This window comes from Gorilla gorilla, chromosome 21, assembly GCF_029281585.2.
Source record: "Gorilla gorilla gorilla isolate KB3781 chromosome 21, NHGRI_mGorGor1-v2.1_pri, whole genome shotgun sequence".
NCBI lineage: Eukaryota > Metazoa > Chordata > Mammalia > Primates > Hominidae > Gorilla > Gorilla gorilla.
In genome coordinates, this window is record NC_073245.2 from 45603922 (window position 1) to 45844313 (window position 240392).

At 44.9% G+C, this 240392-nt stretch overlaps 2 protein-coding genes and 1 long non-coding RNA gene across 13 annotated transcripts; 1 reads left to right on the plus strand and 2 right to left on the minus strand.

Annotated features, from left to right (window-relative positions):
- Positions 1 to 5887: 5887 nt before the first annotated feature.
- SNTA1 (syntrophin alpha 1) lies at positions 5888 to 40835 on the minus strand. 4 transcript variants are annotated; one of them, XM_063702399.1, is made up of 9 exons: positions 39974 to 40835; positions 36780 to 36965; positions 15648 to 15852; positions 10525 to 10732; positions 10246 to 10376; positions 8051 to 8270; positions 7533 to 7541; positions 6628 to 6815; positions 5888 to 6526 (listed from the first exon to the last, which is right to left on the minus strand). In XM_063702399.1, exons 1-9 carry the CDS (start codon positions 40281 to 40283, stop codon positions 6493 to 6495), a joined length of 1491 nt encoding a protein of 496 aa, XP_063558469.1. In that variant the 5' UTR covers positions 40284 to 40835; the 3' UTR covers positions 5888 to 6492. The 4 variants fall into 4 exon arrangements, with proteins under 4 accessions (XP_063558469.1, XP_018872921.1, XP_004062063.1 ...); XM_019017376.4 differs by lacking the exon at positions 7533 to 7541 and having other exon boundaries at positions 5888 to 6523; positions 8074 to 8270; positions 39974 to 40828; XM_004062015.4 differs by lacking the exon at positions 7533 to 7541 and having other exon boundaries at positions 8074 to 8270; positions 39974 to 40823.
- A 45091-nt stretch (positions 40836 to 85926) lies between these two features.
- On the plus strand, positions 85927 to 239820 carry CBFA2T2 (CBFA2/RUNX1 partner transcriptional co-repressor 2). 8 transcript variants are annotated; one of them, XM_019017466.4, is made up of 11 exons: positions 85927 to 86165; positions 196716 to 196859; positions 200849 to 201090; positions 209420 to 209509; positions 213004 to 213185; positions 214633 to 214886; positions 218225 to 218310; positions 219597 to 219792; positions 226507 to 226575; positions 230203 to 230393; positions 234134 to 239820. In XM_019017466.4, the coding sequence occupies exons 1-11, from the start codon at positions 86132 to 86134 to the stop codon at positions 234431 to 234433; spliced, it is 1788 nt and encodes a 595-aa protein (XP_018873011.1). In that variant the 5' UTR covers positions 85927 to 86131; the 3' UTR covers positions 234434 to 239820. The 8 variants fall into 8 exon arrangements, with proteins under 8 accessions (XP_018873011.1, XP_055229304.1, XP_055229306.1 ...); XM_055373329.2 differs by having other exon boundaries at positions 85946 to 86165; positions 230206 to 230393; XM_055373331.2 differs by lacking the exon at positions 85927 to 86165 and adding an exon at positions 146968 to 147810.
- LOC109024414 (uncharacterized) lies at positions 197293 to 213132 on the minus strand. The gene is made up of 7 exons (XR_002003918.2): positions 213076 to 213132; positions 206692 to 206912; positions 205453 to 205549; positions 205165 to 205229; positions 198773 to 198840; positions 197940 to 198031; positions 197293 to 197468 (listed from the first exon to the last, which is right to left on the minus strand). It is a non-coding gene; the product is annotated as an uncharacterized lncRNA (long non-coding RNA).
- Positions 239821 to 240392: the final 572 nt, after the last annotated feature.

Consider the following 240392-nt stretch of genomic DNA (forward strand, 5'->3'; position numbering starts at 1 on the left):
GCTAAAATTTTTTTTATTTTTTTGTAGAGACGGGTCTCCCCATGTTGCCCAGGCTGGTCTCAAACTCCTACCTAGGCGCAAGCCATCCTCCCACCTTGGCCTCCCAAAGTGCTGGGATTGTAGGCGTGAGCCACCATGTCCGGTCCTTACTGGGAAATTTTAAGTCACCTGAGAGGTTCACGCTCTATTTCTATTGGAGGGTGCTGCCCTGTAGGTTAATGACTTCCTGATTCACATCTCCAGCTGGACCCTCCCTGCAGTACCAGAGCCAAAGCTCAGCTGCCTAATTGACACCCCTTCTTGAATGTCTGATGACCATCTCTAACTTACACAGAACTCTTCATTTCCACACACGCACCTTCACCAAAAACCTGTACCTGTCATTCTGGCCCATCTCAGTAAATGGCCCAACCATCCTTCCAGGTGCACTAGGAGGAACTGAATGGTCATTTTCTTCACCTCCCTGGATCCCCACATTCTATCTGTCAGCAAGCCCTGTCAACTCTAACTTCAAAATGTCAAATCTGTCTACTCCGTAGCTACAACTACCCAGGCCACCATTGTCTCATCAGAAACAATCACAGTAGCCTGCTAACGGTCACCTTGTCTCCTGAGAACAGTTTCCCACACATAGCCTAAGGGAATTTGTGTTTGTTTTATTAAATCAAATTATATCACCCCTCTCCTGAAAACTCTCTGTGGCAGGCCGGGCGTGGTGGCTCACATCTGTAATCCCAGCACTTTGGGAGGCCAAGATGGGCAGATTGCTTGAGCCCAGGAGTTCTAGACTAGCCTGAGCAACATGATAAAACCCCATCTCTACAAAAAACACAAAAATTAGCCCGGCATGGTGGTGGGTACCTGTGGTCCCAGCTACTCAGAAGGCTGAAGCAGGGAGGATTGCTTGAGCCAGGGAAGTTGAGGCGGCAGTGAACCATGACCTCAACACTGCACTCCAGCCTGGGTACCAGAATGAGAAAAAGAAAAAAACAAAAACAGCTGGGGCACGGTGGCTCACGCCTGTAATCCCAGCACTTTGGGAGGCTGAGGTGGGTGGATCGTGAGGTCAGGAATTCAAGACCAGCCTGGCCAATATGGTAAAACCCCATCTCTACTAAAAATAAAAAATAAAAAATAGCTGGGCATGGTGCCGCGTGCGTGTAGTCCCAGCTACTTCGGAGGCTGAGGCAGGACAATTGCTTGAACCCGGGAAGCGGAGATTGCAGTGAGCCAAGATCGAGCCACTGCACTCCAGCCTGGGCAACAGAGCAAGACTCCATCTCAAAAAAAAAAAAGAAAGAAAAGAAAAAAACAAAAACAAAAAGCTTAAGAGCTTTCCATTGCCCATGCAATAAAATCCAGATTTCTTACTGTATCCTAGGGGCCTGCATGATGTGGCCCCTGCTTTTTTTATTGAGATGGCGTCTCACTCACTCTGTCACCCAGGCTGGAGTGCAGTAGTGCAATCTCGGCTCACTGCAACATCCGCCTCCCAGGTTAAAGCGACTCTCCTGCCTCAGCCTCCCGAGTAGCTGGGATTACAGGCGTGCACCACCACGTCAAACTAATTTTTGTATTTTTAGTACAGCAGGGTTTCACCATGTTGGCCAGATTGGTCTCAAACTCCTGGCCTCAAGTGATCCGCCCACCTCGACCTCCTAAAGTGCTAGGATTACAGGCAAGCACCACCATGCCCCGCTGATTTTTGTTTTTACTAGAGATGGGGTTTCGCCATATTGGCCAGGCTGGTCTCAAACTCCTGGCCTCAAGTGATCCTCCCACCTCAGCCTCCCAAAGTGCTGGAATTACAAGCATGAGCCACCATGTCTGGCCCCCTGCTTACTTTTACTTCTCCAACCCATGTACTTCTTACCACTTACTTCTCCCACTGTGTTCTTTCTAGTTGACTATATTTCAACTACATAATTTTATCTTGCTCCTTCAATAACCCAAGCAAATGTTTATTTCAGATCCTCTGTCCTTTTTTTTTTCTTTTCTTTTTTGAGACGGAGTCTTGCTCTGTTACCCAGGCTGGAGTGCAATGGCGTGATGTTGGCTCACTACAACCTCCGCCTCCTGGGTTCAAGCAATTATCCTGCCTCAGCCTCCCAAGTAGCTGGGATTACAGGCACGCAACACCACGCCCACAGAGCTTCTCTTCTTACTATTATCTTTCTGGAATGCTCTTCTCCAAAATTGTTTCATGGCTGGCCCCTTCTCATCCTTTAGGTCTCAGCATAAATATCAGCTCTTCAGAGAGACCCTCTCTGATCACTTCATATAAACTACTCTATCACTTCTCTTATTATTTTCTTCACCGTATTTGTCACTATTCAAAATGTTGGTGTTACTTATTTTCTTATCATTGCCTATTCCCTGGACTATCAGCTAGGGAGGGACACGTCGTGTCTTGTTCATGGCATTATCCCCATGATCTACACAGGGTCTGACTCATAGAAGGGCTTAATGAAAATTTGTTGAATGAATAAATGACTGCTTTCTGTCTTAGTTTGGGCTCCCCGGAAGCAGACCCTGAGACAAGTATTTTTTTTTTTTTTTAGACCAAGTCTCACTCTGTTACACAGGCTGGAGTGTAGTGGCCCAATCTTGGCTCACTGCAACCTCCACCACCCAGGTTCAAGCGATTCTCCTGCCTCAGCCTCCTGAGTAACTGGGATTACAGGCACGCGCCACCACGCCCGGCTAATTTTTGTATTTTTATTAGAAACAGGGTTTCACCATATTGGCCAGGCTGGTCTCTAACTCCCCACCTGAGGTGATCCACCCACCTTGGCCTCCCAAAGTGCTGGGATTACAGGCATGAGCTACTGTGCCCGGCTCCTGAGACAAGTATTTGAGTGCAGGTAGTTGATTTGCAAAGTAATCTCAGGAAACACTGGTAGGGTAGTAGGGGAGTGAAACAGGGAGGGGAGACAGCCAATAAACGTTGTTAACAAGCAACTTTCTTGCAGGCATCTAGGTCTTAATCCTGCTGGAGAACACTGGGAAATAATGCAGAACACTGTGCTGGTTAATTATTTGTGTCAACTTGACTGGGCCACAGGTTGCCCAGATATCTAGTTAAACGTTATTTCTGGGTGTTTATTGAGGAAGAGATTAGCTTTGGTGGACTGAGTAGAGTAGACTGCCCTCCGCAATCTGGATGGACATCATCTAACCCCTTGGGGACCAAAATAGGACAGGAAGGCAGAGCAAGGTTGAATTCTCTGTCTGCCTGACTGCTTAAGCTGAGACATTGGTCTTCTCCTGCCCTTGGACTGGGACTTAAACACCATTGGCACTCCTGATTCTCAGTCTTTTAGATTCAAACTGGAATTTACACCACCACCTTTCCTCAGTGTGCAGCTTGCAGATGGCAAATTGTAGGACTTCTCGGCCTCTATAATCACTTGAGCCAATTCCTTATAATAAATTTCATTCTAGATGTAGAAATATACATATAGTGGCCAGGCACAGTGGCTCATGTCTGTAATCCCAGCACTTTGGGAGGCCAAGGTGGGAAGATCACTGGAGGTCAGGAGTTCGAGACCAGCCTGGCCAACATGGTGAAACCCCGTCTCTAATAAAAATGCAAAAATTATGGCCAGGCGCAGTGGCTCACACCTGTAATCCCAGCACTTTGAAAAGCCAAGGCAGGTGGATCACCTGAGGTCAGTAGTTCAAGACCAGCCTGGCCAACATGGTGAAACCCCCGTCCCTACTAAAAATATGAAAAAATTAGCCGGGCATGGTGGCGAGTGCCTGTAATCCCAGCTGCTCAGGAGGCTGAGGCAAAAGAATTGCTTGAGGCCAAGACAGGATGATTGCTTGAGTTCAGGAGTGTGAGACCAGCCTGGGTAACATGGCAAGACCCCATCTCTACAACAAATTAAAAAATAAAAAATTAGCCAGCCATGGTGGCACAGTCCTATAGTCTTAGCAACTTGGGAGGCTGAGGTAGGAGGATCACTTGAGCCTGGGAGGCCGAGACTGCAGTGAGCCGGGATCCCGCAACTGCACTCCAGCCTGGGCAACAAAGCGAGACCCCACCTCCAAAACAAAAAATAGGGCAGAGGGCGGTGTTCCAAGTGAAGGCACCAGACTGCTGATGGCCAGAAGGAAAAGGAGTGAGTCTGGTGGTTTGGGATGTTGCTGAAAATTTAGTGGATAAGCTGAGAAAGTTTCATTTTCACAAAGAAACAATGCTGCCATTATAAGTAAGCTAAAAGTGATTGCCTTAAAGTTAAGTTACCTGGTCTCTCTTTTTTTTTTTTTTTGAGACAGAGTCATGCTCTGAGGCCCAGGCTGGAGTGCAGTAGTGCAATCTCGGCTCGCTGCAAACTCCACCTCCAGGGTTCAAATGATTCTCCTGTCTCAGCCTCCCGAGTAGCTGAGATTACAAGTGCACACCACCATATCTGGCTAATTTGTTGTTGTTGTTGTTGTTGTTTGTTTTGTTTTTTTAAGGCCCAGGCTGGAGTGCAGTGGCCGCGATCTCAGCTCACCGCAACCTTCACCTCCCAGGTTCAAGCAATTCTCCTGCCTCAGCCTCCTGAGTAGCTGGGATTACAGGCAGGTGCCACCATGCCCGGCTAATTTTTGTATTTTTAGTAGCAACAGGGTTTCACCATGTTGGCCAGGCTGGTCTTGAACTCCTGACCTCAGGTGATCCGCCCACCTCAGCCTCCCAGAGTGCTGGGATTACAGGCATGAGCCATCACACCAGGCACATCATCTTTGTTTTATCTTGTCGCTACATTAAAGAAACTGAACCTTTCGAAAGTTTAAAAAAAAAAAAAAGTTCTGGGCTTGGCGCGGTGTCCTAGCACTTTGGGAAGCTGATGCAGGAGGATCACTTGAGGTCAGGAGTTTAAAACCAGCCTGGCCAACATGGTGAAACCCTATCTCTACTAAAAATACAAAACATTAGTGGGGCGTGGTGGTGGGCGCCTGTAATCCCAGCTACTCGGGAGGCTGAGGCAGGAGAATCGCTTGAACCGGGAGGTGGATGTTGCAGTGAGCTGAGATCCCGCCTGGGTGACAGAGCAAGACTCCGTCTCAAAAAAAAAGAAGTTCTCCATCATTGCCGTTGTCATTGTGATTTTAGGTAGGGAGTCATAACCACCGCCCACTCACATCCAGCCAGCACATCGCAGTTTCCGAAGTACCAAACACATTCCACTCCACCTCCCTTCTGCAGGAAAGGGTCCTGAAGCTCTCTGAGATGGCTTTGACATGGGTCCACAAATTCTTTGACATTCCTTTCTTCAAGAGGTGGAGCCTAATTCCCCTCCCTTTGAGTGTGGACTGAACTTAGTGACTCATTTCTAATGAATAGAACAAAGCAGAAGCAACAGTGTAAGGCTTCCAAGACTGGGTCATAAGAGGCACTGTTTGTGGCTTCCTCCTTGCTCTCTCTTCTGTCTCACTGTGGGGAAAGCCAACTGCCATATCATGAGAAAACTCAAGCAGCAGCTCTAGGGTTAGCCCTACATGGTGAGGAACTGAGACCTCCTACCCACAGCCATGTGCATGAGCAGTATTGGAATGGATCCTCCAGCCCCAGTCAAGCCTTCAGATGACGGCAGCCCTAGCTGACAACTTGACTGCAACCTCATGAGCGACCCTGAGACAAGAACAGCCCAGCTTAGCCCCTCTCAAATTTCTGACCCACAGAACCTAAGAGATAATTAATATTTGTCATTTTAAGCTGCAAATTTTGGGGTAATTTGTCACACAACAATAGATAACCAATACAATGTCTTTGGCCCATGTGGTAAAGGTCTGTTCTTCTCCAGGGAAAGGTGCCCTAGTCCTTGGTCTGGTCCATCTTGGGACTGCAGGGGCCACCCCAGGACCCAAAGGCCAAGGCACAGACCACATACACTGGGCCGGGCTGCCTATGTGCTCACAGGCTGTTTATTTATCCAAGAGTAAGGAGGATAGAGAGAGGATGAAGAGAAAAACCAGACTCCCCACGGTGGCAGGGCTGAGGGGAAAAACAAACAGAAAGTCTCCTCTTCTTTCTCTTGCTGCTGACCCCAGGGTACTCCAGCTTCAGATGGGACCTCTGGGGGTGGCTTAGGGGCCTCGAGGAGGCCTGGCAGCTCAGCTGTTGGCTGGGGTCAGGATCCGCACGGGGGCAGGTCCCAGACTCGGAATGGCTTCTGTGTACACAAAATATCTCTCTGCAAAGGCACTGGTGGAGGGGGGCAGCAGGAAGGTCACCCCATCACAGGCAGAGTCCACTCTGTCCTGCATCTGGGTCCTGGGCCCCAAGACCAATCCAGTCTCCCTCAGGGGTGGGGTCTCGGAGGCCCTTGTTCCTCTCCTCTCCCTTCCCTCAGCCCAGGGGTGAGCAGGCAGTCGGTGGAGGCCCAGCTCAGGCCATGTCATGGACACCCCTCTTCAGGGCTAGTGCATCCGGCGACTTCTAGGCCAACAGCCCGAGGCGGGTGACTTTGGCCGACAGGAAGGAGTGGATGATGAAGACTATGGTTTTGGGACACGAGTGCAGGTCCAGCTGCTGGAGGGTGGATGGAGAGAAGAGTCAGGGCCCTGGCCAGCCTGGCCTCCAAGAGTGCACACCCCCTCCTCCCCAGGGTGCAGAGGCAGCCCCTCACTCACGATCTCGCCTTCAGCACCTCCAAAGTCCAGGAAAAGGAGACTGGCGCCATCATCTGAAGACATCTGCAGCTTCTCGAAGGGCTGTCGCAGGAGCACAGCTCGGGCTGCACCTGGCTCAGCCGCCCACAGTGTGAAGCCCTTGTCGATGTGCACAGACAGGCTGCAGGGACGCCCATTCCACGTGCAGGCTGCAGGGAGGGCACATAGGTACAGGCACAGCTGGCACCTCAGAGACTACACCCCAACCTCCAACCCCCACCGCAGCTTACAAAGTGGGGCCTAAATGCCTCCAGGGATGGGAGGCTCACTGTTTGTCGTGGCACCAGTACACCCACCCTGCAGAGAGTCATCACCCCCACCCTCGGAGGACCTACACCCACTTCCAGTCCCACTTCCAGCAGCACAAGTAGAAAGGGGGAGCTTAAAATGTGCCATGGACAGGAGGCTCACTCCTGATAAAGGCATCATCAGATCTACTAAGCACCGCCCTTGGAGACCTGCAGAGTTACCCAGCTAAATTTAAATTTCAGATAAACAATGACTAATTTGGGCATACTTCTGTGAAAAAAGTATTCATTGTTAACCTGAAATTCAAATGAGGCTGGGTGTCCTGTATTTATTTCCTCTGGCAACCCTACCCCAAGTACCATCTCTCACATCCTCACCAGCAGATTGACAAAACTGGGGCAAGAAAACCCCAGGGAGAAGAGTCTCTGCCTGCTAGGGCACCTGCACATCCAAAACAGAGGGCCCAAACCCAACTTCCTTTTTTTTTTTTTTTTTGGAGAAACAGTCTCACTCTGTTACCCAGGCTGGAGTGCAGTGGGCGCAATCTCGGCTCACCACAACCTCCACCTCCCGGGTTCAAGTGATTCTTGTGCCTCAGCTTCCTGCGTAGCTGGGACTACAGGCACCTAGTACCATGCCCTGCTAATTTTTGTATTATTATTATTTTTTTTTTTTTTGAGACAGTCTTGCTCTGTCGCCCAGGCTGGAGTGCAGTGGCGCAATCTGGGCCCACTACAACCTCCGCCTCCCAGATTCAAACAATTCTGCCTCAGCCTCCCGAGTAGCTAGGACTACAGGCGCCCACCACCATGCCCGGCTAATTTTTGTATTTTTAGTAGAGACAGGGTTTCACCATTTTGGCCAGGCTGGTCTCAAACTGCTGACCTCAAGTGATCCACCCGCCTCAGCCTCCCAAAGTGCTGGGATTACAGGCGTGAGCCATCGCACCTGGCCAATTTTTGTATTACTAGTAGAGACAGGGTTTTGCCATGTTGGCCAGGCTGGTCTCAAACTTCTGACCTCAGGTGATCCACCCACCTTGACCTCCAAACCCCATTTTCTATGCCCTCCTGAAGTGCCCTAAAGAAGGAAGCTTGAATGCCCCTGGGGATAAGAGGCTTATTAGCAGAGGGACACTCCCAGATCCTCCCAGCACACCTGTAGACACCTCCTGCACACCCTCGGCGGCCCGGTGACAGCCATCCACAAGCTGGCGGGTCCAGGCAGCCAGCTCCTGCGGTGACTCCACGCTGAACAGGTGAGTGTCCACACCGTGACGCGTGCCCGTGCGCAGGGCAAAAGAGAGCTCTGCATCATAGGGCACTGAGCCCTTGGAGGGGCCTGAGTGCACCAGTCTGGGGGTTGGGGGCAGAGGGCTGAGCATGAGGCCTCGGGCCGGGGGCAAATAGTTCTGGGCAAAGGGGCCAGTGACCTGGGAAGAAACCCTGTAAATCCTTTACCACCTAACAGGACAGGACTTGCCAGGGGGCACTGATTGACTCAGCAAGAGACATCTCCTGCCACCCTCCCCGTCACTCCCTTGGCTCCGGCTATACTGGTGTCGTCACACACACCTAGCACATGCCTGCCTCAGCACCTTTGCATATGCTCTTCCCTCTGCCTATACATGCTTCCCTGATTATCTGCACGGCTCACTCCCTCACTTCCTTCAGATGTTAGTTTAAATGTCACCTCCTCTGAGAAGCCTTCCCTGACTTCCCAGTCCAAAATAGCACCCTTGTCACTCACTAGCCTTACTTTTTAATCATGGTACCAGAAATTATACTTTTTATTATTTGTTTTCATTGGTTTTTGACTGTCTTTTTCACTAGAATGTCAGCTAGGTTAGAAATTTTGATCTTGTGTTCACCACTGTATTCCCAGTAACTAAAACCATGCCTGACCACAGTAGGTGCTCAATAAACTTTTGTTGCCTGACTTGAATCACTTGATTAGGCAGACAGTCCAGGACCTAGTTATCCCTAGTAGCCAGCAGGCTCCTGACACACGGGCCAGAGCCAGCCTGAGGTAAGGAGACATGGGGGACAAGGACTTCAGACCCCTGCAGCTTGACTCTCACTTGGTGTGTGGCCTTGGTAAGCCAACTGCCCCTCTCTGGAGCAGACCTAAGAGTTCTGCCCCATATCCCTCTTTGTTCCTCCCTCCACCCACTCTTTCTCCTATAGCTCAGTTCCCCCCCCCCCCCAACAGACTGCTGCTGACACCAGCCTTCGACTTTCCAGCCCTGAGGTGCAGACCCTCGAGTCCCCAAGCTTCCTATCCAAGCTCCCTCTCCATCCCACACACACTCTGGACTTAACTCAGCATCTTGCTCCAGCCTCCTCCCTTTCCACCCCCACCCCCAGTCCCACGCTCACCCAGACACAAGCTCCAAACCTCCTGTTCATTCCGGACCCCTCCTTCACCACCCCCCATCTGGCAAGCACGGAGCCCTGTTAATTTTACACCCATGTGGTTTCCAATGCCAATGCTGCCTTTCTTCCCCATCTGCTCCTGCCACCCACCTCCACCTCCCCCAGCCACCATCATCTCTCCTGCACGACTGCAGCACCTCCCCACTTCCATCCTGCACTCTCCGCTGCATTCTCCACGTGGCAGCCACAGGGATTCTCTTAAAGCAACCAGAGCACCTCGCTCCCCAGCTTAAACCCTTCAACACTACCAAACTCTTAAGCTAAAGCTAACATTCCTTAATCAGGCAATAGAAGCTCTTCAAGATCAGGCCCTGCCAACTCCCTTCTCTCCATTTCCTGCATGAATTCTGGTTATCACAAACTCATAGCTCCATAAACATGCTATAGCCCTTCATGCCTCTGTACCTTTGACCATGATGTTCTCTCTGCATGGGATGCTCTTTCACCCTTTCTTAAACAGAAAACTTCTACTCATCCATCAAAGTCCAGCTCAAATGTCACCTCCTCCCTGAAGCCTTCCTCTACTACCCCAACAGAGTTAAGTGGCTCCTACAAACCCTGCACTGTAATGGCTGTTCCTGGGTCTGTGTCCCCAACCAGACAAGGTTCTCTCTGGAGGCAGAAACTGTTGGGGTCAGCTCTGTGCCCTCTGAACCATGCAGCACAAGGCATAAGTGTCAGCGAATGAGTGGCTAATGGGGACCTTATATCCTTTTGTTCCAAGCACCCATTTTACAGATGAGGAAACTGAGGCCCAGACAGGGCAGAGACTTGCTTCAGGTCACCTGGGGAATAGCTGAGGGTGGACAGGGCTGGAGTTCCCAGCTTCTGGGGCCCTGCTGGAGCATCTCCTGGCAAGTTCTGGGGGAGACATACTGCCCCTGCCCGTGGGTACCTGGTGGCGATGAGTGGGGCAGTACGGGCTGGCCGGCTCAGGGCCTCGCGGGTCTCGGGGAGAGACAAGTAGAGGAGCAGTTCCTTTTCAGTTAGCAGGGCCAGGGTGGGGGCTGTGCCCCCACTGGGCAGCTGCAGAGAACAAAACAGCAGTGAGGATGGGTGGGGGAAGAGAGGGCAGAGGGCCAGGGCAGGGTGAGGTGGCCAGGGGCACTGGGAACAGGGCCAGCTCCAAAGGAGCGGCAGAGAGGGAGGGATAGGTCCCAGGCCCAGCAGGTACCTGCTCAGTTAGCCAGCCAATCTGCTTGATGTCCTGGCTCCCAGCTGTGCTGGTGGCTGCCAACAGTGCCTGCAGCTCATCCTTGACCCGCGGTGTCAGAGCGTTGACCTGGGCTTGGATGGCAGTCGCCCACGACCTCGCACTAGCCTCATCCTTGGCCCTCAGGAAGAGGGTGTCTTGACCATCTGCCGAGCAGATCTCCAGATACCTGCAGGCACAAATGGGTGGAGACAAGGACCTGACCATTAGGCTGCAGCTGCCCAACCCTGGCCCAAGAAACCCCACCCACCACCAAACCAGGAGAAACCAGGGGGATTTCCGTGAGAGAATCAGGAGCGACCCTCACTGCTGGGCTCCAGCCACAGTTGCTGGGGCCTCATGGGGCATAGGAACAAGCGAGTGTGACACACACACACGTGTTCATATATTTTGTGGGGTTTTTGTTGTTGTTTTTGAAACAGAGCCTCGCTCTGTCACCCAGGCTGCACTGCAATGGCCCAACCTCCGCCTCCCAGGTTCAAGTGATTCTCCTGCCTCAGCCTCCCAAGTAGCTGGGATTACAGGCACACGCCACCACACCCAGATAATTTTTGTATTTTTAATAGAGATGGGGTTTCACCATGTTGGCCAGGATGGTCTCGATCTCCTGACCCCGTGATCTGCCTGCCTCAGCCTCCCAAAGTGCTGGGATTACAGGCATGAGCCACCATGCCTGGCCTTATTTTTTTATTTTTAGTAGAGATGGGGTTTCACCATGTTGGCCAGGCTGGTCTCGAACTCCTGACCTCAAATGATCACCCCGCCTTCGCCCTCCAAAGTGCTGGGATTACAGGCATGAGCCACCGTGCCCAGCCTACACATATGCAGATACACACAAATATACACACACACTCAAACATGCATGATGGTGTGATAGGGCCTAAATTATTGCTGTGTGGCTATTCCTAATCTTGCCCCTTTCTCCTGGTTTCTAAGGAACATCCTCTTCTGGGCCAGCTCCCAGGTTCTCCTTGTTGCACAGAACCAAACTAATTCACTAATAAGAGCAGGGAAAAAAAAAAAAAAAACTAAGCTGGGCATGGTGGCTCACGCCTGTAATCCCAGAACTTCGGGAGACTGAGCCAGGACGATGGCTTGAGCCCAGGAGTTCCAGACCAGCCTGGACAACAAAGTGAGACACTCATCTCTAAAAAAGAAAAAAAAAAATTTTTTTAATTAGCCAGGCATGGTGACACGTGCCTATAGTCCCAGCTACTTAGAGGCTGAGGCAGGAGAACCACTTGAGCCCAGGAGTTTGAGGCTGCAGTAAGCTATAAGGGTGCCAGTGCACTCCAGCCTAGATGACAGCACAAGACCTCATCTTAAAAAAACAGAAAAACAGACAGGGTGTGGTGGCTCACGCCTGTAATCCCAGCACTTTGGGAAGCTAAAGCAGGCGGACCACCTGAGGTAGGGAGTTCAAGACCAGCCTGATCAACATGGAGAAACCCCATCTCTACTAAAAATACAAAATTAGCTGGGTGTGGTGGCACATGCCTGTAATCCCAGCTACTAGGGAGGCTGAGGCAGGAGAATCGCTTGAACCCAGGAAGTGGAGGTTGTAGTGAGCCGTGAGCCGAGATCGTGCCATTGCACTCCAGCCTGGGCAACAAAAGCAAAACTCTGTCTCAAAAAAAAAAAAACAGAAAAACAAAACAACAACAAAACTAAAGAGGCTTGAGGCCAGGCATGGTGGTTCACACCTGTAATCCCAGCACTTTGGGAAGCTGAGCCGGGCAGATCACTTGAGGCCAGGAGTTCAAAACCAACCTAGCCAACAAGGCAAAACCCCATCTCCTCTAAAAACACAAAAAATTAGCCAGACGTCATGGCAGGCACCTGTGGTCCCAGCTACTTGGGAGGCTGAGGCACCAGAATCACTTGAACCTGGGAGGCAGAGGTTGCAGTGAGCTGAGATCGCACCACTGCACTCCAGCCTGGGTGACAGAGCGAGATCCCCCATCTCAAAAAGAAATAATGAATTATTGTTTTCTAAACCACTAAATTTTAGGGATGGTTTGTGATACAGCAACAGATAGCCAAAATACTAGGAGAAAAGACTCTTTGGCTTTTGTCTTATTTCTGCCTGGAATATGAACACAATTCTTGGGATGCAGCCACCATCCTGCCTCCACGAAGAAGAAAACCGCCCATAATTAAAATGGTAGAGCAGGAAGCTAGAAGCCTAGTTCCTTGATGGCATCCTTGAGCATCTACAGCAGCCTGAATAGCTGACCCCTGGACTTCTTTTTAAACATGTGGGAAAATTAACCCCTTTTATTTAAGTCATTGCTTGTTGGAGTTTCTGTACTTGCAGCCCAGTGCAATCCTAACACTGAGTAAAAGTTTGAAGCAGTTTTCATTATATTTTGGTTGCCAGGCTGTATCGCTATGACTGGGATACTGCACTGACAGTGGGCCATATGGAACCCCAGTTATATTCAGGTTACCTATGTAGGTACTCAGGCATGTACATGTTAAAACACACATGCATACACATATGTGCATACACATACAAATAACATAAACACACATGTACAAATCTATACTCATATACATGCAAATGCTCTCATATATACATACAAGCACTTGCATTTACATGTCATCTACACGTGCGCACACTTAGAAACATATACACACGTTTCAGGTAATGTCTGGGATCAGGCTGGGAATCTAAGGTTCTATGAGTCTCTAGAAGGACTAATACCACTTCACCTTCACACTCACAGAAGGCCCTTCCAGGCCGGGCATGGTGGCTCACCCCTGTAATCCTAGCACTTTGGGAGCCCAAGGTGGGTGGATCTTGAGGTCAGGAGTTTGAGATCAGCCTGGCCAATGTGGTGAAACCCTGTCTCTAGTAAAAATACAGCCGGGCGCAGTGGCTCATGCCTGTAATCCTAGCACTTTGGGAGGCTGAGGCAGGCAGAATGCCTGAGCTCAAGAGTTCAAGACCAGCCTGGGCAACATGGTGAACCCCCATCTCTGCTAAAATACAAAAAAAAAAAAAAAAAAAATTAGACATGGTGGCGTGCACCTGTAGTCCCAGCTACTCAGGAGGCTGAGGCAGGAGAATTGCCTGAACCTAGGAGGCGGAGGTTGCAGTGAGCCGAGATCGTACCACTGCACTCCATCCAGCCTGGCAACAGAGAAGACTCTGTCTCAAAAAAAAAAAAAAAATACAAAAATTAGTCTATTAAAAATACAGGCAATGGCTCATGCCTGTAATCCTAGCACTTCAGGAGGCCGAGGCGGGTGGATCACCTGAGGTCAGGAGTTCCAAATCAGCCTGACCAACATGGTGAAACCCCATCTCTAATAAAAATACAAAATTAGCTGGGCATGTTGGCAGGTGCCTGTAATCCCAGCTACTCAGAAGTCTGAGGCAAGAGAATCACTTGAACCCAGGAGAAGGGGACCGCAGTGAGCCAAGATTACACCACTGCACTCCAGCCTGGGCAACAAAGCGATACTCCGTCTCAAAAACAAAAACAAAGGCTCTTCTGTAGAGCATCTGCAAGTGACCTGTGAATCACCAGTTCTTGCCTCATGGGGGCAGGCAAGAGGTGTGGCATTGAGTGAGACCAAGAGATTTGGATGCTGGACGTTAACCAGCCCTCCCAGCCAATGTTGGGCATTTGCTTGGCATTGAACCTAGGCTGTCACTAGGACCCACAGCCCAAGCTTGTAATGCATATACCACTTAAGCATCATCTCCAACACTGCATATCCCACTTGACCAAATATGCTCCGTTTAGCCACCACCATCACTCAGGCATCTTGCACCTTCCAAAGCAGAAAGGACTACCAGGATTGAGGCAAGTGCCACCCTTTCTGGTTGTGTGATCTCAAGCAGGTTACTTCCCCTCTCTGTCCTCATCTATAAAATGGAGGTGAGCCGGGAACGATGGCTCATGCCTGTAATCCCAGCACTTTGGGAGGCCGAGGCAGGCAGATCACCTGAGGTCAGCAGTGCGAAACCAGCGTGGCCAACATGGTGAAACCCCATCTCTACAAAAAATACAAAAGTTAGGCAGGGCACGGTAGCTCACACCTATAATCCCAGCACTTTGGGAGGCTGAGGCAGGGGAATCACCTGAGGTCAGGAGTTCGTGACCAGCCTGACCAACATGGAGAACCCCGTCTCTACTAAAAATACAAATAATTAGCCAGGCGTGGTGGCAGGCGCCCGTAATCCCAGCTACTTGGGAGGCTGAGGGAAGAGAATTGCTTGAACCTGGAAGGCGGAGGTTTCAGTGAGCCAAGATCATGCCATTGCACTCCAACCTGGGCAACAGAGTGAGACTCTGTCAAAAAAAAAAAAAAAAAAAAGTTAGCCAGGTGTGGTGGTGGGCGCCTGTAGTCCCAGCTACTTAGGAGGCTAAGGCAGGAGAATCACTTGAACCCGGGAGGCAGAAATTGCAGTGAGCCAAGATCTTTGCACCACTGCACTCCAGCCTGGGCGACAGAGCAAAACTCTGGCTCAAAAATAATAATAAAATAAAATAAAATGGAGGTGAAATAATAGGACTTTGCCCATTGGGCCTCTGTGAGAGCTAAATAATATTGCACAGGGAAAGCACACAACACAGTGCTGGGTACACAGTAAACACTCAGTAAATGTTAGGTGGTATCAGTATTATCAATGAACTGTTAAAGGCTGCTCAGATGTGAAGGATGTAACCTTCCATGGCCCTGATAAAAAGGTTACCAGACATCTCAGAGCTCCAGCAGAGTGGGAAGAGACGAGAGGATCAGTGAGTCCAACAACCTTATCTCACAATGGAGAATCTAAAGGTCAGTGAGGAAAAGGGCCTAGTTCAAAGAGGACCAGGACTGGAACGCAGGGTTCTTCCCCAGACCAAGTTCATCCCCAGATGTGAGCTGCCCAGAGGAAGAAGTGAGAAGCAAAGCACACCATCATCTCCATGGCTTCACTCAGGCTTCCAGTCAATCTATTTTTTAAGCACCTACTACGTCCTGGCATTGTGCTGGTCATTCGTACAACACAGAGGTGTCTTTCCGTGGTCCCACCACCTGACGCCAGGGCATCTGTCCATCTGAGTTGCCCCCAACCCCAGCCTTACCTGGGCTCCGGGTCATTGGGGGTGCACCTCTTCGAGACATATGCCATCTTCAAGGACACGTGTTTGGCCTCGCTGAGCTTCCGGGGTGTGGGGCCAGGGGAGGAAGGCTGCCGCTGAAGGGGTGAGGCAGGAGGTGAGTCCCAGCCGACCGAGGTCCCACCAGTAGAGTTCTTGAAATACGGTGAGACGTCCTTCATATACTTGACTGATTGGGAGAGACATCAGCAGTCACCACTGTGACATGGGCTCCCAGCACATATCACAATTGTCACTAATTTATTAAGAGTTTAATTTACGTGTCACTATTAGACCCTTAGTAAGCAAGAGTCCAGTAGTGATACTAACAAATTCTTCTAAGTTAAAGTCTCTGACAGGGCAGTGGAGCAGAAAATACTGTATCCCTTCTCTCTATCCCTATATAGAGATAGGGCCCGCCTATATCCCTTCTCTCATTTTCCCCATGGTTGATAGACATACAGCCACCTGGAAGAAAGACTCTATTTCCCAGCCTCCTTTGCAGTGAGGTGTGGCCATGTGACTTTTTTTTTTTTTTTGAGACAGTTTCTCTCTGTCACCCAGACTAGAGTGCCATGGTGTGATCACAGCTCGCTACAGCCTCAATCTCCCAGATCAATCAATCCTCCCACCTCAGCTCCCCAAGTAGCTGGGTCTACAGGTACGCACCACCCCACCCAGCTATTAATTTTTTGTAGAGATGGGGTCACGCCATGTTGCTGGTCTTGAACTCCTAGACAGCGTATACAAGAAGGTGGTTACAAGACTTTCCCAGGCTGGGCATGTTGGCTCATGCCTGTAATCCTAGCACTTTGGGAGGCCAAGGCGGGCAGATCATTTGAGGTCAAAAGTTCGAAACCAGCCTGACCAACATGGTGAAACCCCGTCTCTACTGAAAATACAAAAGCTAGCCAGGCATGGTGGCTCGCACCTGTAATCCCAGCTACTGGGGAGGCTGAGGCAGGAGAATCACTTGAACCCGGGAGGAGGAGGTTGCAGTGAGCCAAGATCGTGCCACTGTACTCCAGCCTGGGTGACAGAACAAGACTCTGTCTCAAAAAAAAAAAAAAAAGACTCCCAGGCTGGGCATGGTGGCTCATGCCTGTAATTCCAGCACTTTGGGAGGCCAAGGCAGTGTGGATCACTTGATGTCAGGAGTTCGAGACCACCCTGGCCAACAAGGTGAAACCCTGTCTCTACTAATAATACAAAAGTTAGCTGGGCAGGGTGGTGCATGCCTGTAATCCCAGCTACTCGAGAGGCTGAGGCATGAGAATCACTTGAACATGGGAAGCAAAGGTTGCAATGAGCCAAGATTGCGCACTCCAGCCTGGACGATGAAGTGCGACTGCCTCAAAAAAAAAAAAAAGATGACTTTCCCAAGACCTTGTCTCTCTTCTCCCAACAAGGATATACCCTCTGTGGGTGCCTGATGCCTGCTAGCCCGTGGGCAGCCTCTCTTCCTCTGCTCTCAACCACACCTGCTCCCAGGGCCATCTGGCTTGCTAGCTATCTGACGTCTGCAGTCAAAGCCCAGCCAATGTGCCCTGTGAGTGGACAGCCCAGGAAGGAGTTAGGAAGTAATTCTTGGCCCACCTCCCTGGAAGAACCAGATAAGAAGCTATTTCTGTCGCAGGAGATGCCTCTGAGGCTCAGATAGGATTCAAAGCAAACGGAGGCAAATAAGAGGGAGTTACAAACCCTATTGGGGCTGGGATAGAAGCAATGTTGAAAGAAACCAGGGTCAGGTTTTTTTGGGAGAAGCAAGCCTGGGTCTGACTTTTGGGGACTAGGACTCAAATGACTTATCATCACTGTAGCAACGACTTACCCCAGGACTGACTATTGGATTATGTCTCAAAGGGCAGCAGAAGTGGGACATGTCACAGCCTACTTGACAGCCAAAAACCATCTCCCCTCTTTTTCCTTTGCTAAGAGAACCCTGAGCCCTAGAGGCTCAGCTTCTCCCCAGCTTAGAGGGAGAATCTTGATTGGTCAAATCAAATCATGATCATTCCATCCTTTTTGCTTGTGATTGGTTTAGAAAGGGGCAAATGATACAGTTCTGGCCAATGAGATGTGAGGAAAAAAACACTGCCTTCCTTTTCTCCTCCTTTAGCCTTTCAAAGTTGCTGGGAGGGAGCTTGTTCCTAGCGCAACGACAGCCACTTTTTTTTTTTCTTTTTTTTTGAGACAGAGTCTCACTCTGTCGCCCAGGCTGGAGTGCAATGGTGCAGTATTGGCTCACTGCAACCTCTGCCTCCCGGGTTCAAGCGAATCTCCTGCCTCAGCCTCCCAAGTAGCTGGGATTACAGGTGCATACCACCACACCCAGCTAATTTTTGTATTTTTAGTAGATATGGGGTTTCGCCATGTTGGCCAGGCTGGTCTTGAACTCCTGACCTCAGGTGCTCCGCCGGCCTCAGCCTCCAAAAGTGCTGGGATTACAGGCGTGAACCACTGTGCCCGGCCTACTTTTTGACCACAAAGTTTGGGATCCACACATTGAGGATGGTGAAGCAGAAAGATGGAGAGACCTGAGTTTTCGATGATACCATGAGCCCCTAAATTAATCTTCCCTGGAGCCATGCTGTCTCAAGATGTTTGGGAAGATAACACATTTTCTTTGATGTTTAAACCTCATTGAATTGGATTCCTGTTACTTGCAGTCAAAAGCATCCTGACAAATACAGCCCCCAATGGTGCAACTGCTACATCTCCTTGCTACAAGTGGCCACGTCCTGCTCAAAGCCCTGCTCTGCCTCCCCTGCACCCTTTGCCTAACTTCAATGCCCTCTAGGATGTGGGCCCTGCCCACAGGTCCTGTCTTCCTCCCTGGCTTCACTTCTTGCCATATCCCTAATCTCACCCTCTGGTCCAATCACACTAACTACTCAGAGGCTGTATGAGCTTCCAAACTTCCACACTATTGAAAATGCAGTTCCCGGCCTTGTGCGGTGGCTCATGTCTGTAATCCCAGCACTTTGGTAGGCCACAGTGGGTGGATCGCTTGAGCTCAGGAGTTTGAGACGAGCCTGGCCAACATGGTGAAACCCTGTCTTTACTAAAAATACAGAAAAAAATTAGCTGGGCGTGGTGGTGGGCACCTGTAATCCCAGCTACTTGGGAGGCTGAGGCAGGAGAATTGCTTGAACCCGGGAGGCGGAGGTTCCAGTGAGCCAAGATCGAACCACTGCACTCCAGCCTGAGGGACAGAGCAAGACCCCGTCTCAAAAAAAAAAAAAGAAAGAAAGAAAGAAAAAATTTTAAAAAAATTAGCCAGGTGTGGTGACACATGCCTGTGATCCCAGCTAATCAAGAGGCTGAGGCAGGAGGATCACTTGAACCCAGCAGGCAGAGGCTGCAGCAAGCCATGATTACGCCATTGCACTCCAGTCTGGGTAACAGAGTGATACCCTGTCTCAAAAAAAAAAAAGAGAAAGAAAGAAAATGCAATTCCCTCTGGAGTCAGATGCTCTTGGATTTGAATTCCAGCTCTAGCACTGTCTAACTGTGTAACCATGGACAAGGTCATTTACCTCTCTGGGCCTCAATCTGCCAGTCAATAAAAGATCAATAGGGCTGGGCACAGTGGCTCACGCCTGTAATCCCAGCACTTTGGGAGGCTGAGGCGGGAGGATCACCTGAGGCTGGGAGTTCAAGACCACCTGGCCAACATGGCGAAACCCCGTCTCTACTAAAAATACAAAAATTAGCCAGGCCATGGTAGTACGCACCTGTAATCCCAGCTACTCAGGAGGCTGAGGCAGGAGAATTGCTTGAACCCAGGAGGCAGAGGCTGCAGTGAGCCAAGATTGTGCCATTGCACTCCAGCCTGGGCAACAAGAGCGAAACTCCATCTCAAAAAAATAATAATAAAAATAAAAAATAATAAAATAATAAAAATAAAAGATTAATAACTACAGCCAGACATGGTGGCTCACGCCTGTAATCCCAGCACTTTGGGAGCCCGAGGCAGGCAGACTGCTTGAGCCCAGGAGTTCAAGACCCGGTTGGGCAACATAGCAAAACCTTGTCTCTACCAAAAACACAAAACATTAGCCAGGCATGGTAGTGTGCGCCTGTAGTCCCAGCTACTCAGGAGGCTGAGGTGGGAGGATTGCTTGAGCCCAGGAGGCAGAGGTTGCAGTAAGCCAAGATTATGCCACTGCACTCCAGCCTGGGCAACAGAGCAAGACCCTGTCTCCAAAAAAAAAAAAAAAGTCTGCCTCAGAGAGATGTCAGGATTAAATAAAATGTTGTAAGGCATGTGGTGAGTATTAAGGACTCAAGAAGTAGGCGTTTCTTACTTATCAGCCTTTCTTGCCCACACTTCCTAGGTCTCCGATTCTGTGTGTTAGGGTTGTCTCCTCCACAAAACTGGGAACTCTTAAAAGAAATGGCCGGGCACGGTGCCTCACGCCTGTAATCCCAGCACTTGGGAGGCCGAGGCGGGTGGATCACGAGGTCAGGAGATCGAGACCATCTTGGCCAACGTGGTGAAATCTTGTCTCTACTAAAAATACAAAAATTAGCCGGGCATGGTGGCGTTCACCTATAGTCCCAGCTACTCAGGAGGCTGAGGCAGGAGAATCGCTTGAACCCAGGAGGCGGAAGTTGCAGTGAGCTGAGATCGTGCCATTGCACTCCAGCCTGGGCGACAGAGCAAGACTCTGTCTCAAAAAAAAAAAAAGAAAAGAAAAAGAAAGAAACTGGGCTTGCTCTTCAAACCCAGAGTTGGCTGGGCAGTAGCTCACGCCTGTAGTCCCAGCACTTGGGGAGGCTGAGGCAGGCAGATCGCTTGAGCCTAGGAGTTTGAGAGCAGCCTGGGCAACATGGCAAAACCCTGTCTCTACCAAAAATACAAAAAACTAGCTGGGCATGGTGGTGCGCATCTGTACAAAAAACTAGCTGGGCATGGTGGTATGCATCTGTAGTCCTAGGTACTTGGGAGGGTGAGATGGGAGGCTAAGGTGGGAGGCTTGCTTGAGCCAGAAGGTTGAGGCTATAGTCAGCCTGGATAACAGAGCAAGACCCATTTCAAACAAACCAACCAACCCAGAATCAGTGTTCTGTGAATGGAAAAATGAATGCCAGGGCAGGACAGGCTCATTTAGCAGGAGGGAAGAGGTGCCATAGCCCAGGAGACAGGCCCAGCTCAGAGGTCACCTCTTCTGAGGTGACCTTCCCAGATGCTCAGTCTGGATCCATCACACTCATCACCTCCGCAGTCCCCTACGCCTCACTCCCCTGTGATTGTGTAGGTCTGTGTCCCCAACTAGGCTGAGAGCACTTTGAGGGCAGGGACCTGGTCTGACTCTTCTCTGTGTCCCCAGAATCCAGCAGAAATCTCATACACTACGTGCTCAGCAAATGAACATTTGTCAACTTTGAAGCCAGAGAAACTGCCAGATCCCCTGCTCACCCAGCCATCCCAGATCTGGGTCCCCCTCCTTTCCCACAGGAACATGCTATAAATGGACAGCATACCAGCTGATGCCAGAATCAGGGCTTGCATTTCACAAACCAAGTGGCCTGTCCCAGAGTGGGGGTGGGGTCCTGGGGGCCCCGGAGTGTGGCCATAAATAGCCCAACTCTGAGGCCTCCTCCCCTCTCTGATTTCTGCCTGAGTCACCCGACAAGGCAGGGTGGGGCTGCCAAAGCCTATGGCCTAGAGAGCTGAGGGCACGACCACAGCCCTGTGGCCAGCATTCTCGAGACTCCAAAGATAGGCCTGGCCAGTGCCCCCACCCTCCCCAGCCAAGCCCCTGGCCTGGGAGCCTGATAAGCAGTGACACATGGGCCCTTCCTCCTCAGGGAAGCTGAGGCACCTATAAACAGAGGCCCCAATTTCCAGGGAGCTCCAGCTCTGCCAAGGAGGGAAGCCAGGATCTGGCTCTGGCCCCAAAGAGCCAGGAATAGATTCCACTGGAAACACATGGAAGAGAAACAGGGCAGGATCACTCATCAGGCCCAGTATAAGTGGACTGGGGGTCACATATGCATTGCTGAGAGAAGGGAACACATCTGTTTGGGCAACAGGATCTCCAGTACTTATCCCAGTGCTTAATAAATGTCTGTGACTGAATGTCCTGGCTGAAGGGAAGCCTGTCCTCTAAGCTCAAGCTGTTCCTTGTCTGTTCAGTGGGTGGTCATTTACTTACCGCTGCTTGAAATTAGATGATAGAGCCATTTGTTTACTAGCCCATGGCCTTTCTCCCCTAACCAGAATGTCAGTTCCCGGAGAGCAGGGGCTGCCCTGTTTTCCAGTTCACTAGGGTATCCTCACCATCAAGAATAGTACCTGACGGCCGGGCGTGGTGGCTCACACCTGTATTCCCAACACTTTGGGAGGCCGAGGCGAGTGGATCACCTGAGGTCAGGAGTTGGAGACCAGCCTGACCAACGTGGTGAAACCCTGTCTCTACTAAAAATACAAAATTAGCTGGGTGTGGTTGCGCATGCCTGTAATCCCAACTACTTGGGAGGCTGAGGCAGGAGAGTGGCTTGAACGTGGGAGGCAGAGGTTGCAGAGAGCCAAGATTGTACCATTGCACTCCAGCCTGGGCAACAAGAGTGAAACGCCATCTCAAAAAAAAAAAAAAGAAAGAAAGAAAGAAAAAAAGAAAATAGTACCTGACATATACCAAGTAAGCAGTAAAAGAAATCTGGGCCAGGCACAGTGGCTCACATCTGTAATCCCAGGACTTTGGAAGCCTTAGGTGGGAGGATTGCTTGAGCCCAGGAGTTTGAAACCAGCCTGGGTGACATAGGGAGACCCTGTCTTGAAAAAATTTAAAAAAAAAAATTTCGAGACAGGGACTCACTCACCCAGGCTGGAGTGCGGTGGTATGATCACAGCTCACTGCAGTCTTGACCTCCTAGGCTTAAGCGATCCTCCCACCTCAGCCTTCCGAGTAGCTGGGATCAGAGGCTCATGTTATTATGCCTGGCTAATTTTTTTATTTTTTGTAGAGATGGGGTTTTGTCCTGTTGCCCAGGCTAGTCTCAAATTCCTGGGCTCAAGCAACCCACCCATCTCAACCTCCAATGTGCTGGGATTACAGGTATGAGCCACCATGCCTGGCCTACAAAAAATTTTTAAAAACTAGGCCAGGCACAGTGGCTCATGCCTGTAATCCCAGCACTTTGGGGGGCCGACGCGGGCAGATCACAAGGTCAGGAGATTAAGACCATCCTGACTAACACGGTGAAACCCTGTCTCTACTAAAAATACAACAAATTAGCCAGAAGTGGTGGCACGTGCCTGTAGTCCCAGCCACTCGGGAGGCTGAGGCAGGAGAATCGCTTGAACCCAGGAAGCAGAGGTTGCAGTGAGCCGAGATCACGCCACTGCACTCCAGCCTAAGTGACAGAGCGAGACTCCATCTCAAAAAAAAAAAAAATTAGCCGGGCATGGTAGAGCACACCTGTAGCCCCAGCTACTCAGGAGGCTGAGATGGGAGGATCACTTGAGCCAGGGAGGTCAAGGCTGCTATGATCATGCAACTGCACTCCGGCCTGGGTGACAGAACAAGACCCTGTATCTATAAATAAGTACATAAGTAAATCAAAGAAAAAAATGTGTTAGATGAATAAACACTGAAAGCCCTGGGGCTTCTCAGTGTGGAGCAAAAACATTGAAAGTGGGTCCGGGGCCGGGCATGGTGGCTCACGCCTATAATTCCAGCACTGTGGGAGGCCGAGGCAGGGGGATCTTTTGAGCCCAGGAGTTCAAGACCAGCCTGGGCAACATAGCGAAACCCCATCTCTACTAAATATACAAAAAATTAGCCAGGTGTGGTAGTGTGCAGCTATAGTCCTACCTACTAGGGAGGCTGAGATGGGAGGATTACTTGAGCCTGGAAGGCAGAGGTTGCAGTGAGCCATGATTGTGCCACAGCACTCCAGCCTGGGCCACACAGTGAGAACCTGTCTAAAACAAAAAGGAAAGAAAGAAAGTGGGCCCTGGAGTGAGGCAGGCTTGTAATAACGTCCTTGCTCTGTGACCTTGGACAAGTGACTTGACCTCTGCGAGCCTCTGTTTCCTTATTTTAAAAATGGAAGGGCCGGGCACACTGGCTCCCACCTATAATCCCAGTGCTTCACGAGGTCGAGGCGGGCAGATCACCTGAGGTCAGAAGTTCGAGACCAACCTGGCCAACATGGTGAAACCCTATCTCCACTAAAAATACAAAAAAAAAAAAAATAGCCAGGCATGGTGGTACATGCCTATAATCCCAGCTACTTGGGAGGCTGAGGCAGGAGAATCGCTTGAATCAGGGAGACAGAGGTTGCAGTGAGCCAAGATCATACCATGGCACTCCAGCCTGCGTGACAGAGCAAGACTCCGTCTCAATCAATCAATAAAACATTAAAAAAAAGTAAAAGTAAAAATAGACGTAAAATATATCTACTTTAAAGGGTATTAAAAGATTCAGCTGGGCCAGGCGCAGTGACTCACGCCTGTAATCCCAGCAGTTTGGGAGGCCGAGGTGGGCAGATCACCTGAGGGCAGGAGTTCAAGACCAGCCTGGCCAACATGGTGAAACCCTGTCTCTACTAAAAATACAAAAAAATTAGCCAGGTGTGGTGGCACACGCCTGTAATCCCAGCTACTCGGGAGGCTGAGGCAGGAGAATTGCTTGAACTCAGGAGGCAGAGGTTGCAGTGAGCCAGGATCGCCCCACTGCACTCCAGCCAGGGTGACAGAGCAAGACTCCGTCTCAAAAAAAAAAAAAAAAAAGATTCAGCTGCAGGTTGGGCACAGCGGCTCATGCCTGTAATCCCAGCACTTTGGGTGGCCGAGGCGGGCGGATCACTTGAGGTCAGGAGTTCGAGACCAGCCTGGCCAACATGATGAAACCTCGTCTCTCCTAAAAATACAAAAATTAGTCAGGCATGGTGGCAGACACCTGTAATCCCAACTACTTGGGAGGCTGAGGCAGGAGAATCACTTGAACCCGGGAGGCAGAGGTTGCAGTGAGCCAAGATCGTGACATTGCACTCCAGCCTGGGTGACAGACATCTCAAACAAACAAACAAAAACAAAAAAAAAAGATTCGTCTGGGCTCAGTGGCTCACACCTGTGAGCACTTTGGGAGTCCAAGGCAGGACGATCGCTTGAGCCCAGGAGTTTAAGAGCAGCCTGGCCAACATGGCAAAACTCCGTCTCTACCAAAAATACACAAAATTAGCCAGGTGTGGTGGTGCACACCTATAATCCCAGCTACTCAGGAGGCTGAGGTGGGAGGATCACTTGAGCCCAGGAGGTTGAGGCTAAAGTGAGCTGTGACTGTGCCACTGTACTCTAGCCTGGGTGACAGAGAGAAACCCTGTCTCCAAAAAAAAAAAAAAAAAAAAAAAAGCCAATTTAAAAATAAATAAATAAGTGAAAGATTCAATACCTGTAAAGCACCTTCTCCTGCCTGGCATAGAACAGGGCTGTCTGGAGACAGCAGTGTGGTTATGATTTCTGCTGCTGTTCCTAGTGTGACAGTATAAGGGGATAGGCATGTAATGTGGTGACAGACAGACAAGGATTTGAATCCAGGCCCCGTAATATCACTTGCATGAGGCAAGGTCTCTCTGAGCCTCAGTTTCTTTGCCTATATAATGGGCACTGATATGTCAACCCTCAACTTGAACTTGAGGATTCAAGTTCCAGCTGCCCACCCATCCACCCAGGATGGTGTGAAGAGGACTTGGGATTCCAACAGGCCCTGGAAGGGATGACCTTTAAGGTCTTGCTGGTCTAGCAAGGCTGGACTATAAATAGTCCCCAGACTCTGGCAGGCCCTGTAACAGGGATGACCAGCAGAGCCCAGGGGTTGCCACACTTTGGGGGATAAAATCTCACCTTACCACACCCTTGAGTAGTACAGGGGTTACGACCTATACAAAATCCCAAAAGCATGTGACCCTTTTGACCTAACAGCAACCTTTCCAGGAACCACCCTTCAGATGAGTGCTCACAGGTGCACAGAAGGCTTATAGCGCTATTGTCCATCCTGCAAGAGGCTAGGGACAACTTGAATATTCATGAATAGGGGCTGCTAAAAACAAGATGTGAACTCCCTGACTAGCAGACAGTCACTACTCAGTCTTGTTCATAGCTATATCCTTGGTGCCTGCATCTATGCCTGGCACAGAGCAGGGGCTCAGTAAATATATGTTACATGAATAAACAAATCCATGGGATTTTTTTTTTAATTTGTAGACATGGGGTCTTGCTATGTTGTCCAAGCTGGAGTGCAGTGGCTGTTCACAGGTGCATCATAGTGCACTCCGGCCTCGAATTCCTGGCCTCAAACAATCCTCCAACCTCAGCTTCAGGAGTAAATAGGACTACAGATGTGTAGTCCTCCAGCCCAATAATGGGACATCACATAACCATTAAAAAGAATGAGGGGCCAGGCGCAGTGGCTCACACGTGTAATCCCAGCACTTTGGGAGGCCGATGGTGGGCAGATCACCTGAGCTCAGTAGTTCAAGACCAGCCTGGGCAACATGGCGAAATCCCATCTCCACAAAAAGCACAAAAATTTAGCTGGGTGTGGTGGTGTGCACCTGTAGTCCCAGCTATTCAGGAGGCTGAGATGGGAGGATCACTTGAATCCAGGAGGTCGAGGCTACAGTGAGCAATGATTGTGCCACTGCACTCCAACCTGGGCAACAGAGTGAGACACTGTCTCAAAAAAATTATAAAACAAAAAATATTAAAAAGATAAAAAAGAATGAGACTTACATGTTCTCAACTTATTACGTGATAAAAGCAAATATGGAAACTTTCTGGAAGAAAATGTGGGAAAGTATCAACACTGGTTATCTCTATAAGATGATCCCTTTACACTCTCGTTGGTAATTTTTTTTTTAAGAGACAGTGTCTTGCTTTGTTGCCCATATTAGAGTACAGTGGCATAATCATAGTTTGGGTATAGCCTTGAACTCCTGGGCTCAAGCAATCCTCCCACCCAGCCTCCTGAGTAGCTGGGATTACAGGTGCACAACACTATGCCCAGCTAATTTTTAAAAAATTTTTTGGCCAGGCACAGTGGCTCACGCCTGTAATTCCAGCACTCTGGGAGGCCGAGGTAGGTGGATTGCTTGAGGTCAGGAGTTCAAAACCAGCCTGACCAAGACGGTGAAACCCCATCCCTACTAAAAATACAAAAATTAGCCAGGTGTGGTGGCAGGCGCCTATAATCCCAGCTACTTGGGAGGCTGAGGCAGGAAAACTGCTTGAACCTGGGAGGCAAAGGTTGCAGTGAGCCAAGATCGTACCACTGCACTGCAACCTGGGCAACAAAGCAAGACTCGGTTTCAAAAAAAACAAAAATTTTTTGTAGGCCAGGCACGGTGGCTTATGCCTGTAATCCCAGCACTTTGGGAGGCCTTAGGCAGATCACTTGAGGTCAGGAGTTTGAGACCTGGCCAACATGGTGAAACCCCACCTATACTATATACAGAAATTAGCCAGGCATGGTGGCACATGCCTGTGATCCCAGCTACTTGAGAAGGTGAGGTAGGAGAATTGCTTGAACCCAGGAGGTGGAGGTTTGATTGAGCCAAGATAGTCCACTGCACTCCAGCCTGGGTAACACAGTGAGACTCCACCTAAAAAAAAAAAAAAAAAAAAAATTGGGTCAGGCATAGTGGCTCATGCCTGTAATCCTAGCACTTTGGGAGTCCGAGGCAGATGGATCACCTGAGGTCAGGAGTGGTGAAACCCCATCTCTACTAAAAATACAAAAATTAGCCAGATGTGTTGGTGCGTGCCTGTAATCCCAGCTACTCGGGAGGCTGAGGCACGAGAATCGCTTGAACCCAGGAGGCAGAGGTTGCAGTGAGCCGAGATCACGCCATTGCACTCCAGCCTGGCCAACAAGAGAGAAACTCCATCTCAAAAAAACAAAAACAAAAAAATTGTAGAGACGAGGTCTTGCCATGTTGCCTAAGCTAGTCTCGAACTCCTGGTCTCAAGGAATCCTCCCACCTCAGCCTCTGAAAGTACTGGAATTATAGGCATGAGCCACTTATTTTTTTTTCGAGACAGGGTCTCACTCTGTCACCCAAGTTGGAGTGCAATGGCACAATCTCAGCTCACTCCATCCTCCACATCCCAGGCTCAAATGATCCTTCAGCCTCAGCATCCTAAGTAGCTGGGACTACAGGAATGTGCCACCATGCCTGGCTAATTTTTGTAACTTTTTTTTGGAGAGACAGGGTTTCACTATGTTGCTCAGGCTAAGCTGGATATTTTTGAATGAGTATGTATTACTTTTTAAATTTTCTAAAAAATCTAGTTATTTTTCAAAAATATACCACCACATACCAAGCCATACAAGCCATAGTTCAGAGATAATGCTCGTATCAACTCGGAAGCCTAGATTCAGGGTTCCAGAATCTTAGTGATGGGAGAAAGCAGTACTTATTGAGCACCTACTATATATTGGGGCCAAGCTCAACTCTCTCAAACACACCTTCACCTTATTTCACCAATTTGATGAGATGAATTAATATCCTTATTTATGTTTATTTTTATTACTTTTTTCTTTTTTTTTTTTTTTTTTGAGACGGAGTTTCACTCTGTCGCCCAGGCTGGAGTGCCGTGGCGTGATCTCAGCTCACTGCAACCTCCACCTCCTGGGCTCAAGCAATTCTCCTGCCTCAGCCTCCTGAGTAGCTGGGACTACAGGCACGCGCTAAATTTTGTATTTTTAGTAGAGACGGGGTTTCACCATGTTGACCAGGCTAGTCTTGAACTCCTGACCTCAGGTGATCCACCCACCTCAGCCTCCCAAAGTGCTGGGATAACAGGTGGGAGCCACCGCACCCAGCCATAGTATCTTTATTTAATGGGTGAGTAAACTGAGTCTCAGAGAAGTGACATAACCTGTAGTGCAGATAAGTATTTAAGAAAATGAGTTTTCGCCGGGCGCAGTGGCTCACACCTGTAAATCCCAGCGCTTTGGAAGGCAGAGGAGGGCGGATCACCTGAGGTCAGGAATTCGAGACCAGCCTGGCTAACATGGTGAGATCTCATCTCCACTAAAAATACAAAAATTAGCCAGGTGTGGTGGCGCATGCCTGTAATCCCAGCTACTTTAGAGACTGAGGCAGAAGAATCACTTGAACTGGGGAGGCGCAGATTGCAGTGAGCTGAGATCACGCCACTGTACTCCAGCCTGGGCAACAGAGCGAGACTCCGTCTCAAAAAAAAAAAAAAAAAAGAATATGGGTTTTCAGCCAGGCACACTGGCTCACACCTGTAATCCCAGCACGTCAGGAGGCTGAGGCAGGAGAATCACTTGAGTCCAGGAGTTTGAGACCAGCCTGGACAATATAGTGAGACCCTGTCTCTACAAAAAATCAAAACAATAATAGCTGGGTATGGTGGCACATGCCTGTAGTCCCAGCTACTGGAGAGGCTGTGGTGGGAGGATCACTTGAGCCCAGGAAGTCGAGGCTACAGTGAGCCGTGATCATGCCACTGCATTCCAGCCTGCATGACAAAGTGAGACCCTGTCTCTTACAAAATTTTTGTTTTTGATTAAAATATATATATATGAGTTTTGGCATCTGAAAGACCTGAGCTCATATTCCATCTCTGCCACACTGTGACCTTAGGCAAGTAATGTCACCTCTCTGAGTTTCAGTGTTCTCATCTATACAATGAACAATGTACCTAATTCACAGGGATGACATTGAGGATTCAATTAAATAACATAGGGAAGGGCCAGGCACGGTGGCTCACACCTGTAATCCCAGCACTTTGGGAGGCCGAGGCAGGTGGATCACCTGAGGTCAGGAGTTCGAGACCAGCCTGGCCAACATGGTGAAACCCCATCTCTACTAAAAATACAAAAAATTAGCCAGGCATGGTGGCACGCGCCTGTAGTCCCAGCTACTCGGGAGGCTGAAGTAGGAGAATCGCTTGAACCAGGGAGGTGGAGGTTGCAGTGAGCCGAGATCGTGCCACTGTACTCCAGCCTGGGCAATGGAGCGAGACTCCATCGCAAAGAAAAAAACAAGCATAGGGAAGGGACTTAGCACAGTAGGTGCTCATGGTGTTGAGCACAGTGTGGATGCTCAATAAGCAGCAGATGCTACCATCCTGATTATTATCACTATTATTTCCTCCACCACCAGCAGCAGCCAGGGTCACACAGCTCGTCAGGGCCAGAACCTGCCTCCAGAGGCCCACAAGACATTTTAATCAAGGTCCGGGGAACAGGCCAGGGCTGGATTAAACCAAGTTTTGTTTGTGGGGAGTCACATGGTCCAAAGCTATGTGTGTGCGCAGCCAAGTAAAATTTTCCTTGAGAACAATGGTCAGAACAACAGGTCTTTGCGGCCGTGGGAGAACTGAACAGGAGTTCCATTCATGCCCTCTTCCTGGGACAGGGGTCCCTCCAGCATCTCTGGGGCACAGCATGACTCAGCTAAGTTGAAACAGGGTGGCCCCAAATTAGCTACATCCAGAATGACATCCCACTTTTGACAGTGGTGATGCATCAAGCCAGATCAAAGGCAGGACACCTGGCAGTGGCCATCTTCCTGGGAAGAGCCAGTAGGGAGCTGGCCTTAGAGTTCTGAGGACTCAGAACAGAAAAGCTCAAGAGTCAGTCAAGCTCAGGATGATTCTCAAGTCCCATCTTAAACATTTAGGAAAGTCAACAGCAATTGAAAAGGTGAAAGGTAAAGTAGAAAGGGTCTAAGATATACCCCACTGATCAGTCTCCAAACACTCACCAAGATCTAATGTATGTTGGGCTCAGTGCCAGACCTGGGGGCTCAGAGACAAGCTACACGTGGTTCCTGCCCTCAAACAGCTTCCAGTTTACTAAAGAAAACAATAACAGGATCAGGCGCAGTGGCTCATGCCTGTAACCCCAGCACTTTGGGAGGACTGCTAGAGCCCAGGAGTTCAAGACTAGCCTGGACAACACAGGGAGACCCTGTTTCTATTAATTTTTTTTAATTAGGCAGGTGTGGTAGCACATGCCGTCGTCCCGGCTACTTGAGAGGCTGAGCTAGGAGGATCGCTTGAGCCCAGGAGTTGAGGCTGCAGTGAGCTGCGATCATACCTCTGTGCTATAGGCTGGGCAACAGAGTGAGATCCTAAATAAATAAATAAAAGCCTGATCTCTATGAGGGCTATACCTTCCTTACTTTATATAAAGCACTAAAATTCACTTTATTAATTTTTTTTTTTTGAGATAGAGACTCACTCTGTCACCCAAGCTGGAATGCAGTGGTGCAATCTTGGCTCACTGCGACGTCCACCTCCTGGGTTCAAGTGATTCTCCTGTCTCAGCCTCCTGAGTAGCTGGGATTACAGGTGCCTGCCGCCACGCCCAGCTAATTTTTATATTTTTAGTAGAGATGGGGTTTCACCATTTTGGCCAGGCTGGTCTCGAACTCCTGACCTCAGGTGATCCACCCACCTCAGCCTCCCAAAGTGCTGGGATTACAGGCGTGAGCCACCTTGCCTGGCCTTAGTATTATTTTTTGTTTTTTGTGGGGGTTTTCTTTTCTTTTTTTTTTTTTTTTTTTTTTTTGAGATGGAGTTTTGCTCTTGTCGCCCCAGGCTGGAGTACGATGGTTCGATCTTGGCTCACTGAAACCTCTGCTTCCTGGGTTCAAGCAATTCTCCTACCTCAGCCTCCCGAGTAGCTGGGATTACAGGCGCGTGTCACCATGCTCAGCTAATTTTTGTATATTAGTAGAGACGGGGTTTCACTATGTTGCCCAGGCTAGTCTCGAACTCCTGACCTCAGTTGATCTGCCTGCCTCAGCCTCCCAAAGTGCTAGGATTACAGGCATGAGTCACCGTGCCCAGCCAGCATTATTTTTAATGCATGACAGGCTCACTGTTGTCACAGTCCTGCCAGCCACACTGGAATGGGAGGAGGGAAGGGTGTTTTCCTTGAGGCTGTCCCTCCCTCTTCCCCCAGGCCTGGCCTTCAAGGGCCCAGGCTGGCCCTGGCTTGAGGTCTGCACACACAACGGGCCTCTCTAAGCAGCAGACAGACACATGTTGGCTGCCAACTTGGGCACAGACTGTGGTCACAAACACACCCCTCTGGCTGAGAACAGGATCAGGACATTTCTGCAAACCCCTGACCTAGTAGAAGAAATGTTCTAGGAGGCAGGTTGGGGTTGCTGAGGCTCAGCTGAGCCCCCAACTCAGGCCAGGGAAGTAAGGCTCTAGCTGACACCTGGAGTTTGCTGGTAATGCTTGTTCTCCCAGGACATCCTCAGGGGATTCACTACCCACTGAGCTGGAAAAATATCCAGTTGCCTTGCCAAGTTCACATCCAAAGGACAGGCTATCCTTCCATGGCCCCTTGGAGGCGTCCTCAGTAATGGGATGTGAGTGGGGAAATGCTGAACAATGTGGCCAGTGACTGGACTCTGGGGGAACCTAGGCCCAGAGAGGGTCCCAGGAACCCTGGCTGCTCCAGACTGGTGCAACTGCCAGGCCCAGACCTTCTCCACTCCCCAAAGTCTCAAGGACCAGCCACGGCCCAGCATCCTCCTATCCTTCAGACCTCTCTGATCACTCTTGCCATTCAGAGATTCCTGACTCCAGTGCCTTCCACCACTCCTCCTCCCCTCTTTGTGCTATCTTGAGTGGAATGACCTCCTTCCACGAGATCTTGGGCCAGGAGAATAGGTCAAAAAAGACTTCAACTAAGGAAAAGTGGGGAAAAACATGAAGGCCACACTCTTCTTTCTCTTACCCAGGCCATAGGCAGGGTTCACCAAGGAATGATCTTGTCCTGTGAAACATCTCAGAGAACATAAGAGCAGGGGCCCCTCAGTCCTGGGATGATACACATGTTACTTCTCTACTGCATCTGTAGTAGACATTGCTAATCAATTCCAGCTCTTTTCTGCTGAGCCCAGACAAAGCCTCCTAATCCTTCCAAATATGGAACTCACAGAACTACCAGTGGAGCTGACACTTACACTCTTTTTTTTTTTTCCTACAGAGATGAAATCTCACTGTGTTGCCCAAGCTGGTCTCAAACTCCTGGGCTCAAGTGATCTGCCCACCTAAGCCTCCCAAAGTGTTGGGATTACAGGCGTAAGCCACCATGCCTGCCTGGAGCTGCCACTCTAAATAAAAGCTATTGATCACCTCTGATCTAGCCTAACTTCAATAGGAAAACTGAGTCCCCTAGAAGGCAAGGGTCTTACCCAAGGCCAAACAGAGATTTATTGCAGAGCAGACAGGATTTCAGGCACCAGCTTTTTTTTTTTTTTTTTTGAGATGGAGTCTTGCTCTTGTCGCCCAGGCTGGAGTGCAGTGGCACAATCACGGCTCACTGCAACCTCCGCCTGCCGTGTTCAAGCGATTTTCCTACCTCAGCCTCCTGAGTAGCTGGGATTACAGGCGCGCGCCACCATGGCTCAGCTAATTTTTGTATTTTTAGTAGAGACGGGGTTTCGCCATGTTGGCCAGACTGGTCTCAAACTCCTGGCCTCAGGTGATCCGCCCGCCTCAGCCTCCCAAAGTGCTGGGATTACAGGCATGAGTCATGGCACCTAGCCACCGGCTTTTAAAGAGTTTCTGTAGGCCAGGCATGGTGGCTCATGTCTGTAATCCCAGCACTTTGGGAGGCCCAGGCGGGCAGATCACTGAGGCTGGGAGTTCGAGACCAGCCTGGCCAACATGGCAAACCTGTCTCTACTAAAAATACAAAAATTAACCGGGCCATGGTGGTGCACACCTGTAATCCCAGCTACAGAACTGAGGCAGAGAATCACTTGAACCTGGGAGAAGGAGGTTGCAGTAAGCTGAGATCGCACTACTGCACTCCAGCCAGGGCAATAGAGTGAGACCCTGCCTCAAGAAAAAAAACAGTTTGTGTAGAGGAGATAGTGTTTATGTTTTGTCTCCCCTACCACATGGTGAGCTCCTTCAGGAGAGGCCCTGGGTGTAGTTTAGCTTCTGACCTTAATATACACAGCAGGCACACAGTAGGTGTCCATGAATGTCTCTTGGCTTAGTGAGGAGGAATGGATGACATGAGTTAGAGGGAAGGCTTGAGTATTCGCTCCTAAAGTCAGAAGATGCTTCAAGGTCACACATTTACAGATACTACCTTCGCAAAATGACATACATGGGAACCCATATAGATACATTTTTAATCTAAAGATGAGCAGGTGGGCCAGGCGTGATGGCTCACGCCTGTAATCCCAGCACTTTGGGAGGCCAGGGTGGGCAGATCACGAGGTCAGGAGATCGAGGCCATCCTGGCTAACACGGTGAAACCACGTCTCTACTAATAATACAAAAAATTAGCCGGGCATGGTGGCAGACACCTGTAGTCCCAGCTACTCGGGAGGCTGAGGCAGGAGAATGGCGTGAACCCGGGAGGCAGAGCTTGCAGTGAGCCGAGATCCCGCCACTGCACTCCAACCTGGGTGACAGAGCGAGACTCTGTCTCAAAAAAATAAATAAATAAAAATAAAAAATAAAGATGAGGAGGTGAGGGGACCTCCGTGTGAATGTGGATTTGAATTGTGTCTATAGCAGAAATTTTACCATAGGCTAAACTTTCAAACAACAGAAGCTAAAAGAGCTTTCAAGTCAACTAAAATATGACATTTCGATGAATGTCAGTGGTTTCAAACCGCATTGCTGACTATAAATATCAAAGTAATGAGGCATGTGGGGAAAGTCTCTTATATCCATATCATTTATGTGGCATTCTATTATTTAACTTTGCCATTAAAATATGACTGATACACTTAAGCTTCTAAGGATCAACACTCTAGAGTCAGCTTTTTTTAAGTATCAAAAAAATGCATCTAGACTGGGCACTGTGGCCTGCAATCCCAGCACTTTGGGAGACTTAGGTGGGAGGATCCCTTAAGCCCAGGAGTTGGAGACCAGCCCAGGCAACATGGTGAAACCCTGTCTCTACAAAAAATTGGCTAGGTGTGGTGGCTCACGCCTGTAATCCCAGCACTTTGGGAGGCCGAGGCAGGCAGATCATGAGGTCAGGAGTTCAAGACCAGCCTGGCCAATATGGTGAAACCCTGTCTCTACTAAAAATACAAAAAAAAAAATTAGCCAGGCGTGGTGGTGCGCACCTGTAGTCCCACCTACTCAGAAGGCTAAGGCAGAAGAATCGCTTGAACCTGGAAGGCAGAGGTTGCAGTAAGCCAAGATCGCGCCACTGCACTCCAGCCTGGGCGACAGAGTGAGACCCCATCTCAAAAAAAAAAAAAAAAAGCCAGGCACAGGGGCTCACACCTGTAATCCCAGCACTTTTGGAGGCCAAGGCAGGTGGATCACAAGCTCAGGAGTTTGAGACCAGCCTGGCCCATATGGTGAAACCTCATCTCTACTAAAAATAAAAAAATTAGCCAGGCATGGTGGTGGGTGCCTGTAATCCCAGCTACTCAGGAGGCGGAGGCAGAAGAATTGCTTGAACCCGGGAGACGGAGGTTGCAGTGAGCCGAGATCATGCCACTGCACTCCAGCCTGGGCAACAGAGTGAGACTCCATCTCAGAAAAAAAAAAAAATTAACCAGGTGTGGTGGCATGCATCTGTAGTCCCAGCCACTCAGGAGGTTGAGGTGGGAGGACTGTTTGAGCCCCAGGGGGTGGAGGGTGCATTGAGCCAAGATCATACTACTGTACTCCAGCCTGGGTGACAGAGCAAGACCCTGTCTCAAAAAAAAAAAAAAAAAAAAAAAACAAGAAAAAAAATGCATCCACGGCATTTAAATAGATATACCTAAAATATAAAATAAAATTTTATATTTTATTTTCTTTATTTAAATTTTATTTTATTTTATATCTGGGTCAACCAAGGACCGAGAACCTATTTGCTTCTGTGGCCTCTTGGACACTCCTTTAGGGAAACCAAGGCAACCCACCAGGATTTGGGCCTGGGACTCAACTCAGCAGCTTCTCTGGCCGTGTTATTCTCCATCAGCCCCCGCCACCTCCCTGTGCCTGTTCTGGGCCATAAGCCAGAGACACATTCCTCAGGCCCCCACGGGGCTTCCAGAGCTGACAGAGTTTGAGGAAAGGGCTGAGCAAAGCAGAAACCTCTTGAGAGACATGGCACAAGATGGTCATGGGACAACCTCAGCAGGAGGCCTATAACAACTGATGGGGAAACCGAGGCCCACAGAGGGCAAGGGTCCCACCCAAGACCACACTGTGAGGGAACAGTGGAGAAAGCCATTCAACCAAGGTTCCTCCACAAAACTCCTCTCTGATCCTGGCTGGAAGGATTTGATGTCCTACTCTATAAAAGCCAAGGCTTCTGGGCGTGGTGGCTCATGCCTGTAATCTCAGCACTTTGGGAGGCTGAGGTGGGTGGATCACCTAAGGCCAGGAGTTCAAGACTAGCCTGGCCAACATGGCAAAACCCTGTCTCTACAAAAATATAAAAATTAGCTGGGCATGGTGACACACACCTGTAATCCCAGCTACTTGGGAGGCTGAGGCAGGAGGATCGCTTGAACCCAGGAGGCAGAGGTTGCGATGAACCAAGATCGTGTCACTGTATTCCAGCCTGGACAACAGAGCAAGATTCCATCTCAAAAAAAAAATAAAAGTAAAATAAAAGCCAAGGCTTCTCCCAAAGGAGGATGGGTCTTAGGGTTTTAAGGCCCAGGCACTAAAAGAACCTGAAGTCAAGAGCTCTCCAGGCCCCACAGGAAAGAATCTGACCTGCCCCTTCCCCAGTCTGCACGCCTCTCTCCCTGTGTCACTCAGGTGCTGGCACACTCTGCCATGTACCTTTTTGCCCTAGTCACAACAACCCAGAAAGGCAGGAGCTACATCCCTGTTTTACAGATGAGGAAACTAAGCTCAGGGAAATGAAGTGACTTGTCCAGGGCTACACAGCTAGTGACTGGAAGACAGAAAATGCAAATCAGGTCTGCTTGGCTCTATGCCAGCTCTCCCTCCACCACCCCACACTGTCTTCAGGCAGGTCCCCAAGTTCTGTTTCTGTTTTCAATCCTGCCCACCTCCCAGCCCCCAGTGCTGAGATGGGGCCTTTTGAGGCCTGGGGGAGGTAGGGAAGCAGTGGAACACCTCCACCCAGCCCCTCTGGACCCTGGAACATCAGTGCTTACCCTCCAGCACCACCTCCTTGCCTGTCTTCTTGAGGACCTGCACCGCCTCATCATGGGTAGCAGAGGACAAGTCTTCCCCATTCACGGACAGGATGGCATCCCCCACAAAAAGGGCCTCTGTCTGGTCAGCTGCCAATCCCTTGAAGATCTTGGAAATGAGAATAGGCATCTTGTTCTCCCGGCCGCCTGCACAGGTACAGAAGGAGGACAAGACTTAGGCAGATACTCCAACACTTGGGAGTCACATCAAGACACAATTATTTCTGAAGGCTTCCCTTGGTGCCTAGCCCAGTGCTGGAAAAGGCAATGGGAGAATAAAGGGAATCTGAGAAAAATCTTGGAAGTTTGGGACACTAGTAACACTAATAATAAATCATTTTCGATTAGGTCCGGTGGCTCATGCCTGTAATCCCAGCACCTTAGAAGGCTGAGGTGGGCAGATCACCTGAGGTCAGGAGTTCAGGATCAGCCTGGGCAACATGGCAAAACCCCGCCTCTACTAAAAATACAAAAATTAGCCAGGCGTGGCGGTGTGTGCCTATAATTCCAGCTACTCAGGAGGCTGAGGCACGAGAACTGCTTGAACCCAGGAGGTGGAGATTGCAGTGAGCCGAGATCGCACCACTGCACTCCACCCTGGGCAACAGGGCAAGACTGTCTCTCTCTCACACACACACACACACACACACACACACAAAAAGGCAACAATGTGGGAACCCACTGATACCCCTCAAACCGGAATCAAGAGACAAGTCGCCTCTTCCTATGGCCTCAAAAGACTGCTTTAGCAATCATAATGTTTTACAATCCAAAGTCCAGGCTGGAAACCAAAGCCTTAGAGTCTAGAGATTCTAAAAACCTGCCTGAATGGCATCTTGGATACAAAAGAAGCTAATACATTTTACTAAACATCTTTAATACCAAACTCTTAAATGCCCTTTTAAAATAAGAAATAGTAATAAGAGTTCACCTTAGTTGCACTTACCAAATGCCAAGCACTGTGCTAAATGCTTTCAATGTTGATCCATTGCGTCTTTACAATACCCCATCACATAGGTATGTTCAGTTTCCTATTAGGGAAACTGAAGTGTGGAGGGAAGCCCCTTGTCCAAGATCACTCAACTAGTAAGTAGCGAAGCCAGTATTTGCACCTAGGCCTCCAGGCTCCAGAACCAACACTATTAGCCCTACCACAGATGACAAGTCAGGCCCTCAGATATCACACTCCTGGCTCATCCCCAGAATACTGAAGATGAAGAATTAGTGGCCCAGAGTGGGAGGTCATTGTTCCAAGGTCACACAAGCTGGTGGCGGAGCTGGGACTGGAACACCTCTCTTGACGCCCACACAGGCCCGACCGTTTGCTTATCTGCACAGAGCTTGAAGTCCAGGAGAGGAAGGGGTTTCTATTTATATCTGCCCTCCCCCACCTGAAACTAGGGGCTTCAGTTCAGTTTGAAGCTATGATCACTCATGGCTGCCTCAGACTAAGCTAGATTCTATAGGAGGGGTTACTATGGCAACAGGAGCCCAGATATGGACCCAATGGAAATACCTGAAGTCTCCTAAAAGTACCTTCCCCTCCACCTAGAAGTATGGAGCTGGGGAGTAACTTTGTGTGACCTTGCAAAGTCCCTGCTCCTCTCTGAGTCTCAGTGTGTCCATCTGCAGAATGGAATTCTGTATGAATAAGTTCCTTCCTGCTCTGACACACTGAGTGTATAATTTTTGGATTCATCTGTTGCCCTATCCCATGCTGGAGTTTGGGGGTAAGACTGGTGCCCACACCCTCATTTTCCCATTTCTCCTTTTTAGCCCCTCTTGGTTGGCTGCCTGGGGATCTGCCCTTCTACAGGAAAGAATCAACTTCCCTGAGCACTCTCTGAGGGACAGTAGCTGATAATTAAGGTTGAAATCCCAGCACTGACACTCACTATGTAATCGTGGGAAAATCATTTTAACTTTCTGAGTCTCAGTTTCTTCACCAGCAATATGGGGATTATACTCCCTACCTTTCACCACTTGTTGCCAGGATGAAGTGGATCATGAGACTAGTGTCCTGGGCACAGCACCTGGCACACAGTGGTGGCATTCACCACCATCCCCACCGCCTCAGCCAAGCCAAACGGTCTGGAGGCACTAGTCAACAGAACCAGTACCAGGGAGACCCCGGAGGGTACGGTACGTATTCAAGGTGGAGACAAAGGCTGATACCCTTTCCCAAAGCACCCTGCTGGGGGCTGGGACCCTGAGAAACAGATGGGCAGGAATAGTGAACGCAGCAGCTGGGGGTGTGCAAGGATTTTAAGAACTATGTTTAGTTGCTTTGGGAGTATCTGCTGGCCTCCATTTTTCCTCTCCGCTAACAGCAGTAATTAACTAGGCACCTACAGTGTGCTGGTGTGGTGAGCCCTGCTCTCAGAAACATCACAACTCTGTCATCCTCTTATACAGTTGAGGAAACAGATTCAGAGGCGGGACGGGACTTTTGCAACCTCACACAGCTGATCCTGGATTCAAACACAGTCTGGTTGCACCCTAACTGCACCCCACTAGCGGTCAGTCCTGGGGGCTGAAAGCTGTATTCTGTGCAAGGTGGAGATAGTCAGATCAGGAGACCCAAATCCAGCGGTCAGGGCTCCCCGCAGCCTTCCTGGGTCCTTAGATTCCTAGGTCCTTGCTGGCCTTCTGCCTGTGACCCCAGCCTGTGCCTGCATCCAGGCCTCCTATCCACCCCTGTGCTTCCCAGACTCCAGGCCTCCCCTCTGCACCCACCTTGGTTGCTTCTCAGGGACTCCCTCCTCCCTGTCCCACTGGTGTCCCGGCCTCAACCCCCTTTCTCCACACTCTGCTTTCCGGGGGACCCCTCTTGTCCTTGATGTTCATGCTGGTTATCCCTCAGACCCCCCCGCCTCCACACAGAACTCCCACCCACGTGTCCTTGGTGCTCCCACAATCTTCTCCACACCTGTGTCTTCCGTGCCCCCTAAGGCCACCAACTACTGAAACCCCCTCCAACCTTGGTGTGCCCAGTGCCCTCCGTTACCTGTTTCCTCAGACCCCCCTTACCCCCAGACAGGAGGCCTCCAGCTCCATGTCCTGGGCGCGCTGCCAGCCCCCTGCGCCCTCGGCTGCCCCCAGACACCACGACCCCGCGCCCTCGGTGTCCCGCGCCCTCGGTGTCCCGCGCCCACCTTTGATGCTGATGCCCAGCCCACCGGCGTCGGCCTTGCGCACCGTCACGCGGCGCCGCTGGAGCGATAGCGCCTCTGGCAGCTGCGGGGGCCCGGCGCCCGGCTCCGCGGCGCCGTTGAGCTGCGCGGGCTCCGGCTCCCGCGGAGCGCCGGGCTCGGGACCAGGGTCGCCGTCGGCGGGGCTCACGGTCAGCACGTCCTCCGCCAGACTCAGCAGCACCCGCTGCCATCGCTCGCCGCCGGCCCCCGAGCCCGCCCCAGCGCGCAGCTCCAGCAGCCCGGTACGCGGGGCGCGCCTGCCGGACGCCATCTTCGCCTCCGAGACCCCGGGCCGCCGCGCTCGCCCTGTCCCGCCTTGCCCAGCCCGCTCCGACCAAGCGCCCAGGGCAGAGGGCAGCGGGGGCCCGGCTGGGCCAGCCGCCACCCTACCCCGGCCGCTGGGGGAGGAGCTTTGGGGGCGGGGCTACCCGGGGGTGTGGCCAGTGCTGGGGAGGGGGCCTCGGGCAAATGCAGGAGGCCGGGGCGGGGACCGGGAGCCGAAGGCCGCCGTGTGGGACTAGCTAGGGGTGTGGGTCAGAAGGGCGGCGGGGCGGGCCACTAAGTAAGGCGAAAAGCCGGGAGGCGTGGTGCTGGGCGGGGCGTCAGGGGGCGGGGCTTCGCGTCGGGGGCGGAACCCAGTGATGCCGCGCAGGGGGCTCGGCGCTCGGAATGCCCATCGAGGGCCGGGACTGTAACTCCCGGACGTGGGAGCGCATGAAAAAGAGAAAGAACCACGTATCCTGGTGCGAAGCACTGGGCGTCGGGCTGGGCTGCATATGGCGGAGGGCTGGGCTGCGTATGGTAGAGCGTTGGACTCCAAGGCTTGAGTTTAAGAGGTAGACACCGGCTGGGCGTGGTGGCTCACGCCTGTAATCCCAACACTTTGGGAGGCCTAGATGACAGCCCAGAAGCTCGAGGCTGCAGTAAGCCGCGATCGCGCCACTGCACTCCAGCCTTGGTGACAGAGCGAAACCCTGTGTCAAAAAAAAAAAAAAAAAAGGTAGATGCTGAGCCGCGAGAGACCTTGCGGGCACAGTTGCTAGTTGGGGAGCTGAGGAAGAAGTTGGTTTCCTATGGGGGGGGTGGGGGTCGAGGCTTTGGTCTGTGGGCGTGGCTTATCGCTGGCGTGGCTTCTAAAGGTGACAGGCCCCGCCCCCTGGAGGAGACAGCTACCGACACCGCTTAGGGCTTGGGGAGGTGTGGGCAGGATCCCCACTTCAAAACCGGAGGGAAGTTTAAGAGATTAACCCCTGGCTGTGTTCACAGTCGAGTATAGAAAAGCCTGAAGTTCCACAGTTTGAGGCCTGGCAGAAAAAAAACAGAACTCCTGGTGTGTGGGAAGAGGGTTGCAAGGTGGGGCTCCGGGTCTGGGCGACTGGAGACCTGGTTTCTAATCTTTGCTGCCTCTGTTAGCTCCAAGTCGACTTTGGTCCCCTCACGTCACTGCTCTAGGCCTCAATTTCCTCATCTGTAAAATGTGGATCATAATAATACTTCACTGGGCTGGTGTGAGGATTAAATCGATGTGAAAACACGTGGTAAATTGTGACTCCCTATGCTATAGAAATAATCACTTTCATTTAGTGAATGCTTACTCTTACCTAGGGCTGGCAGAATATTTTCCAAGTGTTATCTTTACATTAGCCTCCTGGAGTAGCTAAGAGCACCCCCAGCTGGGCACAGTGGCTCACACCTGTAATCACAGCTGAGGTGGGAGGATCGCTTGAGCCCTGGAGGTCCAGGCTGCAGTGAGCTGTGATTGCACCATTACACTCCAACCTTGGTGACAGAGCAAGAAAAAAGAGCACCCCTATTATACAGAAGGGAAAACTTGGATTTAGTCTAATTGGCCTAGGTCACACATTTATGAGTGAGGAAGAGCTGGGATTCAAACCCAGGCCTGTTTGACACTAGTGCCTGGGCACTGAACCACTCTGCTAGACAGCTGACAAATACAGAGGTAAAGCATGATTGTAATCAGAAAAATCCACCACATCACACAGCTCAACTGGCCGTCATACCTGCTCCTTGTCTCTATCCTCCATTCCTAGCTGGGATATGTTGAGCAATAAATAAGTAGGACTACACCAGTGTTTAGCCTCCCTGAACTTTTGGGTAAAATCCTCCACATAAGATACCATCAAGAAAAAAAAAGGGGGGGCCAGGTATGGTGGCTCATGCCTGTAATCCCAGCACTTTAGGAGGCTGAGGCAGGTGGATCACGAGGTCCAGAGTCTGAGATTCAGCCTGGCCAACATGGTGAAACCCCATCTCTACTAAAAATACAAAATTAGCCAGGCATGGTGGTGGGCGCCTGTAATCCCAGCTACTTGGGAGGCTGAGGCAGGAGAATCGCTTGAACCTGGGAGGCAGAGGTTGCAGTAAACTGAGATTATGCCACTGCACTCCAGCCTAGGCAACAGAGCAAGACTCATTCTCAAAAAAAAAAAAAAAAGAAAGAAAGAAAAAGAAAAAAAAAAAAAAAAAACTCAGGGCCAGGCGCAGTGGCTCGCACCTGTAATCCCAATACTTTGGGAGGCCGAGGTGGGTGGATCACTTGAGGTCAGATGTTACAGACCAGCCTGGCCAACATAGCAAAACCCCATCTCTATTAAAAATATAAAAAAATTAGCCGGGCGTGGTGGCAGACACCTATAATCCCAGCTACTCAGGAGGCTGAGGCAGGAGAATCACTTGAATCCGGGAGGCGGAGATTGCAGCAAGCAGAGATTGCACCACTGCACTCCAGCCTGCGTGATAGGGTGAGACTCCGTCTCAAAAAAAAAAAAAAAAACACCAACAACAAAAAAAAAGGAATTGTTTTAAGTTAGAGTGGTAGGTGTCAAAACAGGAGAGACACAGGTTTTAAAAAAAGAACCCAGGGTCTTTTATACATATATATATGGGATGCCGAGGAGGAATGATCACTTGAGGCTAGGAGTTTGAGACCACTTGGGCAACTTCACAAGACTCCATCTCTACAAAATAAAGAAATTAGCCAAGGGTGGTAATGTGCACCTGTACTCCCAGCTACTTAGGAAGCTGCAGCAGGAGGCCTGTTTGAGGCTGCTGCTGTGAGCCACAATCATGCCACTGCACTCCAGCCTGGGTGACAGAGCAAGACCCTGTCTCAAAAATAAATAAAAGAAAGTGAGAGGAAGGAAGGAGAGAAGGGAGGCAGGGAAGGAACATAGCATTGTATATAAGCATTGATATCTTAAAAGTATGACTGTGCTTAAAGATTGTAGGACAGCCTGAGGAATTTGGGGTAAGCACTTGTGATAAATAACTACAGCCTACTTGGCTTGTGGAAGCTTCACTCCAATGGTAGAGAAGGGAGGGGAGGACAGACCCGGCAGGAGGCAAGAGACCAGCAGGGAATTGAAGCTCCTTTCCCAAGACCAAAGCCTGGAACCAGATCCTTAAAAGTCCCCCCACGTACTGCCCTGCTTAAAAAAGACTTAATGAGGCCTAGACAAACTTGCTGAGAAAGAGCCCTAAGAGAGGGCTTCTCCTCTGGGGGACAGTTTTCTGTGGATATAACAGGAAGGAAGGAAGTAGGGAAAGGAGTGACGTGTGCAAAGGGGCTAACACAGAAAGAAGATGTAGAGCCAAGGAAACAGCGACGTGTGTATGCATATGTGTATGTCTGTATGTGAGTATGGGTGTGTGTGTTTGTGATCACACTTGATAGGCAGTGCCAATCACCTGTAGCTATCCCCAAGAACCCTGTAGCTGCAGGAATGCTCTATCCCTACACTGCGGTCAGCCGATACCTCTCTGCTGTGGCTCAGAAATTGGCCTCCCAGATAGATACACATAGGCCCGGCTCCCCGCCAAGCCCCAGGCAGAGCTCCCAGAGGAAACCAGTTCACTCCCAAGGGATAGGAGAGGGGGAAGGGGAAAAAAGGGAGAGAGGGGAGCTGCCCAGCCTACTAAAGTCTCTGCAAGCTCTGGCCAGGCGCGGTGGCTCACACCTGTAATCCCAGCACTTTAGGAGGCCTAGGCGGCTGGATCACCTGAGGTCAGGAGTTCAACACAGCCTGGCCAACATGGTAAAACCCCATTCTCTACAAAAATACGAAAATTAGCTGGGCATGGTGGCTCAAGCCTGTAATCCCAGCACTTTGGGAGGCCGAGGTGGGCAGATCACGAGGTCAAGCTATCGAGACCATCCTGACCAACACAGTGAAACCCCGTCTCTACTAAAATACAAAAACTTGGCTGGGTGCGGTGGCTCATGCCTGTAATCCCAGCACTTTGGGAGGCCGAGGCGGGTGGATCACGAGGTCAGGAGATGGAGACCATTCTGGCTAACACAGTGAAACCCCATCTCTACTAAAAATACAAAAAGAAATTAGCAGGGTGTGGTGGCGGGCGCCTGTAATCCCAGCTACTCAGGAGGCTGAGGCAGGAGAATGGTGTGAACCCGGGAGGCAGAGCTTGCAGTGAACCAAGATGTGCTGCTGCACCCCAGCCTGGGTGTCAAAGCGAGACTCCGTCTCAAAAAAAAAAAAAAAAAAAAATCTATGCATAAATCCTAAACAATCTACTGTTTAGTTTTACATTTTTTAACATCACATAAATGGACATTTCTCCTTCTGCTTTTGGAAGTTATATTCTCTAGTTGTATTAAGAGCACTCTATTATCTTCAATTACTTACTCTCCCAAATTATTTGCTATGTTGTCAAGTATTTAGCGTTAAATATTTTTCTTTTTATTTATTTATTATTATTATTTTTTTAAGACGGAGTTTCACTCCTGTTGCCCAGGATGGGGTGCAGTGGCACGATCACCACTCACTGCAACCTCCGCCTCCCGGGTTCAAGCGATTCTCCTGCCTCAGCCTTCCAAGCAGCTGGGATTACAGGCGCCCGCCATCACACCCAGCTAATTTCTGTATTTTTAGTAAAAACAGGGTTTCTGCAGTGAAACCCCGTCTCTACTAAAAATACAAAAAATTGGCCAGGCATGTTGGTACGTGCCTGTAGTCCCAGCTTCTTGGAAGGCTGAGGCAGGAGAATCTCTTGAACCCAGGAAGCAGATGTTGCAGTGAGCTGAGATCACACCACTGCACTCCAGCCTGGGTGACAGAGTGAGACTCTGTCTCAAAAAAAAAAAAAAAAAGGGGGGGTTTCACCACGTTGGCCAGGATGGTCTTGAACTCCTGACCTCAGATGATCCACCCACCTCGGCCTCCCAAAGTGCTGGAATTACAGGTGTGAGCCATCGCACCCAGCCTCTTTTTATTTAGTTTTTTATTTTATTTTATTTTATTTTGAGACTGAGTCTCACTCTGTCACCCAGGCTGGAGTGCAATGGCACTATCTTGGCTCACTGCAACCTCTGCCTCCCAGGTTCAAGCGATTCTTCCAACTCAGCCTCTAGAGTAGCTGGGATTACAGGCACATGCCACCACGCCCAGCTAATTTTTGTATTTTTGTAGAGACGGAATTTCACCATGTTGGCCAGGCTGGTTTCAAACTCCTGACCTCAGGCGACCTGCCCACCTCAGCCTCCCAAAGTGCTGGGATTACAGGCATGAGCCACTGCACCCAGCCTGAAGGTGGCAGGCAAAGCTTTCTATCAAAGAAGGCCAAATGCCTCTTGCCCAATCTTTAATTATCTCTTAAATTAGAATATCTTACTCAAATCTCCATGTCTCTTAACTTTCTTTCATGTCTTCTCTTTACTTTTTTCCATACTGCATTCTGAGTAATTTCTTCAGTGATATCTTCCAGTTTACTAATTCTTTCTTTAACTAGAACTAATCTACTGTTTATCCTATTCTTTGAATTTAAAATATCAATTGTTACTTTTTTATTTCTAGAAATTCTACTTTTTTTTTTTTTTTTTTTTTTTTGAGACGGAGTCTCACTCTGTCACCCAGGCTGGAGTGCAGTGGCACAATCTCAGCTCACTGCAACCTCCACCTCCTGGATTCAAGCAATTCTCCTGCCTCAGCCTCCTGAGTAGCTGGGATTAAAGGCGTATGCCACCACATCCAGCTAGTTTTGGGGGTTTTTTTGTTTGTTTGTTTGTTTGTTTGAGATGGAATCTCACACTGTCGCCCAAGCTGGAGTGCAGTGTCACGATCTCAGCTCACTGCAACCTCTGCCTCCCAGCTTCAAGGGATTCTCCTGCCTCAGCCTCTCAAATAGCTGGGATTACAGGCACCTGCCACCACGCCCAGCTAATTTTTTGTATTTTTAGTAGAGACAGGGTTTCACTATGTTGGCCAGGCTGGTCTCAAACTCCTGATCTCGTGATCCACCCACCTCGGCCTCCCAAAGTGCTAGGATTACAGGTGTGAGCCACCACGCCCTGCCATAATTTTTGTATTTTTAGTAGAGACAGGGTTTCACCATGTTGATCAGGCTAGTCTTGAACTCCTGACCTCATGATCTGCCTGCCTCAGCCTCCCAAAGTGCTGGGATTACAGGCATAAGCCACCATGCCCGGCCCTACTTTTTTTTTCATATCTGTCTGATTATGTTTATGTATCTTTTTTTTTTTTGAGACAGAGTCTTGCTCTGTCCCCCAGGCTGGAGTGCAATGGCGTGATCTCGGCTCACTGCAACCTCCACCTCTCGGGTTCAAGTGAGTCTCCGGCCTCAGCCTCCCAAGTTATCTGCGATTACAAGTGCCCACAACCACCCCCGGCTAATTTTTTGTATTTTTAGTAGAGACGGGGGTTTTGCCATCTTGGCCAGGCTGGTCTCGAACTCCTGACCTCAGGTGATCCACCCGCCTCAGCCTCCCAAAGTGCTGGGATTACAGGCGTGAGCCACCATAACTGGCATAGTCTCTCTATTCTTTACCCATGCTTTTGATACCCTTTTGAAATGTATTTAAACCTATGAATTGTACTTATTTTATATTATCTATATAGCAGTTCTTTTTTGTTTTTTTTTTTTATTTATTTATTTTTGAGGCAGGGTCTCACTCTGACGCCCAGGCTGGAGTGCAATGGCGTGATCTCAGCTCACTGCAACCTCCACCTCCCAGGTTCAAGCGATTCTTCTGCCCCAGGGTCCCAAGTAGCTGGGATTACAGACATGTGCCACCACTCGCAACTAATTTTTTGAATTTTTAGTAGAGACGGGGTTTCACCATGTTGGCCAGGCTGGTCTCGAACTCCTGACCTCAAATGATCCACCCGCCTCGGCCTCCCAAAGTGTTGGGATTAAAGGTGTGAGCCACTGCACCCAGCCTCTTTTTGTTTTTAAAGAGACGGGGCTTGCTTTGTGACGCAGACTGGAGTACAGTGGCGTGATCCTAGCTTCCTGCAGCCTCTAACTCCTGGGCTCAAGACAGGCGAGCCCCAAATTGGGCCTTAGCCTGGGAAAGTTCTTGGCTTCTCCCAGGAAATAATTCAAAGGTGAGCCAGTGGTATCAGACAGCAACTTTTATTGAAGCAGCAGCATACAGCAGAAGCAGAGGGACTGCTCCTTGCAGAGGAGGGTTAACACATAGGCAGTGTGCCCAGAAAAGTTTCATATGGGCTGGGGGCAGCTGTATTTATACCCACTTTTTTTTTTTTTTTTGAGACAGAGTCTGGCCCTGTTGCCCAAGTTGGAGTACAGTGGCATGATCTTGGCTCACTGCAGCCTCCACCCCACTGATTCCAGAGATTCTCCTGCCTCAGCCTCCCAAGTAGCTGGGATTACAGGTGTGTGCCACCACACCTGGTTCATTTTTTTGTATTTTTAGTAGAGATGGAGTTTCACTATGTTGGCCACGAACTCCTGACTTCAGGCGATCTGCCCGCCTCAGCCTCCCAAAGTGCTAGGATTACAGACGTGAGCCACCCTGCCCAGCCTATACCCACTTTTAATTATACACAAATTAAGAGGCAAGTTATTCAGAACGTTCTGGAAAATGGACAGTTTCTGGAACCATATAAGGTAACTTCTGGGCCATTGCCATGGCCATTGCCAGAGCCCTTCTAAACTATCATGGCACCAGTGGGAATGTCTTTATGCAAATGAGCAGTGAGGGCAACTAGCGGTCACTTTGGTCACCATCTGCTGATTTTGGCTGGCGTCTTCACTGCACCCTGGATTGACCAATTTCTGCTCTGATCAGCGGGATGGTGACCAGTCATGACCAGTGCTTGGAAAACAAATCTTGCTGATCTACCTCAAAATTCCTGGGTTCAAGCTATCCTCCTGCCTCGGCCTCCCAAAGCACTGGGATTACAAGCATGAGCCTATATAGTAATTCTGATTCTGAAGTGTTGGTGGCTCTTTTTTCTTTTTCTTTTTTAAAATTTGTTTTAATTGGCCGGGCGCGGTGGCTCGTGCCTGTAATCCCAGCACTTTGGGAGGCCGAGGCAGGCGGATCACAAGGTCAGGAGATCAAAACCATCCTGGCTAACACGGTGAAACCCCATCTCTACTAAAAATACAAAAAATTAGCCAGGCGTGGTGGCAGGCGCCTGTGGTCCCCACTACTCTGGAGGCTGAGGCAGGAGAATGGCCTGAACCCGGGAGGCAGAGGTTGCAGTGAGCCGAGATTGTACCACTGCACTCCAGCCTGGGCGAAAGAGCGAGACTCCATCTAAAAAAAAAAAAAAATTTGTTTTAATTTAATTTAAATAGAAACGGGGTCCCACTATGTTGCCCAGGCTGGTCTGGAACTCCTGGACTCAAGCCATCCTCCCACCTTGGCCTCCCAAAGTCCCAAGATTACAGGCATGAGCCACTGAGCCCAGCCTTTTTCTTAAAGCAATAAAAGAATGGCTACTCCATAGACAGCAGCTGGTGGATCTTTTTTCTTCATTACACATGTGTAATCTTGTCAACTACACAGTTTATATGCATTCTTTGAGGTCTGGTATGAAGTAGGTTCTATTCCTTCAGAGAGGATTTGTGGGTACTTCTGTCAGATGCCTGATGGGACAGCCAACCTAAGAGTGCTTTCAGGGCCGGGCGTGGTCGCTCACGCCTGTAATCCCAGCACTTTGGGAGGCCAAGGCAGGTGGATCACGAGGTCAGGAGTTTGAGACCAGCCTGACCAACATGGTGAAACACAGTCTTTACTAAAAATACAAAACTTAGCCGGGCATGATGGTGCGTGCCTGTCATCCCAGCTACTCAGGAGGCTGAGACAGGAGAATCACTTGAACCCGGAAGGCGGAGCTTGCACTGACCTGAGATCGCGACACTGCACTCCAGCCTGGGTGACAGAGCAAGACTCTGTCTCAAAAAAAGAGTGCTTTCAGTACTTAGCATGAGGCCAGGCACGGTGGCTCACACCTGTAATCTCAGCACTTTAGGAGGCCAAGGCAGGCAGATCACCTGAGGTCAGGAGTTTGAGACCAGCCTGGCCAACATGATGAAACCCCATCTCTACCAAAAATAAAAAATTAGCCGGGCGTGGTGGTGAATGCCTGTAATCCCAGCTACTTGGGAGGTTGAGGCAGAAGAATCGCTTGGACCTGGGAGGTGGAAGTTGCAACGAGCAGAGATCATGCCACTATACTCCAGCCAGGTCATCAAGAGCGAAATGCCATCTCAAAAAATAAAATAAAATAAAATAAAATATTTTAGCACGGGATCTTTTGATTCACACAAAGAGTAGAAATACAGGTTGCAATCCCATGTGAGGTTACGAATTCTCAGAGATGCTTTCCCCCTCTGCCCACCATGTTCATGATGGAGAAATTTCTTTGCTGGTGCCCTCTGCAAGATTTTTGCAGTCCGCTCTTTCTTTCTTTCTTTTTTTTTTTTTTGAGATGAAATCTTGCTCTGTTGCCCAGGCTGGAGTGCAATGGCGTGATCTCGGCTCACTGCAACCTCCGCCTCCTGGGTTCAAGTGATTCTCCTGCCTCAGCTTCCTGCGTAGCTGGGATTATAGGCACCCACCACCACGGCCGAGTAATTTTTTACTTTTGGTAGAGGTGGGGTGTCACCATGCTGGCCAGGCTGGTCTCCAACTCCCGACCTCAGGCGATCCGCCTGCCTTGGCCTTCCAAAGTGCTAGGATTACAGGTGTAAGCCACCACACCCGGCCCAGTCCACTCTTTCAATGAGGATGCAGGCTTTCCAGACCCTGGCTTTATGTGGTGGTCACCTAACAGCTTTTTCACCCTGGGTGAGCCCTGGGTTTCTCTCTTGCCCCATAATTCCAAATGTGCATCAAAACTGAAGCTTTGTGGCCGGGCGGGGTGGCTCACACCTGTAATCCCAGCACTTTGGGAGGCTGAGGTGGGTGGATCGCGAGCTCAGGTGATCAAGACCATCCTGGTCAACATGGTGAAACCCAGTCTCTACTAAAAATACAAAAATTAGCTCGGTATAGTGGTGCCTGCCTGTAATCCCAGCTACTTGGGAGGCTGAGGCATGAGAATCGCTTGAACCCAACAGGCAGAGGTTGCAGTGAGTCTAGATCACGCGGCTGCACTCCAGCCTGGGTGACAGAACGAGACTCTGTCTAAAAAAAAAAAAAAAAAAGGCCGGGCGCAGTGGCTCACACCTGTAATCCCAGCACTTCGGGAGGCCGAGGCGGGCGGATCACGAGGTCAGGAGATCGAGACCATCCTGGCTAACAAGGTGAAATCCTGTCTCTACTAAAAAATACAAAAAATTAGCCGGGCGTGGTGGCAGGCGCCTGTAGTGCCAGCTACTTGGGAGGCTGAGGCAGGAGAATGGCCTGAAACCAGGAGGCGGAGCTTGCAGTGAGCAGAGATCGTGCCACTGCACTCCAGCCTGGGTGACAGAGCAAGACTCTGTCTCAAAAAAAAAAAACTGAAGCTTCTTGGCTGGGCACAGTGGCTCGTGCCTGCAATCCCAACACTTTGGGAGACTGAGGCTGGTGGATCACCTGAGGTCAGGAATTCAAGACCCACCTGGCTGATATGGTGAAACCATGTCTCTACTAAAAATAAAAAATTAGCCAGGCATGGGGGCACGCACCTGTAATTCCAGCTACTCAAGAGGCTGAGGCAGGAGAATCACCTGAACTTAGGAGGCAGTGGTTGCAGTGAGCCAAGATCGAGCCACCACCACACTCCAGCCTGGGCGGCAGAGCAAGACTCTGTCTCAAAAATAAATAAATAAATAATTTTTAAAAATGATAAAACTGTAAATAAATTGTTTTTAAGAAAAACAAAAAGTTAGCCAGTCATGGTGCTGTGCACCTTGTAGCCCTAGCTATCCAAGAGGCTGAGGCCAGTTGATTGAGCTTAAGAATAAAAGAGTTCGAGGCTGCAGTGAGCTATGACCACACCGCTGCAGTCTAGACTGGGTGACAGAGTGAGACTGTGTCTCTTAAAAAAAAAAAAAAATTAGGGCTGGGCACCGTGGCTCACGCCTGTAATCCCAGCACTTTGGGAGGCCGAGGCAGGCGGATCACGAGGTCAGGAGATCAAGACCAGCCTGGCTAACACGGCAAAACCTCATCTCTACTAAAAATACAAAAAATTAGCCGGGCATGGTGGCAGGCGCCTGTAGTCCCAGCTACTCGGGAGGCCGAGGCAGGAGAATGGCATGAACCCGGGAGGCGGAGCTTGCAGTGAGTCAAGATCGCACCACTGTACTCCAGCCTGGGCGACAGAGCGAGACTCCATCTCAAAAAAAAAAAAAATTAGGGCTGGGCACAGTGACTCACGCCTGTAATCCCAGCACTTTGGGAGGCTGAGGCAGGCAGATCACTGAGATCAGGAGTTCGAGACCAGCCTGGCCAACATGCTGAAACCTCATCTCTACTAAAAATACAAAAAGTTAGCTGGGCGTGGTGGCATGCCTGTAGTCCCAGCTACTCAGGAGGCTGAGGTAGCAGGATGACTTGAACCCAGGGGGCAGAAGTTGCAGTGAGCCAAGATTGCACCACTGCACTCCAGCCTGGTGACAGAGCAAGACTCTGTCTCAAAAAAAAAATGAAGTTGTTCACAGGGCAGGTGGTGGTGACCTGAACTAGAAAGGTGACTGCAGTGGGGATGAAAAGGGCTAAATATAATTAAGAGGTATTAAGGAGGTAAGATTGCTAAGCCTTGCTGATGGCTTGTGTGAAGGAGATTAAGGAGAGTCAATGACATATAGAAGATATTTAAAGTGTGTGACAGTCTAAGATAACCTATAGGAAGAGAGCATAGAGAAAGAAGAAAAACGGGCCATGTGCTGAGCCCTGGAGTAGATACAAAGCTGAAGAGGAGAGAGCAAGCATAGACAAACCAGCTCTGGAAGCAGCACACTCGCTGTAGTGGGGGGTGTATAGGATGGTGATTAACAAGTTTTCCACTTAAACCAGACATGAATCCTGGGCCTGCAATTCTGGCCCCACAGCAAGAAAATCAACCTTGTTGGGTGATGGTGATGCTTCAACCTGGGCTCTGATGATGCTCAATTAGGGAGAAGTAAGACACTTCCAGAGAATAGAAGCACAGGGGCCCGTACGCCATGGCTCACGCCTATAATCCCAGCACTTTGGGAGGCCAAAGCGGGTGGATCACCTGAGGTTAGGAGTTCGAGACCAGCCTGACCAAAATGGTGAAACCCTGTCTTTACTAAAAATACAAAAATTAGCTGGGCATGGTTGCGGGCAGCTGTAATCCCAGCTACTCAGGAGGCTGAGGCAGGAGAATCGCTTGAACCCAGGAGGTGGAGGTTGCAGTGAGCCCACATCTCCCCATTGCACTCCACTCCAGCCTGGGTAACAGAGAGACTCCTTCTCAAATAAAAAAAAAGAAGAAGAAGAAGAGGAAACACAGGGGATAGAAACCAGGGCAAAGGGTTTGGCTTTTTCTTTTTTTTTTCACCCCCGAGACAGAGTCTTGCTCTGTCACCCAGGCTGTAGTGCAGTGGCCCGATCTTGGCTCACTGCAACCTCTGCCTCCTGGGTTCAAGCGATTCTCCTGCTTCAGCCTCCCGAGTAGCTGGGATTACAGATGCGTCCCAGCACGCCGGCTAATTTTTGTATTTTTAGTTAAGACAGGGTTTCACCATGTTGGCCAGGCTGGTCTCGAACTCCTGACCTCATGATCCGCCCACCTCGGCCTCCCAAACTGTTGGGACTACAGGCATGAGCCACCCGGCCGACTTTTTTTTTTTTTTTTTTTTTTTTGAGACAGGGTCTCACTCTGTTTCTTTTTTGTTTATTTCTTTGTTTTTGGAGAAGGGGGTCTCAATCCATCGCCCAGGCTGGAGTGCAGTGGTGCAATCATGGCTCACTGCAACCTCCACCTCCCAGACTCAAGTGATCCTCCCACCTCAGCCTCCTGACTAGCTGTGACTACCGGTGTGCACCAATTTTTTTTTTTTTTCCCGTAGAGACAGGGTTTCACCATGTTGCCCAGGCTAGTTTGGAACTCCTGAGTTCATTCGATCCACCTACCTCAGCCTCCCAAAGTGCTGGGATTACAGGGGTGAGCCACCACACCCTGCAGGGTTTGGCTTTTTGGCTGGAGATGGTGAAGGCCAGGAAGATGTTATCCTTGGCAGAGAAAGATTCAGAGTCATGGTCTAGGAACTTTTAGTCCCAATCCAGAATTTCATGAGGGAGGAACCAGAGGCCCAAGAGGAGGTATCCCCAGCCATGTCCTTCCCACGCTTGTATTGGTCACTCACAAAAGACACTTGCTGCGCTGAAGACAGGCTGAAGATTTCGCATCCAGGCGCCACCTCTGACAGATGCCAGGAGGGGGCAGCAGAGAGCCAGGGTCGCAAGGTCCTAGCAGGTGCCATGAGCCCTGCAAGTGGGAAAGTGGGAATAGGATGGGAAGCTGGGCTCCTTGAGGTTGTCACTTTTTGTTTGTCGGTTTGGTTTTGGTTTTTGAGGCAGAGTCTCACTCTGTCACCCAGGCTGAAGCATAGTAGCACAGCCACAGCTCACATGCAGCTTCGAACTCCTGGGTTCAAGCGATCCTCCCATCTCAGCCTCCCAGGTAGCCCACCACCAGGCCTGGCTATTTTTCTTTTTTTTTTTTTTTTAAGACGGAGTCTCACTCTTTCACCCAGGCTGGAGTGCAGTGGTGCTATCTTGGCTCACTGCAACCTCCGCCTTCCGGGTTCAAACGATTCTCGTGCCTCAGCCTCCCGAGCAACTGGGATTACAGGTGCCTGCCACTAGGCCCAGCTAATTTTTGTATTTTTAGTAGAGACAGGGTTTCACCATGTTGGTCAGGGTGGTCTCCAACTCCTGACCTTAGGATCCGCCCACCTTGGCCTCCCAAAGTGCTGGAATTACAGGCTTGAGCCACCGCACCCAGCCCAGGCCTGGCTATTTTTCTTTAATTTTCCGTAGAGATGGAGTCTCGCTGTGTTGCCCAGGCTGAGATTGTCACTTTCAAAGCACGTTTTCCCCTTCTCCATGTGAGGATTACACAACCATTTCACACATAATACCGATAATAATAATTATTATCACCATTATTATATCAGTCACCATTTAATAGGCCCCTCCCATCTCTGCATCCCAACCCTCCAGAGTCACAGACTGAACCAATGGAAAGAGAACCAGTGTGAGGGTGGGCACAGTGGCTCATGCCTGTAATCCCAGCACTTTGGGAGGTCAAGAAGGGTGGGTCATTTGAGGTCAGGAGTTCGAGACCAACCTGGCCAACATGACGAAAACATGTCTCGGCTGGGCGCAGTGGCTCGGGCCTATAGTCCCAGCACACTGGAAGCCTGAGGCAGGTGGATCACAAGGTCAAGAGATCAAGACCATCCTGGCCAACATGGTGAAACCCTGTCTCTGCTAAAAATACAAAAATTAGGCCAGTCGCGGTGGCTCACGCCTGTAATCCCAGAACTTTGGGAGGCCGAGGTGGGCGGATCACGAGGTCAGGAGATCAAGACCATCCTGGCTAACATGGTGAAACCCCATCTCTACTTTAAAAAAAATACAAAAAATTAGCCTGGCGTGGTGGCGGGCACCTGCAGTCCCAGCTACTCGGGAGGCTGAGGCAGGAGAATGGCTTGAACCCAGGAGGCGGAGCTTGCAGTGAGCCGAGATTGCGCCACTGCACTCCAGCCTGGGCGACAGAGTGAGACTCCGTCTCAAAAAAAAAAAAAAATACAAAAATTAGCTGGGAATGGTGGCATGTGCCTGTAGTCCCAGCTACTCAGGAGGCTGAGGCAGGAGAATCGCTAGAACCCGGGAGGCGGAGGTTGCAGTAAGCAGAGATCGCGCCACTGCACTCCAGCCCGGCGACAGAGCGAGACTCGTCTCTTTTTTTTTGAGACTGAATTTCGCTGTTTTTGCCGAGGCAGGAGTATAATGGCTCGATCTCGGGTCACTGCAACCTCCGCCTCCCAGGTTCAAGCAATTCTCCTGCCTCAGCCTCCTGAGTAGCTAGGATTACAGGTGCATGCCACCATGCCCGGCTCATTTTTTGTATTTTTAGTTGAGATGGGGTTTCATCATGTTGGCCAGGCTGGTCTCGAACTCCTGACCTCAGGTGATCCACCTGCCTTGGCCTCCCAAAGTGCTGGGATTACAGGCATGAGCCACTGTGCCTGGCTGAGACTTTGTAAAAAAAAAAAAAAACAACACGGTGTGGGGGTCAGACCAAGGGTATCAAACCCTGATTTTCCCACGGCCTCATCATGTGACCTCAAACAGGTAACAGGTCACTTCCTCGCTGTCTCACTTTTCTCATCTGTAAAATGAGGATAATAAAACAAAGGACTGGAGGGTTCTGGAAGCACTAAATTGGCCTTGTGTAAGCAAAGTACCTGGCACATGAGAGGCTCCATGAACTTCAGTTCCTTCCCCTGGCTTTATTTTAGTTATTTGTTTGTTTGCTTGCTTTTCTACTCCACAATAGAGGTAATGGACTGTTTTTATTTAAACAAATGTTAAAATGTCATTTAACAGATATTCACTGTCACTGTGTCCCTGGTCCTGTCCTTGGTACCGGTAACATAGAGTGGCGTCCCAGGTGAGCAGGAAGCAGGGAGGCACCCCCTGTGCAAGGGCGATCCCCACCGAGACTAGGGTCTGCCTATCTGGATTAAGAGCCATGATTCCAAATTCCTGCTGCCTTGCCACTCACTATGTGATAGATAATAATGTTTTGTGATCCTAAACATGTCAAAATGGAGTCACTTATGACAAGTGACTCAGCCTACAGTGAAACTGCTGACCTCTCAAAGTGTACGGTGGACAGAGGGGATAACACCTGCTGTGGTCAGGCACCCCCAAGACCTAACAAGAAAGAGAAGCCACAGGGCAGCTGAGATAATGGCTATGGAGACTTGCAGAGGGCCGTGAACACCGCAATAAACTGACCATCACGGGGCGTCATGGCTCATGCCTGTAACCCCAACATTTTGGAAGGATGAAGTAAGGAGATTGCTTGAACCCAGCAGTTCAAGATCAGCCTGGCAACATAGGGAGACCTCATCTCTACAAAAACTTTAAAAAGTTGGCCGGGCACGGTGGCTCACGCCTGTAATACCAGCACTTTGGGAGGCCAAGGCAGGCGGTCACTTGAGGTCAGGAGTTCGAGACCATCCTGGCCAACATGGTGAAACCCTGTCTCTGCTAAAAATACTAAAAAAAATTCGCCGGGCATGGTGGCACATGCCTGTAGTCCCAGCTACTCAGGAGGGTGAGGCAGGAAAATCGCTTGAACCCAGGAAGCAGAGGTTGCAGTGAGCCAAGATCTCGCCACTGCACTCCAGCCTGGGTGATAGAGCAAGACTCAGTCTCTGAAAAAAAAAAAAAAAAGCTGGGTGGTGTATGCCTGTAGTCCCAGCTACCCCTGAGGCTGAGGTGGGAGGATCACGTGAGCTAGGGAGGATGAGGCTGCAGTAAGCCGTGATAACGCCTCTGCACTCCAGCCTGGGTAACACAGTGAGACCCTGTCTCAAAAAAGAAAGAAAAGAAAAAGAAACTGGCCATGGCAGAGATGCCTGTGGGAGCTCTACCAGTGAGAACTCTGAGGCCTCTTTTCCATCAGGCAACCCTCCGAAGCTCTGCTGGGAGAAGAGCCTCGGCCCCCCACCCCTTCAGCCCCCCAACCCTTGTTGGCATTCCGAGGGAAAACAGTCAGCACAGTCATCCCAGAGCTACTGGAGCTACTCCCTGTGGCTTGTTCCTCCTCTCTCATTACTGCCTATGTGTTGGTGTGAAAGCCTCTCAATAAACCATGAATTTGTAAACATTTAATTGGCCATTGAGTCATCGCGAAACTTCCCTCCCACCCCCACCTCCCAGAGTTAGCATAACTAGGCTGATTCGCACCTGACACAAACACAAAGACGATGTGATTGCTGGGCGTGGTGGCTCACATTTGTGAGTGAGAAACCATCTCTACAAAAGATCAGAAATTAGCCAAGCGTGGTGGTGTGCACCTGTAGTCCCAGATATTCAGGGGGCCAAGGTGAGAGGATCGCTTGAGCCCGGGAGATCAAGGGTGCAGTGAGCCTTGATGCAGCCCCTGCACTACTCCAGCCTAGGTAACAGAGTGAGACCCTGTGTCCAAAAAAAAAAGATTATGTGATCTTGGGCAGACAACTCTCTCTCTCTCAGCCTCAATTAGATCATTTGGAAGGTGGAATCATTATAGTACCTAGAGGATCAGTGTGACACTTAAATGTGACAGTAGGCCAGGCCCAGTGGCTCACACCTGTAATCCCAGCACTTTGGGAGGCCTAGGTGGGCAGATCACCTGAGGTCAGGAGTTCAAGACAGCCTGGCCAACATGGCAAAACCCTGTCTCTATTAAAAATACAAAATTAGGGCCGGGCACGGTGGCTCACACCTGTAATCCCAGCACTTTGGGAGGCCAGGACGGGTGGATCACGAGGTCAGGAGATCGAGACCATCCTGGCTAACATGGTGAAACCCCCGTCTCTACTAAAAATACAAAAAAAAATTAGCCGGGCGTAGTGGCGGGCGCCTGTAGCCTACTCGGGAGGCTGAGGCAGGAGAATGGCGTGAACCCAGGAGGCGGAGCTTGCAGTGAGCCAAGATCGTGCCACTGCACTCCAGCCTGGATGACCGAGCGAGACTCCATCTCCAAAAAAAAAAAAATACAAAATTAGGCAGGGCGAGGTGGCTCATGCCTATAATCCCAGCACGTTGGGAGGCCGAGGCAGACGGATCAGGAGGTCAGGGGTTCGAGACCAGCCTCGCCAACATGGTGAAACCCCCTCTCTACTAAAAATACAAAAACTAGCTGGACATGGTGGCAGGCGCCTGTAATCCCAGCTACTCGGGAGGCTAAGGCAGGAATATTGCTTGAAGCTGGCAGGCAGAGGTTACAGTGAGCCAAGATCATGCCATTGCACTCCAGCCTGGGTGACAGAGTGAGATTCCATCTCAAAAAATAATAATAATAAATAAATAAATGTGACAGTGCACTAGCAAATGCTTTGCATCATGCCTAGCACATAGTAAGTGTAGTAAGTGCTCAGTAAATTCAAAAACAAAACAGTGTTAGCTTCCCTGGAAGTTACTTCTCCCCTGGCAGCCCTTACTGCTCACTCTGGTCACCAATAACCCTCTTCAGATTACCAAAGCAGCCTGGTATTAGAGAGGAGGCAAAAACCCAGCATCTGAAGACTGAAATTGCATCCCAGCTCCACCAACTACCAGCTGTGTGGCCTTGGGCAGTCAGCCTCTCTGTACTTTATTTCCTATGTGAAAAATTGGGATCAGAATAGTAGCTGCCTCTTAGGCTTGTTGTGAGGATTAAATAAGAGCACAGAACGTGCACAACACATGTTCAAGTCATTATTACTGTTATTATCATTACTACAACTACTACTGCTGTACTTTCTTCCACACCCACCCTGGTACCAATTCCTACAGATTCAACCTCCTAAAAGCCTCTCAAAGCAGTCTCTGGCCTCCATTTCCCAGGCCTGGCCCTTCCTATCATTTCATGCCTCTATTAGGGGCTCCTTAAAACAGATTGTCAGGTTTGGTGTGGTGGCCTGAGCCTGTAATCCCAGCTGCTCAGAAGGCTGAGACAGGAGAATGGCTTGAACCTGGGAGGTGGAGGTTGAAGTGAGCCGAGATCACGCCACTGCACTCCAGCCTGGGCAACGCAGCAAGGCTGCATCTCAAAAACAACAACGACAACAGGTCACCAGTCCCCACCCCAGAGTTACTGATTCAGTGGCTCTGCAGCAGCCTGAGAATGTGTATTTTTAGCAAGTTCCCAGGCGATGACCATGCTGTCAGTCCAAGAGTCACACTTTGACAACCTCTGCTTCTGAGCTGTGCCCAATTTCTCTCATGAGGAGAGCTCTTTACTCATCTAACCCTTCTCCAGGCTGGTGGCCTCAGGGCTGGGGGGATTCTGTGGGTGGATATCAGTCAAGGATAGTCAGAGGCTGGGATTGTGAAAAGGGGTTGGCCTCTGGCTCCAGGGTTTGTTCTTCACCCTGGAATCTGCTGCTTTGTACCAGCCAAAGTCAGGGTGCTCCTACGGCCTGAAAATCCTACACCCTGGTTACACACATACACACACACACACACACAAACACACACACACTCCTCCCCTATTATTTACTCCAAAAGTCCCATGCACATGCATGACACTGGGGTGGTCCCCTCCAAGCACCGCTACCCTGCCCCACGCAGGCCAGAGCTCACCCACCCTCAGGATTCATCGCTGACGGCCCTGCATCCCTTTCCTCACAGATGTTTCACTTACCCTATTCTCTGCTCTGAAATTCCCTCAAAAGCATTCACTAGTAATTTTTCTAAATCACAGTAATTACCTCATTACTTTGATATTAATAGACTTCGCTTGGCAGCAAGGAGCCAATTGAAAGGTGCCCAGGCTCTGCATGTGGGGAGGGATTCCTGGAGGCAGCCCCACGTGAGTGCTGGCCGGGCTGCAGCCCTGTGTCTCACCCTGGCCTGCTTGCCTCCCCAGCCTGCCTGGGCTCTCACGTGCTCTTCCCCAAGTCAGGGAAAATCTTTGAACCACCCACTTCTGAGAAATGGTGAAAGAGAGAAGGAAGGAAGAAACGAAAGACACAGGAAAGGGGCCAGGAGCAGTGGCTCACCCCTGTAATCCCAGCACTTTGGCAGGCCAAGGTGGGAGGATTGCTTGAGCTCAGGACTTTGAGACCAACCTGGGTAACACAGTGAAACCCTGTCTCTACAAAAAAATCAAAAATTAGCTGGGCCTGGTGGTGCACACTTGTAGTCTTAGCTACTCAGGAGGCTGAGGTGGGAGGATCTCTTGACCCCAGGAGGCAGAGGTTGCAGTGAGCCAAGATTGCATCACTACACTCCAGAGTGGGTTGACAGTAAGAGACCCTGTCTCTTTTTTTTTTTTGAGAGAGAGTCTCACTCTGTCACCCAGGCTAAAGTGCAGTGGCACCATCTCAGCTCACTGTAAATTCCACCTCCCAGATTCAAGTGATTCTTGAGCCTCAGCCTCCTGAGTAGCTGGGATTACAGGTGCATGCCACTACACCTGGCTAATTATTGTATTTTGAGTAGAGGCACAGTTTCACCATGTTGGCCAGGCTGGTCTTAAACTCCTGACCTCGGGTGATCCACCCACCTCGGCCTCCTAAAGTTCTTGGATTACAGGCGTGAGCCACCGCGCCCAGCCCAAGAGACCCTGTCTCAAAAAAAAAAAAAAAAAAAAAAAAAAGGCTGGGCATGGTTGCTCATACCCGCATACCTGTAATCCCTACACTTTGGGAGACTGAGGCAGGCAGATCACTTGTGGTCAGGAGTTCAAAACCAGCCTGACCAACATGGCAAAACCCCGTCTCTACCAAAAATACAAAAGTTATCTGGGCATGGTGGCAGGCGTCTGTAATCCCAGTACATGAGAGGCTGAGGCAGGAGAATCACTTGAACCCAGGAGGCGGAGGTTGCAGTGAGCCAAGATCATGCCACTGCACTCCAGCCTGGGCAACAGAGAGACTTCATCTTGAAAGAAAGAAGGAAGGAAAGCTGGGCACTATGGCTCATGCCTGTAATCCCAGCACTTTGGGAGGCCGAAGCAGGCAGATCACGAGGTCAGGAGATCGAGACCATCCCGGCTAACACGGTGAAACCCCGTTTCTACTAAAAATACAAAAAATTAGCCAGGTGTGGTGGCAAGTACCTGTAGTCCCAGCTACATGGGAGGCTGAGGTAGGAGAATCACTTGAACCCGGGAGGCGGAGGTTACAGTGACCTGAGATCATGCCTCTGCACTCCAGCCTCGGCGACAGAGAGTGAGAGAGAGACAAAGAAAGGAAGGAAAGAAAGACAGAGAGAGAGAGGGAGAGAGAGAGGAAGGAAGGAAGGAAGGAAGGAAGGAAAGAAGGAAGGAGAAAATCAAGGATGATGAGGTTTAGGATGCACGTACTGAGTCCTTACTATCTGCCAGATGCCTTCCTTGCATTATCTTTCCTCATCCTCAGGACTGTTCTCTATGATGAGGCCTCAGGGGGCCACATTTCAGCTGGGGAAATTGAGAGGTTAGGTGATCTGCCCAAGGACTCACTCTCAGTAGCAGATCTGGATTAATGCAGGTAGGCCTGACTCCCAAGCCTAACCTCCTAACCATGAGGCTCTTCTGCAAGTGTCCTCCACTCTAGGCCTCAGTTTCCCCATTTATAGCAGTCACAGACTCTGTTGATGAGGGCTCACTGAGAGCCAGACACCAGTTTGCCACCTGGCCCATTGCACTTAATCCTATTACTGCATTTGAATCTATGACATGTTATAACCACGGGGCCATGCTGCCTTGGTTTTACCTGCTCACTCTCAAGTTGATGATAAGTAAGTTTCCAAGTCCAAGAATCTCCAGGAACGTTGCAGACTTCCTCTACAAACAGGATTGGGAAGAGAAGATCTCAGCAGAAAGGCACCCCGGGGCGGGACAGGCCAGGGCTGAGAGTGATTGGGCAGCCACAGACTAGACTAGCCAAGCTGGTCAGGGTCAGGGTGGGGGTGCAGTATAGAGGATCCTTTGTCAGGGCAGAAGCTGCAAGCCGCCCCATCCCCACCATCTGGCTCCAGCTCCAGCCCAGTGATGCATGATAAGGAGAAGGTGGGGGGGTTGCTGAGGGCTGCCCACCTGCTCTGCCTCCTGGGATAAGCCAACCCGAGACCTCCCAGGCCCATCTGGCTAACACATCCCCAGGCCCTGACCACCCCTGGGACTCCTTTTGACAGACTGAAATTGGCCGGGAGTGTGGGCAGCCTGTCAGGGTCACAGGTCACCATTAATCTGCCAGAACAAGGGAGGGCAGGCGGGTGGGCAAGCAGCCGGTGTGGGCAAAGCCCTGGCAGTTCCTGCCGTCTGCTGTGGTGGCCGTGGAGAGAGGCTTTCCTCTTCTGGGAGGCAGGGAGATGGATTAGAAAGAATCTAGGACTGTAGGAAAATTGAAGATACTCACGTCTCACTACCCAGCAATTCCACTTCTAGGTGGGGCCCCAGTGAAACTCACCCCTGTGCACAAGGTGTCATTGAAGCATAGCATGTGATAGTGAAATACCAGAAAAAAAGTAAGCGCCCATCAATAGGGAACAGGATAAATATAAAAACTGAGACAATCATATTCAATGATTAAGGCTGAGAACTGAGGTCCTCTATGTCAACAAAGAAATTCAATTTCAAGAAATTCTTACCTGGAAAGATAAGACTGTAAACCAAAAAATAGCCTCACTGTTTGCCTCAGGAAACTCTTGCAAACCAATTCTTTTTTTTTTTTTTTTTGCAAGAAGTTGGTTCACCTTGGCAAATACTTCCCTTTTTCAGACAACACTTTACTCTTCAATGTATCAAGAGCTTCTTCTCAAATGGTGACCATTCCTAAGCTCTTTTTTTTTTTTTTTTTTTTTTTTTCAGACAGAGTCTCACTGTCACCCAGGCTGAAATGCAGTGGTGCAATCTCAGCTCACTGCAACCTCCGCCTCCTGGGTTCAAGCCATTCTCCCATCTCAGCCTCCCAAGTAGCTGGCATTACAGGCGCCCACCACCACGCCTGGCTAATTTTTGTATTTTTAGTAGAGATGGGGTTTCCCCATGTTGGTCAGGCTGGCCTCAAACTCTTGGCCCCAGGTGATCCACCCACCTCGGCCTCCCAAAGTGCTGGGATTACAGGTGTGAGCCACCACACCTGGCCATTTTTTTTTTTAAGGGACAGCATCTTCCTTTGATGCCCAGGCTGGAGTGCAGTGGCATGGTCATAGCTCCCTGCAGCCTTGAACTCTTGGTCTCAAGCATTCCTCCCACCTCAGCCTCTCAAGTAGCTGGGACTTACAGGTGTGTGCCACCACACCTGGCTAATGTTTAAACTTTTTGTAGAGATGGGGTCTCACTATGTTGACCAGGCTCATGGGCTGTTTTTGTTTTTGTTTTTGTTTTACTCTTGTTGCCCAGGCGGGAGTGCAATGGAACGATCTCGGTTCACTGTAAACTCCACCTCCTGGGTTCAAGCGATTCTCCTGCCACAGCCTCCAGAGTAGCTGAGGTTACAGGCATGCGCCACCACCCCCAGCAAATTTTTTAGTAGAGGCAGGGTTTCTCCATGTTGGTCAGGCTGGTCTTGAACTCCCGGTCTCAGGTGATCCGCTCGCCTCAGCCCCCCAAAGTGCTGGGAATCCAGATATGAGCCACTGGCCCCAGCCACAAACAAATGGCATAATTTCTTTTTTTTTCTTTTTATTTTTTGACACGGAGTTTCGCTTTTTTGCCCAGGCTGGAGTGTAGTGCTGCGATCTCGGCTCACTGCAACCTCAGCCTCCTGGGTTCAAGCTATTCTCCTGCCTCAGCCGCCCCCCAAGGAGCTGGGATTACAGGCATGTGCCACCACACCTGGCTAATTTTTGTATTTTTAGTAGAGAGGGGGTTTCACCGTGTTGGCCAGGCTGGTCTCGAACTCCTGACCTCAGATAATCCACCCATCTTGGCCTCCCAAAGTGCTGGAATTACAGGCGTGAGGCACTGCGCCCGGCCATGGGCTGTTTTTATAATAGCCATCCGATGGGTGTTTAAAGTGGGATTTAAAAAAAATACGGGCCAGATGTGGCTCACACCTTTAATCCCAGCACTTTAGGAGGCTGAGGCAGATGGATTACTTGAGCTCAGGAGTTTGAGACCAGCCTGGCCAACATGGCGAAACCCCATCTCTACTAAAAACACAAAAATTAGCCAGGCGTGGGGCAGGTGCCTGTAATCCCAGCTACTGGAGAGGCTGAGGCAAGACAATCCCTTGAACCTGGGAGGAAGAGGTTGCAGTGAGCCAAGACTTCGTCTCAAAAAAAAAAAAAAAAAAATACAGATGGGATGGGCCAGTGCAGTGGCTCACGCCTGTAATCCCAACACTTTGGGAGGCTGAGGTGGGCAGATCACTTGAGGTTAGGAGTTCGAGACCAGCCTGGCCAACATGGTGAAACCCCGTCTCTACTAAAAATACAAAATTAGCTGGGCATGGTAGCGTGCACCCGTAATCTCAGCTACTTGGGAGGCTGAGGTAGGAGAATCGCTTGAACTTGGGAGGCACAGGTTGGAGTGAGCCTAGATCACACCATTGCACTCCAGTCTGGGTGACAGAGCAAGACCATGTCTCAAAAAATAAAAAAATACAGATGGACCACGGCTTACACCTGTAATCCCAACAGTTTAGGAGTCCGAAGCAGGCGGATGACCTGAGGTCAGGAATTTGAGACCAGCCTGGGCAACATGGTGAAACTCCGTCTCTACTAAAGAGACAAAAAAGTAGCCTGGCCTAGTGGCGCATGCCTATAATCCCAGCTACTCGGAGGGCTGAGACAGGAGACTTGCTTGAACCCCGGAGGCGGAGGTTGCAGTGAACTGAGATGGTGCATCCCTACATATATATATAGGGATGGATGCGGTGGCTCAACCCTATAATTCCAGCACTTTGGGAGACCGAGGCGGGCGGATCACTTGAGGCCAGGAGTTCAAGACCAACCTGGCCAACATGGGGAAACCCTGTCTCTACTAAAAATATAAAACAGCCGGGCATGGTGGCAGGCTCCTGTAATCCCCACTACTTGGAAAGCTGAGGTAGGAGAATCACTTGAACCTGGGAGGCAGAGGTTGCAATGAGCCAAGATCACACCATTGCACTTCAACCTGGGCAACAGAGTGAGACTCTGTCTCAAAAAAAAAAAAAAAAAAAGGCCGGGCGCAGTGGCTCATGCCTGTAATCCCAGCATTCTGGGAGGCTGAGGCAGGGGGAACACCTGAGGTCACGAGATCAAGACCAGCCTGGCCATGGTGAAACCTCGTCTCCAATAAAAATACAAAAAAGTAGCTGGGCGTGGTGGTGTGCACCTGTAATCCCAGCTACTCGGGAGGCTGAGGCAGGAGAATCGCTTGAACCTGGGAGGCGGAGGCTGCAGTGAGCTGACATAGTGCCATTGCACTTCAGCCTCGGCAACAGGAGCGAAACTCCGTGTCAAATAAAAAATATATATATATATATGTGTGTGTATATATATATGTATATATCCCCATTGTGCAGAAGAGGAAGAGGAGGAGGCTCAGAGGGTCCAGGGAGCCACCCACAGCCACATATGGCAGAAGTAGGATCTGACCTTAGCACTGAAATTCTTACCCTCTATAATTTGGTGCCTTCCACGGAACCTTATCCTGATCCCAAGAGTTCAGTAGAGGGTCCTACACATCAGGAAGTTTAAGTAACTCAGTGATAGTAATAACTTATATTTAATGAGCACTTGCCAAGCACCAGGCCCCTTGCTAAGCTCTGAATCCTCACAACCCTAGTGAGCAGGGTTTTGTTTTTGTTTTTTTTGAGACAGTCTTCTGTCATCCAGGCTGGGGTGCAGTGGCACAGTCACAGCTCCTCATCCTACCTCAGCCTCCCAGGTAGCTGGGACTACAGTTGTGCACCACCACACCCAGCTAATTTTTGTATTTTTGGTACAGATGGGGTTTCACCATGTTGCCCAGGCTGGTCTCGAACTTCTGGGCTCAAGCAATCCACCTGCCTCGGCCTCCCAAAGTGCTGACATTACAGGCATGAGGCACTGAGCCTGGCCTGAGCCCACATCATTCGGCTCTCTGATGTGGAAATAAAGTCTCAAATGGGTCAAGAGATTTGCTGAAAGTCACACAGTAATAGCATCAATCTGGTTGCAGAACCATAACTGTCCTGTTCTTGGGTGCCTCATGGGGGATCCTCAGGGCCATGACTTCCAGACCATTTCTGAGCTTCATCAGTGGTACCTTCCCAGTCTGCAGATGCTATGTGACCTTCACCTTGGTTTCTTGGGCCCCCAAAGCCTCCTCCCAGTACCAGCAAGCTCCAAACCAAATAGGGTCTTATTGAGGCACCAGGAGCCTGGCTGGGACCCAGAAAGAGCCAAGTGTCCCCTGCCACACACAACACCAGGAGGCAGCAAGGGCGATCCCCAGCCCCCAGACTCCCAGCATCTGTGATGCTATAACATTCCAAACAGTAGAATTCTCTGGCTGTGAAATTCTAAGTAATAGAACTCAGAAGGCTTGAAGTTCTAATCAATCAGGAAAACTTCCAGATGAAGGGAAGCTGCTGGGGTGCAAAAATCTCAGAGAGCAGCGGGGCATGGTGGTGCCTGCCTGCAGTCCCAGCTACTTGGAAGGCTGTGGCAGGAGAATCACTAGGAGTTGGAGGCTGCTGTGAGCTGTAATTGTGCCTGTCCCCTGCCCCAGTTCATTATTACTCCTTTCAGTAATCAGCTCAGACTCCAGGTCCTCAGAGAGGAGAATGGGGGCCTGTTTGGGTCTTAAAATCAGGCCTCAGGGCACAGTTTTTTAAGGCAAGGTAAAGAGCCCTGGGCTGGAATATGTATGAATAATTAGGATTATACTGTAGTTAAATAATAATAATCAGAGAACAATAATAATAGCTGGCCTTGAGAGCTTATCAGTGTGCTAAGTACACATTGCCTCAGTTAATCACTTCTCTCGAGAATGCTGGGAGGTAAGAGTCATCTTTTTCCATTTCCAGGAAGTGAAAATCAAGCTCAGAGAGGTTAGTGAACTTGCCCAAGGTCACACAGGTGCCAGATAACTGGCGGAGCCTGAAGAGTGGAGACCTTATCCAGCGGATGCTTCTTGGGGGACTTTGGGAAGTCCCCAAAAGATTTCCCAAAGATTTATCCCCCAAGAGGATAAATCCTCTTGGAGCCTCAGTTTGCCCAGATGTACAAAGTACATCTGGAAAAGGCAGAGGGAAAAAAACAGGAGCAAAGGCAGAGGGGAAAAAACAGGAGCAAAGAAGCCAGGCATAATTACAGCTTATGCCTGTAATTCCAGCACTTTGGCAGGCTGAGGATTGCTCCAGCTTGGGAGTTCAAGACTAGCCTGGGCAACACAGCAAGACACCATCTCTACAAAAAATGTTTTGAAAAATTGGCTGGGCCTGCCAGCATACGCCTGCAGTCCCAACTACTTGGAAGGTTGAGATGGGAGGGTCACTGGAGCCCAGGAGGCTGAGAATGCAGTGAGCTGTGATCCTGTCACTGCACTCAAGCCTGGGCAACAGAGCGAGATTCTTTCTCAAAAAAAAAAAAAAAAGAAAGAAAGAAAGAAAATGAACAGGAGCAAAGAAGCATGGACCACCACAGTTTGATGGGGATGTGTAATCAGAAAGGATAACCTGGGGGGAGGAAGCTGAAAGTCTCAAGAACTTTGTAAGTGGCGTCTAATTAAGCCCATGAGGCAGGAAAATAGCCTTAGGACTAACATTATCCATGAGCCAATCCTTAAGTAAGCAGAATGTAGAAGGCTTGATTTCATGGCTGACACAGAGCAGAGTCAGTGGCAGCTTTTACTATTATTATTTTTTTCTTTTTATTTATTTATTTTTTTGACATACGGTCTCACTCTGTCACCCAGGCTGGAGTGCACTGGTGCGATCTCGGTTCACTGCAACCTCCACCTCCCAGGTTCAAGAGATTTTCCTGCCTCAGCCCCTGAGTAACTGGGATTACAGGCACGCGCCTCCACATCTGGCTAATTTTTGTATTCTTAGTAGAGACGGGGTTTCACCATATTGGCCGGGCTGGTCTCGAACTCTTGACCTTGTGATCCGCCCCTCCCCACCCCCCCCAGCCTCCCAAAGTGCTGGGATTACAGGCATAAACCACCGCGCTCAACCCTAATTTTGTTTTTTATTTTCATGGTTTTTTTTTTTGAGACGGAGTCTTGCTCTGTTACCCAGGCCAGGCTGGAGTGCAGTGGTGTGATCTCCGCTCACTGCAACCTCCGCCTCCTGAGTTCAAGCAATTCTCCTGCCTCAGCCTCCCAAGTAGCTGGGACTATAGGCGCCCACCACCACATCTGCCTGATTTTTATATTTTTAGTAGAGACGGGGTTTCACCATGTTAGCCAGGATGGTCTCGATCTCCTGACCTCGTGATCCACCCGCCTCGGCCTCCCAAAGTGGGGATTACAGGCGTGAGCCAATATGCCTGGCTCACACCTCTAATCCCAGCACTTTGGGAGGCCGAGGCGGGTGGATCACCTGAGGTCAAGAGTTCGAGACCAGCCTGGCCAACATGGCGAAACCCCAATCTCTACTAAAAATACAAAAATTAGCCAGGTATGGTGGCGGGCGCCTGTAACTCTAGCTACGTGGGAGGCTGAAGCATGAGAATTGCTTGAACCTGGGAGTCAGAGGTTGCAGTGAGCCGAAATTGCACCACTGCACTTCATCCTGGTCAACAGAGCAAGACTTAGTCTCCATTTCAGAGTCATTATAGGCATGAGCCACCATGCCCAGCTCACTAATTTTTTTTTTTAAGAGACTGGGTCTCGGGCAGGCACGGTGGCTCATGCCTGTAATCCCGGCACTTTGGGAGGCCGAGGTGGGTGGATCACCTGAGGTCAGGAGTTCGTGACCAGCTTGACCAATATGGTGAAATCCTGTCTCTACTAAAAATACAAAAATTAGCCAGGTGTGGTGACATGTGCCTATAGTCCCATCTACCCAGGAGGCTGAGACAGGAGAACTGCTTGAACCCAGGAGGCAGAGGTTGCAGTAAGCTGAGATTGTGCTACTGCCCTCTAGCCTGGGCAACAGAGCAAAACTCCTTCTCAAAAACAAACGAAAAAGAGACTGGGTCTCACTCTGTCGCCCAGGCTGGAGTGCAGCAGCTACTAATAGGCACAGTTATAGCTCATTGCAGCCTCAAACTCCTAGTGATCATCCTGCCTCAGCCTCCGTAGTAGCTGGGACTGCAGGCGTGTACCACCGCGCCCCACTGATCACTGAGACTTTTGCACCCCAGAAGCTTTCCTTCATCTAGAAGTTTCCTGATAGATTAGAATTTCAAGGCTTCTGAGTTCTATTAGTTAGAATTTCACAACCAGAGAATTCTATTGATTAGAATTTTATGGCACCACAGAAATATTGATTAGCATTTCATGGCCATAGAATCCTATTACTCAGAATTTCATGACTTGAGAGTGCTATTGATTTGAATTTCATGGCATCTTGATGTTCCAGCAATGCAGGCTTCCCCAGATACCCACATAAATTGCTCAGATCTCTGCTCAAACTGTCGTTTTCCCAGGGAGGCCTTCCCTGACCTCCTTATTGCAAATTGTCTGTCTGCCACCTGCTTTGTTTTTTTCCATGCTGTTTATCACCACTTAACAATATGTCACATACATTACTTACTCCTCCTCGGCTAGAATGTAAGAAGTTCTAACAAGACAGAGATTTTTAAATTTTTCTTTTTTTTTTTTGAGACAGGGTCTCACCCTGTCACCCAGGCTACAGTGCAGTGGCACAACCATAGCTCACTGCAGCCTCCATCTCCTGGGCTCAGGTGATCCTCCCACCTCATCCTCCTGAGTAGCTGGGACTACAGGCATGCAGTCACTATTTTAAAAATAATTATATAAACCGGGCCTGGCACTGTGGCTCACACCTCTACTCCCAGCACTTTGGGAGGCCGAGGCAGGTGGATCACCTGAGGTCAAGAGTTCAAGACCAGCCTGGCCAACATGGCAAAACCCCAATCTCTACTAAAAATACAAAAATTAGCCAGGTGTGGTGGCAGGCACCTGTAATTCTAGCTATGTGGGAGGCTGAGGCATGAGAATTGCTTGAACCTGGGAGTCGGAGGTTGAGGTGAGCTGAGATTGCACCACTGCACTTCATCCTGGTCAACAGAGCAAGACTCAGTCTCAAACAAACAAACAAACAAACAAAAAACAGTAGTGACTGTTAAGTTGTCTACCTGCCTTCTCTAGCATGCTCCACCCCCACTCAATGTTTCAATTCATGGGTGGAGAGGGGAGTCACTGTGCCCGTCTCCCTAAAAAATAGGTCTCACCTGAGATGAGATCTACACTCCTAGGACAGGGAAAGGAATTGAAATGATGCAGATGGATGAGTCCAGAAAGGGATGTCCTAGCACCTGGAACCTACTCATTTTTCAGATCTCGAATGTTACCATCACCTGCTCCAGGAAGCTCTCCCTGACAGCCAGGTTAACTTTGCTCCCCTGTCAAATGCTCTTCAAGCTCCCCACACTCTGTTCACAGGACTCTGTACTGTTTGCATTTAATTATGTATTTATTTGAGGCAAGATTTCTCTCTGTCACCCAGGCTGGAGTGAAGTGGTGCAATCTCATTTCACCACAGCCTCCACCTTCCAGGCCCAAGTGATCCTCCCACTTCAGTGTCTTGAGTAGCTGGGACCACAGGCATTCACCACCATGCCCAGCTATTTTTCTTACCTTTTGTAGAGACAGGGTGCCACCATGTTGCCCAGGCTGGTCTCAAACTCTTGGGCTCAAGCAATTCTCCCACCTCAGCCTCTCAAACTGTAGGAATTACAAGCTTGAGGCACCACACGTGCCCTTTTACTGTTTGTATTTAGAGATGTGCTGGATGACTGATTGATGTCTGCAGACAAGGACCATATCTAGTTTGTACCTCCTACCTAGACCAGTGCCTGGCACACAGTGCATACGTGTAGAATGAATGCATGAATACCACATCACATTCTTGCAAGCAGGATGCAAAAAGACCTGCTGGGCATAAGAGCTGCCAAGGATCAGGGGATGCCAGAGGGAGGAGGACCTTCGGGGAACTGAGAGTTTGGATTCCAGCTGCCCCTCCAGAGCCAGCTCCTGGGTAAGAGGCCAACTAGAGAAGGGGTAGGCAGACTGTGTGCGGTGGTTCAAGCCTGTAATCCCAGCACTTTGGGAGGCTGACATGGGCAGATCACCTGAGGTCAGGAGCTCAAGACAAGCCTGGCCAACATAGTGAAACCCCATCTGTATCAAAAATTAAAAAATGGGGCCAAGCATGGTGATGTGCACCTGTAATCCCAGCTACTCGAGAGGCTGAAGTGGAGAATTGCTTGAAGCTGGGAGGCGGAGGTTGTGGTGAGCTGAGATCATGCCACTGCACTCCAGCCTGGGTGACAGGGCGAGACTGTATCTCAAAAAAAAAAAAAAAAGAGAGAGAGAAACAGACTAAACCATATACCATACTGGCGCTGAGACCTGTGGCTCCTGATGCTGTCACAGCAATCAGCCATGCACAATTTGAGCAAACAGACAATACATAACGACACGACACGGGTGGCTGTGTTTCAACAAAACTCTCCTAATTACACTAAAGTTTGAATTTCACGTATCTTTATCGGTTGGGGAAAAGTCTCCCAATCCCAGAGATTAAGTGTTCAGTTTAAAGTAAGGGTGAGAGCCTCAGGTGGAAGACAGACCCTTTTTTTCCCACCCCTGAGATGTTAGACAAGTCCCTTAACTGCTCTGAGCCTGGAGCGCCTGGTTTGGTAAAGGGTCTAATAAAAGTCCTTGGCTCCCAAGGCGGTCGTGAGGATTAACTGACATAACACCTTGAGCTCCAGCCAGGCGGGCTCAGCATGAGCTACCGGATTGCTATTGTTGGTAATAATTATTATTAGTATTACCAGGGGGACTTTGAGAGGAGCAAACGGAAGGACGCATGCAAATCCTCTCGTGCAATGTCTGGCACCAAGGAGACCTTCCTAACCTCCCCTGTTCTGCAAACCCGTTCCCACCCTAGGTCATTCCAGACGGTCCACCCCAGCATCCTTCACTCTCCCCTCAACCCCCTCAATGCTCTCCTCCTCCCCACGATCCCTGGCTCAGACCAGAGAAGGTGCTCATGGCAGCTGGCCAGGGTACAGAGAGGGCCAGGCACAGAGGGAGGAGGGTTCCAACCAGGCCCCCCACCCATTGTCTGAGCCTGCCAGCCCGCCAGCCAGCTGATGTCCTGGGTCTCCGACACCAGCTGGCCAGCCCCACCCCCACCCCAATACCCCCTCCTCCCAGGTCCCTCCCTGTCACTCAGCCTCTGCCCCCATCCGCCCACAGCCCAGAAAGACTCAGGGTGTGACCAGAGGGTCTGAGCTTTTGTCCCCCAAATCGGAGGCTGATTTGCATCTTTTAGCAATTTGCACACCCTATTCATTTGTATAGAGCTAGACTGCCACAAAGCCAGCCTGGTCCTTGGGGCTTATTTATTTGAGTGGGGTTATAAAATGTGATTTTGGGTGTTCCCTTTCAGCCTTCAGCACTTCCTCATTCTGGGACTTTGCTCAGTGGCTTCACCGCACTGTTCCTTATCTGTAAAACAGAGGCAGCACTTTCCTATACAGTGGTTGCGAGGAGTGAGATGTGTGTGATGTGCCTGGAATAAAGTGGGTGTTCAACAAACAAGGGCTGTTATTATCTAAACATCCTCCAGAGTTAACTGTTAAAACCTGTGCTGGCCCAGCGCAGTGGCTCATGCTTGTAATCCTAGCACTTTGGGAGGCCGAAGCGGGCGGATCATGGGGTAAGGAGTTCGAGATCAGCCTGGCCAACATAGTGAAATCCAGTCTCTACTAAAAATACAAAAATTTGGCCGGTCACAGTGGCTCACACCTATAATCCCAGCACTTTGGGAGGCTGAGGCAGGTGGATCACGAGGTCAGGAGTTCGAGACCAGCCTGGCTAACATGGTGAAACCCCGTCTCTACTAAAAACACAAAAAATTAGCCGGACGTGGTGGCGGGCGCCTATAATTCCAGCTACTTGGGAGGTTGAGGCAGGAGAATCGCTTGAACCTGGGAGGCAGAGGTTGCAGTGAGCTGAGATCGTGCCATTGCACTCCAACCTGGGCAACAAGAGTGAAACTCCGTCTCAAAAAAAAAAAAAAAGAAAATCAAACAAAGAAAAATTAGCCGGGCATGGTAGCGCGAGCCTGTAGTCCCAGCTACTAGGGAGGCTGAGGCAGAAGAATCGCTTGAACCCGGGAGGCAGAGATTGTGGTGAGCCGAAATCAAGCCACTACACTCCTGCTTGGGCAACAGAGCGAATTAAATAAAATAAAATAAAAGGAAAGGAAACATGTGCTGTCCATTGGGTGGCCACTAGGCTATTTAAATTTCAATTAATTAAAATTAAATAAAATTGGTACTTTAGTTCCTCAGTTGCACCAGCCAAATTTGAAGTGCTCGACAGCCATGTGCGGTGGCTATCATACTGAGCTACACAGATCACTGCAGAATGTTCTCTGGGATAGTGCTGATTCAAACCCTCTAATTCTCCAGAGTTTTTCTCCCTTTTCAGAATAGGGCTCTCTTCTCTGTAGCCTTTCTTCCCCTCACCCCCAACAAGGCCCATCGAGGCACAGTAATCTGCCCCACCCCACCCCCACTGTATCCTCTGGGCATAGATTCCAAAACCCCCAGTGGGTGGCTGAAACTGGAAATAGTTCCTAACCCTCCGTAGTTTGTACTTGCAATGACCTTGGTACGAAGGTGTTCTTTTGTTCTCTGCAGGGCCTGCACCTGGGATGGAGGGTGGAGAACAGGTGTGGAGCTGTGGGGGCACCGAGGGGATAGGCTCAATTGTTGGTGTTGTAAAGCAAACAACTGCACCCAACTCTGTCCCAGGCGCCAGCAGAAGCCTCCACCTGCGGAGGTGGACGAGGGAGGGAAGCCCTGGGGAATTGTGGGCCCTGTCCCCACTATCTCCCAGAGGCAGTTTAAGACCACATAATAAGTCTGGGCCTGGAATGAACAGTTTCCAGCACAGCTGACACCTGGGGCAGGTGCTCCAGATGGGAGGCCCAGAGTGCAGGGGGAGGAAAGGCTTGGCAACCTCACAAAGACCAAGGCTCATCTGCACTGGAGGCTGTGGAAGGTGCGAATAAGTCACATTCAGATTATTTCAACCTATACACATTCCACATCCACTATGGCCCCAACACCACCAGCAGAGAAAAGCAGGAGTGGAGAAACCCCAATCCTATCTACACCCTCATGCAGACATCCCAAAGTTAACATCCCCAGACCTCAACTCCTGCTTTCGCCCTTGGCATGTGTTTGTTCATCCCACAGCTGTCACCACCTCAGCCTGTGGCTGCTCCATCCTTTCAGCTGCTCAGCCCAGAACCTTGGAGTCACCCTTCATCCTGCTCTTTTCCATACCCCACAAACAAGCCATCAGCAAACTCCACCATCTCCACCTTCAAACAGAACACACATCCAACCCCTACTCACCATCTCTACTGCCACTACCTTGTTCCAAGCCATCACGGTCTCCCTCCAGAATCACCCAGTGGTTTTCCACCGTTGCCTCCCCTGGCATACCCTTCTCTCTAGAGGAATGATCATGTCGCTCCTTTGCTCAAAACTATCTAGAGGCTCTGAAATTTGTGGAGAACAAATTCAAATTCCTGGCAGAGCACAGTGGCTCAAGCCTATAAACCCAGCACTTTGGGAAGCCAAGATAGAAGGATTGCTTGAGCCCAGGAGCTCTAGACCAGCCTGGGCAACATAAAGAGACCTTGTCTCTACAAAAAATTTTAGCTGGGTGCAGTGGCTTACGCCTGTAATCCCAGCACTTTGAGAAGCTGAGGCGGGCAGATCATGAGGACAGGAGTTCAAGACCAGCCTGGCCAACATAGTGAAACCCTGTCTCTACTAAAAATACAAAAATTAGCTGGACATGGGGGCATGCGCCTGTAGTCCCAGCTACTCGGGAGGCTGAGACAGGAGAATCGCTTGAACCCAGGAGGTGGAGGTTGTGGTGAGCGGAGATCACGCCACTGCACTCCAGCCTGGGCAACAGAGTGAGACTCTGTCTCAAAAAAAAATTTTTTTTAATTAGCCAGGTGTGTCTGTGGTCTCAGCTACTCAGGAGGTTGTGATGGGAGGGTCACTTGAGCCCAGGAGGTCAAAGCTGCAGTGAGCCATGATCGTGCCACTGCATTCCAGCCTGAGTGACAGAGTGAGACCCAGTCTCAAATAAATACATTAAATTAAATTAGAAATAAAAAATAAAGTCAGATTTCTTACTATGGCCTACCAGGCCCCATGTTATCTGGCCACAGTCCCCTTTCTCAGTCTCTGCTGTATCCTGATGTCCTTTCTGTGCAGCCATCTTTCTGCCTCCGGGCCTTTTTTCCTGCTACCCTTACTCAGCCTGGCGGCTCTCTTACCTTCTCCAGGTTTCAGAGTTTAATTAACACCTCCTTAGAGAACACTCTCTCTGCTTCCTTATATAAAGTAGCACTTGGCCGGGTGCGGTGGCTCACACTTGTAATCCCAGCACTTTGGGAGGCCAAGGCGGGCGGATCACTTGAGGTCAGGAGTTCGAGACCAGGCTGGCCAACATGGCAAAACCCTGTCTCTACTAAAAATACAAAGTTAGCCGGACGTGGTGGTGCATGCCTGTAATCCCAGCTACTCAGGAGGCTGAGGCAGGAGAATCGCTTGAACCCAGGAGGCCAAGGTTGCAGTCAGTCGAAATCGCACCACTGCACTCCAGCCTGGGTGACAGAGCAAGACTCTGTCTCAAAAAAAAAAAAAAAAAAGAAGTTGGGTTGCACCTCTTGCCTTTCTCCTGCCTTGTTTTTCCTTGGAGTACCTAGCATAGTGTATACTGACTATGCTCATTGCCAGTTCATGGTCACTGTCCCCTCACAGAATGCCTCCCCCGTGGGGTGGGAATTTGGTCTGTCTTGTGCACAGTTGTAGCCCTGATGCTCAGGACAGTGCTTGGCACATGGTATGTGTTTGGTGATGGAAGGAAGGATGCACAAGCTCTGTGCTTGGTGCCATGCACAGCACCTAATATGGTTTTCTCACCCACTACCCACAGCCCCTAAGGCAGGTACTATTCTCACAGATGGGGAAATGCCACATAGAGACTATGATTTACCCCAACCTAGTAACAGACCTATTCAAAGTGTGTCTTTTGTACCACTCGCCCATAGACAATCAGACTTGATAGCCAGGTTGCTGTCTGAGACCAAATTCTGAGGGCCCCTAGGGATTCACAGGCATCAGCATGAGATCTGGGACCTTCTGCTCTAAGGGTGGGCAGCTCTGAACAGGTAAGTCTTTAACATTCTCAAAGAAGGCTTCAAATCTCTGGATTTCTCCTCTCTTTTAGCCTGTCTAGGGCCATTTGTTTAGAGGAAAAATTTAAAAAGCAAATCACAGTCCTCCAGGGCATTCATGAAACCATGTATATGCCTTCCTTGGCCTCAGGCTTAAACATCCCTTCCCTGGTCTCCAAGATTGCAGCGTGCAGCCCCGCCCACTCTGCCTAGAGGTCTCTCTGTCCCTCCAGCCTGAACAACTGGGACAAGGGGTGGGACGGAGGGAATGAAAAGCTCTGCGGGTGTGGAAGGTAAAGAAGAGGTGATGGGGCCAGGCTCAGTAGCTCATGCTTGTAATCCCAGTACTTTGGGAGGCCGAGGTGGGTGGGTCACCTGAGGCTAGGAGTTTGAGACCAGCCTGGCCAACATGGTGAAACTTTGCCTCTACTAAAAATACAAAACTTAGCTGGGCGTGGTGGCGGGCGCCTGTAATCCCAGCTACTCGGGAGGCTGAGGAAGGAGAATCATTTGAACCCGGGAGGTGGAGGTTGCAGTGAGTTGAGATGGTGCCCCATTGCACTCCAGCCTGGGTGACAAGAGTGGAACTCTGTCTCAAAAAAAAAAAAAAGAAGAGGTGAGGGAAGTAATAGGCTGGGTCCAAACAATGTAGGACTTTGTAGATCATGGTGGGCAGTTTGAATTTTATTTTAAGGACATTAGAGTCTTGGAGGTGTCATTTGTTTAACTTTTATTTATTTATTTATTTATTTATTTGAGATGGAGTCTCGCTGTGTTGCCAGGCTGGAGTGCAGTGGCCCAATCTCGGCTCACTGCAACCTCGGCCTCCTGAGTTCAAGCAATCCTCCCGCCTCAGCCTCCCAAGTAGCTGGGATAACAAGCGTGTGCCACCACACTTGGCTAATTTTGTATTTTGAGTGGAGACAGGGTGTCACTGCATTGGCCAGGCTAGTCTCGAGCTCCTGACCCCAAGTGATCTACCTGCCTCGGCCTCCTAAAGTGCTGGGATTACAGGTGTGAGCCACCGTGGCCAGCCTTTTTTTTTTTTTTTTTTGAGACAGAGTCCACTCTGTCACCCAGGCTGGAGTGCAGTGGCACAAACTTGGCTCACTGCAACATCCACCTCCCGGGTTGAAGCGACTCTCCTGCCTCAGTCTCCTGAGTAGCTGGGACTACAGGTGCGTGCCAGCACGCCCGGCTAATTTTTGTATTTTTAGCAGAGATGAGGTTTCACCATGTTGGCCAGTCTGGTCCGAACTCCTGATCTCAAGTGATCTGCCCACCTTGGCCTCCCAAAGTGCCAGGATTACAGGTGCGAGCCACAGCACCAGGCCTAGAATAGTTTTTCAAAAGGCAGGATGCAGGCTGGGCAAAGTGGCTCGCGGCTGTAATCCCAACACTCTGGGAGGCCGAGGCAGGTAGATCACTTGAGGTCAGGAGTTCGAGACCAGCCAGGTCAATATGGTGAAACCCCCATCTCCACGAAAAATATGAAAATTAGCTGGGCGTGCTGGCACGTGCCTGTAATCCCAGGCTGCTCAGGAGGCTGAGGCAGAAAAATCACTTGAACCTGGGAGGCGGAGGTTGCAGTGAGCTGAGATCATGCCGTTGCTCTCCAGCCTGGGCAACAGAGTAAGAGTCTGTCTCAAAATAAATATATAAATAAATAAATAAAATATTAAAAAAATAAAAGGCAGGATGCAGAAATGTGCTAATAGTATGATCTCAGTTATGTAAATAGGTCCATGAACAGAAAAACGTTGGGAATACTATACAGTAAAATGGTGACAATTTCTTTCTTTTTTCTTTTTATTTTTTGAGACAGAGTCTTGCTCTATTGTCCAGGCTGAAGTGTAGTGGCATAATCACTGCTCACTGCAGCTGGCCAATGGGGTTTTGCTATGTTGCCCAGGCTGGTCTTAAACTCCTGGCCTCATGGAATCCTCCCACCTTGGCCTCACAAAGTGCTGCGATTCAGGCATGAGCCACCACCTCCCTGGCCTATTCCTCAATGTTAAGAATTAAGATAATCTGTCATGAGATTAGAGTTAAGGAAAAAAGAATTCACTGTTACTTTTGTCACAGTCTTCTTATGTAGTGTACAAATTCTTCACCATGACTATGCTCACATTCCTCTCATAAGCATAAACAATAATAAATTTTAATCATATAACCAGTAGCCAAAGAACTCGTTCATCTCTCCCTCTGGGAGTTTTGGGCTCTTCAGCCTTTTTGGGAGAAACAGCCTTGCTTATTAGAAAAGCCCCAGCTGCTGGGCCTAGTGGCTCACACCTGTAATCCCAGCACTTTGGGAGGCCAAGGTGGGTAGATCACCTGAGGTCCAGAGTTCGAGACCAGCCTGGCCAACATGGAGAAACCCCGTCTCTACTAAAAATACAAAATTAGCTAGGTGTGGTGGCTCATGCCTGTAATCCCAGCTACTCGGGAGGGTGAGGCAGGGAAATCGTTTGAACCCGGGAGGCAGAGATGCCGTGCATTGCACTCCAGCCTGGGCAACAAGAGTGAAACTGTGTCTCAAAAAAAAAAAAAAAGAAAAGAAAAGCCCCAGCCCTGTCAAATATTTTTCTGGCACACAAAGATATTTTTTTAAAGTGCCATGGGTATTTCAGACTCCTGTTTACCCAAGAAGGACCAACACCTCTAAGTCGCTTCCCCTCGCTGACTGTCATCTGGCCTGGCCTTGTGTTTATCCTTCATTAGCGGAACGGGCATGGCCAGGGCAGATGGCAGGCAGCACACACTTCTCCCTAACGCCCATCTTTATCCTTCTCGTCACTAGTTAAAGAAAAACAGTCACTGGACTTGGACAAGAAAGAGCCAGGGCCTCAAGCAATTTCTTTAGGTCTATCTAAGTCTACAAGGCTTCCAGAAGGCTGTGAAAAGAATGTCAGAACTAAATTCTATCACCTGAGTAACCTTCAGACTCAGGCTGACCTTATAATATCTCTTAACTTCCCTGGCGCTGGAAAATTTAGTTATTGCAAGGTTGAAGTCAAATTCAGTTTATAAGGCACCTAGCCCTGTCCCTTGACTTGTAAATGTTAATGGTTTATGGCTCTGATGTGCTCCCCAAAGGCCTATCCCCCACCCCAAAACATAAACACATTCCACCATGAACTATGCAAGAATAACAAATAAATAGAAAAGGTTGGTGACTTGTGTCAACTAACTTATTGTCTCTATATTTGAAACCACACAGAACTTGAGAAATCTCTATCTTTGAAACCAGGCTTTGTCCAGGCCCTTAGCAACAAAGTTTTATCTTCAGAAACAGTAGAATGAGACCGAGTGTGGTGGCTCACGCCTATAATCTCAGCACTTTGGGAAGCCGAGGCGGGTGGATCACTTGAGTTCGAGACCAGCCTGGCCAACATGGTGAAACTCTGTCTCTACTAAAAATACAAAAAATTAGCCGTGTGTAGTGGCATGTGCCTGTAGTCCCAGGTATTCAGGAGGCCACGGCAGAGGCAGGAGAATTGCTTGAACCAAGGAGGGGAGGTTGCAGTGAAGCAAGATTGTGCCACTGCACTCCAACCTGGGCGACAGAGGGACTCCATCCCCCCCAAAAAAAGTGGCCAGGCATGGTGGCTCATGCCTGTAATCCCAGCACTTTGGGAGGCCATGACGGGCGGATCACTTGAGGATGGGAGTTTGAGACCAGCCTGGCCAACATGATGAAACACTGTCTCTACTAAAAAAAAAAAAAAAAAAGCTGGGCATCATGGTGCACACCTGTAATCCCAGCTACTTGGAGGCTGAGGTATGAGAATTGCTTGAACCTGGGAGGCAGAGGTTGCAGTGGGCCAAGATCACACCACTGTACTCCACACTCCAGCCTGGTCGACAAAGCGAGACTCCATCTCAAAAAAAAAAAAACCAAGTTTTTGAATCAGCCTTGTGTTCCCTGGGTAATCCTAATTTTTTCATAATGTATTATCCTTTTTATATATTGTTAGATTCCATTTCCTAATATTTTCTTTTCTTTTTTTTTTTTTTTTTGAGATGGAGTTTAACTCTTGTTGCCCAGGCTGGAGTGCAATGGCTCGATCTTGGCTCACTGCAACCTCCACCTCCCGGGTTCAAGGGATTCTCCTGCCTCAGCCTCCTGAGTAGCTGGGACTACAGGCTCGCGCTACCACGCCCAGCTAATTTTTTTTTTTGTATTTTTAGTAGAGATGGGGTTTCACCGTGTTAGCCAGGATGGTCTCAATCTCCTGACCTCGTGATCCGCCCACCTCAGCCTCTCAAAGTGCTGGGATTACAGACGTGAGCCACCATGCCAGGCCTAATCCCAGCACTTTGGGAGGCCGAGGCGGGTGGATCACCTGAGGTCAGGGGTTTGAAACCACCCAGGCCAATGTGGCAAAACCCCGTCTCTACTAAAAATATAAAATTAGGCCAGGTGCAGTGGCTCACACCTGTAATCCCAGCACTTTGGGAGGCCGAAGTGGGCAGATCACTTGAAGTCAGGAGTTCGAGACCTGCCTGGCACACCATGGTGAAACCCCATCTCTACTAAAAATACGAAAATTAGCCGGGCATGGTGGCAGTGCTGCCTGTAATCCCAGCTACTCAGGAGGCTGAGGCAGGAGAATCGCTTGAACCCAGGAGGCAAAGGTTGCAGCGAGCCAAGATCATGCCACTGCACTTTAGCCTTGACAACAAGAGTGAAACTACGTCTCAAAAAAAAAGAAAAAAAAATAGCTGGTGGGGCGCAGTCGCTCACGCCTATGATCCCAGCACTTTGGTAGCCTGAGGGGGGAGGATCACATGAGGTCAGGAGTTTGAGACCAGCCTGGCCAACATAGTGAAACCCATCTCTACTAAAAATACAACAATTAGCTGGTGTGGTGGCAGGCGTCTGTAATCCCAGCTACTCAGGATGCTGAGTCAGGAGAATTTACTGAACCCAGGAGTTCAAGTTTCAAGGAAGCGGAGGTTGCAGTGAGCCGAGATCACTCCATTGTACTCCAGCCTAGCCGACACAGTGAGACTCCGTCTCAAAAAAAAAAAAAAAAAAAAAAAAATTAGCAACCGTGGTGGCACTTGCCTGTAGTCCCAGCTATTCAGGAGGCTGAGGTTGAGAGGATTGCTTGAGGCCAGGAATTTGAGGCTGCACTGAGCTGTGATCACTGCACTGCACTCCATTTTTTTTTTTTTTTTTTGAGGCAAGGTCTCACTCTGTTGCCCAGTCTGGAGTCCAGTGGCATGATCTCAGCTCACTGTAATCTCTGCCTCCTGGGTTCATGTAATTTTCCCTGCCTCAGCTTCCTAAGTTGCTGGGAGTACAGGCGCTTGCCACCATGCCTGGCTAATTTTTGTATTTTTTAGTACAGACAGGGTTTTGTCACGTTTGCCAGGCTGGTCTTGAACTCCCGACCTCAGATGATCCACCTGCCTTGGCCTCCCAAAGTGCTGGGATTATAGGCACACACCACCATGCCTGGCTAACTTTTTTGTATTTTTTTGTAGAGACAGGATGTCGCCATGTTGTCCAGGCTGGTCTCGAACTCCTGACCTCAGGTGATCCACCCACCTCCGCTTCCTAAAGTGCTGGGATTACAGGCGTGAGCACTGGGCCTGGCCAAAAAAAAAGTATTTAACAGATATTTATGGGGTACCAACTCTGCTGCAGACACTGGAGATACAATAATGAACAAACAACAACAACAAAAAATTTTACGAAATTTGAGGTTTGTAGAAGCAGATAGACAGCAATCCAAGAATGAGGGAAGTAAATGCAAAATGGCAAATGGAATATATACCATTAAGAGAAAGTACATGATTTTACAGACTGATTATGTAAATCCCCTTCCTCAAATTCTCCTTTGAACCTGTCTTTTCATCTCATTGGTTCCCTTCTTAACTAATAAGGTAAGTAAAATCATTGATATGTGTTTATTATACTTTGTATAAGAACCTCGTGTTTTTTAAACTGTTTGAAAAATAATAATAACAATAATAATAACTTTTATTTTTTTTTGAGATGGAGTCTCGCTGTCTCCCAGGCTGGAGTGCAGTGGCGCGACCTTGGCTCACTGCAAGCTCTGCCTCCTGGGTTCATGCCATTCTCCTGCCTCAGCCTCCTGAGTAGCTGGGACTACAGGCGCCCGCCACCACGCCCGGCTAATTTTTTGTATTTTTAGTAGAGACAGGGTTTCACTGTGTTAGTCAGGATGGTCTCGATCTCCTGACCTCATGATCCGCCAGCCTTGGCCTCCCAAAGTGCTGGGATTACAGGCGTGAGCCACCGCACCCGGTCAATAGTAATTATTTTTGAGACAGAGTCTCACTATCGCTAGACTGGAGTGCAGTGGCATGATCTCGACTTACCACAACCTCAGTCTCCCGGTTCAAGCGATTCTCCTGCCTCAGCCTCCCGAGTAGCTGGGATTACAGGTGCCCACCACAATGCGAGCTAATTTTTGTATTTTTAGTAGAGATGGGGTTTCACCATGTTGGCCAGGCTGGTCTCAAACTCCTGACCTCAGGTGATCCACCCGCCTCAGCCTTCCAAAGTGCTGAGATTGCAGGCATGAGCCACCGCATCCGGCCAAATTATTATCACTCTTTTTTTGAGGCACGGTCTTGCTCTGTCACCCATGCTGGAGTGCAGTGGTCGGATCACAGCTCACTGCAGCCTTGACCTCCTGGGCTCAAGCCAATCCTCCTGCCTCAGCCTCCTGAGTAGCTGGGACTACAGGCATGCACCATCATGCCTTGCTAATTTTTTTATTTTTTGTAGAAAGGAGGTCTCACTTTATTGCCCAGTCTTGAAAATTATTTTTTGATAGGAGCATTGGAGAGATTTTCACAAAGGAAGTGAAATTTCAGCTGGGCTGTTTACCCCATCTGAATTCCTCATAGCCTTTTACTTGTGGTTTAGAGACCCTTCCTGGGACTCTCTGAGTACATTGGTACCTTTTATTGTGTTTTCCAAAAACGTTCTAGGGAGGGCTTTCTTCATCAGTGCTCATGGCACTTTAAAGAATATATATATACATGCATGTTCTTTTCTTTTTTTTGAGATGAAGTTTCGCTCTTGTTACCCAGGCTGGAGTGCAATGGCGCAATCTCGGCTCACCGCAACCTCTGCCTCCCGGGTTTAAGTGATTCTTCTGCCTCAGCCTCCTGAGTAGCTGGTGTTACAGGCATGTGCCCAGCAAATTGTGTATTTTTACTAGAGACAGGGTTCTTCCATGTTGGTCAGGCTGGTCTCGAACTCCCAACCTCAGGTGATCTGTCTGCCTCAGTCTCCCAAAGTGCTGGGATTACAGGCATGAGCCACCATGCCTGATCACATATGTTATTTTCTTTTCTTCTTTTTTTTTTTTTGTTTTGTTTTGTTTTGAGACGGAGTCTTGCTTTGTGGCCCAGGCTGGAGTGCAGTGGCATGATCTTGGCTCACTGCAACTGCCACCTCCCAGGTTCAAGCCATCCTCCTGCCTCAGCCTCCTGAGTAGCTGAGACTACAGGCACACGCCACCACTCCTGGCTAACTTTTGTATTTTTAGTAGAGACAGGTTTTCACCATGTTGGCCAGGCTGGTCTCGAACTCCTGACCTTTTGTGATCTGCCCACTTCAGCCTCCCAAAGTGCTAGGATTACAGGTGTGAACCACTATACCCAGCTGGTATATGCACATATGTTCTTATTTCTACATTTTTTCTTCTTTTTTTGAGACAGGGTCTCACTCTGTTACTCACGCCTGATCTGTTAGATCAGGCCAGAGTACATTGGTCTGATCTGGGGTAACTGAAACCTCTGACTCCCTGGCTCATATGATCCTCCCACCTCAGCCTTCTGTGTAGCTGAGACTACAAGCGTGTGTGCACCACCATGTCTGGCTAATTTTTGTATTTTTTGTACAGGCGCGGTTTCCCCAGGCTAGTATTGAACTCCTGGACTCAAGCGATCCACCTGCCTTGGCCTCCCAAAGTGCCGGGATTAGAGGCATAAACCACTGTACCCGGCCGGCCTACATTCTGTCTTTTAAAATTTGTTTTCAATACACAAGTAAAATACAAATGCATTCTATATTCTTGGTGTGAGATATCTGAAATAATACTGAGAAACAAGAGTCTTTATTCTTTTCTTTTCTTTTCTTTTCTTTTCAGACGGAGCTTCCCTCTGTTGCCCAGGCTAGTGTGTAGTGGCGCGATTTCGGTTCACTGCAACCTCTGCCTCCCAGGTTCAAGCGATTCTCCTGCCTCGGCCTCCCGAGTAGCTGGGATTATGGACACCCGCCACCGCGCCCAGCTAATTTTTTTGTTTTGTTTTGTTTTGTTTTTTGAGAGGGAGTCTCGCTCTGTCACCCAGGCGGGAGTGCAGTTTCGTGATCTTGGCTCGGTGCAACCTCCGCCTCCGGGGTTCAAGCAATTCTCCTGTCTCAGCCTCCTGATTAGCTGGGATTACAGGCTTGTGAAACCACGTCCGGCTAATTTTTGTATTTTTAGTACAGACGGGGTTTCACCACGTTGGTCAGGCTGGTCTCGAAATCCTGAGCTGTGATCTGCCAGCTTCGGCGTCCCAAAGTGCTGGGATTACAGGGGTGAGCCACAGCTCCTGGCCTTGTTTTGTTTTTTTCATACGGAGTTTTGCTCTTGTTGCTCAGGCTGGAGTGCAATGGCTCCGATCTCGGCTCACTGCAACCTCCCCCTCCCGGATTCAAATGATTCTCCTGCCCCAGCCTCCCGAGTAGCTGGGACTAAAGGCACGCGCCACCGCACCAGGCTAATTTTTGTATTTTTATTTATTTATTTTTTTAGTAGAGATAGGGTTTCACCTTATCGGCCAGACTGGTCTTCAAACTCCTGACCTCGTGATCCTCCCGCCTCGGCCTCCCAAAGTGCTAGGATTACAGGCTTGAGCCACGGCGCCCGGCCCTAAGTTTTGTATTTTTAGTAGAGACAGCGTTTCGCCACATTGGCCAGACTAGTCTCGAAGTTCTGACCTCAGGTAATCCACCCCCCTTGGCCTCCCAAAGTGTTAGGATTATAGGCCTGAGCCACCGTGCCTGGTCTATTTTTTATTTTTATTTATTTATTTTTTTAATAGAGACGCTAGTCTCAAACTCCTGAGCTCAAGTGACTCTCCTTTGGCCTCCCAAAGTACTAGGATTACAGGCGTGGGCCACCACGCCCGGCCAACAGTTATTAAAATTACGATGATGAAATTTTAGGCATTTAGAATACTTCAGGCCAAAAACACTTTGAACGAGGGGGCTCGCTCAAAGGCATGCGCAAAAGCCATCAGGCCTGTACCTGGAGAACTCAGGTGAGACGCTGCCACTCATTGTAATCCCTCCGCCTAGCACTCGGTCCCCGAGCCTGGGCCACTGCCCTGGCTACACCGGGAAGCCTGGAGCTAGAAAGTGGGCCGTGCGCGTGACGGGCGCGCGTGACGCCGAGGGGGCAGGTCTGAGAAGCAGGCTGCGCCGGGATTCGGCGGTCGGTTCCCGCGGAAGGGGCGGGTCAGGTTAGGGGGCGGTGCTTAATGGGAGCTGGTCTTGGGGCCGGGCTTCCGCGTGCGTTGGCCTGGCGGCGAGAGCGCGCGGCGGGGGCGTGCCCGGCGGGCGGGGCGGGGCCAGCCGGGGGCGGGGCGGCGCGCGGCCTAACGGCGGCGGCGGCGGCGGCGGCGGCGGCGGCGGCGACGGCGACAGCAGCGGTGGTGGTGTCTGGTTAGCTAGGCGGCTGCAGCTCTCGCGGCGACGCCTGCGAGGGGCCCGGGCCGCGGGTCGAGGCGGGCGGCGCCCGCGAGGGACCCGTGTCGCGGGTAGAGGCGGGCGTCGCGCGGCGGCGGCGCTCGGCGATGGTAGGCGTCCCTGGAGCGGCCGCCTTCCAGCGTAAGTGGGGCGTGAATGCGGGCGGCCGAGGGGGGCGTGTGAGGGCCTGCGGCTCCGCAGGCGCGGTGATTCCGAGTGCCCCGGGCGCGAGGCCGGGAGTGGAAACTGAGGCCCGAAGCGGGGCGGCGGATCCAAGGTCACGCAGCGGGGCGGGCCTTCCCGGGCTCCTGAGGCCACCCCGTCGCTTCCTGCGCCGCCCGAAGAGCTCGGGGCTCACGGTGTGAGGGAAATTGTGGGGCCCGCGGCCTCGGAACTTAGGCCGGGCCGGCGTCCATGGGACTTGCCGGTGGGCAAGAATCATTTTGTTCTCCCAGCGCTGGGGCCACGAAGTCCGGCTCCTGGGGAAATACTACACCCGCCCGATGTTGAGGGTTGAAGGAGATGAGAATGGCCCCTCGGAGGGCCTGTTTGAGCGCAGGCTCGGTAGTTGGCTACCTGGGTTCACATCCAGTCTTCCCCATTTAGATAGTGACCTTGGCTCTCCCGGTGCCTCAGTTCCCCCATCTGCAAAATGGGGATGTGGAGTGGGTTCCCTCCCTCCCCCAGGATTCTTGGGTTTTGTGAGGCCAGTAAAACGCTTGACACCGACCGTGGCACACACACAATTGTGAAAACTGTCATTATTGTAATCCTCCTTTATTAATCTGATCCAGTGTGCACCGCACTCGGAAAAGTCCGAAATTAGGCTCTAGCCGTGTTAAGATTTTGTTTTGTTGTCTGTTAGTTCTGCTCCATGATCTAATTGTTATTCTTACTTCCATTTAGCCATTCCAGTATTTATCTAGTGTTCCTCCTTGATGTGTGAGATCCTTGGGGGAAGGGTGGCTTCTCTGAATAAGAACAATAAAATTTTAATTGTTTTTCATTATTGTAATTATAATAGCCAACATTTTTTTGAGCACCAGACATTTTGCATTCTATTCACTTATATTTATTAAATCATATAGTAAGTTTAAAAATACCATTCCAGGCCCTGGGAATACAACAATAAACAAGATAGACCGAACTGGGGTTTTGAGTTTAGTTAGGAGAGGGAGAGACATAGTAAATGAGGAAACAGATAAACATGTTTTGCATGTTTTTTTAATTGTTTAATCTTGGTGACATCCTAAGTAAGACATTATTTGGGGATGCCCATTTTGCAGAGGATGAAACTGAGTAACAGAAGGTACTCTGAGTACTAGTCTCAGAGCTGATGTCCTTAAACACGTGAAAGGGAGGCTTTACGCTTCTTTTTTTTTTGCACCCATTAAATGTTGGATTGAAGATAGAAAAAGTAGATACACCCAGCTTGCAGTTACTGCTTTTGATGGTCTGATCCATTCCTCATGAAATTTCCAACTAAAGAGGCAGATAGTGATTACTCTTTTAGGCTTGCAGAGGTACAGCATCTCTGTAAAATGAAAGGCTTTTTTTTTTTTTGGGACGGAATCTTGCTCTGTCGCCCAGACTGGAGTGCAGGGGTGTGATCTTGGCTCACTGCAGCCTCCGCCTCCTGGGTTCAAGCTATTCTCCTGTCTCAGCCTCCGGAGTAGCTGGGACTACAGGCATATGCCACCATGCTCGGCCAATTTTTTTATTTTATTTTATTTTATTATTTTTTTTGAGACGGAGTTTTGTTCTTGTTGCCCAGGCTGGAGTGCAGTAGTACAATATCGGCTCACTGCAACCTCACCCCGCCCCAGGTTCAAGCGATTCTCCTGCCTCAGCCTCCAGAGTAGCTGCGATTACAGGCGCCTGCCGCCACACCTGACTAATTTTTTTTGCATTTTTAGTAGAGACGGTTTTACCATGTTGGCCAGGCTGGTCGTGAACTCCTGACCTCAGGTGATCCATCTGCCTCAGCCTCTCAAAGTGGTGGGATTAGAGGCATGAGCCACCGCGCCCGGCCTTAATTTTTATATTTTTAGTAGAGACAGGGTTTCACCATATTGGTCAGGCTGGTCTCGAACCCCTGACCTCAGGTAATTCACCCACCTCAGCCTCCCAAAGTGCTGGGATTACGAGCGTGAGTCACCGAGCCTGGCCAGAAAGGACTTTTTATTTGAAAAAATTGGGGGGCTCTTCTGCCTATGAAGTAGTCTTCCTTTGTTTCTTTACTTCCATAATAAACTTGCTTTCACTTAAAAAAAAAAAGGTTGTGTCCAAATTTCTTTTGTGTAGTATTTAGTTTAAAATATGCCCAAAAGCACAACTTTTGCTTCTGTTATGTAACTACATTTTTGTTTTCTTTTTTCCTTTTTTTGAGACAGTCTCTCTCTGTCACCCAGACTGGAGTGCAGTGGTGTCATCATGGCCCACAGCAGCCTCAACCTCCTGGGTTCAAGTGATTCTCCTGCCTCAGCCACTTGAGTAGCTGGGACTCCGGGCGCCACCACACCCAGCTAATTTTTTTATTTTTTGTAGAGATGGAGTCTTGCTTTGTTGCCCATGCTAGTCTGGAAGTCCTGGGCTTGAGTAATCCTCCTTCCTCAGCCATCCAAATTGCTGGGATTAAAGTCATGAGCCACTTTGCCTGGCCTTTTTTAGTGTTTCTAAGAGAATTCTGTATTGCATTCCTAGACAGTACACTTGGTGTAGTACTCAACCTCCTGAGGAGCTGGGATTACAGGTGCTCACCACCATGCCTGGCTAATTTTTTTTTGTATTTTTTGTAGAGACTGGGTTTAACCATGTTTTGGCTGGGCTCCTGACCTCAAGTGATCTGCCCACCTCAGCCTCCCAAAGTTCTGGGATTACAAGTGTGAGCCTCTGCACCCGCCCTTGACTGAAGTTTTGGTTTTTTTTTTTTTTTGAGACGGAGTTTCACTCTTGTTGTTCAGGCTGGCGTGCAATGGCGTGATCTCGGCTCACTGCAACCTCTGCCTCCTGGGTTCAAGCAGTTCTCCTGCCTCAGCTTCCCAAGTAGCTGGTATTACAGGTGCGTGCCACCATGTCCGGCTAATTTTTATATTTACAGTAGAGATGGGGTTTCACTACATTGGCCAGGCTGGTCTCGAACGCCTGACCGCAGGTGATCTGCCCGCCTCGGCTTCCCAAAATGCTGGGATTACAGGCATGAGTAACCGCACCCGGCCTTGATTGAAGTTTTTAACTGGCATGCTGGGAAAGAGAATACAGGAGTTCAGTCTTTTTTTTTTTTTTTTTTTTTTTGAGACGGAGTCTCGCTCTGTCTCCCAGGCTGGAGTGCAATGGAGTGATCTCAGCCTACTGCAACCTCCACCTCCCGGGTTCCAGTGATTCTCCTGCCTCAGCCTGCTGAGCAGCTGGGACTACAGGCGCCCACTACCACGCCCGGCTAATTTTTTGTATTTTTTTAGTAGAGACGGGGTTTCACCGTGTTAGCCAGGATGGTCTCGATCTCCTGACCTCGTGATCCGCCCGCCTTGGCCTCCCAAAGTGCTGGGATTACAGGCGTGAGCCACCTCGCCCGGCCAGGAGTTCAGTCTTAAAATCGGTGCTTCAACCCCTGAGCCAGAGTCCTTGGGGAAGTAGTCTAGAACTGTGGCCTCACATGTTTGTTTTTTCTTTTTTTAAAACTGAGGTGGGGTCTTGCTCTGTTGCCCAGGTTCTGCTGCCCAGTGAGCATAGCTTCTGCAGCCTCTTATCTCTGGGGCTCAAGTCAGCCTCCCACCTCAGCCTCCCTAGTAGCTGTGACTACAGGCATGTATTGCCATGCCTGGCTAATTGTTTAAAAAGTTTTGTAGACATGGGGTTTCACTGTGTTTCTCAGGCTGGTCTTGAACTGCTGGGCTGAAGCGATCCTCCTGCCTCAGCTTCCCGGTGTTGGGAGTAGAGGCATGAGCCACCATACCTGGCCACCTAAAATGTTTTTAGTGTTCATTCCATCAGTAAATAGGGTTGAGTATGCACACACATTCTATGAATGTTTTATTTTTTGTTTTTTTATGTTTTTTTTTGAGACGAAGTTTTGCTCTTGTTGCCCCAGCTGGAGTGCAGTGGTGCGATCTCGGCTCACTGCATCGTCCATCTCCTGAATTCAAGTGATTGTCCTGCCTCAGCCTCCCAAGTACTGGGATTTCAGGTGTATGGCACCACCCCTGGTAATTTTGTGTTTTCAGCAGTGATAGGGTTTTACCATGTTGGTCAGGCTGGTCTCAAACTCCTGACCTAAAGTGATCCACCCGCCTTGGCATCCCAAAATGTTAGGATTACAGGCGTGAGCTACCGCGCCTGGCCTGAATGTTTGTTTTAAATGGCGATTATAGTGTGACTGTACTCTGTATTAGGCATATATATATATATATATATATATATATATTTTTTTTTTTTTTTTTTTTGAGACGGAGTCTCGCTCTGTTGCCCAGGCTGGAGTGCAGTGGCACGATCTCGGCTCACTGCAAGCTCCACCTCCTGGGTTCACGCCATTCTCCTGCCTCAGCCTCCCGAGTAGCTGGGACTACAGGCGCCCGCCGCCACGCCTGGCTAATTTTTTGTATTTTTAGTAGAAGCGGGGTTTTACCCTTTTAGCCAGGATGGTCTCGATCTCCTGACCTCGTGATCTGCCCGCCTCGGCCTCCCAAAGTGCTGGGATTACAGGCATGAGCCACCGTGCCCGGCCACTGTATTAGGTATATTGTTTTGTTTTTTTTTGTTTTGAGATGGAGTTTTGCTCTTGTTGCCCAGGCTGGAGTGCAATGGTGATCTTGGCTCACCACAACCTCCGCCTCCCAGGTTCAAGCAATTCTCCTGCCTCAGCCTCCCAAATAGCTGGGATTACAGGCATGCACCACCACACCCAGATAATTTTGTATTTTTAGTGGAGATGGGGTTTCACCATGTTGGTCAGGCTGGTCTCAAACTCCTGACCTCAGGTGATCCGCCCGTCTCAGCCTCCCAAAGTGTTGGGATTACAGGCGTGAGCCACCACGCCCGTCCTAGGTATGTTTTATAACATACAAAAATAGACATTTTACAGAAGGATAAGGTAAAATAAATGGAAGTAGCAGTTCCAACGCTGTCTTTCCACCCCCAGTGGTGAATTTTAACAATACCTCCTGGGGTGGAGATCATTGATCTTGTAGTAGTACCTTCTCAATCCATTAGGTCTATTGCTCTGATGAAAATCTAGTTTATTCGGTAGAAGTAAAATGTAATGGCTGGGTATGGTGGCTCGCGCCTGTAATCCCACCATTTGGAAGGTTGAGGTGGGCGGATCATCTGAGGTCAGGAGTTTTGAGACCAGCCTGGCCAACATGGTGAAACCCCATCTCTACTAAAAATACAAAAAGAAGCTGGCTGTGGTGGCGGGGGCCCGTAGTACCAGCTGAGGCAGGAGAATTGCTTGAAGCCAGGAGGCAGAGGTGGCCGTGAGCTGAGATCCCACCATTGCACTCCAGCCTGGGCAACAAGAGGGAAACTCTATCTCAAAAAAAAAAAAGGCCGGGCGCAATGTCTCATCCCTGTAATCCCAGCACTTTGGGAGGCTGAGGTGGGCGGATCACAAGGTCAGGAGTTCAAGACCAGCCTGGCCCACATTGTGAAACCCCGTCCCTACCAAAAAACGTACAAAAAAAATCAGCTGGGCGTGGTGGCGGGTGCCTGTAGTCCCAGCTACTTGGGAGGCTGAGGCAGGAGAATTGCTTGAAAGAAACTGCGGAGGTTGCAGTGTGCTGAGATCGTGCCACTGCACTCCAGCCTGGGCAACACAGCAAGACTCTGTCTCAAAAAAAGAAATAAAATGTAATGGTTAAGATTTAAATTCTAAAGTTTTGAAATTTAATTCTGGAGTTGTGCTGAGGTTAAAATCCTGGGAACCAATCCTAACAAGTTTTGAGACTTCAGGCTCATTACTTAACCTTCTTGTGCAGTTCATTTTCCTCATCTGAAAAATGGAGATAAAATTTCTACCCCATTTGCAGGTTTATTATGATGGTTAATATATGTTAATATATGTAAAGTACTTAAAACTGTGCTTGACACATTCTGTTATGGTGGTTGTTAGTGGCTGAGGGTATACCATCTGACTTAGGGTCTCAGTCTAGGAGGGGCCGTGCACAAGTCAACAGGTAATGATAAAGTGTTTTAAGTGCTTTAAGCGTAAGGCTTTTGGGAAGGCAGGGGAGACATAACTAATTATTCCTTGAGATTCCAGGTAAGGTCCAGCTAAAGGGGTGACATTAAACCAGGCTTTAAAGGAGAAGGGAGGCTTTTCCCAGGAGAAGGAAGGGTGAAGTCTACTGGCTGAAGGTAGTTGAGGGCTTGGTGAGTAGTTTATCAGATCTGGACCTACAGGGAACCTGATTGAAGCTTATATACCTTGTTAATAGTGAATTCTGGCTGGAGTTGTTCCTGGCAGGGGCCAGATGGCAAAGAAGCCTGTTACAGAACTTTTCACACCACCACAGCCCTTTCATTCTCTCTCTGGCACGTACCTCATTCTGCCTTCTTAGTTATCTAAGAATATAAGCTTCTAAATTATAAACTCCTTGAGGGTTTTGACAATGTTTACATTTTTGTAATTTTATTTTGCCTAGCAAGGTAAGTAGGAAGTTCATTAGTGTCGAGAAAGGTATATAATCATTGGACCTTCAAGTAAGTCTAAACAGTTAAAAGTGGAATGGTAAATGACCATATTTACTAGTGAAAAACTTGGTTACAAATGTTTTGTAGTAGATAGGACCTGTGCATTACTATTTAAAAGGGGTAAGAATGATCATCTTCAGTATCCCTTTCCTTATCTGGCACTTATCCATTAGGATTACAGAAGAGATCGGAAAGTGCATCAGAAAGGCTTGTCTGACGTTGAATAGGTACCTTTCGTTTGCTCTTCTAGGTCTACTTTCCATCCTTTTTCACCCTATCCTGTGCCCTGGGAAGCTGACTTACCTATATGGACTACATCAATGAGCTTCCTTCCCCTTTGAGGTTATGAAATTTATTTTCCTACTCCCGTCTCATGGGTTGTGCCCTTAGCTGACTCTGTCCCTTGATTGAAGGTCACTGCTTCTCTAAATGTGGTCCTCTCGGCCGGGTGCGGTGGCTCATGCCTGTAATCCCAGTACTTTGGGAGGCTGAGGCAGGCAGATCACCTGAGGTCGGGAGTTTGAGACCAGCCTGACCAAAATGGAGAAACCACATCTCTACTAAAAATACAAAATTAGCTGGGCAAGGTGGTGCATGCCTGTAGTTCCAGCTACTCAGGAAGCTGAGGCAGGAGAATTGCTTGAACCCAGGAGGTGGAGGTTATGGTGAGCAGAGATCACGCCATTGCACTCCAGCCTGGGTGACAAGAGCGAAACCCTGTCTCCAAAAAAAAAAAAAAAAAGAATGTGGTCCTTTCTGTGTGACACCCTCCATGTAGGTTTGGAAAGTTTTTGTTCCCTTTGGTCGTTGGGCCTAGAGATCTGGAGATGCTCTCATTAGTCCCAGGGTATTACAGCTATCCCTTGTGCCTATCTTGTACCCTGCTCACATATTTCTTTCTAGTTCCATTATTAAACCCTCCTTGAATTAACCTTACTGGAGTATGCCATGTTTCCTGCTGGGACCATGACTGTGTTTGAAGCTTGTATACTTTTTTTTTTTTTTGAGAAGGGGTCTCACTCTGTCGCTAGGGTACAGTGCGGTAGTGTGATCTGGGCTCACTACAATCTCTGCCTCCCAGGTTCCAGCGATTCTCCTGCCTCAGCCTCTCGAGTAGCAGGGACTACAGGCACACGCCACCACGCCCAGCTAATTTTTGTATTTTTAGTAGAGATGGGGTTTCACCATGTTGGCCAGGCTAGTGTGGATCACTTGACCTCGTGATCTGCCCGCCTTGGCCTCCCAAAGTGCTGGGATTACAGGCGTGAGCCACCACACCCAGCTTATTTTTATTTTTTTTATAGAGACAGGATGTTTCTATGTTTCCCATGCTGGTCTCTAATTACTGGGTTCCAATGATTCTCCTGCCTTGGACTCCCAAAATGCTAGGATTGCAGACGTGAGCCATTGAGTCCAGCCCTTCTTTGACTTTTGAGTAAGTTTATCCTAGTTTGGAACCAGTTAGTTTTCTTTTTATCTTACTGTATTTTTAAAATTTTTGTTTGTTAATTTTGAAACCAGGTTATGAGACCAACTTTTGTATTTTTGGTAGAGACAGGGTTTCTTCATGTTGCCCAGGCTGGTCTAGAACTCCTAGGCTCAAGTGATCCACCTGCCTTGGCCTCCCAACGTGCTGGCATTACAGGCGTGAACCACCATGCCTGGCCCAGTTAATTTTCTTTCTTTTTTTTTTTTTTTTGAGATGGAGTTTCCCTTTTGTTGCCCAGGCTGGAGTGCAGTGGCACAGTCTCGGCTCACTGCAACCTCTGCCTCCCAGGGTCAAGCCATTCTCCTGCCTCAGCTTCCCAAGTCGCTGGGTTTACAGGCATGCGCCACCACACCTGGCTAATTTTTGTATTTTTAGTGGAGATGGGGGTTTCATCATGTTGGCCAGGCTGGTCTCGAACTCCTGACCTCAGGTCATCCGCCCGCCTTGGCCTCCCAAAGTGCTGGGATTATAGGCGTGAGCCACCGCGCCCAACCCGACCTAGTTTTCTTATATACAGAATCAAAAAATTAGCAGAGAGGTTGGGCATGATGGTGGTGCCACTCAGCTGTAGTCCCAGTTACTCGGAAGGCTGAGGTAGGAGGATCGCTTGAGCCCAGGTGTTGGAAGCTGCAGTGATAGTGCCACTGCACTCCAGCCTGGGTGACAGAGAGACCCTGTCTCAAAATAATAAAAAATAATAATGGCCAGGCACAGTGGCTCACACCTGTAACCCCAGCACTTTGGGAGGCCGAGGCGGGCGGATCACTTGAGGTCAGGAGTTCGAGACCATCCTGGCCAACATGGCAAAACCCCATCTCTTCTAAAAATACAAAAATTAGCCAGGTGTGGTGGTGGGTGCCTATCATCTCAGCTACTCAGGAGGCTGAGGCAGGAGAATTGCTTGAACCCAGGGGGCGGAAGGTTGCAGTGAGCTGAGATCACGCTGCTTCATTCCAGCCTGGGCGAAAGAGTGAAACTCCGTCTAAAAAGAAAAAAAAAAATAAGCAGAGAGATTGACTTTAAGCTTGTTCTCAAGTGTTAAATGTTGTATAGGTTATGTGAATCCAGAGTTTTAGGCAGGAAGAATGGTTTAAATGATAGTGCTTAATGAATGAGTGCAGCCCTGGGATCAAGATGAGTTAATTCACTAAGTTCAGGGTAATGAAAATAGGAGGAAGAGGTGGGGAAGTAAGATTTCTCACCTGCCAATTTTGTTCTCATTCCTTAGAGTATTGTTTTGAATCTCATAGAAAGTGACCATTCTTTTGTAAAGATTTACTTCAAATCCCTGAAAGCTTGGAGGCTAATGAAGAAGAATCACTCTGGTTATTGTTTAGGCTTTGGTAAGATTACCAAGGAAGGGATCTCATAATGCCGTACTAATAGTTTACATGTGCGACATGAGCTAGTGTTTGTACATGTGACAGACCTTGTTTCTGGATTTTGTTAAGGCTGGTTAAGTAGCTTTTTGCCTCTGTCTCTGGTTTCTGTCTCTGGCCCCTTGAGGCTATCTGAAATTTTAGGAGTTGGGGTACCATAACTTGAACTTTTGAAATGAGTCAATAAGCAGATACGTCGACCGAGTATGACTTTAAGTCTAGTTGAATTCTTTTAAGAAAAAGTATTGGCTAGATTTTCTGCTGGGCATTTTTTATGTACATCAATCATCTCATTTAATTATAGATCAAACTTGGGAGAGAGTATCTCTGTTTTACTGATAAAGAAATCCTGGGCGACAGAGCGAGACTCCATCTCAGAAAAAAGAAAAAAAGAAATAAGAGTTAGAGAATTTAATTGTCCAAGGTCACACAGTTAATAAGTAGTAGATTCACTCTTCCTAACTAGTTTAATCTTGGTGTCAAGTTCATTCATTATACATTGAGTGTCCAAACACCGATTTTTTTTTTGTTTTTTTTTTTTTAAGACAGTCTCTGTCGCTCAGGCTGAGTGCAGTGGTGTGATCTTGGCTCACTGCAACCTCCACCACCGAGGTTCAAGCAGTTCTGTGCCTCAGCCTCCTGAGCAACTGGGACTACAGGCGCCCGTCACCACACCCGGCTAATTTTTGTATTTTTAGTAAAGACAGGGTTTCACCATCTTGGCCAGGCTGGTCTTGAACTCCTGACTTGTGATCTACCCGCCTCTGCCTCCCAAAGTGCTGGGATTATAGGCGTGAGCCACCGCGCCCAGCCAAAAACCCACTTTTTTTAAACCCTCTATCGCATGGCTTCTTTTTGCTAGACTAGGGGTTTTTAGACATGTGTTCTACAGGATCCCAGAGCTTCCTGAAGATAATTGATTTCCGATAATCTTTCTTCAACTTTCTTTCCCTAACAACTCTTCTTATTTAAAAAAAAAAGTCCAGGCCAGGCGCGGTGGCTCACGTCTGTAATTCAAGCACTTTGGGGAGGCTGAGGCTGGTGGATCAGCTGAGGTTGGGAGCTCAAGACCAACCTGACCAACATGGAGAAACCCCGTCTCTAATAAAAATACAAAATTATTCAGCCATGGTGGCGCATGCCTGTAATCACAGCTACTTGCGAGGCTGAGGTGGGAGAATCACTTGAACCTGGGAGGCAGAGGTTGTAGTGAGCCAAGATCGTGCCACTACACTCCAGCCTGGGCGACAGAGCAAGACTCTGTCTCAAAAAAATAAATAAAAATTAAAAAATTTTAAAAAGTCCAAATAATTGGGGTATGATTTAAAGATAGCTATATGAGACCTTGTTCAGGGGTATCCTAAGTTGGCCTTAGAGATGAATTAAAAAAAAAAAGGCAACAGAAACTGTCAGCAGTCTTTAACAATTCATCCCATATGTTTCCTGAGCTTAGCAGTGAAGCAGATGATGGCAGTGAACATCAAAAGCCCAAGAAATGTCCATGCTAATTTTGCATGGCTCTATGAGGAGCTGTCAAATATGGATCATCAAATATAGTATATAGACTATGCAATGAAGCTTTACTTTGCAATGTGGCTCTTTAAGATTTGATTTTACCCTTCTATTTTGTGTTGTAATTAAATGCAGAAATCAAAGTATAAATTCAGAATAACCCAGAGCTTGGTATCCTTCTGTCTGAATTTATAGCTTTGGAGTTGGCTAGACCTTTCAGTCAAATTAGCTGATGGTGACAAATATGTAATGTGACCTCTGTAGCAGCTCCAGTGAAATGTTAATATCAGGCATAGCACAGCTCCCTTGATACACTATTTTGGCTTTTTCCTCTCTTACGAATGTTTCCCTTATTTCTTTGTTAATTTAGCCATCTCCATGCAGAGGTCGTGCCTGCTTTTAATTTTTCGAAGCCACATGAGAACAGACATTTAAACAACACAGATTTATTCATTTTGGCCTTATATCCCTATATCCCTAGAGCTACACTAACTTTATGTCTGGGACTAAAGGTAGAAGTAGCTGAGATTAGGGAAATGCAGAATGGTGAGGGAGAAGTGCCGGGAGAGGTGATGGTTTTAGCTCCTGCATTCCCCAGCCAATTACTTAAATTTAGCTCCCCATTAATTTTCCCTTGATAAGTTGGTCTGGCTAAGTAGTTGAAACTATATTCTTAGCCTTCCTTTTTTTTTTTTTTTTTTTTTTTTTTGAGAGGGAGTCTCACTTTGTCGCCAGGCTGGAGTGCAGTGGTGCGATCTCGGCTCACTGCAACCTCCGACTCCCTGGTTCAAGTGATTCTCCTGCTGCAGCCTCCTGAGTACCTGGGATTACAGGCACATGCCACCACACCCAGCTAATTTTTGTATTTTTAGTAGAGACGGGGTTTCACCATGTTGGCCTGGATGGTCTGGATCTCCTGACCTCAGGTGATTCACCTGAGTCAGCGTCACAAAGTGCTGGGATTACAGGCATGAGCCACTGCGCCTGGCCTAATTATAAAATTTTATTTAATTTTTTATTTTGTAGAGATGAGGTCTCACTTTGTTGCCCAGGCTGATCTCAAACTCCTGGGCTCAAGTTATTCTCCCACCTCAAGCTCCGAAAGTACTGGGATCACAGGCGCGAGCCACCTTATGTGGCACTAGCCGGGATTATAGACAAGCGTCAGCTAATTTTTGTTGTTGTTTCTGTCAGTCCTTCCTTACTTATTAGTTAATATTCTTCTGCAGAGCATTTTCTTATCTTTGTGTATATATATTAATATGGATTTATGGATTCTTATTTTAATAATCTGTTACTGTCATTATTTGTTGTGTTCACATTGTTCCAGATTTGGCCAGGGAGATCCCCTTCAAGCTGGCTTTTGTGTCATTTTGACACATTCCCACATCTTTTAACTGCTTTTTTTGACACACCAAAAAGGTGTTGTAGGCTTAGTTTCTGCTCTTCATTTTTTTTTTTTTTTTTTGTGTGTGTGTGTGTTTGTGTGACGGAGTCTCGCTCTGTCGCCCAGGCTGGAGTGCGGTGGCCCGATCTCGGCTCACTGCAAGCTCCGCCTCCCGGGTTCACGCCATTCTCCTGCCTCAGCCTTCCGAGTAGCTGGGACCACAGGCGCCCGCCAACACACCCGGCTAATTTTTTGTATTTTTAGTAGAGACGGGGTTTCACCGTGTTAGCCAGGATGGTCTGGATCTCCTGACCTGGTGATCTGCCTGCCTCGACCTCCCAAAGTGCTGGGATTACAGGCGTGAGCCACCGCGCCCGGCCTAATTTCTGCTCTTCTTACCCTCTTCTTGGAATCGGCCATTTCTCCAAACTGTTTCTCTCCTAATTCCTTTCAGTGGAGAAAATTATTTAGAAATCAAGATTTGGAGGCAGGGCGCGGTGGCTCACGCCTGTAATCCCAGCACTTTGGGAGGCCGAGGCGGGTGGATCAGGAGGTCAGGAGATCGAGACCATCCTGGCTAACACGGCGAAACCCCATCTCTACTAAAAAATACAAAAAATTAGCCGGGCTTGGTGTCGGGCGTCTGTAGTCCCAGCTACTCGGGAGGCTGAGGCAGGAGAATGGCGTGAACCCGGGAGGCGGAGCTTGCAGTGAGCCGAGATCGCGCCACTGCGCTCCAGCTTGGGTGACAGAGCGAGACTCTGTCCCAAAAAAAAAAGATTTGGATGCTGTGTGTGCTCATTCCTATTGGAATATTGTTTTTTAGAACCTCTTAATGGACAGAGCTAGGAAATATATACACACACATACATATACACATATCAAAAAATATGTATCTAAATTTCTTTCTTTCTTTTTTTTTTTTTTTTTTTTGAGATGGAGTCTCACCCTGTCGCCCAGGCTGGAATGCAGTGGCGCAATCTCAGCTCACTGCAACCTCTGCCTCCCGGGTTCAAGCGATTCTCCTGCCTCAGCCTCCCGACTAGCTGGGATTAAAGGCGCCCGCCATCAGGCCCAGCTAATTTTTGTATTTTTAGTAGAGACGGGGTTTCACCATGTTGACCAGGCTGGTCTCGAACTCCTGACCTCGTGATCCGCCCGCCTCGGCCTCCCAAAGTGCTGGGATTACAGGCGTGAGCCACCGCACCTGGCCATTTTGTGTGTATTTTTAGGAAAAAATTTATTGTATAAAACTAGATAACAGTGAAATATATTCATTTTGTATGGTTTATTTATTTATCTTTTTTTCTTGGTGCTTCTGTCTTGGCAGAGTCTCAGAATAACTTGAAATTGTTTTTAAATTTTTTGTTTGTGACAGGGTCTTACTATGTTGCCCAGGCTGGCCTCAAACTCCTGGCCCAAGCGAATCTCCTGCCTCGATCTCGCAAAGTACTGGGATTCAGGCATATGCCACTGTGCATGGCCAGGATGTAATTTATATACAATCAAATTTATTTTTTTTTTTTTGTCAGTGGGTAGAGAAAAAAACTTGCTCTTTTTCATGGCATAGTTCTATTAGTTTTGTATTATTAGTATGCAGTTGTAATCATCAAACCAGATAGAGATAATTTTCATTCTTCCTGTAAGTTTTCTCGCACCCCTTTCTTTTCAGCTAGCTCTTGGAAGCTACTAGTTTATACTGGTTTTTGTCACTCATAGTTTTATGGGGGTTTTTGTTTGCTTGTTTCTCTTTTTCTTTTCTATAATGTCATATACATGGAATCATACAGTATGTAACCTTTGTGTCTGATGTGTTTCACTTACCATAATGCTTTTGAGATTCATCCACGTTGTGTCATGTATCTATAGGTTGTTCCTTTTTATTGTTGAGTGACATGTTATGTTCACCAGCTGATGGACATTCGAACTGTTTCCCATTTTGATGATTATGAATAAAGCTTTAAATATTCATATACGGTTCTGCATGTGGACATATGTTTTTCTCTCTCTTGGATAAATACCTAGGCATGGGATTGCTGGGTTCTATGGTAATTTCATATTTAACTTTTTTTTTTTTTTTTTTTTAAGATGGAGTCTTGCTCTGTCAGTTAGGCTGGAATGCAGTGGCGTGGCTCACGGCAGCCTCCGCCTCCTGAGTTTAAGCAAATTCTCCTGCCTCAGTCTGCCGAGTAGCTGGGATTACAGGTGTGCACCGCCACGCTTGGCTAATTTTTGTATTTTTAGTAGAGATGGGGTTTCACCGTGTTGTCCAGACTGTCTCGAAATCCTGACCTCAGGTGATCCACCCACCTTGGCCTCCAAAAGTGCTGGGATTAAAGGTGTGAGCCACCACGCCCGGCCTATACTTAACTTTTTTGGAAACTGCCAAAATGTTTTCCAAAATGGCTATACCATACCATTTTGCATTTCCACTAGTAATGTATGACAGTTTCACTTGCTTGTTGGTATTTTTGTTTTGTTTTGTTTTGTTTTAGAATTAATTGTTAAGGAAGCACTATATCTGGGTGAAATCAATTTTGGTCATCTCATTTCTACAATGAAAGGAATACTCTCTGTTACTTGTTTTAGAATGTAGGGTCCCTTGCTATTTATATTCTTTTGGGGTTAGTGCAGTTCTTATTTACACATCATTCGCAGAAATAATGGTAACTACCATTTGTGTATCAGAACAATTTTCACATATCTAATTTTTATAGCAATTAAGGTAGGTAGAAGTGTCTTCATCCTCTTAACTTGTATAAGGAGATTGGTTCGGGTAATCAGGTGATTTACTCACTGTCACACGGCTAGAATGTGAGAGTGTGGCTTTTTGGATTTGGAGCTGTGAGGGGACATTCTGTCTCTCTTTTAAGTAGAGGTGTAATAGAGGAAGATATGGGTGTCATCCCAGTCCTTTCTTTTACCTCAAATTCATAAGCAGTGCAGTCTTGAACAATTCATATTTGAATTTTGAGTTAATTTCATCTTTTCACCTGTCTACCTGAAAAGGTGAGAATCAGTTGAGGGACTGTTAAAGGATGTTTTGAACACTGTATGTTACCTCATGATTAATTTTATAGTACTCTCCATTTGTAGTGGTTTCCATAGTTGTTTATGGGAACAAGTTTGCAGGAAAAAAATGGTTGAATAGAAGTAGAAGGGGTCGGCCGGGTGCAGTGGCTCACGCCTGTAATCCCAGCACTTAGGGAGGCCGAGGCGGGTGAATCACTGGAGGTCAGAAGTTCGAGACCAGCCTCAACATGGAGAAACCCCCATCTCTGCTAAAAATACAAAATTAGCCAGGCGTGGTGGTGCATGCCTGTAATCCCAGCTACTCAGGTAGCTGAGGCAGGAGAATTACTTTAACCTGGGAGGCGGAGGTTGCAGTGAGCCGAGATCGCGCCATTGCACTCCAGCCTGGGCAACAAGAGCGAAACTCTTGTTTCAAAAAACAAAAGAAAGAAATGGAAGGGGTCAGGTGTGGTGGCTTAGGCTTGTAATCCTAACACTTTGGGGGGCTGAGGCACATGGATCACTTGAGATCAGGAGTTCAAGACCAGCCTGGCCAGCATGGGGAAACCCTGTCTCTACTATAAGTATGAAAATTAGCCAGACTGGTGGTGCACGCCTGTAATCCTAGCTATTAGGGAGGCTGAGGCAGGAGAATTGTTTGAACCCAGAAGGTGGAAGTTGCAGTGAGCTGAAATCGTGCCACTACACTCCAACCTAGGGGACAGAGTAAGACTGTCTCAAAAAAAATAAAAATAAAAATAAAAAAAGGAAAGAAATAGAAGGGGCTGGGTGTGGTGGCTCAAGCCTATAATCCTAGCATTTTGAGAGGCCACGGTGGGAAAATTGCTTGAGTCCAGGAGTTTGAGACCACACTGGGCCAACACAGACCCTGTCTCTACAAGATAATAATAATAGTCATAATAATATAAATTAATACAAAAAAGAAGAGAAGCAATTTAATACAGGAGCTTAATAGCAAAATGGCCAGTACTACTACAATACACACAGAGACACAGGTCCCCTCTTTTTTCATATTTACTTTGTTTTATGTAATACATAAATACATTGAAAAAAATTAATACAGATAAAATAAAAATCCACTTCCTACACTAAGTGAAACCATTAACAACTGTATTATGGAGCTGTTAGATGCAGGGATTGCGCTAAGTGCCATAGGGCTGCCAAGGTAGGTAAGATTCAGTCCCGGTCCTCAGTGATTTTCTAGTTTTCCTTCTGTGCCCTAACAGTTTTTGGATAGCTCTTGTAATAAAAACTTGTAAACAGATGTTTTAAGTTTAGATAGTGATTAACCATCTTTTCCTCTTGTAATTGATGCCATCGAGTGAGAGTTCTGTTGGGAAATAGTGAAACAAGGATTCTGGTTCAATCAATGGAGGCAGGGAATTTCTGAGGAAGGAGATGGGATGCCATCCATGCCCCAGAGCCACTGAGCACTTAGCTGCAGCTGTGGACAGCAACACTTGGCTAGCTATGAGTTTTCTGTAGGTCTCTAAATAGTTCATGCTAATTTTGTGGATGTTGGACTCTGAGGAATGGTGTGTTCAATGGGGAGAATGTCCATAAAAACTGTAACTAGTAAGTAGCCATTTGGAATACTGAAATAAATCAATTTCTGATTATGTGAATGTCCCTTTTTTGTAAATTATTTTAGCTTACTTGCCAGTTCAGTTTCTTGGTGTTACCCTGTTAGTTAAATTCAATATGTCATTTATTTAAGGGCCTGATATTTGTATTCTATTAGAAGAACAAACAGCTAATTATACTAGAAGGTGGACTATAATGAATTCTCATTACAGTGACTAAAAGTTATTGATTTTCTAGGATATTCTTGATTTCAAATATTTACTTTGACAAACGTTTATTGAATTCCTTGTATCAGATCTTGGGGGATATAAAGAGTTCTGAGGTCCTGGAGGACTATGTAGTCCAGTAAGGGAGATTGATAGCTTCAGTACCAAATGCTAAGCAGTGTTAATGGCAAGTAACATCCTACCAAGGATGGGCATCTGACCTAATGTGTAAGTATGCATGTGTGGGTGTGTTTCAAAAAAGGCTTCTTAGAGAAAATGATATCTGTTTTGAGCCAATCTGTTTTTCCTTACAACTTAAAAAAATAATTTTTGGACTGGCTATGTATTTAGCTAATTTAACATTTGAAACGAACAAAGAATATTTATTGAAGTTTCTCTCACCTCTGCACCAGCCAGTCTTTTCCCCTTCCTGGAAGCAGCTAGCATTACCATTTTTTTCTGGACCCTTTCGATACATTCCTGTAGGCCATATAATATCAGTAGGTAAAGAACTTCCTCATTTTGCATTGTATTTCATTGTATGACTGCACCATACTTTTCCCCCCCTACTGCTGATGGACATTTACCTTTCAATCCTTTGCTGTTGCAAACAATGCTGCATAACCTTGTAGCAACTGTCTTTTCATAGATCTGTAAATTCCTAGAAGTAGAACTGCTGGGGTTAAGGGGTTTGCCTATTTGTGTAATTTTGATAGATGTTGCCAGAATACCCTCTGGAGAGGTATATCAGCTTTTATACTTCTACCAGCAAAGCATGACCCAAGTGAAGAATGGGTAGGAGATGGGTGAAGTTGAGGCTGGGTCAGGTTTATGAGTGTGAGGGGGACTGAAAGTAGTTATGTATTATTGAAGTGTGAAGTGCTGGGTAAAGAATAGCAGGAGATGAGAGTAGGAAGCAGACAGGGGTCAGGTCCCTTTGCCTTTGTGTTGTTTTTGTTTGTTTGATAGCCTCTCACTCTGGCCCAGGCTAGAGTGCAGTGGCGCAATCTCAGCCCACTGCAACCTCCGCCTCCCGGGTTCAAGTGATTCTCCTGCCTCAGCCTCCCAAGTAGCTGGTATTACAGGTGTGCGCCACCACACCTGGCTAATTTTTGTGTTTTTGGTAGAGATGGAGTTTCGCCATGTTGCTCAGGCTGGTGTCGAACTACTGGGCTCAAGTGATCTGCCTACCCTGGCCTGCCAAAGTGCTGGGAGAACAGGTGTGAGCTACTGCACCCTGCCTGCCTTTGTTTTTATGCTTGTATTTTTTTGTTTGTTTGTTTTTTTAGCTTTTAAGTTGAGGGCTACATGTGCAGATTTGTTACATAGGTAAACTTGTGTCATGGGTGTTTGTTGTACAGATTACTTCCTCACCCAGGTATTAGCCTACTACCTGTTATTTTTCCTGATCCTATCCCTCCTCCCACCCTCTACTTTCCCATAGGCTCCAGTGTGTTTTGTTCCCCTCTTATATGTCTATGTGTTCTCATCATTTAGCTCCCACTTGTAAGTGAAAACATGCGGTATTTGCTTTTCTTTTCCCATGTTAGTTTGCTAAGGATAATGGCCTCCAGTTCCATCCATGTCCCTGCTGCAAAGGACATGATCTTCTTTTTTATGGCTGCATTTATAAGACAAGAGGGGTTTATTTAAACTTCTGCTTTCAGAAGTAGGAAATTGGGATCCCATTAGGACTTAACTTAATTGGTTTGATTTCAGCTTTTTTTTAGCTTGGAGGCTGCTGAAGAGTTAATTTATTGTGTGAGAGTTTGGCCGTGTGTGGAGCACAAACTTACTTGTTTTAAAGAAAGGATTTCTTTGTACATTTATTCATTTGCCAGATCAGTCGTTTACATGTGAACCCTCTTCACAGTTAGTTATAGGGAAAACAAGCAGATAATTCATGCCAGTTAATTATTACAATATGTCAGACTTGGCTGGGTGTGGTGGCTCACACCTGTAATCCCAGCACTTTGGAAGGCCGAGGTGGGCAGATCATCTGATGTCAGGAGTTTGAGACCAGCATGGCCAACATGGTGAAATCCCTTATTTACTAAAATTACAAAAATTATCTGGGTGTGATGGCGCACACCTGTAGTCCTAGCTACTTGGGAGGCTGAGGTAGGAGAATCACTTGAACTCTGGAGGTGGAGGTTGCAATGAGTCAAGATTGCACCACTGCACTCCAGCCTAGGCAACACAGCGAGACTCCCTCTCAAAAAATAAAAAATAAAAAGAACACGACAGACTGATTCAGATCCCAAGATTAAGGGGGAAAACAAGGCTTCAGATTTTATTAAACTTATCCTAAATAATGATGTTTTTAAAAGGAAACCTTTGGGGAAATAATCTGTCGGTAACAGATGTCTAAATTTTTCCTTATTTGAAAAAGTCCTGGCTGGGCACGGTGGCTCACACCTGTAATCCCAGCAATTTGGGAGGCCGAGGTGGGTGGATCATTTGAGGTCAGGAGTTTGAGACCAGCCTGGCCCAATGTGATGAAACCTCGTCTCTACCAAAAATACAAAAATTAGCTGAGCATGGTGGTGGGCTCCTGTAATCCCAGCTACTTGGGAGGCTAGGGCAAGAGAATCTCTTGAACGTGGGAGGTAGAGCTTGCAGTGAACTGAGATCACATCACTGCAGTCCAGCCTGGGAGATAGAGTAAAACTCTTTTTTTTTTTTTAAATGCAAGTTCTAGGGTACATGTACACAATGTGCAGTTTTGTTACATAGGTATACACGTGCCATGTTGGTTTGCTGCACCCATTAACTCGTCATTTACATTAGGTATTTCTCCTAATGCTATCCTGCCCCCTGCCCCCAACCGCACCACAGGCCTCGGGGTGTGATGTTGCCTGCCCTGTGTCCAAGTGTTCTCATTGTTCAGTTCCCACCTGTGAGTGAGAACATGCGGTGTTTGGTTTTCTGTCCTTGTGATAGTTTGCTCAGAACGATGGTTTCCAGCTGCGTCCATGTCCCTGCAAAGGACATGAACTCATTGTTTTTTATGGCTGCATAGTATTCCATGGTGTATATGTGCCACTTTTTCTTTTTTTCTTGTTTTTTTTTTTTTGGAGACAGAGTCTCACTCTGTCGCCCAGACTGGAGTGCAGTGGTGCTATCTCGGCTCACTGCAAGCTCCACCTCCCGGGTTCATGCCATTCTCCTGCCTCAGCCTCCCGAGTAGCTGGGACTACAGGTGCCCTCCACCATGCCCGGCTAATTTTTTTTGTATTTTTAGTAGAGACGGGGTTTCACTTGTTAGCCATGATGGTCTCAATCTGCTGACCTCGTGATCCGCCCGCCTCGGCCTCTGGAAGTGCTGGGATTACAGGCGTGAGCCACCACGCCCGGCCACATTTTCTTAATCTAGTCTATCATTGATGGACATTTGGGTTGGTTCCAAGTCTTTGCTGTTGTGAATAGTGCCGCAATAAACATACTTGTGCATATGTCTTTATAGTAGCATGATTTATGATCCTTTGGGTATATGCCCAGTAGTGGGATCGCTGGGTCAAATGGTATTTCTAGTTCTAGATCCTTGAGGAATCACCACACTGTCTTCCACAATGGTTGAACTAGTTTACACTCCCACCCACAGTGTAAAAGCATTCCCATTTCTCCACATCCTCTCCAGCATCTGTTGTTTCCTGACTTTTTAATGATTGCTATTCTAACTGGTGTGAGATGGTATCTCATTGTGGTTTTGATTTGCATTTCTCTGATGACCAGTGTTGATGAGCATTTTTTATGTGTCTGTTGGCTGCATAAATGTCTTCTTTTGAGAAGTGTCTGTTCATATCCTTCGCCCACGTTTTGATGGGGTTGTTTGTTTTTTTCTTGTAAATTTGTTTAAGTTCTTTGTAGATTCTGGATATTAGCCCTTTGTCAGATGGATAGATTGCAAAAATTCTGTAGGTTGCCTGTTCACTCTGATGGTAGTTTCTTTTGCTGTGCAGAAGCTCTTTAGTATAATTAGATCCCATTTGTCAATTTTGGCTTTTGTTGCCATTGCTTTTGGTGTTTTAGTCATGAAGTCCTTGCCCATACCTATGTCCTGAATGGTATTGCCTAGGTTTTCTTCTAGGGTTTTTATGGTTTTAGGTCTAATATTTAAGTAGTTAGTCCATCTTGAATTAATTTTTGTATAAGGTGTAAGCAAGGGATCCGGTTTCAGTTTTCTACATATGGCTAGCCGGTTTTCCCAGCACCATTTATTAAATAGGGAATCCTTTCCGCATTTCTTGTTTTTGTCGGGTTTGTCAAAGATCAGATGGTTGTAGATGTGTGGTGTTATTTCTGAGGCCTCTGTTCTGTTCCATTAGTTTATATATCTGTTTTGGTACCAGTACCATGCTATTTGAGCAAAACTCTTAAAAAAAATGGTTTATGTAAAGAGAAAAGTAACAGAAAAAAGGCTGTCTTCCAAAAGGATTACAGGTGTGAGCCATCATGCCCGGCCATAAGCTTTTTATTAAACAGACAAAATGCATAAATCATAAATGTACAGCTCAGTGAATTTTCACAAAGTAATCATATCTGTGTAGCTACTATGTAGATCAAGAAATAAAACATTAGGGCATGGTGGTGCATGCCTGTAGTCCCAGCTACTCAGGAGGCTGAGGCAGGAAGATCACTTGAGCCCAGGAGTTCTGAGGATGCAGTGAGCCATGATCATGCCACTGCACTCCAGCTTGGGCTACAGAGCAAGACCCTGTCTCAAGAAAAAGAAGGCTGGGCACAGTGGCTTACGCCTGTAATCCCAGCACTTTGGAAGGCCAAGGCAGGCAGATCACTTGAGGTCAGGAGTTTGAGACCAGCCAGGCCAACATGTGAAACCCTGCCTCTACTAAAAATACAAAGATTAGCTGGGCGTGGTGGCGTGCGCCTGTAGGCCCAGCTACGTGGGAGGCTGAGGCAGGAGAATCGCTTGAACCCAGGAGGGGGAGGTTGCAGTGAGCTGAGATCTACGCCACTGCACTCCAGCCCAGCGACAGAGCGAGACTCCGTCTTCAAAAAACAAAAATTAGCCGGGCATGGCGGTGTGCACCTGTTAATCCCAGCCTCTCGGGAGGCTGAGGCAGGAGAACCACTTGAACCTGGGAGGCAAATGTTGCAGTGAACCAAGATGGGGCTACTGCAGTCCAGCCTGGGCGACAGAGCAAGACTCCCTCTCAACAAAAAAAAAGTAAAAGAAAACATTAACAGCAACCACTTCAGAAGCCTACCTCCTTACTTGCCAGTCACTGTCCCTCCTTCTCCAAGGGGTAACCACTATCCTGACCCCTATCACCATTCATTAGTTTTGCTTTATTCTTTTTGAACTTTATATAAAGAGTCATATAATGTGCATTCTTCCATATCTGGCTTCTTTTGCTCAACAGTAATGATACATGTTCTTGTGTTAGTAATAATAGTCCATTCTCAAATTTCTGTCTAGAGTTTTGCCACAGTAATATACCACAGTCAGTCCATTCTGCTGTTGAGGTATATTCTGATTGTTTCTAGTTTTGGACTATTAGGAATAACGCTGCAGGGAACATTCTTCTGTGTATGTGGGTGCACGTATGTATGTCTTTTTTTTTTTTTTTTTTGGAGACGGAGTCTCAACTGTGTTGTCCAGGCTGGAGTGCAGTGGCGCGATCTTGGGCTGACTGCGAGCTTCCGCCTCCCGGGTTCAAGCATTTTTCCTGCCTCAGCCTCCCAAGTAGTTGGGACTACAGGCTCCTGCCACCAAGCCCAGCTAATTTTTTGTTTTTTAGTAGAGACAGGGTTTCACTGCATTAGCCAGGATGGTCTCGATCTCCTGACCTTGTGATCCACCCACCTTGGCCTCCCAAAGTGCTGGGATTACAGGCGTGAACCACCGCACCCGGCCACGTATGTATGTCTTTTTGTTGGGTGTATGCCTAGGAATGGGATTGGAGGGACATACAGTGTGCATATGTTCAGCTTTAGTAGATGCTGCTGCTGTCAAAGTTTTCCAGAGTTGTTCTGTCAGCCAATGCTTGCATCAGCAGTCTGTGAGAGTTCCATTTATTACACATCCTCTCCAGACTAACAACTTGCTGTTGTTAGTATTTAACCTTTTTGAAGAGCCTCTGCTTTGTGAGATAGGTAGAGGGCATACAGTTGTGAAGAAAACAGTGCTGCTTTCATAGACCGTAATGGTTTTTTTTTTTTAGATAGAGTCTCACTCTGTCTCCCAGGCTGGAGTGCAGTGGCACAGTCTCAGCTCACTGCAACCTTCACCTCTCAGGTTCAAGCGATTCTCCTGCCTCAGCCTCCCAATTACAGCTGGGATTACAGGTGCCCACCATCACGCCCGGCTAATTTTTGTGTTTTTTAGTAGAGACGGGGTTTCACCATGTTGTCCAGGCAGGTCTCGAACTCTTGACCTTGTGATCCGCCTGCCTTGGCCTCCCAAAGTGCTGGGATTACAGGCGTGAGCCACCACGCCTGGCCAGATTAGCTGGGGCATGGTGGCGGGTGCCTGTAATCCCAGCTACTTGGGAGGCTGAGGCAGGAGAATCGCTTGAACCCGGGAGGAAGAGATTGCAGTGAGCCAAGATTGTGCCACTGCGCTACTGGCCGGGTGACAGAGCAAGACTCTGTCCCAGAAAAAAAAAAAAAAAAAAAAAAAAAAAGAATGTTGTACCTGTTTAATATATTTAGGTGTTGATAAGTACTTGCTGTTTTTTGTTTTGTGTTTTTTGTTGTTGTTGTTGTTGTTGTTGTTTTGAGAAGGGGGTCTTTTGCCCAGGCTGGAGTGCAGTGGTGCGATCTCGGCTCACTGCAGCCTCTGCCTCCTGGGTTCCAGCAATTCTCCTACCTCAGCCTCCCAAGTAGCTGGGATTGCAGGCACCGGCCACCATGCCTGGCTACTTTTTTTGTATTTTTAGTAGAAACAGGATTTTACCATGTTGGTCAGGCGGGTCTCGAGCTCCTGACCTCAGGTGATCCACCTGCTTCGGCCTCCCAAAGTGCTAAGATTACAGGCGTGAGCCACCGTGCCCTGCCTTTGTTTGTTTTTTTTTTTTTTTTGAGACAGAGTCTTACTCTGTCACCCAGGCTGGAGTGCAGTGGTGCGATCTCGGCTCGCTACAACCTCCACCTCTCGGGTTCAAACGATTCTCCTGCCTTTGCCTCCCCAGTAACTGGGATGACAGGTGTGTGCTACCACACCGAGCTAATTTTTGTATTTTTAGTAGAGATGGGGTTTCACCATGTCTGGAGAGGAGCAGTCCAGGCAAAGGAATAGTGGGTGTTGAGGCCCTGAGGTAGGAACATGCTTGATATGTTTAAAGAGCACCAAGGAGGCTAGCATGGCTGGAGCAGGGGATGGAGCGAAAAGCTGATGTCAGGGAGGTAGATGGGGGCCAGAGCACACAGCACATTTGGGGTCATGGTAAGGATTTTGGATTTTCTAAATGAAATCAGTTTTGAGCAGGAGGGTGACATTATCCCCTTTACCTTTTAAAGAGATTGCTTTTATTTATTTATTTATTTTATTATTATTATTTTTAAAGACAAAGTCTTGCTCTGTCCTACAGGCTGGAGTGCAATGGCGGGGTCTTGCTCACTGCAACCTCCGCCTCCTAGGTTCAAGTGATTCTCCTGCCTCAGCCTCCCGAGTAGCTGGGACCACTGGTGCCTGCCATCACACCCGGCTGATTTTTAAATTTTTATTAGAGATGGGGTTTCACTGTGTTGGCCAGGCTGGTCTTGAACTCCTAACCTTGTGACCCGCCCGCCTTGGCCTCCCAAAGTGCTGGGATTACAGGCCTGAGCCACTGCACTGGGTCTAAGAGATTGCTTTTAGAGAAAACACCTAGTGAATCAAGGGAGGAGATAGGAATGTGAATTAAGAAGTTACTGTTGGCCGGGCTTGGTGGCTCACACCTGTAATCACAGCACTTTGGGAGGCCGAGGCGGGTGGATCACCTGAGGTCAGGAGTTTGAGACTAGCCTAGCCAACATGGTGAAATCCTGTCTCTACTAAAAATAGAAAAATTCACTGGGTGTGGTAGCGGGCGCCTGTAGTCCCAGCTACTTGGGAGGCTGAGGCAGGAGAATTGCTTGAAACCTGGAGGTGGAGGTTGCAGTGAGCCAAGATCGTGTCACTGCACTCCAGCCTGGGTGACAAAGCAAGACGCCGTCTCAAAAAAAAAAAAAAAAAAAAAAAAAGCGTGGCACTGCACACCAGCCTGGGTGATGGAAAACGTGTCCTTGGCCAAATAGTGGTATCCTGCTCAATGAGGGATAATGTTATTTATGCTATAATATCTACCTATTATTTATTCTGTAGTGTTCTGCATTGACACTATAGTTTTTTATTTTTATTTTTTTATTGAGATGGAGTCTCACTCTGTCATCCAGCGAGGCTGAGGTGGGTGGGTCAGAGACCTCAAGTTTGAGACCAGCCTGACAAACATGGCGAAACCCTGTCTCTGCTAAAAATACAAAATTAGTCGGGCATGGTGGCATATACCTGTAATCCCAGCTAATTGGGAGGCTGAGACAAGAGAATCACTTGAACTCGGGGAGGCAGAGGTTGCAGTGAGCCGAGATTGTGCCATTACACTCCATCCTGGGTCACAAGAGGGAGACTCCATCTCAAAAAAAAAAAAAAGTGGAGGGGGGGAATGTCTTATAATTACTTTCCTAAAAATAGCTTTCAAAAATTACAGTGTCGAGAAGGCTCATACCTGTAATCCCAGCCCTTTGGGAGGACAACACAGAAGAATAGTTTGAGACCATCATGAGCAAAATAGCAAGAATGCATCTCTACAAAACATAAGAAAAATTAGCCAGTAGCACACCTGTACTCAGGAGGCTGAGGCAGGAGGAGGCAAAGCCCAGGAGGTTGAGGCTGGAGTGACCTGTGATCATGTCACTGCACTGTGCCTGAGAGACAGAGCAAGACCCAGCCTCAAAAATGTAAAAATAAATTTAAAAAATGAACAACAATTTAAAAACTACAGCGTCAGATGGGCATGGTGGCTCACACTTGTAATCCCAGCACTTTGGGAGTCCGAGGCAGGCAGATCACCTGAGATCAGGAGTTCGAGACCAGTCTGGCCAACATAGTGAAACCCCATCTCTACTAAAAATACAAAAATTAGCTGGGTGTGGTGGTGCATGCCTGTAATTCCAGCTACTCAGGAGGCTGAGGCAGGAGAATCCCTTGAACCTAGCAGGCAGAGGTTGCAGTGAGCTGAGAGCGTGCCACTGCACTCCAGCCTGAGCAACAGAGTGAGACTCCATCTTAAAATATAAAAATAAAAAACTATAGCCAGGTGCAGTGGCTCATGCCTATAATCCCAGACTTCGGGAGGCCGAGGCGGGCAGATCACAAGGTCCAGAGTTCGAGACCAGCCTGACCAACATGGTGAAACCCTGTGCTGGGATTACAGGTGTGAACCACCATGCCCGGCCAAGACATTCTTTAAAAATGCCTAGCAAATATAGTAAAAAGTAAAAATTCTCTTTCACCTCATCACTGAAAGTTTCTGTATATTTTCAGGCTTTTTGGTATACCTTTATACACATCTGTAATACTCACGCAGTGTTTTTTCTAAATGGAATGATACCGTACATAATACTTTGCAGTTTTTATAATTTCCAGTCAGATGGGAAGGACACAAAACTATTCTAGAAGATCTTTGCTTTAAACAGTAGTGAAGAAATTTCTCTCCTGTTGTTTTAAGTGCCTTGGAACAGATTTTATGAACAACAGCAACATTCGATATTGATTTGCTCAGTGTTAGTAGTGAGATGCCTTTAGTAGTGAGATCACACCTTTCAGAGAACTTTCTAAATGCTCTCTAAAGAAAAGCAGATATGTGATGGACTGCTTCATGATGTTGCCAAGCACCATTCACATCCTTTTCCCTTTCTCAGAAAGTGCAGAGTCATCCATTTTGGAGCAGTTAGTTCTTGCAGATCTACCAATTACCTGTGGTTATAGGAGATGATGTTTCTCTATCTGCCTGAAAGTGGAAAAAGGAATTAATGAACCTGTGAAGTTCAGTTCTGTAACTAGACAGAGCTGTGCTGGAAATGAAAATAAGTCCTTTCTGTTATTCATGACGTATGGGAAGAAAAGCTTCAGGTAGATCAAGCTCTGCAGGCCTAAATCCATAGAAGCCTTGCCAATTTTCAGCTCATTATTGCCATCAAGGTATTTTGGTGATTATTTCCACTATTGTAAACTAATTCATAGGACTGTTTTTTTTTGGTTTTTTGGTTTTTTTTTTTTTTTTTTGAGACAGTCTCGCTCTGTTGTCCAGGCTAAAGTGCAGTGGTGTGATCTTGGCTCACTGCAATCTCTGGCTCAATCACTCAAGTGATTCTTGTGCCTCAGCCTCTTGAGTAGCTGGGACTATAGGTGAATGTCACCATGCACAGCTTTTTTGTATTTTTAGTAGAGATGAGGTTTGGTTTGGTTGGTAGAGCCTAGGTTGGCTAGGCTGCTATTTTTTGCCTTTTTTTTTTTGAAGACGGAGTCTTGCTTGCAACCTCCGCCTCCCGGTTCAAGCAATTCTCCTGCCTCAGCCTCCCGAGTAGCTTGTTCTACAGGTGTGTGCCACCATACCCGGCTAATTTTTTGTATTTCTAGTAGAGATGGAGTTTCACTGTGTGGGCCAGGTTGGTCTCAAACTCCTGACCTTGTGATCCACCCGCCTCGGCCTCCTAAAGTGCTAGGATTACAGGCGTGAGCCACCGTGCCCAGCTTACATTTTGCTTTTATTTTTTTTTTGAGACAGAGTCTCTCTCTGTCACCCGGGCTGGAGTGCAGTGGTGCAATCTCGGCTCACTGCAACCTTCACCTTCCAGGTTCAAGTGATTCTCCTGCCTCAGCCTCCCAAGTAGCTGGGACTACAGGCACGTGCAACCATGCCTGGCTAATTTTTTGTATTCTTAGTAGAGACTGGGTTTCATTGTGTTAGCCAGGATTGTCTTGGTCTCCTGACCTCATGATCCACCTGCCTTGGCCTCCCGAAGTGCTGGGATTACAGGCGTGAGTCACTGCATCCTGCCTACATTTTGATTTTAATGTCTTACTGTTAACGATCCATGCACCAAATTCCCATGCTGTTAGTATTTTTCTCAGAATGACAAAGGAATTGAAATGCCATTGTGGGATAAAATTAAATATTGTCAAAGGCCTGCTCTAAGCCAGTCTGTGGACTAGGTAGATGTATTGGGGAGATAATGAAGTAGACTCTTGTTGGAGACAGAGCAGACCAAACCAAACAGAAAATGAATTTGTCAGACCAGGCACGGTGGCTCACTCCTGTAATCCCCGCACTTTGGTAGGCCGAGGCGAGTGGATCACCTGAGGTCGGGAGTTTGAGACCAGCCTGATGAACATGGAGAAACTCCCTCTACTAAAAATACAAAAAAAAAAAAAAAATTAGCTGGGCATGGTGGCACATGCCTATAATCCCAGCTATTTGGGAGGCTGAGGCAGGAGAATCTCTTGAACCCGAGTGGCAGAGGTTGCGGTGAGCTGATAACGCGCCATTGCAGTCCAGCCTGTGCAACAAGAGTGAAACTCCTTCTCCAAAAAAAAAAAAAAGTGAATTTATCTGTGTCTTAGTTTTCTTTTTTTCTTTCTTTTCTTTTTTTTGAGACGGAGTCTGGCTCTGTTGCCCAGGCTGGAATGCACTGGAGCGATCTTGGCTGACTGCAACCTCCGTCTCCCGGGTTCAAGCGATTCTCCTCCCTCAGCCTCCCAAGCAACTGGGACTACAGGCTCACAGCACCATGCCCAGCTAAGTTTTGTAGTTTTAGTAGAGACGGGCTGTCTCAGTTTTCAAATAATGAAGGTGAATTCAACTGGTAAATGTAGGTTTCTATTAAATAATGGTTAAGGAAAGAAAAATAATATTTGGCCCTCTGTTTCTGTGGGTTTTGCATCCATGAATTCAGCCAACCATGGATCGAAACTATTCAGGAAAAAAAATATACAGATTGTGGCTGGGCACCATGGTTCATGCTTGTAATCCAAGAACTTTGGGAGGCCAAGATGGGCAGATCACCTGAGATCAGGAGTTCGAGACCAGCCTGGCCAACAAGGTGAAACCCCATTTCTACTAAAAATGCAAAAATTAGCCCGGTGCAGTGGCATCTGCCTGTAATTCCAGCTATTCAGGAGGCTGAGGTGGGAGAATTGCTTGAACCCGGGAGGTGGTGGTTGCAATGAGTCGAGATTGCTCAACTGCACTCCAGTCTGGGCAACAGTGCGAGACTCTGTCTCAGAAAATAAATAAATTATTTAAATAAAGAGTATTAGAGGTATGGGTAGGTTATATGCAAATATTATACCATTTTATGTAAGAGACTTCAGCATTGGCGGATTTTGGTATCCACACGGATTCCTTGCACCAACCTACCGTGGATACTCAGGGACAACTCTGTGTATGGTATACACCTTGGTGTGTATTCTAATCATCTGGGAAGCTTGTGAAATGTAGGTTCACCCCCTGGATTTTTAAATCCTGGAAGGTCTGGGGTAGGGTCCAGGAATCTTCATTTTCAGCAGCAGGGTTCCTAAATAATTCTCTTAGAGGTAACCTGAAGACTCCTTTGAGGAGCATTGGTGTCTCAGAGGATGTCTAAACCTGACAAAGATCATCTAAATCTAGTTGGCTGAGCCGGGCGCGGTGGCTCATGCCTGTAATACCAGCACTTTGGGAGGCCAAGGCAGGCAGATCACCTGAGGTCGGGAGTTCGAGACCAGCCTGACCAATGTGGAAGAAACCTCATCTCTACTAAAAGTAAAAAATTAGCCGGGCATGGTGGCTCGTGCCTGTAATCCCAGCTACTCGGGAGGCTGAGGCAGGAGAATCGCTTGAACCTGGGAGGCAGAGGTTGTGGTGAGCCGAGATCACGCCATTGCACTGGAGCCTGGGCAACAGAGCAAAATTCCGTCTCAAAAAACAAACAAACAAAAATCTAGTTGGCTGAAGAGTTATGGGGAGGAAAAACTATTTTGATATAGCACAATTTGTGATAAAAGTGATAAACGGAGATAACTGAGAAACTATGAAGGAAAGAGATTAGTTAACGCTCACTGAGGTAGGGAGGAGAGGCAGATGTCTGATTTTATGTTAAACTTGAGGAATATATCTTTCATTTGATTGCCTTGTTTTATATACCTCATAATGCTATATTGTCTTGGTAACCAAGCTCTCATATCTGTATATTACTGCAGTCCTGGGGCATCTCTAATTTCTAACATATACTACTTTTTTGATAAGCTATTGAACTGTCCTAAGTAGGCCGGGTTTGGTGGTTCACACCTGTAATCCCAGCACTTTGGGAGGCCAAGGCAGGTGGATCACTGGAGGTCAGGAGTTCGAAACCAGCCTGGCCAACATAGTGAAACCCAGTCTCTACTAAAAATACAAAAATTAGCTGGGTGTGGTGGCACGCATCTGTATTCCAAGCTACTCAGGAGGTTGAGCCAGAGAATTGCTTGGACCTGGGAGGCAGAGTTTGCAGTGAGCTGAGATCATGCCGCTGCACTCCAGCCTTGGTGACAGAGCAAGACTGTATCTCAAAAATAAAAAAAAGAAATATCTTAAATAACTTTTCAACGTTCAAACTAACTCGTGGACTATGGCATAAAATCATTTGTTATTCGTGAGTGTTTTCGTTTATTTGTTCAGGAAATAATCACTGTTTTTACACATGCGCGCACACACACACACACTTTCACCTGCCGTCACACACACACACACACACACACACAATTTTCAGCTGCCATCCCAGATAGTTTACCAATATCGATGAGTCTTTCTTAATGGGGGGACATTTCTTGGAGGATTTAAGTATAGGTTAAGTCGATTTAAGGCTCTAGGGGGAGAAGAAAACATTTCTCAATTATAAAGTATACAACTAGGAAGAAATTCTTATTTCTCATATTCTGTTTATTTAGCACTATCCATTCATTTAGCACATTTACTTGTATTGACACTACCATGCTTATGAAGCCGTGATGGCTAGGGAGTAATGAGCTTGTTTTGCTAGTGTTATCTTCTATAAATGTTCTAAATTAAGTAGTTGGGGAAGTGGTTAATGACAACCAAATTTGTAATCTAGGATTGTTACCCTCTAATCTATTATTTTTAAATTTCTTCCTGACATTTATCTTGTTATAATAATAACTCTCTGACATTATTATTATAACAAAATTGTTGTATTTGTGTTTTGGGGATAAAAGGCATATTTTAGCATCCTATAGTTTAAAATGGTGTTGGTTTTAATCTGGGTGATAAGATGGAAATGCTGACCTGGGCTTGCCTGATCTACAGCTAACATTGTTCTAATAAACTGCGTGGAGTCCAGGTGTTTTACTTTAACTGCAGCTGTACCATCTGTGGGAGCAGGTGGACAGATTCTGTGTCATCACGAAAATACAGCTGGTGAGACTAAGGAGAAGAGCTAATTGATTGCTTTTCCAGCTCTCTCCAGTCATATATACCTAAGCATAGCATTTACCTTGGCACAGGTGTTGCCTTTGGTCTGGATAGTAACAGCAAAATTGAACAAAAAAAGATGTAAATTTGAGCTGCGTGTGTGTGTGTGTGTGTGTGTGTGTGTGTGTGTGTGTGTGTGTGTGTGTGTTTCTTGGTTGGCATTGAGAAAGATAATTTAAGGGTTTTTTGTTTGTTTGTTTAGGTTTTATTTTTGTTTTTAGTTACTTGAAGATATTTCCAGCTCGTTAACTTCTCTGAGAGAGTTCCTTGTAAGGCTACTTATAAATAGTAGTATATATATATATAGTTTATGGCAGGGAAGATCTGGGAAGTAAGCAAAAACAGCCTTTAGTTAGGCAACATAGAACAAAATAGAGGTCACAGGTTCCATGCACTGAAGAATGGAATTGAAATAGAGACTCCAGAGTCATAGACTCTTGGAAGGAAGACTAGAGTGCATTCATGACCCTCACCCTTAATTACTTCACAGGTGAGAAAACCAAGAGCTACAGAAAATAAGTTATTCCTCAGTACCAGGGCCTGGTTCCTTGGAGAATTGGGTTAAAATTCAAAATAACCTTCTCAAAAATTCTTTCAGAAACGAGTAGTGAAAGCCAGTGGATCAAATTAGTGATAGTTAACAGAGAAACAGCAGCATAGATAAGTAAGCCAATTTAATGTAGGGAGCAACCACTAGTGTACATGATCTCAGCTCATCTGGTACTACCAAGTAAAAATGAACCTGGGCCAGCCACAGTGACTCATGCCTGTACTCTCAGCGCTTTGGGGGAGGCCAAGGTGGGAGGATTGTTTGAGGCCAGGAATTTGAGACCATCCTGGTCAACATAGCAAGACCCTGTTTGTTTAAAAAAAAAAAAAAAATTAAAAAAATAAAAATTTAGCTGGGCTTGGTGATATGTGCCTGTAGTCCCAACCTACTTGGGAGGCTGAGGTGGGAGGATCATTTGAGCCCAGGAGTTCAAGGCTGCAGTGAGGCATGATTGCACCACTGCGCTGCAGCCTAGGCAACTGAGTGAGACCCTGTCTCACAAAACTAATAAATAAGTAAATAAATAAAACAGAACCTGTATTATAGTGTTATTTTAGAAACAATTATACCATTGAGATGCGTGAAGAGAGCTAGTAGTTTTGCCTATCATACTTAAGGTTTAACTTCTTCAGCTTAAGAGATATATGAGAGCAGCTTTTGAGAGGATTTAAAAGATCCCTAAAAAAAGAAAATCCAATGGAAAGGTTCAAAAACTTGTGTCTGATGAAGAGAAAATATAGAGGTTTGATAAGCCTTTAAGGATTGTTTTGTAGAAGTTGGCTAGTTGTATACTTCTCCCTTTAGAACTAGACAGGAAGGGGCAAATTTACCTTAGCCATGGGGAATATAGATATGCATCATAGATTCTGGGTATGAGCAGCAGCATTGCCACCTGGGAGCTTGTTAAAAATGCAGAATCTGGGCTCTGGCCCAGACCTACTGAATTTGCATTTTAGTAAGATTTCCCAGGTGATTCATATGAACATTAAAATTTGAGACATATTGGGGTAAATCATAGGCTTTATTTTTTATTTATTTTTATTTTTTATATTTTGAGACAGTCTTGCTGTGTTGCCCAGGCTGGAGTGCAGTGGTGCAATCTCGGCTCACTGCAACCTCTGCCTCCTGGGTTCAAGCAGTTCTCCTGCCTCAGCCTCCCATATATGTTTGCAGCCTCCCTGAATTATAATTTAATTACAGAGTCTATCTTAATTAAATAATAAAGATCATTCTTATTTTTCAAAAGCATTTAAAAAAATGGGGTTCTTATCTAGATGAGAGAGGTTTTACTCCATAAGGATCACAGTCTAGTGATCCAATAAGCAAACAAACGTGTACTAAAACCCCAGGTGGGAATAAATACTTTGAAGAAAAATAAGCTAAGATTGGAGAGTCTTTCAGTTTAAGAGCTAATTTATTCCCTATGTGTTGTGTTTTTTGTTTTGTTTTCTTTTTTTCCCAGAGATGGAATTTCACCCTTGTTGCCCAGGCTGGAGTGCAGTGGCATGATCCTCACCGCAACCTCTGCCTCCCGGGTTCAAGCAATTCTCCTGCCTCAGCCTCCCGAGTAGCTGGGATTACAGGCATGCGCCACCACTCCCGGCTAATTTTGTATTTTTAGCAGAGACGGGGTTTCTGCATGTTGGTCAGACTGGTCTCGAACTCCTGACCTGAGGTGATCCGCCCGCCTCGGCCTCCCAAAGTGCTGAGATTATAGGCATGAGCCACCACGCCCGGCCAGTGTGTTGTGCTTTTTTTTTAAGTTTTTAATGGTTATCACTTGTTGTAGGTAGGTTTTAGAGCAGACTTCAGTTTTTTGGGTTTTTCTTTCCCTCTTTTTTTGTTTTCTCGTTTTTTTAGACTTCAGTTTTCAGGACAAAAATATGTACAGGTTTTAAAATTATTATTATTAAAAGAATTACCTCAACTCAGTGCCTGGCACATAGTTAACATTTAACTGGGAATGTTTCGTAATAAATCTCAAGTAAGATCTTAAGAAAATCAACACTGATTGTTACCTGTCACAAGTCACGTGGGCTGAGATTTCTGGCTAGGCAGGAAAGAAAGAATTAAAAGTTCAGTCTTTTGTTCTCTTTTTCATATTATTATGATTTTTGGATTCTGTGGATTCCAGAATCAGAGTTTGAACAGAGAAGTGGTTTCCACACTTTGTTGCATACCAGATGGGTATGATTTTGGAATAATGAAGGGGCTTTCAGACTGTGGGTTCTTGAGTGATTTATGACATTTCTCCTGCTTTGTAGTTGTTTTTCTTGGAACTTGCCTAGATGGGCATGCCATGAGCTTGCAAACGTTGTTCTTATTTTCAAATAAAATAATTTTGTTGCAATTTATTTTTAGGACTTAAAAAAAAATCCAGATGCTCACTTACATACATAAGAAGACAAACCAGGATCAATCTTAATAGGAGAAAGGTATACATGTAGAGGGGAATTAACTTTATGCTTGCTCTGCTAGAAATGAGCTGGTTGAGTTGCACTCAGGTAATAGTATGGTAAGGTATATTTTTTTGGTTAATTTGAAAAGAAAATGTATATATGTATGACTGCTATATATGTCAGAAAATGTGACAAATAGCTTTTTTTTTTTTTTTTTTTGAGATGGAGCCTCACGGTGTTGCCCAAGCATGGAGTACAGTGGCACGATCTCGGCTCACTGCAACCCTTGCCTTCCGGGTTCAAGCAATTCTCCTGCCTCAGCCTCCCGAGTAGCTGGGCTTACAGATGTGTGGCACCACGCCTGGCTAATTTTTGTATTTTTTAGTAGAGAAGAGATTTCACCATGTTGTCCAGGCTGGTCTTGAACTCCTGACCTCAAGTGATCCACCTGCCTTGGCCTCTCAGAGTGCTGGGATTACAGGCGTAAGCCAGCGCACCCGGCCGCTTTTTTTGTAAATGGCTTTGTTGAGATATAATTCACATACCCTACCTCCATTTTTTTTTTTGAGACAGAGTTTGGCTCTTGTTGCCCAGGCTGGAGTGCAATGGCACAATCTCGGCTCACCACAACCTCCGCCACCTGGGTTCAAGTGATTCTTATGCCTCAGCCTCCCGAGTAGCTGGGATTACCAGGCATGTGCCACCATGCCTGGCTAATTTTGTATTTTTAGTAGAGATGGGGTTTCTCCATGTTGGTCAGGCTGGTCTCGAACTCCCGACCTCAGGTGATCTTCCTGCCTTGGCCTCTCAAAGTGCTGGGATTACAGGTGTGAGTCACTGCACCTGGCCCTACCCTACTTCTTTAAGGTATACAGTTTAATAGTTTTTAGTATGTTGACAAGGTTTTATAACCATCACTGCACACAGTGCAGTGAATATTTATATCACTCCGAAAAGAAACCCCATACCCGTTAACAATTACTGTCTATTTTTCCTTTCCCCAGTCCCTAATCTACTTTTTTATTTTTCCCTTGAGATGGAGTCTGACTTTGTCACCCAGATTGGAGCGCAGTGGTACAGTCACAGCTCATCGCAGCCTCGACCACCTGGGCTCAAGCAATTCTCCTACTACAGCCTCCCAAGTAGCTGGAACCACTGGCACATGCCACCATGCCTGTGACCAGTTTTTAAATTATTTGTAGAGATGAAGTCTCACTTTGTTGCCCAGGCTGGACTCAAACTCCTGAGCTCAAGCGATCCTTCTGCCTTGGCCTCCCAAAGTGTTGGAATTAGAGGTGTGGACCACTGCACCTGGCCACGTAATCTGCTTTCTGTCTATGGATTTGCCTTTGTGTTTTTTATTGGTGATTGGCCTTCAAGTATAATGCTGAAGTGCTGTCTCCTGTTTCCAAGAGCTAGAAAGCTATGCTGTACTTTAGAGGAAAATATATTAAATAAGCTTTGTTCAGGCTGTTTGACATGTTAATGAATCCTCCCGTCTTGGCCTCCCAAAGTGCTGGGATTACAGGCATGAGCCACCGCGCCTGGCCTTACGTATATTTTAAGTAAGGTGTTAACACTATATAATTCATCTGTGTAACCCAAAACTACTGTATCCCTAAGGCTATTGAAATTTAAAATAAGTAAATAAATAAGGTGTCTTTCATCAGAAACACATAAAAAAGAAGGTGTGTACTGATGATCTATTGACAAAAATGTGACTAGAGGCTCACAGGAACCTAACCGTGTGTTTTCCTCTAGGAACAAAGGTTCAGGATTTGCTAGTTCAACGTTTGTAGCAATAAAAATAATCTGTTATACCACATTTTGTTTATTCATTCATCAGTTGATGGATTTGTGACCTGTTTTCACTTTTTGGCTATTATAAATAAAGCCACTATAAACATTTGTTTACTGGTTTTTATGTGGACACGTTTTCATTTCTCTCACCGCGCCCAGCAATGAATACATTTATTTTATGGCAAAACTAAAAGTTTGTCAAGCACCCAAATTCAGTATGATAAGTTAGCTTTTTATAGGATACTGACAGGTTATTGTGGGTACTCCAACCTTGTTCAGCAAGGCCAAATTTTCAAAAAAAAAAATGTAGATTTATTACAATAATGGAAATATATATCTTAAGCTATATTTCCATGTGTTCTATGAAGACAACTCTGAGAGGAAGTTAGCAGTTTGTGTGGTTGGAAGCCTCAGAAAGTTCTCCTACTTCTATCTCTTACTCACCTGGCTTGCATTGCAATATTTAGGGTAAGAGTCACAAACATACTCGGGTGCATTTGAATGATGGTCTAAGCAGATCTCTACACCTGTCGTTATCTGGGTTTGTGATCATTCCAGTGTTTCCTAAGTTTATAGGATGAATTGGCAGTAAGTGACTTTTGTTCCAATCCTCAGCTGCATTATAAAGACAATACAAGACTATGTTGAAATAGCCATTTGGTAAAGTTTTGTAAACCCAGAAGCCTTTTTAAAAAGTATTGTTCTTCTTAATCTCTTAATTATAGTTTTTTAAAATCACATATGACTTAATTTTGTGTGTGTATTTTTGTTTGTTTGTTTTTTGAGATGGAGTCTCACTACATCACCCAGGCTGGAGTGCAGTGGTGTGGTCCCGGCTCACTGCAACCTCTGCCTCCCAGGTTCAAGTGATTCTCCTGCCTCAGCCTCCTGAGTAGCTGGGATTACAGGGCTGTGCCACCAGGCACGACTGATTTTTTTTTTTTTTTTTTTTTTTTTGAGATGAATTCTTGTTCTGTCACCCAGGTTGGAGTGCAGTGGCGTGATCTTGGCCCACTGCAACCACTGCCTTCTGGATTCAAGCAGTTCTCCTGCCTCAGCCTCCCAAGTAGCTGGTATCACAGATGCGTGCCACTACGTCCAACTGATTTTTGTATTTTTAGTAGAGACGGGGTTTCGCCATGTTGGCCAGGCTGGTCTCAAACTCCTGACCTCAGATGATCTGCATGTCTCAGGCTCCCAAAATGCTGGGATTACGGGAGTGAGCCACCTCACCCGGCCCTAAGTCCTATTGTTTTTTCTTTCTTTTTTTTTTTTTTTGTAGAGACAGGGTTTTGCCTTGTTAACCAGTTTAGTCTCGAATGCCTGACCTCAGGTGATCTGCCTGTCTTGGCCTCCCAAAATGCTAGGATTAGAGGTGTCAGCCTCCACTCCCAACCTGATTTGTATATATTTTATGTTTGTTTTATTTTCTTTTTTTTCTTTGCTGTATTATTATTATTTTGAGATGGAGTCTTGCTGTGTTGTCACGGCTGGTCTCCAACTTCTGGGCTCAAGCAGTCTTCCCACCTCAGTCAGCTGAACAGTTGGGATTGCAGGCTCATGCCACTATACCTCTATTGTCTAGGCCTCACTCTATTGTCCAGGCTGGTCTCAAACTCTTGGGTTCAAGCAGTCCTCCCACCTCAGCCTCCCCAGTAACTGGGATTACAGGCTCTCGCCTCTATACCTGGCTCAAGGGTTTGTTTTCTAATTCTTCAAAGTTTACTTCTCTCAGATCTGGAGACTGTGATATGTATAAGACAAGTTTCCCATGTCTTAAGAAACTTGATACCTAGTAAGAGAGGTAAGGCCTGTGAACTCAGGTAACTAAGCAAGACAGAAAGACAGATGAAGATGAGGACATATGAGTAGAATAAAGGAAGTGATCAGTAAAGGTTGCATGTGGAAAATGTTGTCTGAATCAGTCGAAGAATTGCCTTCAACATGACCTAGAGAAGAGCAGATCATGACCGAAATCCAGACCTTTTCACTGGCTTGATTGTTTGGTGGGCTATTTTTCTCTCTTTTTTGAATCAGAGGATCCCAGATGAGGGCTTTGTTATCAGCCTTTGACTCAAGTCTCAGTTATATTCTTGTTCCCAGCCCATGCGTGTGGAATCAGGGATATGACTTACGTGCCCTTTTAGGCTGCTCTGTACCTTTTTGCCAGTTATATATATGTAACTATGTTAACCTGCCTTAAATGTCCACTCTGTGTGTGTGTGTGTGTGTGTGTGTGTGTGTGTGTGTGTGTGTGTGTGTGTGGTGTAGTGATGGGATCTCACCATGTTGTCCAGGCTGGTCTTGAACTCCTGGGCTCAAGCAATCTGCCCACTTTGGCCTCCCAAAGTGTTGGGATTACAGGCGTAAGCCACTGCACCCAGCCTAAAATGTCAACTCTTGGTTGAGAATGAAGGCTAATTTGCCTAAGAACCAACTTAATCCATCTGTTCCAGCCAATACCAAGAGATCAGCTTCACCTACATAGTGAAACCCCATCTCTACTAAAATACAAAAATTAGCCGGGTGTGGTGGCAGGCGCCTGTAATCGTAGCTCCTGTAATCCAGGCCGTGGCAGGAGAATCGCTTGAACCTAGGAGGCGGAGGTTGCAGTGAGCCGAGATCACACCATTGCACTCCAACCTGGGCAACAGAGCAAGACTCCATCTCTAAATAAATAAACAAACAAACAAGGCTTCTAGTTGCAGTAGGAGGGACGAATTGAGAGCAAGGGTTTAAGGACTAAATGCAGGGTGCAGTACAGTGTCAGTGTCAGCGTGCAGTGCTCAGGAAATATTTGTTGAAGGGGAAGAGTATGCTTTTTCAGTCCAAGGTGGAAGCATGAAGGAAACTGTAAGCAGATTGATCTAGACCACAGTTTCAGGTACAGAGGGGAGCATTAACTAAAGCTCAGAGCAGGGAAAGCACAGGGTGCTTACAAAATGGCAAATGCTGTCATTTAGGCCGGAATCCTACTCACACTGCTGCTATATATCCCCTTCATCTGTGTTTAGGATTTTGAAATGCATTTTTGTTGGATTATTGCCCCACTAGAAAAAACAGTTCAGATCTGTTGCAGTTTCACATTTGAAACTACTTTCATTCTGGAATCCTTATCCTTAGACCTTCCTAATAATTTCTGTGGTCACACTGGGCCTGATCTCTTCCTGTGCTAAACAAAAGCACACAATCACAAAACTGTGTAGGCATAAATGAGAGGCATATGGGAGTGGTGTAAAAGGAACTCGAAGAGTCTTAATATGCCTGGGTGGGCGAGCTAAACTAATAGCTCCCAGCAGTTTTTCTGAATCAGACATTGTGGAGCCAGGAGTCTAGCATTTGGAATTCCACTGCCTGTGCAAAAGGGTCTGTCTTTTATCCTCCAAACCACCATTTGTTAACTGGCTAATGACCCAGTGGACCCGTTGACAACAAAGGAGGGAAAGCTGGCAAAGATCAAGTTAAAAGGAAAAAGAAAAGTTCAAAGGTAGGAAAGTAAGAACAAGAAGGGTTTAATCATATCTTCACCTACTCTTTATTTTTTAACAATTTATTGTGGGGAATTTTGAACATACACAGAGTAGATGGAGTAATGTAGTGACCTCCCATGAACCTATCCCCTCAGCCCCAATAAGCTGCAGTTACCAGACTTAATGAAGGGAAACCAGAACTCTTGTGAGGCTTAGGTTTGGTTTCCAGACCTCTCTAGGCCTTGTCACCTTTGGCCTTATCCCATCAAACACCTCTTTTCCCTATTTTTAGCACTTAGTGTGCACAGAACACTGCGTTTAGGCTAGTGATGAGTATGACAGTACTTAACCTCTAATAGATTAAGGAAATAACTGTTGTTGTTCAAGTATGGTTTTGAGAGCAGAAAAGTGTAATTCTGTCAAAGGTACACAATGAAGAGGGGACTTAGGAAGGCATTATTGAGAAGTTGACATTTGAGTTTACAGCAGAAACGTTGGGCAAGGGGTAGGGAATGATCTCTGAGATAGCAGCATACCCGATCTACTAGCTCTTTTTCACCAGGCTATTTAGAGTTTGACATTTATGTTACATTTGTAACAAGGTACATTTCAAGTGTAGCTTTCCTTTTTGCTTTAAGCAACTGAGACATGTAAGTCAATTTCAGATATTTTCTGCTAAACTGTGTGTCTCTTTGAATGTTCACTATCAAGGTGAATTATACAAAGTGTGTTAGATCCTTTTAACATTTCAGAGCAACCAAAACCAAGTTTGAATGTCTCGTTTAACACTGTGAGAGGATGTATCTTGTCTGCATCTTGTGTTTCAGTTGTATTTATCGGTAAAATAAGCCAGGGGAGTATTCTGACTTGCAGTTTAAAAGCTGACAGGCCTAGGGGAATGTTCCACAAAATAATATATTTTGTATATGGCATGGTATTATAGATAAATGAGCTATTGTGCTGCCTGGCACTGTCTTCTCCCTTGTGCTGTCTTCTGCTGTTTCTCAAGGAGTGATTCCTCTCTGTGTTTTGGAACCGTGTTTCTCACTGCCTACAGATGATGTCCATTTGGCTTATTTCACTGTCATCTCATACACAGCTGTTTCAAACTGCATGGAATCCTCAGAGAACTACACTCCCCTTCCTGAACAAACAGTGCTTCTTCCTGCATTTTCTTCTTAAACTTTTATCACTTTTCCCCCCTTACATATACTTTTGTTTTATTCTTTCACTAAAAAAAAAAAAAATGAGGTTTAATTGACTTACAATAAACTACACATATGTAAAGTGTACAGTTTGCTCAGGTTTGGCAGGTATACCTGTGAAATGATCACTGCAATCAAGATAGTCAACATATCATTCACTCCATAAAGTATCCTTGTGCCCATTGGTAATCTCTCCCTCCCATGCTCCCACTGCCCTGTCTCCAAGCAAACACTAATCTGCTTTCAGTCACTATAGATTAGTGTGCATTTTATAGAATTTTATGTATATATGTTTTATATAGATGAAATCATACAATATGCACTCCTTTCCTTCCATCCTTTCTTCCTTTTTAGGTCTGGTTTCTTTCATCCAGCATAATTATTTTAAGATGTATGTATCAGTAGTTTATTCCATTTTATTGTTGAGTAGTATTCTGTTGTATGGATATATCACATTTGTTTATTTGCCTGTGGATAGATGTTTGAGTTGTTTCCAGTCTTTGGCTATTGCAAATAAAGCTTCTTTGAACATTCATATATAAATGTTTATATGGACATATGCTTGCTTTTGTCTTTTCTTTTTTTAAAAAAAAAACACAGATGGGAACCGGGCGTGGTGGCTCATGCCTGTAATCCCAGCACTTTGTGAGGCTGAGGTGGGCGGATCACCTGAATGTTAGGAGTTCAAGACCAGCTTGGCCAACATGGTGAAACTCCGTCTCTACTAAAAATAACAACAGTTAGCCTTGCATGGTGGTGTGCGCCTGTAATTCCAGCTACTCAGGAGGGTGAGGCTGGAGAACCGCTTGAACCCTGGGAGTGGAGGTTGCATTGAGCCGAGGTTGCATTGAGCCGAGGTTGCAGTGAGCCGAGATCACGCCACTGCACTCCAGCCTGGGCGACAGAGCGAGACTCCATCTCAGAAACAACAACAACAGCAACAACAAATAGAGATGGAGTTCGAGCCCAGGCTAGTCTTGAACTCCTGGGCTCTAGTGATACTCCTGCCTTGGACTCCCAGACAAAGTGTTGGGATTACAGGTGTTAAACCACTGTGCCCAGACTCTTTTTCCTTTGTAAATACATAGGAATGGTGTGGTTGCATCATATGTTTTAACTATTTAAGAAATTGCCAAACTTTTTCTAAAATATTTTCAAGTACTTACCATCTATATATCTTCTTTGGTGAAATGTCTGTTTAAATCTTTTACCCATTTAAAAAAATTACATTGTTTATTTTCTTGCTGTTGAGGTTTTTGTTTGTTTGTTTGAGACAGTCTCACTCTGTTGCCCAGGCTGGAGTACAGTTGTGCGATCCCAGCTCGCTGCAGCCTCCACCTCCTGGGTTCAAGTGATCCTCAACTTCCTGAGTAGCTGGGACTACAGGCACGTGCCACCACGCCCGGCTAATTTTTGTATTTTTAGTAGAGACGAGGTTTCACCATGTTGGCCAGGCTGGTCTTGAACTCCTGGCCTCAAGTGATCTGTCCACCTCGGCCTCCCAAAGTGCTGAGATTATAGGCATGATCCATTGCCCCCAGCCTGTTGAGGTTTTTTTTTAAATCAGGTATATGCTTTGCAAATATTTTCTCCCAGCGTATTACTTGTCTATTTTCTTAACAGTTTCTTTCAAAGAATAGAGTTAAAAAGATTTTTTGTATCTTTTTAGATTTTGTAGCTTTTGTTGTGTCTAAGGAATCTTTGCCTAACCCGAGTTCACAAAGATTTTCTTGTATGTTTTTTTCTGGAATTTCTGTAGTTTTTAGATTTACATGTAGATCTAATATTTTAATACGTGGTATGAGATATTAAGGATCCAAGTTCATTTTTTTGCATATGAATATCCAGCTGTTTTAGTACCAGTTGTTGAAAGGACTATCATTCCTCTACCGGATTGTCCTTGTACCTTTGTCAAAAAATCAGTTGTTTATATATCTGTGGGTCTGTTTCTGGACTCTGTTCCATTGATATGTTTACCTTATCTTTATGCCTGTACCACACTGTTTACTATAACTTGAAGTGAGGCAGTTTTAGTCCTAGCTATATTCGTTTTCAAAGTTGTTTTAGGTAATCTAGGTTCTTTGCGTTTCCAAATAAATTCTAGAATTAGCTTCTCAATTTCTTAAAAAATAAAAACAGCACGTTGGGATTTTGATTGGGACTACATTGAATCTGTTTGGGGGAAGAGCTGACATCTTAACAGTTTAGGAGAGATACAAATTAACAAATTAAATTAGTGATTTTATTTTAATTAATGTTCCTCAGTAGTATTTTTGTGTTTTTCCTGTAAAGGTTTTATGTCTTTTGTCAAATTTTTCTCTTAATATTTCACAATTTTTGATACTGTTTTAATTTTTTCAGAATTTCAGTATTTGGTCATTGCTACTCTATAGACATGAAGTTGATTTTTGTGTATCGATCTTGTATCCTGCAACTTGGCTAAATTCACTTATTTTAATAGCTTTTTGGGGAGATTCCATTGGATTTTCTTTTTTCTTTTTCCTTTTTTTTTGAGATGGAGTCCCGCTTTCTCACCCAGACTGGAGTGCAGTGGCCCAATCTCGGCTCACTGCAACCTCTGCATCCTGTTCAAGCAATTCTACTGCCTCAGCTTCCTGAGTAGCTGGGATTGCAGGTGCCTGCCACCAGGCCCGGCTAATTGTATTTTTAGTAGAGACAAGGTTTTACCATGTTGCCTAGGCTAGTCTTGAACTGACCTCAGGTAATCCACCCACCTCGGCCTCCCAAAGTGCTGGGATTACAGGCATGAGCCACCGTCCCCGGCCTCCGTTGGATTTTCTGTACATCATTTGCAAATAAGGACAATTTTACTTCTTTCCAATTATCACTTGTTTTACTTATTTACTTATTATCAGTATTTTCTGTGTTGTCACTGCTTCAGAGATTCTGTCCTTTTCAATTTTCTTTTGTTATCTTCTTGGTCTTAGATATTATCATATTGTTGTTTGTTTGTTTTTTTTTAAATTAGTTAATGGCTTTCTATGAGGTATTCTCTCAGTCTATGTTGTCTTCAGAAAACACTGGTTTCATTTTGTTCAGGGCCATGTCATAATTCCTAGCTACCAATTACATGAAGTTCCAACTTATTTATTCCTCCACATTGGGATCAAATATTTCTTCCTGTTAATAATTGGCATTTCTGTTTACCATTGCAACTTATTCTAGCCTAGGTCCCACTTAAAATAATAATTGGGGAGAGAGCATCAGAGTTGAGGTTCGGAAATTTGGTTTGAATTCCCATTTTGCTGCTTAGTGTCTGTATAATCTTGGGCAAGTTTTTTAACTGTTAGGCCTGTTTGCTTATCTGTAGGAAGAGAGTAACACAAGAAGATCTTTACAATATGTCATGTGAATTGAAAGAGAGAACATAGAAATCATAGCCATGTGCCTGCAACACAGTGTGGGTAGTCTGTAAATATTTAGTCTGGCACTAGTGTGAGCACCAAGTGAAGGAATGAATGCTTGTTTGCATATCCTATTTCTGCACTGTTGCTTATGCTGTTCTCCAATCTCTTTTCAGGCCCTCTGCATCTTCCTCATGTTTCGAGGTCAATGAAGTCCATCTTTATTACTCATTTCCTATCATTGTTTACATCCCTGTTGAGTTGATATCTTACTAAACTTAGGGACTGGGAGTATATCTTTGGAAAATATTTGTTTTCCTCAAAATGCCTACCATAAATGTATTATAGGTCCCTAAAATAATTGGTTGATTGTATAGTTAATTTGGAAGCAGTGCATCAAAATACTTTGTAGGGTGACAGCCAAGTAAGGTTTTTTTTGTTTTTTGTGTTTTTTTTTTTTTGGTGGAAGACAGTCTTTGTCTGTCACTCAGGCTGGAATGCAATGGCATGATCACAGCTTACTTCAGCCTCAAACTCCTAGGCTCAAGCAATCCTCCCACCTCAGCATCCTGAGTAGCTGGGACTATAGGTGCGTACCACCATGCCTGGATAATTTTTTTTTTTAATTTTTATTTATTGTAGAGATGCAGTCTTGCTATATTGGCTGGGCTGGTTTCCCAAAGGCCTCCTCAAGTGCTGGGATTATTGGTGTGAGCCGCCATGTCTGGCCTGTTTGTTTTTTGGTCAGATTTAGGTTTTAGGGGTGAAGTAAGTTGAATTTTACATGCTACAGTGGAAGTGGCAGAAATGTTTTTGTTTGATTAAAAGTAGCTTTAAGAGAACAGTAATTAACTTTTTAATTTTGGCCATCAAACAAGGAGGGTTGCTCATAAAACAGAATGGGAGTTTGGTAACTATAAACCATTTATTAAATGTTTTTTAAAAATCAACATTGTTTCAACATTGAATGTGGTAGAACATTCAGTATTTCCTTTAGGTTTACATGTATAGTCTTATGTCTTTTAACAACAGAAATATATTCTGAGAAATGCATCATTAGGTGATGTACAAACATTATAGAGTGTACTTACACAAACCTACATAATATAGCCTACTACACACCTAGGATATATGTAAACCTGTAATAGTAGCTAACAGCATGTTACTGTACTGAATGCTGTAGTTAGTTTTAACAATGGTGTTTGTATATCTAAACATAGAAACTGTACAGTGAAAATATAGTAATCTTATGGTACCACCTTTATTGACTGAAGCGTCAGCTAAAAATGATAAACCTGATTAATATGCAAAGCAGCCCTTATAACATGCTTTTTCAAAAACAGCTTAAGACTTCAGATTTCGTTAAGAAGTTATATGGTAACATGCTGACTAGAGAATGATTTATTGGGCTAGTTAACATTTTAAAGTAAAGGGAATGGAAACCAGAAGATGATGCAAGGGTACTTTTATTCATTGTGTTAAAAAGCCATAGTAAAAGCCGTAGTAATCATTCTAAGCTGTTGGATGCTTTCTTAGTGCTGCGTATATAAAGTATGTTAATAAATCTGATATCTAGGGTACTTGTTAGAACCCTAACTGGCATAGCCTATAACTCCAGAATCACCATTCTAATTGTATTCTGGAGTTGTGCTCTACAGTGGTGCTATTCACATAGAATATAATGTGAAAGGTAACCCTAGAGTTGTGCAAGTAGAAGGTACTAGCTTAATGAATTTGGCTCTAATAAGTTAATAAAGTAATTTGAACATTTCTTGAGAGGTAAAGTTTAAGATGCACTGTGGGACACTAGAAAGTAATTTGCAGGCAGCCAGGAAATCTGGGTTCTGGAACCAGTCAACTGGCACCTCACTTTCCCCATAGTACCATGGAAACTTTGATTAGATGTCTCTTCCATTGCTGATATTTTGCATTTAGGTGATGGATTGAAGTCAGGAACTAGATCTAGCATTGAGGGCACTGAAAGGTGGTTGTCATGTAGTCCAGAGGTCAAGGGTCAAGTGATTAGAAGCAGTTTGTTCAGAGGTCAAGTGATTAGAAGCAGGTTAAGCCAAAGTTAGACTCATGATTTTAGCAGGGAATGTGAATGGAAATCCATATACCCGCCCATCTCCATTGGTTGGAGACAAGTGGGTCATCTTTCCTAAATTGTATATGGGTGTATGGAAGGGATTTGAAATTGACGAGTCGTATAACTGAGTAAGGACAGAGAAGCCGGACTCTATTTTTCCATTAGGTCTAGGCCTTTCTAGTGCTTAAGATGAGTTCTTGCTCCTGCTCTGTTACTCAGGCAGTGGCTTGATTGTGGTAGACACTTATGACCTACACATTTTAGCCTAGGCTGATGCCTTTCCACAGTTATGTTCCTGGTTTGTTTGTTTGTTTTTAGTTCTTTCTCTGTCAGTTACAGGTACATTTTCCCAAATCATCTGAACTCAAAATTCTCCTAACTTTTCCATGAAGTCCTTTATTGTTCTTTGCCTAGCTGGAAGAGACTTTTTCTATAATTTTTGGTACTTTTTACTTGTTACTTTTTATTATATCTTGTGTTATGCATACATTTATCCCCTACTATATTACTGAAAGCAGGGACTTTGTCTTAGTGCTACAGGTTTTTGTTTTTGTTTTTGTTTAATTTGAGACAGGGTCTTACTCTGTCACCCAGGCTGGCATCATCATAGCTCACTGCAGCCTCCATCTCCTGGACTGAAGTGATCCTCCCGCCTCAGCCTCCCAAAGTGCTGGGTAATTATAGGCATGAGCCACTACACCTAGCAGTTTTCTCAAACTTTAGTGTATAGAGGAGTCACCTGAAGAACTTATTAAAGTTTGGATTCCTGGACCCCCCATTCTGGTTACTTGTTTCTGATTTAGGCCTGGGAACCTACATTTTAACAAGTTCCTCAGATGAGCTTAAGTATGTGGGCTAGAGGAACATGTGGTTTACAGCATCTAGCCTAGTACCTCGTTTTGCTCTTCTATTGCCTGAGTGGTTAAGTCAGTGATCAGTTAAAACCAATAATCATTGGTAACTCTGCTAGAAGAACCAGTCTTAACACCTGTGAGGAACTAGATTTATTTTGTTCCTGGCTACCTAGTATTTTATAGGTTTTTGTGTTTACATGAACTTTTTTGTACCCTCAGTTTAAGATGCCCTTTGATTTTAGTTTTAAATTTTTTATTATTATAATTTTTTTCATTAAGCCTCTTCCATTTTAGGATGATTTTAATTTTAAAGCTTCTGAATACTCTCTCAATTATCAATGTATATATATTGTGGACATATGCATTTGAGTTTTGTTGTTGTTTTGCCTTTAAACTTATATGTCTTATTAAAATAAACTCTACAGAAATTGCTATATTCAGTCTTTGTAGGAACTAACAGAAGAGGTCTTTCTTACTAAGTCTTTTTTTGGGGGGTTCAGGAACAGGGTCTTGCTCTGCCACGGAGGCTGGAGGGTGGTGGCACGATCTTGACTCATTGCAACCTCCTCCTCCCAGGCTCAAGTGGTCATCCCACCTCAACCTCCCGGGAAGCTGGTACTACAGGCATACGCGGCCACACCTGACTAATTTTGTGTAGTTTTGGTAGAGACAGGGTCTCCCCATGTTGTTCAGGCTGGTCTCCTGGACTCAAACAATCTGCCTGCCTGGCCTCCCAAAGTGCTGGAATTACAGGCCTGAACCACCATGCCCGGCTATTTCTTACTAATACTTAATTTGTATTAAGTATTAGTAAGACAAATTTTTATTATTATTATTTTTTGAGACAGAGTCTTGCCCTGTCGCCCAGGCTGGAGTGCAGTGGCATGATATTGGATCACTGCAATCTCTGCCTCCCAGGTTCAAGCAGTTCTCCTGCCTCAGCCCCCTGAGTAGCTGGGATTACAGGCGCATGCCACCATGCCCGGCTAACTTTTGTGTTTGTAGTAGAGCAGGGTTTCACCATGTTGGTCAGGCTGGTCTTAACTCCTGACCTTGTGATCTGTCTGCCTCGGCCTCCCAAAGTGCTGGGATTACAGGCATGAGCCACCGTGCCCGGCGAAAAATTATTATTTTATAGTGATACACTTTTGTATTAGATATTATAGGGAAAACCAGAATAAGTAGATACTTAAAGATTTTCTGGCGCAATGGAGTGCTGAAGACAAACACGTTAAATAGTTAACATTCAAGGCAGTTCGCAACATAGGACCAAATGAATGGTCTGCATCAATAAAAGTAAATAGTTATTAGAGTTCAAAGAAGTGGGGGAGATGAACACGGACTAGAGAACCTGGAAAGCCTCCATGGAGAAGGCAACAGGAGCTGAACTTGAAGGTGTTTTAGATTTCAGTCAGAGGAAAAGAGCATTCTTAGAGGGAAGAACATACAAAGATTCATTTTACAATTGGAAAAAACGGAAGCTCAGAAAGGTAAAGTGTGTGCTGAGGTGCCAGTCTCCTGACCACTGCTCTGCTTTGTGCAGCATTTGGAGGTTTTTCATTGTTGCCAAGTAGAAGACAGGCAACGTTATGATAATCATATTTCAAAGCACTGATAATTAAATTTATTTATTTATTTATTTATTTATTCATTTTGAGGTGGAGTCTCACTTTGTCTCCCAGGCTAGAGTGCAATCCTGTTTGTTCTACCTTGAGACTATATCCAGAATCCAGAATCCAAGTAACATCTTACCTTTACCCCTTCCATTCTTGTCCATACCACTAGCATCTCTGGCCTGGATTATTGGAGTTGCTTCCTAGTTGTTTTCCCTGTTTCCATTCTTGCCCCACCATCTGTTTTGAACATAGCAGCCAGAGTGGTTCAATTTAGTCAGGTCATGTCAATTCTCTGCTCAGAACCCTGTTAATGACTCCCATTTTACTGAAAGAGACCAAAGTTTTTCCAGTGGCTGGAAGCTATCTGTGATCTGCTTCCCTCTCCCTGCCCACTGCTTGACCTCTCAGCTCATATCCTACTGCTTTTCAGCTTCAGCCACACTAACTTCTTGCAGTTCCTTGAAGACTGTAGGCCTAGTCTTGCCTCAGGACCTTTACCTAGACAATTCTTTTTTCACCTGTCCTGCTGCGGCTCATTTCTTCCCTTCTCTGCAAGGTCAACCAGGCTACCTTATTTAAAACTGTGCCCCATCTCACTTTACCAGCTTATTACCTTCTGATATACTGTATATAGTATTTAATTTTGCTTGTTCTTTGTCTCCTCTTGCTAGTTTCAGAGAAGACAGGGAATCTTGTCTATTTGATTTATTTTTATTTTTATTTATTTGTTTTTTATTTTTTTGAGATGGAGTCTCGCTCTGTCACCCAGGCTGGAGTGTAGTGGCGCGATCTTGGCTCACTGTAACCTCCACCTCCTGGGTTCAAGCAGTTCCCTGCCCCAGCCTCCTGAGTAGCTGGGATTAACAGGCACCTGCCGCCACACCTGTCTAATTTTTGTATTTTTAGTAGAGATGGGGTTTCACCATATTGGGCAGGCTGGTCATGAACTCCTGACCTCATGATCCCCCCGCCTCAGCCTCCCAAAGTGCTGGAATTACAGGCGTGAGCCACTGTGCCCGGCCTATTTGGTTTATTGATGTATCTCCATTGCCTCAAACATGGTCAGGCATCTGATAGATGCACAATAAATATTTGTTGCATGCATGAGTGAATAGAATAGAATAGAATAAAGAATAGAATGCAAGGTAGACAGGCAGTCCCGACTCTCATGAAGCTTACAGTTTGTGGTTTCTTTACTCCAAATGACGTTAACCATGTTTTTCACATTTTTTGGTATGTGTAATTCAAAACCTTTGTGAAATAATAAGCATTTAAACTTTAGGAAGCAGTGTTTCTTAAAAAGAATGTGATCTTGGGGTATGTTTTGAATCAACTGAAAACTATAAAACATTAAATAGAAAAGCTGTGTGCCAGGAAAGGTGATTGCTTGATCAGTTTTTGAAAAATGCCACTAGATCATTTTGGATCTTAATTCATTCCTGTGGAACACTTAACTACAAAATTTCCTTGAAATAAAATGCAAGTTATTAGTGGGATTGTTAGTGGGATTCCCAAATGAAATGATTTTTAGCTCTCATTAAGACTCTTTCTTTCTTTCTTTCTTTCTTTCTGTCGTTTGTTTTGCCCTAGGCTGGAGTGCAATGGCACGATCTCGCCTCACTGCAACCTCTGCCTCCGGGTTCAAGGGATTCTCCTGCCTCAGCCTCCTGAGTAGCTGGGATTACAGGCACATGCCGCCATGCCTGGCTAATTTTTTGTATTTCACTAGAGATGGGCTTCCGCCATGTTGGCCAGGCTGGTCTTGAACTCCTGACGTCAGGTTATTTGTCCCCTGTTGGCCTCCCAAAATGCTGGGATTACAGGCGTGAGCCAACATACTCAGACTTTTTCTTATCTTTTTGCAGTCTACCATAGAAAAACACAGAATTGCATTTCTGTTCATTTAAAATTCTGTGGTAGAAAATCAAATATGGAAGACTTTTGAACAAATATCCAGTGTTGAAGCAAATGTAAATAGTAGATATTATATTGATGCCAACTGAGGAAATATGATTAGACTTAGTCAATAAATAAAGCTGTTAACATAATCTGTCATGTGCCAGTTTAAATAATGAAAGCATTACTGTAGTAGGATGTTTTGTTAAATGTCCTACAAGGCCTGTATCTTTCTGTGCAAGCCTACCATGTGGTAGACACTTAATAATAGTTGATGATAATAATGCTGAATTATCTGCCTCTTAAATTTGTTTATCTGAGGGAAGAGGTGCTTATTTGTATATAAACTGCTAATTTATCTGTTAGTAACTGACATTTTTTCTTTACTTTTTCCTGAAGAATTGCAATTAATTTAATAATAGAATAACCATTTTTGTATTTTTATATAGGATAAATAATGAAGCTTATAAAACCAGGCCTTAGCAGCCACACTGTAAAGACTAAAGAAAAGGACATTTTCAGTTGGTATAAATTTTCTTTTTGTTTATTTGGTGTAAATTTTGGATTTCTTCTTTTTTTTGGTCTGAAAAATTAATTTAGCTCAGCATGGCCTATCTGAATATACTTTATTTTTTTTTTTTCTTGGAGACATACTCTCTCTGTCATCCAGGCTGGAGTGTAGTAGCAGCCAGGATCACGGCTCACTGCAACCTTTACCTGCTCAGCTCTAGCAATCCTCCCACCTCAGCCTCCCAAGTACTCTGCAGGCATATGTTCCACAGGCACCTGCCACCATGCCTGGCTAATTTTTTTTTTTTTTTAATTTTTTGTAGTGGATACAATTTTTATTTTTTGTAGAGATTTATTTTTTGTATTTTTTTATAGAGGTCTCCCTCTGTTTCCCAGGCTGGTCTTGAGCTCCTGGGGTCAAGTGATCCACCTGCCTCAGCTTCCTAAAGTGTTGGGATTACAGGTGTGAGCCACTGTGCCTGGCCTGGGTGTTTTCTTTACAATTGAGTTTACCATTTGTAGCAGCAAAAGAAAAGAAAAATAACTCCACATTACCTCTCTGTTTAGTTTCATTTCGGAGCCAGAGTTTGTTAAAAGTGTGAAATACTGTGCCAGGCTCAGTGGCTCACGCCTGTAATCCCAGCATTTTGGGAGGCCGAGGTGGGTAAATCATCTGAGGTCAGGAGTTCGAGACCAGCCTGACCAGCATGGTGAAACCCCAACTCTACTAAAAATACAAAAATTAGCCAGGCATGGGGTGCACATCTGTAGTCCCAGCTACTCAGGAGGCTGAGGCAGGAGAATTGCTTGAACCCAGGAGGCAGAGGTTGCAGTGAGCCGAGATTGTGCAGTTGCACTCTAGCCTGGGCAACAGGGCGAGACTCCATCTCAAAAAGAAAAAAATAAAAAAGACCGGAAATAAAAAGTCTGCTTGGGGCCAGGCATGGAAGATTATGCCTGTAATCCCAGCTATACCTTTGAAGCTGAGTCAGGAGGATGACTTGGACCCAGGAGTTCAAGGCTGCAATGAACTATGATTGGGTCACAGCACTCCAGCCTGGGTAACACATCTCTGAGAAATAAAAAATTTAAAAATAAAAATATAATAAAATGGCCAGTGCTGTTGTTCATGCCTGTAATCCCAGCACTTTGGGAGGCTTAGGCAGGTGGATAGCTTGAGTCTAGGAGTTTGAGACCCCGTCTCTACAAAAAACTGCAAAAAATGAACCAGGCATGGTGACATGCACCTGTAGTCCTGCTACTCAGAAGGCTGAGGTGGGAGGATCACTTGAGGTGAGGAGGTCAAGACTGCAGTGAGCTATGATTGCACCCCTGCACTCCAGCCTGGGCAACAGAGCGAGACCCTGTCTCAAAAAAGTGTGTGTGTGTGTGTGTGTGTGTGTGTCTGTGTGTGTGTGTGTAAGCAAAATTAAAAGTCTGCCTGGCAGAAAATTAGGTGTATATTATAAAAATCTGTATAGGCACTCCCAGTATTTTGAATGAAGGCATGTCAACAAAACTAGATGTAAAAACCTCTCTGTGAAGTGAACATTATTTCGTTACTAATTTTTATTTATAAAACCAGAAATACTTTACTGAGGGGTAAGGCAGTTACACTTGTTTTTTGTTTTGTTTTGTTTTCTTTTCTTTTTGTGGAGAATGGGGTCTTGCTATATTGCAGGTTTTGAACTCCTGGGCTCAAGCGATCCTTCCACCTCTGCCTCCTTAAGTGCTGGGATTACAGGCATGAGCCACTGGACGATACCTGGCCTGAGGTGTAGGAAGAAGAAATAATTCCAGTATATAAAGTTGGAAATTATACAAAGAAGGCAGGATCTCTAGATTATTCTGCTTGTCTTATAATTGCTGGGTCTCTCATTAATTTTTAGTATTCACCTGTAGGTTTCCTTTTATTTTGAGTACTGGGAGTTTTTATTTATTTTTATTTTTATTTTTATTTTTGAGATGGAGTCTACTCTGTCGCCCAGGCTGGATTGCAGTCACGCAATCGGCTCACTGCAACCTCTGCCTCCCAGGTTCAAGTGATTCTCCTCCCTCAGCCTCCCAGGTAGCTAGGATTACAGGTGCCCACCACCGCACCTGGCTAATTTTTGTAATTTTAGTAGAGATGGGGTTTCACCATGTTGGCCAGGCTGGTCTCGAACTCCTGACCTCAGGTGATCTGCCTGCCTCCGCCTCCCAAAGTGCTGGGATTACAAGCATGAGCCACCGTGCCTGGCCTGATTTCTTAATTAGTTGTGTAGTCTTTGGACTTAGTTTCCTGTGGGTTCAGCAATAAGTATAGTTATCTTAATAAAACTCATATTTTAGGCTTTTCAACCTCAGATTTTCTGCATATATCAAAATAAATTCTGGGCTGGGTACAGTGGCTCACATCTGTAATCCCAGCACTTTGGGAGGCCAAAATGGGGAGATTGAGGCCAGGAGTTGAAGACCAGTGTGGGCAACATAGTGAAACCCTGTGTCTACCCTTCCCCCGAAAAAAAGCCAGACATGGTGGCATTCTTCTGGAGTTGCCGCTACTCAGGAGGCTGAAGCAGGAAGGTCACTTGAGCCCATAAGTTTGAGGTTGCAGTGAGCTATGATTCCCTCCTTTGCACTTCAGCCCCATCCTGGATGATAGAGCAAGACCCTGTCCGTCCGTCCATCCATCCATCCATCCATCCATCCATCCATCCATCCATCCGTATTCATTCATTGTACTTAAGAATGAGCTATATAAAAGTGAAACCACGGGAGTTCTAGAAGAACATATAGGTGCATATTCTTATAATCTGGGACGGGGAAAATCTTTCTAAACATGATATTAATATTAGTTGACAAACTACTGATGAGAGCATAATGTCAGAATAATCGAAAAATTATTAAAAACTATTTGGTTAGGGCAGAATTTCTGGAATGTTGGATTAAGGTGCTTGGGAAATCCTCCCTCCATAAAGCAGATAAAACTGGACAAATTTATAAAAAAAAAATCAACCATTTTGAACTTGTGTAGATTGTTCCCAGCAGCATTACTAAATAGCCAAAAATTGGAAACAATCCAAATGCCCATTAATTGGTGAATAGATAAGCATAATGTGTATTCATCAGTAGAATACTACTCAGCAGTAAAAAGGAGTGAATCTTGATACATGGTACAGCATGAAGCTCAGAAATATTTTGCTAAATTAAAGAAGCCACAAAAGATGACATATCCTTGCATTTATGTGAAATGTCCAGGAATAGCAAATTTATAGGGACAGTGAAAGCAAGATTAGTAGTGGTTGTCTAGGGCTGTAAAGGGACATGAGGGATCTTTTAGGGGTGATGAAAATGTTCTAAAATGGAATTGTGGTGATCGTACAACTCTAAATTTACTAAAAATCATCGACTTGTACACTGAAAATAGGCAAATTTTATGGTCTGTATATTATACCTCAATAAAACTTATTTAAAATGTTGGCAGGGGCAGAGGGACAACAGGTTTTTCCCCCTGCTGCAAAGGAGTAGTCCAAGTATAGCACATGTCTGCAGATGGCATTTATGTATAATAGATGGCTGCTGCTTTTTTTTTTTTTTCCTCTTCTAAATCAGGTGTCCTGAGAGATTGGGACCAAGAGGGAGATAGAACACTGGCAGTTGGGGTTCATGTTAGGGTTTCAGGCACATCAAAGACAGCATCCTTCTTTGTTTTAAGTTTATAAAATAGGGTTAAATAAATACCTGTCTTATAGGATTTGGACAGTTTTTTCCACATAAAGCCTTCCAGAAGGTACTAAAAGCTATAGATTTTAATAACTTAACAAATGTAATAACATTCCACATTGTCTTTGCAAATAGGTGTATACCCCAAGTATGAATGATACCTTATTTTGGATGGGACAGGATGGTGAAAATGGCCACGATGTTTGGAAAAACCAGTTCAGGGGCAATAATTTTTAATACTTATTAGCAAAGTAGTCTTGAAATTATTAATTTTTTGTCAAAATCCTCCCATTAAAAAATTCTTGAAGACAGCATAATTTGATTTGAATACATCACATTTAATAGAAATTTAATTCACCCTTTCAGACTTTAACTCCCCTCCCCCTATTTTAATTAAATGGAGGGATTGGCTTGGATTCTTTCTAAGCTAATGCTTTGTGGTTTGATCCTGTTAAATTTATTTTTTAAACAAACAACATATTTTAATTTATTTACCCAACAAATAAGCATTAAACATGTTAATCAAGACACACCACCTGTCCTCAGAGAACAGTAATGGGTACGTTTGGTCAACAAATAACTCAAAGTCTGAAGTACTAATGTGGTTATTTATTTATTTATTTATTTATTTATTTATTTATGTAGAGATGGAGTTTCGCTGTTCTTGCCCAGGCTGGAGTGAAGTGGTGCGCTGTTAGCTCACTGCAACCTCCACTCCCGGGTTCAAGCAATTCTCCTGCCTCAGCTTCCCTAGTAGCTGGGATTACAGGTTCGTACCACCACACCTGGCTAATTTTTGTATTTTTATTAGAGACGGGGTTTCACCACGTTGCCCAGGCTGGTCTCCAACTCCTGACCTCAGGTGATCCATCCCCTCTCGGCTTCCCAAAGTGCTGGGATTACAAGCGTGAGCCACCACACTTGGCCTTGATGTGGTCTTATCTGCTGTCAAGCTACATGAGTTGGAAGCTACATGAGTTAGGGTGGAGAGTTGTCAACGCTGTTTCAGGAATCATTGCTCCTAAAGGGGAGCCATAAGTCTTTAAGTATGGATAGTTTTCCAGGTGAAGAGCTCATTCGACGGAAGTGTTCATAGTGAAAGAAGGAAATCAGTTGGTGGTCTCATTTGAGTAGAGTAACTGTATATCCCTTACTTAAAATATAAAATTAACTGTTGGTTTATTCCAGCAAGTGAAATTTTTGACTTCCATTTATTTTCTGTGCTTTTTTTTTTTTTTTTTTGAGATGGAGTTTCGCTGTTGTTGCCCAGGCTGGAGTGCAATGGCGTAATCTCGGCTCACTGCAACCTCAGCCTCCTGGGTTCAAGTGATTCTCCTGCCTCAGCCTCCCAAGTAGCTGGAATTACAGGCATGCACCACCACGCCCGGCTAATTTTGTATTTTTAATAGAGATGGGGTTTCTCCATGTTAGTCAGGCTGGTCTCGAACTCCCGACCTCAGGTGATCTGCCTGCCTTGGCCTCCCAAAGTGCTGGGATTACAGGTGTGAGCCACTGCACCCAGCTCTGTGCTTTTGTTCCATCAATGTTTTGTTGTTGTTGATTGATTTCTCTCTCTGTCGCCCAGTCTGGAGTGCAGTGGTGTGATCTCAGCTCATTGCAACCTCCACCTCCTGGGTTAAAGCAATTCTCGTGCCTCAGTCTCCCATCGTAGCTGGGATTACAGGCGCGTGTCACCACGCCCGGCTAATTTTTGTATTTTTAGTAGAGACGGGGTTTCACCATATTGGCCAGGCTGGTCTTGAACTGCTGACCTCAAGAAATCCGCCCACCTTGTCTTCCCAAAGTGCTGGGGTTACAGGTGTGAGTCACTTCTCCTGGCCTGTTCCATCAACTTTTAAAAATCTTCTATCACTATTAAGTTTAATTCTTGATTTTTTTTTTCCTTTTTCTCTTCTTGCCCTCCCTGCCCTTTTTTTTTCTGCTTACGTAAAATTCTTGATTTTAAATGATGGTCCACAGCTGCTGTAGTCTGACTTGTGTCCCATAAGGGCTGATGACTCAACATCAGAATTGTTGTTCAGTTTTAATTTTCAAGATCACTTTTGAGTTTGATTGCTTCCCTGGTTTTTTTTTTTTTTAAGTTGACAAAATTTTTTCCAAGCTTTGTAATGCTCAGTGTGTGAAGCAAATACACAACCATTTATGAAGTCTTTAATAACTAATAAAACTGGAATCTACACATTGTCATATAAATTGGAAAATTAGAATATCTTGTTTGTGGAGAGCCCCAAACCTATTTTATTTTCAGGTTATTTGACTTAACAATGATGTTATGAGACTACATGGAAGAATAATTGGATCTTGAGCTGTTTAAACATGTGCTAAATAGAAAGAAACAAAGCTTCAGAGGACCTCAGGTGACACCTGGTCCTGTCTTCTGATTTTGACAGATGAGAGTTTTAGGGATTTAGATAATTGGCTTAGTAATTGAATCAGTGAAACAGCTACTCCAGGCTCTTTCTGCTGAATTGTAAGGGGAAACCAGTGTCTCTTGAAATGTTTGCTGTAAAAAAAAGGAAGACACTATTTTCTGATCAGTTGTACATTTCAAATTCTAAACATTTTTTTGAGCATTGTTAAACACTGTCAAGCCGTGTGGATGTGAAGGTGAATAAGACAGAATAGTGAATAAGATAGCCTTTGTTGTCACAGGAGTTTGTAAGATTATCTAACATTTAGGAAGTGAGACAAATGGGCTCATGCTGTCCCCTGCACCCCAGCAAATGTGTGAAATGTCCCCTTGCTTGTCACTCCACTTCATCGTCCTTCTGCAGGTTTAATGCTGTCCATACATGCTGACTTCCTCCTGCTTCTTTCTGCTAGTCATACCTTTTGCCATCTCAGGGTTCCTATATTATTCTGTTCCCTCTGCCTGAAATACTTCTGAATATTCTTCATCTCCACCCCATCCCCCTTTTTAACCTGATCTACTTCTCCTCTGTCAAATTTCATTTCATCAGAGATTATGTCGATATAGCACACCCCTTAACTCTAGTCCCTGCTGTGAAGCTCATAGTTCTGGTTTTTTTCTTTATAGTACTTAGTATATATTATTATGTTTGTTTGTATGATAATTACATTACTTTTCTCAATAGCCTGTAAGCTCCCTGAGAGCAGAGACTATTTTTCTTTACTGTGTCTCCTGCACTTAGTGTAACCTCAGTAGGTGTTTGAGTATTAGAACTTTTTTTTGTAAAGCTGCGTTGTTGCTATAAATCAGAGTTTAGTTTATGTTTTTTGTTTTAGAGGAAGTTTCACTCTGTTACCCAGGCGGGAGTGCAATGATGCACAATCTTGGCTCACTGCAGCCTCCACCTCCCGGGTTCAAGCAGTTCTCCTGTCTCAGCCTCCTGAGTAGCTGGGACTACAGGTGCACGCCACTACGCCTGGCTAATTTTTTGTGTGTATTTTTAGTAGAGACATGGTTTCACCATATTGGTCAGGCTGGTCTCGAACTCCTGACCTCAAGTAATCTACCAGCTTCAGCCTCCCAAAGTGCTGGGATTACAGGCGTGAGCCACCATGCCCAGCCAGAGTTTAGTTTTTTGTAAAGGGTCATATAGTGACCGTTTTTGGCTTTGTGGGCCACACGATCTCTGTCCCAACCCTGCTAATGCAGCAGGAAAGCAGCCATAGATAGACAATATGTAAAGGAATGGGCATGGTCCTTTTCCAGTGAAACTTTGTTTACTAAAACGCTAAGCAGGCTATAAGTTTGCTGACTTCTACTATAAATCATCATCCCCTGATCTTGTTGGACTTGAAAGCCCTTGTTATGCAATCTTGCAAATCCCCTCTTAGGGTTTTTTGAAAAATGATTTTATTTTTGTATGGTAGATGTTAAAGAGGTGATTTTTAAAAAGTCTGATCTTAAAGTAATGTAAAATACAATCTTAAATATATTAATTATATAATTTTAGTTTCTCCAGTTTACTAGTAGGCATATGCTTTTGTTAACTTTACATTTGTATTTAAGTAAAACATGATTCTTGATATTGATTTTGAAATAAAAAGATTGGTTTAGTTTTGGGATAGATTAAAATGTAGATTGAAATTTTACAATGCGTTTCATTTTCAAAAAAGACTATTTTTGCAACCTGATGCTTGAAATACCATATAATATTATTTTGTTCTTAAGCGACAGATGAAGAAACATTCCAGGTTGCTGTTTGCAGAACTTCTGTGCAAGTAAGGAGTTATTACAATGAAAAGCACATTCACTATAAGCACCAGTGTTTATTTTTCTTACTTTTTTCTTTTCTTTTTTTTTTTCAGACAGTGTTGCTCTGTCACCCAAGCTGGAGTGCAGAGGCATGATCTCAGCTCACTGCAACCTTCGCCTCCTGGGTTCAAGTGATTCTCCTGCCTCAGTCTCCTGAGTGGGATTACAGGCTTGTGCCACCTGGCCCGGCTAGGTTTTGTATTTTTAGTAGAGATGGGGTTTCACCATGTTGACCAGGCTGTTCTTGAACTCCTGACCTCAAGTGATCTGCCCACCTCAGCCTCCCAAATTGCTGGGGTTACAGGGATGAGCCACTGCGCCTGGCTGTTTTTCTTTTTTAACATTGTTTGAAAGTCTAGAATCATTTTTATGTGCTAGATGAGAGATTTGATCTGATAAATCAAACTCAGATGTCTGCATCTCAAGTGTATTTGTAGAATTATTTTTCTGTTTTCTATTAATTTAGATTGAATGTCAGAGTACCCATTATAGGTATAAAATGAATATTACATAAGAAAAAATAACAACTTAAAAATGTTCAGAATTGTTTAAATAAAAACTTTAGACAGACATTTAGCAGAATTTAGGTGAGCATTAAAGGATTCAGGCAGCATTCAAAACTGGAAGAAGTTCAGAGAGCTCTGCTTTAGAAGCAGGCTTTTATAGGCTGAACGCTGTAGCAAAGTAAAGGAATTACTTGATTGGCTGTAGCTAGGCACTTGCCTTATTTGGATATGATCCAGTGGAAAGTCCCTAGTTAGAGGTTTGTTTTTGATTGGTTAAGCTTAAGTTTCATTTTATGTTTACATTGGGCTTCAGTTTGCTTACTAGGCACTGGAGCCAGCTGTCTCAGCCTAATGGCTGCCCAATTTAAAAAAAAAACATTAAAATGGCATGTAGTTGTCATCATCAGAGTAAGAAACCAAAGAAGATGGGATCATTAGATCATGGACTGACACACATGTCCACTTAATACCCACAAGAGTATCTTCACACTTTTTTGTCATGGATGGGACTTGTTTTCTGTTTTTTGTTTTGTTTTGTTTTTGATACAGTAAAATACTTAGGAGTTCTTGCAACTTTCTATAAGTTGTTTACATTTTACTCCAATTGCCTTATCATTGTGTGTATTTTGGAGGTACAGTTTTTTTCCTGAACCACTCTGAAAGTGGAAATATGCCCTTTTATCCCTAAATACTTAAATGCATATTTCCTGAAATCAAAGGCATTTTCTTACATAACCACAGTACAATTATCAAAATCAGAAAATGTAATAATGATACCATACTATTAACCTGATTCACAGACTATATTCAGGTTTTATAAATTATTTCAATAATGTCTTTTATAGCTCTTATACCTCAATCCAATTCAGTCTATCATCACACACTGAATTTAACTGGCATGTCTCTTTCTTCCTTGCCTTTCCCCTTTCCTCTTTCCTTTTTACTTCTTTCTTAGAGACAGGGTCTCATTCTGGTGCCCAGGCTAGGGTGCAGTGGTGCAATAATGGCTCACTGCAGCCTTGACCTCCTGGGCTCAGGCAATTCCCCAACCTCAGCCTCCTGAATACTTGGGAATACAGGCACATGCCATTATGCCTGGCTAATTTTTTTTACTTTTTGTAGAGATGGAGTCTCACTATGTTGCTCCGGCTGGTCTCGAACTCCTTACCTTAAGTAAGCCACCTTCCTTGGCCTCCCAAAGTTTTGGGATTACAAATGTGAGCCACTGCAGCTCTTTAATTTTTCTTATTCTAAAACAGTTCCTCAGCCTGCCTGCCTCCTCTTCTCCCCTCCTGGTACTTTTCTTTTCTTGACCATTCCAATTTTGAATACAGACCAGTTGTTCTGTACTTAGTTTGGGTTTCGTTGCCGTTACCTTATGATTACATTAATGTTACGAATTTCAGGCTGGAATACTATAGAAGGGATGTATTCTCCTTAATGCCTCATTTAAGGAGGCACATGATCAGTGTGTCTCAATATTAGTGATTGGTTAATCATTGTATTAAGGTCATGTCTGCCAGGTTACTCCACTGCAAAAATTACTATCCTCTTTGTGATTAATAAGTAATTTGTTGGGTATATTTAGAGATGATGAAGTTGTCCTGTTTTTCATTAGTTTTCTATTCACTAGTAGTCTCAGCATCTAGTGGTGATTTTCTTTTTTTTAATTTTTAATTTTTTTTTGTAGAGACAAGGTCTCACTATGTTGCCCAAGCAGATTTTGAACTCCTGGCCTAAAGTGATTCTTCCACCTTGACCTCCCAGAGTGCTGACATTATAAGCATGAGCAACTGCACCCTACTAGTGGTAATTTTCTAATTCCATCATTGTTTCTGCATTTACATATTGGCATTCTAATGAAGGAATGCTTTCCTTTCTTCCTTGTTGATTGATTAAAAAAATTAAATATGGATTGTGCTCTAATCCATTACTATCATTATTTATTTTGATGCTTAAATTGTTGCACAATTCCAGTGGTAGTCCCTTCTAACAGGCTTTAGTGTTCTTTTGACATACCCCTGTCATTTTTGAGCAGTCTCTTACTTGCCCAAGGTGTTGCATGCTTATCTTTTTTTTTTTTTTTTTTTTTTTTTGAGACAGAGCCTCACTCTGTTGCCCCGGCTGGAGTGCAATGGCATGGTCTTGGCTCACTGCAACCTCCGCCTCCTGGGTTCAAGGGATTCTTCTGCCTCAGCCTCCCAAGTAGCTCGGATTACAGGCGCCTACCACCATGACTGGCTAATTTTTGTATTTTTAGTAGAGACGGATTTTCACCATGTTGGCCAGGCTGGTCTCGAGCTGCTGACCTTGTGAACCGCCTGCCTTGGCCTCCCAAAGTGCTGGGATTACAGGCGTGAGCCACTGCGCCCAGCCGTGTTCTTATCTTTTACTTTCCCTGCCCTACCAGAGATCAGCTATTTCTCCAAGGATCCTTGGTTTTAGTAGAAAATGTAGTTTAGAAATCAAGATCTGGGTGTTCATTTATAGAAGGGGTCATTGCTTCTAGAATCTCTCAGCAAACAGCTAGGAAGTGTATGTATGAAAGTGTGTTTGCATGTGTATTTCTATGTCTATATATTTTTTGAGAGACAGGGTCTCACTCTGTCACCCAGGCTGAAGTGCAGTGGTGGGATCATAGTTCACTGCAGCCTCAAACTCCTGGTGTCAAGCAATACTCCCACCTCAGCCTCTCAGGTAGCTAGGACTGCGGGCATGCCCCAACACGCCTGGCTAATTTTGTAATTTTTTGTAGAAATGGGATCTTGGTATGTTGCCCAAGCTGGTCTCAAATTCCTGGCCTCAAGTGATCCTTCCACCTTGGCCTCTCAAAGTGTTGGGATTACGGGCATGAACCACTGTGCCCAGCCACATTTAGGTCTTTTATTTCTCTCTCTCTCTTTTTTTTTTTCTGTTTTGAGACAAAAATCTTGGTCTGTCGCCCAAGCTAAAGTGCAGTGGCACGATCTCGGCTCACTGCAACCTCTGCCTACTGGGTTCAAGTGATTCTTCTGCCTAAGCCTCCCAAGTAGCTGGGATTTCAGGTGCCAGCCACTACGCCTGGCTAAATTTTTAGTAGAGACGGGGTTTCACCATGTTGGCCAGGCTGGTCTTGAGTTCTTGACCTCGTGATCCACTCATCTCGGCCTTCCAAAGTGCTGGGATTACAGGTGTGAGCCACCGCGCCTGGGCTCGCTCTCTCTCTCTTTTTTTTTTGAGACTCTGTCTCACTCTCGCTCAGGCTGGAGTGCAGTGGTGCGATCATGGCTCACTGCAACCTCCGCCTCCCAAATTCAAGCGATTCTCCTGCCTCGGCCACCAGAGTAGCTGGGATTACAGGAGTGCGCCATCTTGCCCAGCTAATTTTTGTGGTTTTAGTAGAGATGAGGTTTCACCATGTTGGCCAGGCTGGTCTCAAAACTCCTGGCCTCAAGTGAGACATCCTCCTCAATCTCCCAAGGCACTGGGACTACAGGTGTGAGCTGCCGCGCCAGGCCCTTATTTCTCTTTTAATGTATAGGTTCTGCTCCTAACTCCCTCCATTTCCCTTTTCTTCCCTAAGAATCTGGATTGCTTGGACTATAAAGTTTTCCACATTCTTGACTTTGCTAATTGCATCATCATCTTGCCATTAACATGTTCCTGTGTCCCCTCAATGTTTTATAAATTTGCTCAATCGTATTGTTTTACTTTTTTTTGGGTAAAGCATGATTCATTAGGAGGCATATTAATTTCCAGGTGTCTCTCGTTTTAAAATAGTGGCAATTGGTGATCATTAGATTCATTTTTTCATTAGGGATTTGCAAAATGATGATATTCCAGATATATTATTTTGTCATTTATTAGTTGGATTATTTCAATAGAGATCAATTTTTCGCCAACTGTTTTGGGGGGGGCGGTTCTTGAATCTTTATTTTAGATTCGGATACATGTGCAGCTTTGTTACATGGATGTATTGCATAGTGGTGAGGTTTGTGCTTCTAGTTAGCCTATCATCGAAATAATGAACATTGAACCCAACACTTTTCTCCAACTATTTATTTAACTAGATGTACAGTTCATATAGGAAAGACAGATGAAATGCTTGATTCACCAGATTTTAGAATGAATTTGGTTCTCTAGTATTCTCTGAAAGATAACTAATCAATTAGTTTTCTTTAATAGGTATTATTATGAACTCATGATTTAAACATTTTGTTGTGTTTCAATCAATTGCAGCTTTTTTCCTTTCTTTTTTTTTTTTTTTTCTGAGATGGAGTGTCACTCTGTCACCCAGGCTGGAGTACAATGGGGCAATCTTGGCTCCAACCTCTGCCTCCCTGGTTCAAGCGATTCTCCTGCCTCAGACTCCTGAGTAGCTGGAACTATAGGCATGTGCCAGCACGCCTGGCTAATTTTTGTATTTTTAGTAGAGAGAGTTTCACTATCTTGGCCAGGCTGGTCTGGAACTCCTGACCTGAGGCGATCTGCCCACTTCGGCCTCCCAAGGTGCTGGGATTACAGGTGTGATCCACCACTCCTGGCCCAATTGTGATTTTTGTTGTTGTTGTTGAGACAGGGTCTTCCTCTGTCACCAGCCTGGAGTGCAGTGGCATGATCTTGGCTCACTGTAACCTCCGCCTCCTGGGTTCAAGCCATTCTCCTGGCTCAGCCTCCCAAGTAGCTTGGATTACAGGCGCCCACCACCACACCCAGCTAATTTTTGTATTTTTTAGTAGAGGCAGGGTTTCACCGTGTTGGCCAGGATGGTCTCAATCTCCTGACCTTGTGATCCACCCACCTTGGCCTCCTAAAGTGCTGGGATTACAGGCATGAGCCATTGCGCCCGGCCAATTGTGGTCATTTTTTATTGCTCCTCAAATTACCCCATCTTTGTTAGTGGGAGCCTCTTCACATTAACTCTCTCTGAGTCCTTGGGACATAACTCCAGAAGTGATTGATGGCCTGATAGCTTTCTGTTATGACAAGTTTTGTACATTTTCTGCCCTATACCTGGAGTTGACTATTTTCCTGAAGAGCTCTGCTTCCTTTTATTGGAAAATGCTATTTAGGATCCATAATCTGAGTGCTAGAAGTGAAAGACCCACCTTGTTTTCCTTTTTAAATAACAGTATTTATCATCTCACATGGTTTGTATGGGTCATAATTCTGAGGTGCCTTAGTTCGATGGTAGTGGCTTGGTGTCTGCTGTCAAGATGGCTTACTTACATTGTGGGCAATTTGATACCGGCTATTGGCAAGATATCTCAGTCTCTCCCCATGTGGAAGGCTCTTAGGACTGCTTGAGTGTCTTCACAACATGGTAGCTGGCTTCCTTGAGAACAAGTGATCCAAGACAGCCAGCAGCATCTTTGGATTCATTTTCTTGTCGACAGTGGGGTGTAGTGCTCTAGCTGTGAATTCAGACAACCTGATGCTGACACTAGCTATGTGGCATTAACTTGTTTGAACATTACTTTCCTTAGCTATAACTTTGAGACAATAATACCTACCTTATAGGCCCTTTAATATAGGACCTTTGTAGCAATGCAGGGAACTAGAATAGTCTCTGACACTTAGTGAGTACACATGACAAACACTGAACCTGCTGCTGTTACTATTATTACCACCATCACTGGTATGAAATGAAGCCCTAAAACCTAGTAATTAAGTTGCCCTTGACAGAAATAGCCTTCCTTCCTATTTGTCAAAAATTGCCACGACAAAAATATTGTTTACAGATTGCAGATATATCCCAAGTATGGTAGAAGGTTAAGGGTTAGAGAATTATAACCACACCTGTTTGACTATATATATATGCAGGGGATCTTTCATGCCGAATCTGTATTCATGTAGATTTTAGTATAGGATATGTGTCATGTAATGTGACCCAGGAAGAAGCCAAGACCCCCGCCTTCCCCCGGCCATCTTTTTTTGCTTTTGCTTTTGCTTTTTTTTTGAGACGGAGTCTCGCTCTGTCACCAGGCTGGAGCGCAGTGGCATGATCTCAGCTCACTGCAACCTCCACCTCCCAGGTTCAAGCAATTCTCCTGCCTCAGCCTCCTGAGTAGCTGGGATTACAGGTGCGTACCAACACGCCCAGCTAATTTTTGTGTTTTTAGTAGAGACAGGGTTTCACCATGTTGGCCAGGATGGTCTTGATCTCTTGAGCTTGTGATCTGCTTGCCTTGGCCTCCAAAAGTGCTGGGATTACTGGTGTGAGCCACAGTGCCTGGCCTTTCTTTTTCTTTTCTTTTTTAAAGATGGGGTCTCACTGTGTTGCCCAGGCTGATCTCAAATGCCTGAGCTCAAGCGACCTGACCACCTTGGCCTCCCAAAGTGTTGGGATTACAGGTGTGAGTCACTGCACCTGGCTACCACCACCCACAATCTTTTAACTTTTTATTTTAAAATGTAGATTCACAGGAAGTTATAATGAAAAATGTACAGGGAGGTCCATTGGACCCTTCACTCAATTTGCCCCAGTGGTACCATGTTGTGTAACTATAGTATGGTATCATTTGTCAACCTTCGATTTTTATTTAGCAGAAATTGACTGAGCAGCTATTATATGCTAGCTCTTTGAGGTATAAAGGATTAAACTCTGACCTTATGGGTTTCTGTCATCTCTCTGGATTTTCATTGTTATTGTTCTTAAAATATTTTTTATTTTGGCGACTCATTGTTGACACTTATATTAGCAGTTATTTTAATGTTAAATATTATGTTATTTCTGACATTTATATTTGCTCTGTTTTAAAACAATTTTGCATTGTGTCCCCACCTTCCATTTATAATCTTTACAGCATCAGAACCATGTTGCCTGCATTGTCTTATTTTAATCACGTGCCAGCTTTGCAGTGCTACCAAGTCTGGATCTGAGAGGCAGCTTGTGTGAATCATTTACATACATTTCTGTTTATATTCCCCAAATTAATTTGCAACTTTATATTTTTCATCCAATTACATGTTCAAAACAGATTTTTAATAATTGATTTTAAGAAGGAATTTGTTATATTAGGATTTAAAAACTGGCTCAAAAAACAGAAGCTATTAAACAATAGCAGAAACCAGACAGTATATAGGACTTTAAATGGTAATTGCTAAACATTTGAATGTTCCCAAAAATGTGAGTCTGTGTGTCTGTGTGTGTCTCTACGTGTTATTCCACTAGGGATTTGCACAGATAGATTTTGCACAATATCCTTGCTGTTATTGTCAGCCATAAACAAATTACACGTATTTAACAAGTTAATGTCAGATTGGCCAGGAGCCACTGGGAGGTGTGTACTTAGTGACATCAGCTGGCAAAGAGCCCTGGTAACAGGGAGGGTTGGAAGGGTAGTGGAGAGAGAGGAAGCAGGAGGGAGGGAGAAAAAGAGAGAGACTGACTGTATCTGGGGATTCTGGCAAGGTGAAGAGCTGGTCTGTTTGGCAGGACCTTCCCATCTGGGATCCATCTGTGTTTCCCTGGAATGGGACAGGCAGCTCTAGTCAGTGAGAAATCGCAGATGTGAGAGAGCTGACACATGTCCAGCTAATGAAAGGAGGAGGAAGGCTGGTCTCCGATTGAGCTTTGAAGATTAGGAGGAGAAAAAGAGGAGCTTTGGAATATCTATTTCAAATAAATTTGGTGTATTTAAGAATCTGGATTGTTTATAATTTGGGCATTTGGGGTAAGTACATTTTAATATAGTTTTGGGGGTTAAAGTGCACAATTCTCTGCCTTTCAAAGCTTTTTACTTCTTTCAAATTACGATGATATGAATGTTTCTTGATATTTGATACAAGAGTTCAGCCTTTCTACTCAGTTTTATTTTAATGCTTCATTTTATTTATGTTTCTGTTTTTCTGTTGCCAACTTTATATTTGAATGTCATGCTTTTTTGAATGCAAGGTTTACTTAATAATTAGATGTAGTATATGAATTCTACAGCTAGAAAAGTAGTCCCACAAATATTTCTGTAAGGTTTTCCACGTTGGATTGTTCTGTGATGTTTAGAGGGAATTTTTTCCCCCTTTAGTATGCATAATACAAATAGGCCATATTAAAAAGATGGCTCATAAAACACTCTTTTCTATTGTCAGATTTTATTTCAGTATATGCAGGCAAATTACAACTAAAAGAGGTTGAAGCAAAACTAACAGCATCTCTTCGTTTTAGATATATCTAACAGTTTTTCATTTACATTTTGCTCCTATGCTGTTTTCTTCTGTTTTCTTGCTACATATAAAATAAATAACATCAATGAATCTGACTTGAATTGTGAGTTTGGGGTAGTTTTGTGATGCAGTAAATTCATGTGCATATAACTACGTACTGTGTTCTGTAGTCCTGGTTAGTTTGTGATGCCTATTTTAGATTTTTGCTATTTCTTATATATAAGAAATAGAGATGGGTCTCACTGTGTTGCCCAGACTAGTCTCTTAAACTTCTAGGCTCAAGTGATCCTTCTGCCTCACCTTCCCAAAGTGTTGGGATTGCAGGCATGAGCCACTGAACCTGGCCACTTTTTACTGTTTCCATACATTGTATTCATGTTTTTGAGGCCTTTGAATCTAGGCTTCCTTTCCATGTTCTATGGAAAGAACATGAGTTTGGGAGTTACACAAACTGTGTAGCCATTATTTACTAGTTCTGTAATCTCAAGCAAGCCACTATTCTCTTTGAATCTCTATTTTGTGTAATTCCTGACTGATGTTGTTATTGGGGAAATTTGTCTGGCACATAGAAAGCATACAAGTTAGTTTCAAGAGTTCTAGATGTTCACTTTTTTTGCTGCGATAGATTCCTAAACCCCTTGCATTTTTAACTTCAGCTCCTGGGCAAGGATGGGTCTGGCCTGTAGTTCTAGTTTTCAGGGTGCCCTTCCTCTTGCTGTACTCGTCTCTCAGATTGTCTGCATCTATTCTAAATGTTCTATGCTATATTTGCCAAACTATACCAGAACAGAAGAACTTTGAAAAAGTCAACAAGCAGGAGTGAGGTACTGAATTGTACTGCTTTGTGACGACACTGTTGAAATTGTTCCCCTCACTCTGCGACCTCCCGCTGGAAAATTGTTTTTCCCCCGTGTATTACAAGTCACGCAAAAATTCTACCATTTCTCAAATAGAAACTTTAAAAAATATTTTTATTCCTTAAAGTTCTTCAGCCTTTATTTATATTAATTGGGTAATTAAGTGGACAGTATAGTACTCTTCAATTTCTTCCTTCAGTTTTATAGTCAGATTTCTTGAGGTGGAGGGGACTTTTTTCTTTTTCTTTCTTTTTTTTTTTTTCGAGATGGAGTCTCACTCTGTCGCGCAGGTGGAGTGCAGTGGCGCGGTCTCGGCTCACTGCAACCTCCACCTCCCAGGTTCAAGCTATTCTGCCTCAGCCTCCCGAGTAGCTGGGAGTACAGGCGTGCCACCATGCCCGGCTAATTTTTGTATTTTTAGTAGAGACGGGTTTCACCATGTTGGTCAGGCTGGTCTTGAACTCCTGAACTTGTGATCCACCTGCCTCAGCCTCCCAGAGTGCTGGGATTAAGGAGTGAGCCACCGCGCCTGGCCCTCTTTTTTTCTTTTCTCTTTTCTTTCTTTTTTTTGGGACATGGTCTCAAACTCTGTTGATCAGGCTAGCATGCAGAAGCATGATCATGGCTCACTGCAGCCTTCACTCTTCCGGACTTCAGTGATCCTCCCACCCCGGCCTCCTGAGTAGCTGGGACCACAGGCACGCACCACCACGCCCAGCTAATTTTGGTAGTTTTTATACAGGTGGGGTTTTGCCATGTTGCCCAGGCTTGTCTCAAACTCCTGGCCTCAAGCAATAGAGCCACCTCGACCTCCCAAAGTGGTGGGATTGCAGGCATGAGCCACCACGCTGACTTGAAGGAGACTTTTAAAATGGAACTTTTCCGAAGTTTTCTTTTTTCTTTTCTTTTCTTTTTGAGATGGAGTCTCGCTCTGTCACCCAGGCTGGAGTGCAGCGGTGCGATCTCGACTGACTGCAAGCTCCACCTCTCCGGTTCATGCTATTCTCCTGCCTCAGCCTCCAGAGTAGCTGGGACTACAGGCACCCGCCACCACACCCGGCTAATTTTTTGTATTTTTAGTTGAGACGGGGTTTCACCATGTTAGCCAGGATGGTCTCGATCTCCTGACCTCATGATCTGCCCGCCTTGGCCTCCCAAAGTGCTGGGATTATAGGCGTGAGCCACTGCGCCCGGCTCCAAGTTTTCTTTTATACCAAATTGACTAAAATGATTTTGTAAAAATTTGGGGGCATCTCTTTTGATAGGTGCATTGTTCAGCAAGCATCTTTGGGACTTTTCTGAATACTTGAGAGGATATAGTGTTTATACTGAATTCACATGGTACTCCTTCAGTGAGAAAACACTTTCCATTGTAGCCTAGGAGACATGAGTGGGGAGAAAAGGACTTAATGCTTTTCTGTAGGATAGGGCCTACTATAGAGGGCCTGAAAAGGGGATTTCATGTGACTATGTCCATGCTAGGAATACTTTGGATGCTAGAGTTTCAGGAAACATAATAAATAAGAAAAAATATGCATTTCAGGATGTGAAGATTCACTCACTGTAAATAAAGTTGGGTGATTAAAAGTCTTGCTAGGACCAGACAGTTCAGGAGAGTATTGCTTGCTACTGAGGTTATAACCAAGATACATTTGAGTTGAATACTGGAGAAAATCATGGTTCTTTCTGAAGATTATGGAAGCATCATGAGAATCTTACTACTAGGAGGAAATTCTCCTAAATTGGCTTCCAGTAATGACCCAAGCATATTTTCATACCGAGGGTCTTTGTTGGACTGGAGGCACATAATGCAATAATGCCAATAAACTGGAGATGAGGATAATGACATTTAAGTGGCTTAGCGGGAACATCAAAAAATACATTTGAGTGAACGAATATATTTAATACACAACTGGAAGAATTCAGTTGGATCTGAAAGATTGGTTGGGTCAGTTCATTGATGGTTATTCTAAGGCTACTCAGTGCTCATAAGTTCCCAGAGATGACCTATGGACAATATTAGGATTGGAAAGGATCCTTTGGATAATCTAGTCAAACACATTATTTTATAGATAAAATAGGAAAGTTGAGGGAAAGATAATGGGATGGCAAATAGTCTCCCCAGCCCAGAGTTCAATATCCTCCTGGTTGCTGGCTGAGCTTAGACTAGAATTATGTTGAGTTTCCAGGACACCCATTTTACGAATGTTATTTTGAATTGCCTGTTGTATGTGATAATATGGTAAGGGATTTTTTTTGAAAGGTGAAATCTCATAGAGGAGATAAAATGTACAAAAAGTGGCTGGGCACCAGTAGCTCACACCTGTAATCCCAGCACTTTGGGAGACCAAAGTGAGCGGATTACTTGAAGTCAGGAGTTCGAGACCAGCCTGGCCAACGTGGTGAAACCCCATCTCTACTAAAAATACAAAAATTAGCCGGGCGTGGTGACATGTGCCTGTAATCCCAGCTACTCAGGAGGCTGAGGCAGGAGAATCAATTGAACCTGGGAGGCGGAAGTTGCAGTGAGCTGAGATCATGCCACTGTACTCCAGCTTGGGCGACAGAGCAAGACTCAGTCTCAAAAAAAAAAGTACAAAAGTAGTAAGTCCTGAAAATTAGCACCAGCTGTAGGAATCAGAGAACCTTCCTAAAGGAGGTCGCATTTGATCAGAATTTGGAAGGACAGGAAGGATTTGGACTTCTCATGTTTGGAAGGAGCACAGTGGCAGGATGGAAATGTTCCCTTTCTTCTAGAGCCTTAAATTAAACTTTATTAAATGCATAATTACATAGTATTCATTTCTACCATGTTTTGAAGTATGTCTAGCTGTTGCTGTCTTTCCAAATCCAAGATCAGTTGTTTACTTCTGAGATACTTAACTTTATGCATGTGTAGCCGTCTTTTATATGTGTGATTTATATACCAGGAAGCTGTGATTTAAAAGATTTCTACCATGATGGACTCTGTGGATTGTTTAATTTTCCCTCCAAGTTCAAGTCAGTAAATAAAGGAATTAGTGGTGGTTGTATCTTGCAGAAAAACAACGTATTATATCTGGTGGTTGTATTTTCACTGGCTGATGGACTTTCCAAACAGCATTTGACTTTTGAAAACTATATGATGACACAGATTGATACTGGGGAATTTAAAATGCATATGGATTTAATTTTCCTAAAGCGTGCCAAAACCTGAAAAAGCAACTCTTTGTGTTTTGTTTAAAGCAACAGCTCGTGGAAATCCTGTTATCGTTCAATCCTCAGCAGTTTGTTAGAGATGCCTGGCAAGGTGGGATGCAGTTCTGTATATGTATACGTATTATCTGCAGTTGTCTCTCGTAGCTGGAGCTCTGCAGTAAATGGAGTGTGTACAGTAGTCTCCCCTTAGTCGAAGTTTCGCTTTCCAGGGTTTCAGTTACCTGTGGTACAGTACGCTAACACATTCTGAGAGAGAGACCACATTCACATAACTTTTATTACAGTATATTGTTATAATTGTTATAATGTTTTATTCTTGTTAATCTCTTGCTGTGCCTACTTTGTAAATTAAACTTTTTTTTTTTTTTTTTTTTAATTTGAGACGGAGCTTCACTCTTGTTGCCCAGGCTGGAGTGCAGTGGCATGATCTCGGCTCACTGCAACCTCCGCCTCTCAGGTTCAAGCAATTCTCCTGTCTCAGCCTCCCAAGTAGCTGGGATTACAGGCATGTGCCACCATGCCCAGCTAATTTTTTGTATTTTTAGTAGAGATGGGGTTTCACCATGTTGGCCAGGCAGGTTTCGAACGCCTGACCTCAGGTGATCTACCCGCTTCGGCCTCCCAAAGTGCTGGGATTACAGGCGTGAGCCACCACGCCCAGCCTGTAAATTAAACTTTATCGTAGGTATGTATGTATAGAAGAAAACATAGTATATATAGGGTTTGGTACTGTCTGGGGTTTCAGGCATCCACTGGGGGTCTTGGAACGCATCTCCTGCAGACAAGGCGGGGACTATTGTATTTTCATTTGATTGTGGTAGTTTGGACAGATGGAGAGAAGACAGTCAAAGATTGTGTGTGGGTTTTGACATTAGGCTGTGTAACCATAAGCTGATTTAACCTTCACCTCTAAGCCTCAGTTTTCTCAACTGTAAAATGGGAATAAAAATGAGTTCTAAGGATTTAATTAGAAAGAAATTAGCATGATACTTCCTGCATCAGCACTCAATAAGATTTCTCTTTCCATGTGATTTTTCCCAGTCCCCCAAAAACATTGAAGTCACAATAACTAAAAGATTTACTTAAAATGGGAGTCTTGGATATTTTTACTGTCTCACTTGAGACTGACAGGGAACCCAGTTCCCTAACTAATTCTTAGTCATGGGAGAAGGGTGCGTGTAGAGAATGCTGTAGAGAATGTGGCAGTCTTTAAAAACTCAAACCTGTTGCTGTGTGGCAAGCTGTTAACATTTAGGGACCTTGCACCACTTACTCTGCTGGAAGAGCTGGGGGATGGGCTGCTTTGAGGGTGACAGATGTGTCCTCTGCTGCCGGCGGGCGCGTGCCGGCTCTGTCCCTCTGCTCCCAGCACCAGGTGCAGCCATTGTTCTGGCTGGTCTCTCTTCATCCGGCCTCGTCTGTTACTCTGCTCTTTCTAGCTCATTGTTTCTGTAGGAAATTAGCATTAAAAACCCATCTGAAACCCCCATGTCCCTCAACTGCAGGTGACTGTTATTGGCCCCAGCTGCCACCCTTGCGCTTGATTACTTCCATATGGGTCTATGCAAAGAAGTAGTAGCCATTTATTGATTTCCACCACAACCCCAACCTCTATTACTCAAACTATAATACCCTGAAATCTATTAGACCCCCAGTAGGCTGTATAGCTCAGTTGGCGCTACAACTGTGATGAACGTTTTACAAGCAAAACTAATTACACCCTTTTCCCCACCCCCATCACCTCCTCTCTAAATATTAAATGTAGAAACACCAGAGTGTCATAAGTGGAATAGTAAATCTTTTAAATGTCTGGAAATGAATCTGTTTCTGAGTAGTAAAGCTTTTAGACTTTGGATGGGATTTTATGGAAAATTTTAGTCACTGCTTTAATATTTCATGCCACACCCATAATATTCAAGCAAATCGTGGCCCAGTAGGCCCCTAGGGTGGGGGTAGGGCACACAAAAATTTTCATCACTTGCTTTTTGGTTTGTTAAATTTAATCCAGTGGGCAGTATGTTAGGAAAGGGGCCTGGTTTAAAAGGATAATATGTTTTGTGGGAGAAAACAACATGCAGTCGTTGTTAAATGCTTTAATTTTGCATTATTTTGTTGTTTGTTCTCTGTGTTTACACAAATAATTGTTCTAGTTTACTCATTAGAATAAATACCACAATGAGAAGGTCGATGTTTTAGACTTCTTTCTTCCTTCATCAGTAAACAAACTTAAGTGTTCCACTTTGGTTATTGTTCTAAATCAAGACTCTAATCTCAAACAGGTAATAAGTTCTCAGCTTCAAACTCTAGACAGAATTTCAAGGACAATCCAAAGTTGTTATTGACTCCTGATGAATTGTATTGTGACCTTGACAAAGTCACTACCCCATCAGTGAAGGGTATTCTGATAGCCTTTACGAGTCAATAGCCCAGGAAATCAAGGGGGAGGCCATTGACTTTTGCCTGTTGAGAGTTTAGCAGTGTAACCGAGTTTTAAAGTAAAATCTTGAGTTTACAGCATTTTAAATTAAATTATTTAATAATTCGGACAATTTAAAGTAACAATTTCAATGTTTTAAACGTAGCTGCATAGAGCTTTTATCATAAGGAACATAGGGCCATTTCTGTTGGAAGAAATGTCTTTTTGGCTTTCTTTCTTTATATTCTATTTATTTTGGAGTTTAAAAAGGTACTAAAGCCAGGCCCTATGGTGTGTGCCTCTTGTCTCAGGTACTCAGAAGGCTGAGGCAAGAGGATTACTTGAGCCCAGTCATTCAAGACAAGCCTGGGTGACATGGCCAGACCTGTAATCCCAGCAGTTTGGGAGGCCAAGGCGGGCGATCACCTGAAGTCAGGAGTTGGAGACTAGCCTTGCCAAAATGGTGAAGCCCCATCTTTACTAAAAATACAAAAAAAAACTAGCCAGGTGTGGTGGCGCATGCCTGTAATCCCAGCTACTGGGGAGGCTGAGGCAGGAGAATCGCTTGAACCCAGGAGGCAGAGTTTGCAGGGAGCCGAGATCATGCCACTGCACTCCAGCCTGGGTGACAAGAGCGAGACTCCATCTCAAAAACAAACAAATAAACAAAAAAAGATACTAGAATTTGAAAAGCCCCTGGCAGCCAACATTTTACCTGACAGCTCGTATGAAGGCAAGCCTCTAGGTAGAGCAATGTGATTATATTTAGAATAGGTTAGGAGTTGTAGTATTTGAAGAGTTTTTTTCAGAGCTTTTTAATCTGCTCCTTCGTTTTAAGCAGTGGAGAAATTGAAAGGTAGGGAAGTCAGTAAAGGGGAAGAGTTGAGATTTGAAACAGAGCCTTCTCTGACTCCAAATTAAGTGTACTTTGATTTGAAGTTTGGAGCTAGTACATGTTGGGAATGTTGATCAGTATTGCTATAGATATTATTGTCTTGAGGTGAGTACATGTGCTGTTAACCCTTCTTTCTGGTACTTAGGAAGAGTGGGGGTTTCCTTCTGTGGCCTTACTGATTCTTTCGTTCTGTCATTGTACATACTGAGAAACAAAGTTGAATAGTAAAAGGAGTTTGGAGTCTAATATGAGACTCATTTTCTTTTCATCTGTTTTAATTTTATTAAGTTGTCCTCTCTCATTCCTAGGGCTAATGCCACAATGAAACTGGAAATAAGTTTTCTTGCAGTGTGAATGTGAACTGAGGTTTCCACAAGCAAACTGTGCTTCTGTCTCCCCAAGTAGAGAAGCATGGCAAATAACCACAAGTGCTTTGTCGGGGCCCCAGGCTTCTCACTTACCTTTCCCCAGTCCTGGCTCTGTTCTTCATGTCTAAAGTAGGGGAGGACAACAGACTTGGTGTGTGTGTGACTGACCTTCTAGAAATGTTAACTTCCATCTTTATCTTGGAGAATGAATTGAAGTGTTTCCCTGCCTTTCCATCCAAGGGAAACATCTCTAACAACAAATCTTTTAAAGTGGGTCTGGAGGGGGGACAGAGAATTGGTGATTTGTCTTGGGAATTATGTTGTTTTTTGGAGTCAGTTTCAAACACTTCAGTAAAAATGTTTAAGACTCTTCAACTTTTTTGGTTTGTTTCATTTTAATGTACTACTTTATTCTATTTTCTCACATTTTGTAATGTGTACTTGACATAAAATCTAAAATGTCAAATATCCATTTTTTTCTTTAAGTACAGAAGTCTTAGAACACTTCAAATTCAGTAACTTTTTCAATATATTACCGCTGTCTAGGATTTTGTTTCCATTTTGTGTGTTACACTCCCAGCCAAAATAATAGTTACCATTATTTTTAAAGCTATTAATTTCGATTTACCGATATATTTATTGAATTATCTGGTCACTTTGCATATTTATCACAATTTTCCTTCTAGGTTAACAATTCCTTCCTGCCAAGTGTATCTGTTAATAATTCTTGGAGAATCTGTAAGTAGTACACTCTTTTTGCTGATCTGAAGATATCTTTATTTCACCTTTACTTGAATGATAGTTAAATGTGGTTAGAGTGTAAAGGTTGACCGTTATTTTCCATTAGCACTTGGGAGTGGTGATTTCTTTTCTTGTGTTTTGTTTGTTTGTTTGGTTTGTTTGGTTTTTGAGATGGAGTCTCGCTCTGTCGCCCAGGCTGGAGTGCAGTGGCACGATCCCGGCTCACCATAACCTCCGCCTCCCAGGTTCAAACCATTCTGCTGCCTCGGCCTCCAGAGTAGCTGGGACTACAGGCGCCTACCACCACGGGCCTGGCTAATTTTTGCATTGTTACTAGAGATGGGGTTTTGCCATGTTGGCCAGGCTGGTCTTGAACTCCTGACTTCCGGTGATCTGCCAACCTTGTTTATATGAGGAAGTCCCTCATAAATTTTAGAATAATATCTGTAAAGATGGTGGTAGGGTATTAATGTTAATAATTTTGGTAATTATACTGGGCTTATAAGTAAACATCCTAACTCTTAGCAATTACACACTGAAATATTTAAGCACAAGGGAGTGTAATGTTTCCAGCTTGCTCTCAAGTGGTTTAGATAAAAATATAGGTAGATAGAGAAAAAGAAAGTGATTTTTATAAATGGATGATTTAATTGGTGAATTTAGCTAAATGATATTAACAGAATTATTTGAATAGTCTTGCAAATAAAAATGTTTCTAAATTTGAATAAAAGAAAGTACTGAGCCCATTAACAAAAAAAATATGTATATGAAATTAAGTGTTAATTTAGGACTCTCTGAAGAAGTAAATTGAGCTGTGTGCTGAATAACAATAATGAAGTAGCTCGGTAGATGTCAGTGATAAGAATATTCCAGTGCAAAGGCTCAATGATGGGAATGAACTCAATATGTTCCAAAGAATAGAAAAATGGCCAATGTAGATATAATGTAGTGGACGAAGAGAAGAGGGTAGAGAGACAGGAGACAGAAGTTCATGTAGAGCTTTTAAAGCCAGCATAAAGCTTTGTAATCCAATGAATTTGGATTTCATTCTGAGTGATGGGTAACCATTGAATAGTTGGGGCAGTAATGTGATCTGATTTACATTTTATAAAGATCATTCTTCCTGTCATATAGAGAAAGAATTTTATAGGGTATGGCTGGAAGCAGCAAGACCAGAAGTGAAAAGTGACAAGTTTGGCCCAGCTTTATGGCAGTGAATATAGTAGAGGACAGATGATTTGTTATATTTTAGAGGAAGTTGAGTTTTCTGAACTTGTTGATAGATTGAATGTTGAGAGGGGGAGGGGTGTTTTCAAATAATTGTCAAATTTGTCTTCCTTGTTATTCATCCATTCATTTGAATATTTAGGTGCCTACTGTGTGCCAGGCATTATTCTAGGTATTGGAGTTACATCAATGAGTAAAGCAAAGCCCCTGCCCTCGTGGAGATTAAATTCTAGTAGAAGAGACAGGCAGTAAAGATGATTAATAAGTAATATATATGTAGCCTAAAATGTATGTTTATGTATATTTAAGATGTTTTTTAATGTTACAAAAAATGAAAGCGCTAAGGAGAAAGGGAAAGGGTTTAAGGAGATCCAGGTTAGTTTGAGGAGGGTAGTCAAGGAGGATCCTCACTGAAAGGTGATTATTTTACGAATGCAAAGAGATGATGGATGTAAGTGTTCAATACTGTATGTGACACATTGCTTCTCAGTTTTTGAGTACTACTTCTTCTTCTTCTTCTTTTTTTCTTTTGAGATGGAGTCTCGCTCTATCGCCCAGGCTGAAGTGCAGTGGCGTGATCTTAGCTCACTGCAACCTCTGCCTCCTGGGTTCAAGCAATTCTACTGCCTCAGCCTCCCAAGTAGCTGGGACTACAGAGGTGCACTACCATGCCTGGCTAATTTTTATGTTTTTAATAGAGACAGGGTTTTACCATATTTACCAGGCTGGCCTCGAACTCCTGACCTCGTGATCCGCCCACCTCAGCCTCCCAAAGTGCTAGGATTACAGGCTTGAGCCACCACACCCGGCTCTATTATTATTATTATTTTGACACAGGGTCTTAACTCTTCACCCAGGCTGGAGTGCAGTGGTGCCATCATGGCTCGCTGCAGCCTTGACTTCATGGGCTCAGGTAGTTGTCCCACCTCAGCCTCCCAAGTAGCTAGGACTAGAGGCATTTGCCACCACACCTGGCTAATTTTTCTTTTTTTTTTTTTTTTTTGTAGAGGTGGGGTTTTGCCATGTTGCCCAGGTGGGTCTCAAACTCCTGGGCTAAAGCGATCTTCCCACGTTGGCTGCCCAAAGTGCTGGGATTACAGGCAAGAGCCACCATACCAGTTCCTGTCTAGATATTATGATGAAGATTGAGGATGGTAGTTTTTGTGGAGCACAATCCTGACTGTACCTGTGATGTTGCATTCATCTTTTGGAGCATAAGCAGATCACCAGGTGAATGGCTAAAGAATCTGGAATAAGCTTGAAAGAAATACAGGTCCTGGTAAGGCAATGGAAAGGTATGTGTGAAACATTCATTTCTAATAGAGGACTAATTTAATAACAGAAATATACTCTTCCCTAGAAACAATTTGCTTTAAAGGCCAGGCGTGGTGGCTCACGCCTATAATCCCAGCACTTTGGGAGGCCAAGGCGGGTGGATCACCTGAGGTTGGGAGTTCCAGACCAGCCTGACCAACATGGAGAAACCCCGTCTCTACTAAAAATACAGAATTAGCCAGGCATGGTGGCACATCCCTGTAATCCCAGCTACTCGGGTGGCTGAGGCAGGAGAATGGCTTGAACCCGGCAGGCAGAGATTGCAGTGAGCCGAGATCGTGCCATTGCACTCCAGCCTGGGAAACAAGAGTGAAACTCCATCTCAAAAAAACAAACAAACAAAAACTCTTATAAAAAGTTGCTTTCTTTTTAAGCAGGGAAGCGTGACTTCATTGGCATTTTGAGATGGAGGCTTCTGGGCAAAAGAAGAATTTCATGGGGGTATTTTGAGATGAGTATGATCAATCTAGTCAAGAGATGGGGAAGGTCTAAGCTTCGTCTCTTGTAGGTGGAATGGAGAAGGGGAAAGGGTTTGAATTTTGGTTGTGTGGTGTGAAGAATGATTGGTCTTAAAACAGATTTAAAATGAAAAGATTAAACTGATCAATGTTTTTTGTGCTTTTAAAAAATGTGGCTGATAAAGCGTTTCTGTGCTTTTAAAGGGAGCCTGGATGAATAGGTTTTGGTACTGTATGTATTGTATTAAACATTTGGAGTGGCAAAGTAATTTCTAAAATATTTCTAGCAACTTCATTTTCATTTTATCTGCAGGATGAAAAAGTAAATTTGGGGATTGTTGATTAAATTAGCAAACCATATGGTTGTTTGCGCAGACTGACTGCTATGCGAGGTAGCTGTGTTATTTTTCTTTCAGGATATGCTGTTGTATCTGATGCCAGTGTTCTGAAACACTTATTTTCTAGTCAACAGTAGGTGAAGCAATTATTTCTAGTCGTTATGTTTTTTCTTGATGCCTTAATTAATGTCACAATTTGTGAATGCTTTACCCTGCTGTTTAAAATTAGTTTAATATTTTAAAAGATTAAATCTTCACATTTATGTAATGCTTCCCAACCTCTTTTCACATCATAGCACACATAGAAAGTATTAAGTTCTGATTGGCTGTCCCAGGCTGAGGAAATCAGTATCTCAGTAAACTCATAATCATTCTTCATAACTCTCTGGCGTTGGTCCCTGGCACACAGCTTGGGAAGTTCTGTCTTAATAGAAAAGATATAGAAACCTTTCTGTACTGTATTGCAGTTAGTTAAGAGGAATTAGGAAAGAGTTATAGAGTCTTTCTTAATAGGGTTTTTTTTTTTCCTCTTTCGCTAGAAGCCTAAATCTCACCAAATTATTGGGTGTTATACTAGGAGCTATGGTTATAAGAGTGAAGAGCTCAAGGAACTCACAGACAGACAGGCACAGAAAGAAATCACCTGTGGCACAATATGACAAATGACATCACAGAGGTGTTTATTTTTATTTTTATTTTTTGAGACGGAGTCTCACTCTGTTGCCCAGGCTGGAGTGCAGTGGCGCGATCTCAGCTCACTGCAAGCTCCACCTCCTGGGTTCACACCACTCTCCTGCCTCAGCCTCCCGAGTAGCTGGGACTACAGGCGCCAGCCACCACGCCCGGCTAATTTTTTTTTTTTAATGTATTTTTAGTAGAGATGGGGTTTCACCATGTTAGCCAGGATGGCCTCGATCTCCTGACCTCGTGATCCGCCCACCTTGGCCTCCCAAAGTGTTGGGATTACAGGCGTGAGCCACCACGCCTGGCCTAAGAGGTGTTTATAAGAAGCTGTAAGAGTCCAGATGTGGGAGGATTTATTTCTGTCAAGGTGCACTTGAGTCTATCAGGGAGGACTTGGAGTTAGACCTTAAAGTAGGAGTTTCTAAAGTGCCAGAGACAGGGAAAGCAGGGCATTGCAGGTGGAGAGCACAACCTGTTTTATAGGCTTTCTGCCTGCTTAATATCTAGCAGAGGTCTCATCTTAATATAAAAGTAGATACTGGAACTTAGGAGTTTGCTCTGATGGCAGACATGGATACTTGCCCTGCCAGAGTGCCCATCTACCTTCCATTTATGTTGTTTGGATTCAGTCTCCACTATACTATAGCCTTATATTTGCATGGTGCTTTTAATTTTCAAAGCTTTTTATCCAAATAACAGCCCCTCAGGGATAGGAAATAAAAGCCAGCTGGTAGTGTTTTTATTTTTATAGAGGAGAAAACTGAGACATCACCATCATATCAGCATTTCATTTCCCAGATAAGAAGGTCTTTTTTTCATCTCTTGATTGCAAAGGGTGCTGCCCAACAGGAATAACCTCTCCCAATTTTCTGGGCACAGCCCAGAATGCTGACTGAGGCAGCCACCAGGAGGGCGCCAGCAAGGCAGACAGCATGGCTGCTGATCACAGAGCTAACAGCTCGACATCTGCAGGCTGCAGCTGTACATTTTTGCTACAGCACATCCGTATTTCTGCTCACACTTGTGAAGAATCACAGAGTTTGGAAGAATATGAGTTAAACCGTTCCAAGTGTATAAGTGTGCTCCATCTCTGGGAGTTTTATTCTGTACTGGGTGGAGTGGTCTATGAGATCTTATAGCTGCTACTTTTCTCTGTTTATTTATTGCCATATTTAATCCATCTTCCCTGTCCCAATTTTAGTTCAATGCCAAAAAAAGATGGAGCACTCCATAATAGATGAATTGAGAGGGTGCTGATTGTGTCACTGAAATGTTTGCCAAAGAAATTGTTTTTCTAACTGATTTTGTTCTGCCTCCATCTTTCAGTCTATTTGGAAAACACAGTAGAGTACCTGGTTATCTTTCAGAGTGTCATTGTTAAATAATCATTTCAGTAAGCAGTGATGGCTGTTGACCATTTTAGACTTGTGCCTATACTAAGTATTTATCCATTTTTCTAATATACCTGGATTTTTAAAAATATTGATGGATAAAAACTTTCTGGATTGTTGATTTTGAGGAGGTATACCAAGAAGAGAAGGGTGATCTTGGTGTGGAGCCAACATCTTTGAAATCGTGGCTTATTTGTTCTTACTCCTTAAGGCACCCCATTGTCACTCCTTAAGCCCATGTATTTGACAGTGGGGCTTTTTATCAGAAGCCTCTCTGATTGTCATTTGGGGACTTAAATGGGCTCCTACATAACAGCTTTTATGCTTCAATTTTCTGACTTGTCCAGGGTGTGCTTCAGCTGTAGACTGTGTATTTACATTCATATATTTGTGAAGAAAGACAGGAACTATATAGTAGAATGTGAAGTCTCTCTGAACTGTAATCAATGTGTCTTATTAAATTCTTGGTCACAATGTGCAAACTTCATTGAGTCCTACAATAATTAATTCCTTTTGCATTATTTATTTTGCTACAGTATGGTCTCTGGAGCTCAGCAGAGCTGCCATTTCTTAGCCATATGACTTGGGACATAATTTTTGACTTCTCTGAGCCTTAGCTTCTGGTTAAATAAAGTGGTAGTGGAGATGGTACCTTCTACTGTCTTAGTGTCATTTAAATAAGAAAATATTTTAGCACCATTCTTTGTGTGTAATACATATTTTGTTATTTCTAAATGAATATATGAAGATGGAGAATAATGGTAGCTATTACTATTATAGTTATTTCCTGACTTGTACTTATCCTTCCCAGCAAGAAAGTCTTGTCCTACTCAAATCTTGGGTAAATATGAAACTTGCTTCATTGTCAGTGTGGATTGAGAAGGTGTGTACGGTGTTCCTGGGCATCTGAAGAAAGGCTTTTAAATCAGCTTTCCTTTGTGGTCAGTTGGTCAGAAATAACATCAAAATATCAATTGTTAATATTCATATTTATTTTTTCCTTTACAGCTGACTACTTTAGTATTGGTATACCTAATTAAAATTTTTCCACCTCTAAAATTTTTTCTAGGGCAATTTATATATGATTGAATTAATTTACATTGGGTATTAGTTTCCTTGGTTTTTAAAAATAGATCCCCCCAAAATGGTAAGGAGTTGAGAAGTTAAGGCTGTGAGCAAATAGAGAATTTGGGCCTAAAGTTTAATGTGGAAATGAGAAGATGATTTCAATTTATTTGTAGAAAGAACCATAATGAAGGGAATTTTTTAAAGTAAACTTATGTTTGCACCCATTTGCTACTATTTTTCTCTTAGAGCTTTTAGCACTTTCTCCCTGTCTTAAGGTTGTAGAGTTGCCATACTCTGAGATGTCCCACAAGGCTAGCACAACAGCCCTCTGCTTGTGGTGCATACAGCTGTCATCCAAAGGGGCAAACCACATGACATGGCAGTGTATTTCCAGATGTCATTCTCTCTGTTTGGATGACTTGGGAGCTTAAGAAGGGTATTTTCTCTTGAATAGGAGAAAAACTGTTACTTTGGCATAAGGCCCACTCTGGCACCATTCCCACATCTGTTATTGATTAGAAGTGAATGCTGGTCAGTCAGGATGCAAGAGTGCTGGTCCGATTATCAAGCTCAGCCTTCAGGATGAAATACTGCAGGAAATCTGAAGGATGGCATAAACTGGCTCTACACAGTTTAAAAAGACCCTTTCATAAGCTATTGTACAAAGACCTGGTGTAAAGAAATAGCCTGAGTGATGTCTACATGTTAAGAAGATGCCGTAACATGTACATGTAGGATCTATTCTTAGAGGGGAGCAGTGGAATGGGTGGTGGAATCATTATGCAATGATTTTTAAAATATATAATAAACATGCACAGATACTAAGTGTTCAACCCAATGAGTGCCTTTTTGGTTTTTTTGGGGGGTTTTTTTTGTTTTTGTTTTTTTTTAAGGAAAGAGTCTCCTTCTGTCGCCCAGGCTAGAGTGCTGTGATTACAGACATAAACCACCATGCCTGGTCTATTCATGTTTTTAATTTTTTAATTTTTATTCAATTTTTTTTTAAATTTAGCGATGGGGTCTCACTGTATTGCCCAGGCTGGTCTCAAACTTCTGGGCTCAAGCAGTCATCCCATCTCAGCCTCCCGAAGCATTGGGAATACATACATAAGCCACTGCACCCAGCCTGTTCATTTTCTTAATGGTGTCTTTTGATGAGCAGAAAACTTTAATTTTCATGAAGTCTAACTTAGCAGTCTTAAAAATTTTATGGTTTGTGCTTTTTTGCTTACCACCAGGTCATAAGGATATTCTCCTATTCTTTTTGTAGAAATTTTATGGTCCAGGGTATTATTTTACAACCCATCACGAATCTTTTTTTTTTTTTTTTTTTTTGTATGGAGTGAGAGAGGATTGAGGTTAATTTGTATCTATTTGGACATCGAGTTCCAGCAATATTTGCTAAATAGACTTTTCTTTCCCCATTGAGTTGAGTTGACACCTTTATTGAAACTCACTTTATGTTTGGTAGTTCGTCCTCCAACCCTGTCCTTCTTTTTTGAGATTGCTTTAGCTCTTTGGTGTCCTGAACATATTATACAGACATCTTGGTACATCTTAGTGTCTCTCTCTCTCTCTCTCTTTTTTTTTTTTTTGAGACGGAGTTTCTCTCTTGTTGCCCAGGCTGGAGTGCAATGGCACGGTCTCGGCTCAGCGCAACCTCTGCCTCCCATGTTCAAGCAATTCTCCTGCTTCAGCTTCCTGCATAGCTGGGATTAGAGGCATGCACCACCATGTCTGACTAATTTTGTATTTTTTTAGTAGAGATGGGGTTTCTCCATGTTGGTCAGGCTGGTCTCGAACTCCTGACCTCAGGTGATCCATCCACCTCGGCCTCCCAAAGTGCTAGGATTATGGGTGTGAGACACTGCGCCTGGCCTCTTTTTTCTTTTTTTAATCTAATGCAGAGATATTCTTGAATTTTAAAAACTTTTACAAAATCGGGAATATACATTTTAGGTGTGTAAATTTTTAAATTTTAAGTCCTAACTGTATTTTAATGTTGGTAGCCTATTATTATCAAAACATAGTCATTCTGTGTAACGCAGTAAGAAATATCTAATAGTTGGTTTTACTTAATAAACTTTACTAAATAAAGCCAGTATGTACTATGTACTATGTTCTGGCCACTGGACTTGGCACTTGGAATATGGTGGTGATCAAGATGAACATGGCCCCAACTCTCGAGAGGCTTACAACCTAAGAGGCCGAAATTGGCCTCTTCTGAAACAAAAATAGACAAATGATGCATTTCAGGCCTTGTGATGTGAACAGAAATTTTTTTATATTCTTCATTACGCAGCAGCTGATAGCAGCATCACAATTTGATAGGGGCCAGGCACGGTGGTTCATGCCTATAATTCAGCACTTTGGGAGGCCCAGGTGGGCGGATCACTTGGGTCCAGCAGTTCGAGACCAGCCTGTGCAGTGTGGCAATACCCTGTCTCTACAAAATACGCAAAAAATTAGCCAGGCATGGTGGTACGTGCCTGTAGTCCCAGGCTACCTAGGAGGCCAAAGTGGGAGAATCACCCTGAGCCCAAGAGGTTGAGACTGCAGTGAGCAGAGATCACACCACTGTATTCCAGCTTGGGTAATGGAATGAGCCCCTGTCTTTTATTTATTTATTTATTTTTAAAAAGGCAGACTCCATTTGGGTAGGATGTATGTGCAGTATACAGATAACATTGCTGTTTGTTTTTGAATGAAAATGTTTCCTGAAGCCATAGCATGAATATTGGAATGAGTATATATGTCTGCCCTCCCTTCCCCTCCCTTGCCCTCCCCTCCCCGTCCTGTCCATCCATCCCGTCCCTCCTTCTTTCCTTCTTTCTTTCCTGTCTTGAGACAGAGTTTCGCTCTGTCACCCAGGCTGGAGTGCAGTGGCGTGATCTCGGTGCCCTGAAACCTCCACCTCCCATGTTCAAGTGATTCTCCTGCCTCAGCCTCCTGCTGGGATTACAGGCACACGCCACCACACCTGGCTAATTTTTGTATTTTTAGTAGAGATGGGGTTTCACCATGTTGATCAGGTGGGTCTCAAACTCATGATCTCGTGATCCACCTGCCTTGGCCTCCCAAAGTGCTGGAATGACAGGCATGAGCTACCAGGCCCAGCCATGTCTGTCATTTTCTTTGTTAACCTAATTTCTAAAGATTACTCATCTTTTAAACTATTCTTTGAAACAAGTTGTTTCATACCTGTGATTTGTACTGTAACTCAAGGTTTTTTGTTTTTTGTTCTTTGTGTGTGTGTGTGTGTGTGTGTGTGTTTGTCGTGTTTGTTGTTGTTTTGTTTTGTTTGAATCCTGGGGAACCAGAGGTGTTAGCCTATGTTTTAAAACTCACATTTGGCAATGGTATCAACAGCTGTCACACTGAATAATTGTCATGTCATTATAAGGGTTTCTGTTGCTCACTAATCTGTAGGTATAAATCTGGATTTTAACCACATGTGATTGGTAAAAATTAGTTCTTGTGAGAGATTCTATGCTGTGTAGGCCATCTGTTCCCTATTCTCAAACCCAGAATGAAAAGTTAGCCTTAGAATTTGCAAGTCAGTGAACTAAGAGGTATGTTATAATAGGAAGATGGGCTGACTGAAGTCTCTGGAGCTAAGCTGGGACCTGTATGTGGGCACTGCTGGCAGAAACATAAGTGTGTGTGGATAAACTCTTCATTAGTGGAAAGGAATCTTAGTTTTCGGCTGGTTTTCAGTGGTGGGCATGACCCCAAACAGAATCTGAGATGATGTAATAATCATCTGTGATTTGATTGTACTTACAAGATTCAGCTAAATCTTCCCTTTTTTGTCCCAGTCTACTTGAGATGTACCTTCCTTGAACCCTTATTGCCCAGCTACATCATGAACTCCTTGAAGGCTGGAATATCAGCTTCAAGTCTGTGTCCCAAACACTTAGTACAGTGCTTGGGTCATGTTAGCCTTTTGATGATGTTGATCAAATGAATCAGCAGCTGGGCGCGGTGGCTCACGCCTGTAATCTCAGCACTTTGGGAGGCTGAGGTGGGTGGATCGTCTGAGGTCAGGCGAGACCAGCCTGGCCAACATGGTGAAACCCCATCTCTACTAAAAATACAAAATTAGCTGGGTGTGGTGGCACATTCCTGTAATCCCAGCTACTTGGGAGGCTGAGGCAGGATAATCACTTGAACCTGGGAGGCAGAGGTTGCAGTGAGCCGAGATCGCGCCATTGCACTCCAGCCTGGGCAACAAGAGCGAAACTCTGTCTCAAAAAAAATCAATCAGCAAGGTAACTTCTTGCATTAGGAATGACAGCACAGGCCGGGTGCGGTGGCGTACACCTGTAATCCCAGCACTTTGGGAGGCTGAGGCAGGAAGATCATTTGAGGCCAGGAGTTCAAGACCAGCTTGGCCAGCATGGCAAAACCCCATCTCTACTATGCCGAGTGTGGTGACTCACGCCTGTAATCCCAGCATTTTGGGAAGCCAAGGCAGGCGGATCACTTGAGGTCAGGAGTTCGAGACTAGCCTGGCCAACATGGCAAAACCCCATCTCCACTAAAAATACAAACATTAGCCAGGTGTGGTAGCACGTGCCTGTAATCCCAGCTACTCAGGAGCCTAAGGCAGGAGAATCACTTGAACCCAGGAGGTGGATGTTGCAGTGAACGAAGATCGCACCACTGCACTCCAGCCTGGATGACAGAGCAAGACAGTCTAAAAAAAAAAAAAAAGAGGAAAGACAGCACTACCTTTTTATTAAACAACTTCTTTCTTTCCCCATATTCCCTTCTAGTTTTTTCTTATACATGTGCATACTCTTTCCATTTTATTTTCGTGAGTATACATTATATCCAGCTCTTTCCTTTTACATTATATCAAGACCTTTTCTGTGTTGCTATATATTTATCTGTCATTATTTCAGTGGAGAAGTAGACCCAGAATGTGCATTGTTTTTATTAATATCACATGCCATTGTTTCCATTAGATTGTGTTACCATCTAACTATCCTTTGTACAAGAACACTATTGTATCGATTTGAAAAATCAACTGAAAAATCAGTTGTTTTAGTAGTCATTACTACAAAGTTGTTGTAGGTACATGATAATTGACCTTTTCCCAGGGCCAAAGGCCAAGTCCCAAGCCATAACCTTGCCTGGGTTTCATTTTCTTTATCTGGGTAGACTGAGTATATGACTTTATAGTTTAAAGTTCTTTGACTAATTGTTAACCTTATTTGGGGAGATGAAATGATTTTTATGAACCAGTAATTTGAATATAATGTATGATGAAGTTTTGGGGCTTTTTTTCCCTTTAAATTAAATAATTTAGTAAAATTTTTAAAAATTATCTTGTTTCCAAAAAAGGATAATTACATATAATTGAAAATGAATTATTTGTTGAATTGGATATATTTAAGTTCTTAAGTCAACTTGTTTGGATTTAGATGGTGACCCAAGTCTACCAGCACTGCATTTAGTAACCATTTCATTAGACAGATGCTGTCTACAGGGTGTGCTGTTATATTATGCATTCATCCTCAGTACTTGACTGTCCTCTGGGAGGCCAAGTGTCTCAAAATCCTGTAAGTACTTTCCTGTATCCCTTCTCATACCAACCATGCCACACGGTGAACTTGCTGTGTATTTTTCCTTCTTGATTGCATACCTTCACCATTGTCATTTGGTTTAAGTGATTTTATTTATTTATTTATTTATTTATTTATTTATCTGTTTATTTATTTGAGACAGAATCTTGCTTTGTTCCCTAGGCTGGAGTGCGGTAGTATGATCTTGGCTCACTGAGACCTCCGCCTCCCAGGTTCAAGTGATTCTCTTTCCTCAGCCTCCTGAGTAGCTGGGACTACAGGTGCCTGCCACTACACTCAGCTAACTTTTTGTATTTTTAGTAGAGATGAGGTTTTGCCATGTTGTCCAGGCTGGTTTTGAACTCCTGACCTCAGGTCATCCACTTGCCTCAGCCTCCCAAAGTGCTGGGATTACAGGAGTGAGCCACCATGTCGGCCAGATTAAGTGACTTTTTTTTTTCTTTTTTTTTTTGAGACAGAGTCTCACTCTGTTGCCCAGGCTGGAATGCAGTGATGCGATCTTGGCTCACTGCAAGCTCCACCTCCCAGGTTCACGCCATTCTCCTACCTCAGCCTCCCGAGTAGCTGGGACTACAGGCGCCTGGCTAATTTTTTTGGTATTTTTAGTAGAGGCGGGGTTTCACCATGTGTTAGCCAGGATGGTCGCGATCTCCTGACCTCGTGAACTGCCGGTTTTGGCCTCCCAAAGTGCTGAGATTACAGGTGTGAGCCACCGCGCCCGGCCTTAAGTGACATTTTTAAGAGTTTAAGATTTTTCCCTCAGCCCATCAGGTAAGCTCTAGTCAGCTTCTTTAGCTGGCTTCTTAGTAGAAGTAATAGCAATAATAATATAGATGATGATGGTCATGATGGCAATTATAACAATAATATATTTTGTAAAATGGTGTGCAGTTTAGAACAGGATTACTAGCATCATTTCCTGATTACAGAACAGGTTGGAGACAGAGGCAGACTTAATTGCTTATTTTATAGAGGTTGAGCCACTGTTTTGGTGTGTTTAAGCATTTACTATATACCAAAACATGATATCCTTTAAACTACCAGTGGGATTTTGACAGGGTAACTTAGATGCCTTTTATCATATTACCAAGTTGCTGGGATTGTAACCCAGGGCATTTGGTCTAATTTGGGAGCATGTTTCCATTCATCTCTGCTGCTCAGATGGAGAAGGACTGGGGTTCAGGGCTTCTGACCTCAAACCTTGTTTTTTTTTCTGTCATGCTTGCAGGGTATTTTAAATACCCTGTCCTGTTGTTCCCTCAACCCAAACTACCTGTTAAAATTTTGGTTTTGAAAATGAGGTCCCTATAGCTAGATCATGCTGCCTGTGTGTGAAGAAAGACTAACATGTTAGGAATGCGTGGCATTCCAGTAGGTGTCTAATAATTCTTCTGGAGAAAAGCAAATTTAGTCAAAAAGCAAATGAAAATATTTTATAAGCAATGTTTCAAAATGATTCAAGGAAATTGGTATTTACCTCTTATCCCCATCGTGTCATCAGTTCCATTGTCATGTTCTTTGAATACCGTGAGCATGTGTCTATTTTTTAATAAATAATTGTAATCATACTACATATATATAGGAAGGGCCCCCCATACAGCGTTGTATTATATGCATTTCGCCAAGTGTTGAATGAATGATCCTTCATAATTACAGTTTTTAATGCCTTCACAGTTCACATTGACATGCTGTTCCACCGTTTAATTAACCATTCCCCTGTGGTATAAATTGCTTTTTCCCTTGAGTTGTTTTCTTAAGGACAGATTTCCAGGAGTGAGGTCACACAGTCAAACATTATGAACATTTTTCTAGCAGAGAAATTATTTTTTAACCTCACTAATTGAATGTTGGTACTTTGAAATACATTTATTTCTGTGCTTTTTGTACCTAGTACATTAGTAATTGGATACTGGAACTAATGGAAGCGAACAAGCATGTAGATAATCTAGAAAGCATTATAGTCTTAACTGGAAATACATAATTATTTTCTTTCAAAATTCACCATCCCATTTTGTTATGCTTTGGCAGAGCAATCTAGAACTGTGGCAGAGTGATGGTTGAGGAAATGTGGGGAAATTTATATTAAAACCTTAGCCGTGGTAAATTGAAAGTTAACTTTTGAAGCAAAGCTTAACTGTAGAAGAAAAATAGTGATTATTTCTCATGTTTGTTGCTGAATTCTAGGTTTTATTCTTCTACCTTCTTTGCATATATCTGTCTCTAAAAAGGTAGCTAATTAATGTGTTATGGTAATTTACAGTATGCAGAAGGACTGCCAGTGCTGATGTGATCTGATCAACATTGTGATTATTATCATTATTATCACTGGGTTTTCTTGTTTGTTTTGTTTTTTGAGACGGAGTCTTCCTCTGTCACCCAGGCTGGAGTGCAGTGGCACGATATCAGCTCATTGCAACCTCTGCCTCCCAGGTTCAAGTGATTCTTGTGCCTTAGCCTCCTGAGTAGCTGGGACTACAGGGACGGGGTTTCACTGTGTTGTTCAGGCTGGTCTTAACTCCTGACCTCATGATCCGCTCGCCTCAGCCTCCCAAAGTGCTGGGATTACAGGGGTGAGCCACCGCGCCCAGCCTATTATCATTGTTATCTCGGTTATAGACATAGGAAAACTGAGGTTCCTGTTGATATTATTGCCAAAACAATGCTCTTGATCTCATTCTATCTTTCTCTGAGGTTTTAAGCAGAACCTGGATATATGTGAGCCATTTATATTCTATAGCAGATTTTTGCATTGGCTGTGAGTTCAAAATAGATAAAAATTTTAAGATTGCTTCAAAGTCAAGAGATTCTATATAATCAAAAATACTTCTTGGTTAAAGCATAAAGGGCCAAGGTGACGTGTTTGGAAAGTATAGATAGAAGGCTCTGAATTAGGGAAAAGTCCTGTAATTCCACAGAGGTATGTATTTTGACCCTTAATTTCTCTTTTCCTTGAAGGTTCATAATTAAAGCACAGAAATTCAGAATTGTCATAGTTTGGAAGCTATGAACTTGAGTGATAGCTTTCTCAAAATATATTGGAGAGTTTCATAGAATTGTCTCTACCTAACTCTGAACTTCACTATTTATTTTATTTTATCTTATTTAATTTTATTTTTGAGTTAGGGTCTTACTCTGTCACCCAGGCTGGAGTGCAATAGTGTGATCACGGCTCACTGCAGCCACAACCACCCAGGCTCCAGTGATTCTGCAACCTAAACTTCCCGAGTAGCTGGGACTACAGGCACCCCCCACCATGCCTGGCGAATTTGATGGCATCTTTTTTAGAGACGAGGTCTCCCTATGTTGTCCAGGCTGTTCTCAAACTCCTGAGCTCAGGCAATCCTCCTGCCTTGGCCTCCCAAAGTGCTGGGATTACAGGCGTGAGCCACTGCACCCAGGTTTGTTTTTTCTTTTTTTGTTTTGTTTTGTTTTGTTTTGTTTTGTTTTGAGATGGAGTCTTGCTCTGTCGCCAGGCTGGAGTGCAGTGGCACGATCTCGGCTCACTGCAACCTCTGCCTCCTGGGTTCAAGTGATTCTCCTGCCTCAGCCTCCCGAGTAGCTGGGACTACAGGTGCCTGCCACAATGCCTGGCTAATTTTTCGTGTTTTTGGTAGAGACAGGCTTTCGCTGTGTTAGCCAGGATGGTCTTGATCTTCTGACCTCGTGATCCGCCCCCCTCGGCCTCCCAAAGGGCTGGGATTACAGGCGTGAGCCACCACGTCTGGCCAATTTTTGTACTTTTAGTAGAGACAGGGTTTCACCATGTTGGCCAGGATGGTCTCAATCTCCTGACCTCATGATCCGCCTGCCTCATCCTCCCAAAGTGCTGGGATTACAGGCATGAGCCACTGCGTCCAGCCCAGTACCCAGTTTTAATTATATTTTCTTAACTGGACCTATGTGGAAAAGAGGTTGTATGCTTCCAAGACAAAAATTGAATTATTTCACATGTATTTCCTTTTAACTTGTTATGTCTGGGCTGTTTTGGCATTTAAAGCCATTAATCTCAACTCATGATTTCTGTCCCAAGGAAAATGAGAGTCAGATGTTCACATCTGGACCATTTGTTTCATTCAAGTAGTTGAAATTGCATTAGAAAATTTTGATAGTGATGAAGTCAAGAATTTAGAATGAATCATTGAATCCTCCCATTGAAAGGGAAGATCAAAACCTCCAACTTAATGTAGAACTATAGACTGAGAGAACTATTACTTTTTGTTGATTTTTCTTAAACAACATTACTGAGGTATGATTGACATGTTAAAAAGCTGTACATATTTAACATATACACCTCCATGCATTTGGGAATAAGTACACCCCTGTGAAGCCATCAACAGAAAAGTTTCCTCTTGACCCCTTTATTATTATTTTTTGTGTATGGTATGTAGCTATTTTAAAGTATTGTTAGCCTTTGTTTTAACTTTGTTGAAGTGTTAATTAAAATGATGAACTTGCAGAAGAAAAAGTGAACATTTTAAACTATTTTTTATAAATAGAATAGAAACTTAGGTGCAAATGAAGAAATATATATGTAAATATGTATAGATCAACAAATGAATAATGAACAAATATATATGTTAATGTAACATATATTAATATATATGTTAACCACAAAAGTACCATGGCCATTCAGCTCGTGATATGTATTTCTTTCTTTTACCTTTATTTTTGGCCTGTTTGAAAGATTTATGCTACATTATATTTTCCTTTTTTCCTTAGATTACTTTAAAGAACAACACTATAATTAAGAGCAGTACACCCTAACCAAGTAAGGTTGATCACACAATGGCAAGGATAGTTCAACATTAAGAAGCTGAAAAGGGCTGGGCGTGGTGGCTCACGCCTGTAATCCCAGCACTTTGGGAGGCTGAGCCAGGTGTATCACTTGAGGTCAAGAGTTCGAGACCAGCTTGACCAACATGATGAAACCCCATCTCTAGTAAAAATGCAAAAATTAGCCAGGCATGGTGGCAAGTGCCTGTAATGCCAGTTACTCTCTGAGGCAGGAGAATCACTTGAATCCAGGAGGCAGAGGTTGCAGTGAGCCAAGATCGCGCCACTGCACTCCAGCCTGGAGGACAGAGTGAGACTTCCCCTCAAAAAAAAATAAAAACAAGAAGCTGAAAGGAGGAAAAAAAACCCATTTCCATAAATACATCCCTTCCCCTTAAAAAAATGCATTTGGTTAAGCTGAAGACCTATTTCTAATAAAAACAAGTAAAAAGCAAGTTTGTGGTAAGTAGAAACTTCAAGGTTATACATGCAAAACATGTGGCTTAAACTAGAGCTGCAACATAAAAGTGGTGAAGAACAGCAGAGGACAGTTGGAGCTGTGGGAGATGCACAAATGAATGCCTCTGGCATGGAGCTTCAGGGTTGAAAATCAAACACTAGAAGTCCAGCCAGGCACAGAGAGAGCAACCAGTTGCTGAGGGGACATCTCCCTTTGTCTTTATCTGTTGTGGAGATGTTTGATAGTCCCATACCCCCAATGCATTGTAATAAAGCACTCCATTTGTATATGCATCTTAGTAGTCCTCAATGATTTAGGCCCCCAAAATGATCAGTTAAGAGAGTTACCTTTATTTTGTTTACTTTCAAAAAAATAAGAATAAACCCAAACTCAATTCTTAATTTCTCAGCCTGAACAGTGTGAGGTCATAGTTGTCCAGATTTCTCTGGAAACGAGTAAAGATGAATTCGTTTCTTTGTCATGGGTCTGTACTATAGGTTGTTCTCTTTTTATTTCATTTGATTGTAAACAGCAACTCTGGCAGCTGGGCAATATTGAATGATTGCTGTAAACAAGGAAACAGACTTTGAGGAGGAAATATCCCCACTATCAGAGAGCTAACAGAGCCTCAATTTCAATCCTGATCTGTCTGAATCCAGCCACTGCCTCCTACCCACACCAGAGCTGTTCAATTGAAATATAATGTAAGCAACAAATAGAGGCCACATATGTAATTTTAAATATTCTTGTAACCTTATTTTTTAAAAAAGAAACAGGTGACATTCCTTTTGATAATATGTTTAATATACTAAGAAATTTCAATATATAATCATTATAAAATTATTAATGAGCTTGTTTACATTCCTTTCCTTAGTACTGTTTGAACCTTGGGGTCTGGCATGGTGGCTCACGCCTGTAATCTCAGTGCTTTGTGAGGCCAAGGTGGCAGGATCACTTGAGGCCAGGAGTTTGAGACCAGCTAGTGAGACCCTATCTCTAAAAAAAAAAATAGAAAAATTAGCTGGACATGTTGGCATGCACCTATAGTTCCAGCTACTTGGGAGGCTGAGGTGGGAGGATCTCTTGAACCCAGGAGGTTCAGGCTGCAGTGAGCCTAGGTTATGTGACTGCTCTTCCAGCTTGGATGATGCTGTCTCATCTTTTTTTTTACAAAAAAAAAAAAAAATCTGCAATCCTTTTTTCCTGTGCACAAACAGCTTCCAGAAAATAGTTAAACCATCAAACCCTAAGGTAATTTTTTTTAAGTACCTGTTGGCCCAAACAGAGGGCTTAATTAGCGGAAACTCTAAGAAACCAGATTGAGTTAAACACATCTAGCTTTGTTTTTTTTCTTGGCCCCCCAAAGGCTATGCGCATGCCCCAGGAATATACTTCTTCTTTGATTGGGCACAATAAGATTGTTTTCTTCAAATATTTGAGAGCGGTAGGACCCCAGAAGAACTCTTACCAACTGATGGTGAGTGCCAAGATCTTCTCATTTATCTGGCAGTGGCATATTCCATCTCTGCAGCAAGGTAAAGCCCTGGGTGCTAGAAGTTCCTTCACAGAACCTAGGTGTCAGCCAGTCATGGATATTGTCCTGTGGCTTCCCATAATGGAAGAAAGCTAGATCTTTGCTTCGTGCTACTCCTGAGCATGCAGTTTTGATTTTTGTGGTTCTCCATCTCAAAACAAAAGCTGATGGGCTGACTGGGCCTTTCTTTGCGCTGGGGGAATATTAAAAACTCGGTTTTTCAAATATTAAGGTACATGGAGCCAGGTGGAACCCAGGCTCTTTTAAAGATTGATGAGGGCAGGTGCAGTGGCTCTCACTTGTAATCCGAGCACTTTGGGAGGCCGAGGCAGGCAGATCACTTGAGACCAGAAGTTTGAGACCAGCCTGGCCAACATGGTGAAACCCCATCTCTACTAAAAAGAAAATAAAAATTTGCCGGGTATGGTGGCAGGCATCTGTTAATTCCAGCTACTTGGGAGGCTGAGGCAGGAGAATTGCTGGAATCTGGGAGGCGGAGGTTGCAGTGAGCCAAGATCATGCCACTGCACTCCAGCCTGGGTGACAAGAACAAAACTCTGTCTCAAAAAAAAATTTATATATATATATATATAATTATGTAAAAATTATATATATAATTATGTAAAAATTATCTATATATAATTATGTAAAAATTATATATAATTATGTAAAAATTATCTATATATAATTATGTAAAATTATATATATAAAATTATGCTATGTAGTTCTGTTAATGCATGATATTATAAAAGCACAGTTGTAAAAAGGTTACATTTACTCTAATTCTAGGCCACAGACTATTCAGTTAGTCCTAAAAATTCATGCAACATCGCCAGGCATTGTAGCACATCCCTGTAGTCCCAGTTACTTGGGAGGCTGAGGATCACTTGAGCCCAAGAGTTTGAGGTCAGCCTGGGTATCAAAGCCAGACCTAGTGTCTTCGAGAAAAAAGATACAAAATTCATGCAACATTACTTGACACTAGGAAGACTAAGTAAGTATGAAGATGGAGTTATATGAATGGGTCACTGCCACTTAAAAAAACCCCTCGAAAATACATGAACTATTAATGCGTTGTCGTGCATATAAGGAAGACAGAATAATGTCTTACATATCATGACTCCATTAACCTCTATAAAGAAGCTGAATATCTACATCTTAAAATTGTAGACTAATGGAGACATTATTTTGTTTATATTAACTCTCTACCTAGGCTTTTCCATTGTAAAGATGCTATATTTATCTAGATCCATCCTCCCCCATACACACAGAGCTGTTTTTCTTTCACATTGAAAAATTATGGCCAGGCACCCTGGCTCATGCCTGTAATCCTAATAGTTTAGGAGGCCAAGGCAGGCAGATCACTTGAGGCCAGGAGTTGGAGACCAGCCTGGCCAACAAGGTGAAACCCCATCACTACTAAAAATGCAAAAATTAGCTGAGCTTGGTGGCATGTGCCTGTAATCCCAGCTACTCAGGAGGCTGAGGCAGGAGAATTGCTTGAACCCGGGAGGCAAAGGTTGCAGTGAGCCGAGATTGTGCCACTGCACCCCAACCTGGGCGACAGAGTGAGATTCCGTCTCAAAAACAAAAAACAAAAAACAGAAAAAACCTATTACATAATAAACTGATTTGCAAATATCTTGACTGGATTTTTTTTTTTTTTTTTTGGAGACAGAGTCTCACTGTGTTTCCCAGGCTGTGCAGTGACATGGTCTCGGCTCACTGCAACCTTCGCCTCCTGGGTTCAAGTGATTCTCCAGTGTCAGCCTCCGAGTAGCTGGGATTACAGGCACCTGCCACCACGCCTGGCTAATTTTTGTATTTTCACTAGAGACGGGGTTTTGCCATGTTGGCCAGGCTGGTCTCGAACTCCTGACATCAGGTGATCTGCCTGCCTCCGCCTCCCAAAGTGCAGGTATTACAGGCATGAGCCAACGCGCCCAACCTTCTGACTGTTTTTTAATACAAGATAGCTAGATTTTTATATCTGCTTCTGCATTAATCATGTAATCTCTGTAAAAAGCTACCATTCACTCATGAAAGAGAGTAAAAAGGATAAATGACCTCTTCTTGCTACGATTATGAAAATTGTTTTGACCTTTCCCCTTCTGTCCACACATATCCCAAAGGGTCTCCAGGGCCCCCAACGGTCCCAGGACCATATTTTGAGAACTGCTGAGTAGATCATGGCATTCAAGCCAAGGTAAAGAGTTTATGTTTTATTGTGAGAGCAATAGGAAGCCATTAGAAGAGTTCAGGTCTGTGGGAAGATCTGTTTTAGGTTTTAAATCAGCACTTTGGATACTACATGATGAATGGACTGAAGGGGTTAAAAGCAGAAGCAGAAAGAATAGTTAGGAGGCAGATGAAGCAGTCCAGGTGAGAGATGACAGTGGCTAAATTCTAGCAATAGAGATGGGAGACATGACATACTGTGACATATTTAAGAGCTGGACTGTCAGAATTTACTGCTATATTTCTTTCTTTTCTTTTTTTTTTTGAGACGGAGTCTCACTCTGTTGCCCAGGCTGCAGTGCAGTGGCGCGACCTCGGCTCACTGCAACCTCTGCCTCCTGGGTTGGAGCAATTCTCCTGCCTCAGCCTCCCGAGTAGCTGGGACTACAGGTGTCTGCCACCACACCTGTCTAATTTTTATGTTTTTAGTAGAGACAGGGTTTCACTGTGTTAGCCGGAATGGTCTCGATCTCTTGACCTCGTGATTCTCCTGCCTCGGCCTCCCAAAGTGCTGGGATTACAGGTGTGAGCCACCGAGCCCGGCCTACTGCTAGATTTCCTCTAGAAGGTTCTGTGTTCCGGAGACATTTAGCACAGATGTATCAAATGCTGGAACCCAAGAGACCTGGCTTTTTGAATCGTAGGAAAGCCATTAACTAGCTGTGTGAGAAATTGATAGCGTTTTTCCCTGTCTCCAGAAAAAAAACGTGAGGTTTATTTTTGGCCAAGAAGACTAAAGTTAGCTGATTCTCCATCAGTCTCAGATTCTCTGAGTTCTCTGACTTTGGCTGCATATGTGTGGCCCGGGCAGTAATGTGACACACCTTTAAGTGGTTGGGATTCAGTCGATTTTGATTGTGGTAGGGGTGGCTTCCATACAAAGGCAAGATGCTAATCAAATTTAATTTAAGTCTTTTCTGTTCATGTGAGAAATACTAAGTTGGTGGAGACCTGAAACAGATGGTGTGCAGTTGGAGTAGATAACTATATTATTCTAAATAAATATTTGCTGGAGCTGGGAAGCAACAATCCATATTTCATTTTTTCCCTATTTACATTTTCAGGTCAGCTATGTTGCTACTGTTTTTAACTTGCATTAAGGTTATCAACAGACTTGGCAATTACAATATATCTTTAAATGTTGAAATAATTAGCATTGGAAGAGACCCTCAGCACGTAGTGCTGTAATGATTCTTAATGCATTTCTGGTGGATAGCTGTCTAATAATATCTTACAGTTGAAAAAAGTTTTTTTTTGAGTCGGAGTCTCACTTTGTCGCCCAGGCTGGAGTACAGTGGCCCAATCCCGGCTCACTGCAACCTCTGCCTCCTGGGTTCATGTGATTCTCCAGTCTCAGCCTCCTGAGTAGCTGGGACTACAGGCGCACACCCCCACGCCCAGCTGATTTTTCTATTTTTAGTAGAGACGGGGTTTCACCACGTTGGCCAGGATGGTCTCAATCTCTTGACCTTGTGATCCGCCCACCTCGGCCTCCCAAAGTGCTGGGATTACAGGCATGAGCCACTACGCCTAGCTTAAAAATCTTATACAGTACTTGTTTTTTAATTTTCTTTTTTTTTTTAATTTATTTTTTTTTTAGAACGGGCCTTGCTCTGTCACCCAGGCTGAAGTGCAGTGGCACAATCTCGGCTCACTACAAACTCTGCCTCCCAGGCTCAGGCAATCCTCCCAAGGAGCTGGGACTATAGGTGTATGCCACCACCCCCAGCTAAATTTTTGTATGTTTTGTAGAGATCAGGTTTTGCCATGTTGGCCGAGCTGGTCTCGTACTTCTGAGCTTACATGATCCACCTACCTCAGCCTCCCAAAGTGCTGGGATTACAGACGTGAACCACCATGCCTGGCCTACAGCACTTTTTAATCTGTTACTTTATTTGCCTTTTAACACCTCCCTTCCTCTGTTTTACAAATGAAGAAACCAAGGCTCTGGTATGCCTTGTCCAGGGTTCCACAGTAGCTGATAAATTGGCAGAAAAATCAGGATTCACAGTCACAGTTTCATGCCCAGTTTTCTTTCTTCCACAGTAGCCTACCTTTGACTATTCAAGAATATAAATCTCTAGCTGGTCTGGAATTTGGCTGTTTTGCCAAACTGACCTTTTCATCTCATCTTTTGCTGCATACAGCTTTTTATATTTACTGTATATTCTGTTTCAGCTAAGAGATGGTCTTAAATTGAGGGAGTAATGAAAATTTTATATTAACTCTTTCCTGGCTTAAGGTGCTGTAGCCACTGTATCTGTCTCAGTTAAGTTCTGGGGCGAGATCTGTGTGCAGTCTCTTAAATGTTAATATATTCTTTGTTACACATAATATACTTGTTCTCACCTTCATTGTACCTGTATTCTTAATGATACTTTGATGAAAGCAGGTTTTCAAATAAGTAGGTTTAAAAAGGCATTTTATTAATCACTGGTCTAATCATTATAATAACCTAAACAGCTAGCATGTATTCCTATGCTCTTTGTATATTTATTCTTGAAATTTACAGTGCTTACAGCCTGGTAGATTATACTCTTTACTTGGCTTCTGGTTTTTCCCCTTATTTCCTTGGCTTTTCTTTTTCAGTCTCTTTTTTTAGTTTCTTGTCTTTCATGATCTCTAAGAATGGAAATACCTGGAGATCTGTACCCACTTCCAGTAAGATACCTGTTCTCAGGCTTTCCGTAGAATCTATATGCCATTAATTGAAAATATTTCATCACAACCTCAGACTTTCCCACCCCAGGCCTCAGCTCCACACTTTTATATCCAGCTGCTTATCCAGCATTTCTATTAGAATATCTACTGAGCATTTTAAAGGTAATCCTGATCTTCAGTTGCTCTTCCCCCATTTTCCTTTACCAGTTCCTCCTTCTTAGTAAATGGTAACTTCATCCTTCCAGTTGCTTAGGCTAAAAACCTCAAAATTGTTTCTTGACCTCTGTTTTTTGTTTTCTTTCTTTCTTTTTTTCAGTCTCATCTGTCAGCCAGGCTAGAGTACAGTGGCACAATCACAGCTCACTGCAGCCTGAAACTCCAGGGCTGAAGGAATCCTCCTGTCTGAGCCTCCAAAGCAGCTGGAATTATAGGCAAGCACTCTCACACCTGGCTAATTTTTTTTTGGTTTTAATTTTGTGGAGTTGGGTCTTGCCATCTTGTCCAGGCTGGTCTCAAACTCTGGACTCAAGCCATCCTCCCACCCTCAGCCTCACAAAGTGCTGGGATTAGAGATATGAGCCACTGTACCCGGCCTTTTGACCTCTATTTTGTATTTATTTTTGATTTATTTACTGCTGTCACCTCAGTAGTAGAAGACTTAGTAGTTACTCGAATAATTTTGAATAAATAGATGAGAAAATTCTAAGATTCAATTTAGGAAAAGTTACTCAAATTCCTTATTTAACTGCATTCCACTACCTGGGGGTTATGTTAAGACAGGGGATCTCCAATCCTCAGGCTGCATACCGGTATGGATCTGTGACCTGTTAGGAACCGTGTGGCACAGCAAGTGGTGAGCCAGCGCATTACCGCCTGACCTCTGCCTCCTGCCAGATCAGCCATGGCATTAGATTCTCATTAGGAGGGCAATCCCTGTTGTTAACTGGACATGTGAGGGATCTAGGTTGTGCACTCCTTATGAGAATCTAATGCCTGATGATCTGAGGTGGAACAGTTTCATCCTGAAACCACTCCCTACCCCACCCCCAGTTAGTGGAGTGCAATGGCACGATCTCAGCTCACTGCAACCTCCTTTTGTAGTTCTTCAGTAGGTACATGGCCTCCCAAGTAGCTGGGACCACAGGTGCATGCCACTGTGCCCAGCTAATTCTTTTATTTTTTGAAAAGACAGGGTCTCATATCGGGGAATCTGCCCCAATATTCACGTAGGTTCTTTTCTATTTTCCTTTAGCGTTGGCCAGCTTGAGAAATAAAGGGACAGAGTACAAAAGAGAGAAATTTTAAAGCTGGGCGTCCAGGGGAGACATCATATGTCGGTAGGTTCCGTGATGCCTCACAAGCCGCAAAAACCAGCAAGTTTTTATTAGGGAGTTTCAAAAGGGGAGGGAGTGTGCGAATACGTGTGGGTCACAGACATCAAGTACTTTACAAGGTAATAGAATATCACAAGGCAAGTGGAGGCAGGGCAAGATCACAGGACCACAGGACCGGGCAAAATTAAAATTGCTAATGAAGTTAGCACCATTGTCATTGATAACATCTTATCAGAAGACAGGGTTTTGAGATAAACCAGTCTGACCAAAATTTATTAGGCGGGAATTTCCTCTTCCTAATAAGCCTGGGAGCACTATGGGAGACTGGGGTCTATTTCACCCCTGCAGTCTCGACCATAAGAGACAGGCGCACCTAGGGGGGCCGTTTATAAGCCTATACATCCAGGCGCGTATTCTCTTTCCCAGGGATGTTCCATGCTGAGAAAAAGAATTCAGCAATATTTCTCCCATTTGCTTTTGAAAGGAGAGAAATATGGCTCTGTTCTGCCCGGCTCATCAGCGGTCAGAGTTTAAGGTTATCTCTCTTATTCCCTGAACAATTGCTGTTATCCTGTTCTTTTTTCAAGGTGCCCACATTTCATATTGCTCAAACACACCTGCTGTACAATTTGTGCAGTTAATGCAATTATTACAGAGTCCTGAGGCGATATACATCCTCCTCAGCTGACAGGATTAAGAGATTAAAGTAAAGACAGGCATAGGAAATCACAAGAGTATTGATTGGGGAAGTGATAAGTGTCCATAAAATTTTTACAATTTATGTTTAGAGATTGCAGTAAAGACAGGCATAAGAAATAAAAGTATTAATTTGGGGAACTAATAAATGTCCATGAAATCTTCACAATCCACCTTCTTCTGCCATGGCTTCAGCCGGTCCCTCCGTTTGGGGTCCCTGACTTCCCGCAACAGTCTCACTTCATTGCCCAGGCTGGTTTTCCAGCTTTTTAATCAGTTATAGCAGAAGTCAGTAAACTGTGGCCCACTGTTGGCCAGGCATGGTGGCTTACGCCTGTAATCCCAGCACTTTGGGAGGCCGAGGCGGGTGGATTGCCTGAGCTCAGGAGTTCGAGACCAGCCTGGGCAGCAGGGTGAAACTCCATCTCTACTAAAATACAAAAAAATTAGCTGGGCTCAGTGGCATGTGCCTGTAGTCCCAGCTACTTGGGAAGCTGAGGCAGGAGAATTGCTTGAACCCAGGAGGCGGAGGTTGCAGTGAACAGAGATGGCGCCACTGCAATACAGCCTGGGCGACAGTGAGACTCTGTCTCAAAAAAAAAAAAAACAAAAAAAACCCTGTGGCCCACTGTCCATTTTTGTGAATAAAGATTAATTACAACACAGCCAAGCCCATTTATTTGTATATTGTCTATAGTGTGCTACAATAGAGCAAAAAAATATTTACTGCCTTTGGCAGTAAATTGCCTTTGGCAGGAAAAGTTTCCTGATTCCTGAGCTATAATAATGATAAATTAATTTTCCAGTATATGTATAAACATGGAATGTAAAAAATTTATTTTTTCTATCAGTGTTAGTACATGTTAAAGTATTAATTTTATTTTAATTGTGCTCTATCTTCTATCTTCAAAGGTCCTTATAAAATACTTTGTGGTAATTTCCCTTTTTTTTTTTTTTTTTTGAGATGGAGCCTTACTCTATTGCCCAGGCTGTAGTGCAATGAATGGCATGATCTTGGCTCACCGCAACCTCCACCTCCCAGGTTCAAGTGATTCTTCTGCCAGCCACAGCCTCCTGAGTAGCTGGGTTTACAGGTGCCCACCACCATGCTTGGCTAATTTTTTGTATTTTTAGTAGAAACGGGGTTTCACCATGTTGGCCAGGCTGGTCTTGAACTCCTGACCTCAGGTGATCCACCCACCTCAACCTCCCAAAGTGCTGGGATTACAGGCGTGAGCCACTGTGCCCAGCCTCTGGTAATTTCTTTGAGTCCTTATGTCTCCATTTTTGTTGAATGATAAATTGTTTGTCATTATAAACAGTTGTTCCTGGCCATCTCGGCATATGAAGCCTGCATGTTATTAGGAAGTTGGATGTGTTGTCAGATTTGTGGCAGAGTTACAAAGATGGTAAATGCTCGTCCTTAAGCATGTACTATGTCCATAATCAGTTTAGCCAACTTTATAAGGCCATAAATGTAACAGTAATTTTGATGTTTCTTCCTCCATCTTTAGCAAGTTAGAATTATCACTTTGGGAAAGTCTTTTTTTTTTTTTTTTTTGTGATGGAGTCTTGCTGTTGTCCAGGCTGGAGTGCAGTGGCACCATCTCAACTAACTGCAACCTCCACCTCCTGGGTTCAAGCAGTTCTTCTGCCTCAGCCTCCTGAGCAGCTGGGATTACAGATGCCTGCCACCATGCCCAGCTAATTTTTGTTTAGTAGAGATGGGGTTTCACCATGTTGGCCAGGCTCGTCTTGAACTCCTGACCTCAGGTGATCTGCCTGCGTTGGCCTCCCAACGTGCTGGGATTACAGGTATGAGCCACTGTACCCGGCCTGGAAATTCTTACCATATGACAATTACACATTCAGAACATTTACCTATCCTTGGCAGTGATTGAAGAGAGGCTATGGTCCAGGAAATCTTTTCCCTGATTTTTCCTTCAGCTGTGATACCACCTCTTGGGGCACTATTCAAACTATATCCCATGTGCTACCTGGAGAGCCCATGTAGCCTTTCCAGCAAACACCTCAACATTGTGTTAAGACTTGCCTGGCCGTCGTACATGGTAATGTTTCTATTTCTTTATTTTCCCAGTACTGTATGTCTGTCTTTCCCATAAGTGAGGTCCCTCCCTACCTTCATCTCTGAACTTCCCTAAGGCCTGGCAAATCCAGGACAATCAAGTAGATTGGGATCTGGATCCTCAAAATTCAGGACCAAATTATTGAAAATAATCCAATTGTTCATTGACAAGGGATTGTTTAAATGAACTATGGTACCTCTTCAAAGTGTATTATCATACTGTTTTTTAAAATTGTGGAATTAAGAATTCCAGCACATATTGTGATGTTATAAAACACAATAATAGAACCAAAAAAAAAAGGAACATTATAATTTGTATGTGGTGTAGATTAGTTGTCTATTCCTGCATAACAAACCATGTCAGAACTTCATGGCCTAAAATGATAAGCCTCCCCGCTCCCTTCTGTTAGTCTAATCCGCCCACCTCAGTCTCCCAAAGTCTTGGGATTACAGGCAGGAGCCACCCACGCCCAGCCTGAGAGTCTGATTTTTGTTTTTTTTGTGGGTTTTTTATTGTTGTTGTTGTTGTTTGTTTGTTTATTTTTAGACAGAGTCTCGCTCTGTCGCCCAGACTGGAGTGCAGTGGTGCAGTCTCGGCTTATTGCAACTTCTGCCTCTCGTGTTCAAGCGGTTCTCCTGCCTCAGCCTCCTGAGTAGCTGGGATTACAGGTGTGTGCCACCACGCCCAACTCATTTTTGTATTTTTAGTAGAGACAGGGTTTCACCCTGTTGGCCAGGCTGATCTTGAACTCCTGGCCTCAGGTGATCCGCCCGCCTCAGCCTCCCAAAGCGCTGGGATTACAGGCATGAGCCACCATGCTCAGCCTGGAGCCTGATTTTTTTATAAAGCAATGGATTTAATGGCTTCCTTGGCCAGCTTCTTCGGAATGATCAGTGTTCCTGTCATTATAGGAAAGATCTCTATATGGATCTTTATAGATAGATCTAATATAGAAAGATCTATATTCTGCATATTTTCTCAGTCATGATAAACAGGAACACTTGACCAAATCTTCTACCCCACACAGCATAGATAACATCTCAAACTCGGTAAACTGTTATTGTAATAGATTTTTTTTTTTTTTTTGAGACAGGGTCTCACCCTGTCACTCAGGCTGGAGCACAGTGGTGTGATCACAGCTCACTGCAGCCTCGACCTCCTGGACTCAGGTGATCCTCCCACCCCAGCCTCATGAGTAGCTGGGACCACAGGCATGCGCCACCACATCCAGCTAATTTTTTTGTTGTTTTTGGAGAGATGAGGTCTCCCTGTGTTGCCCAGCCTGTTCTCAAACTCTGGGCTCATCCTTGTGTCTAGCAATTCTCCCGTCTCAAGGTGGTTTGGATTACAGGCATGTGCCATCATGCCCAACCATAATTCTAATATATTTTAAAATATGATTCAAGTAAAACATGTGAGAGTTATCTGCTGTATACCCACCATTGTTATGTCCATTATGGTACCCTTCATATAACCCTGTGTTGAAATATCCCCAGGGACAGGTAAAGAAAACCACTGTCACACAGCTAGTGAGTGATGGAGCATTCTTCACATCAGGCTCACCTTTTGCCTCAACATGCTTTCTCCTTGAGACCTAAATTTTTCTTCTTTCCAATTGCTTGGGAGTAGCCTTTCCCTTCAGATAACCTCATTATTTTCTTATCTCGTATTTACACCTCTGCTCTCTGCCAGTCTCTGATTAAAAAAACAAAAACAAAAACTCAAAAGCAATTTATAATGATTTGTAAATGCCCTTCATTGTGGGCAGTTTATCATGGAAGATTCTTCTCAAGTAGCACATTTCTGGGATGTCAGTCAGTAATACAGTTGTTCCCCCTTACCCACATGGAATATGTTCCAAGACCTCCGGTAGATGCCTGAAACCATAGGAAGTATTGAACCCTACATACATTCCTTTTGGACTGTAACTGAGCCTATGAGATGCAACAGCAAAATGAGCACAGACGTCTTTTTCCTTCTTACAGTATATGTCAGCAACCTCAGCATAGGAATTTTTTCTTTCCTTACGAAGTCAAGAACTTCCGCCTTTCACTTAGTACTTTACAGCTTCACTTTGGTGTGTCCAAATTGCCAGCATCACTCCTCTTTTACTTTGGGGCCATTATTAACTAATAACCAGGGTTACTTGACCACAAGCACTGCAAAACCATGACAGTTCATCTGATGGTAACCGAGATGGCTACTAAGTGACTTATGGTCGGGTAGTGTATACTCCGGACAAAGGGATGATTCACATCCCAGGTGGGATGGTGTGAGATTTCATCACACTATTCAGTATGGTGCTCAATTTAAAACTTATGAATTGTTTATTTCTGAAATTTTCCATTTAATATTTTTGGACTTTGGTTGACTGTAGGTAACTGAAACCGTGGAAACTGAAACTGCAGATAAGAGGAAGACTGCTGGGTGTTCAGTGTTACTTTCCTGTGGAGCTACAGAATAGTTCTACTCTTTAGTTTCATCTTTGATTCTTTAAATTCCTATGTAGGAAAAAATATCACTGCTATCACACAGAGAACGGTTTATTACTTTATTCTTTCATCTGTTTTCTGTTTTCAGGATATCCTTAGCAAATTGCACACAGTGAAGAAATTATTCAGACATACTTTTCCATTTTGACTCATCAAGTTCTTTGGCTTCCCATGGTTTAGGTGTTGAACCATAAGTCATTTTGGAAATGCATGTGGTCATATCTGGGTTTTATTTTTTAATATATACACACATATATATGCACACATGCATTTATTTTTAATACACGTATACAAATATATTCAGAATAATCAAAACACAAACTCATAGGGTGACTAAATTGTCAGTTACTTTGAATTTAAAATTGAGTTGGACCCTTATGACAAAACCAAGGGTTATTTTGACTTCCTGGGACTAAATCTTTATGGCTGTTTGATATGCTAAGCAATGGTGTTTATGGACTCAAGCCACAATTGAGGGAAAAGAATTTCTTCTTCAACTCTATTTAAGGTTCTCCAGGATTGAAGAGAGTTCAATATATGGTTGATTCTTTAATGGGATCCAGCTAGAATATAGCACATAACTATCATTTTCATAAAAATTCAAAAAGGAAGTCACCATAACTAGGATGACATAAAGGCATGTCATAGCCTTCTTCCTACAGGGACTTACTATAATCCTGTGACCCCAGGCAGAGGGTTAAAATGCCTACTTTGGAACATACCCTTTCCCATCATCTGAGCAACTGCTGAATTTGTCACCTTGTAAACCACTTGGATAGATCTCACTCCATGAAGGGCATTCATGCCACCCAGCTTCCAACAAAAATACCACTTTACATTGTGCTTGGTGATTTTGCAGCTATAAATTCTTGGATCATTCCATACATTATCTCTGAGTTTCCATGGATAAATTGTTGATAGTATACCTATTTTCCACAGAAAACAGATGTTAATATTAACTTGGTCAAGGTCACATACCTAGTTAATAGTATGTCCAGAATTTGACACCAGGATTTCTGTCTTCTAATCATCATTCCTGTTAATTAAGCACCTTCTTTATACCTTGCAGTGATTTAGGCATCATCTTTAATCATTACATGTTTCCTGACAGGTAGGTCTTACTGTCACTCATTTTACATATGTTGAAAATGAGGCCTAGAAAGGTGAAATGAATTGGTGAAATTCACTTGCATCGTAACAGAATGAGAATTCACACGGAATCTCTCAGTCTTCATACCTGTGCTTTTTCTGCTTCATTCACTTGAAACATGAAGAAACACTAGTGTTGTAGGTTTTGGGTGGTGAAATGAAAAGTATCAATCTGTAAACAGTTCTCTAGTGTCTGGGTTTGGCCCACTATCAAAGCTTTTGGTTGGTAAGAGCACAGAGTTCAGCGTTCTGCATTTGGGCTGCTCTAACTTTTTTATTCTGCCAAGTGCTGACTGTTAAAACTCATCTCACTGCTAAGCGTTCCTCAAGTCTTTGGCACCCTTGCTATAGAGCCAGGTGGTCTGAAGAAAAGCTCCCTCTAGGTTGTTGCACACTGTACACAACACATTACAGTGTGAGACAACTGTCAGTTCCTTCCTTTCCTTCTCCCCTACCCTTCCAGAAAGCTGGGCCCCAGATGGAAGAGCTGGAAATGTGTCAACTGTTCTCTGAAGGGCGTTGAGAAAATACTGTCAGGAAGAAAAGGCAAGCGCAACAGCTCATTAGTCCACTAATCAGACAGGACGACCATCAATTTCACAAAGAAAATGTCCTGAACAGAGAAATGGGAAGGGCTGGCAGAGTGTTGCCCACATGGTTCTGAGAACTGCACATTTTTGTCAGGGGATTTGTAACTTGGGGGCATTGCTTTCTTGATTGACTTTATTATATCCCTTTCCCAAGTGTGGCCACTGCAAACTGAAGCATAAAAATGGTATTTGGAGATACTTTTCTCCAAATACCATTGTGTCCCATCAATGCACAAAAATGTTCCTTGTTGCCAGGATCGTGAACACTCTTGTATGTATTGTCTTTATAGCTGTGCTCTCACAGAAAGAAAACTTGGACTTTACCTTCTTATTTGAGCCTTTGCTCCCCATTTTTTACACTTTAATTTGAATTCAGCAGTTATTGGAGAATGAATGCCCGGTACTTAAGTGAAAAGCTTAGGATTACTGTGAGGAACATAGCTCAATTTAAAGGTGATTATGGTAACCCTGGTCGTATTATTAACTAAGTATGTAACAAGTTCTCTTTGATAGGGAAGAATAACTTGTTAGATATATTAGAATATTACTCATTGGTATCAAGTCTGATTCCTGTTAGCTCAGACCTACTAATTGCAGCATCATGAAGTTTATCTAACTTATCTTTCTGGAATTTTGTTGCCATTTAGTATTATCAAACAACTGCCTATTATTAATTGTTCCCATAGATGAAGTAGCCTCTGCTTCATGTAGAATCAGCTCTACTTTTCATCTTTTTGAACAATATATAGCATGAATGACATTTACATGTTTGAGGTCAGAGAGGTTGACTCCCTCTTTTTTCCTACTTGATGTAGTTGATATGTATATATATAATTTAGTACATCATTATTAATGGTGATTTTTTTTTTTTTTTAAGACAGAGTCGCTCTGTCACCCAGGCTAGAGTGCGGTGGCATGATCTTGGCTCACTGCAACCTCCGCCTCCCAGGTTCAAGTGATTCTCTTGCCTCAGCCTCCTGAGTAACTGGGACTACAGGTGCCCACCACCACACCCAGCTAATTTTTATATTTTTAGTAGAGACAGGGTTTCACCATGTTGGCCAGGCTGATCTCAAACTCCTGACCTTAGGTGATCCACCCGCCTCAGCCTCCCAAAGTGCTAGGTTTACAGGCATGAGCCACCGTGCCCAGCCTATTAATATTGATTTATATATAACTGATTGATTTTCTTTTCATGTCATGCAGTTGAGGCCTAAGTCTAGATAGTTCCCATGTTCGCTTTTTCGCCCCTAATAATTTGATTCATTTATAAGGAGAAGTTAAAAAAAATGCATTTGAGGTAAGCTATATTTGTAACCTGGTTTCTTCCTTTCTCACCCACTATCTAGAGACTGCTAACTTTCAGTTCACATCACCTCTTGACCTTGTTTCCTCATTTTAGTTCCTAGGGTTGAAGTAACAAAGTACCACAAAGTGAGTGGCTTAAGACAATAGAAATTTATTCTCTCACAGTTTAGAAAGCCAGAGGCCCAAAATTGAGGTATCAGCAAGGTTGATTCCTTCCCGGGGTTTCAGAGGACAAATGTGTCCCCTTCTCCCTCCTGGCTTGCTGGTTGCTGGCACTCCTTGGCACTCCTCGGTGTATAGATATGTCACTCTAGTCCCTGCCTCTGTCGCCACTTGGCGTGACTGTCCTCTCTTTGGCTTCCCTCTGTGTATGTCTCTGTGTCTGTGTCTCATCCCTTCTTTAAGGACACCATTCAGATTGGATTTAGAGCCCACCCAGACAATCTAGGATGATCTCATCCTCTCAAGATGTTTAACTAAATGATATCTTCAAAGACCCTTTTGCCAAATCAGGTAACATTCACAGTTCCAGATGTTGGGATGTGGACATATCTTTTAGGGGGTCACTATTCAGCCTATTATACCAAGCAGTCCTCTAGGGAAGTATGTTGGTATTTCAAATTGTTGTCTGTTTTTGCAAACTTTTAGAAAACCCTAACCTCCATTTCTCTGATTCTCTGCAGTTGGTCCTGAGAAAAGGGTGCCAGCAATGCCTGGATCGCCTGTGGAAGTGAAGATACAGTCCAGATCCTCACCTCCCACCATGCCACCCCTCCCACCAATAAATCCTGGAGGACCGAGGCCAGTGTCCTTCACTCCTACTGCATGTGAGACCTCTTAGTTACTTATGTTTGTAGTTCAGAGTGACATTTGGATTTAAGTGACTGACTTATATGAAGCCTTCCACATATATTATTCAGTGTTTTCAAAGTGCTATTGAAAATATAGACACAGATATATATTTCTGGTTGTTTCTTTTATAAATTACTTATACCCTCTGAGAATAATACTTAGCTTATTTGGATATTTAGTTGTTTAAATATTTTGTTTTCATATTCTTTGGCTGGTAACTATTTTTATTTCTTTGACTCTAACAATAATGAATTTAAATTATTATATTGCCTTATGGGATTCCAAGTAAGTTTTCTAAAATTATAGAATTCTAAAAATGTTCCAGTGCTGTCATGGTAAGACTTTTTACAAAAGAGAATATTGTTGTATTAGTTTACTAGGGCTGCCATAATGAAATACCACAGACTGGATGGTTTAAACAATTTATTTTTATTCACTTTTTCACAGTTCTGGAGGCAAGAATGTAAAGATCAAGGTATTGGCAGGTTTGGTTTTACCTGGGCCTTGTAGATGGTTGCCTTCTTGCCATATCCTCACATGGTCTTTCCTCCATTTGTGTGCGTCCCTGGTGTCTCTTCCCCTGCCTTTAAGGATAATAATCATATTGGATTAGGGACTACTCATAATACCTCTTTTAACCTTAATGAACTCTTCAAAGTATCTCCAAATATAGTCATATTCTGAGGTACAAGGGGGTAAGATTTCAATGTATGAATGTGGCCAAGGCTCGGGCAGAATTCAGTCCATAACCATTATGTTAGCTAATAATATATGTAACAATATATTCAACTTCACTAACCATCAAGAAAATGCAAACACCCAATACAGTACCATTATACACCCACCAGGATGTTCAAAATGATACCAAGTTTTGGTGAGGATCTATGGAGCAACTTGAACACTCATACAATGCTGGTTGGAGTGTAATTTAGTACATCTTTTGGAAATTGGCAGTTTGCACTAATGCTGAATTTCCACGTGCCCTGTAACTCAACAATTTCAGTCCTATATATCTATAATCACCAAAAGAACCGCAAATAAACTAGTATACATACATGCACACAAGTGTCTTGATCTTCATTTGAGTTCTACCTTTCCATGCACATGCTGCCTTCCCCAGTTCACTTTGACACTGCAGATCTTTTGCCTGTAAACCAAAATGTATTGCTATTTTTGGAATGCCCAAAAAGTGTCAGAGCACTGAGCTAGATGCTGTATGTATTGTTTCATTTAAATGCCATTACACAAGCTTGCACACTGTCCTTGCTCAAAATTTTTTGTTTTGTGTGTTTATTATTTTAAAAGGCAAGAGAAGAGAATGTAAGATGTACAGCTTTAACTGGAAGTTTAATATTTTCCAAAACATTTGAAATTGAGTAGCTGGTAACTGCAGCATTCAGTTTGAGCCAGAGTGAATGAAAAGAAGTGTGATATCCCTTTTCTTAAATTCTAATTTCTATCTCAAAGTTGAACAGCCCTAGACATATATACTATCTTGAAAAGAAACAGATTTAAACCTCAGCCATCAATCAGATTTCAAGATACACCAATAGGTATATGTATATACACATTCAGCCCTTTTTACTTCCATATTTGGCTGCTTGGCGGTGGTTATGTTTCATTTCAGAAAATGTGATCATACATTTTTTACTAAAGAGACTACGAAAAAGCCTTTCTATACATCAGAGTAGCTAAAAGCATGGTAATGTGTTATTTTTATTGGTTCCTTCAAAAGGGAGCAACTTTCCAATGGCAATTGACCTTTCTGTGAAAACAAAGAAATGGCAGACTATTGCAACTAATTTTCTGGATTGCTGAGGTTGAGTGTTCAACTTTCCTTTCATTAGCTTTACTAATTTTCTTTAGTGGAAGACACAAGAAAACTCACCCCTTTTCTCAGCCCGTTAGTCTGTTATGCAGTGAATCATTCAGCAGCATTTTCCTAAACACCCTTTGCTGAACAAAGCAAAAATATACACTGTATACACAACTGATAAAACTTAAAGTATGCACATATATATTGTGTATTGTATTATTAATAAGTGAACACCTATTAAGGCAACACAAATATAGAAATAAACAAGCATAGGCCAGGCGCAGTGGCTCACACCTATAATCCTAACACTTTGGGAGGCCGAGGAGGACAGATCACTTGAGGTCAGGAGTTCGAGACCAGCCTGGCCAACATGGTGAAACCCTGTCTCTACTAAAAATACAAAAAATTAGCTGGGTGTGGTGATGCGTGCCTGTAATCCCAGCTACTCGGGAGGCTGAGGAAGGAGAATTGCTTGAACTCAGGAGACGGAGGTTGCAGTGAGCTGAGATCAAACCACTGCACTCTAGCCTGGGCAACAGAGCAAGACTCGGTCTCTAAAAGAAAAAGTGAAATAGTGGAAGCATGCACATAGGCAGCACAGAGATGTAGTGAATCCACTAAGGTTACCTTCAAGTGGAGCAACAGCAGTATGTGTCAAAGAATGCTCCTTAACAGAGATAATACCTGAACTGTATGGGATGAAGAAGAGCTTGCCGGGTCAAATTTGAGTAAGGTTCAGTGTAAGAAGAGGGAACAGAGATGGTTAACTGACTGTGACTGGCTTAGAGTAAGTAGAAGGGAAGTGGAAGATTTTTTATGATTAATAAGTTTGTTTTTGGCAAAATATGATTAAATGTCTTTTTTCTAAGCTAGGTAAAGATTAAATGATTGGCTCTTTAAACATTGCTTATGTCTTAAATTGTTTCTTATGTTTTTAGATAAAGTTTCACTTTTTTAGTTTTTTAAGGCTGGATATGATTAAGTGAAAACAGAATGATACTTAGGTACTAGATAATTTAGATTTTTACTTGATGCCAACAAGAACGTAGCTCAATGCCAGGCACGGTGGCTCATGCCTGTAATCCCAGCCTTTGGGAGGCCAAGGCAGGAGGATCACTTGAGCCCAGGAGTTTGAGACCAGCCTGGGCAATATAGTGAGACTCCCTGATCTACAAAAAATTTAAAAAAAAAGAAATTAGCTGTGCATGGTGGCATGTGCCTGTAGTCCCAGCTACTCAGGAGGCTGAGGTGGGAGGACACCTGAGTCCAGGAGGTCGAGGCTGCACCAGGAGGTCAAGGCTGCAATGGGCCAAGATGGTGCTGCTGCACTCCAGCTTGGATGACAGAATGAGACCCTGCCTCAAAAAAACAAACAAGCAAAACCATAGCTCTAGGGTTGTTTTCGAAATTAAAATTTTCAAGAAATGACTATTAAGAACTAAATAGGAAAACTGTAATTAATCACATGTATTATAATTTGAGCAAAAATGTAGGATGGGAGTGTCCTGCATGGAATCAGGAAGATGCTTTATTGAATGACCAAGGGTTTGGCAGTATTAATCTAGCACTGTTAAGGCAGAGAGTAACTGGCTCTAATGGACATGAGTATTCTGGATGGCCAAAGAGATAGGTACCTTATTGTAGGAATAAGTCATTAAATCAGTAGGCCTAAAAAATATCCCTCATATTATCATAACTCTTTTTTCTGGTGTCTTGCTCACATGCTACCTTCTGATTGACTGCCTAGTGTTTTGGGGACCTTGAAATTGGGAAGGAGATGCGATGTAAAAGATGGGCATGAGTATCCCATCACTGGAAAGATCTATTGGCCCAGACCCATCTCAAGCACTACCTGTTGCAGGAAGTCTTTCTTAAAACTACCCACCCCTGCCCATGGCACCTGTAGAGTTAGATTTCCCTTCTTATTGCTCTGGGAGCACTCTGCTTTCTTTTTAACACTCCAGTGTTACTCTGTTACCATTTTTATCTGACAGCAGTCTCATTGAGGACAGAACCAGTTTTGCATACCTTTATAACATGTGCTTTACAAAATTCAAATGAACAAACGAAAATACAAACAAGAAAAAATGAACAAAGGTCCCCTTGTTTTGCACGTAACCTGAGTCTTTAATTTTGGCTTTCTTTTAGTAAGCAATGGCATCAACCATTCTCCTCCTACCCTGAATGGTGCCCCATCACCGCCACAGAGATTCAGCAATGGTCCTGCCTCCTCCACATCATCTGCACTCACAAATCAGCAATTGCCAGCCACGTGTGGTGCTCGACAACTCAGCAAGTTGAAACGCTTTCTTACCACTCTGCAACAGTTTGGCAATGACATCTCCCCTGAGATTGGGGAGAAGGTGCGGACTCTCGTTCTTGCACTGGTGGTAAGTACAGCCTCACTGTTGTTCTGAGCTGCCTGAGTATGTGGCTCAGGTCCAAAGCGAGCAAAGTTCTAGATATTTCTGCTCATTTTCAAACCCATGGTAATATGGCAAATGCTACAGACTAGACTAGTTATTGAATAACTTGTGTAAAACTGTTTAAATGTAGGTTTCTTTTCTTTTCTTTTCTTCTTTCTTTTTTTTGAGACAGGGTCTTACTGTGTCACCCAGCCTGGAGTACGATGGTGCGAACACAGCTCACTTCAGCCTTGACCTTCCAGGTTTAAGCAGTTCTCTTGCCGCATCCTCCTGAGTAGTTGGGACTACATGTGCATGCCGCCATGCCCAGCTAATTTTTTTATTTTGGTAGAGATGGGATCTCTCTATCTTGTTCAGGCTGCTTTCAAACTCCTAGCCTCAAGCAGTCTGCCTGTCTCGGCTTCCCAAAGTGCTGGGATTATAAGCATGATGTTTAATTGTAGATTTTATGTCAGTGCTTATCAAAGAAACAATCGATAATGTTTACTTGTTATTTAAGGTGGTGATTTAATTCCAATAAGCAACTTTGGATTTTTCTTAAAAGTGGTCTCAACAGGCCCACTGGTGTCCAACCAAGTTAATGCAAGGTTTTGTAATTTAATATATTCAGTGCTTAGTGCACTGTTTCCAAACCAAGGAGAGTAGAGAGGTAGCAAGTTTAATTTTCAAAACAATGATTTCTAAAATTACAAGTTACATGGCCTAAATAAATACTATCAAAATAAATAGTATCAAAGGGATTGCATTGTTCAGCTCCTCGTGCATATAAACTTGCTTAAGAATTTGCAAGGTACACATAATTTTTCTTTCTTTCTATACTGCACGTGGTGAACCTGTGGCATAAAGGAGTGATTTTCTGACTTCAACAACTGGGTGAGGTTTTATTCTCAGTGTTTATAAGGGAAGTACTGCCAGTTCCCAATGTTTCTAATTGAATTTACCTCCAATAAAAGCATTCTGTGCTCCTTTGTGTATGTTAACCCCTTTATATGGGATAAAAAGATGAATCACAGCACTAATCCTTGAAGCTGCAGCTCTCCGAATCTAGGGACCCTGAAGATTCTCCAGGATCCTTTCTGGAGATCCAGAAGGTGAAAACTATTTTCATAATATAGCAGTAGACTAAATGCAAAAGTAGAGAGAATACAACTGGCTTCTAGTATGCTAGATATTAAAGAGACTTTCTATTATGCTAGATATTAAAGAGACTTGCAAAATGATAAAACAGTGCTGCTCTTCTTACTGCATTTATTTTGGAAAATACAGATTTTAAAAATCACACCTCAGTCTGAACCAATATAGTTATTTTTTATTTTAATTAAATTCTCAGCTTTAATTTCTGATATGGTAATGTCAATAAATGTAATCCATATAAATTAGAGGAATTCTGAGACGAAACAGTTTAAGAATTATTGCCTTAAAAAATTTCTCAGTCTAAGGCCGGGTGTGGTGGCTCACGCCTGTAATTTGGGAAGCCAAGGTGGGAGGATTGCTTGGATGCAGGAGTTCAAGACCAGCCTGGGTACATAGTGAGACTGTCTCTACAAAACGATTTTTTAAAAGTTAGCTGAGTGTGGTGGCACATGCCTGTGGTCCTAGATACTCAGTAGGCTGAGGTGGGAGGATTCCTTGGGCCCAGGAAAGCTGTGTTTGCACCACTGCACTTCCAGCCTAGGTGACAGAGTGAGACCCTATCTCAAAACATAAATTTAAAAAATTTCTCAGTCTATTATGAAAGGAACAACTTTCATACAAGGCAAAATGCAATATATGACTTTTTCATCATTTGTGAGGTTTAGTCCTTGTTACGTATGACTGTAGGTTATTTTCATTGCTATATAGTGTCATATTGTAGGAATATACCACAATTTATACCTTTGGGTTATCTGACATTTAAGTCATTTGTAATTTGGGGCAGTTTTGGGGTCTCCAGCATCTCCCGCATGTTTGGAGATTTGCCAGAAGGAGTCACAGGACTTGACATACAGTTGTGTTCACAGCTAAGATCTATTACAGAGGCATAGTAAGGAGACATAGTGAGAGAGACACAGTCTGGAGGAACCCATCTGCAGGTTTCCTTATGCTCTCTGCCTCTCCTGAATGGTAACACAGAGCTCCCTTTCCTTAGCAACAAAAATAACAGCAACATATATGCAGTGTTTCTGTCAAGGGAAGCCTATTACAGACTCAATGCCAAGGTTTTTGTTGGGGCCTGGTCACATAGTCAGTCTTTGCCTAACACCTGCCAAATTTTACCCTCTTAGAAGGAAAACCCGTGTTTAGCATGAACCATACTGTTCGCAGAACCACTCTACACACGGCCACCCTTATCGGTTAGGAGAAGTTTAGTTCTTTTTTATTTTAAACCTGTTTATTCCTCAAATTTTAGACTACTACAGAAAAATCTTACTGGATCCAGAGTAAGGTTATTGGAGTTAAATGTCAAAATGAGCTTGAACATAATTGGAAACAAAGCAGACATCGAAATGTTATGTTGATTCCAGCAGCAAATTAAGTATTATCTATTCTTAAAAATAATTTCAAGACTAAAAGTAAAAATGTCAAAAATTCATTTGCGGCAGGCGGATCATGAGGTCAGGAGATCGAGATCATCCTGGCTCACACAGTGAAACCCCATCTCTACTAAAAATACAAAAAATTAGCCGGGCGTGGTGTCGGGCACCTGTAGTCCCAGCTACTCGGGAGGGAGGCTGAGGCAGGAGGCTGAGGCAGGAAAATGAACCCAGGAGGTGGAGCTTGCAGTGAGCCAAGATCATGCCACCGCACTCCAGCCTGGGCAACAGAGCAAGACTCCGTCTCAAAAAAAAAAAAAAATTCATTTGTAAAAAATTTGAATCTTTTTTTAGTTATGAAAAGTATATGTAGGTGTGTCCAATTATTTCTTTTAAATGGCCACGTTTGGGTTACCTTTTTTTTCCATAGTAAAATATACATTATAGAATATGGCATTTTAATCTCTTTTAAGTAGACAGTTCAGTGGTCTTAAGTACATTCGTATTGTTTGTCCTGTTCACCATGTGTCCCTGTTTGCCATTGTGTATTTAGAGCCTATGAGCACCACAGGGTTAAGGAATTTATACAATTGCTTTTTTTGAATTGTGATGAAATTTACTATATTAACTATTTTTAGGTTTACAGTTTAGTGACAATAAGTATATTCATATTATCATACAACCGTCATCACCATCCATCTCCAAAACTCTTTTCATCTTGCAAAACTGCACCAATTAAACAATAATACCCCATTCCCCCCTCTCCCTTAGACCCTGGCAATTACCATTCTACTTTCTGTCCCTATGGATTTAACTACTCTAGGTACCTCATACAAGTAGAATCATACAGTATTTGTCTTTTTGTGACTAGCCTATTTCACTTAGCTTAATGTCCTTAGGGTTTATGCATGTTATAGCATATGTCAGACTTTCCTACTTTTTAAGGCTAAGTAATATTTCATTTTATGTCTATATCACATTTTATTGATCTGTTAATCCCCCAATGGACACGTGGGTTGCTGCCACCTCTTCAGTTAAGAAAAGTTTTATATCAATGTAGGAAACTGTTTGCCATCCAGGGTCCTAGATGCCAGCCAATGGCCCAACCTTACAAGCAGGCCTTTCTAAGGCTAGCAGTTTTAGGCCTACTATGTTAACTCTTTTTTGTACAGAGCCATTACAAATAATGTTCCTATGAACATTCTTTTACACGTGTGGAAGCACTGCACGCAACAGTGGAATTGTGGTTTCATATGTGTGGTGTGTACCTGTAGTCACAGCTACTCAGGAGGCTGAGGCAGGAGGATCACTTCGGCCCAGGAGTTTGAGGCCAGCCTGGGTAACATAGACAGACCCCCATCTCTAAAAATAAAGGCCACATAATTTAGTAGCTGGAGTTATCCGTCTGCATTCTGTGTCCATGGTGTATAAGAAGTAAGGTACTGAGAGTCCCTAACTATACCAGAAAGCAAGCGTGGGCATTTTGCACTTCAAGGTAATGGTAAATGTTTTGTGCTTCACTTACTTATTATTATTTGGAGAATGTACTTTCTGGAGGATAGTTTGGCAATGTTTCTGGTACCATTCATCCTAAGAAAATAATAAACATAAACAATATACACCAAGATAATCAGTTCAACATTAAGTACCCCCTCCCCCATTGAAGCTAACTGAAAGGTCTGTAAAACCCTGAGGAAAGTACAATTTATCTGTTGTCGTTAAAAATCAAGTCTCATTCTGGTTCAGAGGCAAGGTAGAAAGACAGACTTCTCCCTATTCCCCCCAATAAATAGCAAAAAGCCGTGGACTTTACCTATAAAACAAAAATAATTAGACTCTTCACCAGGTGTGCTGGAGTGTGTCTGTAGTCCCACCTATGTAGTCCCAGCTGAGGCAGGTGGATTGTGAGCCTGGGGGACAGAGCAAGACCCCATCACTTTAAAAAAAAAAAAGAGAGAGAGACTCTTAAAGGTAGAGAGAAGACAGCAGATTCACTCATGGGACCCAAGGACTACATAAGCAGTGAGTTCCCTAGGTTTTGTGTTTTTCTGATATATCCCACACCAGGTTATGCAGAAAATGTTGAGTTTAAGAGTAAAAATATAGGTAAGTAAATAAACTTTCCTTAGCTGGCACAGTGGAGTATGCCTATAGTCCCAGATACTCAGGAAGTTGAGGCAGGAGGATCACTTAAGCCCAGGAGTTCGAGGCTGCCATGAGCCATGATCACACCACTGCACTCCTGCCTGGGTGACAAAGCAATACTCTGTAGATAGAGATAGATAGATAGATAGATAGATAGATAGATAGATAGATAGATAGATAGATAGATAGATAGATAGATAGATAGCTGACAGAGCAATACTCTGTAGATAGATATAGATATAGATACATACATACATATACATACATATATATATACATAGGTAACTAGCTAACTAACTTTCCCTCTCCTGAGTTTTCTAAATTATGTTTCTTGTTGGCAGCAAAAATTACTTTGCCTGATATGGTTGTCACTATATGTAGAGGAAATAATTGCCAATTTTTATTATAAACCAGGAGGATAAAGATAGACAAGGTTTCTGTATTTCTGTATTTTGGTCAGTGGTGGTTACATGAAAATACACATATGGCAAAATGGTATGGAACTATAAGTATGTTGTACCAATGTTAGTTTCCTAGTTTTGAGATTGTAACCCTTTGGGAAGCCAAGTTGGAAGGATCACTTGAGGTCAAGAGTTGGAGATCAGCCTGGTCAACATGGCAAAATCCCATCTGTACTAAAAATACAAAAATTAGCCAGGAGTGCCAGTGCACACCTGTAATCCCAGCTACTTGGAAGGCTGAGGCACAAGAATCACTTGAACCTGGGAGGCTGACGTTACAGTGAGCTGAGATCACACCACTGCACTCCAGCATGGGTGACAAAACAAGACTGTGTCTCAAAAAAAAAAAAAAAAGATGTAAGCATTGGAGAAAGCTGAATAGAGGATACATTGGAGTATAAGTGTTGCCCTTGAAATCCAGAGACCAGATTCCCCCAACATCTTACCTCTCAACGTTCTTCTCTCTGCTCTGACACATCTTTCCCAAAGCTGCATTTCAATTTCCTCAAGGACAACACTGCTGTACAGAAATCCTTGTCCCCCTAAGTTTGATTCAAATATATCTTCTCTGGCCAGGTAACACTCATAATCCCAGAATTTGGAAGGCCCAGGCCGACTTGAGGCCAGTAGCTTAAGACCAGCCTGGGGAATGTAGCATGACTCCTTCCTTTACAAAAAAAAAAATTTAAATTAGCTGGGCATGGCCAGGCACGGTGGCTCACGCCTGTAATCCCACCACTTTGGGAGGCCAAGGTGGGCGGATCACGAGGTCAGGAGTTCAAGGTTGCAGTGAGCTATAATCATGCTACTGCACTCCAGCCTAAGTGACAGAGCTAGACCCTATCTCTGAAAAAAAAAAAAATTTTTAAGCAAATACATCTTCTCTGTGAGTCAGTAGTGTCCTGTACATGTGTACCTCCATCATACTGTAATGAATAGCTTAGTTGCCTCTTTTCCCACTAGACTATGAGATCTTTGAGGGGAAGAAGCAAACAATTATGCTCTTAATATAAAATAAGGTTTTATAAACTAGCTGAAGGAGGAAGGTGTTTATCCCTCTCATACAGGACTGCCCTATATCTACTATGTATGTAAACCTGAGTCCATTTCTCTGGCCTAACTCACTATTTCCCTGTGTCACACAATCCATCCTTTCCCCTTGTCTACCCACAGGTATACTTAAAATCATTCATGTAGCCCTTCCATACATTTAATCTATTTGTGTTTGCTTTTCAAGACCTGATTGTTTCCCTTGCAGTAGATATAAAAGAGTATCATTCTCTTACACTTAGTTTTTATTCCTGATTACCAGAATTACAGGTTTCTTTTGCTGTATTGTGCAAATGTCATATACTTAAAACAGATACACCGTTAACTTTAAAAGAATTTTTTTGGTATGAAATGTGGGAAAGTGTTCAAACATTTTCCTTTAATATGTTTAAATTGGACACACCCCTTTTCCCTGAAGGAAAATATCTTAATGTTTACCGAATAATAAATATGATATATTTGGAAAATCCAACATAATTGCACACTCAGAAATAACTGTTATTGTGATTATTCTCCCAGGCATTAAATATATGATATAATATGTATGTGTGTTATTTTTGTAAGTGGATTCTTAGAAAATATAATGTTCTGTTTCTGGTTTTTCACTTAACAGTATTGTAGGTACCTTTTCTGCCTTAATGCATACAAATCTGCTCTACCCCCTCCCTGCATAAGCATTCTGATACATGACTCTTGTAATTTTAATGTAGCTTTCTGTTGGTAGATCTATATATTTTCCTTTTTTTTTTTTTTTTTGTTAGGAAAATATATTGTGATAGCGTGGGGGTAAGTTGCATGTTACATACTATGTTTTTGAACACTTACAAAGTTTCTAAAAGTAAATTCCTAGAAATGTTATAGCTCTTTCTGGGGAGCAAGCAGGGATTCAGAATAATCCCCATATTTCATTTTGTTCGTTTGTTTTAATTTGTTATCATACAGTGTTATCGGGAATTGAAGTACAAATATTGTGTGAACTTTGAAGAAAATATTTTTATTTGTTCATTCCCCTTAGCAGAGTTGCTGAGTCTCATTCCTAATTTGAGGCCTAGACTTTTGGGAAAACACAGAGGACGTCCACCTTTTAGAGAACAGTGATAACTTACCAATGGGGGTTTGCCGGTTGGGAGTTATTCTGGTATGCATAATGCATACAGGCCACTTGAAGGTAGAAGGCAACTATTCTTTTTTCTTTTGCTTCTGGTGGTTTTTTTTTGTTTGTTTGTTTGTTTGTTTTTTGTTTGTGTTTTTGAAGATTTGGGGGAAGTTATGCCAGGAGGTAGGGGGCAGAACTTGAAAAAGAAATGAACTTTTGAAAAAATGTGACACTGGGTTACTGAGTCCAAAATGTCTTAGAGTTGACATCCTAGGCCAAGTCATTATCTCTGTAACAGAAAACATTGTAAGCTTGATTCCCTGTTCCTGAAGTGACTTGCAATGAACCCCTCAATATCAGGGACCTGAGTGCCTCTCTTCATGGGTAGTGAGAAAGGCAGTGCCCTATTCTGCAGCCTAGGCTGCTGGGCAAAGGGGAGAATTTGGTGGTGGTGAAGGGAATCAAGGAGGGTTTCTGTCATAAGAAACCAGTGTGGTTTACCTTTGCCAGGCGTCTGAGTTCCTGATAATGTTCCTGCAGTTATCCTTTTCCTTATGATTTAAAAGACTTTAGCAGCTGAGCACGGTGGCTCACCCCTGTAATCCCAACACTTTGGGAGGCTGAGGCAGGAAGATAGTTTGAGCTCAGGAGTTCAGGACCAGCCTGGACAACATAGCGAGACTGCGTCTCTACTAAACATTTAAAAAACAAAATAAAAAGACTGGGCGCGGTGGCTCTCCCTTGTAATCCCACCACTTTAGGAGGCCGAGGCAGGTGGATCACAAAGTCAGGAGTCCACCGTCAGGAGATCACAGGAGGTGGAGGTTACAGTGAGCCGAGACCGCGCCACTGCACTCTGGCCTGGGCAACAGAGCAAGACTCCATCTCAAATAAATAAATAAATAAATAAATAAATAAATAAATAAATAAATAAATAAATAAAATAAAATAAAATAAAAGAAGAGTTTGGCACTATAAGTTTTGGAAGTCCAGTTTTGGAAGTTGAACAAGGTTATTTATCTTTTCAGAACTCAACAGTGACAATTGAGGAATTCCACTGTAAGCTCCAAGAAGCCACCAACTTTCCCCTTCGTCCTTTTGTGATTCCATTTCTCAAGGTAATTTGATAATTACTGAATATAATTTATCTTGAATATTTCCTCAAATTCTGCTAATCCCTGTTATGTGATTTAAATCAGAGCTGCTTGCCACGTTTTTAGATCTTTATTTTGGGCTGGTAGAGAGGTCTGAGTGCAGTTAACAGATAAACGTCAGGTTTAATGAGATGAGAATTGCAAAAGCCTTAAGTTGTGGTCTGTGTGCACACACTGCTGCTAACACATAGAAATAGCTAGCATAGGAGAGAATAGGAGGTGCTTGGGCTGGAAGTGTGAAAGTGGAAGGGAGGCTGAGCTCCTAGCAGAAGAAATAACTGGTCACTAATCCTTTGGGTATAGTCAGAGTGTGAAGAGTGTTGTCTGAGAGGCTGTCAGACAAAAGGCAAGGTCTTTGCAGTTTAGACTTACTCTAAGGTCAGGAGAGGATGTAGGAAGACAGTGTTTGTGTCTCCCCGAACCCCAGATAGTCTAGTTTCTAAAGATGTCTTCTGCAATAATGTTCTCTGGAGCATAACTTTTGGAGAGATTGTTCTGCATTATCATGCTTACATGATAAATGAAATGAGACCATGTTATATATGTTATATTTACATGGAATAAAATCTTCTAAACAGCTTTTGGCCAGTCACGGTGGTTCACACCTATAATCCCAGCACTTTGGGAGGCCAAGGCAGGTGGATTGCATGAGCTCAGGAGTTCAAGACCAGACTGGCTAACATGGCAAACCCCCCATCTCTGCCAAAAAAAATAGAAAAAAAAATAGCCAGGCGCTTGTAGTCCCAGCTAGTTGGGAGGCTGAGGCAGGAGAATCACTTGAACCTGGGAGGCAGAGGATGTGGTGAGCTGACATTGTGCCACTGCACCCCAGCCTGGGTGACAGAGTGAGACATTCTCAAAAATAAAATAAAATAAAGAATAAAAAGAGAAATATTTAAGAGTAAGCTGCAAGGCCAGGTGTGGTGGCTCACGCCTGTAATCCATGCACGTTGGGAGGCCGAGGCAGGCAGATTACTTGAGGTCAGGAGTTAGAGACCAGCCTGACTAACATGGTGAAACCCTGTCTTTACTAAAAATAGAAAAAATTAGCACATGCCTGTAGTCCCAGCTACTCACGAGGCTGAGGCAGGAGAATTGCTTGAACCTGGGAGGTGCAGGTTGCAGTGAGCCAAGATTGCGCCACTGCACTCCAGCCTGGGTGACCGAACAAGACTCTGTCTCAAACAAGAAAAGTAAGCTGCAGACATTATACATCGAAATACTTAAATACAGGTATCAAATCAGGAAAGTAACATTCATACAACACTGTTATCTATAGACCTTATTCATATTTCACCACATGTCCCACTAGTGTCTTTTACAACAAAGAAAAACTTGGGAGGGAGCATAGTTCTGGATCTGACTCAGGATCACCCATTGCATTTTGTTGTCACGTCTCTTTAGTCCACTTTAATCTGGCACAGTTACTCAGCTCTTTGTGATCTTGACGTTTTTACAGAATACAAGATAGTTATTCTATCTGTGCACCTGGATTTGGTTTTCTCTGGTGTTGATTTGATTAGAATCATTTAACAGAAAAACTATTCAGTTGTTACTGTATTTTGAATTTTGTCAATATTTATGGAAATTTGTTTTCTCTCTTTTATGAGTATCTCTATAATACCTTTAATTTTACCTCCTTTTTTTTTTTTTTTTTTTGGGAGACAAAATCTCGCCCTGTTGCCCAGGCTGGAGTGCAGTGGCGCGATCTCGGCTCTACAACCTCTGCCTCCCGAGTTCAAGCGATTCTTCTGCCTCAGCCTCCAGTGTAGCTGGGACTACAGGCACGCGCCACCACACCCAGCTAATTTTTGTATTTATAGTAGAGACTATTAATAGTAGCGACCATATTGGCCAGGCTGGTCTCAAACTCCTGACCTTGTGATCCACCCTCCTTGGCCTCCCAAAGTGCTGGGATTACACGTGTGAGCCACCGCGCCCAGCGTCTAATTTTGCCTCTTAACAAAGCCTAAAATATTTACTGTCTGGTCAAATAAATATGCCCCTTTTACTTTCTTTTACCTTATTTTCATTTCCTAAGAAAATGTAACAGCATCATACAGATGGGTTATCTTACTAAAGTACTAATACCAGTTTTTTAAAACCTTCTATTGGAGCACAGCAGATACACAGGAAAATGCATCGGTCTAAGGTGCACAGCCTGTATCATGGCTCAGTTCTAATGGCATTGAAGCCTCGGCTGCTCTGAGCAGCCTGTGGTGCCTTTTTGAGCCCTGAAACAGCTGTGCTGGTTCTATCTTGGTCTCCTTTATGTATGTCAGAGCTGGTAGACAATTATTTCCCCAAGACTCTAGAACAAGAAAGATTTGTGAAATTTGTGTTAATAGGAAATAATTAGCATGTTTTTTATTCATCATGGGACATATGTCAGCAGTGTAAAGATCTGACATGGTGTTTTTTTCAATTAAGTTTTTACAGTTGCAACAAGATTGAGGTTATAGAACAGACTTTAAAAGAGTTTTATATAGTCAAATTCCCTATTCTTAACTCTGTTATTTTGGAAAACAGCATGAGGTAGGTTGTTATGGCAGCTTTTTGGCTAGCATTTGGGGTTTTGTCAATTTATTTCTGCTTTAAAACAGTCACTAATTATGGTGCCTGCTAAATTAACCCTCAGTGAAGGGATGGCTACTTGCATGTATTAAAACTCTCCTTTCACTTGCTCATCTGTCCCTTGGGATTAAGCCTTTGCTTATGAGCCCAGCCTGCATTGCTTTTAAATTTGGTGAGAAAAATATAATTTCTACTTTATGGTTTTTTTTATAAAAATGGGAAAAGTAAATTCTGTATATGAAAGAGATCAAGTTCTGAGCTTTTAAAGATGTATAGGGTTTTAAAATGTGATTTGTTCCTATTGCAGGTTTTCTAAGTATGAGAGACAGAAAAATACCTACTTAATGAATTATCTTTTTACATTTTACATCACTCCCAGTGCTCCTTTTCAAACTCCCATGTTTCAGAATAATCACAGTTTCCAGAATTCTGTTGCAGCTTTTATACAGAGCTGGAAGGAAGGTTGAGTAGTGCTATCAGAGATGAGCTGGGGTCCAGAAGAGAGAAACCAGGGCTTGGAATGACTCCCACATAGGCAGTAGTAATTCTCTCACTGACTAAAGTCTTCAGAAGCGTATGTTTTAAAATTATTATGTTCAACAACCCTTTATTGAGCTTTGACTGTATACTAGGCTGCAAAGGTAAATAAGGTACAGTCTCTTCCTTAAGCATATTTACATCTGGTTGGGGCAAGAGACAATTGAACCAGTAATTCAAGTGCAGTATAAGAGATACCATTGACTCACAGAAGAAGCATTTGAAAATCAGACTGCCAAGGAGAGAAAGGCTTTTATCTTGTATCATCTGCTTTGTGAAAGCCCTTTGAGGTGCTGAGCCCTCTTGTGTAGGGCCTAACACTGGAAAAACTGCCTCTTCCTTTCAAGGCCAACCTGCCCCTGCTGCAGCGGGAACTGCTGCACTGCGCTCGGGCGGCCAAGCAGACCCCATCCCAGTACCTGGCTCAGCACGAACACCTTCTGCTCAACACAAGCATTGCATCGCCTGCTGACTCGTCAGAGTTGCTCATGGAGGTGCACGGAAATGGGAAGAGGCCCAGTCCAGAGAGGTGAGCAGATGAACTTTGCTGTCCTTGCATTCCTGGAACCACACTGGTCCTCCCCTTTGCTTATAAAAGAAAGAGAATTTGATTGCTGTGGTTGTAATGTCTCAAACTTTTTTTGAGACAAGGCCTGGCTCTGTCACCCAGACTGGAGCGCAGTGGCGCAATCTTTGCTCCCTGCAGCCTCCATCTCCTGGGCTCAAGCGATCCTCTCACCTCAGCCTCCTGAGTATCTGGGATTACAGGCACGTGCCACCATGACCAGCTAATGTTTATTTGTTTGTTTGTTTGTTTTTGGAGAGATGAGGTTTTACCATGTTGCCCAGGCTGGTCTCAAACTTGTGAGCTCAAGGGATCTGCCCGCCTCAACCTCCCAAAGTGCTGGGATTATATGGATGTGAGCCACCATGCCCAGCCCAATGTCTCAGACTTTCTGTGGTTATTTTTGCTTTATTCCAATACCTAGCTGCATAATACATCTAAAATCTATGGGAGTAGCTTCCAGACATGAGTATTTTTCAGGAACTCTTCAGATGCCTGCACACCCGGTAAGAAACTCTACTCTAGAGAATTTATGGGTCGACTGTTCCAGAAGCCTCAGGAGTACAGTTCTGCCTTTTCCTTGATGCTGTTTGTAGAAAGAATTGGAAAAAAAAAAAAAAAAGAAAAGAAAAAAGAAAAAAAAAGAAATACAATCTGCCAAATGCCTTTTATGTCAAACGCATTTTTTTCTGATCTGAGAAGTTTTGAAAAAGTATAGCAATTAATTATTAATATTTGCCAATGACTCACCTTTACTGAGATTAAAATTAATATGAATTTATTTTAGAAAACTCCCTATGAGTGGCTATCAAAATATTCTATGGGTTATCAAAGAAGGCAATATCAACAATAGTGGATAGGCTTTAATGACATTTTTTTTAAAGTAAAAAAAAAAAAAAAAGAAAATTTATTACAGTTGAATCTGAGTGACTAAAAACCCTGCCACTACACAATTGGACCCACTGTTAATTTGACTGGCTTTAAAAAAAAAAAAAAAAGACGCAATTGGATTTGTTATATGAGCCTTTTTCCTCCCATGTAGTTTCTTTCCAGTAACTCACCTCCACAGTAACAAATTTGACCTTAATACTTTCCTAAGTATGGTTGAACCCGTAACTCAGAAAAACGCTGTCATCTCCTTAGTCTCTCCTTTGCTTTATAAGGGTTAATGTTTCTGTCTGGTTATGGATGGATTTGACCTCTTTTTTCGTGCTGGTATAAGTCAGCAATTTACATGAGGTGCCTGGCCCTTGAAGACAGTTCAGCTCATGCCTCATGTCACACCGTTCCTTAGAGGCTTCCTGTTTATGCCAGCATGTAGCAAAATACCTAATACATAGTAGGTTCTCAGGAAATGTCTGCATGAACACTTGTTGACAGGATCAAATATGCACTTCTGCTTCTTCTACAGGAGAGAAGAGAATAGTTTTGATAGAGACACAATTGCTCCTGAGCCTCCTGCCAAGAGAGTATGTACCATCAGCCCTGCTCCTCGGCACAGTCCTGCTCTCACTGTGCCCCTCATGAATCCTGGGGGCCAATTCCATCCTACCCCTCCACCTCTTCAGCATTACACCTTAGAGGATATTGCAACTTCTCACCTGTATCGGGAACCCAACAAGATGCTAGAGCATCGAGAAGTTCGTGATAGACACCACAGTCTTGGTAAGCAACCGAAGCAGCATGGTAAATTCAGACTGGATTCTTGGATTTCTTTCCAACTCAATGATAAAGTCAAATAATATCATGATTGCTTTTTCCCACTGATTGGATAAAACAATATTATAAATAGACTATTAGAATCATAGTTGATCTTATTTGATACCAATCTCATTTGATACCTTGTTGCTATGAAATGATAGAAGTACAGCTAGGTGTGGTGACTGGTGTCTGTAATCCCAGCTCTTAGAGAGGCTGAGGTGGAAGGATCACTTGAAGCCAGTCTGGGCAACATAGTGAGATCCCATCTCTACAAAAAATTTTAAAAACTAGCCAGGCTTGGTGGCATGCGCCTGTGGTCCCAGCTACTAGGGAGGCTGAGGAGGGAGGATCACTTGAGTCCAGGAAGTCAAAACTACATTGAGCCATGATCTTGCCACTGCATTCAGCCTGGGTGACAGAGTGAGACCTGTCTAAAAAAGAATAAAGGGGTATCGCCTATTCTCAGATGGTTCAGAAGAAGAGAATGAAAAAGCAAAGGAGGTAAAATGTTAACATTTGAGAACTCTGTTTGAAGATAATGTGAGAATTCTTTGTGCTCCTTTTGCAGCTCTTCTATAAATCTGAGTTTATTCCAGAATAAAAGTTTTTAAAATTAGGCCAAGCTCAGTGGCTCATGCCTATAATCCCAGCACTTTGGAAGGCCAAGGCAGGAGGATCACTTGAGGCCAGAAGTTTGATACCAGCATGGGCAACATAGGGAGACCTCATCTCTACAACAACAACAAAAAAAAAATTAAAAATGAGGCAGGAGGGGCTGGGCGTGGTGGCTCACGCCTGTAATCCCAGCACTTAGGGAGGCTGAGGTGGGTGGATCACGAGGTCAGGAGATCGAGACCAATCTGGCTAATACAGTGAAACCCTGTCTCTACTAAAAATACAAAAACTTAGCTGGGCGTGGTAGTGGGCGCCTGTAGTCCCAGCTACTCAGGAGGCTGAGGCAGGAGAATGGCGTGAACCCAGAAGGCGGAGCTTGCAGTGAGCCGAGATCATGCCCTAGCACTCCAGCCTGGGCAACAGAGCAAGACTCCGTCTCCAAAAAAAACAAAAAAACAAACAAAAAACAAACAAAAAAAATGAGGCAGGAGGACTGCTTGAGCCCAAGAGGTCAAGACTGCGGTGAGCCATGATGGTGCCACTGCACTCCCCTCCTGGGCAACATAGTGAGACCCTGCCTCAACACAATAAAAAACGTTTTTAAAATTAAGCAGGAAAGATGCAAGATTTCACCTTGGAGGAGAAAGTGCATGAACATTTAGGTCAGGAGGTGAGGCATATCGAAATCTTGGCTCTGCATCCTAACTAGCTGTGTGATCTCAGGCAAGTTGCTTGGGCTCTCTGAGCCTCAGAAGAGTAATTTCTAAATGATTGTAACGCCACCCCCTGTGCTAGGTTGTTGTTCCATTTGAAATGCCTGGTATATAGGTGCTCAGAAACCTTTAAATTTAGGAAGAAACAGAAAAGAAACCTTAACAAACCTCTTCTAGTTTTGGACAGAGCGTTTTGTCATGTACTCTTACACGTTTTCAGCATAAGGTTTTTTGGAGTATAACTGCTGAGCAGAGAACCAAAGGGCTATCAGCTTCCAGGGTTTCCCTAAATTTCCATGTATACCTTGTTGAGTAAGAAATTGCAATACATTTGCCCTCACTTCCTCTTACTTAGGCTCACTAGCATCTTTCAGACGCTTGGCCACAGTGGGGCCCCTGACATCACGTAGTGGGATAGTAGCTGAATAGGGAAGGCTGTAGCAGCCATGGTGTTCTCAGAGCCAACATTTACTGAGTCGTAGCTACCACTTAGATTGTGTTGTAAGTACATTGTCTTATTTTATCCTCACAGGAGTCCCAGACAATTGTTATCCCCTTTTTACAGATGAAGGAGCTATGGCCAAAATCACATAGCTAATAATTGGCAGAGACAAAATTCAGACCCCAATTGTCTTATGCCCAAGGTTTAGATGTACTGGCAGTATGTTATGATACCTATCCTAGTGTTCAACCCCTGTTACTCCTATGCCTCTCTTTTATCTATTAAAAACTGCTTGCGGGGGGTCTGGCGTGGTGGTTCATGCCTGTAATCCCAGCACTTTGGGAGGCCTAGGTGGGTGAATCGTGAGGTCAGGAGATCGAGACCATCCTGGCTAACATGGTAAAACCCCGTCTCTACTAAAACTACAAAAAATTAGCTGGGCGTGGTTACAGGCACCTGTAGTCCCAGCTACTTGGGAGGCTGAGGCAGGAGTAGGGCGTGAACCCGGGAGGTGGGGGTTGCAGTGAGCCGAGATCACACCGCTGCACTCCATCCTGGCAACAGAGTGAGACTCCATCAAGGGGGGGAAAAAAAAAACTGGCTTGCTTTGATTGGAAATAGCACAGTGGGGGAAAAAACTGGCTTGCTAATGGTTTCTTCTGGACATTTTTTGCCAGTTTGACTTGAGAAAGAAGTATGCTAAAAACTAGGTATGGGGTCTCACTATATTGCCCAAGCTGGACCCCTGGGCTCAAGTGATCTACCTGCGTAAGCCTCCTGAGTGGCTGGGACTATAGGCCCGCCCCACCACACCTGGCTTTTATTACTACATTTTTTGACAGATTTTACAAATCATGAGGAACTCAATATATACTGAAATAAACAGATTATCACACTAATACATAGTCACTATGAATATTACGACTGTAAATTCAGACTGGTAACAGGGGTGTTGTGTTAATGACTCAAAGACTAAGCACTGTTACTGTATGTGACTTAAGTTTAAAATAGTAGACAATTCTTATTGGTATACCCTTAATTCACACAGTTGTTCCATTCCTGGAAATTTCAGTATATATCAAAACTATCCCCCCACCAAAAAAATTTTTTTAAGTTACTGATAATATTAAGCTGTTTCCAAGTGGTTATACCAGTACACACTCTAGTTTTGGTGGTTAATTATTCGCATTGCACCACATCCTTGCCAACACTTAGTATTATCTGACATTTTAATTTTTTCCAATATGTTAGATGTGAAATGCTATGTATGACATACCTGTTTATTTCTTTTACCTCTTTTTCTTTAGGGCTATTTCGTGTTTTACAGTTGATTTGTTGGAGTTTTTTATATAATGTGAATAGTGATCCTTTGTTGGTTATATTGTCATTTTGTGGGTCCCCCACCCCATTGTGAATCATTGCCTTAGTAGTGTGATCAAAGTTATTATGAATATGTGTGTATTTACTTGGTAGAATTTGCTTCTATTGTGTTTTTCCTGCTATCTTTGAATTCAATCTGTAATTTCTAATAGGTCTAAATGGAGGCTATCAAGATGAGTTGGTAGATCATCGTTTGACAGAAAGGGAATGGGCTGATGAATGGAAACATCTTGACCATGTAAGAATCTTATAGTGTGTAATGTCCCTAACTCTTTATTACTTTTTTTTGAAACAGGAGTCTCGCTCTGTCGCCCAGGATGGAGTGCAGTGGTATGATCTCAGTTCACTGCAACTTCTGCTTCCCAGGTTCAAGCAATTCTCCTGCCTCAGTCTTCGGAGTAGCTGGGATTACAGGTGTACGCCACCGTGCCTGGCTAATTTTTGTATTTTTAGTAGAGACAGGGTTTTGCCATGTTGGCCAGGCTGGTCTCAAACCCCTGACCTCAAGTGATCTCCCCACCTCAGCCTCTCAGAGTGCTGTGATTACAGGTGTGAGCCACCGCACTCAGCCTACTTAATGCTACCAATAATTAATGGAACATGTATGCTTGAAGTGAACATAACCACAGCCATGACATCCTTTGCTTTTAATAAAAGCTGGTTTAGCTACTACTCCCTCAGCTAAGGAATTACAGAGTCACTCCCTAATCTTTGTGATGGGATGATCACTTCAGGTCAGAAACCAAATAAAGTCATGTAGTATAATGGTTAAAAACAAAGGTTTGTAGCCAGGCGCAGTGGCACATGCCTGTAGTCCCAGCTACTCGGGAAGCTAAGGCAGGAGGATCTCTTAAGCCCAGGAGCCAAGACTTCAAGTCTAGTCTGGGCAACATAGCAAGACGGAATTCATTTGTATTTGTTAAATTTTTATCAAAAGAAACTTTCTTTTTATTTTTTTCAATTCTGCTCCTTCTGTAGTAAAGAGATTGCTTTTTAGCCCACATACTCATGTTTCATAGTTTTAGAACACAGGTCAGTAACAAACTTCTAGGTAATTCAACCCCCCAGAATTGTTTATATTCCAAAATTATTTTGCACTCTGAAAGATAGCAGCCTTCCTCATCTCATCAAAATTCATAATTTCTGTTAGAAATCTGTGTGTGCCTTATTTTATGGTTCAGCCACAGCAAATTTACAGAGTGCTGCAGACCCTAGGGATACAGCAAATGCTGCCGCAACATGAAATAGTAGACTGTTGGCCAGAAGGCCATGCATCTGAGGTTTTGTCCAAACACTGGAAGCCCTGGTAGTTATTGTCCTCTTTAGGTATGTCAGTCTCAACACCAATGTCCTTCCTAGCTGATGGAGAAACAGACAGCAATAAAGGGTTTTAAATGTAAACTTGATATTCCTAAATCTGAACTTTAAGGAACCTGAATTCCTCATATTGCGTTGGCCTGATTTACAGTGTTGGTTGTTTGAATGTTCTTATCTCATCTCTGCCTGGCCCCCTCTGTGACTCAGGCGCTGAATTGCATTATGGAAATGGTAGAGAAAACAAGGCGCTCTATGGCAGTTCTGCGGCGCTGTCAGGAATCAGATCGTGAAGAACTCAACTACTGGAAAAGACGGTACAATGAAAACACAGAGCTGAGGAAAACGGGGACCGAGTTGGTCTCCAGGCAGCACAGCCCTGGGAGTGCAGATTCTCTCAGCAATGGTAAGGGGAGAGTCTACGGGGAACCCAAAATAAATGTCAGCCTTTAGAGCCCACCAATATGTCACAGAAGGCGTTTTCTACTTGACTTTAAAGAAAGGTGGTACTCAGTTGTGGATTTAGGGAAACAGGTGATTATGAAAAGTAAATGAGAAAATATATGAAGCCCCTGGCATGTTTTGGTGGGTGGCACATGAAGGGGGTTTTTTTGTTTTGGATAGACAGGATCTCGCTGTGTTGCCCAGGCTGGCCTTGGACTCCTGGCCTCAAGCAATCCTCCTGCCTCACCCTCCCAAAGCACCAGGATTACAGGCCTGAGCCACTGTGCCCAGCCTCGTACCTGGCGTGTTCAAAAAATGTTAATTCTTCCTGGAGAATGAGAATATTTCTGATTTTGTTCTGTCTTTAACTCTTTACATATATGTGTGCTAGGTGTTGGTCAGAGTGTTTGGTTGTCAAATTCAGCCTGGCTGGATGTATGTACTAGGCACTCTTGTGTCATCACTTTCATTTCTCACAGTAGCCCTGAAAGTGTTTACCTTACCTTCCCTCCTCCTGTCCCCAGCCCACCATTCAGGAAAATACCACTCAATCCACCATGGCCTGGTGGCCTCCTACAAAAGGTTTTACCATACCACGCTGGGATGTTTCCCCTTGCCTTTCAGAGTCTGAAGCAGCAGCAATCCAGAGTACATCCAGCAAACCTCAGTTATTCCCCTCAAAATGTTCCAGCACATTCACCCAGTAACTGAGAAGGTGCCCTATCCAAAGGCATAGCTGAGTGACAGGCCATCTGTGATAAGACTCTTCCCACGCACTCTGAGTTCCCAAATGTTCACCACGGAGAACAAGTCTCTTACGACAGACCTAGTATGTTCCATTGAAGGCAGCTATTAGTCTCTAAAAGACTGTAAGGAAAACTTGAGGCAAAGCCAGAATTAATACAGTATGTACAGACAGTGGGAGTTAAAGGCTCACCTTTCCCCACCCCACCCACAGCAGCAGCTCTGGAGCCAACCATGGAATTACAACCATTAGGTGGAATATCTAGCACAACAAGGCGTCAACACATATGTAGAGTTATAGTATGATTCCTTTCGTAAAAACTCCAAAAACAGGCCGGGCGTGGTGGCTCATGCCTGTGATCCCAGCACTTTCGGAGGCTGAGGTGGGCAGATCACAGGGTCAGGAGATCGAGACCATCCTGGCTAACACGGTGAAACCCCGTCTCTACTAAAAATACAAAAAATTAGCCAAGCATGGTGGCGGACGCCTGTACTCCCAGCTACTGGGGAGGTTGAGGCAGGAGAATGGCGTGAACCCCGGAGGCGGAGCTTGCAGTGAGCTGAGATCGCGCCACTGCACTCTAGCCTGGGCGACAGAGCAAGACTCCATCTCAAAAAAACAAACCAAAAACTCCAAAACCAGACAAAGCTAATCTTCTGGTCTCCCTCACTTTCTGAACATTTGCAGATCCCTGTGCGACTTTCGGACAGGGAGAAAGACTTTTGGAGACGTAGCTAAAGTTTACACCCAAGCCATACCTCATTCATCAGTGAGTCCACATGTGTGCAGGTGAGAAGCATAGAGTACAGAGGGAGCTGCAGTCGTGAGCCAGTGGTTGCTGAGCCAAGATACAGCTCTTGCTGGAGTCATTTAAACATGGCTATGCATGACCACTACTCACCTTTCTCACCTTTTGCATCAAGGATTAGCTCGGGGGAGCATGTTTTCTGATTTGCCTGAGACGGTCCAGTTTATACCTGTGTCCTGTTATAGTTATTACTAGCATTTCCCTCATTCTCAACAATGAAGGCAATCTGGTTGATAAGTTATATTGTCATTCTAGGTTTGGTTTCTGAGAGCACTATCAACCTGATTTAGATAGTATATTTTAGTGTCATTTATATGTTTATCTCATGTTTATTACTTGTCCGTTTTAGTATAGTATGACAGTATAATTCATATCCTAAATAAATGTACTATGCAAAATGTGAACCAAAATGACTCCAAAAAGTGCCACTGGTCTGATTACATGAGGAGCTTGGGCACGGTTGGCTTCATCAAGAAAGTCTTACTGTGAAATGAGTTCTTTTTGTTTGTTTGTTTGTTCGTTTTTGTTTGTTTGTTTTGAAATGGAGTCTTGCTCTGTTGCCCAGGCTGGAATGCAGTGCACGTTCTTGGCTCATTGCAACCTCCTGGGTTCAAGCCATTCTCTTGCCTCATCCTCCTGAGTAGCTGGGATTACAGGCACCTGCCACCATGCCTGGCTAAGTTTTATATTTTTAGTAGAGATGGGGTTTCACCATGTTGGCCAGGCTGGTCTCGAACTCCTGACCTTGTATGATCCACCCACCTTGGCCTCCCAAAGTGCTGGGATTACAGACATAAGCCACCATGCCCAGCCTGAAATGAGTTCTTAGACACATAGTTGTTTTACATTCTGGCATATGTTATACCAATAATCACAGTTTGAGTAGCATTGTCCTATATTGGGCAGTATTCTTAGACATTTCAAAGAATTTCACCAATGACTTTTTTTTTTTTTTTTTTTTTTTTTAACAGAGTCTAGCTCTGTTGCCCAGGCTGGAGTGCAGTGGCATGATCTCGGCTCACTGCAGCCTCTGCGTCCTGGATTCAAGGGATTCTCCTGCCTCAGCTTCCTGAGTAGCTGGGATTACAAGCACCTGCCACCACACCCGGCTGAGTTTTTTTTTTTTCAGTAGAGACGGCTGGTCTTCAATTCCTAACCTTGTGATCCACCCGCCTCATCCTCCCGAAGTGCTGGGATTACAAGCATGAGCCACCATGCCCGGCCTCACCAGTGACTTTTAAATAAGTAATTAGTGTTTTTGTTTGAGACGGAGTCTTGTCTGTCACCCAGGCTGGAATGCAGTGGCACGATCTTGCCTCACTGCTCCCCAGGTTCGAGCAATTCTCCTGCCTTAGCCTCCCGAGTAGCTGAGATTACAGGTGTGCCCTACCACAGCCAGCTAATTTTTGTATTTTTAGTAGAGATGAGGGTTCACCATGTTTGCCAGGCTGGTCTCGAACTCCCAGCCTCAAGTAATCTGCCCGCCTTGGCCTCCCAAAGTGCTGGGATTACAGACATAAGCTACCATGCCTGGCCAAGTAATTAGTGTTTTTAAAGTCTTGGGTTAGCTGGGTGCAGTGTCTCACGCCTGTAATCCCCGCACTTTGGGAAGCTGAACGAGGTGGATCACGTGAAGCCAGGAGTTCGAGACCAGCCTGGCCAGCATGTCAAAACGCTGTCTCTACTAAAAACAAAAAAGTTAGCCAGGCATGGTAGCACATGCCTGTACTCCCACCTACTTGGGAGGCTGAGGCACGAGAATCACTCAAACCTGGGAGGCGGAGGTTGCAGTAAGCTGAGATCACACACTGCACTTCAGCCTGGGCAACACAGTGAGACCCTGTCGCAAAAAAAAAAAATAAATAAATAAATAAAAGTCTTGGGTTATGCAGAAATCCATGGTGTGGATAGTTATTGAAGTAAAGTGGTTTGGTGATTTGGAGAGAAGTTGACTAGAGGCTTTAGATGGCATTATTACTTTTCCCATTTAAATTAATGCAATGTAGGTTTCCCTGAAACTTGAAATTTTCCCTGAAAATTTATGATTCACAATGTTATCACAAATAGATTTTGTTCAGACAGCAAGCAGTGCATTTAGGTATTATTAAAGGATGCATAAATAAGTGCAAAAACCATAAGGAAAAGAAGAAAATGCTTATCACAGAGATCAGGAGACTGGTTTCCTCTGGCTGTGTGGGTGGAGGGTGCAGAGTTAGTGAGTTCTAACTACGTCTATTCTTGGGACAGGATTGTCAGTCTGGCTAGCATTATTTAAATACTACTATGGCTTGCCATGACTTACCTCTTAGGGATTTGGGGTTGCTGGTACTGTTCTGTTTCCTGAACTCAGGCTTATGATGTTAAATTGTATATTAATATTTTTATTATATTGTATGTTAATATTTTAAGAACTGGTCAGCCGTCTAATTTTGCAAGTAAAATTTTTTGTTTGTTTGTTTGTTTGTTTTTGTTTGAAACGGAGTCTCGCTCTGTCACCTAGGCTGGAGTACAGTGGTACAGTCTCGGCTCACTGCAACCTCCGCCTTTTGGCTTCAAGTAATTCTCCTGCCTCAGCCTCCCAAGTAGCTGAAATTACAGGTGCTTGCCACCATGCACAGCTAATTTTTGTATTTTTAGTAAAGACGGGGTTTCACCATGTTAGTCAGGTCGGTCTCGAACTCCTGACCTCGTGATCCACCCGCCTTGGCCTCCCAAAGTGCTGAGATTACACACATGAGCCACTGCATCTGGCCAAATTTTTAAACAAAGAAAAAAAATACTTAATCAGCTATCAGTTTTTCCTCAGAATGACAGTCAAGCTCACATTCCTGGCCCTTGTGGATGTTATGATTCTGAGACCCAAAAATCTGAATATAGTCCACCTGTGGTGGCTGACGCCAGTAATCCCAGCACTTTGAGAGGCAGAGGCTGGCAAATCGCTTAAACTCAGGCGTTCAAGACCAGCCTGGGCAACATGGTAAAACCCTGTCTCTACAAAAAATATGAAAATTAGCTGATTGTGGTGGTATGTGCCTATAGTCCGGCTACTTGGGAAGCTGAGGTAGGAGGATGGCTTGAGCCCAGGAGGCAGAACTTGCAGTGAGCTGAGTTCGTGCCAATGCACTCCACCTGGGCAATAGAGCAAGACCCTATCTCCAAAAAAAAAAAAAAAAAAAAAAAGGAATCTGAATATATATGTTTAATGAGTTCAATAAGCAGGCAAGTTTGGGAAAACTGCCTCTAGTTAAGTCCACAGCAGATGGACCTCATTCAGTGTCACAGGGCTTCCAGGCAACTTTTTGGTGACATGTGTGCACAATTAAGGGTGACCACTCTCTAGAGGTAAGCCTCTAATATTGGAGACTGAAATAAACAGAAATGGGAATTAATAGTAGCTCTTCAGGGAAAAGAAAACTACCAATAATGTAGCATTGTTAATATCTCTGGTGAGAAAAAGAGAAGAACATTAGAAATCTACCCAACTTATATATCCAAATCATGAATTTCAAAAAGAATGAGCAGAACAAGTAGAGAGGATAGAATAGTTATTGAAATAATTCCAAAAAATTACCAAGACCTGCAAGACAGCTCCAGGTTGAATCAGTCTACCAAGTAGACAACACAGGAAAATAAATAGACTTAGTCATTTAGCATCATTGAAAGTTAGAAGACAATTCTGAAGGAAAATTATTTTAATTTAGAATTCTATACTTAACCAAAACAATTAAGTGTTAGATTAGTAACCTAAAATTTTTCAAAAAATGCACCTCCTGCCTACCCTTTCTCCACAGTATCTACTGTAGGATATGCCTCAATATGTGAAAGTAAACCAGAAAATGGGAGACACTGAATTCCTGAAAGAGGATCCAACACAAGAAAGGAAGGAAAGGAATCCCTAGGCTGGTGAAGGAGAGCCCCAAGCATTAGTGGCAAAGCAGGCCTAGAAAGTGCCCAGTCCACGCTGGAACAGCCCAGAACCTTGCTAGAGATTTCCTTAAGTAAATGAAATTTATAAAAGATTTACACAACAGGAGGAGAATTTGAGATTGAATTGGAAGTAATTACATAGCAGCCTGGCACAATGGCTTACAACAGTAATCCTAGCTCTTTGGGAGACTGAGACAGGAAAATTGCTTGAGGCCAGGAATCCAAGACCTGTCTGGAAACCCTGAGATAGTGAAACCCTGTCTGTGCAAAAAATTTAGAAGGGAAATTAGGCGGTCATGATGGTACATGCCTAAAGTCCTAGCTACTCGAGAGGCTGAGGCAGGATGACCTGAGCCCAGGAGTTCGAGGCTGCAGTGAGCTAATGATCAGCTGTGCATCACTGCACTCTAGCCTGGGTGACAGAACAAGACCCTGTCACACACAAAAAAGTAATTTGTAAAAATGCTGCCTTTCCTCCCCCTACATTTTTCCATAGGCTCAATGGTTAACAATTAATATATTCTTGTAGAATTTTCTATGTACATATTTAAAGATAATGTTTCCTAATGTTTTATTTTGAAATTTCTGAAACACGTAGAAATTTTGAAAGAGACCACCCTGGCCAACATGGTGAAACCCCATCTCTGCTAAAAATACAAAAAGAATAGCCAGGCAGGGTGGCGCACACCTGTACTCCCAGCTACCTCTCGGGAGGCTGAGGTAGGAGAATCACTTGAACCCGGGAGGCAGAGGTTGCAGTGAGCCAAGATCGCACCACTGCACTCCAGCCTGGGTGACAGAGTGAGACTCCGTCTCAAAAAAAAAAAAAAAAAAAAATCTGTGTGCATTTATGTTTATACGTTTATATTTTAGGGGGTACTGTACCTTAAAAACCGATGTTTATAGGGGAAAAAATTAGGACATAATAGATAAGTAAAAAGAAGAAAGTGAAGATCACTTTTAATCTCACTACTTTGAAATACTGTTAATTTGTTCATTTGATGGGGGTGTGTGTTTTAAAACTAAATATTTACTGTACTATTTTATAATCTGGTTTTTAGCCCTTATATGAGAATTTTTTTATACTAAATGAAATATATGTTTGAGTCTAAGTGGTGAATGAGAAATCTGATCAAAAATAAAACTGCTGATCATAGACAGCTTCTGACCCTATGCTTTTTATGTCTCTTCTGCAGATTCTCAGAGAGAGTTCAACAGCAGGCCCGGTACAGGATACGTACCTGTGGAGTTTTGGAAAAAAACAGGTATGTGTCTGACTGCTCGTAGGTCATACATACTCACTAATTTGTGGGAGCAGAGAACAGATAACTGGGCGAATGGTTGGTAACTGGGTCCTTTGGTTGTATAATAACTTGCTCCTCATAGAGCTCTAGGCTCCTGCCTTTCCCGCTCTGGCTTGTCCTGCATGTCTCCTGATACCTGTCTTGTTAATTTGCAGGTCAGGAGTTTGGAATAGCTCCCTCCAGTCCCTTTCACACTCTTCCACTGGGTCACGCTGAGGCAATAAGTACCTGTTGACATGTCCTGTTTCTGGGCTTGCAACAGAGTTCATTTTGCCTGATCTCTTCACTGGTGTCTACAGTATACTGTGTTCACACTGCTGCCACATTTGTGCCCAAATTCTGCTCTGGGCACAGCTCTGTAATCCCCCTGTGCTTTCTTTCACCTTCTCTGTGCCTACCATAGTGAAGACTTCTTGGTAGGCCTCCTCTTTTACAAGAATAAAGGAGGGTGGGGACTGCCTATTTTGTAAGTTCAAGGATGAACCTCACATCACTAATGTCAGCCTTATCCAAATATTGGCATTCTTTCCCTTCTTGCCTCCCCATCCCAGTTTCATTTTTTAAGTCCAATACAACTTTTGGTTTTCTTACTAAGGTAAAATTTATTTCTACAAAAATGTAATACCTACATTCATAAAGACTCTTTTAAGAGCATCTAGACAGTAGTAAACAAATAAAAGATATGAACAGACACATTATGCTATGAGAAATACAAATAAACATATTGCAAAATATTTTTCCTTTCTAGTAGTCAGGATAATGTAAGATAAAGCATATCTGATAAATTAACCCCTTGTCTTTAACCTTCCGTTATTGACAATTTTAAAAGACCTTGTTGATGACACTCAATAATTGATCAGAGGCTTATATAAGAAATTAAGTGAGTACCTGCAGATTCTTGGAATCATTCCTCACTTTTCCTTTTTTTTTTTTTTTTTTGAGATGGAGTTTCACGCTTGTTGCCCAGGCTGGAGTGCAATGGTGTGATCTCGGCTCACTGCAACTTCCGCCTCCCCGGTTCAAGCTATTCTCCTGCCTTAGCCTCCCAAGTAGCTGGGATTACAGGCATGCACCACCACGCCTGGCTAATTTTGTATTTGTAGTAGAGATGGGGTTTCTCCATGTTGGTCAGGCTGGTCTCAAACTCCTGATCTCAGGTGATCTGCCTGCCTTGGCCTCCCAAAGTGCTGGGATTACAGACGTGAGCCACTGCACCCGGCGTTTTTTTTTTTTTTTTTTGAGATGGAGTCTTGCTCTGTTGCTCAGGCTGGAGTGCAGTGGCACAATCTCAGCTCACTGCAATCTCCACCTCCCAGGTTCAAGCAACTCTTCTGCCTTAGCCTTGCAAGTACCTGGGATTACAGGCACCCCCGACCATGCCCGGCTAATTTTTGTATTTTTAGTAGAGATGGGGTTTCACCATATTGGCCAGGCTGGTTTCGAACTCCTGACTTCAGGTGATCCACCCGCCTTGGCCTCCCAAAGTGCTAGGATTAGGATTACAGGCATGAGCCTGTAATGTGCCCAGCCACAAGATCTCTTTTAAACTAGTGAGTTTGATTATTTGGGAGATACCTTTGGTTAACTATGGTTAAGAGCCCAACTTTGGTGTTGGGCCAGCTAGATTTGAGTCCTTGCTCTGCTACAGTGCCATCTGTGACCTTAGACGACCTCCAGTAAGATAGCTAGCCAAACCGAGATGATTATTAATTCATGCTTAAGCTGAGGGTATAAAATGTACCTGAGAGCATTGTTACACTGGCTCAATAAGAGGCATCTGATAAGAGACTTATGAAAGGTTCTTGGCCTCTGGGGTGAAGATTTTCTTAAGACCAGAGCCATAAGATGGAAAGTTGTTTCATGGTAGCCTAGAACTCTGTGTTTGAACCTCCCTTGAGCCTGTGCCATGTGCAAGAGGTAAACTGTGAGGGAGTGTCCTTAGGCTTCTGGATTGTCTGGTCCTGTGGACTTATGTAGGGAGCTACGTATTTTGGGACTTCACATTCACATTCTCATTGGGCTGAGGCTCAAACATATGGAGTGTGTTATTTTGCAGTGTCTACATTAGGGAAATCAAGCAGGGCATTGGTGATGGGAGGAAGTGAACAGGAACCAGGTAGGATGATGGTAAGTGGACAGGGTTTAAAAACCCAGGGCTTTTGGCAGGATGCCCAAATCTGTGTCTTTAGCCCTTGTTTGTCCACCTAGTCTTATTTATTTAATTGCCTCCTGGCCATTTACACCTGGATGCCCCAGAGGCACCTCCACCTTCTCACTTGCCTCCACACTAGCTTTGTGTGGACTGTCCATTTCATTGCCTAGCTTTAGCATTCTTCTCTTTCACCTCCACTTCCAGGCCCTTCGGTGCTCCCAAACTTTTTCTGCCTCATCCCTTCCTCAGTGCCACTTACTCCTGCCTAAATTCAGCCTCTTCTATCAGTTCAATCATTGCACCAGCCTCCCGGTTGCTATCTCTGTCTTTAATCTTCCCCTTGCATAGAATCCTTTATGGAGTTTCCTTTGAAAATAAAGTCAAGCCGGCTGGGCACGGTGGCTCATGCCTGTAATCCCAGCACTTTGGGAGGCCAAGGCGGGCGGATCACGAGGTCAAGAGATCGAGACCATCCTGGCTAACATGGTGAAACCCTGTCTCTATTAAAAATACAAAAAATTAGCCAGGTGTGGTGGCGGGCACCTGTAGTCCCAGCTACTCAGGAGGCTGAGGCAGGAGAATGGCGTGAACCCGGGAGGCGGAGCTTGCAGTGAGCAGAGATTACACCACTGCACTCCAGCCTGGGCAACAGAGCAGGACTCCGTCGCAAAAAAAAAAAAAAGAAAATAAGTTCAAGCCGGGGGTGGTGCCTCACCCCTATAACACTTTAACACCAACGCTTTGGGAGGCTGAAGTAGGAGGATCACTTGAGCGCAGGAGTTCGAAACAAGCCTCAGCAACATAGTGAGACATCGTCTCTACAAAAAAATTTAAAAATTAGCCGAGTATGGTGGGACACGCCTGTAGTCCTAGCTACTCAGAAGGCTAAGGTGGGAGGATCATGATTCAGAGAGGTCAAGTCCGCAGTGTGCTGTGATCACACCAGTGCACTCCAGCCTGGGCAACAGAGCAAGGCCCTGTCTCAAAAAAAAAGAAAAAGAAGGTCAAATTTCTTAGTTTGGCATGCAAGACTTTTTGCAAAATCTCACTTCCATCTACCATCTCAAGCAAAACACATGTCTTGATTCTCCCCTGCCCACTGAAGAGCTGATCACTTTTCTCCTTGGAACTCTAGTCTCTTACAATGACATACACGATGGCACCTGAAACACTTTCATACTTGGTCACAAGCAGTCAGTAGAGTGTGGCCTGTGTCTAGTCACTTGCGTCCACAGCCCTAGCTCGGTGCCCACCTCCATCTCCGCACCCAGCCAGCACCTGCATGGATGGACACATGAGTGTGAAGATCATGTGTTCCTCCCTGTGGAGTTTTAGAAAAGATCATTTTGTGTCAGCTCTCTCCTTACTTAGAATTGCCGTGGGATGGGAGGGAAAAGATTTCTCGGCCAGTTGATTTTACTGTCACTTTCTTCTAGAAGAAGCTGTGAATAAGGTGAAAATTCAGGCCATGTCAGAAGTACAGAAGGCCGTTGCTGAGGCAGAGCAGAAAGCTTTTGAAGTGATTGCAACAGAGAGAGCACGAATGGAGCAAACCATAGCGGACGTCAAGCGGCAGGCCGCAGAGGATGCTTTCCTCGTCATCAACGAGCAAGAGGAGTCCACGGAGGTCAGAGCTCTGCGCCCTGGGGGCCAGGGTGAGCGGCTGGAGTGACCACGCCCGCTGCCTTCCTCTCATACGCTGGGCAGGAAGACACAGGCAGTCCACTCTTGAGCTCAATGAGGATAATTTTTATCCAGTGCCAGGAGAGTTTTGGTTTTCATGCTAAGACTCTTTCACATGCCAAGATAGTGAATTTATTACATTGTACTTTTACATACATACACATATATATATAGAGAGAGAGAGAGGCTCAGTGTATTGGTGTAAATTTTGAGAATTCACCCTAACGACAGAGTTTGTGTGATTGCACGATGATGATGATGACCAGCATTGACGGAGTGGGCTTACTGTGTGCCAGACACCCAGCAAAGTTGTATATTTTCTTTTTGAGTCTCACAATGGCCCTAATTTGCAGATGAGGAGACTGTGGCTCAGGGAATGCAACTAATATACCCCTTTGGTGCTGAAGTCAGGATACAGGAGTAAGAAAGTACAGGGTCCTATAGCACCTAGGCTTTTTTTTTTTTTTTTTTTGAGACGGAGTCTCGCTCTGTCCCCCAGGCTGGAGTGCAGTGGTGCAATCTTGGCTCACTGCAAGCTCCACCTCCTGGGTTCACGCCATTCTCCTGCCTCAGCCTCCCGAGCAGCTGGGACTACAGGTGCCTGCCACCACACCCGGCTAATTTTTTGTATTTTTAGTAGAGACGGGGTTTCACTGTGTTAGCCAGGATGGTCTCGATCTCCTGACCAGCACCTAGGCTTTTTACAAATAGGATAGCTGGTTTGTGGACTGAAGTAACAGGTTGGGTGTATCTGCCTGATTGTCCAGGACCCAGGACCCAGGGCCCAGGACTTGGTGATGATTCTATACAGGACGCTTGGGTACTACAGTGAGGAGAAAAATCAACAAACTGAAAAAGTAAAGAACCTGTGACAACATGAGAACAGCCCTTTTGAATTTAATGCAGTTTTTCTGTAAATTTCATTTTAGTCATTTTTCAGCTTTAAAACAAGAAACCAGTTTCTTTCTGTAAGTAGGTAGATCTCATCTACTGGATGGGAGACCGGCTGTCTTTGGGACATTCTCTTGAAGTTCAGCACTCACTCTGTCACCGAGGCTGGAGTGCAATGGTGCGGTCTCGGCTCACTGCAACCTCTACCTCCGGGTTCAAGCGATTCTCCCACCTCAGCCTCCCAAGTAGCTTGGAGTACAGGTGCGCGCCACCATGCCTGGCTAATTTTCATATTTTTAATAGAGATGGGCTTTTGCCATGTTGGCCAGGCTAATCTTGAACTCCTAGCCTCAAGTGATCCACCCACCTTGGCCTCCCAAAGTGCTGGGATTACAGATGGGCTTTTTTTTTTTTTTTTAACAAACAATAGAAATGTTATTTTCTTGTAATTTAAATGGTCCATTTCAGTATTGTACTGTCACACATGGCAATGTGCAGATGAAAATGCCTAAATACCACGTGGCTATCACAGAGGATGTGGTGAAATTCCTTATTACAGCTCTTCAATACAGATACTATGGATTGTGAGAAAATAGTTTCTTTACTCCCTCTCCCTTTTCGTTCTCTCCTCCTCCTTTGTCTTTTGTGTGTGTGTGTGTGTGTGTGTGTATAACAGGGACAGGGTCTTGCTATATTGCCCAGGCAGGTCTTGAACTCCTGGGCTCAAGCTATATATACTCTTGCTTCTGCCTCCCTAAGAGCTGGGATTACAGGCGTGAGCCACCACGCCCAGCTTCTCCTCCTCCTTTTTCTTTAGAATTGTTTTTGAGGCTGGGCGCAGTGGCCAATGCTTGTAATCTCAGCACTTTGGGAAGCCAAGGTAGTATGAACACTTGAGCTCAGGAGTTCAAGACCAGCCTTGGCTAGATGGTGAGACCCCATTTCTGCCAAAAAAAAAATTTAAAAATTAGCCAGGCATGGTGTCACGCACCTGTAGTCCAGCTACTTTGGAGGCTGGGGCAGGAGGATCGCTTGAGCCCAGGAGGTGCAAGCCTGACCATGATCGTAACACTGCATTCCAGCCTGGGTGGGAGAGCAAGACCCCATCTCTTTAAAAAAAAAGAAAAAAGAAAAAAGGTGATGACGATGGCAATATGAGAGGGAAAGAAAAGAGAATTGTTTTTGAGAGTGATATATCTGTTTCTCTTCTGTATGTTTAACTGTGTATGTATAGCCATCCATATCAGTATCTGTATTTGTCCTTATTTATCTACTTTTATCTCTGTTTATCTTTAACTATGTCTGTCTCCAAAGAAAGAGTATAGCTTTTGGCTTAGAGCATAGATCCTGGATCTGGACTGCGTAGGTTTAAATCCCAGCTCTCCATTTTGAGAATTGTGCTTTTAAGGAATTGTAATTTTAAATAAGCCACAAAGTAGCCTCCAGGTGAGGTGCACACCTGGACCTATCCCTGCAAAATCACTTTCAAAAGCAGGGAAGGGATAGAGGGCCTGTCCTTTGAATGAGTTTGCATTGGACCAAAACGGCTGATTCTCGTCCATCAAGAATATTCAGCTAGAATATTCTTGTTGAAATTTAGCAGGTATCCCTGGAGTTTCTTATTCATCTTGTGAAAGGTGGTTTGGTATGGGGGAGGAAGGAGGCCAGGACTGGAGGTTAGGAGCCCTGACTTCTAGTCCGAGTTCCCTCTCATACTGGCAGTATACCCTTAAAGGAGTCAGTCTCCATCTCTGTTCAATGAGTATAGCAGCTCCTATCCTATTGGTCTGATAGTTATTAGGGAACAGGCACAGTGGCCCATGCCTGTAATTCCAGCTCTTTAGGAGGCCAAGGTGGGAGGGTCCTTTGAGGCCAGGAGTTCAAGACCAGCCTGGGCAATATAAGGAGACTCTGTCTCTACAAAAAATTAAAGAATCAGCCAGGCATGGTGGCACATGCCTATAGTCCCAGCTACTCAGGAGGCTAAGGTGGGAGTGTGGGAGGATCCCTGGAGCCTAGGAGGTCAAGTCCAGCTTGGGCAACATAGCAATACCCTGTCTCCAAAAGAAAAAACAAAACAGCAGCAGCAGCTTTCGTTGAGTCAGATTATCAGTAAAAACAATGAAGATTATTCTCTAATGAGGGAAGCAATATCAGCTGGGCGCTTATAATCCTGACACTGTGGGAGGCTGAGACAGGCAGATCACTTGAGCCCAGGAGTTCAAGCGTAGCCTGGCCAACATGGCAAAACCTCGTCTCTACTATATATATATATATATATAGTATATAATTTGTATATATATATATATATATATAATGTATAATTACAAAATTAGCTAGGCATGGTGGCACATGCAGAAAGGAGTAGGATAAATGTTCGTCTTAACACATGTGGTCTTAGGATAGATGGCTCTTGGGGGAGACCCTGGCACAGAGTTTGGTTTGGTTTCTGACTATTAAAATGAATCAAAAGATGAGTCCATGCCTTAGGCAGGAGAGATGGCCACCTGCCCTAGGCTGGTGCTGTGTAAGGTATTTTCACACACACCTCATTTCACTGTTCTGTCATCTTGCAGGGAAGTAGTTTTCTTGTTTTACAGATGAAGGAAACTCAGAAAGGCAGTGTGTATTTCTCATAGTTAAACAGCAGTAGAGGGCAGAGTTGACCACAGGTGTATGTAGTTCCAAAGCTGGGGTTCTCTACATGCAGCCCCTTGCTTTTACGTGCAGGGAATGAATGGCAAGCCTGTGCCTCAATCCCAGCAACCACTAACTGATGCCTGTGTCTTGCAGAACTGCTGGAACTGTGGCCGCAAAGCCAGCGAGACATGCAGTGGCTGCAATATCGCGCGATACTGCGGCTCTTTCTGCCAGCACAAGGACTGGGAGCGGCACCACCGCCTCTGTGGTCAGAACCTGCATGGCCAGAGCCCCCACAGCCAGGGCCGGCCGCTGCTTCCTGTAGGCAGGGGCTCCTCTGCCAGGTCCGCCGACTGCAGTGTGCCCAGCCCAGCCCTCGACAAGACCTCGGCAACCACATCGCGTTCCTCAACACCTGCTTCTGTGACAGCTATCGACACCAACGGACTCTGAGCCCCGGACTCTGCTTACCCTGATGGCTGCTCAGCACCACAGAGTGCTTGGGCTGAGGGACTGGCTGTTGGAACCCGTGCATGTAGCTGCCGGGTCATCAGCAAGAAATGAATTGGAGGCAGGAAGAGTCCAAGCCTGAATAATAACACCCCACAGCCTCTCTGTGCACTTGCTGTCTGCGGAGCCAGTGTGCCATTCTCTGCACATGGGCAGCCAGCCTGAGCTGCCTCCTCCATGGCTTTCCTGGTTTGTTGCTCTCTCCACTGGAGCTGACTTAGCCAGCCCCTTTTCAGTGTAGACCACCAGCTCCCCTCCCCATCTCCTTGAGTCAGCAGACTGTCCAATGTGCTCAGCCAGGCTGGAGGCGGCAGGCAGCAGGCTGTGGAGGAGGCCCCTCGGTCAGGGAGCGGCCTGTCTCACCCCTGAATAGCTCCTTCGGCCCCATCTCCACCCTCAGCAGATGACACTGATTGGCCTCATGGGGACTTGGGTAAGCAACAGGCGGCATTCAGGACTCTTCTCAACCCTGCTGTTTAGACTTGATAAGATCTCAGAGTCCACAGGAAAGAAGTCACTGTTGCAATAAAAGCACCCGTAGTAGCAAAAACATAAACAAATAAAACTTCCCCCACATCACAGATGATTTTGGACAAGATTTTCCAACCTTGCTGGCTACTTTAGTTTGGGACCTGTTTTTTTTCTCATTTGATTTTGCTTGTGCAGAAAATAGTTTCCAGCACATGGATTGATCTGAGAGAGAATGAGGCTCAGTTGTGGATAGTCTGTTTTCTCTGAGCATGTTGGCCAACTAGTATCGTCAAATTATTGAGTGGATCATCTCTTGGAAATGCGGAACTTCTGCCACCACTTGGCTATTTGCACAGTCATCTTGTTCTGTGTCCTTTTATCTCTCAGACCACACACATCTGGAACGCTGTGGGCATCTTCTGCCCATGGGCTCCATTTGGCACCTGCTGAGCCACAGTTGTCCTGCTGGATGTGCTGTGGCGGGTTGGTAGGACTTGCCCCCACTGTCAAGGCCTGGTCTCATCTGAAAAGCCCTCCTGGACCTCAAAGAATTCTTCAGACCTCATAGTTACAGGTCATTATATCTACTATGTTGATTTACCATCAGGCACACAACTTCTGTTTCCTTCTCTTGTGTCATCTGATAGCGTCCCTCCTTGAGCTCATCAGAAAGGTTTTATGAAATGTGAACCATTTTGGGAAAAGCTGATCAATTTTTCTTCCTAGCTTCCCATTTTCAAATGGGACATCACCTATATCCCTTTCAGAATGTTAGGAACTGCCTCCCACATTCTTCCCTGTCTTTTTGGGTTTTGTTTTTTGTTGTTGTGGTGGTTTTTTAACACGAAGTCTCACTCTGTTGCCTAGGCTGGAGTGCAGTGGCATGATCTTGGCTCACTGCAACCTCTGCCTTCCAGGTTCAAGCAATTCTCCTGCCTCAGCCTCCCAAGTAGCTGAGATTACAGGTGCCCACCACCACGCCCAGCTAATTTTTGTATTTTTAGTAGAGACAGGGTTTCACCATGTTGGCCAGGCTGATCTCGAACTCCTGACCTCAGGTGACCTGCCTTGGTCTCCCAAAGTGCAGGGATTACAAGCGTGAGCCACCATGCCCGGCCTGTCTTTTTGGTTTTCATGGGAGTCTGAGGACCCCGACCCCTCCTGCTCTCCATCTTTGAGCCTCTGGCATCCTCTCACACCCAGAAATCAGTTGGAGTAAGTTTAATTGGCCCTGCTCCAGCTGGCCTTTGAAGCACAAGTTTAAATCTCCACCTTCTGTGCACTGACCAGAGTCTAAAATAAAAGCTGTCAGTACCATAAAGGAAAAGGGATCCATACAGGTAGCCTTCTCCTTGGATACAGGTACATCTTACTTTAAGAATTTGAAGTCCTGGCTGGGCGCAGTGGCTCACTCCTGTAATCCCAGCACTTTGAGAGACCGAGGCAGGCAGATCACTTGAGGTCAGGAATTCAAGACCAACCTGGCCAACATGGTGAAACCCTGTCTCTACTAAAAAAAAAAAAATAGAAAAATCAGCCGGGCGTGGTGGCACACACCTGTAATCCTAGCTACTCAGGAGGCTGAGGCAGGAGAATCTCTTGAACCTGTGAGCCAGAGGTTGCAGTGAGCCGAGATTCCACCACTACACTCCAGCCTGGGCAACAGAGCAAGACTCTGTCTCAAAAAAAAAAAAAAAAGGCAAAATTAAAGAATTTCAAGTCCCTAATTTACTCTAACCAAGCATTTTCAGTCTTACAAAGAAACCTAGTGCACGACACCTTTAAAATGCCTAGATTTCCATTGCCTAAAGTAAGGTGTGACCAGTGAAACAACATCAGAGAATCATGTTCCTTTGCTGTGGAACACATAAGCCCCACAGTTTTCCAGTCAGCCTAATACATGGGTATCCCCCAACCCCATCTGCCTCCTTAAGCCACAGTCCTTGGTGGGGAACTCTGACTAAGGGGGATGGAGTCAGTACCGCGGACAGGGCCACATTTGCATGAGACATGGCTGTCTCACAGGTCACAGAGCCATTACGCCACCTTACTGGTTTTTCATGGATTTGTTGGATTAACACCTTAAGCAGGTTTTTTGTTGTTATTTTTTTGTTTGTTTGTTTTGAGACGGGAGTTTCTCTCTTGTCTCCCAGGCTGGAGTGCAATGGCGCAATCTCGGCTCACCGTAACCTCTGCCTCCCAGGTTCAAGCGAGTCTCCTGCCTCAGCCTTCTGAGTAGCTGGGATTACAGGCATGCGCCACCACGCCCAACTAATTTTGTATTTTTAGTAGAGACGGGGTTTCTCCTTGTTGGTCAGGCTGGTCTCAAACTCCGGACCTCAGGTGATCCGCCCACCTCGGCCTCCCAAAGTGCCAGGATTACAGGCATGAGCCACTGTGTCCGGTCTTAAGCAGGTTTTTAAAATCTCCAGTGGCCATAAAACTAGCCAGGGTAGCTCATGCTTTTACTGGTTGGAATAAGGACCCAAAACCAACAAAATAATATTTATTAGGGCTCGATGCCCATTTCTGTGGCTAAGGCTTAGGTCTGGTGTGCAGAGCCTGGCCTGCTCTTGTGGGCTGTGGTTGCTGTGACAGTTTCGTTTTCTGAATCTTTGGAATGCTCTTCCACCCTGCTCATGTGCTGCCCAGAGGCTGATCTGCAAACCTGGGCAGTATTCCACACTGAAGCTCAGTTTGCAAACCTTCTGCTGTGTTAATTCTGGTCAGTTTCACACAGAAGTCACGAGGGCCTCTGCCCAGGACCTTCTATTCACATTTCAAGAATCCCTTTCTGAAATTCTCCAATTCTCTGGTCAGGAGGAGGAGCACCACTGGGGCGGGGTAGGCAGCTAGAGGCACAGGAGCGAATCCAGGTTCCTTGCGTGGTTCCCAGCCTCTGCTGACAGCACCTCAGCTACCAGGTGGGGAGTGGAAATTCAGGCTGCTTAGAGGACTGACCTCTACAGTTAATATTTGCAGTGACATAAAAGGCAAAGAGGAGCTGGCATGGTGGTACAGAAGGTATCAGTTAAGCGCACGCTCTTCAGAAACCTAGAAACTAAAAAGCAGATGCAACATGTGACTGGCCATCAGCCAGACATGTCTAGGGTGAGACCAGTGCTCAGCACCACCCGCCAAGAAACACTGATGAGTTGTGGGACATTATGGTCGGCCAAGTGAGGAATGATTGCAGGGACCAGAGAAGACCAAAGATGCCAGATGTCCCCAGAGTTTCTTGAGGGCTGGGTTTCACATCTTTGCTTGTCCTTTTTGTTCCCACTTGCCTGCACCGTGCCTGACTCATCCAGTGGGGAAGGTGACTCAAGAAGTTGTTTAAGCCTAGGCCTAGGCAGTCCACCTCGGGAGGTGGGGGCACTCCACACTGGGGGGCCCTGCAGCTCCAGGGCTGGTGCTCTAGCAGATCTGCTCAGGCACGGTTGGGTGACTGTGGGGTCACCGATTATGTAGATTATTTCTAGGGCAGTGCTGGGTTAGAAATGTCTGTCTGGAAACAGGACACATCTTGCCACCACAAGTCCACACCTGGCCTTGGCTGCTGCCCGCTCTCCGCAGCGTGGATTTCCTTTGCCCATTTGGGCTAGAAGGTCACCAGGAGTTCATCACTGCTTGGTGTCAACTTGACATCTTCAGCTTCCAGACAGAAAACCCATGCTTTACTTTGTACAGCCCTGTCCCAGAGTTAGTAAGCCTCGGCTTGTCACCTGCTTGCAAAGGGTATAGACATCATTCTGGATAGTTCTAGAGGATATCGCAACGAGTGCGTTTGAAGGTTCAGCGCAGCTGGAATTGTACGGTAGTGAGCTCTTCAAAATGAAAACAGAATGACCGGATGGCCATCTGTCCTGGAAACTGTAGAATTGAATAAATCACTGAAAATAGAACACTTCTTGGAGGCTTTCTTCAGAACTGAACTAGAAACAAGGTTTCCAGGCTCCCAGGTCAGTAGACCAAACCAACTTCCTTAGATATTTTTTTTTTTTAAAGCTGTTTGCAGAAAACTGGGTGGTAGCATGTCTGAACCAAACGGAAGAATAGCCAGCGGAGCATGGACTGTTCCAGCACGGGCCAGATGGCCAGCTGTCGAGAGCAGCCCTGCCCAGACTGCGGTGGGGGCTGTGCCAGCGGCTCCACAGGGCCCTTCCAACTCTGGAGTGTCTGTAGTTCTTGTGAAACCAAAACGTTGACTACCTGCCTCTTTCCTCGGGCATCGACGTGCTCATTTCCAAAGATGATGGTGCAGGTGACCTTTTCCATCGTGAGCCAGGAGAAGGTTAGGAGGCCTGAGGGGCGGGCCTTGCGTCCCCTCCTCCCCCTCCACAGCCCCCGAGGTGGAGCTTCCCTCACAGACCCCATCTGGTCGAGCCTACGGCTGCCCAGTGTACACTCAGTGATGCTTATACCAAATAGGGCATGTGCGCTGGTGTCTGTTGGGGACAGCCCCATCCCTACCTTGGAGTCGGCAGAGAAGCAGCAATAAGCATTAGGCGAATGATTGAAAGGGCTGCTGCGCCGAGAGGCCTTCAGTCCCCTTAACGTGGCTTTCCAACTTCCTGACGAGGCTGCAAAGGCTCCGCTCACAAAAGAAAGCCAATAATGTAAACAAATAGAAAACGAAGCCTCCACGCGTGGTTTTTAAAGGGGGATGATGAATGTGAAACCACCCACAGAATGCATTAGAATCTGGTTTTTCTGTGCTTTGTCATTTTACTCTGATAGGAACTTTTGTTACCTAACTGTGCATAACTTATTTAATGTACTGTATAAATGAACCAAAACTGTTAAATATGTATTTAGTTTGTTCTACTTAAAGTGGTCAATAAAAAGGCTATATTCCTTTTCTGCCTCAAGCTGGAATGGGACCGGGAGGAAAGGTGGTCCCTACACTAGGAGGTGTCCCCTCACCCTAATTCCCAAATCCTTGAGGAAGAGGGAGAGGGGGGCCTCAACTGGTTCTAGTCGTGGCCTGAAGAGCGTCCAAGGGCATGAAGCAGGGGGTGTCTGCACCCCATGTGCCTGGAACTGGCCTCTCTGGAAAGCCAGCTGCACCAACTGGTCAGTGCCCTGTGGGGACCAGGCCCAACCAGGCTGGCTGCTGGAGCCCACCAGTGGGCCTGCGGTCAAGGGCCAACAATAGCTTCCAGACACTCCCCGTTATTTCTTTTAAGTGGTGTTTTGTTTTGTTTTGTGGGGAGGGGGCAGGGTCTCTGTTGCCCAGGCTGGAATGCAGTGGCACGATCACAGCTCAGTGCAGCCTCCACCTCCCAGACTCAGGCAATCCTCCCACCTCAGCCTCCTAAGTAACTGGAACTACAGGCATGGGCTACCATGCCTGGCTGATTTTTTGTATTTTCTGTAGAGACGGGGTTTCACCATGTTGCCCAGGCTGGCCTCAAACTCCTGGGCTCAA

Bases quoted from the DNA above. Each gene is read 5' to 3' on its own strand.
- SNTA1 (XM_004062015.4), bottom strand. From the start codon at position 40,283: ATGGCGTCCGGCAGGCGCGCCCCGCGTACCGGGCTGCTGGAGCTGCGC. The intron at 15,853-36,779 runs GTAAGCACTGAT...TCTCCCAATCAG, and splicing joins CAAGGAGGTGGTGCTGGAGG to TCAAGTATATGAAGGACGTC. The intron at 10,733-15,647 runs GTAAGGCTGGGG...TTGTGCCTGCAG, and splicing joins CCCAATGACCCGGAGCCCAG to GTATCTGGAGATCTGCTCGG.
- CBFA2T2 (XM_019017462.4), top strand. From the start codon at position 164,997: ATGGTAGTTTTTGTGGAGCACAATCCTGACTGTACCTGTGATGTTGCA. The intron at 165,076-196,715 runs GTGAATGGCTAA...GATTCTCTGCAG, and splicing joins GAGCATAAGCAGATCACCAG to TTGGTCCTGAGAAAAGGGTG. The intron at 219,793-226,506 runs GTAAGGGGAGAG...TCTCTTCTGCAG, and splicing joins TGCAGATTCTCTCAGCAATG to ATTCTCAGAGAGAGTTCAAC.